At 40.7% G+C, this 288,358-nt stretch overlaps 4 protein-coding genes and 1 long non-coding RNA gene across 8 annotated transcripts; 3 read left to right on the top strand and 2 right to left on the bottom strand.

Moving 5' to 3' along the window:
• The first annotated feature begins 27,862 nt into the window (after nt 1-27,862).
• Nucleotides 27,863-40,978, top strand: ATP6AP2 (ATPase H+ transporting accessory protein 2). Its single transcript, XM_075774070.1, has 9 exons — nt 27,863-28,027; nt 30,638-30,768; nt 33,088-33,216; nt 35,569-35,664; nt 35,865-36,002; nt 36,343-36,396; nt 38,378-38,527; nt 39,593-39,709; nt 40,574-40,978. Exons 1-9 carry the CDS (start codon nt 27,958-27,960, stop codon nt 40,766-40,768), a joined length of 1,080 nt encoding a protein of 359 aa, XP_075630185.1. The 5' UTR covers nt 27,863-27,957; the 3' UTR covers nt 40,769-40,978.
• Nucleotides 40,979-56,567: 15,589 nt separating this feature from the next.
• Nucleotides 56,568-59,767, top strand: LOC142604841 (uncharacterized). The gene is made up of 3 exons (XR_012838686.1): nt 56,568-56,730; nt 58,316-58,477; nt 58,713-59,767. It is a non-coding gene; the product is annotated as an uncharacterized LOC142604841 (long non-coding RNA).
• Nucleotides 59,768-66,166: 6,399 nt separating this feature from the next.
• MED14 (mediator complex subunit 14) lies at nt 66,167-102,717 on the bottom strand. Of its 2 annotated transcripts, XM_010305072.2 has the most exons (31): nt 102,314-102,717; nt 100,419-100,445; nt 94,666-94,771; nt 93,826-93,999; nt 92,919-93,048; nt 92,497-92,625; nt 92,026-92,133; nt 91,064-91,196; nt 90,376-90,526; nt 87,721-87,832; nt 86,955-87,080; nt 85,997-86,075; nt 84,239-84,398; nt 83,647-83,841; nt 82,923-83,057; nt 82,418-82,494; nt 80,323-80,483; nt 79,899-80,045; nt 79,723-79,814; nt 78,390-78,542; nt 77,899-78,168; nt 76,494-76,649; nt 75,825-75,936; nt 75,040-75,171; nt 73,799-73,981; nt 72,891-73,126; nt 72,032-72,211; nt 71,727-71,834; nt 71,168-71,293; nt 70,355-70,544; nt 66,167-66,811 (listed from the first exon to the last, which is right to left on the bottom strand). In XM_010305072.2, the coding sequence occupies exons 1-31, from the start codon at nt 102,493-102,495 to the stop codon at nt 66,738-66,740; spliced, it is 4,344 nt and encodes a 1,447-aa protein (XP_010303374.2). In that variant the 5' UTR covers nt 102,496-102,717; the 3' UTR covers nt 66,167-66,737. The 2 variants fall into 2 exon arrangements, with proteins under 2 accessions (XP_010303374.2, XP_075630171.1); XM_075774056.1 differs by lacking the exon at nt 73,799-73,981 and having other exon boundaries at nt 102,314-102,711.
• A 60,072-nt stretch (nt 102,718-162,789) lies between these two features.
• USP9X (ubiquitin specific peptidase 9 X-linked) lies at nt 162,790-276,035 on the top strand. 3 transcript variants are annotated; one of them, XM_075774097.1, is made up of 46 exons: nt 162,975-163,607; nt 189,202-189,319; nt 189,570-189,823; nt 191,719-191,864; nt 192,168-192,247; nt 198,434-198,546; nt 199,348-199,566; nt 200,778-200,893; nt 201,143-201,394; nt 201,477-201,615; nt 203,213-203,365; nt 207,390-207,494; nt 208,985-209,191; nt 210,114-210,250; nt 215,398-215,531; nt 220,233-220,320; nt 221,847-222,189; nt 223,623-223,718; nt 225,317-225,528; nt 227,229-227,469; nt 227,679-227,828; nt 227,937-228,057; nt 228,520-228,650; nt 228,905-229,183; nt 231,778-231,903; nt 234,752-234,877; nt 238,195-238,361; nt 244,582-244,690; nt 245,250-245,396; nt 245,517-245,663; nt 246,471-246,693; nt 248,983-249,203; nt 250,111-250,301; nt 250,747-250,920; nt 253,123-253,264; nt 253,448-254,198; nt 254,716-254,839; nt 256,126-256,351; nt 257,414-257,543; nt 260,610-260,795; nt 262,495-262,715; nt 263,798-263,886; nt 266,423-266,579; nt 267,022-267,234; nt 267,684-267,779; nt 269,229-276,035. In XM_075774097.1, the coding sequence occupies exons 3-46, from the start codon at nt 189,728-189,730 to the stop codon at nt 269,361-269,363; spliced, it is 7,659 nt and encodes a 2,552-aa protein (XP_075630212.1). In that variant the 5' UTR covers nt 162,975-163,607; nt 189,202-189,319; nt 189,570-189,727; the 3' UTR covers nt 269,364-276,035. The 3 variants fall into 3 exon arrangements, with proteins under 3 accessions (XP_075630221.1, XP_075630203.1, XP_075630212.1); XM_075774106.1 differs by lacking the exon at nt 189,202-189,319 and having other exon boundaries at nt 162,790-163,607; nt 246,471-246,678; XM_075774088.1 differs by lacking the exon at nt 189,202-189,319 and having other exon boundaries at nt 162,791-163,607.
• Nucleotides 276,036-283,185: 7,150 nt separating this feature from the next.
• RPL8 (ribosomal protein L8) lies at nt 283,186-287,499 on the bottom strand. The gene is made up of 6 exons (XM_075774038.1): nt 287,436-287,499; nt 286,978-287,121; nt 285,451-285,592; nt 284,794-285,012; nt 283,664-283,779; nt 283,186-283,385 (listed from the first exon to the last, which is right to left on the bottom strand). Exons 2-6 carry the CDS (start codon nt 287,113-287,115, stop codon nt 283,227-283,229), a joined length of 774 nt encoding a protein of 257 aa, XP_075630153.1. The 5' UTR covers nt 287,116-287,121; nt 287,436-287,499; the 3' UTR covers nt 283,186-283,226.
• Between the last annotated feature and the right edge of the window lie 859 nt (nt 287,500-288,358).

Raw genomic sequence — 288,358 nt, 5'->3', positions numbered from 1 at the left:
TTTGCATAGGAAACAACTATAGTGTAAAGAGGACTTTCAATGACCTCTGCTCTTCCCTTTTCCTTTCTCCCCAGATAGCCCTAAAAACATCCAGCTGCAGCCATCTTTCTAGCTGATCGGTCAATGCTGGTCTCCTGAACATTTTCTTCCCAGGTATTTGATAAACTCTAATTCATCATAATACCATCTTTAATTTTATTTTTTCAGATCCAGCACTAATTCAATGGAGTATATTCCACCTTTGAAAAGCAGTAAAATCCTTCATATTTTTAATCAATAAATATTACATGACACCTTATTTTCAAATGATGTAAGTTAAAAATTTGACATCTCCACATTCTACATTCTCCTCTAATTCTCACCTACCTTGTCTTCTGGACACTGGAGGCCCAGAGTTTCCAGCAGGAAAAAAACCCTTTTTACTTTCCCTAACCATAGAAAAAGCAAAGTAATTTCACAGAACATTTTACATGAAAAATCAGCTTTGTACCTCTTTTCACACTCCAGAACACTCCAGATCAGAAATACAAAATATTTAGGGGCTCATAAATTGGCCAAATATGACTCTTCATTACAGCAAAATCAAAAAGTGCACCTTGCCACAGGAAGGATCTCCCCCATTTAACACTGTGTCCCTGCTGTGGATGCACTGAATTTCTTGTAGAAACTGAACGTAAACTATTTGACATAGACCCAAAGTTTTATAGCCAGCCTCATTTTGAAAAAATGGATAAATTATCTTACATGAAACCTCATCGTCCCTGTGTCCCTCCCACAAAAAATTATAATCAACTTAGGGTATATGGAACAGAAAATTGCAACCCCAACAGTTAAAAGTTTGGTAAAAGGTCTGACAAAAGAGTTACAGTGGGAAGTGTCAGATGAGCTTGAGTGAAAGAGTTACCACCTGCTTCACCTGTGATGTCTTCATTATTGGCTCCTTGGATATTATGGTGATAGCTGCTACTAAAACACCTCAGACTAATATCCCTACATTAATCTCGTTTGGTGATATTGGAAAAATGCCTGTAGCTAATAAGTGCTCAGCACATGGGAGGATCAGATTTGATATAAGTGAACTAATTTTTCTGGGGCTTTGGCACTTAGCTACAGAGATAAGAAGCAGAAAATAGGACAAAAATGGCAAAGTAATATGAAAGCACATGATGGTGGTTTATTAAAAGACTTACAGCTGAAGAATATGAATGCCCCTTTTTGTCTCTATACGTGATGTACCAGCCCCTCTCCCATAGCTCTTTGAAGGCAGAGAATCTAGAAGTAACAGCTGAATTCTCAAATCAAAAAGCCAATGAGCTGGAATATTCCTCTCGAAAGAGATGATGGTGGCTTTATTGAAATGACTCTCCAAGAAGCGTCTGGCTCCCAGAGTGTGGTGGGGGAGCCAGCCATCTCTTGGAACAGATGTGGCATAAATGAGGAATAATCCAAGGCAGCGTCCATGCCAGGCCTCTTGTCGTCAGCCGATGGTGCTGCTGGGATGTTTAGTCTCAGGACCCCGACTCCAGGAACACAGGCTTCCCCTCGGCCAGGTCTCATTCAGAATAAGGAATCAACAGTAGCACAACCAGGATTTTTAAGAAGGTACTTGGTGGGGCATAGTAAAAGGGAGCCTGAGCCTCAGGGAAGAGACCACAAGGCAGCATTGCCAACTACTGCTGCTGGAAACAAAGCTCTTGCGATAGCATCTCCTCTGCCGGGAATGAGCATGAATACCAGCCAAGCTTACATTCCAGTAGACTGGAGGGGTGTTTGAGCAAAAAAGCCATCAGATACACCGAATGGAAGATCGTCTTGCTCTTGCCAGTCTGCCCGCTGTAGGTTAACTGCTATGTTTACAGGTGCCTTGGTTTACAGAAAAATGAAATTACCACAAGTAACTGCAAAAGCACCACCACGTCTACCCAGTATAAATAAATTTGTAACAAACACATCTTGCACACAAACTCTTGGGGTTCTTTAGCATGCAGTACTGTGGCTCAAGACCTTACAGAACAAAAGAAAACAGAGCACTTATAGAACCATATGTTTGTTTCACTATACAGTATATATAACACAATCTTTGCATCCAAATTTAGCAGTAAGTCTTTATTGCTTTCCATTGTGCAAATCACCAAGTTGCACATCAACAATTGCTTTCGTTTCAGAGAAGGTTGCACATAAGAGGTGGAATTATTTGCAAAATAAGATCAAGTGTTGATGATCGTGTCCTCGCCATATGATAAAAGGATATTTCACTGAGCTTCAGGATGCAGAATAACAGCATGGTCCCTCCTGTGATCTCGCTCAGGGAAAGGTCAGCTAGCTAGAGAAATTATATTTACTTTTGGAGCATTCAGCTACATAAGCTACCAGCTGGGAAAAAAGTGTCGAATGACTCAGAGGGAGATGCTTTTACACCCCCAACATGAATTGAAGTTATGAAGGGTTAACAATGAGAAATGGTGGAAGATGGTTCAATCAACTGATCTGTGCCCACTGTTCCAAAAAGAAAGCCCAAATGTTCCCAAAGTAGGGAGGATTCTCCAAAGCATTTAAAGCCATTCTCTGTTTCACAGATGAAAAGGCGCGTACACATCCATGTTACCATGGAGAAAACTACATCTTTGCTCTCACCTACTTGCGGATTTCAGGCTTTGAACTTTAGATTAATACAGGTAATTTTTTACCTTCACTTACCCTTCACCACAACACAGATGGTCCTGAAACTGAAAAGTAAAACCATTTACTAACGGACCCATAGGGTTAGATTCAAACCCCAAACATTACACTGAAACTCTCAAACCTTTGGCATATTTAAACCTAGCGCCCCATTTTGCATGGTACTTGTTTTTCTGACGTGTTGGATCAAATTCTGAAGCCTGAACACTCGGGCCAGATTCTGATACCTTTCACAACGAGTAGCATTTTTTCCCCTGAAGAGCCCCAAACTAATAGAATTTGTATGGAGAGAGACAGGAATGTGACACTTTCTAGCAGTCAAAATCTGGATTCAAATTCATATTTTACAGGTTGGGTCTAGCCCACAATCCAGCACATTTGGCAACACTTTTTCTTCTAATTGAAGTATACAGTTGAAATGAAATACTTCCACAGTTAAAGACAACACTAAAAAGCCTTTTTCCAACAGTTAATTGAAATTAATTTTAAAGTAGTAAAAGTCTGATTATAGAATGATGTCATTTGCATGGACTAAGTTCATTCTAACACTAGGTTAAGTCAAATGAACAAAGCTAATGAAGGTGAGAAGAGTAGCAGTGTTTTTAGCTGAAATTAATACTTTAGGCACTGTATGTTAAAATGGGTAATATCCTAATCTTTACTTTGACATGTGCTTTATTTCCATATACACATTAGTGGCAGGACATCAATTAATTAGTAAAATGAAAAGAAAGATCTCTAAGGCAATATTAATTTTTAAAAATTCAAACATCATTGTTCGTTATGCTGTTCTCTTTAATCTTAAGTTTTGCAGTTGGAAACTGAACCTAACTTCTCCAGTGCATATAATGTACAAGGCCCTCTGATGCCAATCTGACTGCTGTTCTGTATGGGTTTGTATTGGGTTTGCGTGGCAAGGTTTTGGTAGTGGGGGGGCTACAGGGGTGGCTTCTGTGAGAAGCTGCTAGAAGCTTCCCCTGTGTCTGACAGAGCCAATGCCAGCCGGCTCCAAGATGGACCCGCCACTGGCCAAGGCCAAGCCCATCAGCCACAGTGGCAGTGTCTCTGGGATACCAGAGTTAAGAAGGGAAAAAAAAAACCCAAACCACCAAGAGCGATTACAGCCAGAGAAAGGAGTGAGAATATGTGAGAGGAACAACTCTGCAGACACCAAGGTCAGTGCAGAAAGAGGGGCAGGAGGTGCTCCAGGCGCTGGAGCAGAAATCCCCCTGCGGCCAGTGGAGAAGACCATGGTGAGGCAGACTGTCGCCCTGCAGCCCATGGAGGATGATGGGGAGCAGAGATTCCACCTGCAGCCCATGGAGGACCCCACGCTGGAGCAGGTGGAGGCACCTGAAGGAGGCTGTGATGCTGTGGGAAGCCCGTGCTGGAGCAGGCTCCTGCCAGGACCTGTGGCCCCGTGGAGAGAGGAGCCCAGGCCCGAGCAGGTTTGCTGGCAGGACTTGTGACCCCGTGGGGGACCCCACGCTGGAGCAGTCTGCTCCTGAAGGTCTGCACCCCGTGGAGGAGACTCACGCTGGAGCAGTTTGTGAAGAACTGCAGCCTGTGGGAAAGACTCACGTTGGAGAAGTTCATGGAGGACTGTCTCCTGTGAGAGGGACTCCATGCTGGAGCAGGGGAATGATGAGAGGAGTCCTCCCCCTGAGGAGGAAGGAGTGACAGAGACAACGTGTGATGAACTGACCACAACCCCCATTCCCCGTCCTCCTGTGCCGCTGCAGGGAGAAGGGAGAGAAATCGGGAGTAAAGTTAAGCCTGGGAAGAAGGGAGGGGTGAGGGGAGGTGTTTTAAGATTTGGTTTTATTTCTCATTACTCTGTTTTGCTCGGCAATAAATTAGATTAATTTTTTCTAAGTTGAATCTGTTTTGCCTGTGGCAGTAATTGGTGAACAATCTCTCCCTGTCCTTATCTCGACCCACAAGCCTTTTGTTACATTTTCTCTCCCCTGTAGAGCTGAGGAGGGGAGTGATATAGCGGCTTTGGTGGGTACCTGGCCTCCTGCCAGGGTCAACCCACCACATGGTTTCAAAAGTGAGAACACTTCAAGTATAAAAGCAGTGCAGACAAAAGACTATGCAAAAGTGATACTTTTTCATTCCTCACACACCAAAACAGCACGGCAAGGGAGCTTCAGGGCTGAAGTGCACACTGTGATTCCCCAGCTACTCCCAAGGGACCTCTTGGAGAGCACCACAAATGCATCCCTGCCACATCACCTGTGGAAGCTCACACAGGGCTCAGGGAGGGAGGCAAGCTTCCATATCTCCCTTCCACATTTAGTGAAAGGTATCGTCAGGGTGCTCATTCAGAGCCAGAATTTAGGACTCACCTTTGGATCCCATGGTTCAGATGTAGCCTGTATCTATCCACTTTATAAATAAGAGCAGTTGCTCACCCCAACCCAGTTGAGAAAACTCTGGCCTGAGAAAATGAGCTAACTTCTACCCTGAGTCCTGCTTTATCAATAACATTTTCTGTTAATAACGTTGGAGCAGAAAAGATCTCATGGGTCATTGAATTTGAGGTCCTTTGTCATAGAAACACATCACAAAATCTCTTTCATAAAATTACCAAGCACAGTCTAGTAATAAACTAAATTGTTTGCCACCACCACTCTTCCTGGGACACTTTTCCAGAACCTCACTACTTGGATGACTGGAAACCAACTTCTATTTTATATCTTTAATTTATATCCTCCTGGGGATTTTTACTACGAGCAATGATAAGCACGCCAAAAAGAGCTTAGTTTAATTCTTGAAACCAGCATGAGCAAAGAAGAAAAGTCATTAGAAGAAGGTACCTCTTGGGAAGCAAGCAAGTTAGAATTCAAAGGTATAAGAGAAAATAAGCATCCACTGTTCTCATATTCACCACTGACAGGTCTTAACTGAATTTGCTGGACCTACACAAACTTTTACTTGGTTTGGTTTTATTACCAGGAACATGGTCCTATCATTTAGAACCAGGGGAAGTTCTACCTCCAACTCTCCTCTCAGCACCTAGCCAAGAACACATACCACATGGGTACCAAAGAATTGAATGATGTTTATGAGGACCATTATAGAAAATTTTAGATATAATCCAGCCTAGAAAATGTTCTGATTAAAAATATTTACTATTTATTTACAATAGAAAAGGGCACATGCTTTCCTAGATGAAAACTGCCATTTTCTAACCAGTTCTAGTTGCAAGCAGGAAAGAATATAAAATCTTGAATTTAAGTTTAATTTCTGAGTTTACAAGTGACTCAGCCTGCGTTCTCACACCAGTCCCTTATCCTCTTTCTGTCTCCATTTCCTCATCTTTAAAATATGGGTAATAATACTTCTGCATCCCTTGAGTGTTTCTTAAGCTTAATTAATTCAATGCTTTACAAAGTGCTTTCTGATCCAGAGATGGGAGTGCTACGCATATCCAAAGGATTCTATTTTAGACCATTTGTAAATAAATAAAACTGTGCTTTCTAGATCTTATTTTTAATACAGAATAGGAATGACCTGGCCTCAAGTGATCTTCTCTCATGGAAAAGGCACTGGAAGCCAGGTCTGCAGCCAGCGTTTTCTCCCAGGTCAGTAGTCCTCCCTTGCCTGGGGAATGTGAGAACGTGGCTGCAGGCCAGACCTCTCGTGCGCAGAGGGAGGGAATTGGAGCACCAGGCCTCTGGCCAGCACTTGCCAACCAAAGCTGCACTTTTCTCATAGAAAGCTAATGGGAAAATGCATGTGCACGCCAATGGGTCTTGCTCAACTGATTGCTCTGCAGCTGTCCCGCTAGGAAATGAACGTGACACAGGGGCAGTGAATTGTACAAGAGCTCGGGGGCCCCTTGTACCTTGAAGGAAGGGGAAGAGGAGGTCAAAAACTCTGGCCGGTCTTGTACTTCATTAGGACTACAGCTCTGCAAATCAGACTGCTTAAGGTAGAACATTATCTTTGGACCTGACACTCCACTGCAAGGCCGAAGGTGGGAACCCCAAGATGGGACCAAGGTTTTTCAACTCGGGTTAAAGTGTTTATATGTATTCAGCTGCAAATGTGTGTGGGAGTAGGGAAGGAACAAGAATTATTGGCCTATTACTGCTTAGTCAGGAAGGGTCTATTACTCTCTAAACTGAAAGTAACCAGGGCAACTAGGATGGTTTTCCTGCAATACATCTGTTAAAGTTGGTTTTGCTCCTACACATTATGGTGAAAATTAATCAGAAGGTGGCTTCTGGCTAGCCATGATGTTTCTTTAAAACGAAAGAATGATTTGTCATGGAAAAAAGCGTGGTCAAGGGGTTAAACAGCAAGTTCAGACTCAGGAAGGCCAAAGTCCATTCCTTATCCTACCAGAGGCATCAGAGCGGTACTTGTATTTTCTGCAGAACTCCTCATTGGGAATGCAAAGTGCCTCGCTCTATTTTAAGTCACCCCATCTCTGTGTCTCAGTCCCCCATGTATAAAATGGGAGACAATAGCAAAGAAGTCTCACAGGGACTGTGAGATGCTCAGATGCTAAAGAAAGAGAGGCCATATGTGTTCCTAAAATAAGTAACAGCATGGATAGGGCTATTTTGGGACAATAGAGCTGTGCTAGCTTTGCATGCAACTGCCTCCCCCACAGCAGAAACGAAATCTATAGCAGTTTAAAAAAAGCATGTATACACAAATACACACTTCTGTATGTTATGTTTCTAAGGTAAATGATCTTGGGTTTTAGACTGCTCGGGTGACAGCATTCAGAAATTCTGGCAGCTACTGAACTCCACTTTTAGGTGGCATAGATAATGCTGTGAACTGGTGTCAGGTAGCTCAAGAGTTCTGGCATCACCGGTCGGTAGTTTTAAGGGTGATGTTCAGGGAAGGGGAGAGTGGTTTGGGGACTTCCTGGGCTGCCTGGTGTACCCTGGATGCCCACACAGGCAGGGAGAGTGAGGTGAACACCAGTGCCACGTGTGGGACCAGAGTGGCGTGGTGAGGAAGCAGTGATGGTGGTAACGCTGTCTCATTTCAGTATGTTTCTGGCTGAGGCTGTAAATATTGACTTAATCACCTTGTGTGCCTAGTGGTGGCTTGTGGCCTCCTGCAGGTCTAACTTTGTATACCTACCTCTGAACAATAAAATATAAAAGCTTTGAAATACATAGCTATAAAACAAAGAGCATGTGGGGCACATATATATTTTATGGCTGTTTGCCATGATTAAGGTCTGCACAAGCTTGCTTGTCCTTGTCAGGTACAGCCATACCCAAGACTGTGCCATAATCCAAGTAGCAGAGAGAAAAGAGGACACCAGACAGGATCACTTGAACTTGTAAACAAACTTTCAGCAACTAGAGATGAGAGCAGGTCACCAGGGTTGCTGAACATACATCTGGCACCCAGGTACCTCATCACGCAGAAATAGTCTAGGTATTTATTTGGATATGGACCTAGCAATTTGGCTTGTGTTCAACATAGAGTCAAGTCTGATTTGATCAAATATCCCAGTTTCACCTTATAAGCTGGTCTTTAATATGTGTGTATTAAAAGATATACTCATATGATACATTTCTCTTTGTTGTTTAAATTAGAAATGTCACAGTGATGTTCACTGCCTTTTAAATCCATGAACAGATGCAAAAACTAGAGGATTGTGAAAAATTAGTGTTGGAAATTAGCCATGTTTCCCCAAATCTCAAAAATACTCACATTTGTGTTAAACTGCTTTACATATTCTAATTTATTTCCTCTTATTTATGGGTAGTTTCCAGGCTTTTTTGCTAGCAAATATAAAGTGCATAGGTATATGTACATGCAAGATAAATTATTAGACTGAATTGCTACAATCATCATAATGTTCATTCAGGGCTCAGCTCCGAAATGTGCTGAGCACCATAGCCAGATGCACTTGAAGTCAAGGGAATGAATGTGCTCACAGAGATCAGTGTAATATACAATAAAGACAGAGATAACTGGAATGACTGGCTATATTAAGTGTAATTGCAAGGTTTTGGTAGGAGAAGGGGCTGCAGGGGTGACCTGTGTAGGAGGAGATGGGGGGCTGCCCTGTGCTGGTCACAGCCATTTCCGTCTGGCTCCGCAACGGACAACACTGACCCACTTGTGGACCAAGACCGAACCAATGAGAGGAGCATATGGTGCCTCTGCAAAAACATATTTAAGACAGGCTGTAACCACTAAACAAGAAGAGATGCCAGAGAAGGAAGGATGCCAGAGCAGGCATAGGAGAGGTGCCCAAGCAGGGGCAAGAGAGCCACAAGGGCAGGGGAGATGCTGGAGAAAAAGGAGGGATAAGAGGAACTCGATCCTGGGTAAAGCAGGGGCAGAGCAAGAGGAGAGGCTTGAGCAGGGGTGAGGAGTCTCCGGAGCAGGTACACCTCTGAGGGGACTGTGGCCCATGGAGGGACCTCATCAGAGCATTTGAGTAAGAAATAAGGAGCAGTGAAAGAAAAGGAAAACCCACGCACTGACCACCTTCTCCTGTGATGCCCGTTGTCTCATCAAAGGGACAAAGCATGACGTGCAGTGAGGGGACTGGGGAAGGGGAAAGGGAGGAGAGGTTTCACAGAGGGAAGTGGTATTTTCCCTAAATATTTGTCTTCTTTATTCCTCAATACTGGAATCAAGAATTAAAAGTTTACATTAATTGCAGTAAACTAAATTCTGTGAAATTCCCCAATCCAAGACTCCTTTTTTGTCTGCGATACTTGGATAACAAAAGAATCAACCGAAACCTTCATTGCAAACCCGAAAGAACTACCTACAGTTTAGCAAAAATGAGAACCTTTCCCCTCTGCTGTCATTCTTCATGTTTTCACCATACTTACCCCAGATCCAAACAGGCCTGCATTTTATGAATTGGACAATGCCCAATAACTATGGGAATTAAAAGATAATAATGTGCTAAAACACTGACTGCCAGAGCTAGACAGACACAAGGGACAAGAAGAAATGTTTTTTCCTGACTATCCAGCTGCTTTGAATTCAGCTGAAACACAGTCTCTGTCTGAGAAACTGAGCGAAAACGGCTCGCACTGCGCGAAGCTGACCCGCCTGCTCGCTCGCTCGGGACTCAGCCAAGCCAGGACATGGAAGAAGTGACATGAGCTTTCTGAGGAGGGGGCCAGGTTGCTCCCCGTGCCAAGATACGCTGAGCCCAGGAGAAGGGATGGGATGCTAGGGAGCCTGTGCTGATTCTCGGACGATGCTGGCCCTCACCCAGGCTCTCTCATCACAGGGTGCTTGAACTTGCAAGAACTGGACAGAGTCCTCGCAGGGCTGGAGCCAGATAAACGCCAAGAGAGTGGAGTTTCTACCCCTCTCCAGCTTCATTTCCCTTGGCGAGAATTCCCCATTGCCAGGCTGACCAGCCCAAAAGCAACGAGGAGTTTGAGAACGAGCCCTGATTGTTGTTTTGCACTCAAAACAGCTAGATAGACCTTGGAGTTTCCCACTTTTTCCATCATAACTGCAGGAGAACTGCAAACACTAAAGTTAAGGTAAACTCATATTTTAACAGCAGCCCCTGCAATTCTTCGCCACATACCCTGTTTCTACCAAACAGGTTCAAACTTAAGTATTTTGTGGAGAGAAGCTGGAAAGGGCCAGGAACTTTGCAGAAAGCTCCAATGGATGATTTATGGGCAAACCATTGCTAATTCACAAAGGGTGTCCAATTTTTAACTATGATTGCCTTTTCAGTCATTCCACACAGCTCCAGCTAGAACAAAGGCTGGGATTAGCACTTTAGGGGATGTATAATCAACAATCAGCAAGGCTGAGGTATGCAGGCACTATTTATCTCAATGAAACTCTTTTAAAATTATGATGACCTGAATTTAATTACATCAGCTTCATCCATCAGCTGACATGCAGTGTCTCCAGGTAGATTGTCTCTCAGAGCATTGAACTTGCAGCATAACCAAGAAGACATCAGCCCTTAAATCATCTTCTCTAAAGCATGGAAACACACAAGTTCTTTTAGGTAACAATTTTTTTTTTTCTTTAGTAGGGCCTCTTTGTCAGGCATGTTGAGTCTAGTATACCCATGTCCTGTAAAACTTTACTGCCTTATTTGTTTTGTGTAAAGTAGCACAACACAGCTGCTCTTTATGGACTGAAACTTTTACCTGGCACTGAAACGATCCTTGGCTTCATTTTATAAAGCTGTGGAAGACCTCAACCTGTGATTATTTTGTTAGCTTTAAAAATTACTTTCGTTTTCACATGCCTTTAGTACTCTCTAATTGTGCTAGGGAGTTAGCTGCATAATTTCCCTGTGCTGATTTGGAAACTACTCTTTCTGCCATAAGATCTATGTGTGTGTTTGTAGGATGGAAAGTTCCAGTTTGTGATTCAAAAACTGCCATTCAATTAGATATGGACATTTCAACTTCAGTCTGGCAAAAACACCACAATGATTTCCCAACATCACAGATGCTTTATCTGCACACAAACCCTCCAGATGCTCATGCTGTCACATACATATCGTTGAAGGCTGTCCAACAATGCTCCAAGATCCTGAAAGCATTTACAAAATCAAGCTCAACTGCACTTACCAATGGAGGAATCACACTGAAATATGATGAGAGCGAGGACATTGCAATGAAAGCAATGACCACAATGGGCAGGCACCAGCAGGAGCTGAGCACCTCTGGACAATTAGCTCCGGGTGGAAAGGGACCTCTGAAAGTCCCAGCTGTTTTGTTCTTCATTTTGACAACCAATCCATCATTCAATTTTAAAGACAGGCAAGAACAGGCTCAAAGCATTTAGAGCCTGACTCAAAGCCCTCCTGTAATCAGAAAGAAAATGCCATTGCTGTAGGGGTTGGTGGTGTGGGTCTGTGATGTGTCTTCGAGAAAACATCAATTAAAAGATTATAAAACACAATAAATTGCCAAACTTCATGTGGAAAACTGTTTCTAAAGCTTTATTTTTCATATTAGTTTTAATTTTGCTTGTAGCCCTTTCTATTTGTTTAAAATTTTGCTACTTGTATCCATGCCCTAGACCTTACAGAATGGAGCATCATTACGCTCACGTGCAAGGAACTTCCATCACAGACAAGCCCCCAGCCTTGCCCAAATCCAACTCTATGTTTCTTAGGCCCCTCAGAGAAAGACCACAGCCTCACTCTCCTAAGTAAAGAGGAAAAAAGTGCTTGCCATCATGATGACAGTTCAAAGCAAGATACAAGGAAGAAAAAAAAAAAAAAATTGTTGCCTGAACCCATCCATGGGCAACAAGCAGTTTCTACCAGGGCTTCTCTGCAAAGTCATCACCACCATGGGGATTTCTGCTGCAGCAAGAGAAATAACCCCCAAACTCTCCCCATTAAGACTGCACTTCTGTCAAATTCATCTCCCAGTGGAGGAATGGAGCAGCCCCTTGCCCCACTCAATACCAGCTAGAGGGAGAGAAAAATTTTCACTCATTATTTTCTAAGTTCTGTTTCTGACAGGGGAGAAGGCTCTGGAGCATTCCCCAGGCCATCAGTAAAGGAGGGTGTGGTTTGCTGTGAAAAGGAAGCCATGAGCAATCAAAATCAGTCAAATCACGTAAGAGCAGTCTTTGGAAGAGCTTGGGGAATTACGAGGGGTTTGTCTCAAAATTCCTTTCAATGCAATGTGTTGAGAGAGAAATAATATCTGATGGAAACACCAGTTCAGCAAAACATTAAGCAGGTACTTAATGTGAAGTTAAATATAAAATAAAAATTAACTGAAGGCAAGTATAACCCACAAACTTCCCATGAGTCCTTTCAGCGACTCCTTTGTATGGATTTATTGCTTACTTGACCCAAGAAACCACCATACCCAATCTATCCTCATTTTTCTCTTCTAGGAATGGGCCAAAATCCTATTTTTTTCCTTCCCTAGAAAATTACCTTAGTAAAAAAAAAGAAATATTCTCCATCCTCCTGCTTACGGAGAAGATGATGTGGGGTTCAACCGTGGACTTCAACAGATGCTCATAATTACACAAGCGTTTTCCCGAATCAGAGTTTGGAAGAGAAAATGGTATATAGCAGTAGAATGCTAATTATAACCTACTGAAGTCACTGGAGAAGGCCTGGTGCTACCATGGCTGAATTTGGTTGGGCATGCACATATGTCAAGGGTTTGTTTTAAAAGCAGAAGATTACAGAGAGTCAAAAGGACAGAATTAGTATACTTAGATATATTCTTGTCTCAGAACGCTGTGTGCAGGTTCTGCAGTAATGAGCTTGATAAAACCTCTCAGGTTTATCTGTGCCATCCAGTACTCTTTAGAGGCACAGGGAAAAATATCTTCCAAAGCAAGAGTAATACATTTTGGATCTGAAAAATATTTAGCTCCCAGGACAGCAGCTATGCATGCAGATATGAAGTAGAACTGAGAAGCACACTAATCTGATCAACTTCGTGTTAGCCCGAGGGTGGAAACGTTTTCCTTGCTAAGGGTCAAAGAGACCCATCTGGCCCCATTACCACTCACCTTATCTAAAAATGAAAAGAATCCCACAACATGAAATTAAGTCACAGGTCATAGCCAGTCAACAGCCAATATTTCCCACCTTTGCCCTAGACAAAGCTTTGTGGAGCATGAACCTTATCTTCTTGTCTGTACCTCTAAAGCCTAATGCACATATATATCACACTGTAAAAACTGCAATTTCCACAGTGGAACACTATAGGTTCTGAAATGGCACACACTTTTATGTGTTCTGTTCATAGCCTTGTTTATGGAATGTAATGTGTAAAGACTTTCTGCAGACTTAGAAAAGAAAGAAAAAGCATGACTTACAGATTTAACTACCATACAGATTTCAGAAAGGGGCAAGAATTGTTACAGTCTTCCTGATGTAATTCCTTTATTTGCCTGATTTACAAAATAAGAAAAATAATGCTCATTCTTCCTTTCTACTTCACTAGGCTGCTTGAAGACCATACATACAGTACACTGAATATGCAAAATAGTATTTAACTGTGTTATTTGATCTCACATTCAGTAATCAGAAAAACATGTTCCTTTAAATTCCATCTAATTTTATTGGAAAATTATTTGCTTCAGAAAATTTGTTTCTGGCACTTTCAAAAACTGTATTGTGTGATAACTTTGTTTTATTCTCATCATTTATTGGCTTGTTAAGCCATTTCATTTAGTGTTAATGATGCAAACCACCTTGTTTAATGCTTTGATGCTGCCCAACATATTATTGCTTTGGTCTGCAGAATAGGGCACTTCTAATACCTCTCTTTTAGAAAACATTATCATTATTTAATTTTTATTACATAAGTTTTTAAAAAATGCTGTCTCAGAACAAGTAATTTATAGATTAACTAATACCACAACAGCTTTTAAAAATCACTGCAGTGCTCCAGAGCATTGGCCTAAGACATCATAGCAAGAATTTTATGAGCTCGTGTGTTTGGGACAAGTACTGTGATTTATCCACACTACAAGGTCCCTCTTTAACAGTCAAATGCAGTACAGTGCAACACAGTGTCACTGCAGCATCACTATGCTGGAATGCCATGTTTATCGACACGAGAATGTTCTAGGCAGAAGTTTTCCAAGGAAAGAGACAGCGTAGCTTTGAGGGCAACCTCAAACAAAACTCCTTGTTCAATGTCAAGAGAAAGTGATTTTTCTGATTCCTGTGAAACTGCTGACAGTAAAAACACAGGCTGGAGCAAACAGCAGTGGCAAGCCGAGCAGCTCCAGAGAAATACTGCAAAGCTCTTGTATGACTGCAACCAACTTGCTGGTGGGGCATCAGCAGGACCACGCAGAGATTTCAGCAACAGAATACAGCCCTCTATTTGTTGCTAGAGGTACGATCAAGCCCTTGCAGCCTTACATGGGAGAAAGAAATGGAAATGGGTTGAAAATCCAGTATTCTTCCATGGTGGCATAGAAACATAGCAGAGGCACTTTGCTTTATGTACTGAGGCTGCAGTCCCCAGCCACCCCTCACACCACCACCACTACCTATATGTTAACTTCAACTAGAAATTTCTTGTTACTTGAGCAGTTCTTCAACTTCAGCAGGTAATTATAAAACCTCGTCAGCACCAGAGTGGCTGTGGCATGCTTCAGACCTGTTGTTCTGACTGCACTTACTCCTTTCAGGCAGGTGTCTATGGCATCATAGACTGTCAGCCCTGGCTTAACATTGCTGCTGACATTTCTACCCTGTTCCTAATGGATGTAGCAGTTCTCTGGGTTTCATTTATGTTTTGAATGGTTTATAAGGAGGTGAATATTTTTAAAGTGCTCCAAGAACAGACAGTTTAGAGATTCAAGAAAAAAGACACTGAATTCTGCAAACATACAACAGACATTCTCTGCTACTTGATTAGTATACAGTGCGTGTGTAGTAGGGTCCCCAAAAAGATAACTTGCTATCAGCAAGGTCCTTGTTTTTACAGGTCTCACTGTGATCTCTGTTTTTAAGAAATAGAATATGTAAAATTTAATCAGAGGAGTCAGTCTAAAGCATCTTCTACCCACTGTAAGATATGGTTTTGGTGGTGGGGTTTTTTATTGTTTTGTTTTGTTTTGTTTTAAATCCCTTTCCCCACTATTCCAGGTTACAGCTTTTTCTTTTCCATTCCAATAGTTCCAGTAACCAAATTGTTTACTTCAAGGCTCTATTTCTTCCTGCACAATTCCCAGCTTCTGCTGTGCCATTATATGAAAGACATTTTTGTTTGACATTTCCCAGAGGCTTATTGAGAATAATACACTTCATGCATCACCTTTGTATTTCATTTCAAGCCACTAAAAGGTAAACTTCATTCAACCCCATTGAGGTTATCTGGTTTATCCCAAGTCCATGCTGGCTAGGAGAGCTCTTTCACACAACTGCTCAGGCAAAGCCCTGCATTTTCCATCGCTAAGGCTGCTTCCTGACCCACAGCTCAGAGACCTTTTGACCAGTTTCTCTCTTATACTTTATGGACAGATTTATTTTTTTTTCTTTTTTAAACACAGGGGACCCCCCCAATGGTTATTTTATACCTGACAACAGCTCTCCAATAACCCAATGACAGAGAGAAAATCATGAGATGGAAATCAGCTGAACAAGTCTATAATCAGTCTGGGAGATCCCTAGGGAAAGTACCCAAAGCAAGCACCAAAACTTACTTACAGAAATTGTTAAATGAGACAAAGATATTGCAAGGTTTGAAAAGCCTTTCTTTGGGTTACAGTTGAAATGCTGAATACTTCTTTACCCTCCCAAAGGTGTATGTAGCTACACTGTGGTTTCAAATTCCATGAGGTAAGATGCAACGGGAAAAGGGGTAATTTTCTCATATGGTATATTATCAAAAACATTCTCATTATCTCCCTTAAGTTCACTGTTTGGCCTTACAGATGTTAACTATTATACTGCCATCCCTTCAGCTCTCAAGCATGCTACCTCCTCCTCCTCATATTAGTAACAAATGAGACCCAGGACACAGCACAACTGTGTATGAGTAGAACTGGCCTGAATTTCCCAAACATTAAGTCATAGAATCATAGAATCGTTTAGGTTGGAAAAGACCTTTAAGATCACCAAGTCCCACTGTTAACCTAGCACTGCCAAGTCCACCACTAAACCATGTACCTAAGCACCACATCTACACATCTTTTAAATATCTCCAGGGATGGTGACTCAACCACTTCCCTGGGCAGCCTGTTCCAATGATTGACAACCCTTTCAGTGAAGAAATTTTTCCTAACATCCAATCTAAACCTCTCCTGGCACAACTGGAGGCCATTTCCTCTTGTCCTATCACTTGTTGCTTGGGAGAAGAGACCGACACATACCTGTCTAGAACCTCCTTTCAGGTAGCTGTAGAGAGTGATAAGGTCTCCCCTCAGCCTCCTTCTCTCCAGGCTAAACACCCCCAGTTCCCTCAGCCGCTCCTCATAAGACTTATGCTCTAGACCCTTCACCAGCTTCATTGCCCTTCTTTGGACACACGCCAGCACCTCAGTGTCGTTCTTGTACTGAGGGGCCCAAAACTGAACACAGGACTCGAGGTGTGGCCTCACCAGTGCTGAGTACAGGGGAACCATCACTTCCCTAGTCCTGCTGGCCACACTATGTCTGATACAAGCCAGGATGCTGTTGGCCTTCTTGGCCACCTGGGCACACTGCTGGCTCATATTCAACTGGCTGTTGACCAACACCCCCAGGTCCTTTTCCGCCAGGCAGCTTTCCAGCCACTCTTCCCCAGGCCTGTAGCGTTGCATGGGGTTGTTGTGACCCAAGTGCGGGACCCGGTACTTGGCCTTGCTGAACTTCATACAGTTGGCCTCGGCCCATTGATCCAGCCTGTCCAGATCCCTCTGTAGAGTGTTCCTTCCCTCAAGCAGATCAACACTCCCACCCAACATGGTGTTGTCTGCAAACTTACAGAGGGTGCACCAAATCCCCTTGTCCAAATCATTGATGAAGATATTAAAGAGAACTGGCCCCAGTACTGAGCTCTGGGGAACACCACTTGTGACCAGCCACCAACTGGATTTAACTCCATTCGCCACAACTCTTTGGGCCTGGCCATCCAGCCAGTTTTTTACCCAGCAAAGTGTACGCCCATCCAGGCCATGAGCAGCCAGTTTCTCTGGGAGAATGCTGTGGGAAACTGTGTCAAAGGCTTTAGTAAAGTTCAGGTAAATGACATCCACAACCTTTCCCTCTTCCACTAAGCGGGTCACCTTGTCATAGAAGGAGATCAGGTTTGTCAAGCAGGACCTGCCTTTCGTAAACCCATGCTGAGTGGGCCTGATCACCTGTTTGTCCTGTATGTGCTGCATGATGGCACTCAAGATGATCTGCTCCATAACCTTCCCCGGCACTGAGGTCAGACTGACAGACCTGTAGTTCCCTGGATCCTCCTTCTGGCCCTTCTTGTAGATGGGTGTCACATTGGCTAACCTTCAGTCAACTGGGACCTCCCCAGTTAGCTAGGACTGCTGATAAATGATGGCTTGGTGAGCACTTCCGCCAGTTCCCTCAGTACCCTTGGGTGGATCCCGCCTGGCCCCATAGACTTGTGTGTGTCTAAGTGGTGTAGCAGGTTGCTAACCATTTCCCCTTGGATTATGGGAGCTTCATTCTGCTCCCCATCCCTGTCTTCCAGCTCAGGCAGCTGGGTACCCGGAGAACAACTGATCTTGCTATTAAAGACTGAGGCAAAGAAGGCATTAAATACCTCAGCCTTTTCCTCATCCTTTGTCACTATGTTTCCCCCCCACATCCAATAAAGGATGGAGATTCTTCTTAGCCCTCCTTTTGTTGCTAATGTATTTATAGAAACATTTTAAATTGTCTTTTACGGCAATAGCCAGATTAAGTTCTAGTTGGGTTCCTAAAGAGACAATGCAGCTTGCGTTAATCAAATGTTATCAGGGCACCGAAACAGGGAGGACCCCACTTCCCCTGCTCCTGTCCATGCACTCCTGCCTCTTCCCTTGCCCTAGCTTTGATATTTATCTCGCCTCTCAACAAGTCATTTCAGCTTCCTGAAGTTTAAGAAAACCAATTCCGCAAAAGAGCTGGGTCAGAATAACCGCACAGCAAACTGAGAGGAGGCCCACAGCCAATATGATACAGAGGAGGGGGATAACCAAACTCGGTGGAGAATAGAAACGTCATTGCCCCTTTCAAAAGCAAGAAGCTATAAGCTTAACTCAGCAATCTTCACATTAATGGTCGCAATGATTACATTCAAAATATAGGACATATCTAAAGCACCTGGACTCTTCAACAGGAGCTTCTATTAAGCTCAGGATGGATATAACATAAAAACTTAATGACAACAAATTATATTTTAAGTCTTAACTACTCCATTGTTAACCATTTTAGTAGAAACAGCAAGCTAAGGTGTTTATCTGCTGGTAGTGACTTCTCCCCTGGGTGAACTTCAATTAAATCTCTTTGAGCATAGGGGAAAGAATGTCAAATTTAATTCTCTCTCTCTCACCACATCCTAAATCTTCTCAAACTGGAAGAAGAGGTACATTTCCAGAAAGGCTGAGTAGTCGCAACAGGATATTAGGTTTGTGGGGCTGCAAAACACAAGAGGTCAGAGCAGAGAGGTCACATTAACCAAAAGTATAAAAGACCATGTTTGTCCTTCTCAGTTGGAGAAGTGATAAAGGTAGATTTCAGAAGCCAAGTCTTAAACCCTCTAGCTACGGAGAAAGAGTAAATTAGCTTTACCCTTCTCCAAAAGGGAGCCAAAGCGCCCTGCCCTCTCGTCACAGCTGTGTATGAGTACGCACACAGGCAGTACCTGCTAGAGAGTCACTCCCCAACTTACTGTGTGACAAGTGGCTGGCATGCCCACATCTATAAGCTCAGGTTGGGTTTTGATTTTAATAATAGGCAGTTGTGCCAGAGAAGGGATAATGCTCTTGGTACATTGTGTGTATTCTGCATTTAGGACTGGATTGAGGAATGCCATTTCACAGTACCTAAACCAGTCACCCAACACCCCAATGTCTCCTCTGTAGCTGGTTAGCCTCTAGGGTTCCTTGGAAATTGGGAGAAATTGTATAAACAAAATCAAAATTGCAGGTGGGAGACCAGGTAGAGAAAGAACTGGAGTGGGGCAGAGGCTTCTGGGGAGAAGAGGATTAGCAGTGTTTCCCGATTGCATATGACCAAGGCCTCTCTCCTGCTTCACGGCTTTTCTGCTCCAGAGCTCAAAGCCATGACTAAAAGGGTGTAGGATGGATTTAAGGCCTTTCTAGAAGGTGCTCAGAACTTCTAGGAATGGCTGTATGTCAAGTGAAAACACAGTCTAACTTATTCTTTTAGCTTTTGGATGACTAAGGTACCAGCTTCAGTCTTTAACAAGAATTAGGAACAGAGATGTTTTAAGTGTTGTCAGCTAAAATGTGCTCAGCTCCCCACAGTGCAGCTTATGAGATTTTGCAGATTGTCTGCAAAATTTAGCCTGGTGCTACTGAAGGCAAGTTCCCCCCTAATAAGCTAATAAATTGTGGTGAATGACCTTCTTACCTCTTACGAAACCATGTAAGTGCAAACAAGTGGGATAGAATAACTTAAATTCTCCACTGACCCGGAAAGAAACAGTGAATGCCGATTTCACCCCAGTTCCCACCAAACATTTACATTTCCTTGTTCTGACTCAGTTTCTGTCATCCACTTCAGTGATACTCTTAGCCGCCGTTTCCTAGAAAGGCTGGGTAGTGGGACAGAGCAGGAACCTATAGAGGGGACGCCTAATAAAGCTCCCCGGAGGTTTTTGGTTTGAGTACGAGAACCTCTGCACCCAGAGAAAGGCTGCAGCCGTAGTTTTGCCCACCAGATGGTGCCAAAAGTGCTCACTAGCTAGGGATGCTTATTCGAAATACCTACCGCAGGTCCTTACGGCTAAAATTAGTCAGAAAAGTTGAATGAAAATGTAACGAACAAATCAACTACAATTCATATGAATCACACACGTATCTTAATTTCTCTCCACAATTTCAGGGAAAGACTGGGTTTCTTTCTCCCAGGTTTCCTTCCTCATTAGTGCTACAACCTCAATATACAGAAGTTGTGAACCTTTAATTATATCAAATATTCTTAAAACCATACTCTCCCCCTACTTTCAAGGCCATTAAAATAGCACATTAAAAATGTGTTTTGATTAAGATGACTTAATTAAAAGATAGTGATTAATGTGACTTTGAAACGACTAAAATTGTCATCTCTTCTGTGTGGATTACAGATGACCATCTTCCTTAGAACTGTTACATCAAAATTATATTCTTACCGGGCTTCAGTGCTGTATGCAGGAACAAAATTTTTGTAAAGTAAATTTCTAGAAGTCAGCTATGATCACTGAAGGCAGAGAGAACCCTCGGGGGCTGAGAAGGCAGCACAGGCTGAAGTCCAGGCAAGAAAGGCATGGTCCTTGCCTTTCCACTGATCTGCTGTAGGAGCTGGGGTGAGTCAGTCACCTCATTGATACTCTGATCCAGCCCCTCACACTATGTGGACTGCAAACTCCGCAGGATAGGGACCACCTTTTACAAAACACATGTACAGTGACACTCCCACCTCCAGTGAGCCCATAGGAGCTGGCGAAGTCATAAACAAGGCCATGGAGAGAACTGTTAGACAATGGCAAGAGTCTACAGGAGCTGCATCGCAAGATCACAATTTTGACATTGCGGCATTTGTACTGATACACAAAAAAGATGTATAATTCTCTTTATATGATGTGCATATAGAACCTAGCAAAAAAGAACCCTAAAATGGGCTTCTCATGTATATTTGGAGGCTTTAACTGTAGCTCAGTCCACAGATGAGAAAGCTAGCAATCCTCTTTAAGACCACAAAGTCAGCTATTGACTGACAGAAGCAAAAGAGAAAGGCACTTTTCCTTTCTTTCACAAAGAGGCATTTGCTTGCATGCGCAGCTTTTGCTTTACCTATTAAATTGTCTTTATTCCAACCCATGAGTTTTCTCACTTTTACTCTTCTGATTCTCTCCCCCATCACTCCACAGGGGGGAGTGAGCAAACAGCTGCGTGGTGCTCAGCTGCCGACTGGGGCAAAACCATGACAGTCCTTTTTGGTGCCCAACGTGGGGCTTGAAGGGTTTGAGATAATGACAGGTTTGACTGAAACGTGCCAGATCGAATTTATAGCTGTTATTGCTTTTAGCTATTAATTGGCAGGCTCCTGTGCTTGCCATGGAGCTTGCTTGCCTTATTAGAGTCTAGTGCTCGTTAGTGGCTGCTTTTTGCTTTCGCTGCTCTCTGTAGTGCTGTACTGCTGATCATCTGACTGTGCTGTGCCTGGGAACATTCTGATAACAGCGATGGTGATGCGCCTGGGCTGGCAGATGGCCAGGGCGTCGCTGCTGTTTCCATGCTGCTCTATTGGACAGGCTGGAAATCCTGTGTGAACTCGAGTCAAAGGGACTGTGACCTGTGGATGAGTCCACGTAGGAGCAGGACACCCCGAAGAGTCTGTGGCCGTGAATAAATCCACACCAGAGTGGGTACATCTCAAAGTGTCTGCGGCTGTGGTTATGTCTGTGCCACAGCAGGTATAGCTCTGAAGGGATTGTGGCCCAAGGAGAAGTCCATGCTGCAGCAGGTACACCTTGAAGCATCTGTGGCTGTGCATGAGGTCATGCTGGAGCACCTCAAAGTGTGTGGCCATGGATGAGCCCACAACAGAGCAGGTTTACTTCTGAAGGGACTCTGGCTGCGGGTAGGGCAACGCTGGAGCAGGTATATCTCTGAAGGCATTGTGCCCCACGGAGAAGGCCACCCTGGAACAGGTACACCTTGAAGTGACTGTGGCTGTGGGTAAGTCTATACCGCAGCAGCTATAGCCCTGGAGAGACTGTGGCTCATAGATAAGGCTCCACTTTGAGCAGGTACACCCCTAAGGGACTGCAGTCTGTGGGTAAGTCCAAGCTGGAGCAGGGGCAAGGGAAGGAGTTCACTGCAATGTTAAACCCAATGGTCTGGCCCAAAGAGAACAGGGGTGGAGATTATAATGGAAATACCTTTAAATTGTTGCAACCCATGATTGGAATTGACTGCTATAGGAATTACTATAGCAGGAACCACCTGAACCAATGGAGGACAAGCCTTACAAGAAGCAGCGCAAAGTGCAGCAGTGACCCGACCTGAGCTGGCTTGGGTGCCCAATAACTCCATGCATCACACCATCTCCCCTGTACTGAGAGACCTATAACAGATGGAGCTCAAAGTCATGGGCTAAATGAACTTGGTGGACATTTGTGGAAATTTTACAGACATTTTACAGGGGTGGTCCAGCGTTCCCAGACTAAGGGGATGATATCTGTGTATTATATCAAAGGATGGGAAGGGGACTCGTGGTTAATAAAGTTGTATTGGATAGTGTGGTATCTGAGCATGATGTAAATGGTATGGAATAAGGGGTAGGCAATGTGCTGGTTTTGGCTGGGATAGAGTTTTCTTCATAGTAGCTGGTATGGGGCTGGGTTTTGGATTTGGGCAGAGAACAGTGTTGGTAGCACAGGGATGTTTTTGTTATCCCTGAGCAGTGCTCACACAGAGCCAAGGCCTTTGCTGCTTCTCACCCCACCCCACCAGCGAGCAGGCTGGGGGTACACAAGGAATTGGGAGGGGACACAGCTGGGACAGCTGACCCCAACTGACCCAAGGGATATTCCATACCATATGACGTCATGCTCAGCATGTAAAGGGGAAGAAGAAGGAAGGGGGGGACATTCAGAGTGATGGCATTTGTCTTCCCAAGTCCCCGTTAGGCGTGATGGGGCCCTGCTTTCCTGGGGATGGCTGAACACCTGCCTGCCCATGGGAAGTGGGGAATGAATTCCTTGCTTTGCTTTGCTGGCGCGCGCGGCTTTTGCTTCACCTATTAAACTGTCTGTATCTCAACCCACAAGTTCTCCCACTTTCACTCTTCCAGTTCTCTCCCCTATCCCACTAGGGAGGAGTGAGTGAGTGGCTGCGTGGGGCTTCACAGCTGGCTGGGGTTAAACCATGACGAGAGGGCAGCACTTACATGTTGCTTATGATTTGAGTCTTCATGACATTGGCTCTGACACAGCCTAAGATTTAGCTGAATGACAAATTGGGGTTTTTTTATTCTTTTCTTCTTGTTCTCAGGGGTTTTTTTTTCAGTAATTTAGAAATTATTTGAGCTGCCTTTGATTAGCTTAGCCTTGGTGTTCACAGCTGCAGGAACAACAACTGTTTCTGCTTACATACATAGAGTCTGCTAACAGGGACAGGAGAGCTGAGACCACAAAGCAATTCAGCGGCAGGGACTAACAACTTTTCATGCAAGATCTGTCCGTCAGTTGCAACCAGTATAAATTGCCAGACCAGGCACAACCATCTCCAGTCTCACCTTCCAGTCTCCCACTATGTAAGCAGCCCCAAAACTAACTGCCTGACAGAGAGACTTTCAAACTTGTCCTGTTCCCCCACCACACCAGGACAGAAAGTGTCCAACTAACCATATGGCATTAATCACATGTTCCACTAGTGTGTCAAGGTCAGAAAGCACCACAAAAAACAGTGTCTTCTCAATTTTATTTTGAAAGCTTACGTTTAGCTTCTGTGCATAAATTTTCTCTGAGACTGTAAAGCTTAATACCAAAGGGGATATTTCTCACCCCATGTGCTTCTGGACCAGGCAACTCCAAATGGTACCTGGCACTGGGATTTCATTCTTTCCCATAGGATATGACTGGCCTGGTGTCTGCAGCAGCTAGGCATATATTCGCCAGTTAAAGCACCATTTTGGAAATAATGGTTAAGACAATTACTTCTGCTAACAACTACACTAAATTTAGTAGTGATACAATGAAACCAAATGATAACACAGTAGTCCGGTGCAGACAAATGGTTGGCTCTTTGAGTTAGCCTTTTCCTCATACTCCCTCTTCTACTATCATTTCATCTTCAACGCTGTTTGTACAGACAGGGCTCTAGGCAAAGGCAGCATCCAAACACCACATGAGCAATTCCTGCCGAAGACATTTTTGCACAGCACACTACTAAAAGAGCCAGTGAATACTGGTATTTTGCCTACAGCTGGCACTTTGATTTTGTGACTGCTACTAGCAGTATATGGCTTTATAAAAATTATTTCTGACCTAATGTGCATGTTGTCTCATTTTTTTTTTTTCTTGCCCTGAGCGGAAGCTCAGAATGAAATCAGTTTAATAGAATAATTTTACTGCGTGTAGATTTTGTCACAAGTATTGCTTACAGTATTACAAAACTCAGTCTCTTCAAAGCACAGCTGGGATCTAAATTAAGCCTAGAGAAAATAGCTAGAACTCTGCCAGCCTGTAAAGTGATGGCATTATTCTCTTATACTGGGCTGCATTGACATACAGATATACCCAGTGGGCACTGAAAACCAGTGCACAGAGTTAGTGAGACTTGACTGTTTCATAATAAAATTTATTGCTTCTATTTATTATTTTCCCAAAGAAAAAACCAAGATGAGAAGAGGAAAACATAAGAGAAGACAGAGTTCTTCACAAACCATGTTTCTATTGTGATTTCAAGAAGAAAAGCAATTCAAGTAGCAGAGAGGGAAAATAAGAATATCCAAATGCAGAACTCTTGATTTTTCTTCTATTTCTAGAATTAAATTACAGTATTGCCAGCACCAAGAGTTCAGAAAAAAAGGGAAATGTGAACCCTAAAGTCTCAAAAATACAATTCCTTCTGCAAATATGAAAAAATAAGATGATACTCTTTGGTTGTAGCATGGCTTCCAGACAGAATGCTTTATGGAAAACAGTGTCAAGATAATCATAACAAAATTTGAAATGATTGCTAACATACATAGATACAAAACACAGAGAGAGTAACAGATGTAAGAGAAACAACTTCTTTAAAATAGTCTTATTCACCCTGCCCCCTTCTTTTACACATCACATTTCTAAGAAATCCTTGATTTAGATGAAGGGAGAAACTTCTTCCCTCACACTCTCCTTTCCCTGCTCTGCACTTTCTACTACATTCCCATCTAAAACATCATTACATCCACTTAATGTGCTTTGAGCCACCCTTCTTACCTTATTTCTGTAAACATTTTGGGTGTAGACACCAAGGGGGGGCACGGGGACAGGGACTAAGGGGGACAATGCAGCTCTACAGCTGCTACTGTGAGAAGGCAACCCAGTGTATACCCATCTTGGATGTCCTGTGATCACCTACTTCAGACTACAAGCATCTTGATGCAGTTACCATGTTTTCCAAATAGGTAAAACTTTGTGAAATTATGCTAAAATGTACACAGTAAGCAAGAGCACACTACACTTGCCAAGTAAAGCACCCAAGAGCCAGTAAATGCCAAAAAATAAGGTAACCCACATAACCTTAATCCAGAACCCACGGGCATACACGTTGCTGTATCATTGTCAGCTTACAAGATAGCATTTTTTTAAAAATATCAACCTGCCTTGCTCAGTGCACAAACCAGGCTGGGCTCATTGAAAAAGCAATCATTCAGTATCTTTGTTGTTCAGCGATCCAGGCCTTGTTTCCTGTATGCTCTTCTAATCCTGTTCTGAAGGCAGAAGAGCCCATAGGAAAACAAGTATTTTGATCATACTCTTTGCTACAGTATCCAGGTAACCTCTCAAACATTTATTTGCATTTATTTTACAAAAACTGTTATGTAGTGCTGGTTTTGTGATGCACAATACAGAGTAAAGAATAAGTGAGTATTAATTTGAAGTGCTCATAACTTGCCCGGCTGCTGAATTTGAGAGTACGCTACACATTTGGCATGCTTTTCATATTCAAAGTATAGTTTCCACCTGACAACAGTGGGAGCAGTAGCTCCTGTTCATTTATGCAAATCATCTCACAGACAAGGAATAGACTGTTATTGCCACCTATGAAAAGCTGGGTGTAAGTGTTTTGCCCATTGTCACACTCTATCATGTGGCAGATGCAGCCATAGAAGTTTAGTGTCTTAAATACTGTTCAACTGTTGTACACACACGTCCATTTTACTACCTGCCATTCCCCAACTTATTAACTGATTCTCCTAGACACAGCTCCCTTTTTGGTACAGAAATGTTGCTCAAGCAGATTTTTCAAAGTATTTCTATAGTTGGGTGGAATTTCTAAATACATGGCAGAATAGCTCTGGTCAGATAGCTGTATGGCCAGTAATCTCTGGCATGTTCAGCACATAAATACAGTCTTACCATGTGGATGCGACACAGTTGCTGTGTTCCAGCAAAGCAGATGAGATACTCCCTAGCACTGCTGGATTTCCTGTGAACACACACACACACACACATTGCTTTCTGATGGATCCAGGAGAGAAATAAGACAGTCTTACTTACAGGATGTTCTCCACAATGAAATGGAGGTCTTAACCTCCCATACTACGTGACAATTCACTCTCAAAGCCCAGTTTTCTCTGCCTCAATTTGCATAGTCTCATCAAGACCCCCGAGCCTTGTAAGTGTACAAAGGCCCCAAGAAATACTCGCAACTTGATTGTTCATGGCCTATTGCTGGAATACTACACATGCACTGAACAGCACGCACCCAGCTGCCTGCTTCTGTTACAAGCAAGAACAGCTGAAGTGAGATGAGCACAGCTGGGGCAGGGAGTACATATGTTGCTGTAACTGTTCTCAGCAACAAACCTTCAGGGAAATAGGCAGGGATTTTCCAGACACACACTTCATCTTGGCCCCTCTTCTTCACCAGCTTAATAAACACTCACCAGCTTAATGGGCCCAATCAAGACCTTTGAAGGCTGCTTCTCCCATAAATATCCAAACCACAAACTATGCGGAGGTGCCCAACTCACTGATTTAGCTCCTTTGCTTGCCTTTCAGGGAAGTGCTCAGGCTGTTGACAAGCATAAACACACAAACTTACTATTTCAAACCCCATTGAAGAGAGAAACAAAAAAGAAAACCAACAACTGGCACCCTTCCCCCCTGAAACAAGCCCCCTCACTAGAGGGACTAGCCCTCTTGCCCCAACATGGATGCTTGTCCGCCCCTCTGTGCCTCCTCAGGTACACCAGCTGCACTGCCAGATGGGCACACGGAAGAACTTGGACGCCTAGTGCTGCCACTGAGGGCAAAGGTCTAGGTCTAGGTCTAGATCTGGGTCTGGATCTAAGTCTGGGTCTAGGTCTGGGTCCACCCTCACAGCCAGAGGACACCGCACTACACAGGTGGGAAGAGGGTGGAGCGGGCGCCCTTATCGCTGAATGGTGCACTTTACTGTCAATCAGCGCTCCTTCCCGCCCCCCCCCCCCCCCCGCCGAGGGTGCCCGATCTAACCGTGCCTCCGTCGTACGCCATCGCGTACGCAGCGGTGGGAGGGGCAAGGCCCCGATCCCTCGCACTCCGATTGGCAGAATCAGTCGTCAACTCACCCCGACGAAACTCCGCCTCCTCACTGCTCCCCTCTGAATTCACGGTGCGGAGAGGAAAATGGTGCAGAGATCTCTCACGATCTGATTGGCCAAGTGGAAACACCACTCAAGTTAAGACTCCGCCTCCCCAGCGTTACGGCGTCTCAGCTGACCGGTCAACCCCGTGACAGGATTGGGGTGGGCTTCACTGGCGAATGGTCAGTTCCGTCAGTCACTCCTACAGAGTCCCGCCCAGTCGCCCTGAGTCTCACTGCAGATTGGCTGCAGCAGTTGTCCGTCAGCGCTCCCTAGTAGGCGGGGCGCTTGGCATTCTCTGTCCGACGGTGCGGCCCGGTGTCTTCCCGGCGGTGTCTCGCAGCGCGGCGGACATGGGGGGTCGCGACGGGGTTGCCTGGGCCCTGGAGGTGACGGTGCTGGTGGTATCGGCTTGTTTCGCCGGTGAGCGAGGGGGGTCGAGCTAGCAGAGGGGAGCGCTGGCCTGGCCACCTGCCGCGGGGGGCGGGGAGGGCTGCGGAGCCGCTGCGGAGGGACGTTGCGGGGGAAGGGACGGCCGCGCGCCTCGGCGAGCCCGGCCGCAGCGGTGGGAAAGGGGGGCGCGAGCGATTGGGGAGGGGGAAGGGAGGCGCGCGAGCCTTGCTGGGCGGGGGCTGGGGCGCCCTCGGAGGGCGAGAGCCGCGGGTAGCCCCGGGGCTGCTCCCACCCGTGGGCAGCGCTTGGGGGTGTCCGCGTGTCTGTGCGTGTCCACCAGCTTCAGGACGGAGTGGGGGGAGCGGGGGCTGCCCCTTGAGCACCGGCTGTACTCTCCCTGCCGCTCCCCGCCCAGCCCGGCTCCTCTGGGCACTGCCGGGAGCCTTCCCTCTCCCTTCTCAGCTAAGGGCCGTGTGGAGCGTTGTATGGATACGCGTCGTCTTATTGCCGTGTACGAATTTTCATGTTGTGCCGAGCTGCTTTTGTGATCGTTGGAGGCTTTCTGTCGTTTGTTGTGAGTCAGGCTTGTGATCTGCACTTAAGGCTTCCAGGCCCCATAAATAGTTTTCACTCAGTATGCCTTCGTTCTTCTGTCCCGGCTCATAAAGGTTTTTGAGAGCTGAAGTTCTTCCGAGGTACAACTTCTGTAAGGTAGAAGTTTGATTAAGTTTTCTGTAGGTGGGTGGATAACAGTATATAGGATGAATTGCACCTCAGAATTTACTCTCTAGACTTCACTGTGTGGCCCGGTGGGGTATTGTGGTCAAGCAGTTATAGCATGCCTGAGGAAAAGACTTGTGTTCAAATTCAGTTTTGCTCATTAAGACCTTGAACAAGTCTGGCAAGGCAAATTTGGGTAAAAAGGGTAATGCTCCAACTTCATTCACCTAAGCCAACTTGTCCTAAGTAGGCCAACTTGTCCTAAATAGCCTTGTGGAGAGCAGCAATGTGAAATCCTACAGGCTGAGCAAAAATATTTATAGCAATTTTGTAAATTCCTTCCTAAGCAAATTGGTCTGGAAACATTTCTGTCCTTCAAAATGCAGGTTCATACACCATTAAAATTAATAGCAGGCCATCCAATGAACACACATCAATTTAAATCAGAAATTGCTTAAATCTGCTACATACGTATCTGTTGGTTTGGCCTGTTTCCTTCCTTTGCCACCCTTCCCCGACCTGCATCGCAGTACTTTGTTCCTTTAGTATGTTTATTGTAATACAGCTCAGGTTTACTGTCAACATTTGTATGCATGATCATGATCTAGGCTTTAAAACAGCATCTTCAAGGTCAGATTGGTTAAATTAATGCTAGGGAAGAGTATAACTGCACAACGCATCAGTTTACTATTGCATTATTTTTGTAAATAGCCTTTCGATTTGCAGATGGAAAACTGGAAAACTATGTTATATAGCTGCTTGGATTGGCAACTAATTTTCAGTGATCGTATGAGTAAATATATATGTATTTTAGAAGGCTATCTTATTCACTGAATTTTGGAGTATGTAGTCAGACTGATTATATAATTAGAACTTAAACTTAGATGACCTGCAAATATTTATTGTTCTTGGTTTTTCTCCAGTCTTGTATCAGATTAGTTTTCTGGTAGAAATCTACACAGATTGCTCATTGGTGGGGATACTTCTGAAGTTTTGCATTGTGCATGTTACTGCTTATATACACCAAATGCATTTCAAAATTTATTTAGACAAATGTTTATGTACACAGTATTGCAGTTATCCTTAAGTAACTTTAAAAACAGGAAGCTAGACTGAAATAAGGCCATCTCTTTTTTTCATGGACTCCTCTCTGCCTTTATTACACAATAAATTACTGTCATCATACAGATTACAAATAATGTTTTTCATGAACTTTGCTATTCAAGGTAATGGGGAAAAAGAGGGAAGGAGGGATCGCAAATGAGTGAAAACCCAACATGAGGAGTATTGCAGATTGTGGCTTCACACAATCAGCTTAGGTCCAGTACTGCATCTGAGGAAGAAAAATGTCTCACAACGTCATGTGGTTGAGAAGGCAGAGCAGAGACACCGGAGCTGTTCTGCAGAAGCCAGATTGTTCCTGGCAGTGCTCTGTTTAAGCCAGCACTGACAAACTCTGCTGATCCTCCTGGCTCTGGGTTCAGTGGCTCAGGCAGTTGTCTGCATGGAGAGAGGTGTTATGCCAAGCAGTCCCGGAAGCAACCAGAGCCATGTTGGTGCATAGCTGCTTGTGAGCCAACAGGGTTTTGGAGTCTGCCTGGCTCTACTGAGAGTTAGCTTTACCAGGTCTGAGCTGTAAAACCACTCACAACCTTCTAGTGAGCACGCAGAAGTATACTGTGCTGTTGCTTGACTAATCGTCCTGCTTTTGTTAATGTAGATTTGTCAATCCTTAGTCATTGCTGTATAGAAACCTTATTTTGTATTCCAGAGTGTTAAAACGATCGGTTCTCATTACTTGTTTTACATAAATTGATAGGTATGAGAGCAGTGAGGAATAAGGAATCTTATACACTCATTTTTCTGTGATGTAAGGGAAAGACTGTAAAAACTCTTGACAGCTTTTTTGTTTGTTTTTAGGTGTATGCGGTGATGAATTTAGCGTCTTACGATCACCTCAGTCAGTTGTTTTTCGAGATGGAAGTTGGCCCATTCCTGGCGAGCGGATCCCGGATGTAGCTGCACTATCCATGGGCTTTTCTGTTGAAGATGTATGTTTCAGGTCTTGATTTTGAAACACCTCTAAAACTACAGACCTGCTCACTTAACATGCAAATCTGTGCTGGAATATATAAAATATCATCCTGTTTGTCTTGAGGAATGCATGACTTGTCAGTGTGGTTTCCAAGCATAGAGCTCTATCAGTCACATGAGCAGCAAAAGGCTGTGCTAGCCGGCTAATTTGAATCATCAGCTACAGAAGGAAGCAAGCCTGTGGAGTCTGTACGGTGATGTTCTTCAGTTCCTCTGAGACCCAAATATGTGCTGTATTCCCCCCCTCAGTCCATAGTCACATACTGAGAATCTGTGGAAACTGTTGTCACTTCTTGCTTACGAGTGATCTGTAGGGCTCTGCTCTTGGGTACTCTGAAGACTGTGAGAAATGGTTTGGCTAGGCAGGCATTTTGTCAGGTCAGCAAGCTTGTCTGCTGACCATAGTTAATAAGAATAAATAAACTGAATAATCAGGAAGTAATCCAAAGACTTGAAAACCTAATTTGTGGTAGTGTTTCCCAAATTAGGTTTGGTTTTTGAACATAACTTTAGTGATGTTTAAAGTGAGGTACATGAGTAGGAGCCCTTTGATTCCATCTTGTCTACTGAATTTTTTGCTGGGCTTCAGCAGGGATGAGTGGCTGCTGAAGCACTATTGGAAAGCTTAATAGCCAGGCTTCTCTAGCAGTGGCTGTGTACAGCCAGATAGTCAAAGCTACAAGCTGGGATATTCTCACAGTGCTGGTGAGGGAGGCCAATTCCCATTTCTTCCATACTGCAGCTAAGCAAGAGGTCTGATAAAGTCTGGTTTGAATGCAGGTCTGTTTAGCCTGTGTTGTGGAATTTGTCTGAAAATATCTTGCTGCCAATGAATTATTCTTTTTTTGTCATTAAACTAGTAACAGAAGTTCTTATAAGCAGTATACCTAAGAAATGTATTTTGATTATTTTATCAAGGCAAAACCAATACATCAGATGGTATTTGGTGCATTGCATGTAAAGACGCTCAGCAAAACAGGAGGTTTGGCCCATTTCCTACACTTGACTTTTGGCATACTGGTCATCTGGAGGTATAACATGGTTGTCATGGAAAAAAAGTGTTTCAGTATTCACGCTCTGCCTTTGCCAAAGTTTGGAATTGGTTTGCTCTGATGGGTCCGTAGCACCCTTCTCTATTACTATTACTTCAAATCCTAGAAGCAGGCAGGGAAGGAAACGTTTAAATTACTCTATTCAGTTAAGCCCTGAAATTAAGTTATCAGCATTGTCACTAAGGCAGAGATCACTGTGTAGGCAGCTTCCAACCCTGGTATGGAGAATACTGCAGGGCTCAACACTCATTTTGCGATTTACCTCAAGGCTGTAGTCTAGGCACATAAACTGACAGTGCAGTAGGTATGCTGTAGAGAATTTAGAATTCTTATTGCATTACATAGGGGATTCTCAAAAACAGTCATTCAATATTCTTCCCTTGTTAAGGCAAAATAAAACTGAACCCCTTTTTTGTCTCTGATGATGCTTTAAAAGGTTTTTCTTTTGTTTCTTTTTAGTGATACAGATCATAATGTCAATGACATCTAATTCTAAAATCTAAATTGGTTTCCTAAAACTTAAACAAGCAGTTATGTCTTTTACACAAATGGAGAAATCTGTTTTAATTAATTCAAAATAGTTTAATTTCTATTTTGTGCCTGAATAAACCAGGCAGGTAGTCTTCACTGTGTTCTTACTGATATATAACTGTAGTAAGCTTCTAAGGAATCTTTTTATGTTTCTATGCAAATTTGTAAGTTTTGTATCAGTAGGCTGTTGGTATGATTGACACTCTCCTCCCCTTTTTCCCCCTTATTCTTTCTGGTACTGAAAATACCAAGATGTTAGTGTTTTAATGTGCCTAAACCTGTTTCTATGGTGTTTTGCAAAAGGGTTTGTTTGGGGTTTTTTATTTTGTGGTTTGGTTGTTTTTTTTTTTTTAAATTCAGCCTTCAATGATTAAATTAGAAATATCACAGTCTGAATGTAATGATGGGAAATAACTCTTGATATATCCAATATGTCTAATGCTTTCGCAGTGTAGACTTCGCTATGAAGTTACTGGCAGCTTTTAAACTAACAGTTTCTTCATGGTTAACTTGAGACAGCATTATTCGAGATGAAAGCATTCTAGTATTAACTTAATTCCCCATGAAATTTCCAGTAGGCCGTCCTGCACAGAGATATTAACATGATAGTAAGTTATTTTGTTGTAACGATGGGGGAGGGCTTGTCTCTTTCTCCCTGTGAAATACAAGGGTTTTTTTACTATTTTGCAATAGGACCTTTCCTGGCCTGGGCTTGCAGTGGGTGATCTGTTTCACAGACCACGAGCTACTGTGTTGGTAACAGTGAAAGGAGTAGACAAGCTGGCGTTGCCTGTGAAAGGGGTTTCTTACCCTATTGAGAATGTGAGTATCTGCATTTGGAACTGTCACATGATTTCTGTGACTCCTGTGATCTAATGAGAAGTACGTGACTCTCTACTATAGTCCTTGACATTCACTTATTTCTTACTTCACTTGAAGTTCACATACCCACCCTAGAATAATGGATCAGGCTGCATAGATAAATAATCCAGTCACACTCCTGTACAAGGTGGGAGGCCTTTAAGATCACGCAGGGCCTCCTGTGTTGGGTTCAGTAACATGTTTGACCAAACCATGTTCTCCTTGAAAGGCATCTAGTTTTAGTATGTTTGTACTGAAAGGCAGAGAATCCACTGCTTCCCATGTTAACTTACTGATTTGTAGTGAGAATTAATTTTTTTTGCTTCAGCTGTGTGTAACAGCATTTTATATGATGTTGATTCTTTGATGTACTGTATCACCCTCTAAGCAGTCTTTACTACCAAGTACTTTACCATGAAATTTAGCACTTTGAGACACCATTCAATTATATTGTATCAAAAAGAAAACAACAAACAACATTACATTTACCTGTCACTGTCAGTCTTTGCTGAGACTCTTTTCTCACACTTGTCACAGCATCACAGAATCATTTAGGTTGGAAATGACCTCTTGAAATCATCTACTCCAACTCCCTGATCAAGCAGGGTCAGCTAGAGCAGGCTGTCCAGGACTGTGGCCAGTTGAGTGTCTCCATAGATGGAGACTCCACAACCTCTCTGGCCAAGCTGTGCCAGTAATTAACCACTCTTACAGTAAAAAAACCCTCTGTTCTTGTGTTCAGATAGAATTTCCTGTTCTTAAATTTACACCCGTTGCTTCTTCTCCTGTCATAGGATTTTGTCCACATACCTCTTAACAGGAGCACAGTGACTTACAAGCTATTGGTAACTGTGCAGTGTCTACTCACTTCTCCTTTATAAATACATTAAATACATTGTCTGCTTTAATCCATTTTGCTGCAGTATTGGACCAGTTCTTCATGTTGTTTGAAGAGCATGCACCCACAAACCCTTTTCAAATAAGTTGTTTTTCAGGTTGTTTTTCTGCTTCTGCCTATCTTGGAAAACTTTGTTTTGCACCAGTTTACCATGCATTTTGGCTCTGTGCGAATGCTGTGCTCCTGTTAAGAACTATTATTTATCATGTTATTATTTCAGTCGAACTGTGGAATCATCAGTGACAATGTTGAATAGTGTTTTGTTTAATATTGACACCCTATTGCACACCCCAAGAAGACGTGATGATTTCCCTATGAAATTACTTTTACAGCTATCAGGCAGTCTTTTTATCTATTCTAAAATATCAGCGTTTAATTGGAATGTTATGTGGTTTTACATTGAACTTGAGTCAAATTCAGCTTAACACTGATCTGCTTTCACATCAGCTTTCAGGCACAGCTCATTAATTCGGGCACAGTTACACGCTGGCATTCCTGAAATGGTATCTGGACCAAAACTGATTTAGGATTCTCTGTACCTGATCATGTAGGCATTGCGAGCTTGTGGAAACCTTAAATTTACTTGAAGCCTTCAGTGATGTTTACATTTGTAACTTTGATAAAGTTCTGATGTGTATATATGCATATTTTCTTTGTTTCCCATTAATAGGAATTAATATTCCTAAGCTTTAATTGCTTTAGTTAACTGCTGCAATGGCTTCAAATGAACTGCCCCAAATATATGCTGGCAAAGTACTGGTTCTCTGATACTCAAGAAATTACTAAAATTTATTAGAAAAAGTTTTTATGCTCTTTAACTAGTGACCAGAAGTGTGCCATTCTGTTTCTTTTTAGGTGAAACTCAGAAGAAAGTCTTTAGAAAAACTAAGTTTTATTAGCTAGCCAGTGTTGGCACTATACTGTGCTAGGATTTCTTTTATTCTTAGTAATTTTTTTATATGGCCCTTTTCTATGGTGTTTCAGTAGTTGATCTTTCTACTGATATATTTTCAGTCATAAGTTTTCTGTGGTTCATAACTTTCCATTTGCACTAAGATTGGTTTCCCCTTTTTTATTGCTTCTGTATTTGTTGATCTTGCTTTACTGATAAACAAGGCTATATTCTTAGCTTAAGCAAGCCTCATAATTACACACTCATGGCTCCTTGGAGGTCTTAAAAGAATATTGTGTCCACCATATATACAAATAAATTATCTGTTCATAGATATACAGTTGATGTTTTGATTTGCACATAGGCTTCTATTATTTATTGTTTTCACTTTGGAGCTATGTATACTCTTTGCTCAAAAGGAGTTTGTCCTATTTTTCCAGACTTCTGTAGTTAAGCAAATTATCTCCTTTTATATTGTTAGGCACTGTTTTACCCAAAAATCTAACTAGACTTTGTCTTCCAGGCTGTTCCTTTCAGTCTTGACAGTGTTGCGAATGCTATTCATACTTTGTTCTCTGAGGAAACTCCTGTGGTCTTGCAGCTGGCCCCCAGTGAGGAAGTGAGTATTGCTTCACTTCTGATTCTAGATGCTCTAAATAGTAAACCTCTTTCCACTTGTGTGGCTGGAGCAAAACCAATTGATTATACAAAATATTTTGCGTTGGAGAGAGATTGCAAGTATGATTGATTATTAATGTGTGACTGGATAAAAACTAAACCCTAACCTCTGTTGTTATTAAACAATGGCTATTCCTGCAGAGAGTGTACATGGTGGGCAAGGCAAACTCCGTGTTTGAAGATCTTTCTGTCACGCTGCGCCAACTGCGAAACCGCTTATTCCAGGACAACTCCATTCTCAGCTCCCTTCCTCTCAACTCCCTCAGCAGAAACAATGAGGTAAAAAAACTTTAACCGGTGGGAACTTTTATGATTTTTTTTTTTTTCTAATATTCTTGGTTAGCTTGTGCTTTTTTTTTTTTCCCTCTTCTTTTTTCTTCCCTTGTTTTGCTTAGGAGAGCCCACTCTAATTTTTCCTAACTGAATTCTAAGAACTAAGTTTTAAGGGGTGTTTTTGTAAGTAACTTTATTGAAAGACTAATTTCCTTCTAGCATGTTCTGATGCGGTAACAGACATAACCTTTTATAAAATACTGAGACTTGCATCAAAATGAGACTTCCCTAACTTTGATTTTATCAGAGGAAATACCTGTCTCTTTCTTTCTGCCTCTTCCCCCAGGTTGACTTGCTTTTTCTGTCAGAGCTACAAGTCCTACATGATATTGCAAGCCTGGTAAGGTTTTTTGAAACACTTTCCCCATCTTATGTCACAGACTTCAGAGATCTCATTTAAAGGTAGAGATGCCATAGCCAGGATACTTGGCAATCAGCGATGGATATTCAAGTGCGTCATCAGTTGGTTGCATCAGTTTAAATAACGCATTCGCAAGCTATTTGTATCAGCCCTGACACTGGTGGAAGAAAATTACAACCTTTATCATCTGTAGTTTCTTTTGTATTGTGTTTGGTGAGAACAGGGGGGAGTTCTGAACTGTTGTTTCTTCATACCTAAAAACACAGAAGAATTTGCTGGGCATTTCCTTGTTTTGTTGCTTGAGAAGTATAGCGGTAGTTAAGTTCTTCGCCCTGTCCAACGTTTTACTTCAAAATATCATCATAACACTTTATCTGAAAAGACTGGAGAGACTTTTGTAGTTTGAATAGTGGTGGTGATAGAAATGTTCCAATGGAGGTGTGAGTTTTTAATTCTAATCTTTTTAAGCAAAAAGTTTCTTATCTTTTTACAAAGAAGCTACTTCGGGTTAAGGGTTTGTTTGGGGGTTTTTGGTGGGGTTTTTTTGTCCGTTAAGCTGCAGCCCTCAGCTACCTAAAGTGAAAGAAACAGTCATGAAGAACTTGGAAGTTCATACTAGGTGAAAGGCTGGTGGAGAAAAATGGGGCTCTTGAGAAAATGAGGTAGAACAACTTGGTTTTGTCTTGCAGATTAGAAATGCTGTAGTTAAAGTAGATGGGAAGGTAGGAACAGATTAAATTCTTTGCTTTCAGAGACTGTTCTCTTGTGCAGGCAAATGTCACTGCTGCAGCTTCATACTTGTGGAAGTGCAAGAATATCACTACTGTCCTTTGAGATAATTTGGATGATATTGGTTGGATTTTATGACAATGGAATGATACTCCTTAAGTAAACTACTTTTGTACACGGGCAACAGCAAGGTAGAAGTTGCAACCAGTTTTGCAAGGGGCAGCTTCAGCAGAGGGAATAGCAGTATCCAAGTACTGTAGTTATGTATTTTTTTTTCTCCAAACTTTATTTTTATGGCAATTACAGAACAAGGATTCTGATGTGAATAAGTATAGTGTTTCTTTTTAGTAGAGCTCTATATTACATATTGTCCTGGTTTCAGCTGAGAGGATTGATTTTTCTTCATAGTAGCTAGTGTGGGGATACGTTTTGGATTTGTGGTGGAGACAGCATTGATAATATAGAGATGTTTTTGTTCTATGGACTTATTGTTGAGCAGTGTTTACACGAGGCCAAGGCCTTTTCTGCTTCTTGCACTGCCCTGCCAGCGGGATGGCTGGGGGTGGACAAGAAGTTGGGAGGAGACACAGACAGGACAGGTGACCCAAACTGACCAAAGGGGTATTCCATACTATATGACGTCATGCTCAGTTTATAAGGAGCTTGGAGGAAGAGGGGGGGGGGGCGGCGGTGTTCGGAGCAATGGCGTTTGTCTTCCCAAGTCCCCGTTACGCGTGACAGAGCCCTGCTTTCCTGGAAATGGCTGAACACCTGCCTGCCTATGGGAAGTGGTGAATGAATTCCTTGCTTTGCTTTGCTTGTGCACGCGGCTTTTGCTTTACCTATTAAACTGTCTTTATCTCAACCCACGAGTTTTCTCACTTTAACTCTTCCAATTCTCTTCCCCATCCTGATGGCGGGGGGAGTGAACGAGCGGCTGCGTGGTACTCAGCTGCCGGCTGGGGTAAAACCATGACACATATATATAACCTCGTGTTAAGAATAGATGCTACATGATGATCATCTGCTTTCTTCTGTACAATAAGAAAAGAAATAATTGTGGACATCTTCTAGTTAAGTTGGCAAGAAATTCCACTTCCTAATCAGTATGGAATATGACTTTGGAAAGTGAGGCTGGATTAGTCTGAGCAAACTGATTTTGTGAAATGTGTTTTTAAAGTAACCTGTGTGTGAATTAATTTCTTTCTGCCCTCTCACTGGTGTGCCAAAGCTGTCTCGACACAAGCACTTAGCCAAAGATCACTCTCCTGACCTATATTCTCTGGAACTGGCTGGCTTGGAAGAGGTTGGAAAACGATATGGGGAAGACTCTCAGCAGTTCAAGGATGCTTCTCAAATTCTTGTAGACTCTTTGCAAAAGGTATGCTTTCTACCAAATGAACAAAACTCACAGGAATACTAAGTAAATAATTTTTTTGTGTTAGCTAGAAGAGAGTGAGTTTATTGACAGTCTTCTGCTTTGAATTGTCACTTAGTGATGGCTTGACTGATGCTTGTTTTTGTTGTTTGGTTTTTAAAATGCAATTGCTCAGTTATAAAATTGAATGCTACAATTTGTCACTCTGTGGCAATTGTTGACGTGATTCTATGATGCGTTAGATATTTTGGGTAAAGGAGTAGGAAGATACTGAAACCATATATCGACATGAGTTGATGTGTTTGTTTTTCCTAAATAAATATTTTGCATTTAAATCCACCATGTCTCACAAAAACTGGCTCTCAAAAATGTGGATACATCTTGAGCCCAGGGTACAATGGCTAGTTTCCCCTTGCCGACAAAGCTGTATAAATCTAAATTTCCAAGGCTCTAAAATAACTGTTGTTCATCTATTAATGTGCTCAAGAAAGTAATTCTTTAGCAGGTCTTATGTAATCATTACATAAAATCTTTGCTAAGACAGGTCACTTTTGAGAGTTTCAAAAGCATGATGGAAAAGTGTAAAAGCATGGATTTGCTAAGCCAAATAACTGCTATCTCTAAACTTTACTCTTTGGCCTATCTTCAGTTAAGCAAATATATTTAAATACTAGACATATTAGTCTTTGGACCAAATTAAAATATTTGGGTTCATAATTTCCCAGTGGAAGGTTGAGAACCTAAATATTTTGTTGACACTGACAAGCGTACAATGGTGATGGGCCTCTTACAAAAGGGATGAAAGAACCAGTTTTAGGCCAGAAAGCAGTCATAAGCCACAGTCTGCTAAACAGTGGTTGAGGGGTTTTAAAGAGATGTTGTAAACCAGGTGAAAGTTGGCACTTTCTTAGTGGAATTGTAAAAAAGTACACTACTTTAGAACTTTTCCAGAAGCTTCTTAATCCTGAAGCTGACATCTTGTGGGTTAGTACATCTTGCTAACAAAACTCTCCTTAATTCCTGGCTACAGTGTAGGTTTTAAATTAAATCACTTTTTTGCTTTTCCAGTTTGCAGATGAGATGTTTAATCTGTATAGTGGGAACGCAGTAGTAGAAGTGGTGGCTGTAAAGACATTTAATTCTCCCCTCACGAGGAAGACTCGTTCCATTCTCCAGTCTTCACAGGTAGTAGATGCACATTTTTCTATATCTCATTTATTGAAAGTGATCCAAACTGCATCACTTCTTCACTTGAGCGTAACTTTTTCTTTAAGGACTAGAATACTGACTATGATTTGGGCATGGGTGGCAAAGAGGTCAGCGTACCTGTCTTGATCTTCATTTAATCATATAGTAGTTTAGGTTGAAGAGGGCCTCTGGAGGTCATCTAGTCCAACCTACTGCTCAAAGCAGGATTAATTTAGGAGTTAGATCAGGCTGCTCATGTCCTTGTCCAGCCAAGTTCTTAAAGTCAATGGCTGAAAGTCCCACAGCCTCTCTGGACACCTTGTTCCTAAGTCTTAACCACTTCCACTGTGAAAACTTTTTCCCTTAGGTCTTGTTAGGATTTGCATTTCTGCCATTTTCTCCCCAGTACAGTAGTGTGTGCAAGCCCTGCCTTCTGGGTGGGGAAAAATTGGTTTTCCTTGACTTGTTGCCTACACTCCGGATGCAGCCCAGGATGCAGTTGCTCTTCTGTCACTGCAGGGGCACACTTCTGACTCCTGTTCACCTTGTCCACCAGGACCTCCAGAGCTGCTGCCCAGCCGGTCAGTCCCCACCCTGTGCTGTCACCTGGGGTTATTCTGTCCCAGGTGCAGGGCTTTGCGTTCCTCCTCACTGAATTTCATGAGGCTTCTGTCAGCCCATTCCTTTGGATGCCATTAATGCCAGTCACATAATCGCTTTTGCATTTTGTGCTCTAGCATCAGAGTTGTCTGAACAAAAATGCATCTCTGTTATTCAGATTGCTCAGATTTTCGATGTAGTTGAAATGTGCTTTGTATGCAAGCTAACTTTAAAGTAATACACTTTTTTTTTTTATTACAGAGCGAAACAGAAAATCCATATAACCTTGCCTATCCATATAACTACAACTACTCTGTAATCTTCAACATTATTCTGTGGATGATGATAGGTCTTGCTTTAGCTGTGATAGTTATCTCCTACAACCTCTGGAACATGGATCCTGGGTACGACAGCATTATTTATAGGATGACAAATCAGAAGATAAGAATGGATTGAACTACACTGTATTTCAGTGCAAGGAAATGGTGAAGAGTAAGGTATCCTTTAAACTGTGTGGAAAAAAAAAAATTCTGACATGGTTAATTGTGGAATTTTTTTAAGGTGTATTTATTTCTAAGTATTTTTTTTCCCTCAAGCCTATTTTAAATGTTAGTAGTAGCACCAGATGGGATTTAGAAATTAAAATCTGCTTGTTTAAAAAAAAAACCCACCACAAATCAAAACCAATCCCCAAACTAATTGTTATTAAAGTCACATCATTCCATTTTTTTATCATGTAACATGAGTTTTTGAAATGCCCTGTACTGCCTGTGACTGTGTGCGAAACAGATAAATTGAAATATTGATAGCAACATGTTGTTTGAAACCTTTACACTGGAAGATTAGAAAATATAGCTAAATTGTTGTGTTGTATATTATGAACCAGTTGTAAATGTTTGATGTAAATATTTATAATGGCTATATGTAACTTCAGAGAGGATAGTTATTATTCTTTAGTAAAATACTAAATATAGAAATATTTCTACAAGACTATGATTCTAGTGGCACAAATGGCATTTTGATCTCAAGATGATGGCTCAGATGTTGAGCTGTAGACAGAAGGATCCTTTACCTAGAACTTTAATGATTTGGATGTAAATAACACTAGTGTGGCTGGTCTATACAGTGGAGAGTCTATAAGTATTGAAGTAGCGCCAGTCTGATCATGGTCTAACGTCACGTACAGTTGAAAGTTCCTATTATGATGCTTCATATTCTTTCCATTTGTGTTGATGTTATTTAAAAAAAAAACAGTTCTTTTTGATGATGAGTGGACCAACACTTGATTTAAATATACCTGGATTATAGTCCTGCTTCAACCATTCAATAAAACAAAGAACAGTTGTTCCTGAATGCATTTATTCTTTGCTCTTCATAGGTGTGGCTACTTCTACTTAATACTAGCTCAACTGAATAGAGTAGGTGCTGGCAGCCTCCTCTGTGTGAGCCTGTAACAGTTTAGTTCTGTCTTTCAAAAGCAAATGTTGGAAGATCACCTTGTATGGATTAATTTTCATAAACCATATAATGAGTGTTGTTAAAACAAGCTGTTAATCTGACTTGAATCTTTCTAGAACTACCTACGTTTTAGAAACTCATTTGTGCTTGTGGTAAAAGGAATTCTTCCAGACTACAGCAATATGAATGGAAACTACTTTTTTTCATCTTGTTGTCCTTTAATGTGCTTAACTTTTCCCTATTGCTAGGAGAGATTTGTTCAACTTCCAGAAAAGATCTGCTCATTGAATTAATTTGTCTCATTTACTGGGAATGTCAGATTTGGAAGGGTTGAAGTTGTTCATGTCTTGGAGATTCTGGACAATGCTTTGTGTTGAATTGAGTAACATACTGCAACTCTTTGCCCAAGTCCAGTTTAGTATATTTTACAATAATTTGAAATTACTTTTAATGGCACTTAAAGTTAAACTGCGTGATTAAGATCAATGGTTAGAACGGAAGAGTTGCACTGCCAGTTTCTCTGACAAGAATGTGTAGTCTAATTATTGAATGTTCTGTAACACTTGCAGTGTTTTGATGAGAATCAAATCCATCTGATGAACCTTTGCAACTTTTATTATGAAAACAATTAAAATACAGCTCTATCATCCCATTTGATAGACATGAACCCTAATGGTTTAAGTAAACTACTATGTGATAGTCTATATGTTGTTTTAAATTTCTTTGACTGTTTTGAGATCACTTACAGAAGACAATACCCCAGAACTTCAGCAGGAAGCATGATCTAGGGTAAGAAAGGGGGTAGTACATAAATAGTAGAATCTTTCCAACTAAACTATACCTTAAAAGAGTTATGTGTGTGGCAAGAGAAAGAATTACCACTATCGCATAGAGCAATTAAAATAGAGTAAGCCACTTCATGGGATTCTGCTTGTCCTAAACAATACCAAGAGGTTTAAAATGTTAAAATACTCTTTGAAAAACAATGCTGCAATATGTTCCCTGATATTTTTAAATCACTCTCTGAAACTTCTAATTGCTGATTTACAGTTGTTAAGAGAATTCATATAAGAAGACTTATTCCTTAAGGAGATGCTTAAGCTCCATTTCTGAGACTTGTATGCACTTTCTGGTCAGTTGCAACATCTTTGGTACAATGTACAGTGATTGCAAAATGTGCTAAGGTGACCCTATGTACTATTAGAAATGAGGAGCTCAGCTCTGACACAAGAATAAAGCTGTCGTAATTCATTTAAAGTAAATGGGAAGCATTGTTGTGACAGACTTTTTCTGAAGAACCTCTTGGAGAGGTTCTGTCACATGGAAGAACAGTATCTCTGGGCTAGAAATACACTATATGGTGATAGGCCAAGTGCTATAGTATCAGAAAGTTTGATCTCCTCTTTCACCTGCTTTATCAGCAATAAGTTACTCAGACTGCAGCTTTGTAGAGTGTGTTTCAGCAAGGCTTTTTAAGGAGGTAAGAAAAGGATTAAAACATGTTGCACATCTTCTGTCTAGTACTAGGACTCCCAATGCTTTTGCAAGATTAGGCTGTCTGGGCTGTGGGTTCTTTTTTTTAAACAAAGTGAAGTGTTGATTGCCTGAAAATTAGTCATGCTATAGACTTTTTGGTGAAGATTTACTTCAACTTGAGCTTTTTACTGGTCTATGTTGAATTAATGCATTCCTAGTTTACTTAATACAGGGATTTAATCAGATAAATAGTCCACTTCAGACACTGGTGCATAGTTTTACAGGAGCTAGTTGTTTAAAGTGACTGTATAATTAATTATAAGTCTTTAATGTCACATGCGAGGTATACCTAGGTAGCTATATTGTAATGTCTGAACCTGGCAGTATAGAGTTTGTTTAAATGCAGGACCTGTCCTTGAGATGGCCATCCTGTCAGCTCTGTTCCAGCTGCTTGCTGCTGCTGCAGGCTCTAATTTTACTTTTTAAAGCTAGTCTTAGACTACTTTTGAAGGGCATATTTGAATTCTCACTTCTGGTGTTAGTACCACATTTGTTCATTCTCATGGCTGTAGGCCCCCAGCTGATACTGAAGGTGCTTTTGAGCACTCTAATGTGCGCTATTTCTTAAATACCTGTTACTTTGTACAGCGCAAGCTACTTCTTGAACCACTCTAAAGCCGCTGTGCTTTAGTTTGGGCTAGGCGAGCAAGACACGTTATATTGTACAACAATGTTGGTCCTTAACTGCTAATCAAACAGGCAATTACCATACTGATCCCTGAGCCAGGAATACCCTTTCTGTACTTAGTATTCAGGTAATTAGAATGAAAGTGCTGTCAACACCATTAGACCTGCTATTGATAACTTTCTGTAAATTGAATCATCCCAAGAATATAAATTGTAAAAAAATAAAAAAGGTATGTGATATGGCAGAAATCATAGGTTTTGTGTACGCTTTTGTGAGGCCAAGTGAAAGAGGGGATGTAAGGAAAATACAGCCTGTATTGGGATCCTGTCTGCTTGAAGTGAGAAGGGCAGGAGAGTCACTATGCAGTATTCAGCAGCAAGCAACTTACAGCTGGGAAGGGCTTGATGCAGCGCTGTCTGTAGCATTTAGGATGTAACTGCTGCAGGAACTGGTGATCTAGTCACCAAAGAGAGATTTTTACTTGGGGAGCTTGGCCTTGGCAAAAAGAATGAGATGTATTTGATTTGGTGTGCTTCAGAGCTTAGTCATATATTGTCCAGTATTTGGATTGGGGAGTATCTAGAGCCCAGGTATCTGTTCTCATGAAGTGCTGACATTGGTGAAAAGGAGAGAATTTAGAGTCAGAATTAAAGCCTGAGCATTGCTTTTGATACTTAATTTGAAAAGAGAAAACAAGCCTGTCCTGGTTCTGGCAAGGATAGAGTTAATTTCCCAAGGAGCCAGGACAGGTGAGCCAAGCTGGCCGGGGGCTATTCCATACCATGTGACGTCATGCTCACCATAAAAGGGGGCTAGTCAGGCAGGGGCGGGTTCGGCGTGTTGGTGTGGCTCCGGGACGGGTCGAGCGTCTGGTCGGTCGTTGGATCGGTAAATCGTTCTCTGTTATCACCCATTGGGAACATCTGTTATCATCAGCACTGTTGTTGATTGTTTCCCTGTCCCTTGCTGTCCCAGTAAACTGCCCTTATCCCAACCCTCGAGGCTTTGCCGGTGTTTTTCCGTTCTCCTCCCCATCCCGCCGGGGGAGGAGTGAGCGAGCGGCGCGTGGCACTCAGCTACCGGCTGGGGCTAAACGACGTCAGTCCTTTTTGGCGCCCAACGTGGGGCTCGAGAGGTTGTGATAACGACAAGTCTGACCCAAGTGTGTTAAAACAAAGTTGTTCTAAGCATTTATAATGTTATTGAAACAGTCACTGGTCATAATGGTGTTCTGTTTGGTTACATGGCTCTGGTTTGTAAACCCGTGTTTACTCTATGCAATCCCTGCAGTGCTGTTTATCACCTCTGGGAGAGGGGTTCGTGTTCTCATGTCGTTGTATTGTGTGATAATGACTTATGATAAGATATCATCGACAGTCATGGGTCTGAGCTGGTATGTGTATGTAGCATTTCGGTCAGGCCCGTACCTCGGTCAATATCTTTCAGAATTGATTAATAATTGGACCCAATCTATGGGGAAGATGGGGGGGGGGATACCTTCTCCCACTCTTTCACCTCCTCTTTTCCCTTTTAGTTGGTTACAACAATTTTTGAGTATTTTGAATACCCTTGGAATGTTCATGCCAGTATATTCCTATTGCTAGGTCTCCTGAATGCTTTCCCACTCCTGTTCAGGGTTAGCAAAAATCTTTTCAAGAGTACCACCCAGGGATGTTCCCCAAGGCTGAGTGGTCAGGGCTGGCATGGCATGTGGGAGAGTATGGGTGGGTATCTAGAGACCTTTTCACCCCCAATGGTTTGGAGCTTCACTCCTGAACAATTGCAAGACCCTGATAAAATGGTAGAATATTTGAAAGGAAAATGCTGTGGGGATTCTAAGGAGACACAACTTACTGCGCTGTGCTGGGCCCTGGCCACAATCTATCAAACACTGCTTGATAGTAGACAGCACCATCCAGAGGGAGAGAGCAGACCCACAGGCACTGCAGCTGCCCAGGCCCCCACAACAGGCACTGCAGCTACCCAAACCCCCACAACAGGCACTGTAGTCGAGCCAAAAGATCAACCCACGCCAGCATCAGTTGCCCCTATACACAAAAAGAAATACACAAGGAAATCGGTTCGCTTAGTGAAAGATGGTGATGAACCAGGGCCATCACGAGAACAAGAAGAAGAGCCAGAACCAGAAACGATCACTCGATCCCTGTCCCTGAGTGAGCTGTGAGATATGCAGAAAGATTTCAGCCGCCTTCCAGGGGAGCACATTATTACCTGGCTGCTCCGCTGCTGGGATAACGGGGCCAGTAGCCTGGAACTGGAGGGCAGGGAGGCCAAGCAGCTAGGATCCTTGTCTAGGGAAGGGGGCATTGACAAAGCAATTGGGAAGAAGGCACAGGCCCTTAGCCTCTGGAGGCGACTCCTGTCAAGTGTGAGGGAAAGGTATCCTTTCAGTGAAGATGTCGTATGTCGGCCAGGCAAGTGGACCACTATGGAGAGAGGTATTCAATATCTGAGGGAATTAGCTGTGCGGGAGATAGTTTATTATGATCCAGACAATGCACAGTTGCCCACAGACCCCGTTGAAGTCCACTGTACCCAACCCATGTGGTGAAAATTTGTGCGAAGTGCACCATCATCATACGCCAACTCACTGGCAGTAATTGACTGGAAGAGTGAAGAGGCACCCACGGTGGACGAAGTGGCTGGCCGACTCCGGCAGTATGAAGAGAGCCTTTCTTCCTCCCTAGTCTCGGCTGTGGAGAAACTGTCTCAGGACGTCCAGCAACTCAAAGAGGATATATCTTACTCCCCACCTGTACAGACCCGCATTTCAGCTGTTAGGAGTAAGCGTTTTTCTGCTCCAGAGAGGGGATATAGAGCATACACACCACGAGGTATCCTGTGGTTTTTCCTGCGTGACCACGGAGAAGACATGAGGAAATGGGATGGGAAGCCCACCTCAACCCTGCGGGCACGCGTACATGAGCTACAAGGCAAGACAGCTGTAAAAAGGGACTCTTCCAGAAAGAATGCTGCTCCAGTTTCCACCGGGCAGCCCCCCAGACCAAGTGAAAGGCCAGATCGCACTTCTGATCCTCTTGAAGGGACTTCTAAGTCCTTTTTGCAAGAGGTGAGTAGTGACTATGACGAGCAGGATTAGAGGGGCCCTGCCTCCAGCCAGGTGGAGGAAAGGGACAATAGGGTTTATTGGACTGTGTGGATCCGATGGCCTGGCACATCGAACCCACAAGAGTACAAGGCCCTAGTGGACACGGGTGCACAGTGTACCCTAATGCCGTCGAACTATGAAGGGGTGGAACCAATACCTATTTCTGGTGTGACAGGGGGATCCCAACAGTTGACTCTGTTGGAGGCTGAAGTAAGTCTAACTGGGAATGAGTGGCAAAAGCACCCCATTGTGACTGGGCCAGAGGATCCGTGCATCCTGGGCATAGACTACCTCTGGAAAGGGTATTTCAAAGACCCAAAAGGTTACAGGTGGGCTTTTGGAATAGCTGCCTTGGAAGCGGAGGAAATTGAACCATTGTCTAGTTTGCCCGGTCTCTCGGAGGACCCTTCTGTTGTAGGGTTGCTGAGGGTTGAAGAGCAACAAGTGCCGATTGCTACTACAACTGTGCACCGGCGGCAATACCGCACCAACCGAGACTCCCTGGTTCCCATCCACGAGTTAATTCGTCAGCTGGAGGGTCAGGGAGTGATCAGCAGAACCCGCTCACCCTTTAACAGTCCCATATGGCCAGTGCGGAAGTCCAATGGCGAGTGGAGGCTGACGGTAGACTATCGTGGCCTGAATGAAGTCACACCGCGGATGAGTGCTGCCGTGCTGGACATGCTGGAACTTCAATATGAACTGGAGTCAAAGGCAGCCAAATGGTATGCCACAATTGATATTGCTAATGCAATTTCTCTTGATCCCTTTGGCAGCAGAGTGCAGGCCACAGTTTGCCTTCACTTGGAGGGGCGTCCAGTACACCTGGAATCGACTGCCCCAGGGGTGGAAACACAGCCCCACCATCTGCCATGGACTGATCCAGACTGCACTGGAAAAGGGTGAAGCCCCAGAGCACCTGCAATACATTGATGACATCATTGTATGGGGCAACTCAGCAGAGGAAGTTTCTGAGAAAGGGAAGAAAATAATCCAAATCCTGCTGCAGGCTGCCTTTGCCATAAAACAAAGTAAGGTGAAGGGCCCTGCGCAGGAAATCCAATTTTTAGGAATAAGGTGGCATGATGGGTGGCGTCAAATCCCTATGGATATTATCAACAAAATAGCAGCCATGTCCCCACCAACCAACAAAAAGGAGACACAGGCCTTCTTAGGCGTTGTGGGTTTCTGGCGAATGCACATTCCGAATTACAGTTTGATAGTAAGCCCTCTCTACCATGTAACCCGGAAGAAGAATGATTTCAAATGGGGCCCTGAGCAACGACAAGCTTTTGAACAAGTTAAACGAGAAATAGTTCATGCCGTAGCTCTTGGGCCAGTCCGGGCAGGACCAGATGTAAAAAACGTGCTGTACACCGCAGCCAGGGAGAATGGCCCTACCTGGAGTCTCTGGCAGAAAGCACCAGGGGAGACTCGAGGTCGACCCCTGGGGTTTTGGAGCCGGGGATATAGAGGATCCGAGGCCTGCTACACTCCAACGGAAAAGGAGATATTGGCAGCCTACGAAGGGGTTCGAGCTGCTTCAGAGGTGATTGGCACTGAAGCACAGCTCCTCTTGGCACCCCGACTCCCAGTGCTGGGTTGGATGTTCAAAGAGAGGGCTCCTTCTACACATCACGCAACCGATGCTATGTGGAGTAAGTGGGTTGCGCTGATCACACAACGGGCTAGAATAGGAAGCCCCAGTCATCCAGGGATTCTGGAAGTGATCACAGACTGGCCAGAAGGGAAAGATTTCAGAATGTCGCCAGAGGAGGAGGTGACAGGTGCTGAAGAAGCCCCACCGTATAATAAACTAACAGAAGATGAGAAACCATATGCCCTCTTCACTGATGGGTCCTGTCGCATCGTGGGAAAGCGTCGAAGGTGGAAGGCCGCTGTATGGAGTCCTACATGGCGAGTTGCAGAAGCTGCAGAAGAAGGTGAATCGAGCCAGTTTGCAGAGGTGAAAGCCATCCAGCTGGCTTTAGATATTGCTGAAAGAGAAAAGTGGCCAACGCTGTACCTCTACATTGACTCATGGATGGTGGCCAATGCCCTGTGGGGGTGGTTACAGCAGTGGAAGCGGAGCAACTGGCAGCATAGAGGCAAACCCATCTGGGCTGCCCCACTGGGGCAAGATATTGCTGCCCAGCTAGAGAAGCTGGTTGTAAAGGTACGTCATGTAGATGCCCACGTACCCAAGAGTTGGGCCACTGAGGAACATCAGAACAACCAGCAGGTAGATCAGGCTGCCAAGGTTGAAGTGGCTCAGGTGGATTTGGACTGGCAGCGTAAGGGTGAATTATTTCTAGCTCGGTGGGCCCGTGACACTTCAGGTCATCAAGGAAGAGATGTGACATATAGATGGGCCCGTGATCGAGGGGTGGACTTGAGCATGGACGCCATCTCACAGGTCATCCATCAATGTGAAACATGCGCTGCAATCAAGCAAGCCAAGCGGGTAAAGCCTCTGTGGTATGGAGGCTGATGGTTGAAATATAAATATGGGGAAGCACAGCAAATCGACTACATCACGCTCCCACAAACCCGCCAAGGCAAGCGTTACGTTCTTACAATGGTGGAAGCAACCACTGGGTGGCTGGAAACATATCCTGTGCCCCATGCCACTGCCCGGAACACTATTCTGGGTCTTGAAAAGCAAGTCCTGTGGCGACATGACACCCCAGAGAGAATTGAGTCAGACAATGGGACTCATTTTCGGAACAACCTCATAGACACCTGGGCCAAAGAGCATGGTATTGAGTGGGTGTATCACATCCCCTATCATGCGCCAGCCTCTGGGAAAGTTGAAAGGTGCAATGGGCTGCTAAAAGCCACCCTGAGGGCAATGGGTGGTGGGACCCTCAAACACTGGGATATGCATTTAGCAAAGGCCACCTGGTTAGTTAACACTCGGGGATCTGCCAATCGAGCTGGCCCTGCCCAGTCAAAATTCCCTCGCCCAGTAGAAGGGGATAAAGTTCCTGTAGTGAAAAATATGTTGGGTAACACAGTTTGGGTTATCCCTGCTTCAGGCAAAGGCAAGCCCATCTGCGGGATTGCTTTTGCTCAGGGACCAGGGTGCACTTGGTGGGTGATGAGAAAAGATGGGGAAGTCCAGTGTGTACCCCAAGGGGATTTGATTTTGGGTGAAAATAGCCAATAAATTAAATTGCATGATATTAATAGCGATATACTGTATCAATGGTATGACCATAAGAATCACCCAAAACTAATGAAGGATGGACTTTGAAACTGAACAAAGTGCCACGATGATGGAACTAGAACTGACTTCAACTGGTGCCCAGAAACTTCATCGAAAAATCACATCTTTGGCATCCAGACTGCGAGCATGGACCATACCAGATACACCGGCTGTGAAGACTCCGGATGCAGCGTGCAACAATCCAGCAGCACGCACCATTGCTCCTGCTCTGAGAGACTGTAATGGCAGGTGGAACCCAAAACCATGGACTAAATGAACTCGACAGACATTTTAGAGCGATAGCCCATAGAGTAAGGCAATGAGTTCTGTAAAATAATCTGGGCGTGACGTAGGTGGTATGGAATAAGGGGTGGATAATGTCCTGGTTCTGGCAAGGATAGAGTTAATTTCCCAAGGAGCCAGGACAGGTGAGCCAAGCTGGCCGGGGGCTATTCCATACCATGTGACATCATGCTCACCATAAAAGGGGGCTAGTCAGGCAGGGGCGGGTTCGGCGTGTTGGTGTGGCTCCGGGACGGGTCGAGCGTCTGGTCGGTCGTTGGATCGGTAAATCGTTCTCTGTTATCACCCATTGGGAACATCTGTTATCAGCACTGTTGTTGATTGTTTCCCTCTCCCTCGCTGTCCCAGTAAACTGCCCTTATCCCAACCCTTGAGGCTTTGCCGGTGTTTTTTCCGTTCTCCTCCCCATCCCGCTGGGAGAGGGGTGAGCGAGCGGCGCGTGGCACTTAGCTACCGGCTGGGGCTAAACCATGTCAAAGCCATAAAATAAAGGGTTCTTTTAAGAGTCAATATGCTGCTTTTTCTAGATAATCTCCCAAAGTCTAAACTTGGCAGAAGGGAGGTATAATCTACGCTTTGCATATGCCTCAACTTTACAGGCTTCTCTGTGGCAGGTACGGCAACTTTCAAAGTTCTTCCAGCCAACACACTGCTGTTGCGACACAGGCAAGGGAAGCCTAAAGCAGATCTGAAATGTGTAAATGCTATGTTCAAGTCTTTAAAAAAAAAGAAAAAAAAAAGAAGTGGAAATTAAGAAACCATGTTGAAATGCAAATGTTGATCAACCTTGCAAATGATTGCTGGGATTTGTAAGTCAGCCTTAATGGAGACAACAAGGACACTGCCAGACTCTAGCATAAGGAAATAAGCATCTGTCTCAAAACAAAATAAAACCCCCACAATAACAATGACCTTTAGAATCCTATTACTATCACTGGTTTTTGGCTATGGTGAAGTGAGTTTTAGCTTTGAGCTAAAATTCACAAATGTTCTCTAGAAAAAAATTAAATTTTTTGCTTAAGCTAGGGTTGAAGACTATGCTGTTTGGTTTTTTTATTTATTATTATTTTCTCTTCTGCAGGCCCTAAACTATATTCTTAAGAATTGTCATCATTGTAGAGGGGGGAGAGGGGATCCACACGAGTATTGTAGGACAGAAAAGGAGGCAGATCAAGGAAGATGGAAGTGGAACTATAGGATTTCAAATCGGGCAGAACAAAAGAAATGAATAAATGGGGAACCCAGAAGTTTATTTCCTGCCCTGTCCTGCCAACAGTGCAAGGTGTTGCTATGGAGGTACTACAGCTGCTTGCAGGGCACTAAACTACAAAGGGCTTCTGCAGCTTGGGCTGTGGAGGATGGAAGAGAAGTGAGTGACAGCTATAGCCAGTGTACGCAAAAGCCATATCCCTGGAGGAGCGTGGCTGGTATGTGGTGGGTCACTGGATCGGAGAGCAGACTCCAGGAACTCCCTTTGTGCAGAGCTAGCACAGACACTGCCACTGCTGCCACCAAACCCTCTCCAGGCACTGCTTGCAACCACAGACCACAGTGGGTCTCTGAACTGGGACTATGCCTTGGGCAAGTCTTTGGTTTTGCTGTAAATGACTGCAATCTCCTGCTCCGAGTGACAAACTTGGGTCCCTCACCTTGTGTTCTTTTTTTTCTCCTGTAGTCAGCGGAGCACTAGCAGATAGTACACCACTTCCCATACTTCTCAGAGACTTGTGAGCCACTGTGAAATCTCTGTGCAGTTTTTTCTACTTAGACTTGTGTAACACGTGTCCTGCCTGACCAGTCATGAGAGACGGGGTACAGAAAGCCCAGGTGACCATATTCCTTTCAAACAGACCAGAAACTGACTGATGGCAGGAAGCCGCGCATCCACATAGCCTGCTCCAGTGCACTCTCCTCCCTGAACCACTGGAAAATCAATCACTACAGATGGTGTCTGTCGATGACAGGCAGGAGATGGGCTGCTGAAAGGCTATCCAAAACCAGGCAGGGATAGGCAGTGCTCTGAAACTGAGGAGATTCTCATAGATGCCTATAAGCAAAATTATCAGGAATTTTTTTCTAGAATAGGTCAAAAAGGCATGCTAAACTGCATCTGTACTCAAGAGTGGTTGAGGACAGCGGTCAGACTATAAATCCCGTTCTTAAACAGGGACTTGCCTCCCCAGTGTGTTTTCAGAGATTAAAGAGGTTCCTCTGTTGCCGTAGAACAGCTTCACGCTAAAGGACTCTGGCAATCAAATTTAGTAATGCCATCGATGTCACCCAACATCCCCAAATTCTTGGCATGAATGCACATACTCTAAATATTTAGAATATTTAGAATGCTTCGTAAGGGAAACAAGATTTGTGGTTGCATCAAATGGTTTTATAAAGACAGTCAAATTCTACTTTAATTATGCTCCAGTGCCTGAATTTATGATGACAAATTTACATGTCCTTAATCCAATGAGCATATGGTTTTCATTAGGCAACAGGGATAGAAGCAGTTATGGTTTGGATAAATTCATAGTAATTCAGCTGGGAGCTTATAGCCAACACTGTAAGGTCACTGACTTGAAAGACTTCGGTGCTGCCTACCTACTGACCTGATCAACCCCCTTGTTCGAAGTACTTCCTTAAAATGTCATGGTCAAAGTACCCAAGGAATCGATAAAAAAAAAAAGTCTGTCGCAATACCCGTGTAATCAATTACAGCATTTGGAACAGAGCAGAGCTAAACGCGAGCTCTAACTACATCCTACAGTAGGTCATCAATCATAATCTTGACTAACGTACAGCATCAGCTCGGAAAGAAAAAAGCCTTTAAGTCATCAGACAGCTCTTGACTCCTAAGAATGTATTTCTGTCATTCTTAGTCTCTGCTGCAGAAAAAAAAAAACCAATAAGGAAAAAATACATAGAACAGCTGTACCAATTATTTTCAAGTGACCTATAGCCAATGTTTCAGCTAGTTGGCGGAGCAAGAGGAGGCAGGTAGACTCCATGGCCACCTCTAACTGAGGCAGCCGACCCCGAGAAAGCCATTGGCTTTGCAAACAGGTGAGTGAGTTAGTATGACCTAAGCCCCACTGGTGAATGTGTGGCTCTGCCCTCTGGAAATCCTCAGGGAGCTGTGCCCTACATCATGCCGTACATCCTCGGGAGCAGAGAGGCTCCATTTCACTGCTGGATATGGTCTGTCTTCCAAGGGGAGCCCGGTGGCACCCAAACAGTCAGAGTAGTTCTGGGTAACCTGGAAGGAAAATGTGCAGGAAAAAGGAAGTGCAGTCATCTGTCAGTCACGCAGGGAAGTGGGTGGGGTGAGGGGGTACACCTGGAACATGCAAAAACTATAGTGAGCGCTCTCTGCATATGAGTTGGTCTTGATCTCTTGGGCACATGTGTGCGCATGCACACACACACACACAATTATATTGATCTTTATAAATGAAATGTTGCAAGACGAGGTTTTCTCTCCCTATCAAAACCATTACTTTTATTAAAAAGTGGAAATGTTTTTTACAGTCTTTCCATATTTTAAAGGAGATTTAAAAAAAAGTATGCTCAATATTTTGTAAAAATGAGGATTTATGAACTCAGAAGGCTGATAGTGGAATACATCCACCTAAAAAGATGGCGGGTAAAAACATCTGCAGGAAAACTGTGCCCAACTGGTAACATCCTGAAGGTGATGCTGAGTCCCAGAAACTGCCTTTGATGTGTGTTACATCTGGTGAAAAACAAAATAACAGTACCAAAAATAACCACAAGCAAAACGGGGAAATAAGCGTGTTGGGGCAGAGAGGGTAGAGTCAGAGCATAACGGCCTCTGTCAGCCTGCAGCACAGCGGTCACTGATTTGGCCATTGTCCCCTAACTACTGCTTTTTATCTGAGGGAACACAAGAGTCGGTACTAAAGGGGATGCGGAGGGAGTCCTGGGGGCCAGGCACAGAACTGATAGAAATGCTATCTCCCGCAGGCAGCCGCCGATGCCGCATGACGTGTGCCAAGCTTCTGGTTGCGAGCCCCCTCCCTCCTCTTCCTTGAGTTTTAGGGACCCCAAGGGTGCAAGGTGCCCGCAGCGTCCCCACGCTGCTGGGCACGGGCAGCCCCCAGCCCGCTGCTGCCTCCTCAAGCTTCCCCACTGCCCCGCCAAGGAGCAACTCATCCAAATGGCAGGGGAAAGCCTGAAACTTTAGAAAGTCGTTTCAGCGCTCCCTCCAAGTCCGTCTTCCCTGCCACCTCAGGGCAGAGCTGGAGCCTCCTGTGCCCTCAGCGAGGAGATACATACTGGGCAAACCGCTCCATCCTCGCTGGGGAAAGCCGCCTCTGACATGTCGCAATAGCAGTCGTGATCATAGTCATGAGACTGGCTTCCTCCTCTTGGACGAACGGTCTAGATTCAAACATCGCAAACAACAGTTCTGCATTTCAGTTCCCCCTTTGCATTCTTTTCTTTGTTTATTTTTTTTCTTTTCTTTTTTTCCTGTTATCCCAGAGGTTCCCAGGAGTTCAACCACATAGGAATCACGTTTATTTCTTCTTTCCACCCCATGTTCGGCCACTTCCACACCACAGACCCGATTCTTAACAAATTCCACAGCTGCTGAAATATTCAGGCTGTTGGCAGTGGTAAAGCAAGTCCCGGGTGCTCTCATTTCCAGCGCTGTGTAGGAGTAGTCAGTTACTGGAGCCTAAATTATTAGGCAGAGGGAAAAAAAAAAAAATAATCTGAAAAGCTTAAGTCTTTAAATCCTGTTGCCTGCCAAATTCCTTTATGAATTTCCCTGTAATGTGCAACATCATAACCTTAGCTAGAAAATAGATATTTTTTTACACTCTTACCTTTGTTTTTTTCCTCTTCAAGCTCTTCTCCAGTCTCTGTTAAAATTTGGTTTTGGTCATGTTTCTATTTTTCAAAGCATGGTAGCCTCTGCAGTCCTGTCCTTCAAAACATTCTTTATAATCTGCATCTCTTGCAAGTGTTGGAGTAGCACGAATAGCCAAAAATACTCTGATGGAACAAAGTATTACTACCTAAAGTGCCTCATTTTCCTGATATCTGATGTCTAATGAGAAACTGTGTGTTCTCTAGCCAGAAACAAACATTTCTGATCTCAGACTCTCCCACAAACTGCAAAAAAACCATCAGTGGTTAAAAACTACTCTAAAAGCATAAGCTACGAATCAGAGTTGGGACCTAGAAAAGACCAAGCTACAGGAAAGACCTGATATGGTGTTACAGGTTATGGTGATGGCAGCGTGTTTTAACACCTCCCAGTGTTGAAAACCTCTCAGGCTGGGATGTTTCCATCTGAAGAGTTGGCATTTTACCGTACGCTGTTGGAAAGCGGAGGCTGGGTAAGATGCAGGACATGGCGTGAAAGATCCACGTGTTTCTCAGCCCATCAGAGCTGGATGGATCCAGGTATGTCCCAAGTAGCCATGAGGTTGAAAGTACTCATATAAATTGAAAACCTACTACGAATTTTAGGAAAAATATGTGGAACCAGAGAAAGCTAGTCTGGAGGATGTTTTTCCCCAGAAAAATCAACACTTCATTTAAAAGAACATTTCCACTGTCATTACAAGAATTGCTGTTTAAAACAACAACATCAAGGGAAAAAAAAAAACCAACAAAAACCAACAAAGAACACCCTGCTTGCTAAAGGTAAAATTAGATTCATCCTATCAAATCATCTGTGACAACAGAAGAGTGGAGGAGGAGGAAATGCCACATTTGCTAAAAGCTTTACCTCCTGATCTATGGAGGAAAACAACCAGGAGCTATGCAGGGAGGAGGGCTGGAGGAAGCTGTTAGCCAGGCAATAGCAGAGACTGCCAAAACCAGAGTCTTACTTAGAGCAGGAAAACGGGGTTCTGACAGCACAGTTTTTGTAAGTGCATATCCAAAATCAAAGGTCAGAAATTACCAATATGTGGGCAGCGGTTCACAACTGAACCCCGGCTATTATTTGCTTTTTGTTCCTAAGGCTCCCGCGTCAGCTTCTGCCCAAAGACTTCAAGGTGCAAGAGTGAAATAGAGGTGGTACAGGGGAAATAAATAAAAAAAAAAAGACCCGATTTCTCTGTGCAAAACATTATCAAAGCAGTCAAACACAGACAAATCTGGGACAATGCTGCGAGGTCCCGCAGGTGGGTTCAGCTAAAGTAAAAATAGAGTGTGTAGATGTATGTTAAGCATCCTCCCACAGCTGGAAACTAAAGGGTTAAACACATCTTCCTTTCTACTTGGGTTCAAAGTCACATTTTTTATTTAAAAAAGAAAAAAAAACCCAGTCTTTCCCACAGTCAAAATATTTATGGAGTTCAAAAAGACTCCGTGCCGTCCCAAGTTCAGACCTGTTCTTGCTGAGAAAGGTCTCCTCTGGTGCGCTCCTGCAGGTGCCAGCCAGAAGCTCCTCAGGACATCTCTCGCTCAAGAGAATGACGTCAATTAATTCTGATGTCAATTAATTCTCTGGGGCTGGCCTGTTCCTGCACAGCTTGCATGATCTTCCTTTCGTCAGCTTTAACCTGTGCTCTGCCAACCCCTGAACCAGGCTAATCCGGAGTGTTTTAGCATGTGGGGCACCCTGGCAAAGATTTGGGATGGGATGGAGGGGGTTACTGTTACTTATTCATTTATTTAAATGGCTGTGCAACTCCAACGGGGAGCAAAATTTGGAAAATCAAAGAAAATCATAGTAAGATTTTGATGCCTTTCCTTAAAAACGAAGGTATGAAAAGCACTGAAGCAAACCAATGACACAGGCTGGTCAGCCTCACTTTCTGTTCATCGTTGTTGATTAGCACAAAGTTGCTATATTCAGATTTGCAAAACCACAATGATGGTCACATTGAAAAAAACCCCAAACAACAAAATCCAACCCCAAAACCCAGTACTCCCATCTCAGCTATCTCCACTGGAATTAGATTTTGCATAATTAATTCTGTACTAGTTCAATTTAAAACTTATTAAATGTTTAAAACTTTAAATGTCTTAAAATTTCCTTGTAGTGTTAAATCAAGCTATGCAGACATAAATAGGTTTTCAAACAATTGCATTTGCTGCAAAACCTGATAATGACAGGTTGGCTTTATTTTTTTTTTAGCCATTTCTTTGTATAAGCTTTGATAACTTAAGTCCTCCAGGGTCATAGCGTGGTGCATGCAAAATCTTGACTGTAAACCAAAAAGCTCCAAGAAGCTGTGGGATGTGAAAAAAACCGCAGAGAAAAATAAATTCTTTTTAAAATTCCTTTTTTGGAATTTTTTTTTTGTTAGTTTGGTTAACTGAGGAGCCCTGCCGCTGGCAGAGGCAGGTAAGAAGTGTCTGAGGGCGCTGTAGAACTCCACCAAGGATCGAGAGAGCAGCTCACAAACGCCAACGAGAGAGGCAAAGGCGAATGCACGGGGCCTTCCCTGCAAAATTGCCAACAAGAGAGTTGCGAGAAGGTGGAGAACATTTCTGGTACCTTTTGGAGGGACTCCAAGTTTGTCACATGGCAGCCTAAAAATCTGCCTTTGCTTGTGCAGGCCTTCATCAGCAAATGCTTTGTTTAAGGTCAAACAAGGAATCCTACAGAGTGAGCTGCTGCTGCTTTCCTAAAACTAACCTCTCTACAATGATAAACTGAGTTCCGTGAGGAGGGTTGAAGTACCTTCTCAGACAGCCTCTCCTGCTCTTCTAGATCTCTTGAAGTCTCTCCTTTATTAATTCCTGCTCTATTTCATTTAGTTGCACAGACATCAACCACCCTCCCATCTCTTTTTGCAATCCACCTCATGGATCTGCCTCCTCCTGTGCATGGACAACCCAACCCGATGACCTGAGGTCACGAAGAGGAGAACAAAACAGGCAACACCAGCCCAAGAGAGAGACCGTCCTGCTCCCTCCCAGGTGCAGGGAGGGTGTCCCAGCACATGGGGCAGGGAGAGTGGCCATGGGGAAGGAGGGAAGCAGCCAGGGACAGTCCCTCCACCCAGCCTGTGGTGGGTCCTCCCCAGGATGCAGAACACCCCTGGGGCAGCCTGTGCTGCAGTCCTCCTTCCAGCTCCCTCCACTCCTCCCTAACTTTAAGCTAGGTCTTTCAAAGAGACCTGTGGCCGGGTGAATTTTGTTGTTGTTCTTGCAGGAGAATGGATCAAGATGCTTCCAAAATCACAACTGAACAGCTGCTGCCTGACTGTGGCCTGGACCGCCAAAGGGACTGGAGCTCAGAAGATGGAAAAGGGGCGTCTTTTTTTCCTTGGACGCTTACAAATATCACCCGATGCTCACAGCTTTCTGTGTGTGGCTGACATAATCTCTGTAGCGCACCGCCAAGCTCAGAGCAGTGACGATCTCCAAGAGCCTTCCCAGGGGATGCTGAGCAGACTTGTGAGTTTAGGCAAAGGCATGTAACTTTAACATGGAGCCCGCCAAGTTTATAAACAGCATTTCACAGCGTGTTTTCCTGCAATGATCTGGGTTTGGAGACAGAGGCGGCCACTCCCAGCCCTATATTTCTCGGTAAATGCAAAGCAGAACCCCTTGGTTTACTTTCTTTTAATAGCTGTTCAAGCTGTCAGACCTCTGGCACCTTCTGCAATGTGCACAGTGAATCTCGGGTCTCCTTCCCAAACCCCTTCAGCCAGGAGGAAGAAGAAACTCATTTCAGCAGAACACATCAGGTCATTGCAGCCTCCAGTCCCCCCAAGGAGAAGGTGAAGAGCAGCAGCAGTACCACTGCAGAGCCACGACCACTCTGTGCCCAGCACTGGCACTGCCGACCGCAAACACCTTGCGCAATGTAGGGCTGTACAGTAAAGAGGAGTATTTCTGAGGAATACTCTGGTCAAGATGACCTCTGTGACTTTCTGCTGATGTATGTCTGTCTCTGAGGCAGTTGTAAAAGTTAAAAAGATGGAGGAGTGCTGCCGTGTCCCACCAATCTGGCCCAACACCTTTCTTCTGCGATCAAGCTAGGTAAACCCTCACAACAAAACCCACATGGCTGATGACCTTGGGCTTCAGCTGCGTACTCCATCCAGCGTCACTACCTGACCGTGACCGCCACTGATGTTTCAAGGTTATATCATCTGAAGTAAATGAAACAAACTGGAATAATCCTCTTCCAGGATGCCCAGAATGTGCTGTTTGCTAGTTAATAGCATGTTTGAATAAAAGGTTGATTCCTTCAGACTTAAATCTTTCCCTATTTGAGCAGCTGATTCTTCAGTAAGAGTTGGATGTGGATGGTACCATACTGCGTGAAACTGTGCAGTGAGCAAGAACAGGAGGTTGCATAGGCAATTTTTTTTTTTAAAGCACCCATCTGCAACAAAACAAATGCAGAGGCGTGTAAAGCAACTTAGAAATCTGGTTTCAGGCCCAACGAGTGTGCTTTCAAATTTAAGATGAATTCAAGTTGACTATGACCAACTATGACCAACTGCAGCATAGAAAACAATGAACTTATTTCTAAAGCGTGCCCTGTGAGATTAGTGAGATACCATGAAAGAAAACACACTACCCAGCACAGCAGTCACTCCCAAGGTAAATTCCAGCCCATAGAAATCAAAAGGAATTTAACATTATTGAGCATCCAGAGCTACCCCAAACACACACGTGACGTCTGTGCATCCAGCATGGAGCGATGTGATGATGAGGAACGGCACCTACACTGCTATGTGAGAGGAACAGGACCCATCCTGGGCCCTTGGGACAAATGGCCCTGACTGACTCACACCCACACATGTCTGTACCCACCCCGAGCAAATTCAGCTTACGGAGAGCTTGCGGTCCCGCACAGAGCTGGGAAGCTTGGTAGCCAGCAGGGTCTGCAGGTCAGCACGGCAAGCCCGAGTTTGGTCTCTGTCCCACTTTTATTTAGCAGGGGAAAACATGCTCGAAGGGAGCCCACCCTTCGGAGACTCCCACTAAGCAGAAAATGCAGTCGCATGACCGCTGCGGGTTCCTGAGCGCTGCCTGGCAAAAGCCGAGGTCTGTGGTTCAGTTTCCCCAGCCAACTCCCGCATCCTGCTGGTGCAGCGCGACGGGGGGAGAACACAAGAGGTGTTTTTCCATGGCAGCAGCTGCCAGGATGGCCGCTCAGCGAACGGCTTCTTGTATGGTGTCCTGACATGTTAACCGAGAGCTGAACTGGAAAACTTGAACCCAAGAGTGCACAGTAGGTGGAAAGGGTAGGGCTAGGTTCAAATACAGGTTAGGTCCCAGCTGGTGGAAAAGCTGGCAGCTCTCCTCTGGGCACTGAGGTGACAGCTAAGCAGGACTCGTGGCTAAGATGGGCTCAGCAAGGCTCCTTCAGCACAGGGAGGGGAAAGTAGTCTCAGTTGTATTTGAAATTACGTTTCAGTTTTTACACAGTAATGTTACTAAAATACCTATTTTAATATAGCTAAATCCTTAGGAGATGGTCTGCTTTGCAGGCTGCCCAAATAGTTAAGGCATACATCCCTTCTACCTTTTTTTTCAAGTTCATTGGTGTGTGTATACAAACACGTTTTTTCCTTGCAGCTTTTGATGGGAGAAGGGCAGGGGATATATTTAATTAAACGGAGTCTAGTCTGTCCTGCTAGATGTCTGAAAATATTGGTAAGTCAAAGTGTTAGCTCTTATTTAATAGCACCAGTGTGTGATAATTGTGATATCGTTCAGTATTGCGGAATTGCTTCTGTGGAGGTACACAATGAAGAACACGACTTCTCAGCAGCGCATGGAAATCATGATGTGTTACTTCCTTACGGCACTTTTTATGAGCAGAGAACTGCTAACAAGTGTAAATGGGGAGAGGAGTAGCTGGAGAGCAGCCCTGCAGAAAGGGATCTGGGGGTGCTGGTCGGCGGCAGCGCAGTATGAGCCAGCAGCGTGCCCTGGCAGCCCTGAGGGCAAACCCCATCCTGGGGGCACCAAACACAGCATAACCAGCCCAGGAGAGGGGATTATGCTGCTGTATTCAGCCTTGGTGCGGCCTCACCTGGAGTACTGTGTGCAGTGCTGGGCCCCATCATTTAAGGAGGACATGAAGGTCCTTGAATGCGTCTGGAGGAGGGCAACAGAGCGGGTGACAGGGCTGGAAGGCATGTCCTGTGAGGAGCAGCTGAGGACTTTGGGCTTGTGTAGCTTGGAGAGAAGGAGGCTGAGGGGCGACCTCGTGGCTCCCTACAGCTTCCTGAGGAGGGGACATGGAGAGGGTGGTGCTGAGCTCTTCTCCCTGGGATCCAGCAACAGGACACGTGACAACTGTTCAAAGTTGCATCAGGGGAGGTTTAGACTGGATATTAGGAACCATTTCTTTACCAAGAGGGCAGTCAAACACTGGACCAGGCTTCCTAGAGAGGTGGTCAATGCCCCAAGCCTGTCAGAGTTTAAGAGGCATTTAGACAGTACCCTTAGCAACATGCTTTAACTTGGTCAGCCCTGAAGTGTCAGGCAGTTGGACTAGGTCTTTGTAGGTCCCTTCCAAATGAAATAAATTATTCTATTCTGCGTAACCCCAAGGAGCAAGGTGGGAAGCTCCTATGCAGAGCAGCACCAGAGACACCAGGCTGCGCCAGGCTGGCTCCATCCCTACTTTCGGCATCAACATCGCACAGATCTGCGCCGAAAGCACAGCGAGGCCCAGGCTGGCCTGAAGCCCCCCAGCCGCCCTGTCCCTCCCTCTGCTGCAAAATCATCTTCAAAGGATGGGAGCGCTTTCCTCTGTCTCTTTTAAATGCAGTGCTTATGGTTTGCCTGCTGCTTTGCAAGCTTGCCAGCTGCTTTCAAGGCTGTATTCGTCATGGAGGATGCCTCAAAAATAAAGATGCAGAAAGGAGCACGCTGCCAGATCAGAGAGCAGCCCCCGAGGCAGCAGGCAAGGCCAGCAGGACCGGGAGGGCGGTGATGGCCTGGGGGGGTCCCTGCCAGCAGGAGACCAGGCAGGTGGGGGGCTGCGGGCCAGGGGGATTAGACTCAGGGAGGCAGGCATGTCCCCAGGCATAGAGGAGAGGGAAGTGACCCCTTCTCACCTGGACCCGCTCTGCCCTGGGAGCTGCCTGCCCTGACACGTGGCAAAGATTTTGGCAAAACCCTTCCCAGCCTCAGACAGACCTGGTACCTCATTGCTGCTTTGTAGTTTCTGACAAATTCCCCCTTTAGCCTCTGCTCCCCAAAAGAAAGCCTCAGGTGCAGCTGAAACTGCCCCGCTCTGATGCTTGCAGCCTCGATAACAGCCTTTTAAAACCATGTCGGGAATCATAGGAGGAGAAAATCCAGTCAGTGACAAGCCTAAACATCGTGCTTCTTCACCTGTGAAAGCCCCATATCACATAGCAGAGACCATTTTCCCTGCACCACTGGCTTACACCAGTCGCTCCGGGATGCGTGCAGCGTGGCTGCAGCACAGTGCGAGGGGATGGTCCTGTTCTGGGGGGGCTCTGCCTCCACCCCTTCCCTTTCTCAGGGCAGGAATTCAAGCTGTCCAGGCTTAAGCTGCCATAGCTTTCTGCATCCGTGCCGCTCTGCACGGCCCTTCCTCACTCAACATCTCTTATCTTTTGGAGCAGCAGCTGGGTGTTTCCTGTAAAAGCTATTATGCAGGGTCATTTCCCAAAGAAGTTAATTACCGCTCTGGAAAAACATGAGGGGCTGGGAGCACACGGAGAGAGCGTCACACAAGGAAGGGGCAGCACAGCACTGCTTCCCTGGCTTGCGATGCTTCTGGAGGCAAAGTGAAGTCTTAAAAACATTCCTCAAAAAATTACGACCTACCCACTGAACGCCAAACCACAGGCGGCTGTTGGAGCGTCTCAGGAAAAGCCTTGTGTATTTCAAGTCAATGTCATTTAATGTAAATATGAAACTCTCAATTATATTGCTATTATGGGGTCACACAGCAGTCGCAGCTTTGTAACTACAGTCTAGATGCTATGTACGGTTAATACATTTTGATTACACATTTATTGAAATACATTCTTATCTTAAAAACATTTGAAATTCTGCGGTACATGGAAAATTTGGGCTAGGGGAACAACTATAACCACTTGAGCTGAAATAACCACTATAGCACAACTTCTCAAGTGACACCTTTGATAGTTTAATCACAAATCTGATTAAAATGACCTGCATAGACTACTAAGAGAATTATCTGCTATTTTTCATACCGAATATTTTGCTTTAAAAGGTCCACTAAGTAGAGTAACTTTCAACTAATAGATGAAACTGAGTACATGCTTAGAAACAAACTACAGTTCTTGAAAAAAAAAACAACTTCTAGTTTTATGGAGCTTTGGTTTGTCTCAGCTACTTATTATCAGAAGTTGTTTCCTGCAGTCTTTGTAAACTCAGTTAAAACATCTGCAGTCTCAAAGGCAACCTGCAGGACACTCAAACATGTAAGGAAAGCAAGTAATGTAAACTTAGTTTCAAGCAAAAAACCCCACACCCAAAACCTCACCTTGATTCAGCTCCTTGAGTGTTTGCAGGGCTCAGAAGGGCCTCTCCCGTCTTTTCTATATTAAGAAAACCTTCAACATGATCAGTATTTGTTACCTGGAAAGCCACAAAGTCTATTGCTGTCATCTGGGATGGCTTTTCAGATAGTTAAAAAGTTGCGTGTTCCTATTTGACACTGGCTAACATTGCTATGCCAGATGTGTGGCTCAGTTCAGACCTGCTATTTTTCTCTGCCTAATTCAGTTTCTCTCATGCAGGCAGGTTTATCAGAAACGATCTATGGATACCGCAGGATGTGGAGACAATGCGGCACTTTCAGTGAAATAAATGGACAACCAATCTCCTGTAACGATGAAAATCTACCATAGTCCCAAGGCAGCAGGTAGATATAGCATGTGGCTACCGGAAAACTAGACTGAATTTCTTTTCTTTGAAATTTTGAATTTTCATTTCTTTGAAAGGAACAAGTGGTCAGTAGAAATGCTTCCTTTTACCAGTACCGTCTTCCTTAAGAATTTAATTATTTAGGAGAAAGGCTGTGGTGTATGTTAAGAGGAGTGGTGTGCCTAATCAAAAAGAAAATTCCATCTTCTCATAATCTCAGATCGGGAATGTCAGTTCATAGCTATCTGTCACTAGTTTACATATTTTGTTTTCTCTGCCCCGTGGGGAGACCCCTCCCCCTCAAGCGAGGGGCCCTTGTCCTGCCAGCACACTTACCTGCCCCTTAGCGCAAAGAACAGCAGATACTGCTCTGCGTTATCGGGAAGCTGCTTTGAGGCATGGGGATGCTCAGACTTTGAATCCAGACCTGTAGTCAGCATGATAGCCGGTCTTTTTCAGACATACTTGTATCACCTCTCAAGTTAAAAACATCAGTTTAGTTGTGAAAAAGACAGAAATACAAAATCAGCAGCAGCAACATTTAAAGATTGCTGGGGTTTTCACTCCTGCGTAACTATCTGTTAGATACACACAGGTCAGAGAAGTACCGATACAGCATCAATACCCAAACCCACAGGTTCCAGGCTGAAATCTGAAGCAGACACCAACCAAAAGAAGTAAATCTACCAGAGGGTAGATTTAGACTAGATGTTAGGAAGAAATTCTTCACCGTGAGGGTGGTGAGGCACTGGAACAGGTTGCCCAGAGAAGCTGTGGATGCCCCATCCCTGGAAGTGTTCAAGGCCAGGTTGGATGGGGCTTTGGGCAACCTGGTCTAGTGGAGGGTGTCCCTGCCCATGGGAGGGGGGCTGGAACTAGATGGGCTTTGATGTCCCTTCCAACCCAAACCATTCTGTGATCTACGATTGTTTCTAATGGCAAGAGCTTTGAAAGAGACTCATTCATACATTCCTTCAAGCATTGCAACAGCTGTAGGGGCAGTGGGCAGCCTTAAAGCCAGCAAGGCAGACTAGAATACATCCACCAAAAGACATTTAAACTGAATTTAAAACATCCTTCAGCTGAGGAGGGAGCTGACAGAGCTCTGCAAGGGGAGTGAGGCAGCACAGCAGAAAGCTGCTCTTGCAGGAAGTCAGAAAACCAACTTGAACTCAATAAAAATTTGAGAATACTGATCTATGAGGACAAATGGTTGAATGAGAGAGTAATTCCTGAAGATGGAAATTTTATTCCGTTAGAAGAGCCTTCAGTCATCACTGACAAAGTTATCTATGTACATCCAAATCAAAAAGTTAAATGTGAGGTTGGTTCTTTTTTGGATCAGCGTCTCCAATTTCATGGTATACAGTTCAAGCTTCTACCTTACCTGCCCTTACACTAAGACAAATAAGAGTCTATTGTTATAGAAGTGCCTGTAACTACAAACTCCATGACATGAAAAAAAGGTGCTTTCTTCCACTACACTTTGCTTTTGGGACAGAACAGATGTCACTCCTTACGACTGTAAGAAATGAAGTATTGTTTTAAGTAATTACTGGTTATTTATACAATCAGGAAAATGAACAAACTCTGTTTTCCTATGACCTGGAACAAATCAAACCCACAGAAAAATGTGTTTTGTTTTTAAGTTAGCAGCACGTGTGTGTGCATGGAAACAAGATCACATACAGAGATAGCCAAATAAGTGTGAATACAAGAAATCTAGCCAGTGGAGAGGAATAAAGTTTAAGATGATACGACTTCCGGTTTAAGATTTTTTAATCCAGTTTATTAAATATTGCTTTTTGGGGACATGTTTACAACAAGCCCAAATAAATTGTTTAAGGATTCAAAGCAGTCATATTAAAATACAGCTTCAATATAAAGTTTGTCACAGTTTTACAGTATTCAAAAATGACAGACCTGCCTTAAAAAAAGACTATTACACCAAAACATAAGAAAAAACAGAAAAAACAAACAAGTTTGGCATTTTCATAATCTTTATAGTATAAAACAGAATATTAAATCTATTACCAGCAAGCTGATACTTCGATCTATTACCTAGTCTGAAGTGTCTCCCATTAAAACACACTATACAACAGCACTATACAAAAGTTGTGGTGATACTCATTTTAATGAAAGTGCATCCCTGAAAGTTTGCCAGTTTATTATAGTTAGCTCTTAAAAAAAAAAAAAAAAAAAGGTAAAATTAAAACGTCCTCTTTTAACCGAAGGCTTTACTTTCTTTGGGGGGGGTGGGGGGGGTGTTTTGGGTTTTGTGTGGGGTTTTTTTTTTTTTTGTGGTTTTGTCTCCCTTTCAGCCTTCTTTTAAAAGTGTCTAGGGACGCCCCCCAGGGGGCAGCGTAAGATTAACCATCAAATCACGAACGGCTGCAAATATTGTGCATTCACCTGGAACAGGGAAAAGAGACAGGTTAGCATCGCTCCACCGACAGCACGCCTCCACTCTCACAAACATCCCCCGGCAGCGCGATACAGCCGACTCTGACCACACCGGGCACGGCTACTACCCCGTAACGAGCAGGGGCTGACGGTATAACGGTGACTGCGATCAGTAAATCCCAGCGACCCTCCGAGGACGTCAGGATTTGTAATGATTTTTAAGGGAAGTAGCTCCGGCTTTACCCGCAGGACCGCTCTTGTGGGTCGTGAAATTGCAAGAAGCTCTCAACTATTAATAGCTTTTGGAATGTCAGGTTGAATCTGTACAAGAATGTCGTGCATGGCACTGCAATCCGAATTGTTCTGCATGTTATTAATTAAAAGCACTACATCTTATAAAGAAAAAAACCCACTTTTTCAAGTTCTATTTGTATTGATTAAGAGCAGAAACTAAACATTTCAAAAAACACGAGTCTGAAACAGCTGGAAGATGTTTTCTGTCCTAAGCCTAGTTTTGGAAACACTTTTAATTCCAAGACTGGGCAGAAGTCAGAAATCTGTTTCAACCAAATTGCTCTGGCTCTACCCTTGACAGCTAAACCACAAAATAAAATACAGAGCAAATGGACTTTTGTTTCAAACAGCTGAGCTCTAATACAGAGAGAAAAAAAAACAGACACAGCTGTCTCAAGTTTTGAATACCAGCATTTTTTGACAAAAACATACACACATTCTGAAATAGCTTAAAAAGGTTAAAACCAACAGATCAAAAGGGTTTCATTAGAACAACAAAAGGTGAAGTGTTAGGCAGCTGTGACTTTCATCTACTGCGTCCTGGTAAGAGAATACAGTTAATAGCCACTGTTGTACCCTGGTCACTGCGGGCTGAATTCTTCCTACATATTTCAAGAAACATCAGTTAGAAGACATTGAATTTTGGGTGCTGAAGGAGCAACAGTGTGAGCAAAGAGATAAGAGCAGAGCCTGTTGGGATACATTAAGCCTAACTGCCAAAGTAGGGATTCCCAAGATTATTTTGGGCAAGTCATTATCATATCAAAGCTACAAATCTGGGCTATGTACCATCCCGTGCATCACTGAAAATCAGACACTGAAAAACGCTTAGTTGTGAAGTGCTTTAAGAAATATCACGAGTCCTCTCTAAGGGTCACCTTCAGCATCTGTAGGGACTTTCATTTCCTTACCAGACTGACGTCCACTACACAATGCAGGTTATAGACTTACAGCTCAAGTTTAACCCTATTGTTCTAGGGCGTTGATTCCATCTCAGTTCATAAAATTATTTCCCCAAAATAAAATACTATTCTTCCCCATGGAGGCATAGGTAAAGCAATCTCAAAGACAGTGTACTCACAACGAGTCAACTTTTTACTGTTAAACACAGCAGAATGTGTTTACCCACAGATCTGAAAGGAAAACTCTTCCAAAAGAACTTACTTTTCAGGCACTACCATTTTATTAAGAGGAAAATTAAGCTGAATACAAAATACTTTCTCACAAAGAGAGAAAGATAAAAAAGATACAGCCAAAACAAGGCAACACTGATTACGGGTTACAATGAAACTGCCAGTAATATCATACGTGCATGATGGGAAGCCCTGGTCCTTTCTGACTGCAAACAGTGAAAAACTCACTTATCCAAGCAAATTGCAATTAGTGCAGCAGAAGAGCTAACACACGTAGAAAAATCCTGGGTACAGCACAATAGCATCGGAAGAGAAAGGATATGCATCTGGGATCTCCCACGTACTGCTCTTGTAAAAGAAGTCTCCCAGCTATCTACTCTCATCTGTTGGCTCTCCTATCACCTTTCAATGGCAAAGAAAAGAAGCCATCTTGTTCTCTTTTATCAGATATAATAATGTAAGTTTTGACAGTAAGAACACAGGAAATTGCATTTCAAGTGTCCTTGGGGAAGATCCTACTTTGGCTCGGTGGTGGAAATAAACAATAAATAAATCCATACAGACTCATTCTTTCTTTTAAAAGTCAGAGGAAAGACTACTAGAAATGTGCTGTGCTCAGCTTGCTACATTCTTTGCCTGGATAAGGTGGCCTGCTTGGGGCCACAAGCTCTTCTACATGCATTTTTCCCCCTAGTCTATACTCTGTTCCCTGTACCGCATTCCCAAACTACTTGAAAACTTGCATGACAAAACAAAAATTGTCTATCCTGGTCTATCAAATGATCATCAGAAGACATCTCACCTGGCACACTCAAGGGCAGCTTTGACAATTACTTCCTATGCTGCAGTATTTTGTGGAGGGTTTACCTTAAAACACAACTTAGTGCAATAACAAACAGCAAAACAAGTATCTACTCTTCCCCACACCAGAGGAACTCAGCGGGGAAGCACCTTCCAAAAGAAACACCTGAAGTTTGGTTAACGTATCTCGAAAGAAAAGTGCTATAAAAACAACAGTTCTGTACCACATACAGAACTCTTATGGGTAACCCTGCACGCCCTCAAGGCTACTGTCTCTCCTATTTACCTACACTATATGTTAAACAGAAAATACGTGTTAATTTAAATCTCATCACAATTTTCAGAAATGTATGCATATCCACACCAATTTAAGATAAACATTGCTCATGTTCTAGCAATCGAAATAAACCATCAAGCATAGTTAAAATTTCCGCATAACGACGAGATGAAGAATTACACAGAATAGAAGTAGAATTCAACCTCTGGATTCACAACAATTTCAATCTATTCACTGGGTTATTGGGAAAAGGCTTTGTTCTTCAGCATCTAACTACAGCAGAACTGAAAGTTATTGTTCTTATGAGCCATCTGTGTATTAGTATCCCAAACCACTGCTTACAGACAACATGCTGCCCAAAGAACCTGCTACTGTTGTTCAACATTTCAGATATTTAAAAAAAAAAAGAAAAAGAAAAGAAAAAAAAGAAGCACAACAAACAAGAGGGAAAGCAAAGCACGATCCTCACAGTGCACTACCTACGGGCCAGCAAACATTCAGAACAACCTATTTAGCTCAAACACTTCACAGCACGTTTGGTGGACAGGACTGTATGCGCCTCTGTTAGTGTACACACTGACAGAAGAGTATACAATCACCCCAATTACTTTTTAATCATTCACAGCACGTGGACAAGTTCTGATAACTATTTTCACATCCCTTTATATTCTACCGTTAAGCTCAATAACTTCATAATTAACCATGAAAACTGACACTTGACCATAGCATATTTCTTGTGACTCATTCTGGGCCCATTTGTTAAAAAGTATGCCTCCTACTGTGCAGCAAGAGCTGGGCCCACAAGAGGTGCATTCTATCACCCAGGCAGAACAGCAAAATCCAGCCTGAACCATCAGTGTAACCTTCTGCTGTGTTGCCAGTACTTGCTATTAAGTTGTGTATTGCCTGTCATGTCAGGAGTTTGTAATCACTAAAGAAGTATGATAGAAATCAAGAATTCAGACTTAAGAGAGGTTTAGTTTTACACTGGAGATTTGTCACAGATGTCTGGGTGAAGAGAATATATCTACTGGACATGTACAGTACCTGGTCGTGGTGAATTCAGTTCAGCAAACCTCTTTAGAATATTGCTAACCATCATTGGAGCAGCAACAGAAGAGTTCTGCTGCCTGGGAATGTCAGCCTGTTGCGTTGTGCCTGAAGCCATATCATAAATAATTGGGACAATAATACTAACAGCTTCCTGTGGGACTGTTGTTTTCTGTGTTAGCTGGAGCTGTGGGGAAAAAACCAAAAAGTGCGTTACATTGAATGACCACGTACTTCAGTGCAACTTCCAATACAGTTAAATGCTCTAGGCCTACAGACAGCATGCACTTCCCCCCCGCCCCCCTCAGTTTTCAGACATCAATTCTGTAACAGAGAAGTTATCAATCAGGTGTAGACTACTTTCTTCTCAAAAGCACCCCACAGTGAGCATTGCCTCAGAGACAACTAATATAGATTTGTTCTAAATGCCTCATTCCTGCTATCCCTTCCCAGCACCACTACTGTGTGTATCACTTAATCTAGGTGGTTAGTGCCTCAAAGAAGAACAAAACACCCAGAAGCTGAGCACTGGAAGATACCCACAGCCCAGAGAGAATTGAACTTTGTATATTGTTGACATCTCTCCAAGAACACAAAACATGAAGAGTTGCTGTGCTTTTACAGGAGGGAGAATAGGAATACCAACCGAACTCATTACAAGAGAGATGCACGCAATCTAGGCTTCCAAATGGCAGACCATTTTTAGCTATTATAGTTGTCAGATATAGCATGCTTATGTTTTGCTACTAACCCGTGATGGTTTCAAAGACATGCAGCCCACAAAATTTTAAAACAGATAGCTCTACTTACAAAAAACAACATTTTGGATTTCAGCACAACAGCAGGTGTTCCTGGAGGCGCAATTGGCGGTGCACTGGGAGGAATTGTTAAACAAAACTGCACATTCCATTTCAGCTGACTTGCCTGATCAGGGAACTGTTTCGAAAGAGCAGCACAGAGAAAGAAGAGCAAAGGTCTCACATCAGTGACATACACAGCTATGAATTAGGGAAGCGTGAGAAAGTAGAATGTATCTCTAGCTAAACTTGCAGATGTTGCCAGGTTTAGCATAGGCCAGAATAATTGAGCACAAGGTAAACAAGAATACAATCAGAAAGATTCCAGCCAGCCTATGCATGTGCCTATTGTGCAGTAATGTGCCTGCAGTTTCTCAAAATCATCAGTTTAAAGGAGAAATTTTGGGAGTTTCCAGGAGAGCTTGCAGTAAAACAAGAACTCCTTCATTAACACTAAGTAGTATGTATATAAATTTAGAGTAATTTATGTGTTTAGACATAAAGATACAGCACCTTTTTATAATAAATGTAATAACTGAAGTTGGGTGAACTGAATGCAACAGTTAACTTACCAGCTCAAGTTTCATGATGTGTACGCAGTCCCTGAGGATATGTGTTGGAGCCCCTAGTAATTTTGTGAAGGCTATTAGGGTGTTTGCTTTAAAAGGTGGTCCTGCAACCTGAAGAAAGATATTATTTAGTACTGCCTAGTTAGATAATAGCTATATCATTTAATATGGTAACCAACATGCACCGTTGTTAATTTTATATTTTGCAGCCCTTACGCACCAATGAAAGTCAACAGTACCACACAAAACACCACCAGAGATTAAAAGCAATTCATAAGAATTTAAACACTAATTATTTGAGTACATACCCTTGTTTCAAAGAACTTCTCCAAAACTTGTAACTCCTCCGATTTCCACTGCCCTGTATTTTCAGGTGTTACTTTCAATTGCAAGGTCTGGTTGGTTTTGGGATTGAGAGCAACCCTGCACTTCAGTGCCTCCGTCTTAAACATAATTACACCTGGTTCATTGGAGTTTATTAACTGTAGCTGCACAAAAAGAAGTATCGGATTCAATCAGTCATTTGTTAAATAGCATGAACACACACACACACACACACACTCACTTCCAAGACCATAGTGACTGATCTGCCCTCTTTCCAGAAAGAAACACGTGGTATTTGTATACAAGTAAAATTGCCTTGCAGGATGAAGCTTACGCAAGATTTGGCTTCTTTCTCTGTCACTGAATCAATACCAAAGAAGTGAAGAGGCGCACACTGTCCATCCCAAACCCTAAAGGAACATTCATGACTGAGTAGTTCAGTTATTGTCAACTAGTAACTAGTTTCTTGGCCACTCCTGCCAAATAGTGGCATCCATAGTAACCCTGTGGCTGTTCTAGTTAACTCCCAATGGACAGAAGCCATGGCATCTGAAAATCTCGTCGTAGTCTTGCTATCACATCAGCTATCAACTTTCATATGACCAAACAGGTTTTCCACTTCTGATTTGTGTGGAAAAGAAGTGGAACTAAATGCTTTTTCTAAATTTTGACACTTTACACAGCACGATTCAGCAGCATAGCACAAGTCCAACAGCAAATACTTCTTATGTTTGAAGCATTTCAGTCTGTGCCTGATTTGAAAGACATGGAGTACAGAAGCATGAAAAAGAACAGTTGTGAAGTCACACTCACAGGTCAATATTAAAACAACCTAAACCATACCGTTTCCTGTTGTATGATCCTCTGAAGATGCCTCCTCATAATAACTGATCCAAGGAATCGCTCAAGAGGGGAGCAAAGATAGCTGCCAGCTAGTCCTGGCACAAGCCCAGGGGTAGGAGAGGGCAACAGCAAAATATTCAAGGCACTGTGGGTGAGGATTGTAGGTATGGATGCAGCCCAAGAGCGTTGAGGTAGTTTACGAGGTGGAGGCATGCTAGTCGGCATTGCTTGGGAACCTATTGATATGGAAAAAGCACTTGTAGTAAGGAAGGATTTAAGCTGAAATGTGTTCACTTTATTTGTTGTCACTATAGAAGCAATGAGTTCTCTGGGCCAAAGCTTAATCCTTCTTACTGAAGAATTTGGCTGCCTAGCAATAGGCAACAGATAGACAAAGTCAAAGAATTAGTGTTTCGACCCTCCACCCATGCAAAGAGTCTCACTAACATTAAAATCCTACTCCCTTTTCCTCTTTCTGCAGCATGCCAGCAGATAGCAGGTTTGTACAACAAACTCAACGAGATGTAAAGATGGCAAAATCAGTTGTGCAAGAGCAGCATTACAACTCTATGATGTGAAAAGTTAGTATTTGGGTAGGCAAATATGCCTATCATTGCTTTAATTCCAAAGAATTTTCTCAGTCACGGAACTCAATAGTTTGAGACTAATTTCTGCAGTGCAACAAGAGGTACTGATCCTGCTGAAGTTTATGCTGTATGATTTCACTTGTTTTCCAATTTCTTGTTGCAGATTTGAACTAGGACGGAATAAAGGCTTCATTTCCTTATATATTTTACTGCACAAGGGCAGTAAGGGCTGTTAGGCTGACACGCAACTACCAAAAAGAACAGAACTAGAAACGTTAAACATGAGTGTTCCACAGTCATAGCACTGATAAAGAAGCCTACTTGTTCCAGCTCGTGGGGAATGAGAGGCATCTGGGACAGGTGAATGAAGGGAAGGGTTGGCTGGTGACATTCCAGGCATCCGTGCCGCTGGTGATGGACCAGAGACCTGGGGAGATCCTGGCCAGTTCCCTGCACGCTGACTGGGTGACATCATGGTGTATGGTGAGCTTGGGTCTATGGTACCTACAGATGTTACAAGACCGTTATTATTTTTTAAAAAAATAAGTACGAGGTTTTCTAATCTAGAAATCTAAAAAAGCAAAATCTGTAAAGCATGAAAGTGTCTGCAAGCTTTTAGACTACATTTTACAACCATATAAAAAACATAACGGGGAAAAATAAAATCAAGACACAGATTCAAGGGTTTTCTGGTTGTATTTTTTAAAAAGTAAAATCAAATTGAACGTTAAGGCAAATTGCCACGTTCAACATGTAATGGGGTCTAAACTAAAAAGAACACCTGCCTACAGACTTGGACTTCTACTGCTCCTTAGTAAATGAAAGCCTCAGCTAGACTGTTCCTTATCTATTCTGTATCTTGCAGTTATCTCTGCAAAAGTATCTTTGGTTTTGTACTCCGTTATAAAGACTGATCAGAATGAGCTTCTTAAACTGTCTGTTGTACATCTATCTCACTTTGTTCATCTTGACAGTTAAATTGGCGTGCTAAAGTTACAATCTGAACTGTTATTTTATTGCAATCTATGGAATGGTTTCCAATGCACTGCGATTACAACAAACAACTGTTTTGGCAGCTTTCCAAAAAACTTAATAAAGGAAACAACCAAAAGGCATGTTGCTCGCATAGAGGTGTGTCAAACCTGCAAGACTTTGTCAATGTTTTCAAATTGCAAGTATTTGAATTTCTAATCTGTTTCAGTTATTTTTTCCAGGAAACGTAAGCAGTGAAAACACATTAACTAATCTAACAAGAGACAATGCTCATTAAAAGCTGCAGCCATTGTTCTGCTACAAGACCACACAGAATTTCCCCACATTAGTAAGCAGGAAAGAGTGACTGATAGTAAATTTTTAAAACGTTAGGAACACCTCAATGTGCCATGCAGCTACTTTTGACTACTGTTAAGAGTTACACCCACATGTATGAAAACAGCTACTTAAGCCAATTACAAACCACAAATTTTTCTCAATTAACTTAGGTCTGCTTGGGAAGACTTAATTTCAAGTAGGAAATGTGCTCTCCCTGTCACTATATACACACCTGCCAGTAAAGAACTCACCATGTGGGCTGGCAAAGTTAGCTGTTTGTCCCATTGTGATTCCAAGAGAGGAAGGTGAAGGAGTTGGACCAAAGGATGCTGGTGATGGTGCTCTTAAAGCTCCGCTAGGTGAGCTTGCAGCATGCAAGTTTCCTAATCAAAGACATCAGGTCACTCAACATAAACATTTCCCATTTTTCTGTTATTTTTTTTTTTTCCTATCAGCTGCTACAGCTATCTCCTCTTCAGGGAAACAGCAAACAAGATTCATGAGAATTTGGTTTTGAACTCGAAGGCTTTATTTTGTACATGCATGAGTGTTATATTTTCCAGATTGATTCACCACACAAACGAAACTTTCCAAGATATTTGGCTTGAAGAATGGTATTTCCCCCCCTGCCCAGCCCTTCCCCCAATTTAAATATTTTCAGCTGTTGTGCTATAACAGCTGGGAGCAGAAAGCAGAGCTTTGGTGATGAAAAGCTTTTCTGAAGAAGCAGATACTTAAAATTAACAGGTTTTGATCTGAACAAGTTGTAAGTCGTAAGAATGAAACAGTCCAAATATGACAGAGCTAAAGACGACAGTTTCATGGAATTTTTTTTTTTTTTTTAAGCTTCAAAATGTACTTTCCAAAACATGCATGGCAGGACTTTGCCTTGCTATTTTCCCACAATATAAGGTGCTTTCTCTTGGCTAACTTGGAGCTAAACACAGCTCAAATAATAGAAAAAAGCATGCACACACAGAAAGCTGTGTGTATATTTCCTGCACATCATTAGCACACAAACTCTCGGCCATCTTACCTGGTGACTGTGTGTGCATCATAGATGGAGATGGCGTTACTGTGTTGTGATAGGAGGTGGGTGGTGAAGTAAGAGGATATGCTCCCGATGCTCCGGCCTGTTTTGCAAATGGCTGAAATTGTCAACACAGGAGAATGAAAATTTTTATCATTTTGTTCTAAATCTAAAGTTAAGTATGTGCAGGAGAATACTAGTGAGAGTTTGGTCCCCACCTATGAAATCCTATAGGTCTGTCAACATAGTTGTTTGATTCTCTATATCGCCTTGTTCGGTGCTATTTTTTTCAGTGACTTTTTGCAGTTTCTCAAGACAGAATACCTCTGCACCTCATTCCTTTTTATCTGCCACCCTGTAATGGCGAAGCCTCCTGACTCTCCCCTCCCATCTTTTATCTTAAACAGTCATTTTCCCTCCCTCAGTCCTTTGCTTCTAAGGCAGCAAGTCTCATGCAACCTTCCAAAGCTGCTGTTCGTATGCTACAGGCTGTTTACACGGGAATGAGAAATGGCAAAATAAATTAATATGTTTTGCCCCAAGGGGAATTCCACAGCAGAACAGTTTTACAGTCTCCCTTTCCATTTTTTACTGCTAATCCTTTTAGAAAGTAAGTTCTTAGAAATCTACAGTTGTGAAAGACAATAAACATTTCTTATTTTGCCTGGAGGGTACCTGTTGTTGTGGTTGCTGCAGTGGCTGCTGGGGTTGAAGCTGTGATATCAAAGAATCCATCATGTCTCCTCCAATAGGAGAAGGTGGATTATCGTCTTCATTGACAGATCGTCTTCGTGCATCCTGATTGCTGTCAACAAACATGTTCAGGAATGTCTGTGGAAAAATCAATTCTGTTACTAATTTCCCCATTTAAATTTTATTACATAAATGAGCACAGTAGTTGCTGAGCTTTAAAACTATCAGGTAGAGCACATAAGAAAAAGACAGGCCTCTAGTAAGCATTCATTATATAAAGCATGAACAGTTTGCAAAATATATCAATTCATAAACAGAGCTTCTCAGTGGATATTTAAGCTCAATTCCCTTTTTCTTTTAAAAAAGGGGTCTTGCATCACCACCAAACAAGAAACCTTGCCTCATTAACATGAAATCTCTTTAGTCAATTGAAATACCAACATTTTTCTTTTGTCCTTAAAAATAAGGAAAAGCCTACACCTGGAAATCAGTATCCAGAACCTACTGGGCTGTTGTGTCACACCTACAACTGCCCTGTTTGGGTAAGAATGCCCAGGTCACCTCCTCCATAGCATCCTCTTGTACCCAGAGGAATTTGCCAACCCTCTTGAATTACTTCCTCCTCTACCTTCCCAATTTTGTTCTCTTATACTTTCCACTGGTATCTACAATCCCCTCCCTCATCCCATTAGCCTTCCACTTGGAATTTGTGAATGCGGTATACATTTAGGATCAGCTAAATGCAGTACCAGACAATCAGTGTTCAACTGCAACTGTCAGAAGAAAAAATTAGTAAACTATCCTGTATCACAATGGGTCCCACTTTCCAATATTTCAGTATAACTAGCACTGGTACAAGCTGCCCTCTGCTAAGGTATTCTGTCAGTGTGCACAGATATATTTTTCAGGAAGAGTGAGCCGGTGCTGTATTCAGGAGCAAAGCCACAGGCTCCTGCCACACACTGATGGAAACTATTTTAAAATTTCCATCTAGAATCATCTGACACTGAGCATTTCCTCATCTGCAACGTATGAACACTGTCCTGCCACACAATGTAGTTTGTGAGAAGCAGTTGTTAATCTTGGAGAATACATCTAGCCTAGTCACAAAGCTTCAGCAAGTTTTAACAAAAGGATGCCTGAAGTAGCCTCTACGTTATTTTATTACATAGATACGGAAAAAACCCTGACACTTGATGCTCGTTTTCTTAAAGGAAATGTTTCCATTCAAACTAATTAACAAATCTACTGATAAATCAGAAAATCCCTTCAGTGCTCAGAATTTTGGAAGGACTGCAGCTCTTCACAAAGCTCTTCACACCAGATCCATACTTCAAGTTAAAAGCTCACTTATTTACAACACGCCAGAAAACACAGAAATGGTCACCTTTAATCCAGGCGCAGGGTAAAAACCTTCAACTATTTTGCTGTTGTCAAAGAGACTGTACGCCCCATCACGTATCGCTACAACGCCACGACTCCGGCAGTAGATGTCAATGCAGTACATATTCCTAAAAGCCAGCCTGATATGCGTGGGTGACTGTGGCAGAATTGAGAAACACTGATAGGCAGTGTTGGTGCGTTGAGTCAGACCCAGCATGGGCACAGTTGGAAGCTTGTTGATGGCATTTAATGGAGCCTGAGTGTCAAACAAAACCTGAGAGAGAACAGATATTGAGAGATTAGGTAGCTTACCTTTACTTAAAGGGTCAGGGAAAATGGGGCATAGGGGCAATACAATCTTCCCCAAGCCACCTTCTGCCAACGAGATCCATAAACAATCATAACACACGTGTAAATTTTGAAGAGAACAGTTTAATCAGGATTCAACTCTTAATTATCTTGCACTTTTCTTGAGAGAAGTTTTTAAAACATTACCTGTAACAACTGCACCACATTTGGTGTTTTATTAAACATTTCCTGGAGCTGGTGCAGAATTGTGTTGTGACAGTTACTGCAACCTGAGTTTGGGCCAACAGTCCCCAGTGAAATGTGGAACTTCTGGAGTATGGAGTTCCACTGAATGCTGATCTGCAATGTCAAGAACATAAAATGATCTTGGAAACTAGAACAACTATGAGGTAATAACAAGAAACCTGGTCTGCTTTAATTTTTTTCTCCATTTTTCATGAAACCTCAAGATTCCTAACTCACCTTCCTCAAAAGTTGCTGAGGTTGTGGGGAAGGAAGAAAAAAAAAAAAAAGGCAAAAAAAAAAAAAGCACTGTTAGGTTCAACATCCATTTAGCTAGCTGGACTGTTGGCAACTACAAAACTGGGGAATTATTGTAGCAAGTCAACCAAAAAGAAAAAATGCCTTTTCTGCCAAAGGTGAGATAGAGAAAATTAAGCTTCAAAGATTCATGCTGCAGAGAACTGAATAATGAGTTGCTGGAGATGCACTGGTTTTCTCAGTCATATCACACAAACGAGAACTAGACATGCTAATGTGTAAGGAAGTGACATGCAAAATCCACACTGCTACTCTTGCTACTTATTAACTGTCCCAATAAAACACACATAGAAATACTCTTAAAAATTCAGTTTAGAACATGAATACATAAAACCTTCCAGGAAGCAAATTTCAAGTGCATTAGCTACTTTGCAACAGTTGCATACAAAAATATATTCTTAGTCTGTAATAAACGTGCACTTTCTCCTCTACCTTGCATTTAAAGCATGTGAGCAAGTACTCAGTTATCAAAGTAATTAATAAGCTGTGAATTCAAATACTACAGAGTAAGCTAGACTTCTGAACAAGGAAACAGCACTGCTGCAAAATAATTAAGGACGGCCTCATTTAAAAGCACAGTGCTGCACTTAAAACATTCTAAGAGTCCTTTCCTCTGAGGCAGAAACAGGCACTCAGCTTACGTATATCCATATATCCCAGTACAGCAGTGACCAGTAGCAACACTTCACACAAGTCTGTCAGAAAAAGGCTGCCACACCTGCTTTCATCACTCAGGAGCACACAACTGTCCTTCCCACAATTTAGAGCATCTTACACAAATTCTCAGAATTTCTGAACATCTAGTAACCTAGCAAATTAGCAATCTGGCACCCTCTAGTTCTGTCTTTTCTATATCCATCAGTATTAATTCCATAATAATGTAATACAAGGAAATATTTTGTAGCACAATTCTGAGAACTCTAAGCCTACCCATTCTGATTTCAAACATACATTTTAAGTGCACTAAGGAGTTACTTACTGAGCTCCCCTTGGTAGTTCCATAACAAAGGATAAGTTTTCGGTAATTGTAGATACGAACTTCTGAAAAAACGTTTAAGTGGTTGGGTATGTCTTTGAAGAAAGGAGGGAAAAGAGAGTGAGAAAACCATAGTAATCTGTAAACACATCATTTTAACAAGGAGGCGATTTCTGTACCTGGTAAGGATCGTGCAAACTCCAGGACACATTCATACAGCCGAGCGATACTGTTCCAGTCATTAAGGAACATCTCAACAACTTTGCGACCTCCAACTGGTTCAGATAGCTGGTTTTCATACGTCAGGTAAACATGACGGGTTGGTCCTGCAGTGTTAGGAGATGGTAAATACTGATTAAACTGATGGTTCCTAAACTGTGGTTTACAGACTGTGACTGAAGTGCAGCAAGTGACTAGGAAGCATATTTAAAATAATTTAAATGCATCAACTCAGTAGTCAAAGTTTTGATTCAGGTACACTGTAGTTCATTAGAAATCTTAAGAGCACACAGTTGTCCAGTAACACCAAAACATTAGAACTACTGGAACAGACAATGTAAACCACAAAAAAAAAAAGTGCCAGTTTTCCTAAATAAAACTTACCTTGCTCCCTGGATGAAGTGCTATTAAGTGGACAGTTCGCAAACACCAGCTCAGCCACCCACGTACGATTATTTCTACCTTGTAATCGGAAAGTGCAATCAAGAAGAGATCGGTCCAGAGCCTTCTGCGTTTCCTCATTCACACCTTTACATGGAGGAATTCTATTCATGATAAAAAAAATTTTAAAATCTCAAGTTATACACAGTACAGTTCCAAAACTAAAAATACTACCTTCTAATATTTCCTGAAGGACTTCCAAATCTAGACATGAAAGAATGAACAAATCAAGAGCAAAGGCAGCTGGACTGCACAGTGAGATATCCTATTCCTCTTCAAGGACTGTAGTAAGTGCGTTACAAAAGCACTCTGAGTAAAGGCCAATTTTTATATGGATTCAACACCCGCAAATTACAGGCTGTTAAGGGATCTGATGAATTGTCCTGATCTCCTGGTGAAGTAAAAGCACACCAATACAAAGCTTTTATACAGAGAAACAAGCCAAAAAAAGATGAAAACAAGTTCTGTGGCAACCTGAATTCATGAATCAGTTTGCCTTCTACAACAAGCTCACTCTAACTGCAATGAATCACCTGACAGTTATCTTAGTACCCACTAGTTCATTCATATCCTGATGTGCGAATTAAGCTCAGGGGACAGACTAAATAAAGCTTAAGTAAAAACATGCCACGCTTTTTCAACACCCTTGAGAGTCTATCCTGAAATTTCACGTACCACCCTTAACTTCAGCTCACAAGGTCTCAGTACTTCTCTGCTCATATGCAAAGTTAAAAAGGTAGGGCCTGATGCATTTAGAGATTGATGCCTTTATATCACTATATGTTTCTGCAGCATAAAAGAAGTTAAGAAGGTTTTACTCTAGAAAGTGTCTTTGGGGTTTGTTTTTTTTATGTTTTAAACTGATATAATCTGGTTTACCTCATAATGCAATCCAACATATAACTGGCTAGGCTTGAAGTAAGCTTCTAAAAGTGTGCAAAACTGGCTGGACTGCCAGGGAGAAAGCACTGCGGTCAACAGTTGCAGGTTCAATTAGTGGTTGGTTGTGGCTGGCATTCCTCAGGGTTAACACAGAGGCCAATACTATTTAACAAATTCAACAACCTACATGATGCAAAGGAATAGCAAGTTTGCAGATGACACCAAACAGAAGGGAGCACTTAATGTGCTGGAGGACAGGGCTGCCATTCAGAGACCTCAGATGGCTGGAGGAAAGAGTTAACAGGAATCTCATAAAGTTCAACAAAAACAAATGCAAAGTCCTGCGCTTGGACCTAAATAACCTCAAGCAACAGCAGAGAGTGGGGACTGACTGGCAGAAAAAGAACTTGGGGACCTGGGAGACAGACTAAGCAGGAGACAGCAGTGTGCCCTTGGAGCAATGACAGACTGCTGCATCCTGGGCTGTATTAGCCAGGCAATCAAGTGACTACTCCCTTCTAGTCAGCATTTGAGATCGCTGTGCCCAGGGAGGGCACAAAAACCCTTGGAGATTGGAAAATGCAGCTGATCAAGCCCTGCTTTGAGCAGACGGTTGGACCAGATGACCTCCACAGGTCCCTTCCACTCTTAAATTACTGTACAATTCTCAGATGTTTTCTCTACAAGATTTTTACCATGCAATTGTCTTTTCTAGGATTCATTGCATTTTCCTCTGCATTATCACATACTGCTAATTGTCAAATAACATATGGAGTATGTAGGCCCCTGACCTAATCTAAAATCGCAATTAGATGTTCATGAATCATCACCATATCTTCCTTAGCACTGCCTGGATTTTAGGACTGGAGACTGTCAGACTGTTTTCAGAGGTCCCCAGTTTAAGCTAATGATGGAAACAAGTTATAGTTGGCTTTGTGTCTACTCTTATTTTCCTCTTTATCCAGCACTGCTTCACATGAGAGTGCAAGACACGCAATAATTAAAAAACCAAACCAAACAAAACCCACAAACAAAAACCCCAAACCGAAAAATCCTCCTGTCCCAATATTTGTAGTGTTACTCTCCAAACAATCCTTTTTTTTCTCTCAAGCACATGTACAGTAACGAAACGAAACACAGGCACATATCCTCTTACTTTAATAAACGTATTGCATGGCTGAAGCCATCTCCTTCTACTTGTACTCCCTGGTGAGGAATGTCCATATTAGATAACTAGGAATGAACAAGAAAAATGTTATCCCAAGCAAAAAGTCAAGCAATATGACTGTAACTTTTTCAAGGATTTTTTTTTTCCCTAAGGGTGACAGATGTTTCACATCCTCAAGTACTGAAAAGCCAAAAAACAGTCTGTGCAAATCTGGTATAAAGTTGTCTCCCATCCCCTCCCACAAGTGTGACTTTCAACCTCCCATTTTCCCTTTTCCCTCAACTTGTCAAGCTTTTTGCAGTGCTTGGTATTAGAGAACCAGCTCTACAAAGACTACAGCAACCCAGTGTAGAACATCAGTCACCCAGGCTCAGCTGGCAGGGAAACTCCATAGTGAACACATGACCACAAGTTTACTGAATAGTCACATCTAGACATGAGAATCAGAAGTAGTAGAGGGGAAGAAGGAAACAAAATACTTTTAAATACATACCTCCATACGAAGCCCTATAAATGGCATATTTGTATCACACATGGCTACAATATGAGCTAGCACTTTATTGAAGGCACACATTTCTCCCGACCGTTTTGGTTTCTTAGGTTCTATGGAACATGGATCACCAGAAAACTAGAATCAAAACAAAGACAAATGTACTTGCACATTTGGAGCAAACATTTTGAAAAGATGTCAGAGAATAATCTCATTCATCCAAGTTTCACATGAATCACAGCCTGAGCAGAAACTCCTGAAAGGATGTGGCCCGCTTCAGGACTGAAGCAATTCAGTTAAAGTAATTTTATAATCGCCTCCTTCCTTACAATAGTATTTATATATCACTAAGCCATGTCAGCCTGACCCCCAAAAAGTAACTCTTACCAGCCCCCGTAAGTCTTTCAAAGACTACGCCTACAAAGTACAAAGCACATCATGCAGATACCAGAGCTCTGCGTACACAAGCTACTCTAGCTACCTCAGCACAGCGCTCTGCCTTGGCTCTTTACAACAGTTGAGAAGGCCTGGCATGAATTAAATGACAACTGTTGGAAAATAGTTTCCCAACATCTCCCTAGGGAAGCAGTTCGGAGAACCAAGCCGCAATACAAGCAAGCTGTCAGCCATACAAATTTTTGAAACACTGCTAAAGCTGATATTGCTGCTCAGAACATGTTTAGCTTTCACACTCTATAACTAACCCGATGGCTTTTGAAGCACATACCTTGCGCTTGACACCACTTTTCATTTGTTTCCCACTTTTTGTGTCTAGTACCAACTCTTCAATGTTTGGTTTGAACTGCTGTAGTAAAAGTGCAGTAGCAGGGCTGTCATCTCCTTCAGCGTAGCTCACAGAGAGAAAATGGTACTTGTACTCCAGTTCTGTAGGATTGCCAGGAACATCAAACATCTCTACAACCTATATTTAAACAAAACAACAAATTGAGAAGACCCTCAAGCTAAGAATATGTCTACATCAGTTCCTATCCTCTCCCCCTCAAAGACAAGACATAAGTCTTTCTAAAGATACTAATACTGTGGCTAGGAAAGGGATCCAAGAAGAGAAGGAAGATTAAACTTTCAGGAAACATAAAGAGCATGGGAAGGTTGCCAAGTAATAAACCTTTATGTCCCCTCCTCTCTATAAGCCTGACTGCTTAATAAACCCACTGAATGAGAGAAGGGAGGGAGAGGGGAGAGTCGAAGATTACATTAATCACTTGGTTCCTAATGTTAGAGTTAACAATACAACAGACAAACTGTCTGGTATATCCATGACTGGGAGCAAAAGACAGAAGCATTTTTCAGTTACTTACAATGTAGTACTGTGGAAGACGAGTGAGTTTGATAAACAGTTTGTGTTTGGAAAGGTTTCCCACTGGATGGCTAGCATAATTTGCCAGTTGTAGAGTTTCACTGCTCACTGTAGGCAGATGTTTTATAGACTGTTTGCAACGTTGCTGTCCAAGCCAGAACCTTGCATTGAAATAAAGGTATTAGTACCCTGAGACTGTTTTGCATTATTCTAGTGTACTGCTGTTTAGAGCATTACCGTCAAATTAAGAGTCAGTCGTATTCTAAGTCAACACCTATCACTGCTGCATAAGTTATATACAGAAAATCACACAGAAAGTTTCATGAGTTTATATTTTCTTATTACTATCTTTACATATTGACTTCAGCTTGAGTAACAGACAGCTGCTAATTTAAGAAGAAAAGCCCTAAAATTATTCGCTGAAGGAATACATAAATAAATTTTTGTACACCACCATATGAAATTACAATATAAAAAAGAAGGGACAAATAAAAAAAACCCATGCAGATTACGGTTATTTTACATTTTGGACTCTTTGAATATTTTTGGTATAGAAAAGAAAATCTTTGCTCCCATATGCTGGTAAGCAATAAAGTAAAAAAAGTCACCAAAGCTGGACGTCACTCTGGATTATGTCATAAACAAACTCATTCACCTGAATAAGTTTGGACATGAAGAACCACATGCAAGACACCAAATTTATTCTAACATTTCTTTGTCCTACTCCAGTGGATTTTGGCAATAGTAACAAGGCCAGAAAGCCTAGCTAGGCTCAAAAGGGGCTCAGAAACGTGTGGCTTGGTTTTTCAGCCAAACTTCCGCTGAAAACAGAGGTGGAAAGTGTGGGTGCTCAGCATCTCTCCAGCACAACACACCACATTTATTCTTGTGGATACACGTTGGATATAGCTGTCCAAAAAAGACATTTTGTGGGACTGCCTAGCTTCCTCAAAAACTGCAGCACTACCCAAGCCATTATCTCGAGTACATTATTTATAACAAAGGGAGGTTGATTAGTTTCTCCAGGGTGCCAGTGCTTCATGCGTCATCATGCTTCTTTTAGAAGCAAAATTCCTCAAATCAAGGTTTCACCCTGTAATTAGCTCAGAGTACTGGGAATTTCCAAAACGACAGAGCAGGTGGAACTTAGTTTTCATGCAAATGCAAAATGTATTTGTATTATTTGCTACAACCTCTTATGGGAGCCAAATGTATCTTGTGCTTAAATCTCAGGGCTTTATGGAAGGAAGATTAGAGGTTTAAACTAGCAAGGGCTGAAGTGTTAGAAGATAAACAGATATTATTTAAATCATCCTAGGCCACTTCCTGGTTTTTCCTCTGTATTGTGAGAAAGGAGATTGTTCTTGCTGAGAAGCAAGCAGAGTTCAGCTGTAGAAACAGAGTGGAATAAAGGAGATAGAAAATGAACATGAACACGAACACGAAATGAGGTCCTCAGGAAGCAAGTGGTCTGCTACCAACTTAAAACGAAAAGACTTCATGCAGAGTGTGTGCACAGCAATGCATGAGGCTATGTGTAAGGAGGCAGACTAAAGGAGGACTATGGAATCAACTCCAAGCCAAAGCAGAATTTCCTCCACCCATTTAGAGGAGATGGTATATATCAAGGCTGCTTAGAACAGCGACCAAGTATACCCCCTACTGTGGTAAAACACAGAGCCATGCAAGCGTCATCATCCAAAATACAAATAGAGTGATTCATTCTATGCAAACTAAGTGAATCATTCAAGTTACTTACTTGAGCTGCTGGAGCCAAGGAATGATACGCTTCATATCATCATTAACAGACTTCTCTATGTCATCGAGTGTCAGTTGATCTGCAAGAACATTAGGTGAGTGAATGGTCTTAACATCTGCTCTTCAAATAAAATGTTGAACTTTCTTAATGAAAGTGTCTCATCTAATTTAACAAACAATTAATCATAGAATCATAGAACAGCCCAAGTTGGAAGGGACTTTGAAAGATCATCTGGTCCAACCTTTCATTGGAAAGGGAGCCTAGGGGAGATTATCTAACACCCTGTCCAATTGGCATCTTGAAAACCTCCAGTGATGGTGACTCCACCACATCCCCTGGGGAGGTTGTTCTAGTGAATGATTGTTTTCACTGTAAAAAATTTCTTTCTTATATTAAGAGGAAACCTCTCCTGGCACAACTTGTAATTGCTGCCCCTTGCCTTCTCCGTCTGGCTCACTGTGAGGAGAGAGATTAAGATAGAAAACAAATGATCCATAAAGCTTGTAAAACCACAGCAGTATGTTATTAGGCAAATAAACTAAAAGAACTCACTTTCCTTCTTTCCTTAAGTAATCTGAAACCTGAAGTTAAGACTTGAACAGTAACTCAAGATGTATAAGGTCACATAAGACAATTCTCAATCAGGTCCATATGAAAAGACCGCATCCATTAACAGCCCAACCCAGGAATCATGAGTCATAAAAAATATGCATTGCGATGATACAGAACAATATTTAGTCTGTTGTCCTCTTAAAATATACCTAACTAAGCACAAAGATCCACTTCTCCGTTCCTCAAACTCAAATACCTAAATGACAACCAAGTGTGATGTTCATATGCATTACCCTCATTTACTTACAGAGCTTCATGTATTTGACAGAATCGTTCACACAAAATTACCTCATAATGCAGGATTCTTGCAAGACACTAAATACAACCTGGTACTGCACCTACTTACCAACACCATACAGCATCAGTTGAAACATTCCAGAGTGAAGATCAACAAATACATGCAGGCACTCTGATCGACCACATGGTTCCAAAATCGGAATTACAAGAGTTGGAAGAGCCGTCTCAATGAATGCTAAACAAAAATTGATGTTAGTAATTTGACACAAAATTCAAGCTCATCATACTAAAACTTAGCCCATTATAATCACAAAACCTGTTTGTTTTTATAGAAGCAACGTTCACTTGCACATTAGTACACTGTTAACAAAGAGGGAACTGAATGTAAATTTCTTGGTGAAAATAATGCTAGTAACAAACCAATGTGAAAAGACAGACCAAATTTGAAGATTATTAATCCTTGAATATCTTTTAACTTGCTGCTTCATGATTATAAGCTCAATTCAAATCCCAATAGTTTCAACAACAGTTTAAGCAAAGTCTCATCCAAAGCTAGCTCAAGACAGTGAAGGATTTGCTTTCAATTCTGAACATGTACAAGTTTTACAGAAGACAACTTTTAACCCTTCAACCTAGTCTATAATGCTCTACCAGCTTCATCTATTATACTGCATTTACAGGTATGGGTATTTTACAGTTATCAATGCAGAGTAATTTAAAGCTAAGTCTTGTTATTTCTGAACACATATTCCTTTATTTTTTTCGTATTTTTTATTTAAATTATTGAAAACAAGAAACACCAAGAAAAAAAGGAAACTGTTCCGAGACAGTTAATGGAAATTAACTTGAAACGAACTTCAGTAGAAAACACATACAATTGTCATTAGCATTGTAGCTCTTAAGAATGGCTTTCAGCTCCTGGAGTTTTTGATGAGATCTTGCATGGACACTGTCTATTAGGAGTTTTTCTATTGATAAGTGGTCAATCTGTTAAAAAAAAAAAAAAAGGAATGTACTTGAGCAAGTTCAAATTTGATGCGTAGACTTTATGCATTAGCACACTGGAACAAAGCTACTTAATAAAACAATCACTTCAGAAAGAATGTGCTTATAACTGTGGTGAACCAAATGAACTATTAATTTGAGTGTTTGGATCACTATAAAATACAACACACTAACATAAGATTCTGTTTGTGCAGCTGGCAGTTGGAGGGTTTGAGAGAAGACTAGAAGAAAACGTAAAATAAACCAAGTTTCACAAAATATGTTGTTACCACCCTGTGCAGATCTACTTGTGGATCAAGGCTGGAGTATTTGCCAGCTTAGCATGCATCCATTTATAACTAGCTGAAGCTAAGGAAAAAACCCCACAAATCCCCTAAAAACAACGCTCTATTAGAATGCAGTTGCGTCTACACAACTAGTTTTAGTCATGCTAACAGGGTAACAATGCAGTGAAGATGCAGTGGCAGACACTAAATATGAGCAACCCTACTGAACCCAGGAGTATCTGGAGGCTTGCATCTACAGGCTGCTGCACTGCTAGTGCTGAAGCTTATGCCACCACTTATATTCACTGTAGCTTACTTGTGCAATCTAAATTAAAGCATTTGCATTTATAACCATTCACACTGCAGTCATATTATTTACATATTTTGCATAAGCAAAGCTACAGATTACTGCAAAACCTTTTTCTAGTTAACCTCACAACGCTCTGAAAACTGTTCAAGGTGAATTAAACTCAAATTTTATTCTAGCATAAGAGATAAAGTCAAAGAGGTTTATACCAGAACAGAATTATACAGAATTTCAGTACATGCCTCTGTATATACTAGAACGACCTTCCCCTAAAGACTAGCTTTCTAAGACAAGGCCTTAAAAAAAATCAAGCGTTTATCAATCCACAAGAGCGTTTCAACTCAGCTGCTGCTATGAGTTAAATCTTCCTCACAAACAGGTGACTACAGGTTCTATAGCTATATCCAATTTTCAGTAGGTTAATGTATAATAACCTGCTTAGACAAACATATTTGTTCGTGCCTCTGTTTTATATAGTATCTTAAATAAACAGAAACACAGTGTGCTATCTACGTCATTACAGCTGAGATCATTCTTCAAACACTAGAACAGCAGTGTATATACCACAGCTGATAAATTTTTTAAGCTCAGAGCAAGTAGTTATAAAGGGAGTCAGCGCTAAATTTCATAAATCTTAGATTTACAGTGGCCTCATATCTTAGTCTATAGTCTGTAGACCTGATTCAGTGAGCTTAGATCGCATCAGCTCCAGTGGAACTTCAGCAGATGTTCTAGATAAAGCACATTTCCCTGGATTTAGGCATAAATACAGTATCTTCACTAAATAAACTGTATATTTAGTAGCCTAAATATGCTCATTTAGGCTAGTAAATGAGTAAGTTTAGTATATGTTTACTATACTAATAGTAGAATTTGTACTCTAGGAGTAGAAGGCTACTATGCTCCACTAAGTTTCCCACATTCCTCTGTGGCCCAAACATACAAAGTTCTTGACACACAGAGACTTGTCTGAAAGACTCAGTAAACAAGACTGGCCAAAAGGCTCAAATACAAAGTACGTAGAGTAGGTGAAGGTTATCATCAGTAGAAAGTTCTGTTAGCCAGGTGAAGAATCTGATCTGGGGAGTTTTTCCCAGTGGAAAAACTGTACTCAAAGTTTGAGAACCACACCATTTACTCCACTTCATTAACTCTCTTAAAAAAATCCAAACACTGTAAGAAATAATGACAAACACACATCCTGATAAATCACAGCCAGACTTGCTGAGGAACTTACAGAAGACTTATTATAAAACCTAGAATGCAGTTTCTCTCAGATATCATTAACCAAGATCTAGAATTATCAGAGAAGCCTTATCCAAGGAGGAAGTTGACTGCAGTTACTCATTTTGGATCATTTCAACCATCCCACCTTTAACATATATGAATTTGAACAATATAAAGGCACATTTGAATAGGCCACATGACATAATCTACTTAGTGATAATGTAAAACCAAGCTTCACCTAACACTTCCAAGCAAACCACACTAGATCTTTTACTTTATGATTTGGAAATGTTATGCAAGATCTTCTGAAGTGAATAGCACTGCTGGGTAACAAACTGAAGTGACATGGGGACGTTGATTTTCAGAGGAAGTTTACACAGCATCTCCATGATGGGAAAGGGAAGAACTGGCTCTCTATAAAGCATTTCAAGCCAAACACTAACCATAACTGAAACTTTGCTGTTGTTTCCCCCAGCCTCAGCATTCTGTCTCGTGAGTGGTATATAATGCACTGTGAAGTAGTGGATTTTTAAGATGAAGTCAAGGCCAGTACTTTGTAACAATAATTTTAGGTCCTAACACAAATGCAACACAACCGAGAGTAACTGCTGACTAGAAATCTTAGAAACAGCTCTTTAAATAGAATCAAAGTGAAACAAACTGACAACGCAAAGCATTTTTAAGTTTTTGATTTATAAAACTAGATGCCTACTGCAAAGTTTTACCTTCATGGCTCTTTCCATCAGTTTGGAATCACAGGCTGGCAGTGGAGGCTCATGAGATATTTGTAAGGGTTTTGAGACATCAGTCTCATCAATCTTAATAGTGACCTTATGAACAGACGCGGTTCCTGTTTTCCTGCCAAGCACCTGTTGACTTAAAATAAAGAGAATAATTAAACCATGTAACTGGAATAGCAGAAAGTATGCTTTCCAGTAGCTAATCCTTGATTCTGAAAGTTCTGGTAAAAATAAGATTATGTCAGCTGAACTGAAAAAAGTTTCCATTTTTAATGCAGAACTGTTGGTAAATGCTAGCTACATAAAGAAATTTTAGATGGCTGCAAATTGAACACAATTAGAAGAGCATTTGGATTGCTTTTTAAAATTTTATCTAGTGCAAGTCAAGCAATAAATACAGTAAAAGACTGACAAAGAAGCAATTATTTTATTTAGATACCTGCATAAATACAAGCTGATTTATAGCTGTATCCCTTGTTCTCATGTACATTAATGTACATCCCTCACTTCTTGACAAGTCAAGTAACATGTTAGGCACTTAATTACAAGAATTTAGGAGTCTCACATCAAAAAGAAAATACAATTCTGAAAATTCTGGCTCAAGCTTAGTAAACGAACCCCCTCCTATTATTTCATTTATTGTTTGTTAACAGCCCTTTTAAAATTAACTTACTTCCAAACAGAGAGCGAGAGACATTTCCCTGCATGATATCGCTCCACTTGCACAAGATCACCCCAGCGCTCTCGAATCAACATTAGTGTTTGTGAATGCAAGACTTCCAACTGAAGTGCTAAGCAGAAGGAGTCTAACAAACGGAGTTAAGAAAATGTAAGACCTCCAAAAAGTCGGTACACTACATAAATCCATTTGTCACAAGTGTCAGTCAAGACGCCGTCTGAAAGCACACTAATGTACTAATCCAGAGATAATGACATATAAACAGCATCAAATATCTCTCAAAGGTTTTCTTTTTTAAAAAGACCTCTTGTGTTAGACAAGATTATCACAATAGCTTTATCGATCTTAACTCTGATCATCTTTTAGGGGAAAGAAGATTACTAACAAAGAAATTCATTTCACCCTATAGTTACCACTAACCCCATCTCCCATGGTCACCCGAAAATAACATGATTTTGTTTGTTTCTGCAGAAACTATTTCACTGAAAACCGTTTCACGTTGTCAAGCAATTTGCCCTCTGCATGTAGAAAATCACTGCACTGCTTCCTGCACATGCTATATCTTGTTTTATTATTCACACAGGTGCAATACAGTTAACACACCATCATCACCTTACTGCAGTTCCTGCAAGAATTGTCAGCTCCCATACCTTGCAAGTCAGCACTGTATTCGGTCTTGGAAATGAGCACATGCAGCCAGCAGCTGCTGCACTGACTTACCACACAACCTTGTGGTTGCTGTCTTGAGTACCTCACCTTTACCTTTACTGATTGTGTAAAATCAAATTTTACATGCTGGCACCTGAGTATAACCATTTTCAAGGCAATCATTTTTACTCCACGTCCAGACATTTCCCCCTTGCTTAACAGCGAATCCATCTTTCTTGACCTCCAGCTACTAGGAAGAGCAAGGCTACATTAAACAGCTTATTCAGAAGCAACTTTAAGAAGGATACGCAGACAGCTGTACATGTCCTGAAGCGGCTTTTCATCAGCAAACAGCCGTGACTGGACCAACTGATGGATGAAGTTGATCTGCATGCTGTGAACCAAGGCTCGACCATCTTTCATGAATTAAAAATAATTCACATTAGACATCAGGAAACTAGGTATTTAAAATAATTAAATAAAATAATAAATAAAAAAGGAAAAAAAAGATACAACTGTAGTGAGCGATTTCCATACCAGAATTTCTAACAAAATAACAAAATCCTTGGTTTGCTCTGGAAATTTCAGTCTACTGCACTGTCACCGTCTACCATTTTTAAGGTATTAAAAGCATGTACAGCAAGGTGAAAACAGGACAAGCATATACAGCTTCATTATCTTAAGTTTTGATATGCAAAAGACCCAGTATAAGCAAGACTGATACAGCATAAGAGATGAAAATCATGTTAAAAAAACTGTAAAGGTTTGAATTATTTTACCACCAGTTTCCTTGTCTTCAACCAAAATTTCCAGTTTGAGAAGGCGCCAGGGGATGTCAGGGTCATCACCCATCACTGTCAAAGTGGCCTCAAACTCACCCTCAACTCGGAACTTGACACGGCCATTGGCTAAGGAAGAAAAAAATGTTTTATTTCACTCAGTCTCCTAAGATGCCTCAAAATATCAGTGTGGTAGCTCCTGGCACTCATAATGGATTATTTCCCTATGGTTTCTGCTCTGTTGCATATGTTTCTGTGCAACTCTGAAGACTTCACAGTTGCTTCTGCAACAGAACCAGTGTCAATAAGCAGCATAGACAGATGTACCAAACTGTCCTGAACAGGTTTGCTTTAGCACTAAAGCAGTAATTTTAAACCAGTCTGCAATAATGTATTCTTCAACAAGTAATTCCAGTTCTTACCAACTGTAAGATTTGCCAGCTGTGGAGGGAGATCTGTAGTCACTAGTCGATGTCGAAGAATCTGGTTCAGCTGATGAAGCGTGGTTTGCTTCTCACTCTTTGTTATTGGGTCAGGAGGGATTATTTTATCCTGTTAAAATAAACACAAAACAAATCCGCATATATCAAACATCTATAATACATTGACAGCACCAATGAGGAAAACTAACCAGACTAGAAGTCTGAAAATGTAAATACTACAGGTTATTACACATGAGTGAAGTTTTACATCTTACACTCAGATTTGTTTTACAGTTGATTACATTTTACCTGAGACTGATGAATGAATAAAATTGCTCAACTTGAATCAATTAAATAAATTCAGGGCCTTACATCAGGCTAAACTAGTTTTTAAATACTAAGGTTTGAAAGCCAATCCTTATCTGTAGCTATAGATCTAAGTCACAGTTACTACTGTTTGTATTACTTCACAAAATCCAGTTATTCTGCATTTTAACAGTAAGAAAAGGCAGCAGCATTAAAGAGATTGGTTAAGTATTTCAGTACATTTCCAAATACAGGCGAAACCTCTAAGAACAACAGATGTCAGTATCTCCTTTTCACACTTCATTTTTCTAGGATGGTGGCTCTGCACATGCAAGTACTTAAAGAATCAAGGAAGAAGAGTTGCTACTATACTCATCCTAGAGCAGAGCCAGATTAAATGGAGAGAATATTTTACTGGGAAAGCATAACTTGCTCAAATAGGAAGTGCCCTGCAAGAGAAACTGAGACTAAAAGAGACTTGGCACTAGGCCTCTATTAAACTACAGTTCCATTTGCACATTGACAATTAGTTTAATTAACAAGCATTTGATACTGTACAGAGATTTTTTTCCCGCCCCAGACATATGGTAGCATTATTTACCCTAATGCAGGTAGGCAGACGCGGGTATGATCCAGTTGTCAGAACATCAATAGCATATGGGATAGCAAAACTAGGTAGACGAGCATGAACCAAAGCATCTCTAGCTAGCGATGCCAGACGATCAGCAGTGTCGACAAACAGAATGGCTTGCTGATCTAAAAAACTTGATATCATCTGTAGAGGACAAGGAGGAGAAAGAAAAAAAAAAGGTACGTGTCCAAAAAATGCACAAATCAGTGTCCCTTTATATTCAGTTATCTAGTGCACATGACTGAGATAATTTTATCTGTCACTTCCAATTCAACTAATCACATCTGTAAAACAAAGAATTAATATTCTGGCCATTTCTTACATTCGTATACAAAGGCACTTTAAATCTGCATGCTGTTTCTGATGCTGTGGAGGATCTGTAAAGCCCCACAGCTCTTTATCTGATGATTGCTACTGGAATGCAACCATACTTGTTTGTAATCACTTGGGGCTTGTTTTTTGCAACATTCTGGACTTTATTCTTACTTGACCAAGAGCAGAATGAAAGTGATAAGAACTAACACACTGAGATCACCATCTTCCCTGTCCTATCACTTAATCCCAAAGCATTCCCGAAACTATATGCAGACAAGCCTTTCATTTTCTCGCCACTGATGAGTTTTTGGGAACATGTTAAAAGACAAGATGATACAATTTCTAAATAGGAAGAAATTAGTTATAACTTAATATCAATTTGCCTATGAAATAGGCTTTTTTTTTTTAAACTTCTATAGTAAGGAGAAGTTAGGGTGTACCAAAATCCCATATCACTTAGAGATTACTTCATACCAAACTCTGTTGCTAACTTACCGCACATTTTTCCACCTTTCCGGCATTATTAGCCCATTTGACTAAGGCTAACAAACGAACAAACAGTTGACGAGTACGACTTGCAAACTGCACTATTTCTATTTTTCTGGAAAAAAACAAAAATGTACATTAATCCAGTGCTCAGATATATAATAAAGCTGCAATTTAACTCTGTGACAATAAAAAAGCAGTAATGATAGCTTCTAATTGTGTTAATGGAGGCATCACTAATATATGGCTTGCTTGATTAGAACATGGAAAAAAAAAAGCAGCTTACTGTTCTGAATACCTAAACATACATGGATTCTAACCAACCAAGACTGTCTAGGGAAACAAAAAAAAGCACACTCACATGAATTAATCACTGATCTTAAGGGAAAACAATTCCACAACTGAATTATTTTTATAGCTTTTACAGGATTTCCCCAGGGCTTACGGTTAAGTTTAAAGTAGACAAGGCAACATACCTAAGGGTTACAGGACCTGGCAGTGATGTTACACTGACATTCACTAAAAAAATAAATCTGATACTAAACCAAGTATCACTCTAGTAATTTCAAGACCTCTTTACACAGTATATTATAATATGCTACCATTTCACCAGGAAATGGAGTGGCGGTGGGGAAGACCACTAAAAACCCCCACCCTTTTACTTTCTTCTCCATTCCTGCTTTGTGAAGAAACTGGGATAAGGAGAAATTACTGATAGTCAATATACCTCCCACCATGCTTTGTATGAGATAGTCAAAATGAGGCAGTGTATGTTTGCATATCTTGAGTTATTTTTTGTAAGAGAACATAATAGGGGCACACCCTGATTTTCCCCTTCATTACATATCTACATTGTAGATGCATTAGACAAGACACGCAGATCTACAATGTAGATGTGTAATACTACACACTCTGAAATACCATTTCATCTACTGTTTCTAGAGGTTTTCCTCCCTCTCTACACATTCAATTTACTAATTCCACCATAGTTTCCTAGTTATTTTGGAAAAAAAAAACAACCATGACACAAACCCAAGATGTTTTCCTGATATCGTTTTCTAAAGTAATCGTGCAACAGATATTGGCCTCCACCAAATCGAAGTTGCACTGCCTTCTGATCCTAATCTGTAAAACACATAATATAGATAGAGCCTGTTTTTGCTGAAAGTGTTGGTGTAATAAGGTTAACTCTTTTATGCAATAAGTAAAGCATAATTTGCTTGTAGCAGATGAACATTTAGGCCAGAAGCACAACTAATACCATCTGGTCCAGTTTCTTGCATTACATGCTACAAACTTCATTCAAGAACTTGGGCATTAAGCCAGTAACTTCTCTGCATTATAAAGCATATGTTTTAAAATGGCATTCAGCCTGGTATTAGGATTTCAAATGGTGGACAAGGCGCTGTACATAGATACTACTCTAATAGTAACCACACCATGAAAACAAGATGTTGAGAATTTTGAAAGATTCAGAAAAAAATTATGGGATTTTAGTGAGACTTTAGAACGCCAGTAATCTCTCAAACTAAAAATCCAAAAATTGCTAAAATCTAGTAGCCATACCAATCAAACTCTGTGGCGAAAGCAGCATGATAGCAAGAAAAATTCAAACTGATGTTGTGACCAGAAATCAAAGCAGACACCACCACCCCCTAATCCCCCCCAACAAAACAGAAAAAAGCACAGCAATTTAATAATGAAAATTATTGATAAAACTAGACACAGTATTCCAGTAATTGTTCCATTAATACCACATGTATGAAGTTACAAAAGACTTGTTACTTCTACTTGAAGCAATCCTGCTTCCAGAATCACCACCATCATCCCTGAATGACAACCATGTTGGGAATTCACATCCATCTACTTCTCTACTAAGAACCCAAAGTCTTTCAATTTTGCTGCGTTCCTTTATCCTTTATTATAGATACAGGACCTTATGCTGGGCTGCACGAAAAAAAATTATTCAAGGAACATGAAACTTAAGGGAAGGATACATTTACAAGGCATATAAAGGCAAAGCACTTTAAATAAAAAGCTTTCTAACAACTATCGTACTCAGTGCATTCTTTACCTTGGTCTTTACTGGTAAGTTCTGATCTCAGGGGTTTCAGATCCTTCAGATTAGTGGCTGAGTCTGGGGGAGGGAAGCATTAGCTACAGTAGAAGAATGTCAAGTTAAGGACCACTTAAGCAAGCTTGACATACATCCATTGGAGTGGATGGGATGCATCCAAGGGTGCTGAGGGAGCCGATCCGTGACACTGCAAAGTTGCTCTCTATCATTTTCAAAAGGCCATAGCAATCAAAGGTCTTGACATCCGGAAAAAGGCAAACATCATGACCTTCTTCAAGAAGGATCTAGGGACCTAAAGGCCAGTTGTCCTAAGCTCAGTTAAGAAGAAAATTCATAGAACAAATCTTTCCAGAAGCTGTGTCCAGATAAATAATGAACGTGAGAGTAGCCTAGGAACAGCCAGCATGGATTTGCCAATGGCAAACCATCCCTGATCAATGCAACTGCCTTCTACAGTATGAACACCTCTGCGATCAAGGGGAGAACAGAAGATGCATTTACATTGACTTTTGTGCAGCTTTTGACAAGATCTCCCATAGTATCCTTGTAGCCAAGCTGGTGAGATATGGCATGGGTAAGTAGACTACAAGGTAGGTGAAAAACTGGCTGGACTGCCAGGAATAAAAGGCTGTGACTGGCTACCAGTTGGATTTCTTTAATACTGGTTACTAGTGGTGCTCCTTAAGGGTCACTAATGGGGCCAATACAATTTAACACCTCCATCAACAACCTGCATGATACGAAGGAATGTACTCTTTGAAAGTTTGCAGGTGATGCCAAACTGGTGGGAGCAAACAAGGGGACCTCAGCTGGCAGGAACCTCATGAAGTTCAGCAAAACCACAGGCAAAGTCCTGCATTAGTAACAGCACAGCTGGGCAGCAGCAGACCTGGGGGTCCTGGTGGACAGACACCAGCAACATGGCCTTGCAACAATGACAGGCTGTATTAGCACCAGTGCAGCCTTGGCCAAGGAAAGTGATTATTCACCTTGAGTCAGCATTTCTAAGACTAGATCTGAAGCACTATGTCCAGTTTTATACTCCCTAGCCAAGAAAGCGCCATACAGAAGTAGGGTAGGGGTTGGAACACATGACGTACAAGGAGGGGCTGAGGAAGGGGTGTTTGCTTCTGCTTGAGAAGAGAAGACCACGGTGAGGTCCTATTGCCATCTTCAAATAACTAAATGGATGTTATAGAGAAGATGGAACCAGACTCTTCTCAATAGTGCAAAAGGCTGAGGGACAACAGCCACAAACTAAACCAGTGAAAAAACAGACGTTAGGAAAATAAAATAACACACACTGAGGCAGTCACAAAGACTGAAGTAGGTTGCCAAGGAAGGTTGCAGGATTTACATCCTTCAACGTATTTAAAACTCAACTGGGTATGACCCTGAGCAACCTGAACCAACTTTGAAACTGTCTTTTATTTCAAGCAGAGAGTTGGGCTAGGTATCTTCAAAGTACCATTCCAACCAAAATTATTATCCATGTCTATGAAAGGAGTGAAGTAACTAATTTTGTCATTAGAAAAGAACAGAACTCAATGCCTCACAAAAATTAGGTGTGTAATTGCACTGTTGTTGAAGTCATGAATAACACGTTTTTACAACAGTTCTGAATGCTTTTTTCTCTTAATCTTGTGTAGATGAGAGAATCTTTGCTGCAAGTTTGAAGGGTAAAAGTCTTGTTCACTACCTACTGCAAAACCAATAGGAAAATTGCCTGGTTTTAGGAAAACAATATGTTTATATAGTTCTTGGAAGTATTTTAACAATACTTCTCTTTTAAATAGTTCTCAGCAGGAACTATTCATTCAGGAATGCAGGTATAAGGTTTTACCTTACATTTTCCCCCAACAGAAGACAGTGCCTTGCAAAGTCATTATAATCCAAGTTCCAGTTAAATCTTACACAGCCATTACTGTATTTGGATAGAGGTTTACCATATATTACACTTTATTGGAGGATAAAAAGGAAAAGATGAAGAATACTGAGCAAAAAAAGGTCTCCATTATCAAGATGCAAGCCTCTGGATTTCCCCTAGAATTCAGCACTCAATTTTATACCACAGTACTAATGTTTTTTTTAAAATCCAACCATTTCTTTCTTGTGGCAAAAGTTATTTATTCCTATCACTGATAACTAATAAATGACCCCTTACAAAGGAAAGCTGTATTATACCACAATGCGTAAGTTCCTATCAGTTTTTGTTATCGCGGCATCTTTTAGCTAGGCACTGTAGTAACGAACAGTAGATTTTATGTGAACTTTATTAGAGGATATCATCATCACATCTTCACCAAAGTACACATGCCATGTCACCAGGCTAGCTTCAAGAAACAGAGCTTGAAGTCCAACTACTGCTGCCATTACAGCTCTCAAAGTTAGAAAAAATAGAATAATCTGGATAATTAAACTACAGATTTACTGCAAGAGCTAGAAAGCTATTTCACCAAGAAAAGTTGTAAGTCAAAGCTAAGACTGATGTGAACATTTAATTTCAAGACAATTTCAACTGCAGGACATTCTTTGTAATCATTGAAGGCTGTCTTATTTTCTTTGACCTGTAATCCATCAGAACTTAAGTTGTTGCTCCAGACCTGTGTGGATTCCAGTAGATTCCAGCTTTACCAAGAAATGCTAAAGATGCAGATGGGAGAAGCCCCCTGCCCAGTACAAGGGAGCTCTGGACCCATGTTGAATGTAATTTCCTCAGCAAATAGAGTGATAATTAAAAATAACAAGCAAACAAAGAAAACCCCACAACAAAACCCAGGTCGGTTCTCTTCATAAAATATTATGCATAAGGAAAAGGGGCACAGGCAATCATCCCAGGTCATGATTCCCTGAAAATGGGATTAATTCCACAACATATTATGAGAGTTTTGGAAGATTCAAGATAATTAATGATCATCCTGGTACACAGAATTCTTTATTAACATTCTTAGGAATATCAAAGCTGCTGTATATCTCCAAAGAAAATTAGGTCAATTAGCTTGTCAACACAAATAAAGAAAACAATTTTCTGACAGCTTCCATAAAATTTATTCAAAGAAACAAAAAAGTAAATCAAGTTCATTCATCTTGGGGGATGGGGGAAGGGAAGAAAAAAAAAAACAACAAAATCTGTTCTGATCTCCTACATTTGTTCTCTAAGAATCTTCACATTTCAAAAACACATAGAATAGAAGGAGAAAACAGTGCTCATGTTAAGAAAGATCAGGTAACATGGAAAAAAGCAGAAAAGAGGTTTTTACCTTATTTTCATTGTTGAACAACTTCTGCACAAAAAGTTTCTTTATCACACTAACTAGAATCTGTTTAGGTTCTCTAGTTCCCTTTCACAGCAGCTTTACTGTCACTTCATGGCTTCAAGATTCATGAAGAAAAAAATGCCCTTAACAGTTCACCTACTATAACAGCAACAGTATGTTACTGAAGAGTGCAACAAAAAACCCCCAAACAACAACAAAAACACTCAGCAAAAACTAATATTGCTATTGATGGTGAGAAAAATCTTGAACCTATGTAGTGACAGCAAGACAGACAAGGCTTATTTTCTTGTATAAAATCTAAAATGAGGAGAAAAATACTTTATTTAAGCAGTTCTATATTAATCTTAACATCCTAAACGAAGCTCTATATTTTAAAACGCACTACAGATTGTCTTATTGTAACTCACCTTTCCATATCAGTCTTTCTTGGTAACCTATATTAAGAGGAAAAAAAAAAAGCATATTATATAGTGTTCTACTACATTTCAGACTACTAAAAATTTTGTTAGTAACCTTCAACTAAGTACAAGAAGAACTTCTACACACCTATAAAGAGCATTTCAAAATTTCTACGACTGTAAATGTTTCCTAAATACAACGAAATTACATGTTTGTTAAAGGAAGTAGCTTGACAGCTCTAGAAAGCAGCCTAGTTAAGGGGGGGGGAAATAAATACAATCAGGTGTATAATAGCACTACAAGGCACCTACCTACTCTGTACCTGGTAAGCTGAAACTGGTCAAATTAATTTAAAAGCATGCTGAAGGGTAATGAAATCCCAAGATTTCTACTAATCTAGTGAGCCACACAGTATCGCTGCCTGTGCTTTGTAATTGACAAGCATCCATGCGTAGAGTTAATTAACTCATAGTAGCAATCCTAGAACATCTGCAGCAGGTGTTAAAATTGGCTGTTTCCTAACTTGCCTGAAATGAGTTTCTCTTCCCTTTTTCACCAATCTAAAAGTGGAGAAATGCCATACTCCAGAACTTTATCAATGACCTGTGTGACAGATACTACGGAAGAGAGGGTACTATATTTCTGTAGTGTTCTACAGGCATCTCATTTAAAAAGTTATTTTTTTATTCTAGGACTAGGCTAGTGCTGGTAAAAGAATGAGAAATCATTTTATTGGAGGGAAGGAGGAGAATACTTTCCAGCTGGGCTTTCTACTAGCCAAATCCATACTTTATGGGGAAATACAGTGGAAAACCCTAGCTTGCTCTGCTTTTGGAGGGGACATCACATAGCTTATAAACTACCTGGTGAATCGAAGCTCCCAAAGCATTCTCCATGTGTTGTTCACACCACCCACTTTATTTTGTTCCTGAATTATGTACTTAAGTCAAAAGGACCTGTTCTACACCTTAAAACAAGAATAAAAGACATAACAGGCACATACTCCTACAAGAACGCATACAGTACTGTCTACACATACCAGAAATCTACAGGAAAAGCTTCATGACTGGCATTTTGGAAGTTCTTCCAAAGCAAACTAAAATTCTAAAACTCCTTGTCCTTTCCAGAGTTTGAACACTCCTAACCTCAAGTCAAGCCAAACTGTTTGCATACTTACCAGACATGGTATTTTACAAGAAATATACCTATTTTTTCCATTTGTTCTGTATGTCACTTCTTAAAACATACAGGTTCCCCACAAGAACCTCTAAGGTTAAACAAAGTATAAGGCAAACAGGTTTATTCAGAGTCCAAAGTTTTTCTTGGCCCAAAAAACATTCCTTTGTTTTGCCACTTCAAACACAACATCAGCAGCTCAGCACATCATAAAGTAAATGTAAATAACTTATTTCTCAAAAATAATTAAATGGTATTTTTAAAAGTATTCAAGGTAACTCAAGGAGTTGTAGCATCTGAAAATACCTCAGTTTCGTACATTTCAGTTTTATGTACTTTGAAATCAGTACAAACACTGAAGTTGGGTTTTTTGACAGTAACTTGGGGGCAAACTTATGCATTTAACCAGACCATCTGCGTTCAGCTGCTCTGCATTCCTCACAATCATTTTCTCTCTTTATGACAGACCACTTGGCAACCGTCGCTATGCCCCCGAATGCAGCCCAATGCAGAGACAAACCTGTGTGAACCGGGCATTTCCCCAGGGTGGGAAAAGGGGAAGGAAGGAGCAACCACCTCACCCCACTCCAGCCCCTGCCGGGGTCTTGAACAGATCCCCGGGGAGGCCTCCTCATCCCCCCGGGATGCTGGGAGCCGGTACTGCCAGCCCTGGCAGCCGGGAGGGAGAAGCGCGGGAGCGGGCCGGGGGGGAATTTGGGGCACTCACAGGTCGGCCAGCACGGTGAGCTCGGCGTAGGTCCGGTGAAGGAGGAAGTCGATGAGGGTGCTGAGCCGGTAGCCGGGGCTGGCGGCGGCTGTCACGGCCCCAGGGGCCGGCGGGGCCGGGGCTGACGCGGGGCCCCCACCGGCCGGCACCAGCTGGTTACTCTCCAGCTGCACCGGCGCCATGGCGGCGGCGGCGGCAGCAGCGCCTCAACCCCGGGCAGGAACCGCTCGGCAGCCCGGGGCGGCCGGCGCTCCCGGCGGCACCAGCACCCGGCCCGACTCGCCCCGTACGGAGCGAGCGGGCAGGCCAGCGGCGGGGGCGGGCAGCGGCACCGAGGAGGCTCCGCTGCGCTCAGCGCCCGCTTGGCGCAGGGGCCGCCGCCATGTTGGGGGCACGGAACCGGAAGCGAACAGCTGTGGCGGACCGGAAAGAGAACCTTTCCGGGAAAGCCTAACTCGGGGGGGGGGGGAGCAGGCCGAGGCAGGGGGAGAGGCGCGGACCGGGCTCGAGCGGGGGGAGGAGCAGCGCGCGGGCGGGGCCGGCAGGTGGCGGTGGGCGCGGCGGCCGCGGAGCCGTTGGGGCGGGGCGGGGCGTTGCTGCCGCTGCTGCCTGAGGGCTAAGGCGCGGGGCCGGGCGGCGGGCGGGAGCGGTGGCGGGCTGGCGTGTCGCCCGGCCGGGCACACCTCTCCTGAGGCCGCGGGCGGGGGCGGGAAGGGAAGGTGGGCCTGTGCTTGAGAGTCCGGCTTTGCGCGTCGTGCGCCGGTGTGGTGGAGGGGGGGCTGGAGAGGCCGAGCCTGGCTGCCTCGGCGTGGGGCACGGCGTGCAGGAGGGCGGTTACGCGCGGCCTGGAGGGGAAATGGCGCCGCGCTGGGGAACGAGCTCTGGGAGAAGGGCTAGAGCCGGCTGCCTTCCCTGGAGTGCTTCCCGGGAGCGCCCGATGGAAACAGCTGTGAAAGATGATGGGGGGGACGGACGGGACGGGACCCGCGACACAACGGGGATGTCTCTCCCATTGTATCTGGCTGCGTTAATGAAATCCGGGGTGAAGGAGAACTAGATTACAGACTGAGCGTCTCAGAGAGCCTTTGATGGGGTTCTTTAGGCTGTCAGTGAAACAGCGGGCTGTGTTAAGCGCTCGTCGGCTAATCCCTTTCTAATGACTTGGGAAATGTGAAGCATTTGTGAGGGGTGCAAAGCGATGACGGGTGCTGGAGGCTAGAGGCGGCTAGCTGTACATCCTCCTTTAATGTCGCTGTTAAAGCTCAGAAGAGGAGCGATGAGCAGCAGCAGTGGTCAGTGGGATCTGGGGGTAAACACAAAACTACGGGAACTTTTGCATATTTTTGTCTTCCAGATTAACTGACACTTCTGAAGGGAGAGGGGAAGAGGGAAGGTCTGTAAACAATTGAAAATGGATTTTTTTGTCGACTGGTTAGCAGAGTGGACTATGTAAGGGAAGGGACAGCATAAATCCCGGGAGTTTTGTGTCATGATTCACTCGAGTGTTAAATCATAAATTCTTGCCTTATGATTACAAAGAAATCCCCGGAATAGGCACATTGTAGCCAATAATTATCCAAGCTTTTCAAAGTTTAATAAAAAGAAGAAAAAGTCCTACTTGTTTTGTATTAAATGTAGACTTTTAAAAACCTCTTCTTCATCTCTTTCCAAGGGGAAAGTAAACAATAAAAGGAAGCATTTTGCAACGTGAGAAGTGTGTAACCAACAGTTTAATAATACTAAAAAGAAAAAAAAAAGGCATCTATGCCAGCCAAAAGAATAGTCGGCTGTGTTCCTACGTGGGAGCATGTTTCTTGCTCCAGGTTATGAGCCGGTTGCCAGCTGACAAGGAGCAGCTTCGCTGGCAGGCAAGCTCTCCCATAACCTCCGTGGAGCATAAAACAGTGTATTGAGCAAGATGGACCGTTACCCCCACACCAGCACGCCAGCTCTGCTGTACAGGCTGCCAGCCGATGCCCTCGGCTCTGAGGAGAGAAGAGAGACCCCCCTGTCATGTAGCGCTGTGCTCACCCATCCCAGTGGGAAGGGGCTGGATCCCGCAGTTAGCTGGGATCCGTGGTAGCCTGCAGTTTTGCGGGTTGCTCCACCAGCAGTGAGATGAACTTGGGAGCTTTAGAGCAGGGGGTATATGCTGGTGGTTGGTTGGGAATCTTTTTACTACTAAAACATGTTTAGACCGAAGTTTTGCTTTTTTTCTTTTTTTAAGGTTAATGGAGGGTTTTTTTCAATACAGGTGAAAGAAATACCTACTTTGTGCTGTTCATAAAAATTAATCTATAAAGGATGGAATGACAAATACTGTCTGGACCGTACATTGCTACAAACAAGTTATTAGCTTAGTGTATCATAAGTTCTTGCCTTCCCATTGCAAAAGATGTATTTTTCCAAATTATGAAAATAGGGTTTTTTCCCTTTATATGCATGAATAAATGCAATGTGCCCATTTTACGGCCAACTAGTTGCACTATTGAAGAAAATACCAACTGACACACACTGGAATGCGATTAGGCTATCTGTGAGAACTGTAACTTAGGAATACAGGTGCTTTTATTGTTCTTTTCCCTCTTTCTCTTCTCTTCCAATTTAGTCCATAATAAAATTCCAACTGATTTCAGTGGCACAGGCTCAGACTTTGTTGATGAAAAGGCAGGTGGGAAGTCGTGATGCAATTTGACTTTGCCCCTGTTCTTGCTTAGAGAAGAGCTGGTCTTGCTGAATTTTTCAGCCTTAGCTGGGTTGGGATCTCATCAGCTCGGCTGCCTTTCTCCACTCCTCTTGGAGAGGAGAGGTTAATCAGGGCTGCGGCAGGGATCTCGCTGAGCTCTCCTCTCACATGGCCGCATAGGAAAGAAGCTCCCAATACCATTTTCAAAGAAAGGAGGAGCAGCCGCAGAGAAATTTCAGAAGCTTGAGGCTTATGCTTGTGTGCATGCAACCATTGCACTGTTGGGAGACCCGGCAAGATCAGTTGTTCTAACTAAGCTGGAGTTCAAAAATCAGGTGACTGGCCTACATAATACTTGTGTAAAAAGAAATATATACATTTGCTGCTGCTTGTTGCCTTTCTGAGGTTGGCAGCGCTACTGCTCTTTGATCCAAGCGCTTCTAAGAAGGATGAGCATTGTGTTTAAATTCAAAACCCCAGCTTGCAGGAATTGGAGATAGATTTCAGAAGTCTATTGGTGGCGAAGGCAAAAATATGGAAGGGAGAAAGCTGGGGCAGTGGGTTTGCTGGAAAGAGTAACAGTGCTAATGGGGAGAGAGGGCTCCCTACGCAGTGCTTTCACGTGGACCTGATGAATTAATTGCACAGTTGTTAGGTAGGCTATAGGTAACTGCTGTATAATGTATCATTCTCCCTAAGGGTGATGAACAAAGTTGGATTTTTCAAGCTATAAAAAAAGACGATGAAGCTTCAGTTCTGACTGGGGCTGTTGGTTCCTGCAGTCTTACAGATCTTCAATTTCTTAACATTTAAGTGCACGGATGAAAAGCGGTATATCTGATTGTGGACTGCCATTGAGGACTGCGGGTCAGGCCTGCAGTCATTATATAGACAAATTTGTTGCACGTAGATAACAAAATGTCTTAATAGTTTAAGGTAAATAAAACTCTCTAAATGCAATTCTCCAAATAACAAATTGAACTCCAGGTACAACACAATGGTGCATTTCAGGAGAATAGTCAAGCAGAAGTAATGAATAATGCTGGAATGTAATTCAAATTGTATTCTTTCCTGCAGTAGTGTGTGCCACTAAATTATATGCCCGGGGAGATTCATTGTGAGTTACAGAATTTTACAGTTTGCAGGGATAAAAGGATAATTCAGCATAAAATATAATCTGATTTTATTTGATAGATGTGGTTTATTTTTCTGTTTATAGTTGATCACCTACAGTTGATCTATTTCTATACTGTCTAGTTACTGGGATTATGATATTTTAACAAAACTGTTGAATCTGCTGTTGAGCATTTTTTAAAAGCAGCGACATTTTAACAGTCTTGAGATTACTGTCACACTTTTCTGTTGGCTCTTTGCTAAGAGGTAGGCAGTGCCCATTTGTGGGGCAGAGAAGGATGTCTGTGTTCGTGTGGGGTTTTCAGGCTCCTTAAATACAGATTTCTACTGTATTTTCATTTGTGTTCATTCTCTTAATTCAGCAGTTTTCAATCTTCTGCTGTGTAAAGCTGATGACAAATTTTCTAGTAGTAATGGGAAGAGAACAGGCCTGGTAAGCCTCGTGCATGCAGTTGGCTCTCGCCTCAGGCTTTTTTGCAGACAGGCAATACCTCACGCACATGTGCAGTGCGGCATTGTGACCTCTGTCCAGCTGAGTGACCTCATGAGAGGGGCATGGCTGGCCCGTATATTTAGCTTGATGACCAGATCTACCTCGCTTATCTTGTTATGGAGCACAGGCAAGGTCTTAAAGCTGCAGGGGAACTGGGGAAGTGCCTGGCAGGAGGATCTGGGTGATGCCAGAGTCGGGGTGATGCCCTCACGAGGGGCCGCCCAGCATTGCAACCTGTCTCCAGACGTCAGCCTGGCCAGCTCCTGCTACGTGCACCGTGTCCTCCGCTGTGTGATAGATGTCTGTCAGGTCGCATGAGCAGCATGGTAGTCTGCTACGTTAGGACTGTACTGCTATTGTAATGCACTGCTTAAGTCTGGCTTAAAGGACGTTTGTGCTCAAGAAAGTCTTGGCATTCCCAGCCCAGAAGTACTGCCAAATCTTTCCAGTGCAGATGGCACTGAGGAATCGGAACATCAGCTTCTCCTTCCAACATTGTTATTAATATACTTTGTGACTCCAGACAAGCCATTTCTTCTCCATGCTTCAGCTTCCCCACTTGTGAAATAGCTGCAGTACTGATTGCACCCCTCTGTACATGAATATTTATCCAAGCATGCAGCCAAATATTTTAAATTGGCTCCTCTTTGTTACTGTAATGGGGAGCCTAGAAGCCTACCTACAGATAGGGATTTGTTGGTCAATCAAAACTTGTTGATATTTAGCTGTGGAGCTAACAGTGTTGTAGAGCTAATGGGAAGGACAGCAGATGACTTTCTGTTTCCAGAGGAGTTAAACATTTACAGTTCTGTGGAGCCATGGGACAAATGTTCGGTAGGAGGGATGTAGACCGTATCACACTCGACGAGGAGGCAGCCTCCTAGCTATCCTGTGTTTGTGTGTTTTACAGCTCGGTTGTTCCATTTCTCTGTCAGTCTTTTGTTTTTAAGCAGAGAACTGTTAAATCACACAGGCACCTCTTCGACTTGACATTTAAGCATTCTTTTAATAAAAAAAAAAGCACACAAATATAATGCAAAGATTTGTTAATCACTTGATTTATAAAGTGTTGTGACATTTAACAATGTTATATCCAAATGCCTATATAAATTATGAGTAATAAGAGTTTGATATCTTTCATCCTTTTCAGAAGACATTGGAGAATCAGATACAGTGTGGGAGCGTTCCCACACATAATCTTAGTTACTGCAATGCTGCATATGATGAACTTAGAAAGCTTCACCCTTGTACTCAATAAAAGTTAAGGTATGTATTTAAATTCTAATGAGATATCATGCATCGGTATACATCAAACACATACCAATAGCCAAGAAATAGTTAGACTTTTCCATTGTAGCACTTGCATGAACACGAGACTTTTTCTCTGATGTTATGATAAAAGTCCAGTTGAAAAATATCGATAACCTTTTAATCACAAATGATTCTATGGCCTATACCTTTATTAGTGATTACATTATTCCTTGACAATTCAGTATTTCATGACACAGATCGCTGGTTTGTGAATTGTACAGGGCTGTTGTACCTACGGTAGAGCATTCTTTGCAAAAGTGTATGTGTGTGTGTTAGAGGAAGGGTGTTCGTAGCTGGTTGCTGCACTGCTCTGCTTTTTTTCTGTTTATTAAAAGGGATACAGAGGGAACCAACTAAAAAAACCCACAAACGCAAACCTGTAAGTTTTAAAATGATGAGGTACATCTCTTTTTTGATCTACTTTGTTCATAGGATTCAGTTTGGCAACTATTTTTTGGAATGGTAGAAAACGTATAGTAACAGGTTGAGAGTTCTCAGTCACTCTTGGCTTGTGAGACAGTGTGCCGCTGTGAGACAGAGAATCTCTTGTGCAGCATGCAGTAAAGTACACTACAGTTCTAATTATACATTGTGAACAACTTAAGAAAAGAAACATTCTCCAAGTCATAAAATAGAACCTTTGATTTTATTTGAATTTACAGAAGTCCCCTTTCTTATAATAATGCAAAATGGATGATTTTTTAAATGCTGAACATAGCCGTATTAGTGTGAGCTTCTTTTGGGGCCCCTTTACTAACAATGTTGATATCCACTGTAAATTTTAAATTGGTTTGTCTCTGTCAGACTGAATCTAAAGCTAGCTAAAGGCCTTGCTATCCTCAAAAGAGTGTGTTTTCATTATTATTGTAATTAAGTTAATTACAACTCAATTTACTATTTCAACCATACAAGCTGCCATTTTTTTCTATGGGTAAAAAATGCTTTGTTCACAAGTAATTCTGAAATAGGAGCAAAACAGTAACATCCTTTCTGGACCCCACATCTTTGAAAAGCTAACAAAGGAGAAAGAACCCCTGATCTAGCGCATGGCAGTGAAGTGATGAATTGCACTGTTCAGTCGCTGACTTGAACAACTTGACGATATCATGCATAACCTGTGATTTCTCCCTGTCTAACACTCACTGAGTGTTGCTCACAGAATTTGAAAAAATACACATATGCAGAAAAAATACAAAGCGAGCACTTATTTCAACATGAAAGTACTTTTGGCCAAAAGGATTTATCTGTACAAACACCTAAAGAGTCGGAGAGAATATCAGGGAAGTAGATCTGATTAGTCATACCCAGTGGGAGAAGGCCTGCAGCTGTGAAGTATTCTGTCCTAAACTTAGAAGTAGACAGCTCGATTGTATTTAACTATTGCTGGCTAATACATTCAGACAGTGCAAACTTTCATGTTCTTCTATAGCAAGGCTGGGTACCAGAACATGCTTAATTGCAAACGCTTTGTAGATCTGCAGCTGTGGTCAGATAATGTTTAAATGCCGACCCTCACTCTCAGAAGTAAAGACACACAGAATTATGCCTGAGCTGCCACCCAGACTTTGGATGTGAAGGAAGTATCTGGGCTAAGATGCAATCCAAAAAGTTTCCTTCTTGCACAGCTTCTAGAATGGGATTTTTTTATTTTTTTTTTTCTCCCCGAAAGGATAAACTAGGACTTTTTGTAGCAGTTAGGAGAAACTTACCTAAACTCTTACCCATGTGACAAAGCTCCAAGATGTCAGCTTTGACAAAACGGGATGCCAGAGCAGGTTTGGCTCTGGGGACTGAAGAGCAGATAATGTGTTTAGCTGTGTGACTGGAAACTTGGTTGACTTAGTGAACTCCAGCGACTCCTCACTGTCCATAAAAATGGAAAGAAAAGTGCAGTGAGAAGGCAGAATGTTACATCTGTAGCAATGCAGGAATACTGGTCCTTTGGTGTCAAGCAACACCTGGGTGAGCAGTTGTTTAGAGATTTTTGGGGGGCACAGACCACATCCTGAGATCTGCATATAGCCCACAATTCGTGCAACTTACATTTTAGCTTACAAGAAGGTTCCCAGCCCCACTGATTGCAAAGGAACGAAATGACAGCCTACGGCTTGTTGCAGTGCTGTCCGAGTCTGTGAAATGCTAAAAATTGTTACCTTTCTGCACTGTAGAATGCAGAAGACATAGTAGAATCTCAGTAAATCCTAGCAATGTTTTATTTTAAGTTGAAGTTCAGCAGGGGAGGCTCTAGCCCCTTCTCTCGTTTGTTTGTTTGGATTTTTTTTTTTTTTTTAGGAAATTATGTGATCTTGAAAATGGTCACTTCTTGTGAAAATGCCTTCTCAACAGAAAACACTGCACTGTACAATGGCGCCATAGCGCACACTGAATAAATCATACGGGAAAATGACTGAGCGTCACCTCTGTACGTCACTTATTAAAATTGGTTCCTTCAGGCTTGAGAGCATGATTGGAAAGAAGAGCAACAGCAAAGCTATCTCTCTCACTCTAGTGCCTACTGAGCCAGACTTTTCAGAGTATGACAGCTCAAAGACTGAAAGAGATGCGAAAAAAAATATGGTGTCTTTCTGCAGTGTATTTAGGACAAGCAAAAGCACATTCACAGCTAATTTTCAGCAGCCTTCAGAATGCAGTGTAACACCTTATTAACTCACTTGTACTTAATCCTTGCATTCTGGTATTTTTAGAAACCATCATGCAATTCAGCAGTACTTTCAGCCTATATCTCCTCTGTAATGGATGACACCGCTCTAGTTCTCATTTTAATTTAGAATTAGCTTTCCGACAATAAGCCTTGCTCACACACAAAAGTTACACTGATTTCACTAAATTAACTTAGAAATTGAATTCGTTAATATGTGCACTCTTCCTTCCCCTCCCTCGAAGGTGGCCTTTTTAATTTGACTAACGCGCCCTTTGTCGCAATCTGGGTGGAAGTGGTAAAGGCCTGCCTTCACCACTTGCCCCTGTCTGATTCTCTGCGACACAATGAGAGTTTGGTCTAGTTGAACCTCTTGCAATCTGAAAATGTAGGAGGGTAAAGTCACCTTCATAGATTTAGGGTGCTTTGCCAGAGAGCTACCTCCCTTGACTAGTTTTGTAGCGCAAGTATCCCTGCAAGTACTGGATCGCAGCAATTTGTATGGATGGAGTTTGAGGCTTTTGAAGACGGTGCCTCTTCCTTTGGCGGCTTATTATTTTTTGATCACGTGGGAACTCTGGGTACAGCTGTATCAAGTGTAAACAGTCCTATTTTGTCTGTGCTTGGTTTTATCTTGATCCAGTATCTCCCAGCCAGGAGGCTTAAGTTAGTTTTGGGCTGCCTCTAATGACCTGCAAATGAAAACAAAGTGCTCTAAAGCATGGTTTCTCTCTGTTATGTATTATCTAATCAGGGCTCTCCGGAACAGGCCTTTGGAAACCTGTGCTCTGCACAAACATATGAACTGGACTTATCAGGTAGTTTGTGTTAAGGCTGCTCTGGAAGGGAAAAACTTACAGAAGTCTTTCTGATAAATTTTTTTCTAAATGTATAATGTGCTTACTTACAGAGACATACACAAAAACTCACTCTTTCTCTCTTTAGCATCTTGCAGAGCACTAGTCAGAGGTACGCTACATAAAATACCAGTACAGCAAGAAGTAAGAATTTAGAACAAGGGACAGTAATGTCCCACTGAAGATTTTCTGGAGAAAAACACTGGAAACCAAAACCGATTCCTTTTTCTTTGGCTTGGTAGAATGTAGATAAAAAGAAATCTAACTTTTCTAGGAATGAGTTTGTGTACATGTGAAAGCTGCTGTGAAATCAGTGAACATATGCACTTAAAACATGATTATTCTGCACCTTTCCCTGCATAGACCCTTTCATTCTGTGTGAAGAGTGTCTTTTTGCAGTTTAGCTTAATCTGTTTCTAAAAGGTGAAAGAAAAGAGACCACATGGTCCTCTAGTGCAAAATATCTGCTGCAGAATAGCTAGTCAGACCCATTTCTCCACGCAAAGAAGTTCTAGCTTAATTGCAGTTAACCCAGTCAGAAAATAGCAAGAAATCTCTGTGCATAAGAAGTATTTATCAGTCTAAAATGTGACAAGAAAACAATGAAAGCTTCCCCAGAGAGTGCCAAGTCTGAGCCTTCATCTGGAGCTCTCCATTTTACCCCAAAGTTTGTCTGTTAAAGAGGTTCACAACTTGTGTTTGTATTATATCACTGCTTTGTTTGTAACATTACATTAAACCAGGAAATTGTTTCTAGGACTTCACTGTGCTGGTAACTTGTATACCCGCCTCTTCGAGAGGGAGGCAAAAGGATAAGCAAATGGCACAGCAAGTGTTTATCAATTGTAGGTATTTTACATGGGTGTCTGAGTATCGGAGAACTTAAGACTTTTCCTGTGCTCTGAACTGCATCTGATCTTGATGCCCGGAGAGGCTGATGAGAATAGAGCTCCTGTGCACGTGCACAGACACAGGGAGTGGAGGTGTCTGTCTGTGAATGCAGTACATAGCAGCAGGGAAGGTTGAACCTGACCAGGGCCATTCTCTCCTATGATAAGAGTCATATATCACAATATTCAGAAAGTGCAGGAGAAGTTTCAAAGAGCACTGAAGATGGGGGCTGTCATCCTTCCCTCTCCAGCCCCACCCCCAAAGTAAGAAAGCCTGTCTTCCATCCCAGAACAAATTCATTCAATAGTCTGCTTAGTCCTTCCCTTCAGACCACCATTTCATTTTCAGACAAAACTCTCAAACTCTCTTGAAGCAATGAACTCCCCTAAGCAGAGCAACCTGCAAATGGTATTTCTCCCATGTGACTCCAGTGTCTCAGTATGTCAGACAGACTTCCCTACTCTCCTCATTTTTTAAGGAGTCAGCTGAGCCCTTTCTCTCAATGACTGATAATCTTCTACAACCCAGAAATAACTGTTTTCAACATGGGTCCATCTCTAAACAGATGTGGTTTGCCTTAATATGTGTGATGCTGCAACAGGAAACCAACTTGCTACAGAACCAGACTCTTTACAGTAGTCCTGGACCATGGGTAGAAACTTGTCACAAGTTTTGACTCAGAAAAAAAAAAAAAGTTAGTCATAGGAAAAAGGGAGAAAGTTAGAGAAATGAAGAAACTGGAGGAAGCCAGAGGAAGCCAGGCTGCTTTTAAATTGAGGGAGGAAAAACATCATCCATAACTTGTCATGACTGATGGGAATGAGAGCTAACTAGGACGCTGGAGGACTCTGGTTTAAGGATTCTTACAAAAAGGTGCTTTTTATCAAACCTATTGCTAGGGCAGGCACCCACTGCTTTAATATCTGTAGTTCAGACTATATTTTTCTGCATGCATTCTGAATGTAAAAAGTTATAATGAAGTTAGGAAATTAATGTATTTCTGCTTAACCCATGAAGAGAGGCTGAGAGCCTCGCTGAAATAAAGTATCTTCCACAAATTTTGTGATCAGAATAGAGATTACATTTTGAAGGACTCAAAGGTCTCCACTTAGTATGTAATCTTGCACCCTTTGGAGTGTGCACTCTGCATGTGCTTCCATCACAGCCCGAGCATGAAGGGCTGGGGCAGAGCACATAATTTCTCACTGTCGTAGGAGAAGCAGAAATGACAAAAGCATTTCCAGTACATTGCTAAGAGAATGCTGAGATGCCACACGTACATTCAGAAATTACTCTTCTAAACAGAGAGACGACCTGCAATTTTTGTAATTGCTGGTTCAGTGCTTGTGTCCACAGATGAAAAGAAAGGGAGCTCTCCTGCTGTTAGACGAAGGATGGTGGTATCAGTAGGGACAAACTACTCGTCCAAGATGATGGGCATAGGGAGAAGTCCTCTGTTTTGGAAGAACAATGGGAATTGGTTGTGCTCATTACCCAAAGAATCTTGTTTAGACCCTTTTTTTTTTTCTTTGTGTATTCTGTACTTTACAGATTTATGGAATATAAGATTATCTCCTTTGACCTCCTATATATCACAGACCCTTCGGTTTCACTGAACTAACCCTGTTTCTGACCATAATATGTTCAGTGAGGTATACCTTGTCTTTGACATAGCGTATCTTGAAGAAAGTGTCCAGTCTTGGTCTGAAGATATCAAAAGATGGAGCAGCCAAGGTTTCGTTTCAGAGAGGAATCACTTTTACAGTTTGACAGCTGTGCTGCTCTTGGCTCCACTTATGTGGTCCTCTGCTAGACTCCGTAATAGGGCAGGTCGTAGTTGATACTTAATGGTTTTCAGTGTTTCACGTATTTGCTGTAACATCCCGAGCAACAGGTTTTCCCAGAGGTACAGAGTGCTGTGCTTGAAGGGGGTCTCTCATGCTATGAATTGTGGTAGAACATGCCAGTTGAGCATAGAAGGGAAAGAAAATGAAATATAAAATCATTATTGCATAGCTAGAACAGTGAAGATAAATTCCCTCTATTTCCATGCATCTATTTTATATTCCCAGCTAGGGATATCGTTAGTGAAGACAAACTGGGCTCTTTTGATCACTTTCTGCTGCGAAAAGGGTCAATCCTCCTTGCTCTTCACACTCCCTCCTACACGATCCTGACTCACCCTTGGGCTGACATTCAGATTCACTGAGCTGATCCAGCTCATTAACCCATCAGAAAACTGTCCCTTTTTTACTTCTCTGGATTTATATTCTGCCTGTTCAGTGAGCTGAATCAGCTCAGTGTGGGGTCAGGTGAGTGTCACAAGTGCCGTAAGGAAGTGTGGGTGGGCGACATAGAGGTGGAGTTAGGGGAAGGAAGAGGAGAAAGACAGGAAAAAGCACGCAAGGTGAAGGAACAAGACTGCTTCTTTCAATGACAGAAAGCCTTAAGATCAGCTAATTTCACCTTGTCTGATCACATCTTTAAGAAGGTAGTTTCCTTAGAGTTCCTGTGGAGTCAATGTAGAAAAGGGAGTTTCTTTAGAGGATGGTTAAAAAGGAAATAAAGGGAAGTAATCTAATTTAGATACATAGGTTAGGCAATGTAAATATGCCTGTTCTTTACTGCAAAGACCCCCTGTGGATTAAAGCTTTAAAACACAGTTAATGACTAAATGACTAAGTGCTGGGAAAACCAAAATAATGGTCCTTAAATGCAGAAGTAGTCTTCTGAGAGCTCTAAAAGACCTCAAGTACAACCAGAAAGGCCATGTAAGTCCAGAGAGCAGAGCATGAGCACCAGGTGAATCGGCTGCGTGAAGTCAGTGTCAAGCAAAGGTTGGTGAAGCTGATTTCACTTAGAATTTGCTCAGGCTCTGCCTGAGGAGAAAATCAGGAACAATCCTCTAGCATGCACCTTGTTCTCAGTAGAATTTCCCCTGCCGTTCCCTGCGTGCTGCCAGCTCTCTCCCTAACTTTGTTTCTCTCCTGCTCTTTTCGCTTCCCCCATTATTTGTAAAACTACTACTGAAAATGACCTACATAAATAAATAAATTGAATGAATAAATGATGAGGGAGAGAATGAATGTGTGAGCGTGTGTAGGTGGATGACACAGAGAACCAGGCTGATGGGAGCAGCAGGAGCCATCAGTTCTTTTGCTGTCAGTGGCAGAGCCCCAGGGAGGGTAAGGACATTGGGTACGTGATTGTGCAAGGTGCCAAATGCCTTCATCTTCTGCCGTTTTTGGAGATAATTGAAAGCATTTCCATACCTTGCTGGTAGAGGCTTCAAGGAAGGAAGGAAGAGGGCAGCAGCCTAAACCTGTGAATTTTTTTTTTTTAGTTTGCAGATCCGTAAGGATTTCTCCCCATAACAAATCTTTTCATAATTACCTTTCCTGGAGCCTTTTAAAATAATCAATGGACCCTCAGGGGCCCGTTCAACTGAGTTGCTGGCTTTTAGATAAAGCAACACAGGAGAAACTTCCCCCTCGCAAGAGCAAGGCTGGAAGTGTCATTCCAGGGTTGACAGTGGTTGTATCCTCTCAGGTACAACCTCTGCTCCGTGGAAGACACTAGCCACTACCTTCACCAAATAGCTGAGCCACTGGCCCCTTGCCACGCCACTGAACCCTGAGACATTTTCTGTACAAGAGCGTGAGTTGAACTCCTCAGTGCAGAAGGGATGCAATGTTCCCTTGAGATTTCCCACCTCTTGCTCCAGAGATGAAATGTGCCCGTTGCGCTGTGTTAAGAACCACGCAGGCTGCCAGCTTTGCCCTTCAGGATGGGGCATGTACAGCTGGTATTCAGCTGGTTGCAGAAAGACATTTGTGTTATTAAACGGATAAATATAGAAAAAAGAGTTGTTTAATTATCAGTGGTGTTTGCATTGTTTAATTATCAGTAATCCTAACACTGCAGCAGTCATCTCTTTTTTTTTTTTCTGAAGTATGATATTTCCAGAATATAAGATTGTATTATTGTATCTGGAAGATTGATCAGTTTTTTAAAGAATGCTTGGAGATGTTGTCCTGGTTTTGGCTGGGATAGAGTTACTTTTCTCCCTAATAGTTGGTATAGTGCTGTGTTTTGGATTTAGGATAAGAATAATGTTGATAACACACTGATGTTTAGTTGTTGCTGAGCAGTGCTTACACTAAGTCGGGGACTTTTCAGCTTCTCATACTGCTTCACCAGCGAGCAGGCTGGGGGTGCACAAGGATTTGGGAGGGGACACGGCCAGGACAGCTGACCCCAACTGACCCAAGGGATATTCCATACCATATGACATCATGCTGAACAAAATACTGGGGGAACTGGCTGGGGGATGGCAGCTGCAGCTCGGGGATGGGCTGGGCATCAGTCAGTGGGTGGTGAGCAATTGCATCGTGCATCACTTGTTTTGTATATTACTGTTGTTGTTGTTATTTCCCCTTCATTTTCTGTCCTATTAAACTGTCTTTATCTCAACCCAGGAGCTTTACCTTTTTCCCTGATTCTCTCCCCCACTGGGTGGGAGTGAGCGAACAGCTATGTGGTGTTTAGCTGCCTGCCAGGTTAAACCACAACAGATGCGTGTCCGTATCTGTGTGTTTTGTGTGCGTACAATCTCCTCTTGCCTTTCTAAGTATGTGGCTCTGTAGCACTCTTTGTAGGGATCTAGCCCATATTTGAGACATATACCTCACAAATGGTAAATAGTAGGGCTAAAGCTAAAGAAATTGTCTTGAATTCCCCTTCAAAACAGGTGTTGCTTGTTCCTGATCACTTCTAAAAGATCCAGTTGTTGCCCAGACATGAACTTACTCTCTACAGTTGTCCATTGGAGCTGTTGTGGGAGATCCAAATGACACGCTGTGCAGCCAGCCCTTGGGTAGATTGTCCAGTCCCCTGGAGAGCACTGGAAAGGAAAATAGGATTTTTCAATTTTTTGCAGTATTCAGGGTAGCAGCAGAGGAGAGAACAGGATATAAAGGATGAGGTATTGCTGGTTGCAGGCTGTGCCTTTGAGAAGATGTGATGTTCTGAATTGATTTTCACTTTAAACTTGGCAATTGTATATGCAGGAATAGGGAATTACAATAATAAAGCCTGGAATTCATAAATACCCTTGTAACTCTGGTCAAGTGCAAATCCCTCAGATGGTAAGAAAGGGGCACAGTCTGCCTATCAGTCACAGGTAGAACAGTCTCTACAGATTGCTCTACACTGATTGCTCTTAATCAACCCTTTGTTCAGCTGGGAGATGCTGTTAACATATAAAGTAGGCCAGGCCGTCATCTGACTCTTATTGACAGCCAGACCAGTGACTGACTTGAGAGTTTGTTGCAGATGTGTGTGTAAGTCCAAGGTTACCCAAGTTAATGCAAGAAGGAGGAGAAAATGTAAAGGAAAATGTGGGCAGTTGCACCAGAAACCTCATTATTGTGAATCCAGGAGCCTCCAGAATGACTTGTGAATGTCCCTGCCAGTTCAAAGGACATTGCCCTCCATTCCTGCAGAAAATACTGCTTTCTGTAGGACTTGATGGGTCGACATCACTGACATGCTGTGTGAGCTTGCTTTGTGCCAGGGCTGTGCAGCAGCACGGCCAGCCCTACCAAATGGTTTTGAGCCTGTGACCATGGGCTATGGCCAGTACTGATGCTGCCCTGGATGTGCCACCACCTTTCTGTATCTTTCCTTGCCTTGGACATCTTCTGTTCATCCTCACAGCATAATGTCTTGAAGCAATGGAAGAGGAAGTGAGTCTTGGCTGTAGGCTGCTATGGGCAGCAGTAAAAATGCCGCTTTGTTAGAGATTACCCGCGATTACCTGTGTTATCTTCAGTTTGATCTCTTTTTCAGGTGGCTGAAAGCAATAAAAATAATAAATGTATTTACATGACACAGAACCCTCCGTTGCATTTTCAGAGAGGACTGATCCATACAAGTACTTAAGGCCTTACTGACAGTCAGCGGGCCAGATCTTACCGAATATTTAGGTGGAAGACCAAACACCATGCTTAGTGGGATTTCTAAAAGGATTTAATTCCTTAAGGTTCACACTGATTTAAGAGCAGGCGTCTAACTACATAAGCACTTCTAGAAACCTATCAAGTGTGCATTTGTATGTGTAGATGTCTAAATATTTATTTTTGTATGGCACCTAGTAACTCTGAAAATAAAGCTTACTATCCAGCTCCAGTCCAGAAGCCTGTACGGTCATGTGAATGTGGCTTTGCCTCTCAGCAAGGGTTATTAAGTCTGGCACCACATGGAGCTAACTGAGACATATGACTTCTCACCCAGAACTGCACTTGGATGCTTTTAAAAATGCTACCCCATTCAGCTAGAACAACAGAAGTGGAGTTAGAACACCACTCTGTCAGCGCCCTCCCCTCCTTCGGGTAAGGATTGTCTTCACATCACTGTGTTGAATACAGCGTCCATGAGAAATAACAGCGGTAGCTGCTCTGCGCCCTTTTCCAGGTATATCATTGTCAGCTTCCTTGTACGTTTCTCAATTCTTAATTCTAGAAAAAACTATTAAAAATCTTAAGAGGATGAGAGATAACATTTACTTGTTATTTACACATCTGTTTGAAGTTAGTTCACACTGCTTCAGCCACCTTGCCTGATAATCAGGACAGCAATGTGGAATAGTATGTGCTATTCCCTTTCACTTCCATTCTCTCCATCAGTGCTGCAATCCGGTACCCAGAGCACTGTCCTGAATACAGATTTACTTTTTCCTGCTATGCTTATTTCCTTTAAGGCATTTTTTTTTTCCTTCTTGTGGATTGACAAACTTATCAACACTGGCTATGATTCATTTAATATGCCTAACATAAGCCAAACAGTATCCTGTCCTGTCACTCTGTATTCTTTTCTCAGAAAGAATTGGTTTTAGCTGCAGTTATTTGCGTTACCTGCTTAAATATTTAGCAAATGCAATAGGTTTGTAGTCAGGCATTGCTGTAATCTATTCTGAATTTTAACTCTGTAAGCCAATTCCTCAGCTGCCCGGTTAGATTTTTGTTTTGTTTTTCCTCCTGGCTATCACCAGACGATATCCCCAGGAAGCAGGAACACAGCAGCACCTGGGGCTGGATGCCGCACTCCCAGCGCCTGCAGCTCTGGCAGAGATGTGGAGGGGGATCCGCACACAGCAGGCCTGCAGAATCAATCCCAGATACCAAATGTGGAGATCAGTATCGCACGGCAAAGCTTTGAATTTTCATTTTTCATTCATTAAAAGGCAGTCAGAAGGGAAGAAGATCCATTCTCGTCCTCCTAAGTGCTGTCACGCTCGCTCGTATGTGCACATACACTGCCGCCTTTATAGTTAATATCAAGGGATGTAACAGCACAGTAAGCAGAGCACCCTACCAAATTTCCCAGGATTATGGAGTATATTTTTATGAATCCTGGTGCAAAAGGATAGTTGTTATTTTTTTTTTTTAGGTTTTAGTATCTTGCAAAAATATTTCTTCTTTCTCTGACCATTTTAAAATCTCCTCTGGCATTAGGCTGTTTCCCTTATTAATCCTATGGGTATAGTCCTAGTTCGCTGCAGATTCTGGCTTTTCCCCCAAATCATCACAAACTCTTATTCTGAATGCGTTTATCTACCTGTAGGCTACCACAACCTTCCTATGGGCAAGACTCGATGGGGCAGCTAGCCATCAGGCAGCAGCATGCACAGGCACTGTAGAGGCATCCCTTTAATCCGAGGTTAGAGGCCACTTCCAAGTGCTGGTGGACAGAGTGCAGGCAAGACTGTCAAAGGTGCCAGCTGAATGCAGAGCAGTCACATGAATATCACCTCTTGGTGATAATAGCAGAGGAAAAAATGCCTTCACTCACTGTAAAGTCCGTGGCAAGGCATGCCCAACTCACCCACAGTCCTGAAATCGCATGGAGAAAAGGAAAGACTTGCATTTCTTTCCCCTTGTTGCTGTTTATAAAACCATTTCTAACACACTCCAGGGCTCCAGGTTCCGATTCTGAGAGGTACACAAAAGCCTGCGAAAGGTAACTGTCTGGCCACCGAGCCAACAGAGGACCATATCTGGGACATCCTGGGATTTATGCCCTTGATGTTGGCATGCCAGAGTATGTGACATCAGAGAATATCCTGCCTGCAGCTTCCCAGAGTTACTGGGAAGGCTTCGTGGAAGAATACGTCTTTGTTTACAGAGTGTGTCACCGATAGCAGTGACACTGTCACTCTTAGGGAAGTGACGGTGTTCCTACCTCAACAGCGTGTTCATCTTGGTGCATGTGTTCTGACTTAAAAGTTAAAAACCACTTAGAGAAATTCTCTCTGTGTACAACTGATACTGGCACATCAGGGACACAATTAACATTCTGCTTGCGGGGAAGGGAAATGTTAAAAAACCCTCTTCAATTCATTCCTAGTATTTTTTATTTATCACTCACCATAAGTACACTTTTAAAATTGTTATGCTTGCCTAAGTGTAGTATGGTTTTTAGATTGTTTTTAAAGGTTTTGGGGTGGGGGTTTTTTCATGTCTCTGGTTAGCATATCCCAATTTGCAAACATACTGTTTCATTCTGGTAGACTATGCCCAAATTTAACAGGCATCACCTGGGATGATGGAGACTTTATCAGTACATACACATGTACGTACTTCATTTATGAAAGCAGCAGTCTCAGCTCTTAGGGACAGCCCTTTCTCTGCCATTAGACAAATAGCTAGGGAAAGTTCCTGCATGAGGAAAGTCTCTGTGGAGCACTCGAACATTCAGAGTTACTGAGCAGCATTCACCTTCTTTGACAAAAGCTGCCTCTGATGTTCAGGAGAGCATGTGAAGTGCATACAGGGCAAAAGCAAGGAGCAGCTGTAGTCCTTGTAGTTTGCAGGCAGATACTTGTCTCTGTAGAAAGAATATCCTCATGGTATGGGAAATCTGTCCCGGGAATATAAGAACAGGCAAATCCTTGAGCTATAGACTCCTAGAGACAGGGAAATGTTTGGAATATGCTTGCCCTTTTTCTAAACTTTTCTAGGCATTCAGGTTTGGCCGTTATTGGAGAAAGGGGTGCTGGGCTAGATAAACTATAGGTCTGAGTGGGATATTCATTATCAGAAGTAGTTAATGCCTGAAAGAACCAGGTGATCAGGAAACCATTTTTCATACATTGTTGCATCTCCGTTGGCTTCAGCTGAGATGATAGGTCTCAGATGAGAATCAAGCCAATGGCTGAGAAGTGTTTTGTCAGCATAAGCAAGTATTTTCTGTATCTTTTTGAGTTCTTTGAGTCCACTGAATAGCCTCCATAATCTATTTCACTATTAAGAAGCAAGTATAAGCCACATACTGTGTAGCCACATACATGCCAGGGAAAATGTGGGCCCTCTCTGGACTGAAACAAGAGACCTGGTTACCCAGGATATGCAGAAGGCTGAGGTACTCAATGACTTCTTTGCCTCAGTTTTCACCAGCAAGTGCGCTAGCCACACCACCCAAGTCGCAGAAGGCAAAGGCAGGGACTGGGAGAATGAAAAACCACCCGCTGTAGGAGAAGATCAGGTTCAAGACCATCGACCATCTAAGGAACCTGAAAGTGCATGGGACCTGATGAGATGCATCCACGGGTCCTGAGGCAACTGGCAGATGAAGTGGCTAAGCCACTCTCCATCATATTTGAGAAGTTCTGGCAGTCCACTGAAGTTCCCACTGACTGGAAAAAGGGAAACAGAACCCCCATTTTTAAAAAGGAAAAAAAAAAGGAAGATGTGAGGAACTACAGGCCACTCAGTCTCACCTCTGTGCCTGGAAAGATCATGGAGCAGACCCTCCTGGAAACTATGCTCAGGCACATGGAAAATAAGGAGGAGATTGGTGACAGCCAACACCGCTTCACTAAGGGCAAATCATGCCTGACAAATTTGGTGGCCTTCTACAACGGGGTTATGGTGTTGGTGGATAAAGGAAGAGCAACTGACATCATCTGCCTGGACTTGTGCAAAGCATTTGACACTGTCCTGCATAACATCCTTGTCTCTAAATTGGAGAGACATGGATTCGATGGATGGACCACTCAATGGATAAGAAATTGGCTGGACAGTCGCACTCAAAGAGTTGTGGTCAATGGCTCAATGTCCAAGTGGAGATCAGTGATGAGTGGCGTTCCTCAGGGGTCAGTATTGGGACCAGCACTGTTCAACATCTTTGTCAGCAACATGGACAGTGGGATTGAGTGCACCCTCAGCAAGTTTGCTGATGACACCAAGCTGTGTGGTGTGGTCGACACGCTGGAGGGGAGGGATGCCATCCAGAGGGACCTTGACAGGCTGGAGAGGTGGGCCTGTGCAAATCTCATGAAGTTCAACAAGGCCAAGTGCAAGGTCCTGCATGTCGGTCAGGGCAATCCCAAGCACAAATACAGGCTGGGCGAGTGTCGTGGTTTTACCCCAGCCGGCAGCTGAGCACCACGCAGCCACTCGTTCACTCCCCCCGAATTGGGATGGGGGAGAGAACTGGAAGAGTGAAAGTGAGAAAACTCATGGGTTGAGATACAGACAGTTTAATAGGTAAAGCAAAAGCCACACACGCCAGCAAAGCAGAGCAAGGAATTCATTCCCCACTTCCTATGGGCAGGCAGGTGTTCAGCCATCCCCAGGAACGCAGGGCTCCATCACGCGTAATGGTTACTTGGGAAGACAAACGCCATCGCTCTGAATGCCACCGCCCCCCCCCCCTTCCCCCAAGCTCCTTATAAACTGAGCATGATGTCATATAGTATGGAATATCCCTTTGGTCAGTTTGGGTCACCTGTCCTGTCTGTGTCTCCTCCCAACTTCTTGTCCACCCCCAGCCATCCCGCTGGCAGGGCAGTGCAAGAAGCAGAAAAGGCCTTGGCCCTGTGTAAACACTGCTCAACAATAGGTCCATAGAACAAAAACATCTCTTTATTATCAATGCTGTCTCCAGCACAAATCCAAAACATATCCCCACACTAGCTACTATGAAGAAAAATCAATCCTCTCAGCTGAAACCAGGACAGCGAGGAATGGATTGAGAACAGCCCCGAGGAGAAGGACTTGGGGGTGTTGGACAAGAAGCTCAACATGACCCAGCAATGCATGCTTGCAGCCCAGAAAGCCAACTGTGTCCTGGGCTGCCTCAAAAGAAGTGTGACCAGCAGGTCAAGGGAGGGGATTCTCCCCTTCTACTTTGCTCTTGTGAGACCCCCACCTGCAGTACTGTGTCCAGCTGTGGAGTCCCCAAAATAAGAAGGACATGGATGTGTTGGAGAGAGTCCAGAGGAGGGCCATGAAGATGATCAGAGGGCTGGAGCACCTCTCCTATGAGGACAGGCTGAGAGAGTTAGGGTTGTTCAGCCTGGAGAAGAGAAGGCTCCGGGGAGACCTTTGAGCAGCCTTCCAGGGGCCTACAAGAAAGCAGGAGAGGGACTGTTTACAAGGCAAGTAGTGATAGAACAAGGGGTAATGGCCTTAAGCAGAAGGAGGGTAGTTTGAGATTAGATATAAGGAAAAAATTCTTCACTATGAAGGTGGTGAGGCACTGGAACAGGTTGCCCAGAGAAGCTGTGGATGCCCCCTCCCTGGAAGTGTTCAAGGCCAGGTTGGATGGGGCTTTGGGCAGCCTGGTCTAGTGGAGGGTGTCCCTGCCCATGGCAGGGGGTTGGAACTAGATGGACTTTGAGGTCCCTTCCAACCCAAACCATTCTGTGAGTCTATGCTCTATTGTGGTCAAAGGGCGGCAGATGGATGCGAAAGTTGGTTAAGCAATCAATTAGGAGAAGATGATTTTCATATCACAAACAGAAGTGACTCATGCAATGACCCCTTCCCCCTACAGTCACTGTATGAATCACCTCACCTGTGTCCAAGGAAAGGTCAATTCAGCTTCTCAGTTCTTGGATGAGTTTTCAATTTAAAAGTACTGCAGGATCAGGACATTATTTAGTGTGAAGAATTGTACGACCTGTTACTCAGTTTTAGTGTGTGACTACAGTACATTTCTATTAGAACTCTGTCTCAAATACACTCAGGGTGATAAACATACATCTTGACAAGTTCTCACTCACTGCCAGCACAGATTTTCCTCTTCCAAATTCCTTTGGTGCTCCCTCTTGCTCCGCCTTGTTACTTTTAATTGTTTGCCTTAGAAATGAAGAGTGAGGAGGTGGAGGAAACAACACTTGCTGGAGGAAGAAGTTTGGGCTCATCTTAAGAGGGCCAAGGAATTGGAATTAATAAAGTATTAGTCTTCATGATATCAGCTGCAAACCCATCCCAGTTAGGCTAAGTGGGGCATTCGCTTTTTTTTGCAATTTTTTTGTGAAAACCCCTCACATTTGGGCTGTACTGACCTCTTGCCTCTATCATTCAGAAGTTAAAGGGAGAGTAAGTGCTGCTCTGGAAAACTTCAACTTGTCAGAAGTGATGCAGTGTTGGTACTGGGAAGGCTTCTTTCATCCCATTGCCTGGCTTTTCCATGACTCCCCTCCGGCTCCCAGCCCCATCTGTTTCCATATTACATGCCTGTTACCAGGGACTGGAAGAGTACGAGAAGAAAGTCATCCTAGTATGGATTTCTTTCAAGGCACATTTCTCTCATTCTCATTTTGTCTTGATCCTCTGTTAGCTATCGTAAGATAAAATCAGGCAGCTTGACATTTTTGTTGTGTTTTCCACACAACAGGTTGGGTTAACCTATGTGGGATTCCCATACGTAACTTACCCAGCTAATTTATGTGGAAAATACCAACTCTCTTGGCCTAGCTTGGATTTAAGTTTGAATTAGCTACCTAATTAGCTCAGTGTAAGAGCAAACCTCATTTCAAAATGAAGACACGCTTTTTCCCCATGTGAAGTAGTTTGTCTTCCTGCACAGATGTAATATAAGGGAACATATTCTGCTATTTCATTTTCCTCTTTTCAGTTGTACACTCAAAAAGAAGGGGGTGAATGGAAAAGAGATGTCCTGGAAAATTTGGTCACTGCCATTACCATACCTGCCAAATGAATAAGGAGGCAGTGAGCCTTTTAAAATAAGGTGTTTAGATTCTATACATAGGACCATGCTCGATATTTGAAAACAAAATCCACCTATTTCTGTCTGCATCTCATGCAAGACTGCACACATCCTGGAAAAATCAATTGAAGGGTTTCTGTGTTATGAAACAGGCACTTTTTTTTTTAATTATTGCACTTAGCTTAAGGCTATGCTTCTCTGTGACTGGCTAACCTGGATCTGTTAAAACTCCTTTACAACTCAGAATTCAACAGCATTTGCAGTTTTGATTGCACTAAACTGTTATTGGAAATGCTTATGCTCAGTCCAACTTCAAATATAACTAAAGCAACCAGAATTCAGCTCTTCCTATTGATTATTTAGCCTGAATACAAATTAATAAGGATGTAATCCTCCATCTTTATGTTAGAAAAAATTTTTTTTTACTTATTTGGAGGGTCCAGAAAGTAAGTTGTGGTGAATGAAGTTGAAAGAGCACTTTTGCTCACTGTACCTTTGGTTTGAGATTGAACAAAATCATTGACAGTTTTACCAGAGAGGGTTTGAAGAAGCCCATCAAAATGTCTGTACACAGACTGGCCCTGCAGCATAGGAGCAGCAGAATGCACTGCCACAGGGGAGATCTGTCTAGGTATTTATACCATGCTCATTGCCATGGTAACAGAAAGCCTTATGAAATGTAGACATTACATACAGAAGTGTTTGTGCTTTCCTGCCTCTCTCACACTCGCTCTTTCCTTCCCCCCAACACCAGGGCTTTTATGGATGCTTTTATAGCAAGGAGGCCCCGTGTCAGACAGTGACTTGCACTGATTCCCAAACCCTTGGCATTCCTGGGCCAGACTGGTCCAGTGCTCCACTGGGGCCTCCCAGTCCTGCATCCGTCCGCCCGTCACGGGTGCTCCTGAGCCCTCCAAATCCACCTGGTGATTTCAGTGTATGGTAACAAGTCCCTCAGTGATATCTGAAGGGTGTAGCTGTGGAGAAGGGTCACCAAGACATAACTCATAGCGTGTCCCCTGCCTCCCCAGGGATGCGGGACACGTGGGACCATGGGGCAGGATGCACTGACCTCAGACTTTGGTGATGGGCTGTCTGCCAGATGTATTGAACAGTTATGAAGGGATGAGTACAAGAGTCACGTCCTCACCCCTATACTGTGAGGAAACACTGATGTAATACCATGCTGCTCTCTGGGCCTTAAAACGGTTTAGAGGGTGGATGTGCCCACCTCCACACAACCGAGCGTGGTTTTCAAACTCTGGACCAGCACACATCATGGATTTCCTGCTTCTTTAGAGAAAATATTTTCTAGTTGAGCAGCCGCATCCCGGAATCATTCAAGATTCTTTCTGTGTTCATATTTGGCACTGACCATGTGAATTTTAGATAGATGTTAATGATGCTTTTGTACCTCCATACCGCACTGGCATGTCATGAGACTTCTGTTCATTAATATCACTCTAAAATGCCTGGGAGCTTATCGAATGAAGCTGATACCAATAAAAGTATTCTAACTGACTTTGAAAAGAAATTAGTCTATTTCTGCTTCTGCCTATAAAGGAGATCCACCCTAAGAGTTGGGTAATTGTTAAGCTTTGGCCCTCTTAACCCCTGTCTATATAATTTGCAAAGCCAGGTTTAACATGATGCTTCAAGTTAATATGCTGATACAGCCTAATTTTGTAAAGAAAAAGGCTGACTACAGGTCTTCAGAAGGAAATATTTAGAAATGCTCTGCTTAGTTTTATGGCAGTCTGTTGTGCTAGCCAAGAAAAATGCAAGACCAGGTTTTGGGCATTTTGCAGCAGTTTGAGTCAGGAGTGCTGTGGAAGGAAAATGCTTCTTACCTCCTGCTTCTGGCGGACTTCTTCCCCATGCTATAAAATACTGCTGTGATGGGTTTCCAAGAAATGTACCTCACTCTCCTTGACCAGATGGAGGTTTGTGAATGGCAGGGAGAATTCTGGAACGGGGAACTGAGGTGTCTAAAGCCAATGGAAAGGTGCATTGCAATTACAGTACATTGTTGTTTTTCTGAATCTGTCAGTCTATTGGTTTAAAAAGGGTTGTATTGTTAACATAGTACTTCTTTTGCGGTAGCTACACACTTAAGTAGGCATGATACAACCCCAGAAATTGCTACCTAGAGATCCAGTATTTTGTACACAGTATGATTTCTAATTGCTTTAATAATACTGCACAATGGAATAATTTCTTACTCGGTGAGAGTTGTTTCTCACTGCTTGAGATATAATAACCTCTTGGGTAGTCACAGAGCTGCAAACTATAATGATCTATATAGAGCATTTTTGCTCAGTCTGTGCTCTTAAAATGCTCAGTATTCAGAAAAAAATGAATCAGGAGAAACTGGTAAAATAAGTTGCAGCAACTGAATGAGATGGCTCTTCAGAATTATATATAGAACCCTTTTTAGACGCCCACAGTCCCTATATTAAAAACAGTGATTCAGAAAATCAGCCAGCAGATTCCTGAACCAAAGTATTGTGTGTAATTTTTGCAGTCCACATTTAAAAAGGCGCATTGTTTACAAGAATGAAATAAGCATTACAAGACACTTTTTCAATAAAGCCGTTCTGTGGTATAGTCTCTTTAGTTGGATAAGAGCTCTTTTGATGTTGCTATTTTTAAGATGCCAGTTTAATTTGTTATATGCATCCATGCATTTATAAAAATGACTTTTCTGCTCAGAAATATATATGAACCAATTCACCCATAATTGTACACAGTAATATTAAAAAAAAAAAACAAACAACAGAGTGAGCCTGAGAAGAGTAGCAAAGTCGTATATCCAATGCCTACAGCAAAGAACCTGGAGTTAGGAAGCTAATGTGGTTAAGCCTACCAGCAAGTCAAGTATTTGCCATCCAAATCCAGAATCGCCTTTTGCTTTTTAAAAGACACATACCACACTCACTGAGCAGGACTGAAGGGGCTGACTGTAGCCCAAATTCCATGCATCACTCTTCCAGTCCTCCTTACAGGTGAGGAGCCACTTGAAACATTTCGGTTTGTCTGTCAAACCACAGCAGGGAAATGTTAGTTAAACTCCCTGGAAGGACAAAGCTGTTTTTTCACATCAGCTGAGTTGGGCTCAAGGGCAGATATCTCTGAAATGATACCACCTACTCCCTGGGCACAGGACCTCCCAGCGCTGGGAACGTGCCTTCAGTGCCAAGGACCCAGCTGGCATCAGGACCTGGTACAGGCCCCATCCCCCAGCAAGGTTTAAGATGCAATCTAGAAGAGGAGCTATAACATCATTTAGAATAGTTGTAACATTATTTAGAAAGCTGCAGCTTTTCTGCATTAAGGCATTCTTGCTTCTTACCAAGCAGTGAGACAGGGCAGAGTTAAGAAGTCTCCTGCTGCAACACACAGCAAACCCTAACGGACAGGAGCCCCTTCAGGGGAGACCCACAGACACAGTCCCGAGTGCCAAGAGTGGGACTGCAACTGCTTTTAGCACAAGGAGCCAAGGGGATTGTGTGTCCTTTCCCTTTCCTTCTTCCTCATTCACAGCAGGGTGAAAGGTTGCTGATCCAGTACAAGCAACATCGATGGTGGCTCTGGACGTTGCATAGGCACTTCAGTGGACTGGAAGCTAAGGCGATTCCAAATGCAAGCTAATATATTTTGAAAGGTCATGTGCCCTGAAACAATTTTATATTGGTGTATATTGATGAGCCTAGGTCTATTTTTTAATAAAGTTCTTAGTGTCATTGGCCCACCTGTCTAGGAACATGAGCCCAGACTGCAAACCTCCTAGCAGACCGATACCTCGGTACCAATGGCAGCCAGGCTGCCTGCCCGGACCAAGAATCCATTGTGCAAGAGCTGTCGGCCCTGACATCCCCAGAGGCATGGCTCCTTGCTCAAACCCTGCTCAAAAGCCACGAAAGAGAGGAACTACCTACCACAGAAACACTCCTTCTCCACTGAACAACATATGACCTTTTTGAATGCCCTTCCCCAGCCAAGTATTTCATTTTTGTTCTGAATTATATTCTAGACTCAGTATGGAGCAACACTGATGGTGGCTGTGCATATCGTATAGGCATGTCAAGTAGACTGCAAGCGGAGTAACAATTCAAAAAAAGATACACCCTAAGAACTTCTTAGGCAATTAGGGCTACCTAGTTGGCCTGAAGAACTGCAGCTATTATTGCCTTCCTGGCTCCTCCGCTTGAACAGCAATGGAAGAACTTCAGAAAGTATCAGTCAATGTTTCATCCACTGCTACGTATGATCTTTCTCTAGAAAGAATAAATGGTGGGAAGGGCTTTTCTAGGTGGAAACTAAGAGTAACTCTAGTACTTCAGAGAAACAACAAGCCTTTGTTTCCCTTCTAGTGTTAGCAAGGAAGAGAGGTCTGCCACATAGGGTATGACATAACCAAAAGTAACTGTCATATAGGATGAAAGTAAAGTGAAGTATAAGGTACATATTCACAATAACTTTGTCTGCTGTTTCAGACTAGAAATCAGTGTTGTGCCATCTTCTGAGTTAATGTGGAGATCAGGTTTGCTGGACACTAATATAAAGGGAGAAACCGTAGCGTAAGGGCAATTCCTGGCGGAGTTCCCGTAGACGTTAAGGAAAGGCAGAACTCATACAGAAGGAATTTAAAGCAGTTGGTTGTATTTTAAGCGTGGCCTCTTGTGTACTATTTCTCCAGTGCTTTTCAAAATGAAGCTGGTGCTTGCAGAAAGGGACGCCTTGCAGGCCTCCATTCCCCTCCAGAAAATCACCCAGCCATGCATTAGCAAGACAAGGCTTCCTACACAGTCCTCTTGTAGACTGTCTCAGGCCTGTGCTGGAGCAACCTGATTTTAAAGTAAGCATTAGAGCCAGTCAGTACATGACCTCTCTGCAGAAATTGCCAGCAAATGAGAATTTGGCCCAGTGGAAGTAACTCAGCTGAGATCTGAGATGATCATCTCTGTATGATCAGTCCAGGCCGGCTTCAGGAGGCACTAGGCTAAGTCCACACTGGTGTCAAAGACAGGAGATGGCGAGTTTTATTCTATTGCCATCACTTGAGGAACTAAAACCCTTGGAGATGGCACCAGGAAGAAATGAAGTGTCAGTCCTCAGAGAAAGCTGTATTCAAGGAGAAGGAGATTCCCCTAATAAATCTTTCACTTGCTCTCTCTGAGGTCATGTCAGCCTGCCACAAGCCTGCAATACTTTTCTCCAGAAGTCCGTGTAACCCAGAGCTAGACAAACAAACAGCGCTTCCACAAAATGCATGAGGTCCTAGCAAGTGACAATTGTCTCGTTCATCCTATATAGAATACATTGGGGGTTTCCTGCATGTGTGTTGATTTGTGGGAAGGGTTGCGTTTAAAACTGGGCTCCGACTGTATAAGCTGACCAGTGTGGGGCATTGTGCGGGGTTGTATAATCTGAATGAAAGACCTTATTGTAATGGGTGCCGCTTATGGCATAGAAAATTGTTGTGAGATTTTCAGGCTGAAGTCTCCTGTTAACACTATCCCAACACTGTGCTATTTGTGCAGAGATGTGCTGTGTTCCCTGAAGGAGCTATCGGAAGACAATCCAAATGAAAGATTGCTACATTGGAAAAGAAAAAAAAGAAAACCAGTGTATGGATTGCAGAAGTAGAGGTATACTGGAACCCCTGAAATCTTTCACTCTAGCCTTTCTACAACGCAGGGTTACATCCACTGAGAATAGCATTTTTCTTTCTTCTATTATACGTTCTTACCCAGCAATTTTGTATTTAATGGTAAGTGCATGAAGAATATTAATGCATACATAAATTAGGACAAAACCCCAAAGTTGATAAAGCCTGATGTAGACAGTCTGGATCATTAAAGAAGAAACCAGGGGAATAAACATAAAAGATCAAGACCTGAGTTGGACTAAAAATGGTTTAAACCTATGTCTGGACTACCAAAATATCTACAGTCATGTTAGATCACATTTCAGATATTTGGAAGCAATACAAAGTTTCCTCTGTTAGTAAATTATTCCCTTAACTGTCCACTACAGAGTTTCTTTCATTTCCTCTCCCAAACATCTGGCAGTAGATGCTGCAGAAGCCCACAGTCAGCAAGATACGCAAGCGGGGGCCTAACTTTAGTTCATGAGTCATGTCCGTGGCTCCAGTGGGACAGTTCAGGTGGTTAAAGTTAAGCATGTACTTAAGTACTTTGCTGAAACAAAATGAGTCTGTGCCAGCGAGAGGTTACTGCCTAGGTGGAGAACTGGTCGGCTGCCTAACAGCGTGTCCTTAACCGTTATAAAAGGGATTCATTTAAAATATAATTAAAAGCCACGCCTCTGCTGTAAGAGCAGTGATTCCTAAAGAATTTTAAAAAGTGGACCGCTGTCAATCTTTACAGCTTCTCACAGCCCCCCCCCCCATTACTGTTGAGCTGTTAATTGAAAACACTTTAATCAGGTTCAGCAGAGCAGGGAGCGGTTCCTCCCCCTCGCCTCACAGGGTTCAGCGAGTCTGCAGGTCACGGATAGAAACCTCCTGCTCCAGAAGTGGGATACCTGCTCTGTTACAAAAGTTCTGCTTTTCTGTTTATAGCAGTTCAGCTACTGACCTATAACTACCTTTCCAGGCAAAAATTTCAGTCCATGGAGTCATCATTCACCAGCAGCTGTTTCCACTGCAGAGGCACGAAAACAGACTGCTTCCTCTCCTTCATCCAAACATTTGTGGAGCTTAAAAATCCTTATTTTTTTAAATTCCTTTTGGAACCATTTTATCCAGGCCATGGTGAGCGTGCTCTTTGAAGTGCCAATCACCATAAGTCCTGCAATTTATCCTGCTCAGGCTGCAGTCCTGCCTCCGCGACACCCCAAGCACTTGCTTCCCCTTGGCTCCAGCGCTGCAAATCCAACCACAGGCGACCAGCTGGCGGGTTAGGTGGGCTTTGGGCTTTGGGCTTCGCGCTAGGCATGCCTTAGCCGTGCTCACTCAGAATACAAGACTTGTATTATCATGCCTCTACAGGAGCTGTGTATGATGCTTCCAAATAACCCTTTTAATAAAATCAGATAATTGTTTGTAACTGAAAGAATGGCTTCAAATCTCTTTTAAAGAGTATCTGTGTCACAAGCAATTCCCTTTTTCTGAATATAAACCATGAAATTTAACTTTTGCCAAATACTGAGCAATTTTTCCTAAGCCCTAAAATCTATGTAGTATTTCTCCTTTCACATTTTTTCCCCAACCTGTCAAAATCATAAGACTGAAAATTATAAAGCCAGCAGCTTTGCTAGAAAATGTCAGGCAGCCACACATTTTTCAGAACAGAGTCTATTTTATACTGGGCAGCATTGCTTAAAATTGAGTTTTGAAAGTCCCCAATTTTTCACTTCCAAGTCAAGGCTAATGGAGAAATTTCACTTCCAAAGGTAGGATATGGAGCAACTGAAAACAGGGATTTAGAAAAGAACTGCCATCTCAGCAATCATTGTGAACATTAGTATCTTTTGACATTTTAATACTGGTGGCAGTGATTCACCTAGAAGAGAGACTTAACTAGGATTTGTTTATGTCTTTCAAATTCTAAGTGTCAATCATCAGTCTTTCATGTCTCTGTTTTTTCCTCCACAGGGTCTCTGTAAGCTCTCAGGGTTTCTCTCATCCATTGAATCATCATGCGGCATGGACTTTATTATTTACTCCCCACTCAGCATTAAGCAAACTTTTCCTTCCTTCATTAGTTTTATTCTGTGCCTATTGAGCATGGTCTGAATCGGATGTTCCTGGGGTGGAGGAACCAAGCTAATCCATGTGATGGCGTCTCCATTTCTACCCAACTGTAAACTCTGCACTGCTCAAGGCTGAGATCATGCACATGAAAGGCAGATTATAGCAAAATTGGTTAAGAAAATGAATATGAAGATAACTACCAGCATTAGTAGAAGCTACAGAAGAAAGTTTTGAGTTGCTGTCATGTTTAAAGAGAAATTAGCTCAAGGGGCCTTTTTTTCATGCACTGCATGGAAAGGTTGCTTTGGCCAGATCCTAGGGATGGGTGCAAGACAGCACTGTCACACACTAATGCTCTCCTGCTGCTAAGCAAATATCATGGCCTTTATTTGAATACACATACATAATATGTACGGAAAAAAATGTTTATGATGAGGGTGGTGAGGCACTGGAACAGGTTGCCCAGAGAAGCTGTGGATGCCCCCTCCCTGGAAGTGTTCAAGACCAGGTTGGATGGGGCTTTGGGCAACCTGGTCTAGTGGAGGGTGTCCCTGCCCATGGCAGGGGGTTGGAACTAGATGGGCTTTGAGGTTCCTTTCAACCCAAATTGTTCTATGATTCCATGATAATAAATCTTTGGCAAACTACCCACAAAAACTACCAACAGTTTCCTTGAAATTAGGAACATTCAAGTATTCCTCCATGGCAAGAAATTTGTACTGCAATGCCTCTGTTCTAGCTGAAGAGCCTTTTCCAGTCCTGGGTGGCAGCTTGCCATCCTGGGCTGGGAAGGTGCCTGACTTCGTTTCAAGGCAGGCAGAGGGAAGACGATTCACAGTGTGGGAGAGGAGCAGCACTGAAATGGCAAATGGAAATGACCTACCGTGGTAGAGCAGCAGAGTGATGGAGTCAAGAAGTGAAGCCATCCTCTCCACAGGATCATCATGTGCACCATTTAAATACATACATAGTCCTTGCAGGTGTGTTTCCTGCTTATTTGGGCTAGAGGAAATAAGGTAGGAGGGAATACAAAAGGGTCAGGCAAAGGACCTACGTCTAGCTTGTACAGCTTTCCCCAGAGCAAGACTAGGCTGCTCAAAGAAGACTACAGAGGAGAGGAAGGTTAGTCTAGTAGAAGAAATTATTCTTTCTGCTCCCTTTCCCCCCAATATCTCTTTTCCCTTCCTATACCTTTCCCCTGACTCTTCTGTCCTGCTTCCATTCCTTAGAGTAACTTCAAAAAAGTTTTTGTAGTTTGTCACCAATCTTGTCACTATTTCCTGTGCAACCAAGTAGAGAGTACAGCCTGAGTATGAATGCTGAGCACCTTGCAGCACAGTTGGAATTAGCCTTTTACATCCCGATTTCTCCTCCTGTTCCCCACCCCGTCCCCATTCAGGTGCTTCAGACCGAATGTATCTATAGTGTGGACACACATGCTGCTGCTGAGAGCTGTCAATGAGCTTTTCTTCTAGCAGTCATAGATCTATGATCCAACAGGCATATAGACTTCATAAAACTTCTTCTTTAAAAGCATTTTCCTTTACATTATCCAAAGTGATTGTCTAATAGTAGCCTAAATTTACTCACCTGAAATGCATACCTGAACTTATGCATCTATCGCATCTGCCACAGACAGAATCAGAGCAATCTGCTGTATTACTGGTCTCTAGAGACACAGTTTATCACTCCAAACACTTGAAAATGCTTATACAGGGCAAAGGCTTATATCCAGGCCAATTATTTTTCTAATGCAAAATTTTCTGAGGATCACTTCCATTTAGAGAAGAGGTCAAAAAAACCCCAAAAACCTCTCAAAAAGTTAATTTTCAATTGCTCTGTGCTAAAGCAATGCAAGAGTGTTTGATGCAGTAATCATACTAATGTGCTCCATGAGTCTGTCTGGAATAGTAAAGGAATATAAACAAATTATTTTATGCAGTGTAGTTCTGTCTCTGAAGACGAGGAAGTGAAACTGTGCGATGACATTATTTAACCCTTGGAGGATCAAATATTAGCAGCCTGGCTTAAATGACGGCATAGTTTTGCATGTTTTCTTGTCCTAAGCAGAAGTAGAGGCAAGGGGCTATGCCGTCTTCTCAAGGAGAAAGAAGTTGTCAGAGTGTATGTCTACCTCCTTTCAAAAATGTGATAGAAGGAGTGCGTGTTTTTTTCTGAAAGCAGATAAATAACATTACGCCATGGCCAGTTGTGCTGCCTCATTTAAATTAAACAGCAGATGAAGCCCAAATTTAAGGAGGGAGAAGAAGAACTAGTTCTTAAGCATGTATTTTACACATACGTAAGCATCTCAGACATATTAAGAATAAATTTAATTTGAATAGACTGCATACTATTTCATAAAATAATTCAAGGAAAGTTTAGCAATCTGTGATAAAGTGTGACTGTTTCAAAAACTCTCTGAAGAGTCTTTATTGCCATTAATATGCTAAGTAGCCCATCACCAACAGCTCCAGAATGACTGAGTTGAAATCAGCAGTCGAAACCTTTGCCAAAAGAAATAAAACATAAAGACATCAAGGTCAAGCACAATAGGTACCGCTTTTGTACTGCAGCTGTACAAAAGTCTAACCTATGCACTCTGTTGACAAAACATCCCTACTGCGGATACTGCTAAATTGACAAACCTTCGTTTCTCACTGCTGCGGGAGAACCACCACCCCTTGGAGGGAACGAGTGCTATCAATGGCAGGGCTGTGGTGCGAGTATTACTGTGTCTGCACAAGGGGTTTCTTCTGGCACCAAAGGGTATTTTGCCTCTTTATACCCCCAGGAGATGTAGGTCTGTTCGCAGTTTCTTATAGCCAGCAAAACGCTATAACAGAGGCCTGGGCGTCCACACTGAATGGTACAGTGCTATTTCTGAACAATTATCACCTTGAGTGTTTACACAGCCCTAAATGTAGATTAATGGTCAGGGTAAAAGTTGAGTAGCATCTACCTTTGACTTTAAGGGGAATGAAGTTACACTTTTCTAAACAAGAAATAGATTTTAAGATGCTAATGGCAAAACAAACCGAAACAAACTTCATTACAGGTGTCAAGACTTAGCTGTAAAGGAGCAGCTGTGTGGTCGGCATCACATTGCATAGAAATATCTGCATCAGTCCAAAACAAAGCTGAATTTGTGGCAATTTTCTTCTTCTTTCAAAAGCTTTTTGTTCTTTGTCCTTCGGAGAATGGAATGCAGTTCCTTCTTTCATCACTACCTTTCCCTCCGAGTCTGATGCAATTTTTGGTTATTGCTTTGTGATGAGAATGTGTTTATGATTCTGCAAACATGGAGAAATATGTTGCTCACATTTCCTCATCCTCCAGGTCCTGGGAGAGAAATGGTGGGATTTCTCTGGTCAAGTGTGTGCTCCAGCAAGCCCCTGAAGGCTCTCTGCAGTGTCAGCTGGAAAGAGACAGGCTCTCGTAGGGTACGACTCTCTCATTTAAAAAAGCTGCCTATGGAGAATTCAGCCCCTTTAAAATTTCAGAGAAGTATGTATCACCTTTAGATGTTTGTATCTACGCCGGGAGAGGATGAACGGTGTCCTAAAAGAGCTTGCTTCTCTCCAGTTGACTCCAAAGGGATCCCTGCCACCTACACCAGCGTAGCTATCTACACTGTAGGGGTCTAAAGTTAGAAGAGACCAGTCTTGTCCCAAAATGTCCTTCTACCTCAGCCTCTTTAGTAACACCACTGCACAGGCATGCATGCTTAGCGTGTCCTTTATATTTCTGCAGTTCTAGTTTAGCACCCCTGACTCTGAATTTGACAAGAACCCAGCTGTGGGTTGGCCTGCACACAGAGGTCTAAGCTCTTCAGGTCTACCCCTGCAGCTAATGGGACTCGCCCAGTAATGGGAACGCTTCCTTTATGGCTGCAGGTAATGCTAGCCTTGAACGAGAAGGCAATTGCACTAACAGCATGACAATAAAATGGAGCAATGGCAGATGGCCACGTTACCGCCCGTCAGGTAGCTGCTGGTAACCGATCCCACACACTCACACAGCCAGACCCAACAGTGGCATGGTGTAACTCGAGGTGTGGTTTGACATTACAGCGAAGCCTGTCTAACAGCTTGGTGCAGCTGAAAAGGCAGTCCTGCTCCTCCTCTGCTGTGACCAGCTCCCATTCCCACCCTTCCTCCTCCTCCTCCTCACTGACACTGGGGTTCCTCCAGCACTGCTGGAAGTCAGTTAAAACTCACCCTTCAGAAGAAGGGATTTGCTTTCTGCCATTTTGGTTCCCTGGTCTGGCTCTCTCCAGCGTCAAAGGAGCACTGATGGGGAGGGCAGGAAGACACAGATGAGGCCAGAAGGATGGGAGAGGGCAGGGACATCAAGCTGTTGGAGCGAGTCCAGAGGAGGGCCACGAAGCTGATCGGAGGGCTGGAGCACCTCTCCTATGAGGACAGGCTGAGAGAGTCGGGATTGTTCAGCCCGGAGAAAAGAAGGCTCCGGGGAGACCTAATTACGGCCTTCCAGTACCTGAAGGGGCCTACAGGAAAGATGGTGAGGGACTGTTTATCAGGGAGTGCAGTGACAGGACAAGGGGTAATGGGTTTAAGCTGAAGGAAGGTCGATTTAGATTAGATGTTAGGAAGAAATTCTTTACTGTTAGAGTGGCGAGGCACTGGAACAGGTTGCCCAGAGAAGCTGTGGATGCCCCATCCCTGGAAGTGTTCAAGGCCAGGTTGGATGAGGCTTTGGGCAATGTGGTCTAGTGGAGGGTGTCCCTGCCTGCAGCAGGGGGGGTTGGAACTAGATGGGCTTTAAGGTCCCTTCCAACCCAAAACACTCTATGATCCTATGATTCTACGACTGTCTTGACTGAACCTCCAGGGAGAGGTTTTCTATCGAGGCACAATACCTTTCAGTTGAAGCATGCTCAGAGCAAGTTACCCTACCTCAGGTGATGGGAAGTAACATGTTCAACTATGGTAACTTTGTCGCTTACCTTGAACTTCTGCTTCCCAGCCCCTTAAAATGTTAGAGCACTTCCTCTGAAGGAGGTCAGTGCTGCCCTTTAATGTGCTAGATGTGCTCCCACCAAGCATGGGAAGCCTTCTTCTCTAAGACAGAAATAACAGGTAGAGTTCAAAACCTCAAGACTATTGCACGCTCATCTGATGCCTTCTCTACTTCAGAGCTTGTACTCACAGGAGATTGATTCCTACAAACCCTGCCTAGGCTGTCGTCTCATATTCCATCTGTCTTCAAAAACGGCAATTTAGTAGGTGAGCGATGAAACAGCAGTGATCATTAGACCTTTCTGCTACCAGAATGGGCTGTGGTTTTCTGAGCGCCCTTAGTACTAATTTATGATTAATCCATAATCTTTTCAAGTAACTGTTGCTTTATCACCACTTTTTCATTCTTGGCATTATAAAAGGAGATTCGTTTGATTACTTTGTGTAATTTGAAATGGTCGCCAGTGTGTGGTCCCTTTTCCTGTCCTGTTACTTTCGTATCTGGAGCTAATAATGGCCCAGCAAAGTAGCTGATGAGAAAACTACATGCGAGAGCCAGAGGTTAGTTGAGTCAAGCCTAAGTCCTATCCCAGGGACCTCAAATAAGGCTTCAACAAAAAGGCAGGTACGGGAACAAAGACCATGCTGAGTCAGAGAGGCTTCTGTTGTCACGGTCATTTTCATGACCATCATGACTTCTCTGCCCTGATCCAAAGAGCACTAACACAAAGCCAGAAGCTGGGGCCTTTTTTTTCTTAAATCAGATGGCCCAATTTGTCTTGTACCTATGCATGTGATAAAGCCAGTCTGAAAGACTTTTAACCAAATTTGCCTTGGAAGTAATTTGCCAACATTTGGTTCTCTGGCAGCCCCGAGGAAAAGAGCACGGGGCCCCGCTCTGCTTCCCATGGGGCTGCTCCATGTGTGCTCAGAGCAGACGGTGGTGGGGAGGCCCTCGCAAGTCTTTTCTCCCTCTGGAAGGAGATGAGATGAGATAGATCCTGCCTCCCATCCCAGGAGGTTCACCTCAGGTCCCCGGTTGCCTGGTAGCAGCTTCTGATCAACTCGACTCCTGAGCAACACACCCGTCCGTATCCTTCTCGGGAGCAGTTACCATCCCCAAATCCTCCAGGCTGCCCTGATTTTCCTATACCACTTATTAATGTTTATAATTACAAATTAAGTGGGCCTACTGAGCTCATAATGAAGGCACATTTTAAAATGCTGTAATCAAAGAACTTTCAATTGGATTAAGACTTCAGCGTGCTAGTGGTTTAATTACAGGAACATGTAAGCACAAATAAGCTTTTGGTTTGCTCCTGCCTTTCACACAGGCCATGGCAAAGTCTTTCTGCTCATTTGTTATTGCTGAATATTTGATGCTAACTGTGGGTTGGATCCCAGTGGCCAGGACTCCTATGTGGCAGTGAGAGTCAGCCCCAGACGTGCACAGCTCCCAGGGCAAGATGTCAGCAGATGCACTCAGTCAGCCTGACAAATATCAGCGATTATGAAGAATTCCTTAGGTGGAGGCGTCACATGAAATAAAAGGCTGCACTGAAAGGTGTACTGTTTGACAAACACTCCAAGTCAGCACAGCCACTGAAAGACGTTGTCCTGCTCTCCCCTTGCCTCCAACCGCTGTACTCAGCCATGCCAGCTCCTCCCCTCTGCCAGCAAAATTGGTTCTATACCCACATGGCAAAATAGCATCAGGAGACTGATCTGGTTGAAAGCAACAGCAACCTTTTTTCTTCCTTTTTTTGTTTTGTTTTGGGTTTTTCTTTTTGTTTTTCTTTTCCTTATTGGTGTTCAGCTATATCGGTTCCTTGAGCAACTGCACAAATATTTACAATAGCATGAAGAGCCAGGGAGCTCAGGGACAGGGACAAGGCACTGAGGGTGAGCTGAACCACTTAGTGTGATGGCAGGGCCAGCATCTCTCTGCTTAAATGTTGATCAAGTTGAATCCTAAGGAGGAAGGTGAGAATGACCGTCAGCAGAAGTTTAAAGGTGGTTATTAAGCTCAAGCCCTATAAAGACAAATCGTTGCTAGAATTTGGTAAATGTTAATTATTTCTGCACTGCAGTTCTAGAAAGGGTGATATATTTAAACAGCATTAGAAGATGTGGTCTATCTGCCAGCTTCAAACAGTCCCTGTCGACAAGCCTCCTAATCTGGGGCAAGGTGAGACATCGTACTGCAAAGGAGGTCTGAGCAATAAGCAAAACACATTGGGACTTTAGTTTCAGTTCTGCTTTGTCTTGTTTGCAGCCCAGTCCTTTTCTAGTTACTGTCTTTGAACTTCTCCCAAGCCCACACAAGGACTGGTTGGTAGGCAGGATGTGCTGCAACTGCCAGAGAGATTAATTCAAAGAGAAGTGTAGATGAACACCATCAGCTGCACACGCACACACACGTATCAATTTAACTACTTCAATTTAGAAAAGATTGAGATAAATTGGTACAATCTTCTTTTTGGACAAGATTAGAATGTATATGCCTTTGGCTCGTCAGGTACAAAACCAGAGAGCTTTTGAACTACACCACCACCAAGAAAGGGAAACTGCGGTTGTGACTCTATACCAGTTACAAGATGTTGTTATAACCAAATAGGTGTAAAAATAGCTAGGAGCTGGCTATATTTTTGCAGAAATTACCTCTACGTACAGTACACTAAGTTTATGTGTAGTCGATAGCATTTTTCTAATAGAAAAGTAATTGTTTTATTTTACTGTGAGGTGTTTTGCTTCATCTGTCTGGGATGTATCTGTGTTGATGTCCTAGACCCATTGAAGCCACTGAAAAGCTGTGAATGATTCCAGGATGACCAAGAATTCACATTAAATAATTAATCACAATGCAAAAAGAATTTAACAAATGCGACGTGTAGTCATTGAATTTTGACTGTTATGTAATTCCTGAGATTTCATGGCCATCCGTATTACATTTACGCAGTGTAGAGGTAAGAGATGCAAACAGAAATGTGTTACTGTTCCAAACAGAAAAACAAACAGCCTTGACCAAGCTGAAGCATCTATGAACACATCTAAGTGCAATTTATCTTCATTATAAAGACTCAGCGTTGAAACATGGGTTCTCTGCTCATGAGCACACTAGAAATTATTCCAGTTCCATTTTCAGATATTAATAATAGTGATAATTATATATTATAATTAGATTGATCATATTATATACCATTTGTACATGTTTAATATATTAAAATAATCTTAATAGTATAGAATGTTTTATATATTATAATACATGCTGTACAATATGTAAAACAACAACTACAGCAATAATATTAATACCTTTTGTCTATCTTTGAAGGGGCAAATGGAATAAAAGCCGAAGGGTAAGAGTCACCTGTCCAAATGTAGTTGGTAGAATACATGTCACCTTCAGAGAGAGGCCTTTTGGGTGCCGTCAGGCAGCGCAGAGACGGGTGCCATGCGAAGGATTGCCTTCAGTCTAGAGCAGCTCAAATGAACCTACTTTGCCACTTTTTACACTCCTAAATGTCCAAAGGGACATCGCCCAATGTTTTATTTACTTAGTAAATTTGAGCAGAGATCAGACATTGGTCTTTCCAAGAGGAGAGAAAACCACAGTTTTGTCAAGTGTGACTGAAAATAGGAAATTATGATGGCACCAGCTGCTCGGCCTGACCTCTGTAAGTGCTGTCACAGGCGTCTGGGAACACATGTAGGGGAAAAGCAGTGTTTGTTAAATTGATTTATTTGTGTTAGCTATGCCATATAAAAGTCCCAGCAGCCACATTACCTCTCTTAACAGGGCAGTGAGAGTGCACATCCCCTGAGGTGCCGAACCAAAATCACCACCTTCACCCGGGAGCCCCGGAGGGGACACGGGGAAGTTTCAAACCTATAGACAGCTGCTGGAGGGGAAGTTTAAATAAACTGTGTGCTTCCTCAGCACTAAATCCTCCCGGTCCTGAAACGCTTGCAGACGATAGCAAAGCGGATTTTTCATGAGGTTAATGTCACTTGAAGGATTCATGTGAATCCTTCATGGCTTTTACTTTTGTTTTCAATATGACTGAATTTTATGGTATAACCACATCAACTCTTTCATTTTAAATTTGGTTTCAAGTCTTGCACCAAGGGACGATTTCTATCACTATGTCTATAGTTAGTAAAAGGTGAGTTTACCCTAAAGCTGCACAACAAACTGATACAACACTTTATAGACCCTGTTTTCCTTTTCACAATATTTAGTTCCTCAGATGATAAGCAAATACATCACTCTTCTAGAGAGGAGTTTCAGTTCCTTCTTATGTACATTACCTCAAGACTGATTAAACTTTGGGCTTATTTTGCAAAAATGCAATTTCCGCTTCATCCAGCAGCTCTCGGTGGCTTGTTTGGCATGGAGTTGGTACTGGCAGCCCTGCTCGCCCGTGAGGATGCCCCCGCCACCTCCCAGGGGCTGCGAGGAAGAGGTGTCCTCCTTCGCCTTTCTCAGAAGGATGTGGCAGGAAAGAAGGGGCTCGGAGCTACCCTCTTTGGAAGAGCAAACAAAACATCAGCTGCTCCCTGAGGTCTCCCTGGGAAACGCACAGCTCATAGGAGCTCGATATCGCGGTTTCTCTCCATAAATGTTGCCTAAAAATAGAGCTGAAATGTGACTGTTCAAGATACAGCCTTGTGGTAAACAAGGAAATGGAGCACAGAGCCATGCAAAGCTTTGTTTATTTTTCTGTCATGGTGCGCAAACTGTTAAAATCTATTGATTGTAGCTTCTTATTTCAGGGCCAATTGCCAATAACTTTAAGAAAACCTTCTGTTGTTCCACTGGTCCAGCTTGCTGCAGATCTCATGGGCTACTTGCACGTTTACAAGCTTTTCTCCAGTAGGCACTTTGATTCATTTAGTTTACAATGTAAACAAATACATTTGTAGATATATGCCAAGTAGTGCAAACATTTACATCATGATTGCCTAAAATTGTCCATTATAACTTAACTTTCAGTTGCCTATGACTTGGGTAATAATTTTCCAGTTTTTACATCAGATTAAAAGTTTAAGTCCATTTTCAAGGCAAAAAACCCCTGAACCCACAACCAAACAAAAACCCCACAAACATGTCAGCCATTTCAAAATACTGAAACACAAGCAGTCTAGCTAATATTAACCATTTCCCTCTTTAAATTTATGTTGCTTAAACATTTCTAAAGATAATCGGGAACAGCACCTGCGGACTTTACAAAAATAGCTTTGGCTTTCTATAAGAGAGCCCATTCACAGACTTGATAGACTCATAAGTCTTTGATGTGTGTATGATGAACTTGCTCAGAGCCACAAGGAACATCACGCGCTGGACCTGCCACAAAGAACTGAGTCTCTCAGGGAGGACATAGACAAAATTGATGATGCTTTTCCAGGCTTGCATCACCAAGGGTAGCCATGATTCTGACACTTCCAAACCCCTGAACATCTGAATTTGCAACCTGAAGGATCCTTTAGCTCAGCTTGCAGCATAGGCATTACCTGGTGTGTTTGCGTGCATGCCCATAGCCGTTTGCCATCCATACCTAAAGCTTTCCTATGACATCTTGGAGAAAGGCTGCTCAGGAGGGACTGTCAAAGCAGATTCTTGAGGGCCTGGCAATAAAGGATCTAAAAAGCCTAATGATCAACCTCTCTCCTTTCCCAGCTTCCTCCAGATGTGCACAGCTGCGTCTTCCCACAGGAGGTGGGAGGAAGGGTGAGACAGAGATGTGTAAGACAGTTGACCCCAGCTATCAAAAAAAGCTGCTGCCTTTCCTTGTTGAGAGATGAACACAGGCTGAACTTGCAAGCCTTGCTTTAATGATGACTGCATATCCACTGTAACCTGCCTTCCCACTTATCCATTATATATTGTGAAAGCAGTACATCCCAAGTAGAAAAACTCAAATACAGCTGAGCCTTCTTTGGGACAACTCTCCGTGTCTCCTGTACACTCCTCCTTAGCCTCTACTTCTGGGGACCTGGGACACTTTATTTTGCCTTATGTGCTCTTTAACCCTGGTAGCTGTTCTCCACAGCTCACCTGTGCTCTGTCAAGCTAAGGAAGTCCCTTGACATGCAGGTGGCCAGTCAGAAGACCATGCAGAGATCCTCAAGAGTGCATGGAAGAGAGACTCCAGGAACCTCATTTTTTGTCACACCACCACAGTTGTTCACCACTATCGTGCCATTTCTGGCACCCCTGGCTATTGATAGGACTAACAGCACTGGGAGCAGATTAAACATGTTAAGCAGCAGTACTGCAAGGTGGAAGAATAAACTTCTGCTGCTTTTCTTCTCTAACAACAAAGCATCACAGACAACCCAGAAGAGACGGAAAGAGGACAAACGCAAGAGTATGGAGACTTGATGAATGAGGATTCAGCAATGTCTGTGCTGGAGGATTGTAAAAGGTCATGTGAGCCTTTATAGATAAGCAATGTCTCACTCATACAAGCTTTTTATGGAGCCTGCATGCCGTGTCTTGCTGTCCTGCCTCCTCTCAGTATGTCTGACATGTTTCCCACCTAATATGGCACCTTTGGTTCCCTCACCACCACTTCCCTTATGGCTATCTATCAGTAGCCCAGATCCTTCTATAAAGGAGAGGTTTATTTCCTAAACTCCTCCATCATACTCTTGGCTTCATCTCGTTTCTCCCACATTCTTGCTCTTCTCCTCCCAGCTTGGGAAGATGATGCCCGCACATTTGTCATGCAGGAGGAACGTCAGCCAGTCCATGAAGGCAGCTGGGAGGGCAAACATTGTGGGTTTTTTTTTCCCCTGCAACTGAATGACCCTTCCCCTCATCAATTTGTCATGCTTTCATCAGGCTCTGAAAAATTCTTTTTGAGTATTACAGTGGGACTGCACACCAGTCTGAGACGCCTCTTCTTTTCCTTTCAGAAACTTCACGGGTATTTGTCTTTAGTGTCTCACGTGGAAAGAGATCTAGGAACCTAACCTAAAAATTAAAGCCTTGCTAGGTACCACCCAAAACCTGCGATATGGACAGCCAACTTTACATTAAAAAAAAAAAAATAATCATGGTGCCAAGTGCAGTTATGTTTATAGATGTCTTTTTACTAAATTTACACCTACAGTTTTTGCAGCCAATCTCACAAATGACAAACACCGGCCTACTGAAAATAAGCTGAAAACTGCACAGAGGAACAAGGCTGGGACAGAAAGGATTTTCTTGTTGTTGTTGTTCAGGATGGCATGAAGGAGGGGAAGCAACGAGTGCACCATCTTTCATTGCCTTGGCAGGACAAGAGCTGTGAAGGGGCTTAAGCATGCTCAGTGCAACGGGAGAGAAGAGAAGACAGGAGGGCTGCAGATCACATGCTCCCCGGCATGCAAAAGCAGAACAGAGACTATAGGAAGATGCCGCAGGGAAGGAAGAAGCAAACACAGAGATGGTTGGAGAGTCCCTGGAGTCCCTGGAGAGGAGTGGGAAGGCGGGAGGCTGGGAATTCACTGAACGCTCTGTGCAGTTGCTCTGGTCACAGCTTTGCCTCCCTTCTCCCTGGGGTTTACAGCAGGAAACTGAGTTATGCTCCCCCAACTTCTACCTGCACGTGCACGTGCCCAGGGAGAGACTGCAGCTAGACCTGGCGGAGAACATGTGGGATGATGCAATGTGGATAAAATGGAAATTTTGCCCAGTTCAAACTGTCAGAACAGAAGACAAGGTACGAGCATGTAATGTGGATAGACATACTCCTGACTATATGGATGCAATATGTATGTTTTAAATGCCTCTGTCCTAAGAGGAATGCTATAAGGCAGGAGTCAGAACAGCTATTATCCTTTCAAACAGGCAGACCTTTTCAGCAAAGTCCCTCCCTCGCCAAAAGGGGCCAGGAGGACGTGAGAAACTAAAGGGCCAGGGCAGCTGGAGTGAAGAAAGGGAAACCAAAGAGAGAAGAGGGATCTCCCCAGTGAACCACATGTAGCGGGGGCAGAAGGGCGCAAGGGATGGGTCAGGGGGGAGTAAAGGAGATAGAGTTGGGATGAATGGCATGGGAGATGTAATTGTGTCATTGAAGGTCAGAGAAGAAAAGGGCAAGTGCAAAAAGAAGCCCACAGGACTGCAGGAAGGGGAGAGCGTGCGGGAAGAATTGGGCGATGAAATCTCCTTGGAAAGAAGAGTGGTGTGGGGGTACAGGCTTTCACAGCACTCTGGGTAGGAAAGTTTGATTTGCAGCTCTATGACTTGCACTTACGTCCCGCAGTTGGAACTTCCTTAGCAGCACTAACCTATGTCTCCCAAGCAGTGATTATTTCTTCCGGACAATAAAGAAGCTCAGAAGGTGTTACTGTTCACGCTGAGGAATTTGGCACTGGCAGTAGTTGTTATCGTGTGTTTCTAAAGGTCCCCGTCACCAACAGTACCTGAGCACACAAAGAAGTTGACAGAATCGAGGCAGCCAGGTGCAAACCTGCCTACGGCACGCTCTGTTCATTGCTAACAATTTTGTAGCTCATTTGAGACAGCCTCTGCCCACACTGCTGTACGCTATGTACTGAAAAGAAAGCGTCCAGCACACACATTTAATTCGCATTCGTAACGGAAGATTATAATTTTAAAATATTTGTCAAGAATTATTAAGAGCTATGCCAGAAATTATCTGTACATCAAAAGCATTTATAAAGTGCAGGAGGCTGCCTGGAAAAGCTGATTTTTAGATTGTAAATACTGTGGTATCATGACAGCTTTTCACTGAGAGTTGTAGCACGTGCGTTTGCATTTTTATTATAAATCCTCATTGAGCTGCTGAAGGAGCTAAAGTCCTTCTTAGGTTCTCTAAAAGATCTTTTTACTTCTCAGTTCTCCCTGTGGGAGACTGGAGGCCAGCTATTCTTTCCACTTGAAGAGCAGGTACCTCGAATTCCTGACAAGTAAAGTTCTTTGTAAGCAGACAAAAGTAGGCTAAAAGCAAAGACGTTTGTTAGGTGTTATTTCACCACATACAGAAACTGAGAATTGTTGGTTCTTATCCAAACTTGTCACCCCTTTTCTAACATATCTAAGGACTGTTATTCTTGAAGAAAAGACCTTTTGCAAAAGAGAAAAAAATAATCATATTTATATTGCTCCTAAAAGAGAAAAATTCAACAAAGCCAAATAACGTGTTTAAGTGCTCACCTATGAAAATTTAAAATATTCACTCATTATTTATGTATCACTGGATGACAAGTAATTCCTCTAAAAATAAGTTTATTACAGTCTTTTCCTGGTTTGGTGTAGAGGGTGTTCTCAGGTGTATTCTGGATGTGGCCGGTAAATGTGATGGGCAGCGTGATCCTAAGGCAGCACCAAAACCTTTGTCCGCAAGTTTGTACCCAAGGAGAAATCACACCTGCAGGCCATGACAGCTCAGAGGAGCTGAAAAGAACTCCTGAAGAGCCAGTAACTTGCCTCAGTCATCGTTGCAGGGCTAAGTAAGCTTCCTACAAAGATTTCCAAAACATTCAGCCTCCCCATAGAATAAAAAAATAGTAAAGCAGCAGAAAACAACCATTCTAAATTCTTAAGACAAGCACTATTAAACATTTAGATTTCCCCTTTAAATACATCTGATTTTGGTTTTGTAGCCAAAGTGTGTTTTCTCAGTGTCTAATTTTATCTCAGGAGACTTAGTCGCCTAAATCAATATTTACTGCAGTGATTCAGTAGAACAACTAAATACGACATATCTATAGAATCACGGCATCTTAATATTTTATTTTAAAAGACATCAATTCTAAGAATTGGGATGTAAGAAATATAACTCTGAAATTGTCCACCCTAATTTAAGGGAGCTAGACAAAATTTGCTACCATAAATGAGTGCCAGTAAAGCAACACCATTGCACTATTTTTATCATCCCTTTAAATCACATTAGATTTACAACAGTTTAGGAATCCATTCACCACTTGTCATCCACTAATATGGGGGGTTTTTTTTAGCTTATGTGAAAAAGAGGAGAAATATCACTGACGTTATCCACACGATATATATTCCTTATGCCATCAGCTCTCCATTATCTAGGACAACCTGGGCCTGAGAGACACCATGGCCAGGAAAAACCAGTGCCAGTGCTGTTGCAGATCTAAGAGTCACTCCAACATCTCCGTACCACATTCCAGTTTCTGCAGATGCTCATTAGTCAAGCCTGCTCCTCACAGACAAGATACAGAAATATGACTGTACCAGTGACGCAGTCGACTCATGGCTGAATAATCTTCCCACAGGCTTTGGGGAGTGAATGATCTTAGCAGTTAGACTTTCAGAAAATTAATTTTTTAAGTCTTAGTCAATGCTCTTGACAAGGTAGCCTCCTTGTGAACACGTGAGAAAGAAGAGAACTCTTTATTTGCTAGTATTTTTCTTTATTTTGCTGCTTTTTCCAATGTTATTTTTTAAATTGGCCTTTAAGTTATGTATGCAGCTGCATACATAACTTGTATACAGCAGCCATCCTAGAAGCAAATAATGAACCCAGTGCGTAATTTTTCTTATTTTAATTATTGTTTGATTTTGATTTTCACTATCTGTTTGGTTTACATTTGTTGAGGACCGTTTAAATTATTGTTTAAGCTGGAAGGCATTCCTAACGTGGTGTAAAATATTAAACATGTTTATATTTTCATAATGTAATACGAATCTCCTTTCCAAGCCAGATCCCATCTGTTAAGACAACTTCTTAGATCTTTCTAATGTAGATCCACTTTCAAATCAGGATAATCAGAGATTGCTAGTCCTACCCCAGCACGTAGAGGCAATGGGCAACTGTCTTCATGTTTTAGTGTGCAATTTGTTCAATAACTGGGGTAATTAATGTAATTTGATTTCCCATGGGCTTGTGTCCTTCATCTTTAAATCCTCCTCTCACTGAGATAACCTTGGGCAGGTAGTCCTCTCGTCTATACATCCTCTCTTAAAGGGACCCCATTGTTTCACCCTAAAATATCCGCCACCCTCCCTGGCTGCTGGCTGAGCTGTGTGCCTGGGTGGGAGCCATCACCGGCCATCGCCCGGGCCAGGCTGAGCTGGTGGCTCCCTTCTACCCAATCATTCCTGGTATCTGCAGGAACAAGATGCCTTCCTCACCTCTTGGGCCATGGGTTTCAAACACATCTGAGAGAGCCGGGAACTAAAAGCAATTGCACGTATCTGAGTTCCTTGGAAAACTTGAATAAAATTAAGTCAAAAAAGGTGGAAATTAACTTTGTCACCCTGATGTCCTAAACCAGAAAAATACAAGACACCCCCAAGTGTCTTGAAGTTCCCCTTCTCACAAAATAAAATAACACCTTAATGATAATCTCAATAGCTCATGGTTTTCTTTCTTTTAGTTTTTCCTGTGTTAGTGAGAGTCGAGGAGATTTTAGAACAAATTACTTCTTTTTTGTGTGCTTGTTTGTTATTCAGTTTCTTCCTAGTACGTACATTTTGAGCTTTTATATTTTAAATGAGGTAATTTTGTCACCTGCAAGTTCATCACATTAATGCTTTCATTAATAAAAAGGCAAAACCTGATGCACTTCCCTTTATGTGTTTTGAAGTGAATTCTCCAGGAAAAAAAAAAACCAACACCTTCTTGCTGGTTGCATTAGCAATATTTACTCTTTGCATTTGTCATTTCTTATAACCTTTTCTCCTGCATTATCTCATTTCTTATTAGAAATGCGCATTTTTTTAATGATAGATACTGTTTCTCATCACTCTGTTTTATCGCTGGCAAAAATAAAGCAGGAGCGCAGCTGGTGGAATTCTGCTATCCTGGAGCCACCTTTAGGGTTTTTTAATCAAACCCTTTGTTTTTCTTTCATCCTTATGCAGAAATAGCTTTTTAAAGTAATAAGCATTGTTTTGAAGAGACACTCGAGCACTGTGCGGGGCGTTCCCTTTGGTGTTACTTGTGGTGACACTTCGGAGTGTCGCATACCATTCTGCCTTGTCATCTACGCAGAAAATCATTAAGTCCTTACATTCCATACAGGAGAAGATTTTACTTGGAAAGATGGGCAGAGCTGTCCATCCTGGCCTTCAAACCATTCTTCAGTCCCACCAAGCATGTGATCAGAAGCAAACTCCTTGCGGTCTAAAGTATACCAATCACGTCTAGAATGCGTCTAATCAGTGTAACACTTGGCAACTCTTGTCCTTCACTGCTGCAGAGGAAATACCAACCACAGCAGAATAATCCTGGATCCTAACCCTGAGTGTCCAGGAATGTAATATACTTCATGCGGTGCGTGATAGCAAGCAAAGGAAAGTAAATAACCATTGTGCCCCAGGAAGAATTCACACAAAACGCCGATAGAGGAAGAAACACCTACTTGCCAGTGGGTGAATGTTTCTCACAAAAGGGTCATTTCATCCTGATCCTTCAGTCCTGACCCTCAGGAGAGACCTTCTGAAGAAGAGCCTGGGAACTATGGGCTTATTTATAACTCTGCACAATCCCAGAAGCCAGAGACTTAACAGAGATATATTTTTGATGTTTTAGAAACTCTCTTCTCCACCATTAACCCCTCCATGTTCTACAGATTATAAAGTACAAGTCTCTCTTTTTCCCCAGGACGTAACAAGCCTGAAATTTCGCCATCTCTTATGCATTTTCCCCTCTCCTGCGGTATGCCCCATGCTTCACAAATACCAATCACCTTTATTTTTAAGTGATGATCTAATTAGTACATAACCAGCTACACTCTGTCAATTCATATTTATCTTATAGACTCATAGAATCACAGAATGGTTTGGGTTGGAAGGGACCTTTAAAGATCATGCAGTCCAACCCCCAGATCTTTGAGATTTGTTGCTTTTGTTTCAGTCCTGAAGAATGGCTTCATATGTCTGAAAGCTCATCTAAATTCTCCAACTGTGACAGTTGGCATGTTAAAAAAAATATTTCCTCTTCCTGCAAGCCTCATAGCTGCAGCAAAATATTCTGTCATCTTTATCTGATATTCCACAATCAATATATCCATGCATTGTTAAGGCACTAGAAAAGCCACACTATACTTTATAATTATTTCTTAGTTTATAATTTGGCATGCATAGTATGTAATCATTTAACAATACACTACATACACATGTATGACAGGCAGGGACTTAAGGCCGTGTATTTGCTTTTCACATTTACTCCTATGTGAACAGCTGCGTAGTTGTACCATCGCATTATACACTTTTAAATATCTATTTAATACTTTTAATAAAATCAATGCTGATAGCTCATATTTTGATTACCATGGAATAGATCTTTTAACTATAATATGCCTATGTTAAATACATAACCCATTTTTACTGTACAAAATAACAGAATTTATAGATTATTTCATCTTGCATGGGATATCTATGAAGTCAAAGAAAGTTCTCCGTATACATGGAAGGAATAGCAAGTCAAAGCTAATTAGTGCGGTGAGAATCTGAGAGGAGAATTTGCTTACTGTCTTTGAAATTTTCGACATCTTGGGTGAGCTGACCGAGCAATAAGTACTTAGAGACAAGCTGCAAGGCTGATTATACACTTTTTTTTTTTTAAAAAAATTGTTTTAAATAATCCTTCCATGATAATATGCAGTAGTTTCCTAAGTGAATGTGTAGTGCTTACTTAGGTGGGAACAATTTTTTTTTTCTTATTTACAAGACAGTTGGTTTTAAAATTTTACATTCATAGAAGCTGCGTAACGCACTCAACAGTAACTCACTTTTTGCCTCTTTACTCTACAGTAGGTTTTAGTGGGAGAAACTTTCCCTAAGAGATAAGCACCAGAAGAGACAAAAAATGTGCTGGTGTACTACAGGTATGTGGGAAACAGTTAGATAGGTAATTGTAATATTTATTAAGCTTAAGCTTTAGAAAGCTAAAACTTTTAGCTCGTATTTTTCTTTAATCAGATAAAGAAATAAGGGATTTAGCAAGAATAACAGCTTTCTAGCATGTCCAAAATTCAGCATGTTGTGTTCTGCTGTACCAAATTGGAACATTGTGATGAGAGAATCCAAGCAATATTCATTGAAAATAGGCCATTTATTTTTCTTTATATGTTTTTTTCCTATCCAGCCAATATGAGAGTGAATATTATCAATGAGAAATTTAGACCATCTTTTATGAACACATGAAAGAAAGACGAGAAAGGGAACAACACATTTGCTGCTGTTTCTCTGCTTCTGTTGCTCTTTCCCTGTATAATATGAAGACAATCTGAAGTTTGTAAATGTGCTCCAAGTTAAATTCACTAGTGTTACAATAGTAATCCTGAATTTCTGAGCTATCTTTTTGGTCTTTAACTAGGAGATTATAGAGTTAGAAAACAATATTTCTTCCACAAAATTAAGAAATAGTTTGAGAAAACCTTTTCCAGATGGTTTTGAATTAATCATGTACTTATCCCAGAAAGTAAGAAGCACTAATATGACTTGAAATACTTGATAACTAAATTTTGCCATTGAGGGCATCTATATGGCTTTTGAGGATGACCTTTGTTCACCATTAAAAGTAAGTGAACAAAAATTATCAGCCACATGTAGAAATTGAAAAAAACCCCACAAACCCACAGGTATAATCTTGATTAATTCTTCACATGTATGAGACTGAGCTAGTCTGTCATGTGTTGGTTCTTGGTAGCACCATCAGCATCTAAATTCAGCATCCTTAAGGCAACACCAAGATGCTACACCTGAAAAATGTGTGCAGCATGATAAGCCCCACATTCCCTGAGTCCGGTGCACCACTTTAAAACAATTCTTCAAAGAATAAATCTATGTGTGGCTCCCACAATTTGGACCCAAAATTTTCAACCTACACGTGAAACAATGGTCATCTTGTAATTTCTACTCCCTGATACAATGAATTAAACCTTTCAAGGAGTGAAACGAGGAATAATGCTTGACTGAAGTCAAACAGTGAGTATCTTCATGTGCAGGACAGGTACTCACTGAGAAGATCAGCCATTTCATGAACAGCTGACCAAAATTCGAATCATAGAAATGTCCATGAACACTAAGCAAAGGACCTAAACGCAGTTGAATCAAACAGCTGTTTGCTATTAGAATGAGTGTTCTCAAGTACTACGTAGGTAATAGTTGGACAGTGTATCCCATGTTTAGGATAAGTTAAAGAAACTGCTCTCTGGAAATAATTGCTTCTGCTCAGACTCCCATTATCACACCTCTTTTCTCACCCTATCCTTCTCTCCCATTAGCTGCCGTGGCACCTCATCTGTGTCTGGTAAAACAGATAAGTGGTTGTCATCGACCCAATGACACGAATTACTCATTCTATCTGCTCTCTAAATACTTCAGATGCTCTGAGCAGCACATTTCTCTTCCTCTGGCCCCGGCAGTTTGTAATCCACTTGCAGTCTGCGTGCTGACTCAGGGAAACGCGAGTCACAGTGTTCCTCCTGGCCCTGGCCACGGGTGCTCGCTTGTCAGTGGGCTCCTGTCTCAGCTTGCTTACAGCTGCAAAACTCCCTTCTGGCCAGACACCCCCCTGGCTGAGAACCCAAATTTCGTATCACCTAATGCTGGCAGGCTGAGAGTTAGGTAGCCATTCGCACTGTCTCCGCAGCTATGGGAGAAAGGAAAGCAGCTCTGGAGGGCAATGGTGGAGTGGGGCGAGTCGTGCTCGGGGAGCGCCTGCCTTTCCCCATGGGTGGCCCAGGGATGCCAGGCAGCCACATCCGACAAGATGCCCCATTTGTAGGTGGTTACAACCTGGTGAGATGTATCCAGCTGAAAGGACTATTGTTTAACACGTTAGGAGCTTCATTCTCCTTTGCAACAGAGACAGACTTATGATGGATTTAGCCCACTAAGTAGGGGCTAGATCTGTGCTAAACTGCAATCGGACGCAGTCTTTCAGTCATATGTTTTTGATACTCGTAACATTCCTTGAATTAAGGTTCAAGGAAAACTTCAAAGTCTACTATTGCTTGGTGAAATGAATACTACTAATGGCATTAATCCATGGACTTCAGTTGGACTCTCCACCTGACGAGTAAAGAATTAGTCTTTTGTAATGATGTGTAGTCATAAATTAAAATCCTTAAGAACCGCTGGCATTTCACAGAATCACAGAATCACAGAATGGTTAGGGTTGGAAGGGACCTCAAAGCCCATCTAGTTCCAACCCCCCTGCCACGGGCAGGGACACTCTCCACTAGACCACGTTGCCCAAAGCCCCATCCAACCTGGCCTTGAACACTTCCAGGGATGGGGCATCCACAGCTTCTCTGGGCAACCTGTTCCAGTGCCTCACCACCCTCACAGTGAAGAATTTCTTCCTAAAATCTAATCTAGATCTCCACTCCTTCAGCTTACGGCCATTACCCCTTGTCCTGTCAATCCATGCCCTTCTAAAAAGGGCATTTTGGTTCATCTACTAAAAATCTCATTCAGAGAAAATAAAAAAAACCCAGCACAAAACATGGATGATTTAAGATTTTTTCTGTCATCTCAGAAAATAAGAGAGTAACTACTTTGTCTCTGTGAAGTTAAAATACATTATTTTGTTCATTTTTGTTTTGTTTTCTATTTTCTGTTAAAGACTTAAAAATACAGAAGTATGCCTTTACATGTGTATGTAAAAGTACAAACACAAGGGAAGGCAAACAATTATGATCTGAAATTTGACTCTCATTTTCACTTAGGAAATAATTGGTAATAAGTTTAAAAGCAGAAGAACTACAGAATTCTAGTAGTTAAGATTTCAAAAAGAAAAGTAACTCATTGGTATCAGATTTGTCCATTTGGTGTCAATTTGTAACCGAGAGCAGTTACAGAGAAGTAGTGACAAGTCATTTGGACTTTTAAAGTGTGTTTTGCTCAATATTCAAAAAAGGCAAAACACAGAAATAAACTTTTGTTTACAACATAAACTTCAGCTTTTGTCCCTTGATGTTATTTCCATGTATTTAGATCCTGAATTGTGTTCAGCTTCCCAAAACAATGGGATAAAAAAATAAATGGAAAAGAATTAGTGTGCTGAGGAAAAGCAGATTGCCTCTGGATGACAAAGGATCTAGTTATATATTGTTTCAATAGACCAACTGATATGTCTAGTAAAAACAGACAAGCTTTGATGCATACAAGCCTGTTTTCAGATCTAATAAAAGATATTACCTCTCCTTACAAGTCCTGGCTTGCTCATTGCCTTATACCATTCTGGCTACAAAGACAGTGCTATCGCTCAAACATTATTACTACTACCAACCTCACAGCTAAAATAACACTACTACTACAAAAGTCCTAGTATGAGTTACTTCATATTTATCAAACATATTTTAATGTATGTAATCTCTCAGAAAGGCTACAGGGCTACAGAAAATACAACATGGCATAAAGTTAATCTGCATTATGTTCTGAAGTCACCTGCCACAGTGACATAATGGAACAGCAATATAATAGCAGTTATCAAAATTTAGTTTTTACAAATTGGCAATGTAAACTGACATTTGCTTACTGTACTGCTTCATGAAAAGAGAAATAATGATTTTTTAGAGAAGTTTTTGACAATGGGAATGATTTTTGCAGGTAATTGGCAATAAAATACAGAGAGCCGAGAAAAACTTCTGGCAAAAAAGAACGGAGTGACAAACACGTAACTAAAGCTTCCCAAATGCTACTACTCTACATGCTGCACTGCTAAATCCCTCTTTAGGCTGAAAAAACAAATCTTCAATCCCAAGCAAGAAAAAGAAAACTGGCTTTACAAAATAACAAACTTCCTTCCTGTACATATTTTTAGATTTATGCCTTTCTGACAAGTTATTTTATAAAGCTTGGATAAAACTATTGATACAAGACCTGAAATGGATCTGTGCTTTGGTTCAAATCATGTTAGCGTGTTTGTTTCAAATTCTGTAGTTTACTCTTAAATAATCTTTTTTATTGTTTCTTTCTCTCTGATCACACCTCTGTCTTTTTCCCCCCCACCTTTCCATTCCAAAACTGGAGTAGTAACCTTTCTCCTATCAGACTACCCTGTTTAGAAACTTTTCGTGGTTGCTTAATGATACTGGTCTCACAGGATCCTGTGGTCTAGCTGCCCCTCTGCCCACCATTTCCCCTTGAGCTTTTCAGCCAATTTCAATAACCTTGGAATGAGGGATAAAGGCTTTCCAAGAGACGTTAATTCCTACAAATTTAGGAAGACCGTTAGCAAGAGGAGAAAGAAATGCCAAAGAAGTGCCCACTGTTGGAAAGACAAGTACAATTCAGTTATTATACCTCCTGCTTGCTATTAGCTAATTAAGCTCCTGACTAGCCCAGCATATTTAACATAAACCAGGCACTTTAGCATGTGAGGGATGTAATTCAAGTTTGGAGGGAGATCGGGGTTGGAAGGGTGTAAGATGCTCAGCCATAGGAAAATAAGCTGCTTCAATCCTTCTGTGCACATAGCAACTCTCGTGTTTAGAAACCCCATGTAAGCGAAAATTACCATCACATAGTATGTAATGGATATAATTTTGTGAACAAGTCTCCTTGTGAACAAACGCTCTGTGTGCAGAGATGCGTTCAGAAAAATGGAGGAAATGGCAGCAGTTCATGAATCTACAGAATTTCTTGCAGTTTTTTGACAACGTTCTCATCTAGCACACTTAAGAATAAGAATAACATTGACAAGTTTTAAGAACAGTTCCCTTCTTCCCTCACTCTACTCCTAAGGCTGGAAGGAAATCAGATTTCTTCAAGGTTCATGTGGATGAAGAGGACCATATGGTTGTCAAATCAATTTGTTGAACTTTGTCCAAATCCTATGAGATGGATGCTTTTCACATGGACACCACATGGTTTATCCGAGGACAGTTCAGCTAGGAACGAACTAGACAGAAAAAATAAAGTATTCCAAATTGCTCCCTCTCCAAAAGATGGATGACATACACTTTTGGGCCTGTAAAGACATTTTCACAAATGATCTCTGTGATATCTTCTAAGCATTTGGTAGACATATAGAGAATTTCTGTTTATGCTGTTCATTTAACCTTTATTTGAACAACTAAATGAATAACAGGAAAATGCCACACCATTTTTTTCTTATCATAAGAATTGTTCCTAATCAGATACCATTCCTTCTTCAACGTAAGAGAGCACAGGTCCCTACAAAGTCTTTTTCTTATCAAATTTCTATGATTTCGACCTAAGCATGCATTCTTTTGTACCTCTAAGTATGGAGCATAAATTTGGTTTAACTGCTTCTATGAGTCTCTCAAGAGTGACACTATGCTCACTCCAACATCACTATTAACATCTCATAGAACCAGAAATCAAAAGTGGAAAGACAGAAAATTATGACTATGAAGAAAAGTCTTATATTGATGTGAGGAATGGTAATTAAAGCAGCCATGTCAGGAGAATCACAGAATCACAGAATGGTAGGGGTTGGAAGGGACCTCTGGAGATCATCTAGTCCAACCCCCCTGCTAGAGCAGGATCACCTAGAGCAGGTTGCACAGGATCACGTCCAGGTGGGTTTTGAGTATCTTCAGAGAAAGAGACTCCACAACCTCTCTGGGCAGCCTGTACCAGTGCTCGGTCACCCTCACAGTGAAGAAGTTTTTCCGCATATTCAGATGGAACCTCCTGTGGTCCAGTTTGTGCCCGTTGCCCCTTGTCCTGTCACTGGGCACAATAGAGAACAGTCTGGCCCCATCCTCTTGACGTCCACTCTTTAGATATTTATAAGCATTAATAAGATCCCCTCTCAGTCTTCTCTTCTCCAGGCTAAACAGACTCAGCTCTCAGCCTTTCCTCACGAGAGAGATGCTCCAGTCCCCTCATCATCCTTGTAGCCCTTTGCTAGACTCTCTCCAGTAGTTCCCTTTCTTGAACTGGGGTGCCCAGAACTGGACACAATATTCCAGATGTGGCCTCACCAGGGCAGAGTAGAGGGGAGGATGACCTCCCTTGACCTGCTGGCCACACTCCTCTGAAATGAAACTAAAATTAAATGTCTGTACTTGACCTTTATTTGTAACAGAAAAGAGATAGAGCATCACTGCAGAATAGTTTTTGCAGCTTCTTGATACATTACTTCTTTTTCCTGATTTTGAATGTTGATTTATATGTACAGTAAGTACTGTCCAATACCTCATGGTCACCCCCTAGAGTTTATTAAACTCAGGATAGTATGAAGGTAGAGATTACATCTGAGTTTTGGAATACATACGCAATAGCTCAATTTCTAAATTTACTGCATTTGGATTCTAGCTTTGTTCCATATAGAAAAGCCTAAATATATGGTGTCTAGATACAGTAATTATACGCTAAACACTTTAAACCCATTGTAATTTTTTGTTATGGGAATAAATTTATTGGGTTTTGCTTATCAATTTAAGAGATACAGAGGGCAAAGTTCGGCATTTTCCCATCAGATACGCTGATCACCTGCCATGTCGGCTAGAAAATACAAATGTATCAGGGTCCCGAGGGCACTGTCCTCCCCCCGGACCCCTGCCCAGGACCCCATTTCAGCCCAGCCAAGCAGGGAGGTGCCCAATGCCCCGGGGCTGGGGCTGCCCGGCTGCCCCCGGCTGCTCCGGGATGGGGGTGGGATGGGCCTGGGCTGCCAGGGCCTGCTTGGACACTCTGGGGAGCCCCCGATGCTCCCAGCCCCCGGGGAAAAGCTGGTCCCTGGGGTGCCCTGACAAAACCTATTTTCCACAGGGAACATCTCTGCACATCTCTGGAATCGTCTTTCATTTCCATCATGCCTCACCCAAACAATGGTACACAACACCACGCGCGCTGAGCGTGAGTGTGAAAATATCAGATGCTGTCCAGCACTCCTGTGTTGTATTTGGGACTCGTGATTATTCCCAGTGTGAAAATATTATTTAATCATCTAAGTAATATTCTGTGACCACGATGATATAATTACACTTTACATTAGAAATGACAATTGTGAAAAATAGTTATTTTCTGAAAGGGATGACATCCCACGATTCAATGTTGTACAAAATGACATACACTTGCACACGAATATCACCAAAATACTATCCAAAATATATGCTACATAGACCAAAGACTTGGGCAAGCACAAAGTACTCTTTTCCTTACTGGCACTAACACACAGGCTTAAATAAGTCAACGAAAAAATTATGTAAACCAAGAGCACTACTCATGTGCTTAAGTGAGTTACTGGATTGGGCCCAAAACTATTGAAAATGTTGCAAGATGATTGATTCTTGATGTGATCCCTTACAACAAATCTTAATGTCCAGGCAGTAGCTTGTTTTATTTTCAAGCAGTATTTTATTTTCTTTTTAAGAGAAACTTTCCTTATCTGCTACACTGCCTATTTTGTTTTCTGAGAGTTGGTAGATATTACATAATGCAGCATCTAAGGGGCTGAACCAGAAGGAAAAAAATGATCTTTCATGGGTCTGTGGTAAAACTCTGCTTTCTCTCTTCTATTACTGCTCTTTCATGCTACCTGGTTGCAAAGCTCCATAGCATTACTCTGTGTCAGCAACGTTAGAAGTTTCATTTTGGTCTAAGGAACTGGGGATAAATGCATCTATTAACATAGAGATTTTCTAAATTCTGAATCATTCCCTCACCAAAATGTTTCGGTTTTTGTTTCTTTTGAGTTAGTCAAGAAACAACATAATCAGCTACTTTGCAACTGGTTTCACAACAGCGCAGGAGCTGGGAAGCCTGCAGGGAACACTTCCATTCCCCACATTTTCACACGGAATAAAAAATGTTGCAAAAGCATTTCTAATCATACCAACGGTTGTGTACAGAGGGGAATTAACCAGAGGAACTGCTGAGGAATAAATTAGTCTGTCATAGTTCTCTGCATGGACACTTGCTTTAGAACAATTACTGAGTTTTGCGGGTGCCTACTGACTTCTGCCTTCATACCATGGACACTCTTCAATCAGCAATTTATCTCACTCATATCCTTTTTTTTTTCCCAGAGCTGCTGCACAAAGATAAACTGGTACCATTTTTTTGTAGTACTGGGGGGGCAGGGAGTGACAATCTTTTCCAAAGGCATCGTACAAGATGAGCCACGGCAACGCCCCCAGAGAACTCTGGAAGCTCGAGTGAAGGGGGGACGGATGTGCATAGATTTTTGTTTGGGAGAAGAGGAAGAATTCCCCAGTCAGAAGTCCGGTCTGCAGTTTGCTTGTTCAGTAACCACAAAGTGCCATTGCCGGCCCAATATCTTCTTTTATTTGGTGCCATAAATAGCTGTCTGCTTCAGCCTATCGTGACCTTTGATTAGCACAGCTACAAGCAACTGCTGGTCTGTCAAAGCACTTCAGAATACACTTTTAAAACAGAAAGGAGGTCAAATACAAGAGAATAAACATGAAGTCATGTATTCCCCCCCCCCACCAAAGTGCAAAACTCCTCTTATATCTCATTACATTTCTGCAAACTGTACATAAAGTAGAATCTAAAATCAGAAAATACCACCAAAGGTCCCGGAAAGCTGAAGAGGAATGGGTTCTTAGTTTGTTCCAAACCTAAGGTTTCAATTAAATTAATCAGAGCTTCTACTCTTTTGCTTGGCTGAAGGAACTCGCTACAAGTTGTACCAGTATTGTTTCTACAAGTATTGTTCCTATCTTTTTTTTTTTGTTGACTTTTATGTGACCTGACAGTCAATTTCTTGGTGGACAATTGCCCACATTATAAAAATCCACTGATGTGTCACTGTTTGGCTCTGCCAAAAAAGCCATAGTAGTTGGAAGGAACACAGTATTTGGCCTGTCATTAAAACAAGGGTCTACTTAACAATAAAAAGAAATGAACATCAGTAAACACAGCGGTTTATTTTTAAGGATAAGAAGCGTCAAAAAATACACAATTGTTTGAGGTGCCGTTGTGCCTCTAAGTCATCTTAGAAACAGCGAAGAGCTTGAGGGAGAATACTGCAGCAGGCAAGGAAAGTTAAATGCATTATAGGTGCAGTAATTTTAAACATTTTCTCCGGGGAACAAACTGGATAAATTGGAAATAGGAGGGAAAGCCCAAAGTAATTGATAAGGGACAAAAAAGGAGAAAGGAGAGCACAATAACGTGCTCAGAGGCATGAAAATCACCGAGATGAAAGGGCTGTTCTGTGATTACACATATTTCTAACCCTAATGTGAATAGGCTTACGCTTACACAGATTTTCACCATGGTTATGGCTTGTTTTTATTGTTAGTGAAGAAAATGCATGTAAAACTATTCTTTTTGGTAAACAAACTGTTGCATTTGTACAGTGATGAAGCAGCTGCATCCTTTGTTTTGTTGACCGAATGGTTAATGCAGAGACGTCCTTCAGATTTCCTTCCCAAATAATACAACCTAGTGATTAGCAGGAAAAAAAAAAAAAAAGACTAACTCTAACTTTGGTAAAATAGGAAATAACAGTAGGTACCACCACTTGATTGTGAGCTCTAGCTTTTTACAGAAAAACACCCACCGACAACAAGCAACTGGTATTTTAGTCTTCGTCACTATGCGCAGTCCAAAAGACAAACATTTTGCACAAGAGCTAAGGCTGTTAGCCCTAGCCTCTTGAGCAAATTCCAACCCATGCGACCTAAATTCCTCCTGTGTTTTCAGCTGGATACTCTATTTTTCACTTCCGGCTCTGAAATTCTTGAACGATGTTGTTAAAAATGAGACTTTGACCTTGGAATCCAGACAAACAAAACAAAAAAATTAAGCACCATTTCAGGTACTCTCTGAGACCAAGTTCTCCATGTCTGCCAAATTTCTGTCCTTCCACAAGGCATGCTTTCCCCTTTTTTCTCAGGTTTTAAATCGAGGTTTAAAGTCTCCCCAATTGCTATCTAAAGCACGTACACAGACTGGGATTCTACTGACTTCACACTCTATCAAGCAGTCATACACATAAACGTATCACTAGAAGGAACAAGAGCAACAGAAGAGCCGTTTGGCTTTTAAAAATGCTGGTCTCCCCAAAGCAGGTATCTCTTCTGAGGGAGGCAGCGTTTCGGTGAGGAATGAAGTCACCTCTGCGTGCATCGATGTCAGGTCCCCGGCCCTGCCCAAAGCCCGTTGTCAGACGGCGGGCCCGAGGCCTAGAGGGTGGGTCGGGGCCCGAGGAAAGGCCCGGCCGCAGCCGAACTGACCGGTGCGAAAGCCGCAGCTGCCGCACACGCGCCGGACAAGCCCGCCTCTCCCCCTGCTCGCCCACGGTCTCCCTGGCCCCCGGCGGTGAGCGAGCACGCCGTACCGGCTCGCGCTGCCACGGGACGCCGTAACTGACAGCGGCGCCCGCCTCTCTCCCCCTCCCCCCCCCCCCGGCTTTGTCCGCCCGTCCTCCCGCACGGCGACCCGAGGGCGGAGCGGCCCGGCCCGGCCTCGCCAGGCCCAAGGGAGCGCGCCGGCGGAGCGGCCCCAGCTGCTGCCCCCGCCCCGACGAGGCCCAGCGCGGCGGCAGCGGAGGGCCGGGCCTAGAAGGAAGCTGCCGCGCTGACGTCATTATCCGGGCTCTCCGCGCGGTTCGCCCGGCGGGTCACAATGGAACCCGCTGAAGCCCAACCGACGTGAAACGGCCGCGCGCGCGCGCGCGCACTCGCCGTGTCGCCTCGCACACGCCTCCCCGCACCCCCCCACCCCCCCCTTCCTCGCGCGCGCTCCCTCGCCGCACACACAGGGGTGGGGGCAGGCGGGCCGCGGCCTGGGCTTCGCCGCTGCGGCGTGAGTGACAGCCCGGCGGGAGGGGGGCGGGGAGCGCGTCACGGCCGTTCGGGTGGCGGAGCCGCCGCTGCCGCGTTAGGTCGGGGCCTGCAGCGCGAGCCGGGCGCGGAAGGCTTTGCCGGGGCCGCCATCTTGCCCAGGGCCCCGCCAGACGGAGGTGCGCCGCCGCCGGGAGCGCGAAGAGCCGCCGCCGCCGCGTCTCGCCTCGCCTCGCTCCCTCCCCCCTCCCCCGCCCTCCCCTCCCCCCGCACGCACGGAGCCGTCAGCACAGAGCGCTCCAGCCGCCCGGGCCGGCCCCTCCGCTGCCACCTTCCTGCCTGCCTGCCTGCCTGCCCGCCTGCTGCCTGCCCCCGCGCGCAGCGGCCGCTGCAGCCCAGCCGAGCCCCGGGCCCCGGCGAGAGGCGCGGGGTGCGTGTGCGCCCCCTCCCCCGCGTGTGCCCGGTCCCCGGACGGGGCGGAGCGGAGCGCGCAGGCCCCGACCAAGCCCCAGCCGGAGCCGAAGCTCAGGGCCGCCGGGCAGGAGCTGGTGACGCAGGAAAAACGCCCCGGCGGTGCCGCCGGCGCCGGAGAGAGCGGAGCGGCCAGAGCCGGGATCTGAAGTGCGGGCAGCGGCGGCAGCTTTGCCCTCCCTCTTCCCGTCGCAGTACACGGCGCCAGCCCGGGGGGGGGGACGGGGATCGGGAAAGCGGAGCCGCCCCCTCAGCCGGCTGCACGCCCGGGATCGCGGGGCCTGGCATGAGACTCTGCCCTGCTGGCTGCCTGGGATGAGGCAGTACCCGGCCGCGCTCCTTCGGCAGCACTCAGGAGGGCACCGGGCCGTCGCAGCAGCAGCCGCGGGACAAGGGGAAGCCGTGCGGGGGTGAGTGGCGGAGCACCGTGCCCGGGCGGGGCCGCGTCTTGGAGGCCGAGGCCGGGCCGCGGCAAGGGGAAGCGGCTGCGCGGGGGCAGCTGTTTGTGCTGCAGCCGGCCGCCGCCGCGCGGAGCGAAGGGAGGCGCTCCCCGGGGATGGGGCTCCCCGGGTCGGGGTGCGGGACGGCGGGGTGCGGCGGGGAGGAGGGGGCGAGCCGGGCCCCGCGGGGCGGGGTGGGGGGGGTGGGGATAACGGGCGGCGGGTGGCGGCAGCGCCTCCTTCGCAGCCCCCGGCGTGTGGCCCTGCATCGCTGGTGTTTTGGAGGGCAAGGGAAAATGGCTGACGGCTCCTCATCCTCTCCCCGGCTGCCGGGGGGTGGAAGTGCTCGGCGCCCCTCGGGGGGCTCTGCCAGCCGCCCGGCGGCCCCTCCTGCCGTCTCCCCCCGGTGCCGGCGGGCGAGGAGGGCCCGGTGGCTCCCCGCAGCGCTGCACCCAGCTTTGGCTCCCTTGGTTCTCGCTTCCCTTCGCACCGAACGCCATTACTGAGGTGGAGTGATTGGAGCCGTGTAGGCCCGGGCGACGCCTGGAAATAAGGCCCTGCCGAGGCGCTTTTCCTACAGTCTCAATGAAAAGCACCAGCACCAGCTCGTTCGTGCCTGCTGTAAACATTATTAACACGTAGGCCACTCCTCTATTCTCGGCTTCCAGCAGCCCTATTTCGATGCACAAAAAACGTTCGTGGCTTTTCCCATCTTCTCCCTCTAGTTTACCCTGCCTCTTCTCGAAGTTAGGTCTTAGGGCTTGTCTTTTGCGATTTATTTTAGGCAATATAACCCGTTCCCCTTGTCCAAGGTGTGCGGCAGGGGTAGTTGCGTGCAGTTTGGCCATGGTTATTCTGTTACTGTCTTCAGGAAAACGGAGGATTTCACCAGTTGAATGGGTTGTTGGGGGTTTTTTGTGTGCTGGTAATCACTCTGTTACCGTGTGCTGTCCCACTTCGTGTGGCATTGTTTGTATACAGAGAGAACAGCCTTTAAAAATTATTTATATTCTTAAAGTTCTTAAGTGATATTGTTCTCATAGAAGCACCCGAAATTGTTAAGGTGGTTTTTAAGATGCCATATTTCATTTTGCGGTTGCTCCCTCAGAAGTCCAGTTAAGTATTTTTGAAGATGTACAATAATACACAACACACAACTGTACAAGGAAGAAAAATCTTTCAGAAAAGAATTGTTCTAATTAAACGTTCAAAGAACTCCCAGGCTCACTGTAGACATATTGTGTCTGTCCTAGTTGTCTTCATGTTGTCTGTACAACTTGATTTATATTTCCAGTTCTGCAGTTGTATTCGTATCACTGGATGTTTGTATCGGCCAAAAGACCCTCTGAAATCACAGGCTCAAAGCTAGCACAAGGCCCACTTTTGCTGACCCAGTTGCAGAACTGGGGTCTGTCTTTTGAAAAAGTTGTTGATTTTAGATATTAATATGTAGCGTTAAGTGTACTAGTGGCAACACTTGTTATGACAGACGGACTAGGTAATCTGTGTTTTCCCGCAGGCTTCTCAAATGCCTGACAAATGGATATTAAAATTGTTATGTTTAGGAAGGGACTGTTAATGGGTGTTTGGAGGATTGACCTTTATTATGGAGTTGAAATGGTGTCTCTAGTAAGAAATATTTAGGGGTGACTGAAATAAGTAGGCAGCTAACTTTATTCTTGTTCTTTTAAGGTTTTACTTTGAGAAATTGGCAGAATTCCTCACCATAAACGTTCCTGATCAAGTAACATGTTTATTTCAGCAAAATCTAAGTAATGCATGAGGGTGTTGGAGGTTTTTTTGTTGTTTGCTTGCTTGTTTGTTGTTGTGTTTTGTTTTTTTTTAATTTTTTTTAAATAATGCTTTTGATTCTTTGAGTTCAAAGAATAAACATTACTTGATCCAACAAAGTACAGCAGCTCATATCAAGAATTTTGGGGAAGCATATAAAATACATGTATGGATTATTCTGTTGCTGCAATACACTGGACAACAGTGATGTTTAATGATAGCTTTGAATGAAAAACATAAAATCATAAAGCTGCAGTGGAAGAAACTCAAGTATCAGCATTTTGGGAGGGGGGAATCTAGCTAAAAATAAATATGAGATTGTTTTGTAGTAACTTTAAAACTTTTTCTTTTCCTTCAGTATCTTACAGACCTTTCTTTTGTGTAGGTTTTCTTAATGGTATTTCTTTTGGGTAGCCTCTGTTTTAATCTTACCAAGCTGCTGCTGCTGCTTCATGTCTTGCAGAATTTGCCCTTGTGGTGATACATGGGCAGAATTCTGCCCATTGAATTGACAGGAAGACTACATCTGGAGGTGGTAATCAGTAAGAATAGTGGTAGCAAAACTGTTTACTCTTTCTGTATCTGTGGAACGCTGTCACCCTTATATAAACATTTTATTTTCCACATTGTGGTGCATTTGTACTCAGAAATAGGCCAGTGCAACTACTGTGTTCTAAATGCACACTTTCAGTTTTTTTCATTTTATTAATATTCTGGAATTCTTACAAGCAAGACCCAGGATAAACCAAAACAGTGAATTAGTGTCTAGTCAACAAAATTAAATAGACTTTTAAGAAAGTAAAGGTACCTGTAATACCTTCGTTCCAAGACATCTTACATTTAAAATTGTAATTAGTTTAGGACTTTCCAATATGAATACAACTTTGGGTAAAAATAGGTAGGAATTCAGTTATTAGTTGAACAAATTACTTTTAAATGGCTTTAAAGTTATGTTTCTGTCAGGTGTGTATTGAAAATATACTACGTTCCATGGGAAATATTTCTGTCCTTCCTGCTGCCATTGAGAAATCAGTTCAGAACTTATTTCAGGTATTTGAATGCCAGGTGCTTTTTTGTTAGGCAGTATTCTTTGTGTGTGTGTGCGTATATAGTTGATTTCTTTTTTCCAGAAATAATGTCTTATATATCCTAAGAGATCTAAAAACTGTAGGTATATTTTGAAAACATCGTGAGCAGAATAGCCTCATTTGTGAAGTAAATGAATCAAAGGTGTCCCTTACTGTTTTTCACTTAAAACATGATTTTTTTTTTTAAAAACAAGCTAAACATCAAAAACTTTTCCTTGTAATCACAAATACTGTTTAATCACACCAATAGTCATGCTTATCCAGCATTGCAGAGGCGAGTATGAAGTGGCTGTCTGAAGATGTAAGATACTTTGCTGGGTTTTCTGTTCACTTGAAAAGCTGTACATGTGAAGGCTTTTGTGTCCTTTAGAAAATTATTTCCTGGATATTAGCATTAGTATTAATCTGAACATGTGAACACGGTTTTTCTTGTTCAGGTATCTTAAGTTTTTCTTACAATATGGATATGTCTCCTCTTGAAACTCTGTGTAGCTACCTCCAGTTTTATTATCCCTTGTTTAAAATCAGAATTCAAAATCTAAATCTATACTTGAGGGTGTGTTTTGGGATCACATCTTGATAATGTCTATCTTTTGTTGTAGTGCCTTGCCTTTTGCAAAGCTAGCAATGCTGCGTGCTGTTGCTGTAGACTTGTCTTATATCATCCACCATGTTTGTGGTATATAAATACAACTTCTTCCTCCCCCTCGCCCCACATAACTGAGCTTTGTTATGCATATTGTCTCCCTCACACAAACCTAATGAAAAAAGAATTAAAAATTGGGCTAGGCTGCTATACCTGCCATTTACTATCAGTGTAGAACATTAACCACAATCTTTATTTTGCTCCATTTTTCTGAAGAGGTTCTTATTCTGCAGTATCCAGTAGTGACAAATGTCAGTTGCTTAGCGGTCTCGCCAAGCAGTTGGATATGTTTAGGAAGAGCAATTTGGTAAACCTCTGTATTGCAGAGTAGTAGTTACAAGAAACAATCTTTCCATAGCAGAGGCAAGGGATGCAAAGAAGGTATTTCATAAGCATATGCTTGCATGCGGTGAGACTTGAATTTTTCTGCCTGGGAAGTTTGAGGTGCTTTGGATTCATGTGTTAGAAAAATGCAGTGATGTTTTTCATATATTAAATGTAGGTTTTGTTTCTTATTGATATAGGAACATCTTAAAGTTCTCACAGTGTTATAATTAATTACAGTTTTGTAATGAGATATCTTTTTAAAACAGTTATTTTGTATTGGCTGTCTGCGTTATGCTTAAGGCTGTAGCATGACTGGGGAATATGGTTAACAGAGCCTCCCTCTGCACTTCATGACAGAACCGTATTTTGACTTAGATCTTCTTGTTTAGAGTCTTGGGTAGACAATGGCAGAAAGCCGTTCTGTCATGACTTTGCACCCTTAACATGTCAATTACTGCATTTCCAAGATATTGCAGTGTCCTCTTGAGCCCGTTGTGTGCTTTGAGCACTTTCTGTAGACCTGGTTTAGTAAAATTATTTAAAATACTGAGTGTTGGTAAGGTTACATGAGAGCCGTTAATAACTTTCCTTACAATAAAGGAGAGGAGGAAAGTAAGGTCTTAAAGTAGCTAGTTGAGACTTAGTGTAAAAGTACTTTTGCTGCCTTTTTTTTCTTTTCTTTTTAAGGGAGCTCAACAGCACAGCCAGTTCCTTTTGCATTTTCTGTTGTTAATTTTATACTTGCTTCGTTTTCTAAGAAACCATTAGTTACTCGTTTTATTTGAGAGTTGAATTCAATCTGCTTGATACCAAAGCTTTTTGGTTGCCAGCTGTTGATGTGTTTTCAAATAAAAATTAAAATGCTGGGATTAAAACCCATTCTGATACATCTATGTTCATGGACTTGCTTTCTGAAGGAAACATACTGATGTATGGTTTTCTTAAAGGATTGGTTAGTATTAACTGTGAGAGTGATTACTTGCTTTTGGTTAATTCTTTTTGTTAGTACACCTCCAAAAAGGATTCATGGGATGTAGATTTAAAATCTAGTAATTTTTTTTGAATGGTAGTATTTTCAGCTTTTTTCATGAAGTTAAAATGAAGACTGCTTTAGAAGTAACGGATAGCTGTCAGGAATGTTATCGTGGGAAACTTTTATTTGTAGCATACTGGTTTTGTAAGCAGATCAAGAATGTAACCCTGTTTTGTGATTTAGTTTTCCTTACACATGTAACTGCCAACAGAAAAATGTGATTTTCTTGCATGTAGATCTTTGTATGGACATCTTAGCAAATCACACTGTTTGGTAGTTAGCATTTAGCCATGAATTCACTCATAGGAGGGGAATTCCACATTGCATCATTCCTTGAAGATGTACGTCTGTGAATGGAGAACTATCACAAAGAAACCTTTTTTCCAAATTTTGAAGTACATGGAGGGAATTTCAGGGCTAACTTTTCATTAAGCTTTCATGTAAAATACCCAAAACTCAAGTAATAGAAAATTGTCCCTAGAAGAGCCTTCATTTAAGACAAGTAACACTTTTTTTTTGTAACAACTAAATAGCAACGTGCAATGACACGAAAATATATGTTATAAATTCCATGGGCTTTGCTCCTTAAGCCACTTAATTGCTGCTTTTTGTCTAGCTTTGGCGGGACTAGGTGTGGGAAGAGGAAAAGGTGTTTTCCATTAGAGTGGTCTTAGCTATAATGATCTGAAATGGTGAAAGAAGAAAAAGGAGATTGTTTAGAAATGTGTTCAGCAAAGAACAAATAGTAGTGATGTATGCCAAGTGGGATCCCTCTGTTACCAGACAGGCTTTTTTGGTTGGAGGGGAGTGACCTTGCTAGCACTGTGGTGTGGGACAGTGGTGACAGGCCTGTGTAGGCTGCGGGTGGAATGCAAGTTTTCTTGTCCAGAAATGAAAATTGACAGTGAAGGGAAGAAAATTCTCTTTTCTACTATTAGATGAGAATGAACATTGTTTCAGTAGATGAGCCTTGCATCTTTTGGTGTTTAATTTTTCTTCTGTCTTAGCAATGAAGTAATTCAGTGTGGTTTTGAGTAAGTTTCAACAGAATAAGTCTATGGATGTGAAAGTTAAATAAGAAAGGTGGATTTGCTTAGCTTAATTTTTAGGTGAATAGGTTGGTGAAAGACCAAAATTGTGATTAACTAAAAGCTTAAACTATACTTTAAACTGTATTTTATATTAGACTTCATATATTTCTAATTTAGAAATAAAATGTTAATTATTTGGTAATTTCTAACATTTCCCTTTAATGCATTTTCCTGAATCCTTTAGCTGTGAGAATTTTCTTTTTTCTTTTTTATTTTTTTTAAATTGTGACATAAATTCTCTGGAGCTTGAATGTGAAAACTCCAGTAACTTGTTCTACAGTTTCACGCTCCGGTTTTGCACAGCCCTCCGTATGCCTTGACCTGTCTTTCAGACAGTGCTTTCTTAATCACAGTAGGACCTTAAAATCCCAGGTGCTTTTCCTTGCTGCTTATAATTGTGTTTGTGTGTGTGCACATACAGACATGCAATGGGATATTCTTTTAAGATGGTATACTGACTTTTTTCCCTAGGTGAGGTAGTAATGTCAGATTTCTTAAGTGCTTTATAGCTCTCTTGCTGTGTCAGAGTTTCTTCATGATAGTCCTGGTAATTAGACAGGAAGATAACTTCCAGATTGCCTGAAAATTCTTACTGTTCTTATTCTTGTAGCAGTTTAGCCAGATTGCTGTGGTTAACAGTTTGTAATGTGTCTAGTGAATATGTAACTTAAAACGTGGATTCTCCTTACGGCATTTGAGAAGCCACTAATTCCTTTCCCTTTCCTTCCATGTTTTAGGATTGGGAAAATAAATTTTTAATTTTTTTTTCCCATGAAATGTAAAGCTTTGAAGTGAAATGAAAAGCTTCATTTTCATCAGAGGCAATGGATGCAGCAAGGTTAGCATAGTGGTAATGTGTTTAATGTGTCTTCAGCCATGCAAAAAACCCCAATATGATCAGTATCAGCCTCTGGTTGGCAGGTGTGTGACTGAAGTTTTTCACTTATCTGCACCATCCTAAGATTTTTGACCGGATGAACGAGAGTTTGGTAATGCATCCTGTTATGAATTTTCCTTTTTCTTCATATATCACTTTCCTGATAAGGGAATGAATATTTAGAACCAGTAGCAACTTCTGGACTTGGTGCCTGGAGGCAGCTGGATGTGGATAGTCAATGACTAACATGATGTTAGTTTAGTTTTGTTTCTGGCAAGTAGTAGCCAAAATGAGAGTTTGATTTGGAGATTCAAATGCACAGTGTTGATTGATCCTTAGTTGGTACTTCAGATGATCATATTGAAATTGTACTTGATACTTGCTGTGCTGTTTATATGCTTCATATTTACTTAGGCGCAGGTATCACACAGAAAGATTGAGATGGTGTAGAAGTTCTATACATTATCTAGACCAGCAGCAAATAACTAACAGTTGAGAGCAGAGAATCAAAATTTCTCATGTGAGCGCTGCTTCATGCTTTTAAGTATGTGCTTACGCTATACTACACCTAAAATACAATTTCAGGGGTTTGCAGTGTTGATGAGCTACTGTCGTTCTTCATGGGTCTGAAAATACGATAAATAGTAGTAGTTCACACATTATAATGAAGACTAACCCTTTAGTTCTTCTTTCAATTATTTTAACAGCAAAATTTTACTTTAAATGTGAGTTTGTCATTGTATGTCGTTTAACTTTCACGTGACAGTTGTCCACTAGAATTCTTTATTCCGTATCTCTTTAACATAATCAGCTTCCCTAGTCTATTTGAAAAATTTATTTTCTCAGAACTTCTGTGCCAGGAAGGGGGGGCGGGTGGGGAGAAGCCTTAACAACATTGTTGATGTTTAAACAGTTCAGCTGCAATGTTTTTTCCATCTATAGGAATTATGAAGACATTATTTTTGGGGTACATTTCTGTAGACTGGTACATAAAGAAATTTGCTTCTTTTACAAGCTCTGAAATGTTTGTTTTCTTTTAAGATACTTTCATGATTTTTAAGATGTTTTCTCTTAAAAAGGAATGAGGATTTTTTTGTTTAAATCTTTGTAGTTTGCTCCTACTTGCCTGCTTGGTCTGGTGTTATTAGTCTGCTTTAAAGAAATGCTGTGGTGAAATTCTACTGATCTGATAAAATTAGTGCGTATACATTTTCCTTTTTTCTTTTCCTTCCTGAGTGTCTTCTGTTTAATTCATTCTGTGTTTTCTCTTGCCATTTTTCCTTGAAAATGTTACTTATGAATGCAGAGTGCCCAATTGTTTTTGTGGGTATCTTCATTTGGACTTTTTTTTCCTCTTTCATTCTTCTGTGCAGCTAATGCTTCTGGGTAACTAATGTTTTGTTTCACCAAAATTGGTGAGATTAGGTGTATACTTCGGAGAGACCTTCTTGCTGGGAAGAAAGTGTCGTCTTTACCGACAACAACTTGTCACAGGGTGCATATGATGAGGTTTTTTCTTTGCTTTGCTGAATTTGTACATATGAGGTTGATGTTCGAGGTACCTTATTTTTGCTCAGATGCTTGGTAAGTGCAGGTGAAAAGTTTGAATCTCCCCCTGCCCAAGCTAAAACACAAATTGAATTTGGATATAGGTATTACTTTTTTCCCCAGCTGTAGTACATATTATTTCATCAGGACTTGGGGTTTGTAGTGTTTCAGAGTGGATTCCTCAGAACTAAAAGCTTGATTTTTTAAAAATGCTTCCGTTTTTCATTTTTCAGTTGAATTATTGGATGGCTCAGTGAAGTTACTTAAAAATTGTGTGCAGTGAAAAACAAATGATGCAAAGAGCCTTGGAAAAAATGCACAAGTCATCATGTATTTAAGCATTTCACCATTTAAGGGGGATATTTTTACTTGAGCCATGGGTAATTTAAGAAGATTCTTCTTAAGTTTATGTGAAAGTGGAAAATGGGGAAATACGAGAATTAAACTTGTCATTAAACCAGTGTTTCCCCCCCCCCCCCCACTTAATTATGAACTCTTCCTCACATTGACTTCCTCACATCCTTGACACCTTCAGTTTGGAAGATGGATTGAATTGGATTGTCATTCAGTATTTTGTCTTTGGAATTCATTCTGTAAATGCCTGTGTTACATCTGTGTAAATCCTGTACTGAGTAGAATTATTACTTTGTTAATAAACTTGATAGGTGCTTTTCACTCTCAGCCTGTTTCCCAAACATTGACATTATTATTTTTCACATCACTATAAATTAAAAGGCTTGCATTGTCTTTTATTGAAGAATTGAGGCACCGAGGCTGTAAACTTCAAAAGTACCTCCTCTCACAACTTTTCAGTGGATTTTTATTAGATGTTTGGTGTTACAGACACATCTTATGTTGGCTTAAGTTGCTGTTGTGCTCCCTCATTCTTTCTCAGTTTTGCCTTTATCTTGTTACCCAGAAAAATGGGAGGAGGATGAAAAGGTTAATCTGAAAAATCTGTGATTTCTCCAGCAATGTATATGAACAAGACTCATACAGAATTAATTTCTTGGGGGTTCTATATAGCTGCCTTATAATCCAGAGATTTCCCCTTGACTTCTGCAGTTCTGTTTCTTTTTTTTTGTGAAACATCATTTAACTTCTACAACAAATAAGCTATGGACAATTTTTCTTCCTGGTGCCTCAGTTGATTGCTGTCTACCCAGGGGACTTAGTTTGATGGAAATGAACTCTAGTTTGATGGAAATGAAATTACAGTGGAAACCAGATTACTCTGAAAATCCCAAATTATATAGGAGAAAAAATGACAAATTGAGCCTTTGACAAATTTAGAGACCATGTTCTGTCTCTCTCTGTCTCTCACACAGACACAAAATTTTGTTATGTGAAAACTTCTTTTGCTGAAAAGTAGTAAGACATTGACTGTCACAGTGGATATAGCTGTTGTACTCAATTACTCATACTCTGTCATTTCTAATTCCAGGTTTTTTGACCTAAATTTCCAGATAATATTTGAATTGTGCAGTTTTGTTTACAGTTTCGTAACTCTGGCGCTTTTTTGCCTTTTTTTTTTTTTTTTTTCTCTCAGCAGAAGTAAAATTTCTGCTAGCTTCTGTGTTTTACATCATCTACATTACCTGCTGTAGTTTTGTCACTGATTTATGTACTTGTGGTCAGATTATTCAAAGTGTTACTGCTAAATTAATTTTCCTGACTCACTGTGATCCACTGTTAAGCATTCCACTGGCTTTATCGTAATTGCCAGGGCAAAGACGGTTTTTTGCCTTCACCTTCTTAGACTTCTCGCACTTAGCCTTACTTGCTCCAGCTACTGCATATGTCTTTCATGACTGAACTTGTGCTGTTCATGATCTGACATTCCTGGCGTTTATCATGTACTAAACAGCTTTCTCTGTCTGCATTTTCCTGTGATATCCATTATACTTCAGAAAAATTTTGGTCTTTATGACATTTCTGTCTTGTCAAGATTCATCTCTGCTCTAATGTATGTGAACCTTGGTGGCTATCATAGCTAAGTATGTGCTAACTATAATTATCCATATTCTGTTTCCTTTTTCCTCCTCTTTCAGGGTATATTTCATGATAGATTTGCACTGATGCTAAGAGAGTTGGTTCTATCCATAGTTATATATTCTGCCTGTTTCTTGTGCCTTTGTTAGTGTTCATATGGCATGTGATGCAGCTGAGAACTGAAATGATTGTCATTTGTTTCCCTCCGGTTACCTTTCAGCCAGATCGGCGGCTTCATCTGGTGGCAGACTACGTGGTGACGCAAGGGCTAATACTAGTGGTGAGAAGGTGGTTAGGATGAAAGTGAACAAGATCACCCTCCTTCTCTTCCTGTGACAGTGAAGACTGACTTACCTGGTTTCAGACCGTGAAGCTGTACCTTCAGCAAAGGCTTATCCACGTGCAGAAATATAATGAAACTTCTGTTATAAAATTTACCAGGATATAATACTCTTACTGGGGAATAAGATTGCTGAGGTTCCAACAATGGAAGCAGAAAAGATCCATGTACACACTGTAGTGGCAAAACTACCTTATGAGAGTTCTGTTGCTTTGTGCTAGTTTATGCACTGTCCCTAAAAAGAACAGTTACGACATTCCTCTTGATTCACTTGGCATGTTGGTGGATTTAGCTGAAAACCAGAATCTTTGTAAGTCTATTTTGTGTACTGAACAGAGATGCTCTTTAGCAAAGGGTTTTATGGGATTTAGCAGTTACCTCCCTGCACTGAAAATGGTTTAGTAGTAACGTGTCTTTTGGACTGGTTTTTTGTGTGGTGGGTTGGGTTTTTTTTCTGAATGACTTTGGTTTTCAGACATAGTTGCAACAGAGTTTTTAAACCTGTCCTCAGTCCTTAGGATGTGGTAGTAGTTGATAGTTATCTCCTGCATTTCTCAATAAAGAAGGTTATGACATGCTTTTTGATAGGTTTTACTGATACAGGAATATTAAGTTTCTGGGACAATGAAGTCAATTTCTGGTTCTGTGGGGAGTGGGTATAGTGGAAATAACTCCTGTTTCCAACCCTGGTTGGTTCTTAATATACTTTCTAGGGACTTCCTTACTTGTTCCTATCCAACTTCCTCTGCTATTTACCTTTTTCCATTTATATCAAACTACAGTCATCATTGTGTTGGCAGAAGGAGTGTTAAGACAGAAGACAAAACTGCTGTTCCAGTTGCCACTTCTTATTTCCCTGCAGAGAGGCCAGAATTTTTAAGGAGAGTTATTGCATGAGTTCTCTGGAGCAGATAGATCGTTTTCAGTGGTTTCTTGAGCATTCAGTCTGCTTAAGCACATGGCTTGTATGAGTTTAGTTGGAATGGAGCATGTTTAAAGCAGACAGTCTTTAAAAAAAAAAAGCTATCAGCTTACACCACCTCTAGTGAGCTTGTGTAAGCTTGATTTTTCAGAGCAAGTATCTTCAAACTGAAATGGTTGTAAGGTAACAGGAAATGGCAAAATGTTTACTTGCAGATAGCTAGCATGAAACTGCACAAAAATCTCCAGGCTGAATTAGGCAGTTAGTACATTGAAAACTCGTTGGAAGTTTGGCTAAGTTTGTTAAGAAGTTATGAAGAAGCTTATTGAAACATGGAATGTAATGCTGATATCACTTTCTTCTATATTTGAAACACTTTAAATTATGCTTGATGATGATGATGGTAGTGTCTGAGTTCCTGTGCTCAGTTTGTGCTTTCTGATTGAACATTACACAGAATCATAGAATCATTTAGGTTGGAAAAGACCTTTAAGATCATTGACCAGTTGGAAACCTAGCACTGCCAAGTCCACCACTAAACCATGTCCCTAAGCGTCACATCTACACATCTTTTAAATACCTCCAGGGATGGTGACTCAACCACTTCCCTGGGAAGCCTGTTCCAATGCTTGACAACCCTTTCAGTGAAGAAATTTTTCCTAATATCCAGTTTAAACCTCCCCTGGCACAACTGGAGGCCATTTCCTCTTGTCCTATCACTTGTTACTTGGGAGAAGAGACCAACACCCACCTGGCTACAGCCTCCTTTCAGGTAGTTGTAGAGTGTGATAAGGTCTCCCCTCAGCCTCCTTCTCTCCAGGCTAAACACCCCCAGTTCCCTCAGCCGCTCCTCATAAGACTTGTGCTCCAGACCCTTCACCAGCTTCATTGCCCTTCTTTGGACACACGCCAGCACCTCAGTGTCATTCTTGTACTGAGGGGCCCAAAACTGAACACAGGACTCGAGGTGCGGCCTCACCAGAGCCGAGTACAGGGAGATGATCACTTCCCTAGTCCTGCTGGCCACACTGTTTCTGATACAAGCCAGGATGCTGTTGGCTGCATTGGCCACACTGCAGACAGAGTTTTTTTAATTTAAAAAAAAAAAAAAGTTAAGGCTAGTTCAATAATGGGAATACTTAAAGTATTTGAATTTAAAGCATTTCAAAATATCTAGGTATTTGACAAAGTGAATTTTGTCATGATTTAAAAATGTAAAATGATTCCAACTTAGTACCTGGTTTAGATGCCATGTCATGCTTTAATTATTTGCAGTTAACCAAGCAATAAGTTAATTTTATACTTTGAGGGAAAATTTCTATATGATGTTGATAATGTCACAGGATATTAGGCGTAGAGACTTTGAATAGTTATCTTTAGTGTAATGTTTACCAGAGTTTAGAGAAGCCCTTAAATTCTCCGTACATGAAGAAGGTCACAAGGGGCTAGCCTGATTTTTGCAGGCTAACTTTAAACTTCATTCTTTCTAATGAGTCTTCTAGTATAGTTGTGGTAGTGGCTTTGGGTACTGCACAATATGGTGATAAGTCAGGTGCTGTATATAAGCATGATTTAACAAAGAACAGTGCACAAGTAAAATGTAGAAATAACATTGCAGTGGTACGCATAATTCATTGACTGAATGGCTTTGGACAGCGTTTCAAATATTTATAGTGCTGAGTTTTGCAAAGCCCTAAGTGTGGTATACTGTAAATAATTTCATGTTTTAAAGTCACAAGCGGAATGAACCTGGAAGATGCCGTTATGTTTCCCTTCAAATACTTGAGAAAGAATGAAGGTAGCAAAAGGCATTCAGCAGTTACCAGCCTGGTAGAATGTATGAACCTCATCAGAAATAACAGAAGCCACGATGCATTTGTCTATCTCTGTGGGAAACCAAGGCTAGGGATGCCACAGAACATGAGAAATGATGATTTGAACATTTGTACAGTTCGGGATCTTCCAAGGATGGAACGTTGAAGTGTTACTTCCTTTTTTACTCTGTTCCTCAGGAAGAATTGAAGTTGTGAATAATATTAAATTGCTCTAGTATAGCAGATCAAAGGGACCGCTTTTGATTTAAACTTTTTTCATTAAGTTTTTAGATTTTTGTCTGCAGTTAATGTCATCTGTAATTCTTATGCACTTGGACTAGATAATCATTGTTGGTTCCTTCCAACTGAAAAATATTCTTAAATATGCTGTCCTGTTAATTGGAGGAGGAGGTGGCAGATACTTCATAGTTTTAGCTTCATCAATCCTGCCTATGAATTTGTGCTAAAAGAAAAATTTGAGATGTCTTTGTGAGCTCTGCAGCAAAAGAACAACACAACTTTCAAGGAAGTTTCAAAGGTCAGCAGAGCTAGAGGATGAAGGTTCTTGGCAGTCATTAAGGGCTTGAGCCCAGCTTCCGAAAAGAAGTGAGATATTTTGTGGATGCTTTTTAGAATTTACAGAAATAGTGTTCTTCTCTGCTTAACCATAGGACCTCATTTAGAGAGAAATTATAGAATCTAATGCAACCAAAAGTAATGATAAAAACTTCCTGCATAAGTTCCAGAACTAAAGTTCTGGATACATATCAGTGGTTTCAGTGCTGCCCTCACAGTATCAGATACAAACCCCAAAGCTTTCATGAAGTTAAAAGTCTAAGGATAGGATCATGAAAGGAGAAAGGATTATCCCTTCCCAAAGATGGAATTGAAGGAGCTTCTGAAGTGGTTAACAAACTGGAGTTAGCAGTTTGGAGAAAAACTCTGTGTACGTGCATCAGCATTTGTTTATTTTTGTCAACCTGAATGTGAGTATTGCAGACTTCTTAGGGCAAATCTGAACAAAATGGAAAAAAGAAATTGCTGTGAAATGATGTAATGTCCAAAGAGAATCAAAATCAAGTAGGCTTACGCTACTGCAAAGTGTAGTTTTGATGACATTCATCTCACAAAATGAAACAAAAGTGAAACTGGCAGCTTTTAACAAACACAGTTTTTGGCCTTGTTTTAATTTGCTTTAGTACTTTAAAAATGGATACTGCTCAACACAAAACCCAAATATAATAGACCATTTTCTTATGTTAGCTGAGTTGCTTAAAAGGTTACATGGTAACAAAATCAGATTTGATTTGTTTGTTTTAACATTACCTCGTAGAAGCTAGTATTCTTCTTGGGTTTTATGAATTGACTTTCTTGCTGAGTTCTTGCTTTCAAGAAAACTAGACTGGTAAAAATGGTGTTTACTGCTTTTTCTCTGGCACGATTTAACTCCTTTTAAGAGCATTTTGCTGAAGTGGTTTTTTGGCTTTGTTTTTTGATGCTGAAGACTTAATGGTATTCTTTCCTGTGCATAGCTGGTTGTAATTTTTTTTACACCCTGCTATTTTTGATGTTTTTTTTTTTTTTCAAACTTATTAAACCTAGACCTTCCCATTTAGGTTCTGTATTTTGTCTATATTTTATATCTGCTGTCTGCTTTAATTTCCCACACAAAACCATAACAGTGTCATGGTACTTAGTTCCCTCTATGTTGCAAGATACAATTCCTAACCCCTCTCAGCTGGAGAATTGCAATGGATGGAAATTCTACTCCAGCGTTACCTGGTGTTCTCGGAATGCATTCGGCATCCTCCCCTTCTCACTTGATATGAAGAATACTGTTACTGAATATATTACTCTTTAACATTTACACTTTAAAAGTTACATTTAAAGATGGTTTCTGTATATGGACATTATTTTTAATTGAAAGCGTAGCTATATATAGTTGGTAGTGATATCAGCTGGTGGTCTTAGCTCTGTGTGTTATTTCAAACAGCCAAGAAATGTGTTCATGGATGACTAGCCAAAGATTTGCAAAACACACATTTTAGATGTGTTGGTTCTGTTCTTGAAGTCTACAGTTTAAAAGCTCTTAGTATGAAATAGTATCTTACTCTATTACTTCAAGCTTCAGAACTGAAAAGGAAATATGTCATGTATAGAAAATTGTGTAGCTCTTCTCAAAAGTTGTAGGGAAAAGGCAAGTCCTCACTGCTTTTTCTGATTTTGTTTATGTGTTTGGCAATGATTGCTTCTTTGAAAAGAAAATGTCAGTTAGAAATACAGTTTGTACAGTACTTGCCTGCTGGCTTCTCGCTTCTTTTTCTCCTTTGATAGGCCCCAAAGTTGAAGATAGTAGAAATAGCAGTCTTAGAAGGACATCTTTATTCCCTTACTGCAAGGGAATAAGATAAATAGCAGTTGGAAACCCCAGAACAACTAGGCTGCCTTGGAAGTGGATGGTCTCTGGTGGTCTGTTCTGTGGCCAGTCTTGTAGTGAGTTCAGATGTTTGATTCGGGGTGCACTCTCACCTCGCTTGGGCAGCTAATTGGTGTGGAGGGTATCTTTGTTGCTACTTAATTTTTTTTCCTAGATGTAAAAGGCTGTAATTCACAAATTTCTGATCAGTTCTGCAACCACCATTCTATGTTTCTGTTAAAAAGACAACAGTCCTGAGATGTATTCTTGCTACAAACATGCAATTGTGGTGTTCGTATGCAGTTGCTTTCCTAGAATAATCATGCTTTAGTCATATTTTCCAATATATACAAAGTTTTCTGTATGTCTTTTTTTTTTTTTCCTAGGAGATTGATCTGACACTTGGCTATGTTAGTGCACATTTTATTGTGCCAAGCTTATCAGATGATCCAGATTACTCTGTGATACGTTCTCATTGTTTATCACTCCATTAGCTTGTGTGCCATGTGCAAAATTTATTAGTAATTTTATAGTTTTGTCTATGTTACTGGTAATATTGAATAGTATGGGATTGAGGATTGATACGTGAAAGGTTTGGCTGGAAATATTGTCCCTGTTTGTTAAAATCGTGTTAATAATTCCAGTTTCAATCAGTGGAGGTTTTTTTTTTAAGCGTGTTTTGTTTACTGTAAATTTAATCAGACAAGCATGTAAAACAGTACAGAAGTTCAGGTAGTTTCTAACATCTTGCACATTTGTGATAAAGAATAATATTAAATTGATCTTGCTAGACTGTAGGAAGTTGCATTAGTGGTTATGAGTTTCACTAAACGGGTTTATGTCCAGAGATGGTAGTTTGATTTCTTCTCTCCATTCCCCCTACTCCTCCTCCCCTTTCCTTTCTGTGCTATTTTGGACTGTATCCTGTTTTTCATGATCTAGTAGAAGTTATGTCTGTAGATTTCTCTGGATTCTTGATCATATCATAAAACTCTTGAGTGCAGCTTATCTGGATTTTTTCATTTTAAAAGATTTAGTATAAGTTGTTTTAATATATTACAAATATTGGAAACAGTTTTTCCAAACAGACATTGATGCATCTTTTGTATTTAGATTTAGAGCAGAGATATGACTTAATATCATGGAAGAAGAAGCTGAGTTGTTTAACATTTAATGATTTATATGGTGGTTGCTAGGATGTTCTAAATGTATTAATTAGCTAAAAAATAAGGATAATTAATTAGAACAAATTTGGAGACCATGTATTAAATTAATTGCGTGAAGGAAAAAAAAGTATTTTGGGATACATCATTCTGTTTTGTTAGTATAATGCAATATGCTTATCCAAGACTAAATTTGGTTTTAAGTGCAAGAAAAATGAGGTATTTTCTACCTACATTAATACACAAATCTGTATGTTCTCCTGAAACAGCTTTAAAGACTTATTCCACTAGAAAACTGAACCTGTTGCTGTCACTGCCCTGTTGTTTTCTGAAGCATTGCCAGATATTATTATAACTAATAAAAAAGAAAACTTTCAGTGCCAGTACAGAAATATAGTTTACGTCTGTGTGCTCTTATGAGGAATATTAATTGGCAAGAATTGTAGGCTGTATTGTGTACGTCCTCATGCAGAGAAAACATGGAGAGGAGTACTACTGTCTAAACTTAGGTGTCTGATCTGTTGTCTCTTTCAGACTTTATAATCCATCCCATTCTGTATATTCCCAAAGCTTTTCATTCCCCTTTTATAGTGTGCTTCAGCAACTAGTAGGAAGCCATTGATACCTCAATGCTCAGAAATTTTTTAATTTCCTCTATTCCCTAGTGCTTTACTGTAAAAATTCATGTCTTGCTGAGAAAAGCCTTCATTGCCTAAGTGAAATTAAGCCTATATTTGTTGCTACCCGTAATACTGAGAATGTATTTTGATTTTTCCCATTGGCTTTTGAGCATGCAATAATAATGCCCTTTGTAGCAAAAAGGCAGAGCAGTCAAGTTAAATATGAGGTAACATTAAAAATTAATTATCCCTTGTTAAAATGAAGTAAAATTAAATCTTTTTTTACAGAGTCTAATAGTGCAACATCTTGCAATTATTAGCATTTGGATTAATGCTTTAAGGAACAAACAGTTCTTAGTGTTCTGAACAGTAAACTTTGCTATATAGCTTGGAGAGGTGTAACTGTTACATCCATTTTAGAGTTGGATGAACAGCTTGAAGTATTTGATATGGCCATGACCAAACTACAGATTTAATAATCAGAAATAGCAAAAAAGCATTTAATCAGTCTTTGGTGCAAACTTTTGACTTACTGTTTTCTTGAAGTAGTGATAAGTAGGCATGATATAGTAATAAGATGATAGAGTATCAACTGCAAATGTGTGCATTCCTTTAGTCTAGAAAATTACGTAAATGTAAACATTAAACCATGATTTGTCCTTGCTTATAGTGTTCTACTGCTGCCCGTAAAGGACTGAGGTTGCAGTTGGACCCACAATATCAACTCAATCCTAATGGCTGTATTGCCAAGAACGCATTTTTTGGGGTGCAGAAGGGCAGCCTCCTGCATAAATAATCTGTAGCATAATTGAAAAAAAGTATAGCATTGTTTTGCTTAGCACCATGAGATTAAATCTGACTCTGAAACAAATGTACATACTGAAGTTCTTGGATCTGATTTTTCTGTTTGGGTTTTTTTTTTTAAATTTTAGTTTTGAGGTTTTTTCCTGTTGTAGCTTGTTCTTTTAATGCAAGGTGAAAGGAAGTCTTGCCCACTTGTTTGCATGTTCATTGTGAATTCAAGAAAAGGGCTGCATAGTAAGTGAAAGTCATAGTTCAAAACATTTAAGCAATTTTAAAAATGGATGTTAGCATTTTCCAGATAGAAGTGACTTACTAAGTTTTCTTTTCTTAGATTACAGTGCATGTATTTATTGGTGCTTCTTCTATTCACTTGACTTCACTCTGCTATTGGAAAGTCTGGTTTGTTTTAGTGTTGTGACAAAAATCCCCATCTCCCAGCATAAAATCCCTCATTATCTAGCTACTTAACAGCACCTTGAATGTAGTTTCTTAATCATTTGGAAATGTTTAAAACAAGAATTGAAATAATAAAATTGCGGGGGCTACAAATTTTATGTCCCACCTCCTTCTGTCATTCAGATATATTGAATATCATTGAGGATACAGTTTCATACCAGTGTAACTCCCACTGGAAGCTGCTGAGAGTGAGGGAATGGTTGTACTGGGTGAGAGGCCCAGTCTTGCTCAGCTCTCTGTCCATGACAGCAGCCTGAAACGTATGCCTACAGAAAAGCAGGGCAGCATGGCCACAGCTTGGTGAAGGGAGTGTGGCTAATTGTTTTAACGTTTGCTGGCTTTGTATGTAAGGTGTTGCTGTCTTTCTTGGTGCTGTATCTTTGGCATGCTCCTCTGTTTACTGTCACATGAGCAAAACGCTTCTTCAGAACAGGAACTGAAATTGACTTTTTTTGTTTGATAGCCAGAACTAAGTGTATGATCTGAAGACCTGACCTCTTGTTACGTTATCTGGGAAAAAGCATCACATGCTTTAAGTAACCAGCGGTACACTGTCTAACCGTTAAATGCATCAAGAGTTATTGGCAAGTGAATGTCTTTTAGAGAAAGACGCTAGTTGCTGCTGTCCAGTTCCCTTTCAGGCCCTGACCTTCATTGATTATTGCCCTGAAGAAAGACAGTCTTTTGAGTCGTGTAAAGGATTTCCTTGGGGTTGGTTTTTTTTTTTTTTGGAAGTCTTTTGGGAAGTTATTCCATGTGGAAGCGAGAAGTTAGTATGCTTTGAATAGGCAGTTTTGTTGCCTTGACGTGCAGGGCCACATATTAGGTTCTCAGCCTTAGCTTTAATACACTTTGGTTCGGATTTCTTGGGCTCCAAGCTTGGCATTTCAATGAGAATTTTATATCGAGACTGAAAAACTTTGATGGAAGGGAGGCAGCTTTAGCCAGAGAAGCCTGAGGAGAGACTTTACTTCTAATCACCTGGAAAGGGAATCTGACAACCGTAAAGCTTAGGCTGCGTGTTACACCTGGAACAGTTAAATGTAGTCAGATTCTGCTTTTCATCAATATGTCTCAAGTCCAGTAACATGAGAAACCAGTATCATTGTCCAAGTTTTCTGTTTGATTTTTTTTTTCCCCCAAAAGATGAAATAATCTATGTGGGTTTGCTGTAACAGAGCCATATTTTTAAAAAATGCTCTTTGTATCATTAAACCGTCTATGTCTAGTTGTTGGGTTTTGGATTTGTTTTGGTTTTGTGGGATTTTTTTAATAGTGATGGGAGAAATACGGAATTTTCTATCCCTGTTCTTGAATTATGCCACATGTATGAGTATTTTAGTTCTCTTAACACAGGGTGTAAATATGGAATTTTCCTTTCTTTGAGGTTGTTGAACTTTGTTTTCCCCAAATCTCATTTGGATTAAAGCTTCAATCTTCAAATGTCCTCAGAACTTTAAGTTTTCAACTAGATGTCTGCATAAGTTCCCCAGTGCTCTAAAATATGAGCGGAAGACAATAGGATCAGGCTGTCACACCTGCAAATCTGTAATAGAGATAATATTCATATTTGTTGCTCAAGGAAGAGGAAACATCACTGCTTAAAACCAGCATTTTCAGCAGCATTCCTCTGCAGTCTCTTCAGCATCAAATGCTGTGTAGCTGGTACTTGAAGATTTGAATGCATTTAGATGACTCCTTTGAGACCCTATTTATGGGATTGACACTTGTGGTCCCTCTGCTTTGCCCTTAACCTGACAATAAGTGGTGATGCTTTCTTTTTGGAAGTTCACTTTCTGTGCTTTTACTGCTTGCTTAAGTTTACGTGAATGGTTATGTGTAGGAACATCCTGTATGAAGTGAAGTCGTGTACCATTAAGTAGATGTAGCTTAGCTACACTTATTCTCAACACTAAGCTTTGAAGTTTAAAAAAAAATAAATCCTGAAAGAACTGAAGTATGTTTCAGGACAGCCCTCTTTATTTTGTCATATGATATTGAGGGCAAATAGAATTGTACATTTGCATGGATGTTCCCAGTATTCTAAAAACTCACCCTGCAAGATGTCTTAGTTTCAGATGTATGATGTGGAAAGATCAACAAAAAATGTTACTTGAAGTAACCTTTTTTTTCAGTGAGAACAGTTTTAGTTCATAGCAATTGTAGTTACTCAAAATCTGTCTTTTACTGTATCATTTAGAAATTTATTGCTTTGAAATTGGAGCCTGATGCAGTTGGCTGAGTCCCATGTACACTCACTTCTTTAGTAGGAGAAGGAATCTAAATTAATTGTCTTTTTAATAGAAACTATTTGAAATAACCTTTTCTCTGATTGCTACTTACCAGGTATTTTTGAAACATTGAAAGTTAGACACTTCTTGCTCTACTGAATAGTAGCTTAATGACAAGTTTTTCAGTAATCATTGAATACATTTCAATTTTAGTGCACGTCAGTTTTAATGAGCAAATTGCTGGGACCACCAGTTTTCTATTCTGATTATATAAATAATTTTTTCTTCCTGAAAGATACAAGGCACAGAGAAGAACGAAAATGATAAATGTGTGTGGGTGTGTATAGATTCTAACTACTGAATTAGGTCAGTGTTACAATTTGGGGGAAGTGTTTCTAGATGAGAAGGCGTTTTGATTGAAATAAAGGAATAGGGTAGAAAGTTAGATTCTTAAGTTGAGATCTCAGTTTTAGACTACAATCATGTCATAACCCTTGTGATGAGTCAGTATTTATTAGGATTTTAAGAAGGCAGTTCCCAGAATCCTACATGAAACAAGTATACCTTTCAACATAAAATTTGTATTGTCGCAGTTAAGCTTGTTTGCAGTACAGCACTTATGATGAAAAAGCACATCTTCCATTGATAGGAACGTAAGTCTAAAAATAATGCTGGAGAAAAAAAATTGTATTTTTTCTTAGCGTAGTTGATTTTTTGAAAGCCCTGTTACATGTTAAATAGACTAGTATCCTGGCATATATCGTTCTCACACTGCAGAGTAGATTTTCTGGCAGATATCCTCACTTGTATATAACCAGAAAACTTTAATCAAAGGGAAAAATAGGTCTGTGTTCCTAGGTAGGGCTTAGGTAATGCACGTGAATAATCAATTGTATTTTGAGGTCTGCTGCTGTCATCTGTCACCTTGTATTTGCTTTTTATTTCCTCCTGAGATTCCATATCATGAAAGGCTCTCTATATTGGGGTATTTCAGTTATTTTTGAGGAGGTAACTTTGAGAAACTCAGATGAAAGGTGTTCTAGAAGTCAACTGTATTAGAAAATTCTGTATATTCCTTGATCATTATATGCTAAAATGCCATCCTTTGTATTTGCTGTTACATGTTATCCTGTAACACAGTAGTAACAAATACCTTTGCTTCTTATCTAGCGCTTACCCAGGAACCTGATGGTTTTTTCCTGGCTTTTGAAAAGGTGCTTGATTTCTTTTCTTCCACAAACAAAATTAATCTATTCCACCACGCAGGCATGAGGTTGCTGGCTGCGGAAGCTGAGGTGGGGCTCAGATGTGCAGCTATACTGAGTGCTTGAGCCTGGAAGCAGAGGCCCCTCTCGGAGGGCAGTGCCGTGGCTGTGTCCGGTGTCCTCTGTGCGGTCTGCTGGTGCTCTGTTGGAATCCTACTTGCAGCCGGTGGTGTCTTCTAAATGGGGAGTGTGCGGGGTCGAAAAAACTGTAGTTGTCTCTTCCTGGTGTTACTAGAATGAGAAGGAGTCAGGTGAAACAAAAGCTGACTTTCACCTATAATTTAGTGGTGGATCAGGGTTACATAAGGAGATGGAAAAAGCATGGCAAATTGGAATTTGCTCAGTTCATAATCAAAAGCAAATGTTGGGGGGGATTCATTTGACTCAGTCTTTGGAGTGTGGTACATCGCTTGATTAACAATGGAGTGGTTAGTTTGTCATTTAATAGGCGTCTGTCTCCATCTTGACACTGTATCAAAACATCCATTCAAAGCTTTGGGTAAAGATGATACTTTTTTTTTTAACATGACTTAGTATGCTGAATCCAAAAGCAAATACAATAGAAATGAGACGTATATAAAAGTAAATATAGAATCTCTGTTAGAATTCAGCTGGGTACAGGCAGTTTGAATTGTTTCTGTTGGGCTGCCTGCATACTCAAAATCGAGGTGTCGCTGCATCAGTTTACCTTTGTTTATAAATAATCTAATTATAAATAAGTGTAAAGGCTATTCTTGAGCTGAACCAAACTGTGCCTTGGTGAGTTTTAACTCTAAAAAATGGAAATTGAGTAGTCTGAATTAAAAAAGTGACGGGAATTTGAAATTTCATGGTTAATCAGTTCTAGAGGGATTAAAGCAGTAGTGTGTTCTCTGTGGGCATGCAGTTTGATGTTTTCTCGAAAACTTAAATGGTTAAATCAGCAGCTGAACACAGGACTGGTAAAATACTCTCTTCTAATACTGTTTAAAATGCATAAATTGGATGATGATTTATGCTTACAAAAATATGTTTGTGTACTCTCTGTAATTGGAAGGGAAATACCTGAACAAGGATAGCCTTGCAATTTAGAATATGCAGATACTCCAAGAAGCAATCAGACCATTTATTGGAGATGGAGTGTTTTTAGTTAGCTGCAACATAATTTGAAGTTACTTTTGTATCTCTGAGGACATCACACAAATGATGGGGGGAGAAGTAATGAACTCACTTAAGAAGATGGCCAAGCCAAGTGAACTTCTCTGGAGGCCCTGGAATACAATTTTCTGGGAATGTAATTTAAGTAATATACATAGAGTATCACAATTAGAGTCTTAAGCAGACAGTCACTAAATAAGAAAGAAGAAGAAGAAATGTTAGTCCTTTATGTAAATATTCTGTATTTACTAGTGTCTACAAAATTCTGTATAGTTTTGTTACACAGATTCTTGCTCTGTGAATTTACAAGATTTTGAGTAAGTTGGTTGTTTAAATAGTAATTTTCTTGTATCTCCTAGTTAAATTATGTCACTCTTCTTGAGCAGAAAGGGATTTAAAAGAATGCTCTGCCAAGACCCTTCCAACTAAGCACAGAGGCAAAATCTGAGGGTAAATCCACGCTAGAGTAAGCCAGTCTTACAGGAGAGCTGCAGTTTTGTCCTGGCTCCCTCGCTGGCATTAGGATGAATACTCTTTGGCCTTGCAGTATACCAGTTCAGGTAGCTCAAGAAGCTGAAAAATAATTACCGTCTTTCTAAGATTGGGGGATTTTTTTTGTCGTTCTTTCCTTTAGTACTCTGAACTGGCTCACTTCATGATAGTTCAGCCAAAAGCATTAGAATAAGAAAGACTGAAGCAGCTTGCACTTGATGAAAGTTACTATGGAACCACAGCTGCCAGCAGTCACATCTTTCTGCACTTTAAGCCAACCTAAACCAGGATTGCAGCTGAAAGGAGCTGTTTCACCCTTTTCCTGCTACTTTGCTACCTCACTTCTTGTGCCAGCACAAGTTTTTGTGAGACCATGTTATGAACCAGACCTGTTAAGGAAGAATGGTGGTGATTAAGGAAGGTTTGTTGTGGTGGTGGAGTTGGTATAGAGCTGTTGAAAAGTACAGCATAAGTTGGAAGAAGTTTGATTTCATTGGTTTATGCAAGTACCTAGAAGCCTCAATCTGGTAGTGCAGGGCAACCGACTGCATTGAACTGCAGTAGACTACCGTGTGTGTGTATATATATGTGTGTGTGTCTATGTATATGGCAGGAAACTTGGTCTTGCTAATACTTTCTACCTAGCAATCTTTCTAAACATCAATAGAAAACAATTAAATACTCAGAGGGGAGCATTTAAAAAAGAGCACCAATTAAAGTTAGTTTTAAAAATTGCATTTTAAAAAATCAGTTTCTTCCTAAAGAAAATTTGAGTTGGTAATGCCTTTGTTCTGGACTTAGTGGGCTTACTAAGCCCTATGAATATGAATTCTGAAGGGTGGGGATGGATTACAATTGACCGTATTCAAAGAATACGGTTTTGTTCAAAAGTGAACATTATTTCAGTGGCAATATTAGAAATCTCTAAATTTTTTGGTGCTGTTAATATTGGAGACTAGGCAGGGGAGGAATTGCATATTCGGTCAAATTTTATATTGTATATATAACTGGGCTTGCAAATTTGCACAATTTAGGAAAGGCTTTTAAAGTGTCTTGGAGAAAGGTGATGGCATTGAAAATTAATTTGAGATGAGACATCATGATAAACCAGTTACAAATATGCATAGTGTTACAGCAGAAATTTCACTCTAATTTGTTAACTCAAAGCTTTTGCTGATCGAATCAGGTACTTAGCACTGCGAAATGAATCTTGCCGAAAGCTCATACAGTTCCTTCTGCCACCCTCCTTGGCTTTTGAACTTTCCGAGTTTTGTTGTTGGTTTATGTAGTGCTTGGAAGTCTGAATTGCTCTGGAAAATTATGTTTTGTCGTCTGTGGTTATACCGTGCCCTGTGGTACAGAGTGGAGTTGCTATTATAACTTAATGCAACTTTTATTTCTGTATTTAAATGAATCACAGTGAAGTAGAAATACTTAGTGGTTACTGAACTGTTGGTGTGTCATGATTACAAGATCACCAAATAAATCTGATGTCACAATTTTCTTCATAGAATCCACTAAAATCCTTGGTGGGGATGTGATGGGCTTTGTAGTGGGCCTGAAACGCCAGTGGACCCAGGCTTTCATAGGCACATGCTGAAAGAAGGGAATGCAGGTCAAATCCTCTGGGTAAATACTCATGTGCTAATAGAAGAAGTTTGGCTGCAGGGTCTCTATTAGTCTTAGCTGAGGTAGAAGCAATCTCTAGCCCCTCTCAGACATCTGCAGTTGGACAGTGTCAGGAGAAGAGTGGTGAAAAAGATGACAAACTTGGCTGTTTGTGCTCTTAACCAGGTTTTTGTAGTGTTCTTTTCCAGATATGAATTACTTTTATATGCATGTGTCAATATAGCTTACTGTCTGTTTTTTTTTCTTTCAGGTTATGCAATGGTCTCTGCAAGATGGCATGTTCTTGAGTTGGAGCTTTTTAAGGCAAGCATATGCTGGTACTTCAACTTTACTAAGTGGACTATAATTTCTTCTCTTACAACAACTACATAAGCAGACAAAATTGCAAAGATCTGCCCTGTGTCGAGTATGACAGCCACGACTCGTGGCTCTCCGGTAGGAGGGAATGATAGCCAGGGCCAGGCTCCTGATGGACAGTCCCAGCCTCCCCTCCAGCAGAATCAGGTATGATATTAACAATGAAGTTATCTAAAAATAAGGGGGTTATTCAGAAACACTATTTCTAAATAACTTACTTGTGTTTTTATACCTAGAGATGTCTAGTTGAGTTAGGTATATTTTTGTGTGTGTCTGGAAATACAAAAAGATTTGGAGGGATAAAGGCCATGCTATTGGCAAAGTAGATACTGTTGGGGAGCACTGCACTGCAAAAGATGCACCTTTTTCAGGCAGTGGTATAGTTCTTTCAAGCATATTTCTTTTGGGTAAGAAACCTTCTTGGAATAATATCAGAAGTTTCCTCAGAACCACATTGTAGACTTATCTGCCGCAGAATGGTAAAACTACTCTGTGAGTTCAATGTATGCTCGGTTCTGCAAAAGCACTTTTTGGATAAAACAGCTTACAAGTGGGTATCAGCTCTTTAAGACCAGCTTCATCTAGGTCTCTGTTCATTGTACTAGACTTCCTGAACAACTCAGCATGTTTCTGTTGAACAGGTTATCCTGCTTTCTAAAGACAAGCAAAAATTTTCAAATACTACATCATAATGTGATGATTCTTTTTTTGTTGGGGGAAAAAATAGTAGAAAAGGTGCTTTTAAACAATGCAGCCAAACCCATTTAAAAGAAAAGCCACACTTTGTCATTTAATTCGAATGAAGATATTTGTTTAATACTGTAAGGTTTAATGGTTGTTACTTCCTGAGAATGAATTGTTCTTTGTAACATGTATGGTGGGCTGATCTTGGCTGCTAGGTAAGTCCCCACCCTGTCGCTCACTCCCTCTGCCTCATGGGATGGGGGAGAGAATCAGAAGGGAAAAGTGAGAAATTGCATGGGTTGAGATACATGCAGTTTAATAAGTGAAGGGGTAGGGGGAAGCAAGTGATGCAAATGCAGTCACTCATCACCAGCTGATGGGTGCCCAGCTAGTCCCCAGGCAACAGCTACCTTGGTAAAAAGCATGTGGCCCCCCCAACCGTGTTTTATTGCTGAGCGTGATACTGTATGCTCTGAAGTCTCTCTTTGGTCAGTCCAGGTTTGCTGTCTCTGTTGTGTCCTCTCCCAGCCGCTTGCCCACCTCCAGCCTGCTTACTGCTGGGGAGGCAAAGTGAGAAACGCAAGGCTTTGAATCTGTGGAAGCACTATTTGGCAACAGCCAAAACACTGGTGTGTTATCAGTACTGTTTTGGTCACAAATCCAAAACTCAGCACCGTGCAGGGTGCTGTGAAGAAAATTAACAGACGCAGTACAACATGTGAAAAATGTTTTTGAGGTTTTGGTCCTCCCTTGTATGCCTAAATCTTGTTGTTCTGATTTGAGTCTTTATTATTGTCAATTCGTACTATTTCTATATACCCATAAGCATGCATCTTCAAAATGCATTTTATTTTGCATGGCCCATCAAAATGGGCTTAACTAATCATCATCTTGGAGGTTGGTTAGTAGCCAGCTGTAGTAGTGTGTTACTAATTTTTAGCAAAATTTTTTAGCAAATGTTTTTCATGATCATTTTCTTCTGTGCTGTTGCTGACGTTTGTCTTTCTACCTAAAATAGTTGTCTTTTCTGCAGAAGATTTGTAAAAAACTGGAGCATCCCTATAGTTTCTATTTCCTCCTTATAGATAGGTGGTCCGCTGAAAGTAGTAGTCTGTTACAAAAAAACCCTCACTTTCCTCACTGGAAAAGTAGCTTACTTTTTAAACTGTTGGGATAGAAAGCATATAGCACATTTTATGCTCTAGTTTTTGTTAGTAAATCTGAAAGCAAACATTTTTATTATATTTTTATGATGTCATGTACTTAGTTCAAGTGATTCTTTGAAGGAAAAATGCCAAAATAAGTAAGTGGCATGTAAGTGCAGGCAGTATTTAAAGTATTTTCCGTACCAATTTTAGACTTCTTCACCTGATTCTTCCAATGAGAACTCCCCAGCTACCCCGCCTGATGAGCAGGGCCAAGGAGATGCTCCACCCCAGCTTGAAGATGAGGAGCCTGCATTTCCACACACAGACCTGGCAAAGTTGGATGACATGATCAACAGGTATTTTCAAGCGTTTTTCACATGGTGTAGATTATTTGTGCAAATATCTTGATAGTGGTATTGGAATTCTTGCATCTTTGTTTCACTGGATTTCTTGAAATGCTTCTTTTTATTGGATTAGAGTTGTAAAAAGAAGGACGCTCAGATTGGAGATTTGTTTTTATTTTAATTGAGTGCTCATCAAGACCTTTAAAAATGTATATTCTTACCCTATATTGAAAGCATTACAAAGGGGCAAGGATTCTGGATTTTTAAGAAGCACAATTGAAATACAGGGGGGCTTTGTTTTGTTTTTAAATATAGGCCTCGATGGGTTGTTCCTGTATTGCCGAAAGGGGAATTGGAAGTTCTTCTAGAAGCTGCTATTGACCTAAGTAAAAAAGGTAAGCTGAAAAGACAACTAATGATTATTGAGCCAATGTGTAAAGTTTTTTCTTGTTCTTTTGAATCCCTGGTGGAGACTTAAAAATTCTTAATTATTTTTCTTACGACCCTGGTCCTCAAGATTGTGTCAGAGTGGTATGCAGAACCTTCATAGATCAGAAATTTTAGAAAGCCATCAATGTAATTAGAAATTAGGTGCCTTAGCATGAGTAGGGAAGTTGAGTAAGCTCACAGCAATAAAAATCTTGTCATTCCTGTCTTACCTGTTTTCTGTATTCACTTTGATATCAGACCTAGTGGGTTTGGTCTTTATAACAGATACAAAAACTCAAAGAATTCAAGTTTTTTTTAAAAAATAAGTCACTAATCTAGCTTTCCAAATGTCTTGCAATAAATTTTTGTTCAAATTTGGCACATACATACTTTGGAGAGTATTAGAAAAAAGTTAGAATTTTAAACAGCATGATTTAGACTAATAATTCTACCATATTGCTTGCTGTGTCTGACTGGTTGGAAGTAGGAGGATTCCGTATCAGGACTGTGTATGTGTTTGCTAAATTGTACTAGTCAGATTGACAAGTTTGTCATGTGTTTTTTCTAGGAGATCTACACTTACTGGCTAGTTGTGTTTTAATTATGATGTACAAAGTGCCTGTTCCTTACTTTTGCATAGCTGGACCAGGACAACTTCATTTCCATGTTAATAAAGGTTATTTTTAGGTAGCTTTAAGAATAAAAAGCTGATTGTTGTCATGATATTCTGGGTTATCTTAATTGTTTTCTGTAAGTCTTTTTTGTTTTGGAGTACTCTCTGGAGAAACAAAAGTTAGGCACCCTTGTGATCCAAACTGGGATAATGACGTGTTGTTGCCAACTCTGATTTATCAGGTGTAGTTGTACTTGGAATTGGCTTCTTTGCATGTAGCTGGGTCTGGCAGGAATCCTAAGGTGAGTGTAGAATTTTCAAGTGATTGCATCTGTTCAGGAGCAAAAGAAATGCCAACTTAGAGAAAGAAAATGCAGCCATCTATGTGCTTGGGCTGTTGAAGCAGTGCAGTAAAAAGAAATTCTCTGCTTGTGATTTGTGAGATGTATGTACTGCCAGCTGTTAAGTCATCTTTAAAAAAAAAAAAACAGAACCAAAAAAAACTGTCAATGCAATGAAGTAATAAGAGCAGAATGAGATTTTTGGCTACTCTTCACATCAACGTACCTCTCCAGAGCATCAGACTTAGTTCAAACTTCCCAGACAAAAAGTCTTCTCTTTTTTTCTCTTGAAGTCGTGAAAGACACTGGAAATCTATTCATATGCTTTATACGCTCTGATTTTTCTGAAGTTGTTGATGTCCAATTCTGAAAAGGGCTTCTGCATTGCTATTTAATTATTCTTCCTCTTGCCTTCTAGATGAATTCCTATGTGTGTACGTACACAAGGATTGTTGGCTAAGGAGAAAACAAGGAAAGCTGTTGGAAATAGTTTAACTGTGTTATCTTTACAGTTACATCCTAGATTTTTTTTTTCATTGGTACTTGAAGCTACATGATGGCTACGATGGTTCTTATTTAAATAACTTTCAGTGGTCAAGGAATATGATAGGGTGCTCACTTGGGGTAACTGACACTGGGGAGCTCAAACTTGGCGGACACTGTTTCAGAGCTGTGTATATATATAGAAGTAATATAAATTATTCTGTTGTGTACATTTTTTTAATAGATGGAAAATGTGTTCCGTTATATCAGTAGAATCTAAAATTGGACAGCTTATTACAAGTCTGTGGGCATTTTTCTTAATCTGAGGAGTTCTGTTTCAAAAGGGAAGAACTGAAAGGACAAATTGAAAAATAACCAGCTGTTGAATTACATAGATTTTATATTGCAGTCTGTAACCCATTTAGATTGTGAAGCAACAAAACCTAAAAAGACCCCGCAATTTTTAAATTTTTTTTATCAAGCACCATTTTCTAGTGGGTAGAGTTCTTAAGTAGCTTTTGTTCCTAAGATTGCCAGTGGCCATCGGCATTGGCATTCTGGAGTGACTCTGGGATAACTGTTGTCTTTGTGAAAAACAACAGTAGTATTTTCATCTTCTCTAAATCTTTTCAGGAACTAAAATTGAAAGGGAAATAGCTGAACTATTGTATTAAATGTACTCATAACAATTAAATGTCATCATTACCACCTTCAAGTGCAAGGAGCAAATTTGATGGAGTAATATGAATCCTGTCTAGACTCTGACTTGCATTATTCCTGGTAGATGCATTTATTTACAGAAGATTATCTTTCTATGTGTAAGCATCAATATATTATTCTTTATTAAGCACGTCATGAGACTATCAAATGATAGTCTGGAGTTACTTGCTTATAGAAGAAAACCTATTTGAAAAATAGTGTTTATAGTGAGACTGATGTTTATCTTCACAATAATTCTGGAATACTTATGAAGTGTTTTGAGCAATGAGATTTGCTCCAGAAATAAATGTCATAGTGAGTTAGATGCTCTAAATTTAGAAGAAAACAAAACAAAAAAACCCCACAACAAACTAAAATGGTTTGGTTTAGGGTTTTGGTTGGTTTGTTTGTTGTTTTTTTAAATAGGCTAGAATATTCTCTGTTCTTTCTTTCAAAATTCCCTGAACAACTCTGCACTGCTCCGCCTTTGTTGTGGATTTTATTGCTCCTAATGCTTACATTCAGTTTTTAGCATGCTGCCAAAACTTTCCAATGTGACACACACAAGCAAGGTGCAAGGCATTTCAGAATTTGCAGCTTACTTAAACTGAAATGAGATTTCACTGCACGACTTAAACCTTGATATCAAATCTTTATTTTTGATGAATTACAAAGGCTTACAGCATAGGAAAGTGTAGAGAGGCAGGCCCTAGATCCTTAAAAAAAAAAAAAAAAAAGGCGGGGGGGTGTATGTCTGCATGAGCACATGTGCCTCCAAAATCTGGGCAGTGCAGTAATGGGAGTTGTTTCCAGCATCCTCTCTGAAGACCATCTCTCTCTGGGTGATCCGCCTGTATTTCTGTGGGACCTCTCTTGAGTTCCTTTCTGAAGCTGTATCTTCTGCATTTTCTTGAAATAGTTATTTTTAGCCATCAAACTAAAGCAAGGACATCAGATTTGTGTTGTCATGTTCCAGAGTTTCTTAGCCAGGTATTTGGGCGAGAACCAATTCAGTGAAATGAACTACAGGAGGGCCAGTGTAGTGTCATGGTGTAGAAGGACTCTCATACTCCTGATGATTAAGAGTTATTGAAAGTCTGTCAGAATCTGTGTGTGCCATGTGTAGCCACTGTCCCCTTGGGCAAGTGTGGATTTCCCTAGGGCTTATTAGCTCCAGGTCACTGTCAGTTCTGCAGGGTCTAAGCCAGCTCTTGCCCAGCTGCTGGAAGATTTCTGTGCTGTGCTTCTGGAGGCTCCAGGTCTGGGAGAGGCTTCACTGGCACAGTGCCACACTCCACAGTGCGTGAAGCCAGCTCAGCTCTGGGGTTGCAGCTACAAAGTTGTGTGATCCAAAGTCCTGGAGAAGAGGAGCTGGGTGACTTTGCTCAGGGCCTTGGTGCTCCACCCCTGTACTGCTGAATACCCCTCAGATACGTTGGAGTTGTTCATCTACAGTTGAATCTGAACTAACAAGTTTTTTGGACCTAGAGTGTTTCTGCTCTTGTGGCAGGGTTGATACATTCTGTGTGGTTTATCTCGGACATTGACCACTTATAAACATAGGTACAGAAATAAAACGGCCCTCTGTTCTTCCTCCAGTCCCTTAGTTGCAGGTCCCATATACTGTATGTTACACATCACCTTTTCCTTTCATATTGACTTTTTTCTCACTGCATAATCCATTTCTTCAACTTTTCTCTAAATACTTAGCTCAGGGCTGCATGCACTTATCTCTTGTATTCTTCCTTATCCTTCTCTGCCCTCAGAATTTGGAAAACGGGGAGAAAAATGGCTGCTTGCAGTCTTACTTAAAAGTTAGTGATACTGAATCTGATTCAAGCAGTAGGTACCAGGTGTCTAGTGTAATTGCTGTGTCTCTTCTCACTGTCTTTGGATTACTCTTGCTTCCTCTCCCAACCTAATGTCCTCTAGGACTCCTGTACCTCGCTTTTGATGATACTCTGGTCCTTGTAGATGTTGTGGGAGAAGGTAAAAAGTGATTGTAGATCTGCGAGTCATACAAGTATCTTCTGAGGTTCTACATCTTCTCACTCTTTCCAAGTTCAATGAAGTGCAGAAAGGACAATTTATTTTGAAAGATACTGTGTTTTGGTATTCCTGAACTTGGTTTGAAATGTCTCGCTGACTGAAGTTGGCCAACCATTATGGGGAGAGATGGTCCAAGAAGTACTTGAATGTTTGAGAGGTTTCAGTGCAGTATACTGGTACCCTAAGGACCATTAAAATCACTTGAGTGCCTGCTTTTAAGTTTGTATTCAAGAATAAAGTTCACAGTTACATTTGGGTTCAGAAAGGAACATTTCCCCTAGGTCAAGTTGACAGCATTGGATGCCCTCCCTGTCCTCTGTTTTGTATAGGGTGAAGTTGTCATCTTTACTCCTTGAGGAATTAATTTATCAAAGTCCTTTACTGCAAATGCCTAAGTGTTAGGCAGTGCCCATCTCTCTTCTCTTGTCGTGTTGTCACTGCTGTGGCTTGTGGCCTTTTTGTTATTGGTCTTGGCACTTACTATATAGTGTAGGGTTGTCAGCTATCCAGACTGCAAGCTACATAGGAAGATATTCACAGACTGGTAAGGGTCGGAAGGGACCTCTAGAGATCATCTAGTCCAGCCTCCCTGCTAGAGCAGGATCACTTAGAGCAGGTTGCACAGGATCGCGTCCAGGTGGGTTTTTCAATATGTCCGGAGAAGGAGACTCCACAACCTCTCTAGGCAGTGGCGTTTTTTTTATACTTGGCCACGTAATGTATGTGTATCATGTACCTCTGGTAGTGATTAAAAAGAGGGAACACTGGAGTAGTTTTCAAGGAGGTGACAGGAGCTCTCCAAAGATTCTTGCTTTACTTGAGTTGCTTGAGAGCTGCATGCACCATAAGAGCATAAGCTAGCAAGCCCTGTTACAGGAGTTTGGAAAGCCTTTGTGGTATGCATCAAGAAGCAGGGCAGATGTTCTGTGACCACTTTTTAAAGCAATCTCTGTTGTGTCATTGTTTGTGACTATGAGGAACTTAAATCAATCCTTCCCAAACCAGTGGAAGTTATTGTTGGGATGTCTCATTAAGGAGATTGCAGGGAGGGGTGTGTGGTGGTGGTGGTAATTTTTGTGAATGTGGACGCTGTAGGCTTGTTGAATGCTAAGATTCCCTGATTGAAGATTAAACTTGTTTTGTAAAGAAACTATGCAGGCAGTTCAGAGTTTTCTTTTTGTAACGTATCCAATGGCTTTCATTGTTTCCAGTGTGTACTGGTACATGTTCAATATATTTTTCTGTTGACTTTTAGCCCTAGTCGGATTTTCTAACTGAACTTTTGAAGGGGAAATACAGATTCCTTGAAGTACTGGTTTATAAATAACTCCAGAGTTTTAAAATAGCTGAAAGAAAAGTATGGAGCACTGTTCTTTAAACTTAAACTTGACATATGGTGGCTGCAAAGGTTCACGGCAGTGTTGGGGTCTAGGTAGGTAGGGTCCTGGCGGCGGAATTACAAGAAACTGTACTTCAAGTGAGGGTGAGAGACAGAAGGATTTATGTATATTTCTGCAAGTTAATTGTGTCTGAGAAGCTGAGCAGGTCTCACCCTTTCTCCTCTTCACTCACTGAGTTTTACTGGTAGCACCTGAATAAGAACAGAACATCAATGCATGTATACCAGAAAAACAGAAGATAAAGATTGTACTTACTGTTATTTTTGCTACTGTATCTTTGAGTGTTACAGGTGTATGAAAACCCTATCATGTGTTTTTTTAAAATAATTGAAAAATGCACTTTTTGAGGTAGCTTTACTAGAACATTAATATGTCAGGTTTTTGTGCATTCAAGCTTATGTAAGTTTGTCTTCATCCAAGGCTTCTCTTTTTAAAATAATTCTGAAACTTTGAACACCAAAACTTTGAAGTCCAAATAACTAATTTCAATATTTAGAAGTTCACTTAACTAACGAAATTGCATAATTAATAGTTTCTTTTTTTTTTCTCTTTTCTGTTTTAAAATAGGCCTTGATGTCAAAAGCGAAGCATGCCAGCGATTTTTTCGAGATGGGTTGACAATATCTTTCACAAAAATCCTTACAGATGAGGCAGTGAGTGGCTGGAAGTTTGAGATTCATGTGAGTTTTTAAAGTTGTGTTTCTGAAAAGCATAGTAATTTAAATGAGGAAAGAGATTATCTTTTTGTGACTGTGAGGAGAGTGAGGAGACTGCAGAGACTGAATCTCACTGAAACTCATCTTGACAGAGAACTGGGAGAATTCTTGTATATATGGCTCTTGGTGGAGGGGAAAAAAGTCATCCTTCTATCATTGTTTCATCTTCTTACCTCTAGTGTTTTTGGAAGGAAATGAAACACAAGAGATGATATGGGGAGGAACTGAAATTTTTGTGTTCAGTAGTGCAGCTTTTGTTAGGCAGGCTGTCTTTGGCCAGGTGTCTAGAGACCTGCCTATTTTTATGTGCATGCTAGGACATGAAAATTTGCTTTTTTTTGGTAAAAGCTTTTAGCAACCTGCTAACTTCTGAATGTTTGTAGCAGCTGTTTGAATATAGAAACTACCTGTTGGACAGCTAGTCGCATGCCAAATTGGAAACTGTGAAGATCTTCATAAGCAGATTAAAATCTGTGCGAGAAATGGGTGAAGGAAGGAAAATGTAATAGTTCAGTGATGATTCATGAATGTCTCAAAAAACTAAAAATATTTGTGTGTTTTTCCTAATTTGATTTTTAGCTGAAAAAAGATAGTTTAAAGTTTGTTTAAAGCCTTTATTGGAGGAAGTATGAATTAAAATACAATGTTGTAAAACTTCTATGCAACTCTGCAGGCTAGGTACAATTTATTCAGAGCTTACAGTTCATATTCATTGTATAGTCTCCTGCCATAATCTTGGTTGTTGATTTTTTTTTTTCTTAATAGAGATGTATTATTAACAACACTCATCGACTAGTGGAACTCTGTGTGGCCAAGCTGTCCCAAGATTGGTTTCCCCTTCTTGAACTTCTTGCCATGGCCTTAAATCCTCACTGCAAATTCCATCTATACAATGGTACTCGTCCCTCAGAAACAGTTCCTGCAGGAGTCCAGCTTGCTGAAGATGAACTTTATGCCCGTCCTCCTGACCCACGATCACCAAAGGTATGAGAGCATTTTCAGACCTGTATTTTTAATTTTATGCAGTGTTAACCTAATTACACAATAGCCATAAAGAAGTGTTTTTAGAGGGGAAAAAAAGCCCACCTTCATTCTATAAAATGAATTCTAGATACTGCTAAGATGTTCTGCCGCTTTTGACTTGTACATTAAATCATAAGTTAAATTTCCCCTTCTAGCTCTTTCAGTCTTTGATCCACAATCAAACTGTGTCATGTGTTTCTGTGGTTAGCTGGCACAACTCTATTGGAATGCTGTTTGTACTGTGTTAATTGGCTTGCCTGTTATTTGCCAATTGATGGATTTACCTTCTCACTCAAGTTGATTTTGTAGGTGACATACTTTGAGGAAGAGATAATGTGATAAAGTAAGAATTTTCTCTCCCTTTTCTTACAGTCCTCAATGGTGGGAGAAATGTTTTTAATTGGACGTGGGATGCTAGTGTCAGTGTGGTTTTGGGGGGTTTGGTGAGGCGTTTTTTTGTTGGGGTTTTTTTGGTGGTGTTTTGGTTTTGTTTGCTTTGTTTGGTTGGTTGGTTTGGTTTATTTTGAACTGCCAGTGCAGATTAGTAATCTGTTCTGGTTCTTGGGTCTGATTTTTTTTTTTCAGGATTGTGCTCCAAATGGCATCAATACAACTTTAGGAGCTAACCAAATTATATTTTTGTTGCTTCCCCCCCACCCCCCACCCTTTTTTTTTTACCTGCTAGCTGTCGATACGTAAGAACCAAAGATAAATAACTTTGTGTCCTTGGACTTCCTTGCATTGCTAACCCATGTTTAGAAGAATGTTATTTTGCATGCTTACGGCTTTTATATGCAGCATTATCACATCCAGGACCAGAAGAAAATACCAGAGTCATTGTGCTTTCTGTAGTAACTTCGCAGCCAAAGATGAACCTGAATTAGTGATTTTTATTCCTATATATTTGATAAAATTCTTTGAATAACTAATTACAACATCTGGGTTTTTTATATGATAATGGGAAAGATTGTGTTGCCTATTTCTAAGCATTTCCTTAAAACTGAATATTTAAACTATATAGGCAAGTTCACTGTCAATTCTATTACCTTCCAATGCTTTATTGTTTGTTTAAGGACTTTTTTTAAAGCAAGTTTTGTTACTAACAGGTACTTGAAAGAGTTTCTAGCTGGTAGTTTGTAAATGTCAGAAAATAACTGTTTATTATATTGCAGGGTTGGCTAGTAGATCTTATCAACAAGTTTGGCACATTAAATGGATTTCAGATCTTGCATGATCGCTTCATGAGTGGATCAGCATTGAATGTTCAGATAATTGCAGCTCTCATCAAGTAAGTTTTTTAAAGTTAATAATTTACATGTTTTGAAAAGTTGAACTAAGTGAAATTTCATGTTAGGGCAAAGCTTAGTCTTTTCTTGAAGCCCTTCTCACTCCATCTCTTAATTACTTGTGTTTACCTTCAATATTTCATGTGCTTGTAAATACACTTGAGTTTCTTGAATGAATTGCTCCTTGCTATCTTAATATTGCACAACTGCTGATTATGGCACTTTGATCCCTTTTCTCTTTTTTTTTTCAGGCCATTTGGACAATGTTACGAATTTCTAACATTACATACAGTGAAGAAATATTTCCTTCCAATTATAGAAATGGTTCCACAATTTTTAGAAAATTTAACAGATGATGAACTGAAAAAAGAAGCAAAGAATGAAGCCAAAAATGATGCTCTGTCGATGATAATCAAATCTCTGAAGAACTTAGCTTCAAGAGTTCCAGGACAAGAAGAAACTGTAAAAAACTTAGAAATATTTAGGTTAAAAATGATTCTTAGGTAAGATGCTACTCCTAATATGATATGCTACTTCTGGCATTTATTTTTTTTTCACACTTCTTACATTTAATTTCTCTTACAGGTTGTTACAAATTTCATCTTTCAATGGTAAAATGAATGCACTAAATGAAGTTAACAAAGTAATATCCAGTGTGTCATATTATACTCATCGGCATGGAAATCCTGAAGAGGAAGAATGGCTTACAGCTGAAAGAATGGCAGTAAGTTCTCCTCTTCATCAAAATTCATTGAATAGATTTTCTTCCTCCTTATTACTTCACCTGTAGAAGTAGCTATGTATTATGGGTCCTGCACACACTGCTGGTTTTCATATCTAGTGTAATGAACAGTAGGTATCACGTCATGGTAACAAGTCATTTTAATAGTAGTCTGTGCAAAATTGCTGCATTTGTTTCAAAGCTGCTGTTGAGAATTATTTTCAGTGCTGCTAAAACATGCTTTTAAAAGGGATCCTTGAATAGTATGGTATTTATATAGTGTTTAAAAAACCCCCAAAACCAAACCTAGATAAAACAAGTGCAATTCCTTTGAAACTTTAGTGCCACTGTGCCTACAAATTGAATGTTCGTTTAATAAGGATCTAGTCTGGGTTTTGTGCTTCAAGTAATTCTTTCTCATTAGGGTTCTAAGTGGCGACTTCGCTTTTCACATTTCTGAAGCTGGATTCTTTGGTACAGAAAGTTCTAGATAGCACATTTTTATTTTATTTAATATTTACATACTTTGACTACTGTTTCATGCTTAAGTGCATATGTAGGGAACTATTAAAATGAGCATTTTTACAGTGAAAGTAAGGACAATTTTCTCTTCATCTTTGTGAAATTCAGTTGTGTTAAGTGATTTTTGCACTGTTCTTCCCCATCTTTGTGACTGACTACATGTTGTGAGGTTTATTGTCTGCAAAAGGTCTACTGACAAACAAAGAATGACCGCAGTTTCACTTTTTAAAGCAATAGGAGGAAATAGGTCTCTTTCACATGCTCCCTATAGTTTGGCATCTCAGACAAGACCTCTGTTTTTAAATGAAAACTTCTAGATTTAAGTATTTCACAAGACTAGCTTGAATATTGTAAGTCTGTAGTCAAGGATACTGTTGGAAGGTAGGATGCTGTGTATGTTTGTTTTCTTTTTCAATGCTCAAAGCGCACACTGCTTTTCTTCAGTCAGAGGAAAAAGTACGGGACCCTAATCTGACTGCGTCAATGACACCACTGAAAAAAATTGCATCTACTTAAATAAGGCTTGAATATTTGCCTCTAATTTAATTAAAGCATTTTAAAAAATCCTGTAAGTGGCAGTACTTAAATACTGTAACCTTTTTATATTTCAGTCCTTGCTTGTGTCCTTTTTATGTGATATGCTGTAGGCATACCAGTAAAGCTAGAAGTGTCTTAATTTGGTTTTGATATTTAATGATTGTGAATTGGAAGAGAAAAATTTTGTTCCTTGACTAGATGAGTTAACTGTTCTTCCCACTGGCTTTTTATGTTTGAAGTTGTTTGAATATTTTTATGCTTTGCATTCAATATTTTAATATGCCTGAAAAACTATTTCCCCTTAACATGTCACAGTGACTAGCATATTACATTATTTAAAAAGTTGATTTTCTTTTAAAGAGGAAATGAAAGGTAGAGATAAATACCTTCCTCTTGTGCTCCATGTTTCTCACTTCTCCCAATTAGAATATTGTATATGAAGTCATTAATCTGTAACAGATCGAGATTTTTCTTTTTAGCTTAAATATCAGTGGCAACACTTCAATAATTTGAGATGGCACTAATTTCTTTTTCTATTCAGGAATGGATCCAGCAGAATAATATTTTATCAATTGTGTTGAGAGATAGTCTTCATCAGCCTCAGTATGTAGAGAAGTTAGAGAAAATTCTTCGTTTTGTCATCAAAGAGAAAGCCCTCACTTTGCAGGATCTTGACAACATTTGGGCTGCACAGGTAAAGAATTCAACTCCTTGTCTGCTACTGTGCAGGAGCGATCTTGTTCTGTGTCATGTATTGAGAAGATGGGGACTTGTGCTTATTATGCTTGATGTTAGACAAAACTAAAGAAAATTTTAAAATCTAATGGTGTTCTTTTTTGGGGTCCTGGATCTCAAAATTGTCTTCTCAAGTGTCTTTAGTAGAAGGGCTCATCTACACATGTATGTAAAGTCTAAAGGAACAGTTTAGAACATGGTGCAAAGATTATCCTTTTTAATTATTAAGGAACCCTCAATGTTGAGCAAAGTCTAGATTATGAAACAACATGATATATTATGACTTAATATTTTTAAATGCATTAAGAATAAATATTGCTAATCTCTGAGTTCACCACAGTTGTCTAATTTTTTCCTGGGCAAAGTGCTATTAATAAGGTTTATAATAATGACTGTTCTAGAAGCTGTTTAGCAGCAAATGCCTTTCTTAGTGTTGTAATGATTATTTTTGAAAAATGATAACTCTTGCAATATCGACTTGTTTACTTAAATGATTGGTGAAGCTGGGCTTCCTAGCTGTGGGCTGCATGAGTTTAGCACACATAATTTGCAGTTGAAGAGACAAAATCATTATTAATTATTGAGTAGACAGAAAATAAAAGGTCATTTTAGGATAGAAACAAGCGTGAGTACATATATCCTTGTTCATAAGTAATTGGTAGTGAAACTTAACTTAATTGTATGAGTAAGCCCTTAGGCCAGTCTTTCAAGTGTGGGAAGGCTAAACCTAGTTTCCAAGATAGAGGGCTGTACTGGTTTTGGCAGGGATAGAGTTAAATTTCTCCATAGTAGGTTATATGGGGCTATGTAGGTAAAACAAAAGATTTACATATTAAACTCTATCTCAACCCATGAGTTTTCTCACTTTTACTCTTCTGATTCTTTCCCCCACCCCACTGTGGGGTGGGGAGTCAGTGAGCAGCTGGATGGGGCTTAGTTGCCAGCTTGGGGTTAAACCATGAGAAGGAATTGGGTAGTAGTATCTCCCAAGTTTATGTGTGTTCATGTTCTTCTGAAACTGTAAGAATTTGGCTTAAGTGGACTTACCTAGCTGCCCCTATTTTCAGGCATGCTCTTTTCAGGTTACAGTTAAAGGACTTGGAACTACAGGTAATGTAGTGGAGGGTTGACTTGAGATCTCTGGTGTTTCAACTAAGTTCATAATCTAAGGACTTCAATTCCAGCATGGTGGTAACTACACAGGCTGAAATTCAAGAAAGTCTTTATTTTCTTTTTATCCCTAAGTCCTGTTTAGAAATTTACATCATGTAACAGAGTAATACACAGATTACTTGAATTAAGGTCTGTGATCATACTGTTAGTTTTCAGCATGTGGTCTGTAGACCTTTCCAGACTGTCTTTGTAAGAGGACTTGTGGGGGAGGAAATTTTGAGAAGTTAGTTTGCTGTTAGTAGGCTTATATTAACTATATTAGAGCCTCACCTTTTATAAGGGGAAAAAAAAATTCTGAAATTTGGAAAAAAAATTTCCAAGCAATTATATGACTCATAGTGCCTGGAAATGGGACATGTGGATAAGCTGGCTTAAGCCAAACATTTTACACTTCCAGAAAAATGTGCACAAGTGGTGCAACCTGTTAAAGATAGGGTTTGTTTGCAACTCCAACAGTTGCAAAAACATAATTTAGGAATAAATCTCCCGTACGCTCAAATACCTGGCTTTTAATTCGGTAGTTGCCACAAGTGCATTTGCTGCAGTTTTGCCCTGTTCTGTTTTTTTGTTTTTGCTTGGGTTTTTGTGTGTGTGTGTGTGTGTGTGTGAAAGTTGAATTCACTAAGTATTATTCAGGTACATGGTTTCACTGTAGCTTTGGCCATGGAATTAAAATAGACTAAAAGGTAAGAATACCAAAATCTGCTAATACAGAATGATTGTTACCAACTTCCCTATTCCCTGTGTTTAGTAGTTTGTAGAAGTTCTTATTAAATGACTGCTTCTAAGAGCAGCTGGAGCATGAAATTCAGTAGTGAGGCGTTGATTTACTGTGTAGCTTTATATAACAGGCAGGCTATTTTAGCTCTGGCTCAGTGCAGCAGTGGTGTGGTTTTGCTTTCAGGCTAGAATTGTTATGTTGCTGCCTGGGTTTAGAGGGTAAGCATGCACAAATTTACAGTTGAGAGTGTGGAAGTGCTCTGAGAATCTCAGTATACAACTAGAATAAAAATAAGTAGTTTATGAAAAGTAATAAAGTCATGCTGCTTTTGCCTTTAGAAGGCAACATAAGTTTAAGTTTTATTGAAGTGTTTTTGTGTCTTAGAAGGTAAGTGCTCACAAAGTAGAAGTATATTTCATTCAAGGAATAATGTTGGAAGTCTGTAAAGGCATGCATTAAGTTGCAGCCTGTTAAGCCACAGGGAAGGATCCAGGTGGACAAGAAATAAATTTGCAGATTAGTGTTGGAGTCTGCTTACTTACATTCTGGAGCATTTAACTAGAACTTGACATGCGCTTCCCTGTTTGAGCACAGCAAGCTGACAGTTCACACACCAGGTTCCTTACCTCTTCCTACTGTCTTGTACGGCTTCCCCATGTCTGTTAAAACCTTCCCAAGACAGGAGTGTTTTATTCCTTAGTCTTCTTGCCCTGCCCCCTGGGCAGCTGTTCTTCTTTTATTTGTTATACTGTAGATGCTCTTTCTGCCCTGTGTGCTCTCAGCCTTTCTTTCCATCCAGGAAATGATCTGGTCAGAGAAAAAAATTACACGATGTTTTGCAAAATCAAGTGGAATTAAGTGGTTTAGTAATTCCCTCTTGTAATCTGACCCATACCATGAAAACAAATGTTACTACTTAAATTCACTTTTTTAAAAGAAAAATTGATGGCACACTATAAAGAATTTACAGCACAGCATGTAACAAAGCTATTAGTATCTTTTTTTTGTTGTTTTTTAAGTGAACTACTGATGCAAGCTTTTAGAAGGAAATGAATTTCAAAACTGCTCATGCATGCATTTTTAATACTGTACAAGATTAATTACATCAGAGTTTGTTTTTTAGGTATTTGGTTTGCATTTTTTATTCTACACTTACAGGAAATTTTACTACAGTAAATCAGCTATTGATTCACATAGTCCAAAATTGTGGTTTCTGAGTGCAGATTTACAGCACGGGATGCATTTTCCAGCCCAGGCATGTAGGAAGGAAATTTTCTTCTTACCCAGAGTTAAAACTGAGCTACCTATTTTTTCTTTATTGTCTTCCTCCTTCCCCCTCAAATGTCAAAATTGTGATATACACCAAACTGTCATATACTACACACTGTTTTAAATAACTCAACATCTTGCCATTCATTGTTTGATTGTTAGACTTCTTAAGTTTATAAGCTGCTGGACTTTAAAATGTTGTCTGCCAACAAGTAATTTGTAATAGAAAGCTTTAGTTGTCCATGAATCCACTAGCACAAAGGACATTCTTCAGCATGAGAAACTATGTGGAAATACTAAAAATTGTTTTAGAGCTTAAAACACCTCAATGAAATTCATTGAGGAGGTGAATTTTGAGTCCTTTCTTTAAAAAAAACAACCTAGCCTCACCAAAACAAAACAAAAAACCCCCACCCAAAACTACATTAAAGTAAAATACTGATTTCTAAATTAAAATACCCCTTAAGAGTTTATGGTCTACTGTCCCAGCATGATTTTGGGGGGGGGGGGTGGTGTGTGTGTGTGGAAAAAAAAAAAAAAAAATTCAGAATATAAATACTGCAGTATTTATACTGCAGTATTTATATTCTAAATAAATACTTGTGTGCACACAAGTACTAAACAATGTTTAGTTTTCCCTCATATGTGTAAGTATGTGACTTCCCAGTGAAGTAAGTATTTAGTTTGCCATGCTGCTCCCACAGCATCAGCTTTTCTTGCTGGCCGCCTCAGTCTTGTAAAAATGATGTAGTATGTCTTACTGCTTGACTTAATACAGATTGCTACAAATATTGGTCAATTCTTTTTGTCTTCTTGACAGGCAGGAAAACATGAAGCCATTGTAAAAAATGTACATGATCTCCTTGCAAAATTAGCTTGGGATTTCTCTCCTGAACAGCTTGATCACCTGTTTGATTGTTTTAAGGTAACTATGCACACTCTTCTGACTGTATTCAGGAATTGAGTTGTGAAGTTGGATACAGATTTGTGACTCTTTCAATGTCTACTTTCTGCTTATTTTAGATATGGGCAGTTTCCTTGTTTTAAAAGACTTCTTAATGTGTGTAGCAACAGTCTGTAATATTTAATATTAGAAATGCTAGGTTCTGCTGTTCTTTAATGAGCATTCATTGTGAGATTTTCAACTTGCTTCCTGTCTAAAGCAAAGACTAGTTATGCTAGTTTAATTGACAGTTTCATTTTCTGGTTTAAACGCTTTTGGATAATGCCTATCTGTTGAGGCCTGTAGTATTAAAGTGACATTTAGAAATCCTAGAAATATTGAATTTTTCAAATAAAATAAGTTACTTAAATAGTTTTTTGCATTTGTTCCAAATTACTAAGTGTTGGTGGTTTAGTAAATAGTGTTTTTCTCTTAGCTTTAGAGTAGGTTTCATCAAGCTTGCTGGGCATTGCTACTTTTGATCTTTAAGTAGAGGAGATCAAGGACTTCCGTTCCCTGCTCCCCCAACTTCCTCTTTATCATGTAATAATTTTTTCTCTGGTTAACATACATATAGAGTGAAACAGTCTCAGGAAGATAATGTTGAATGTTTATAAACATATAATGATTTGATTGAAATTGCAAAACAACTTGTTTCTGAAAGTCTGTTATTCACTGGCTTTTTACATATGCTACCATTAACATTTGTAGCTTCCAGCAGTGGTGCTATTTGGCTTATTTTCCTGTTTCACTTCTAGGAGGTGACCAGCTGTACTAGAAAAATGCAAGCCAACTTTTTAGACTCAGTTTTCTGGTTTTAGATAGTTGTGTTATACTCACAATTTGTGCTCCAGTTAATGGAGGTGTCCTAGTTTGGTAAATATGAGTCTGAAGTTCTGTAATCTAGATACTGAACTAAATGCTCAGGAATTCTACATGTAAACTGTTGCAAGTTGTGTCTGACCTTGAGAGATGGATATGAAGTAATGCTCTATTGGAAACTTACTCAGAAAAAGGTTAACTTAATGCAGAGGATGTTTGTTTCAGTCAGATTCAGAGGCACCAGTGATATTAAAAAATTTTACTCATTTAGTGATTATGAGTTATTTAAGAAGTCTTTTAAGTATAAGCATAGGAGTTTTGAGAACGCATTTGCAAGCAGCAGCTGAGCACTCTATTTTGACTGTTGGTGAACTTGTCAATGGTAATATTACAAGCACATTTGTGATCTTTAAATAAAGATTCTTCTTTAAGTCTGAAGTTGAATACATTTTAGTTGTAAACACTAGAGCTATTCAGTTTTTGTCTGACTTATGTACTGATCTAATGGACTATTTATTTTTTATGAAAGAAATTAATGTGAATTCTTCATATAGTTGCATCGGTTTATTATTGCATCATTTGTTAACAGTGCAGGTTATGTGTAGAATTAAAATGGACTGTTTTTCATATAAAATACAATCTTTTCTTAGGCAAGTTGGACAAATGCAAGCAAGAAACAGCGTGAGAAACTACTTGAGTTAATTCGTCGTCTTGCAGAGGATGACAAGGATGGTGTGATGGCACATAAAGTACTGAACCTTTTGTGGAATTTGGCTCATAGTGACGATGTACCAGTTGATATCATGGACCAGGCTCTTAGTGCCCATATTAAAATCTTAGATTACAGCTGTTCACAGGTGAGTAATCTGGTATGTCCTATGGTGAAATAAGTCACTGACAGTTTCCTTCAATCTCCCATGAAAATTCAAGGGATTTGGTAATTTAACAAAAGTGTTCCTTGTAGATTTGTATTATTCTGTCAACATCCAGGTATTTTTAGAATGTTATTGGACGTATTTTAAATAATGCGGTTTGTGCTTTAGTTGGAGAGAGTGAAATACATGTTTGCCTGTCTTGTTGCAGTTGGTGACATACCGTAATGACCACATTGGAGCAGTTGGAAAAGCACCAAACTGTGAAGTAAATAGGGAGGAACGATAAGCAGCCCCACTCCTGTCTTTGCTTTTTTCTCAACTTGATTATGCTAATTTGTTTGGGTGTTTTTCAGTCCTTGTAGGTCTTGTATAATATTAAAAGGGACCTAGCAAGGGACAGTGAAAATTATTACACTCTCTCCTTCCCCACCCAAACTGCTGTGGAAGTGTTCCAGAATAATATTTTATGGTGATTCCAAATTAATCCATTATTTGTCTTGACAGCCACTGGCAGGTTTTGTTTTTCAGTTGTTAAGAAACAGTTTCTCATTGTTTATTGGTATTTTACAGCAGTTGACTCTGAGTACCAGTGAGTGGAAATAAATGAAAGAAGGGAAAGACCAAATTATTTAAACACTGAGGATACTATCTAGCTACAGGTGGTCTTAAATACACACTGAATGCTTGAGTGCATGCAGGCAGAGTTTGTAACACACTGATACCTTCTGCCAACATGTATGGCTGCTCAGATACTTTTCTTATGATTGTGTGCTTCAGAACTCGGTTGATCTACTATTTGTGTGGCTTTGTATGTTCTGTTCTATCTTGGAAACAAATAAAGTAAGGGAATGATGATAGTTTCTGCAGTACACTTGATTTTAATTATAAATGTTTGTTCTTTAAGGATCGAGATACACAAAAGATCCAGTGGATAGATCGTTTTATAGAAGAGCTTCGCACAAATGACAAATGGGTCATTCCTGCACTGAAACAGATTAGAGAAATTTGCAGTTTGTTTGGTGAAGCACCGCAAAACTTGAGGTAAGAATGGAAGGCAAATAAAATTTTGTCTCTTAAAAGTTGAATGGGTTGGAATGAGGCAAATTTTTTTACAAGAGGCACGGAAAGCTTAGGTGAAAACATAACCTGTGTTTGAAGATGTTCTTGAGTTTGTTTTAATGTGTATAAATAGCTTCTAAAAATTCAGACACCTCGGTTCAGTAAGAAAGCATTAACTGTTTCCTTAAACATGCTTTTATTAATTTTTAGAATAGTAATCGAATTTGTGGAAAAACTGGATGTGTTTTTCTGTTATCGATGGACTTCCCTGCCTAACAATGGAATTAGCTTACAAAGTTTAAATATATTTCATGTCCATATATGTATGTATGCACACACAAACATACCCACCCATCCCTATTCTTTGACAATAAATTTATACAGGTCATGTAGTTTATTTATTTGAAAATAAAGATAACTTTTTTTTTTTTTGGGAAAAATACTGATTCTTTTTCCTAAATGGAAGAGATTAGAAATGTGTTGGGTTTGTTTTATTGTGGTTTATGTTTGTTTTATGGGGGCTTTGTTTGTTTTAGGGTTTTTGAAAGGAAGAAAAAAAGAAAAAACATCCATTTGGACTTGTTAAAATATGTGTGTTTATTTTCATTATTTTAAACGTCTTCTCACTACAGAAATATCTGAGGTTCTGTACCCCTAACATTTTTTTGGTATACACATCAGAAGTTTTACAAACTTCAGAAAAATGATGGTTGATTATCAGTGTTGCATAATTGCTTTGTTCTAATTCTTGTAAGGAGGTAAACTATTCAAATCGGTGTTGCTATTACAGTCTGCTTACAAGAAGGATCAAGGCAGGGAAAGTTGAAGAAAATAAGCCTTCAGTTTACACAACACTGTCTTCTTACTGATACTGTTTTAAGGAGCTGTGATAATAGTGCATTCCTGGCTTTTGGAGGTTTCCTTATTCGTTTAGTTTGCAACATCTTTCTCAATTTTCATGATATTTTAATCCTTTATAGTTTCAAGTTACTGACTGACTTTTTTCCAGCAAGGTTACAAAGTTACCTGCTTATTAGCAGATAAATCTGTTTTCTGTGTCTTGGAGTCCTCAACCTTTTACATGCTGTAAGATCCAGGTGAATGTAGCTGCCTGGTTATTCGTGGTACTTGTTCAAGTTGAATGCTTTTTGACACAGTGCCTTAACATAGAGGCTTTGCTTTAAGTAATTATTGAAGCAGAGCTCATTCAAGGCACTGATTAGGTTTCTGGTCTGCATTAATTTTGGGAGGAACCTAACTTTTTTTATTGTGGAAATTTAGGTTCCCTGTATGGTATATGTACAGTTAGATGGCTTGAATCTCTCTCTTTTTTTTTTTTTTTTTTTTTGGGCAGGCTATCTCTTCCATTCCTCAGATTGCAGGGAAGTCTGCATTGCAGTATGTGATAATACCTCATTTTTATGCAGAATTTGAAAATGCATATGGCAGGAAAGTAAACTTTTGAATTAAAGGTTTTCATCAAGGGACTTATAAAGACCTCCTCCTGTGGACAAGCCTTTGTTAGCAAAATACTGTTGAGGGAGGGTTTTTTTCAGTCAGGTGGTATTACTGTCCAGCTGCCTGGGAAACCTAGTGAGTGAAAACATAATTTTGAAGTAATCAGTGACTTTCCACCCCTTTTGAGTTTTCTAGTGACTTGACTTTGATACAGTTTGGAAATTACAATGCCTGTATCTAATGCCTGCTCCTATCAGCTTACCTTATCTGACAATTTCTAGCATCCTTCTAGAATTTGGATCGAAAATAGATCAAAATAAGTGTTTGTGACAGCTGCCTTAGAAACATTTCATGGAGCTTTGTGTGAAACCTTAATCTCATAATCTATATACTACTCTTTTGGGGTGGTTCAGTTGGTTGGCATCAGCAATTAAAACTTTGGTCCAAAATGACTAAGGCTGCTGAATCTTGGCAAAAACTAGAAATTCTTTTGAAGAGGAGGATTTAATTGTTGCTAGTTATTCATGCAGTTGAGCAAAGTGACAAATTGGTTATACAGTTGCTTTGGCAAAATTTACCTCCCCAACCACAAAGAAATGCTACGTGTTTTGGTGAGTTTAGAGTTTAGCTTAACCAGAATGGCAACAGTGTAAGAAAATAATTCTTATTTAGGTGCAAGTATTCTTATGGGTGCAAGGATACTTAACAAGTATTAAGGAATAGTCAACTTTATTATTCAACATACTGACCATTAGTGTACAGGTAATCAATCATATTAATTTTCTCTGTTGGCTGATGGAGGTAGAGCCTCCTGTAGACCAATTTCAAGCACTTAAGTTTGACCTGTATCTACTCAAGCAGTGTAAGATTGGTCTCGTAAATTACTTGCCCAGAGGAATTAACTAGACATTGAGAGGACGTGCTCTAAGAGTTTAGGATTTTTGCTAGTACTTTAAGGCAACAACAATGCTAGCTTCAAGTCAATTTTTAGCCTAAATAGTAGAATTTGCTGGGCCTGGTCACATAGCATTTGTTTGTCTAGGACAACAACTCCTAACTTCAAAAGCTGAGTTACATGTGTAGTATTACGCTGGGCAAGTTATATGTGCAGATAAATAATTTTTTAAAAAATCCATTCAAATTAAGTTGTTTGGAATTTTGTCTTCGTCACTTTGCCAATATTTTTTTAGCAAATAAGCATGCATTCTAACTATTAAATGTCTTTCTAAAGTACTTTGGTACCCATTTCAAAATGCTAATTTTTCTTCCTATACATTGGCTTTTTAGTAGAAACGCAGTGAAAAGATGAGTTTTGCTCTTATCTAAGGAACGTGAAAAATTGAAGTTATTACTAAGGGAATATGTCCCACTGGCAACATCATCATTTGGCCTAACCTCAGATGCTTATGGAATAATTCTATAGTTGCACGTGGAGTTTGCTTTAATTCTAGAAAGCATGCTAGAAAGTCTTGTCAGATCAGCTTTTTTTCTGTGCCTAAAGACAATTGTCTTGCCTTTGATTCCATCCTAGCAGATGATCAAAATAACATCTGACATGTTGCTCACAAATAGTATGTAACAACTTACAACTCATAAGTCTAGTTATTACAATTATTCAACTTCTGGAAGTAGTTGCTAGCTGAGATGAATCGATGTGTCCAAATTTACTGTTTGTGCATGCGGTTGAGAAAGGAGAAAAGTAAAAAATGTCTAGTGCAGAAGATTTCTTTAGTCTTCTGTGAATAATGTTTTCCTTTTGTGCTACTTTGTAAGATTGATACAAGTGCATAATATTATGAGTATATAAATAGACATGCCAGTAGCTTGATTCAGCAAAATACCCCATCTTGCTTCTGCTTGTTCCTTTAGTTGTTTCATCATATGTATTTCCCAAATAGTTAATGTTCTTATTTACTGTTACGCTTTTGTAAATGCATCTCTCTATCTAGAGATAACATCTTGGGTAGCCACTAAAATAGAGACATCCAATCTTTTGCTGGTTTTGCTGCTCTTTTATGCTGAGCAAGGAGGGTTGGTGGAGGTGGAATGAAGTGTAATTGGAAAGTTTCTCAAAGTGAAAAGAGAGGATGTTCTTTCTGGGTGTATGAAGTCCTGTATGCTTCCATCTGTTTTGTTTTCTGTCCAAAAAATGTCTGGGGGTTTTTTTTTTTAACACAATTTGTGTTTTAAGTGCCTTTTCCAAGCTGTTTTGGAAAGCTCTACATATTATGAAATTTAATCTTTTGAAGACCTCTGTGATTAGCAGGCCAAATTCTGTTGGTTGCAGATAACAAAATCATTGGAAGGGTGTTGATGGCTTATGTATTTTAAACCCAGATGGACACTGATCTTTGGCTCAGTGAATCAATTTATCTGTTGTTGTCACATGTGCAGTGAAATGTGGTTGTCAGCTGCAAGATCATTAGCAACTGACGCTGGAACTGGGATTTCTTGCCTTCCCTACTGCTCTCAAAAAGCTGCAGCGATATGGTAGAGTGTTGTAGGTCATCTAGTACGGAGACCCTCTTTGCTAGGAAGAATGAGAGTTTCTACCTGTAATCCATTCAGCTAATTCTGGGGTCTACTTTCTGAAGTGTTGAAGGAAAGGAAAACAGTTCTGAAATTGCATTCATATTTGTTCAGGGCAGGCAATGGGATCAGCTGAGTGGTAATACAGCGAGGAACGCCTTTCGCTTTTTCTTTCTTTTCTTTCTCTCCCCCTCCCACCTTTCTTTTCTTTTTTTTTTTCCTCTTTACCATGGAGGAGCAGCGCAAGCTTGCATTGCTTATGCAACCACAAGGAGTGCTCTGATCTACAGAAATTGAGGCATTTTGAGATGCTTCTGCAGATGTGATTAGTGCCTAAGTTCTAGAATATGATAATGTTCATGACATCTGGGTTTTGGACCCAAGCTCAGTATTTTCTCTTGCAGTTTACTTTTGTAATCTAAGTATGTCTGGTATCATTTGACAGCAGCATTTTTGGTCAGATCTTGATACTAGACTTAAATTATCATCTAATTATTTCTTTTTTTAAAACTATTCTGTTTTTTCTTAGACTATATGCTCTGCATAACTATGTTTTTTTATGTTTCTACCAACATTTTTTCAGTTACATATTGTTTGGAAAAAACAATGCAGAGTTGTGCAGGTCTTTTTAAGTACTGAAAGAATTGACATGATTATTGACTAGTATTCTTCACTATAGTTTTAAGATCGTGAGCTTTTGTTTTGAAAATTGACCTAGTTTTACTTAGTGTTTTAATATCGAATGGATGTGGAAGAAACTGGGGTTATGTCTATTGTAGTTATACTACAGTTGAGGGTCTCTATCTTTACTATGCAGTTTGTGGGCAGGTATTTCTATTCCTGTCTTGCTGCAGATATTCTCCCTGCAGCATACTGAGCTGCTCAGATTGCTTTGATATTTTTCATGCATAGTGTAACTGTATAATCCTCATTAATTAACTGCTTTTAATAACTGCTAAGAACTGTTGATGTGTTAGAAGAAAAAAAACGAAAATACTGTCAGAGACTTAATAGGCTTTTTATTAGAAATCTTTTAGGAAAATTTGGAACTTGCATCAAAGATGAGTTTCTTAAATGGATTTCTGAACTGTAAGGTGCAAAACTTCTTTGCTTTTCTTCTAACACTTTTATTTTAATTTCAGTCAAACTCAGCGAAGTCCCCATGTGTTTTACCGACATGACTTAATCAATCAACTTCAGCACAATCATGCCCTAGTTACATTGGTTGCAGAAAATCTTTCTGCCTATATGGAAAGCATGAGGCAGTATGCTAAAGGTAAGTTTAAAAATAAAAATTGCCTCATAAATAGAGTGTATGAAAACCCCAGTTGAAAATGGAGTTAAAAGCAAATTCACATAACAAAATAACTATTAAGTTTATTCGTTTAATTTTTGAGCATCTGTGAGATTGAGAGCCTTTGTGGTGTCTGATTGGACAAGAAAAGCTTAAAATGTAGATGTGTTGTTTCATGATTGAAAACGTGGTGTGTTTTACAGCAGAATATGGGGAAGTGGCAGCTCTTGTTTATCTGTGGATTGATAAACATTATCTTGCCCTACTTAGGCTGGTTATTTTTGTGGAAAGTCCTAATAATAATCTTGGCTTTTGTCCCACTTCTAGTTTTGAATTTTTCTAGGCTCCTTTGAGAAGTTTTAAAATCACCTCTATTTGAAGCCAGTGTTTGGAGTTTGTCACAGAAAGGACTTTAAACCACAGGCATACCATTTCTTTTTACCATGCAACTCCCATTTCTGTTTATTTGCTTTCTCACTGCATTTGTTATCAGCAACACGTCATGTTAGTATTTATATATTTTAGGCTAAACTCAACCCTTCACTGATGAGCTTACTCTCTTATTCTGTATTAGCTTTCTAGCTAATAGGTAGGTAGAAGTACGGATGTGATGGAGAATGATGGACCAGAAAACTCCTTGTTACACTGGACCACAGTACTTACATATAAAATTAAGCCAACAGAAGTGGGAGGAGGAGATTTATGTCCTGTGTTGTTGTCCATGTGTGTCCCCCCCATCTACTTTACTGACTGGAACTAGGGACCGTTCTACCCTGGCATCGTAACATCCTACCAGCCTTTCAGATACATCTTAAAAATGCCATAGTATGCATGTCACAATGTAGATTGTTCAGAGAGGACAGGATATTTGCACATTGTAGAGCGTGTGTGTGTCTTTCAATGCTTAGGTAGTAAGTTGCCTAGACACCTTTAATTTTGGAGTACTTGATAAAAGATATCCAAAATACATTCTTGAAGACTTGTTTGAATAGTGGTGCTATATGTAGGTGATAGCTTCAGCCAGGTATGGGTCAATGAGAGTGACAATAAAGCTAAATCTGCATTCTGCAGCTATATTTCTCTGTTCAGGGAATACATGAGGGGGGTTACTCTAATTTAAGTTCTTTAATGATAGTATTGCAATACTTAATGCTAAAATAACACTAAATGCTTTGTTCTGTTCTCAAGCCATACTGCCTTAGGCTGAGTCTTCTCCAGCAAGGTGGCATAGAGCAAATATTATTTAACGTAACTTCTTTAAGCTGTTGGAGTGCTCTTTAACTTTGCTAAAGTGGTGCAGAAATTCGATTTTGTTTATAAGGAACTTTGCATATTAACTATATAGATAGCTTAGAATCTGTGATTCGACAATTCTCTCTTTTTCTTGGGCTTTGGCCAGCTATGAAATCTGGGGTTTGGCCTCAGCGTTAGGAAGGAAACATAATCAACAACTACATTCTAATGCAGTGTTGTCTTTGTCCAGAAATAGCCTACACATACTATTAATGCATGAACTGTTATACATTATTTTCAATTATTTTTTAATTCTGAATCCAAAAGGTCATTTTTGACAAGATTGTTTACCTATCACATTGTTGATGATTTTGGCAGAAAAATTAGGCTGATGTCTTGCATGATTCTTTTCTTGTGCCAAGAACCACATCCCATTGCCCTGCCCATCCCTAACTATAATGACTCGGTAAAGCAGTAATACAAACATCTTCAGCATGATAGGAATTACAAGTGTGCAAAGAGTTGAAATTGAATCTAATTACAAAGCAATTTAAATTGTGCGTCTTGAGACGAAGCTGCTGTAGAACTACTACTCATTTGCATCAGAGTACAAAACCAGATGAACAACTATGAGGATTTTTTTTTATTAGATGCTTTATTAAATGATTGAGGGCAGCCAGAAAATATCTCCTAATGTTTCAGATACTGCACTAAGACTGTAATACACAGTTCTTGCGCAACTTCTTTCAGTTTCATTTTTATATACTAAATAGAGCAGAACACAGAGACAGCACTGTGAAGTTTGCCTTCCATGCCTTCCTTCATGATGTGAGGACAGAAAGAAAGAACTGGACAGCTGTAGAATTAAGCTGAGCTGGAGAAGGTGAATGGGACAGAGGGAGAAAATTCAAGGCAAACATCCAAACAGCACAGGTCAAACAAATGCCATAGGAAAAAAAAAATGCCCACAGATCTTTTTGGCGGTTACCACCACAATTACTGTGTAATTTGTGATTGTTTATTTACTATCAATTTTGAATTTGCTGTATTTTTATTTTCTTTGAAGGCTTCCGTAGTTGTGTTCTGTGGTGGAGAACAGTGTTCTTATTCTCCTGTTATTCACTAAAGCATATTCTTTTTTTAATCATACTCCCCGTTACATGTTTGCCTTTTTAAGGTTAAAGAAAAGCCTAACCTGTTTCAGAATTTTTTTCCATGATCTATGACTTTCTCTTCTACTGAACTCACCCTTTCTTCCAAGTCTGCAAAGTCCTCCATGAGATGAGACACCTGCTATTACTTTGTATAGTTGTGAAGGAGGTCAAAGTTTCATCTTTTTGACTATTTATCAAAGACCTTTTGAAAATTTGAAAAGATTGCTACTCAGTTATCCTTTATCATCTGTTTTTCTGAAGTAATAAATCCAAAGTGTAAATTAAATGTAATTATTTGTAGAAATTGTGCCATATGATCTTCTTCTATGTGTGTTTATCACTAATTATACCTAAATTTTCAAGCAGTCTCTTTTATCTATAATTTCTCTGTTCACTGTTCTGCTCCTAGAATCATACAATGTTTAAGGTTGGAAAAGACCTCTAAGATCAAGTCCAACCGTCCTGTATGTAGAAAGCATTTTGAAGGAGATCACACTTGGACTTGCTGTGGGATGTACACTCTAGAAGATAACTTGGACAAATGTAGAAAAAAGCAGAGATGGAGAATATTTAGGGAGACTGAATTTTTTCATAGTTCACAGTTTTTCAGAATTCTTAAGTTCATACATAATGCCTTTGGGCAACTGACTGGCCTTTAATACTTGAATTCTTTTATCATTGCCACTATTGACACTTGTGTCTATGAATTAATCTCTAGTCAGGAAAAAGAAGCTGAGATAGTCCCCATAGTTAAAACAAAGGAACACTGCCATCTCCCCCCAACAAAACAAAATCAAACAAAAAAAGGACCCCAAACACCCAACACTTCAAGTAATTAGTTTGACTTTCTCTGCAATATTCTTATCTACTGTAACTGTTTCTTTTGCTAGACCAACAGCGTATTTTTCAGGTTTTCTACTTCTAATGCTTAAATAATTTTTGCTCTGCTATTTTAGCTTATTTCTTTGATTTTTTTTTCACATTTCATCTTTTAATAATTGCCCATTTATACTCACTACATTAGGATTACAATTTAAATTTTTGAAGGATTTCTGGTGAGCACAATGTCTCCAGTTTTGTAGACATCAGTTAACTACTAGTCTTCTGTTTTCCCTTTTATCTGATTTTTAAGCTAATGTACCTTTTGCATTTCTATATAGAGAGCAGTATTTATGACAATTATTTTTCTCCTGATTTTGAAACACTGATGATGCACTTCAGCTGTTAAACTTGTTTCTTTTGTGGGAGGTTTTTTTTTTCCCCTCCTTGATACAATGGGAGATCCTCATTTTTAGTTCTGAAGATAAATTTTACCATGAGTCTGGATGTTGTCCTGATAGTCTCCCACAGCTGGATCATCTTAGTTAAATGCGATCTATAAACTTTTGCAAATGAGAAATATGGCATGAATTAGTTTATAATGGAGCTGTCATCATGAACATGCATCATGATGAAATATTACTAGTACAGATAAAGGTAGCACTAGTACAGATCTAATAACTCTCTAATTAAAAAAAAAAAAAACCCACCAAACAAAACCACACCAAAACCAAGTTCCTATGAAGCAATCAGCTGTATGTTAAACAAAATATTATGCTGAGATTTGATAAAATGCAGATAAAAGTTTGACTGCTTGCCTTACTTTCAAATTACTCAAATTCTTCTGTTTCAAGCTTGTCAGTATTACAGGCATTTGTTTTTTTGTACTTGGAAACTTGCAGAGAATAAAGTTGTCTTTCCTCCTCTAAATGACGTCATGTACATAGCTGCTTACAAAGGTGTTAAAGAACTGGAGTCATGATTTCCTCTGGAGAGGAAAAACCTTAAAAATGGACAACTGAAGTTTTAGAAAAGATACTCTGTAATTAAATGAAAGCATCCTCAGGAAAAACACTGGATAATCTGAATTACATGCTTGGTATACTTTTATTTTAACTGACTTCTGACTTCAAACTGACTACTTGAAATAAGGAAAAATTGATCCAAATAAGTAGAATGCAGGTTCTTAATTGTTCTCTAATACTTTCATTATACTGAATGATGAGCACATGTATCTGCACATCAGTGTTGATTTGATTATAGACATCAGTAATCTTTGCCTATACCCATTTTAATTTAGGATGAAATATTAACAGCGGGCTGCTGAAAATTATTTTCTTATAACTTACTGAAAATTTATTGGTTTTCGAGTGGTTTTAATTATATTCAGACTAACAAGTCTTCAAACATGTCATGTCTCTTAGAGTCAGTATGTCTTTTCAGAATCTATTGTCTAATAAACCTTTTATATTTGCAGAGCATGGTGAATATGATCCTCAAACTGTAAGACCAGGAAGCAGATACAGTCATGTACAGGAAGTACAGGAGCGACTTAACTTCTTACGGTTAGTTTTAACTTGATTGTTTAAATTCTGTAAGAGTACTTTAAATACTTTAAAGAAAAACAAAAACCAACTCAATATCTCTTTCTCTTACCTAGCTTTAAGTTACTGTGTTATCTTCATTCAAAACTTAAATGCAAAAATACACCAAATGTTTTTGGTTTGGTTTGGATTTTTTTTTCCCCGGAGGGTTTCTGTGCTAGTATTGGAATAGTCAAATAAAGTTTATTAGGATCTTTCAATCCAAGGCTCTGATTCTGCACTAAGATTTGTATGGGATTTTTCTGTCTGTGTGCAGAACCCTACTGACTTGAATCCAGCATGCATATGGATACAGTTACATACATATTGGGATAACTTAGCTGATAGTTTAAAATACTCCATGTAGAAGTATGTCCACGTGGCCTTATTTGTTGTAACACACCATATTTAAATCCATGATCATAAACTTTGGATTACTTTTGACCAGCTGCTGTTTGAGTAAAATAAGAAAACAAAGGATCTCTGCTCATCACAGAGCTGCGGTATATTGATGCTTTTTAGGCAATGTGTCTCAGCTTTTTCTTACTTGGTTTTAATCTTGTTTTAGACAAGTAAAAATACATGAACTGTCAAGTTCTGAACTATTTTTACTTGTTTTCTAAGGGAGATTTTTTTACTTTTTAAAATTTCACCAAGAATTTTCATGAACTAAACTGAAGAGTTAAACAACTGTTTAATGACATCACACAGTAGCATAGGGATAGCAGACTTAAGTTATCACTCCTGCATGTTAAAAATTGTAACTTCCGTAAATTTAAGTTCATTAGTTGTTAATGTAAAGAAATTATGAAGTCCCATGACTGTCAAATGTAGACGATGTAGGTAGCAATTTCTGAAAAGCAGTGCTATAATTTAGTTCTTTATTTCCTTTAGATATAAAAGATTTCGAATCAGAAAAAATATTTTGAAGAACTTTATCATTTGTTCTTCCTGAAACAGTGTTAGCTCTCAGAATTGAAGTTCTTAATAATTCTTTAATAATGATGTAACACAAATGAAAAACTTACTTAAATAAAAGGAAAAAATTCCAGTTCATTGACATCTGTTTCTGGCTCTATTCCATAGAATTGATAACTTATTTTGTGATTTTGCTAAAGCGAGTGCTAAAACATAGTGAATGATTGCAGAAGTAATTTAATCTCTTATGTTGTGACCTGACTTTTAAACTGAATAGCTCACATCAGGAGATGTGCATTTATTTGTACATAATATGTAAACAATGCTCGATGTTTTTGTGTAAAACATTTTTCGCTGAATTTTATTCCTTTTTTGTTTGGAGTATAAGGTTTTGATCCATTCAAACTTACTAAGAAATCATGGGGCTAATTATGAGTGAACTGATGATGTAAATAAAATTTTCAGGGTCATACTTACAATATATTCATGTATAATATGCATATTCACCTTTTTGCTTGTACTTTTTACTGAATTGTAACTCTAGATGTCTATTAGACAGTGCTGTTAATTGTCTTTTTGTTTTGCTCAAGATTTTTATTGAAGGATGGTCAGCTGTGGCTCTGTGCCCCTCAGGCGAAGCAAATATGGAAGTGTTTAGCTGAAAATGCGGTTTATCTTTGTGATCGCGAAGCCTGTTTTAAATGGTATTCCAAACTAATGGGGGATGAACCAGACTTAGACCCTGACATTAATAAGGACTTCTTTGAAAATAATGTGCTTCAGCTGGATCCTTCCCTATTAACAGAAAATGGAATGAAATGTTTTGAACGTTTCTTCAAAGCTGTGAACTGTCGAGAAGGAAAGCTAGTAGCAAAGAGGCGAGCCTATATGATGGATGATCTGGAATTAATAGGATTAGACTACCTTTGGAGGGTAAGTGAATTGGAGGAAACATCTGAAAGGTTAACTGCTAAGTCTTTCTCAGTCTCTTTGTGTATTTTTGGGAATGTGTAATTTATTAGTTATAGGCTGGAATTACAAAAAGCTAATTTTCAAACTAAGTGCATGGATATTGACTCCGCTGTCTTTCCAGCAAGTATGTAAGTTGGTAAATTTGCAGACTGATGTTTAATGGAAAATTTTTTTTGAATCATCAACTACACTTGTATATGCACATGAGATTAAAAATTTGCCTGTGCTGTTGAAGAAGAAAGGATTGTTCCAAGTGAATTATCTGTAGGTTTCTCTCTCTCTCTCTCTCATACACACACACGCATATTAGAATTAAACTTTTTGTACACTTCGTAAGTTAGTTCATGTCATTGATTCTAGTACGGTAAACTGGAGTGATTCTAGATTGGACCAAGTAATCACTGGTCTGATTCTTCATCTTAAATCCACAACCTTATGCCTAAACGTAGTTATGGCTTTTCAATAAGAAGACTGTAGCTTTCTGAAGCTTGCCAAATCTGTTGGTGAAAAGCATCATCATCTAATCTGATACTTAATTTTTTCAGAGTATTTCTAGTTTTCAAGAGCTGCATTAGAACCCACAGTAGCACACTGTGACACGATTATCGTGGCTATGTTTTGTAAAACATGCCATATATAAAGCAGCAGTCTTCAGTAATTTTGGTTGTGGCTTGTTGAAGGGTTAGGTATTTTAATCATGGTGATAATAGTTAAAACCAAAGTAGATTACAATTTTTATACAAAGAAGTTTTCATGTAGTGTTTGTGTACAAAGTGCCCACATAATGCTAGCGTGTTTCAGTTGTGGGAATCAGCTTCCTTGGATCTGCCTTGCCATTTGGCAGCATGACAGAACTCATGAAGCCTCAGCTCAGTATCTTGCAGGGGTTGTCTGTAAGGGCTGCTTTCAGACCTGGTGGCTAGTAATTAATATTTAGATTATCAGGTTAGAACCAGAACTCATTTGCCTGTCCCCCTTCCACCCACTCATAGCCATTTAAATACTTTAAAATACTGTTTTTAAATCTTTGATGTAGATTGTTCAAGCATCTGAAAAAATAGTTGTCCTATTCTCTGAAACACTTGAAAATGTGAATGTAATGTGAAGATGAATATAGAAACTACTTTTATTCTGTTTATAAAGCATTGGGGTTTTTTTTGCTAGCACTGAACTCCTTTAAACTAGTTAATTCTTAGTTTTGATTCTTAGATAAATAACCTTAGTGTAAGTTGTATTGTTTGTATTTTGTAACTGAGCATTTTAGTCACTTTCACCTCCTAAAATAATTAGACATACCATTGTGTCAAGATACTTATGTAATCATTTTGTTGTTAAATTTTATACCAGAAAGTTTTAAGACATTCTAATGCTTTTTTTTATTATTATTATGCTAGGTTGTGATTCAGGGAAGCGATGACATCGCAAACCGAGCAATAGATCTTCTTAAAGAGATCTATACTAATCTTGGCCCAAGGTTACAAGTTAATCAGGTAAAAAGCCAAACAAGCAACAAGAAAGTTGGAACGTAATATGATAGAAAAACAATGATAAAATTCAATTTGGTGATATTTTTATGTTTGAAAGCTTTGAAAACAGAATGGTTTTCATGTTTTGGAGAGTATGCTCCTGAGTCCAGCCATCAGGTTCTGATCAGATGCAGAATTAAGAGTTTTTTCTGGTATTTGCAGACTGAACTCTGATAAATTTTTCATACTAAATTGGTATGTCATATTTGCTCTTTCTACTCAAAAAACCATTCATATCATATACTTAGGTAAGCCTGTTGAACTTCCAGTTGTGGTACTTGTTTGTACTAGTATGTTCACTGGATGGATGGGTCTGTTGAGTGTTGTCACAAGCGAATCTAATTTTTTTTTATGTCATGTCCCTTATGAAGGGTCACAGAGTTTCCATAGAATGGTCAGGCTGAGCTCCAGCAAATCAGGTGTTTTCTTCCTACGTTAATATTTGCTGGGAGCTGCGTTTCAGTGGACTGAGAGAAGAGATAGTGAGTTTCTGAAAGGTCAGAGGAAGTGAACTGTTGGGATTTCACAAATGGGGGGGGATATTGTCCTCCAGACAATCTCCAGTTGGTAGATTGCCACTTGTATTTCTTAAAACTCCAATTTTCATACTTGTCCTCAGAAACACTTACAGTCTTCAGAGCTGCCAGTCTGCTAGATACAGCATAGCTGCTCTAGGTGGTTCATTTACAGCCATTCAAGCTATATCTTAACTGTAGTGGCAGATGGGCTGTGTCTTGTTTTCTTGCTATAGGTCTGGGCTTACTAAGCATGCATAGATCTGTCCATCTGCACATGGTTAGATATGACACTTCAGGAAGTGTTAGATTTACTTAATGTGCACACGAGTATTTTGTTTCAGTCTGCTGGTAACTCCTCTGCTCCTGAGCTGCATTTAAGAAAAGCAGCTGGACTGTGGTTTACTGCCATAGCTATGAATGTTTCTGTTGCAGACTGCTACCTGGAGACACTGCAGGCTTTTTACAGTGATCCAATAGATTACATGTCAGTCTAGGTCGGGAGCAAGGAGATGTTAGGTATCAGGCAGAAGGAAGAGATTTGCTGCAGCTGCCATTATACTGAATCTAGCCAACATCCATTTCTGAGTTTATGCAGGAAAAGAGTATCTGGAACTGGGTTATGCGATTGGTGGGGGGCGGGGTGGGGAATAGTTGTTCTAGTGGACTGTAAATGTTCTGTGTTCACTCTTTGTGAACAGTAAGTTAACCTGCACTAGTTTGTCAGCTAGACATTCTTTAACATAGTCTGAGGAAATGAGTAAGAGAGAGTCCAATTCAGTGTTCTCTGTGCAAGCTTGCACATTTTTTATTGAAGTGCAAGTTTGCACTGTACAGTTACAGCTACTGATGACATGCAAGATTTTTGAGGCACACACTAAATTAGAGCAGTTTATCAATGGGAGTTTATGCCAAAGTAGAATAAACCAGCTTTATAGAGTAACTTAACCTGGTTTTGTTTTGGTTTACTTCTACCACTGGATTATCCTTCTGAAAAGATAGTTTTTAATATTCTTGTAATTGTACTGATTTTTTTAATGTAATTAGGTAGTGATTCATGAAGACTTCATTCAGTCCTGTTTTGATCGTCTAAAAGCCTCCTATGATACTTTATGTGTGTTGGATGGAGATAAAGATAGTATCAATTGTGCAAGACAAGAAGCAATACGAATGGTGCGAGTGTTGACTGTTTTAAGAGAGTACATAAATGAATGTGACAGTGATTACCACGAAGAGAGAACAATTCTACCTATGTCAAGGTATGTGTGAAAATGCACTACTGGGATATTGATTGCCGTTAACCAAAATATTACTAATATCTTTGTGATTTTTACGTTCCAGGGAATGTATTTATAGTGTTTCAAATTTCCATTTTCTCTGTTAATATATGAAACTCTGTAGTAAAAAAAAAAAAAAAAGTAATTTGAAAGATCAGGTAAATACAGGCATATATGAAAGGGACAGCAGACCTGAGAATAAACTTGTTTCTGTTGTTTTATTCTATCACTAGCACAACATACCTTCTGGCCAGATTGTTTTGGATATATTTCTTTTTTTTTTTTTTTTTTCCCAGATAATTATTTAAAAGCAACACCATTCTTTAAGTTAGCATGGGCAAACCCTTGTTTTTCATAGTCCTGTCATACAAAACCCCTGTTGTTAATATATCTTCCAGAGTTGTTTACAAAGATGCTAATCTTATTTTGCAAGTTTAAATTTAGGATTATCTAAATATTCTGTGTAAGTTCCTCGTAAAAAGAGGAAGAAGAGAACAGCACTTTGAAGTATGTTTATTTTCTGAATGCCTTCACTCTTCTTATACTTGACCTTGAGTAAAAACTTAGCTTACATCCTAGCTGTTCCTTCTTTAACTCTGTCTTTGGTACAAAGAAAAAGGAGACACTTAAATCCAATGCTGTGTAGATGTTTTCACAAACAAAATACTTCATGTCCTGAGAGAGGAAAGCAGAACAGAAAACTGTTTAAATGTTCCAGTGTTAGTAGCTGTTGTTTGTGGGAAGAAAGTCTCAAAAGTACATAAGGAACACACTGAGATTGCTATGGATTTATGATGCAGCTAACATTTTTAGACATAGTGGGGGTTTGTTGTCCTCTTATTTAAAATACCCTTTTTGTCAAGAAAATTGAAGAGATTACTGTTTCTTTATGATGTGTCAGTAATTTGCAGTCCTCCTACAGCATTTTTATTGTATATATTGATTGATTAGTTCTCAGTAATTTCTCTTGTTGATTGCAGGTGCATCTTTTTTTATATGGGCTGCTTATTCAATTAGACTTTCACAGGTTTTGTTAGCAAGGAGCTTTCATGAGGAATTTTTGCCGCCTTTTGTTGCACAGGATTACTTTGGGCTCATCTGGGCACATTTTTCTAAGGAGTTCCCTACCATTGTGCGAAGTGCAATCACTGCTAGTGTGAAAATGCTGCTGCCTTTTTTTTTTTTTATCTCTTTTGAGATAAAAATTTTTAATTTTTTAAAAGCATTTTGATCTTTAAAATTGGAAATCTAATATAAAAGGTGTAATGTCATTTGACAGAAGACATAAAGACTTGGTGACCTGATGTTTTTTCCTGATCGTGGCGTATTTAAAACTGAGTTGTTTTACTAAAAGAGTAAAACACAGTTGCCAGTCTGAGTTTTATTTGTGCATTTTGATCAGGAAATTACAAACAAGAGAAAGAATCTAAAACATCGTAAGAGACTTGTTAAAATTCTGTCAGTGTTCCTAACCTGACTGTAAAGTTGACCATATGTTTAATGCACTTGTGCAGAGTGTGGCTTCTTGAAAGTTTCTCTGTGTGTTACATTTGCATAATTGCTGATGCTTTCACAAAATACGCAAAGATTTGGTGTTGAAATATCTGCAACACAAAATACAGCAGGAAGAAAAATTATTTCATGAGGGCAAAAATAACTTCATCTGGTTTGTTTATTTTCAGAGCTTTCCGTGGTAAACATATCACACTGGTAGTTCGATTCCCAAACCAAGGCCGACAGGTGGAAGATTTGGATATTTGGTCTCATACAAACGACACAATTGGCCAAGTACGGCGTTGTATTCTCAATCGTATTAAAGCCAATAGTGCGCACACAAAAGTAGAACTGTTCATTGGTGGTGAGCTGGTGGACCCTGCGGACGACAGAAAATTAATTGGGCAGTTGAATCTCAAAGATAAAACGGTAAGTGTTGCGGATTGATTATTTATGTCAATTCAGATGTTGCTTCCCTTTTGTAAATGCTTGAAAAATAGCATACATGGGATCACTTACTCTTGTGAAATAGTTCCATTCCTCCTCCTTGTATTATGCCATTAACATCATATCAGATACTTATTTAGTAAAGAACCTTCATTTTTGCATAATATTGAAACTATGATTGTGTTTTTCAGCTAATTACAGCTAAGCTTACGCAGATAAATTCTAATATGCCATCAAGTCCAGATAGTTCTTCTGACTCTTCAACTGGTTCTCCGGGCAACCATGGTAATCACTACAGCGATGGTCCAAATCCAGAAGTTGAAAGCTGTTTGCCTGGAGTGGTAAGCGTATACTTAGATTCTGAAATGAACAGTTGAAAAGCGTTTTTTCCCCTATAATTTGTCTTTAACTAACAATTTTTATGGGGCTTTTTATTTGCTTATTTTAAGATCATGTCACTGCATCCTCGATACATCTCTTTTCTTTGGCAAGTTGCAGACTTGGGCAGTAGCCTAAATATGCCGCCTCTTAGAGATGGAGCACGTGTTCTTATGAAGCTCATGCCACCAGGTAAAGCTTAATTTCATGCTGTTTTATCTTGTAATATCCTGTATAACAATTTCTCACCTGTTACATGAAGATGGGGAATATTTTCCACTTTCTGGTAATTTTTTGATACTGTAATTCACGGCTGTTATCGTGATTAGGATTGTATGTATTTCCCAAATAATTATTTCTTGTCTGTCTTACAAATTTGCATAGTTTGCAGTTGGTACTAGGCTTTAGTGACACAGTGCAATGAAATGGGGAGAAGCATTGTATTTTGAAGTGGTTTTGTAAACCTATAATGGGATTGCTTTTGTACTGACAAAAATAATCATTGCAGAACACTTCATAGTCTGATCTTGTCTCTCAGTGCCATTTTTTGCAACTTTTTGGATACACTTAAAATTTTTCAGATTTATAATTGTAAATATTACTGGCTTGTTCTGGAGTGTTACAAAATGTTTATAAGTTGTGTTTTTATTGCAGATAACACTACGGTTGAGAAACTAAGAGCTATTTGTTTAGATCATGCAAAGCTTGGGGAAAGCAGCCTTAGTCCATCCCTTGATTCTCTATTCTTTGGTCCTTCTGCCTCACAAGTGCTGTATCTAACAGAGGTTTGTGATGCTTTGCCTGTTCTTTAAAAATCTTCAACTCTCTCTTTGGCAATCCTTTCTGTAACATTATGGAAGATTAAATTCTGGTTTGAAATTAACAATTGAAAATACTTAAGAATTTACTGGAATAAACTGGTGTATAGCCAATGCTGTCAAAGCATTGCTTAAACAGTATTCCAACACAGTGTCATGTTCAATCATCTATATTCAAACTAGTGCACTGCTGTTAGTTAACTCTGTATTTTGTTCTACAGGTAGTTTATGCCTTGTTAATGCCTGCCAGTGCACCTCTGGGAGAAGATGCCAGTGACTTCCAATACAACTTCTTAAAAAGTGGTGGTTTGCCTCTTGTATTGAGCATGCTGACTAGAAATAACTTCCTGCCAAATGCAGATATGGAAACTCGAAGGGGTGCCTACCTTAATGCTCTAAAAATAGCCAAATTATTGCTAACGGCAATTGGATATGGCCATGTTCGAGCTGTGGCAGAAGCTTGTCAGCCAGTTGTGGAAGGCACAAGTACAATTTCACCGGTAATACAACTCTTCCTTGATGCAAATAGCAATATACTGTTTTTTATATTTTCTGCCGCAACATCTGTCTGCTTTTCACTGACAATCTCTTTGAGTGAGTTGCATGTCAAGAACTCACAGTACTTTCAGATAAGGTCTGATGATTGTAAAAAAGAGATAAACTTATTAAACAAATCCTGTTTCTTTTTGACTGTAGAAAAGTTAGATGTGAGATCCATCTGCTCTAGATAGAATTTTCAATGGTTTGCATGATTGTCAGTACAGATGACTTCCTATAAGTGCGAATTCTGATTGTTTTGAGCTGTTGAGTCTATTGAAAGATGTGCTTCTGAATTTCTTGTATCTGCTATTTATGATTAGAACATAAAACATGACGTTGAGTCGAGCAAACCCGTTTTCTACACAAAACCAAGTCCTTGGCTTGCTAGATTCCTAATTCTGTCCATTCTTGCAGAGGACAGCTAGGTACATTGCAAAGTTAAGTGCTGATAGTTGAAAGGTGCCTTACCCTAAGATTTCTCAGAGTTGGAAAGGGAAAATGTAACATAGGTGTTCTGAACTGTGATCTCACATGTCTATACTTGCAGATTTTGTGTGCGCTTAGTACAGCTAGTTAGTTTTTTTGACATCTGGGCAAGTATGTTGTGGGTCAAGATTTTATTTCTGCCCTCTTAGAGTAGGTGTACAGTATAGAGCCCAAAAATTAAAATTTGCTGCTTTCGTGGACATTTGCTTCCAGGTACTCCAACTTTTTTTTTTTTTTTTTTTTTTTTTTGGTGAGGTTCTGTCCAAAATAGTTGCTTGAGCTATCAACCTATACATAAGAATACATAGAGGGCCCCACTTCAGAGCACTTTCTTCCAGAGTATGTACTAAGATCCATCTCTGAAGCAGAGAAGTACATTCCCCCTAAGACTGAAAAATAATTATCTGTTCTGGTTAGCTGCATCTGTTGGAAGATACCGGATTCATTCTTTTTCAAGGAAATCAAAACTGTTGATGATTACAAAGACGTGAAGATCCCTTTCTGTGTCTCATGTTAGAGTATTATAGAAACATTGTAAAGCAAACATGTTTGCCACCCTATCCTTCGTCTATTTAAAATGAGTAAATTTTACTGCCCTGTTTTCTCATGACAATGATTCAAAAGGCAGTTTGGAACACAGATAACATCAGTTGAGTCTTGAAGTACTGTTTGAAACACATTTATGCTGACCACTTAGGAGGTAGTAATATTTTTTCCATGACTGCTGACATTCACTGTTTAGTGTTGCAAACATCTACCTTTATTAACTGATTTGTTGGAAAAAACCATGGTTATTCTTGCTGTCATCATCATTCTGTTTGAAGGACTTTGGTCTTGATACTTTTTATTGCTGCAGCCCCAATAAGCTTAGACCTTGGGATGGAGGTGGGATTTGTAAATACTGTCATCTCTCTTATCTAAAGCATAAGTACCATAGCATGTCTTCGCTTTCCATCAGTACTTAAGAGAATGAAGTAACCAAGTCTGCAGTCTTCCAGTTACAGGTTTGCTGCTGTCACTAGGACCTTTCAAGTTTTTATTTTCTTTATTGCTTTCGCAGAAAGTTGGATCACTAATGTTGTTAAACATAGTATTCTGGTACATAGATCCTGATTTGCCCCTGTATATATTGTGTTTGATGACTTACAGCCTGCTTTGAATAGCTAATTGACTGTGTAAGCTCTGTCATAGTCTTCAGTGGGAGTTCAGTAATTTTGCTCCCCTAATCAAGTGTCTTAGTGAAGCTGACAAAGCAAAGGGATATGACCAGTGCCAGGTGTTAAAGAACAACTTCACAGTGTGTCTTTTGAGAAGCATTTGAGGCAGGCTTCTTGGGATGAAATGGTACTAGAAAATGAAGAAACTCTGGTACAAGAAGTTTTAACTTCTAACTGGAGCACACAGTCTTTTCAAGCAAGTTTGTCTATGAGAAGGAGACAACCATTTCAGATATGAACTGTCAAAACTCTGAAGCTCTGTCAGCCCAAAAAGAAGGAATGCTATGCTCAAACTGATACAGAAAAGATAAAAGCTTGTCTTGCTGCTGTTTCTGTTGTGAAAGTATGATAAAGAACAGGAGAGATCATTCAGAACAGAATTCTTCAATAGTGGTCTAACTCAAATGTTTAAAATGTACTTAACCCTAATGAACACTGCAATCATGTTCTGCCTGGACACTATTAGCTAATCCAGAGGGAGATTCATTGTTTTAGCAAGCCCTTTCTTTCCTACATCAACAGAAAGGGAAGGAGGCATTATAATTCTAAACATTCTGTTACCTTGAAATAGTCTGATCAACAAACAAACCCCCAAACCTAAGTAGTTTTGAGCAAGTGCCTCTCCTCTTGGACTCGGTGATCATACACTGTAGCATGCAGTGTCTTCAGATGTGATGGGATCTATTTGAAAATGAGGGAGGGGGGTGTTGATATTTGCATTTTCTGCAAGTAGTTTTCCTTCCAAGATCTTACCTACTTCTACTAAATCTTTCCAAGTAACTTTATATTTTGTTATCTTCTTGCTTGCTTTTTTCCATGTGAAAATAAGTATATGAAATACTTTCTTCCAGATAAACCAGGCTACGCATGACCAGGCAGTGGTGCTACAGAATGCCCTACAAAACATTCCTAATCCAACTTCAGAATGCATGCTAAGAAATGTAGCAATACGTCTTGCACAGCAAATATCTGATGAGGTTAGTGAATTCCTTTCTCTATCACCTTTTTTCCTCTAGTATCTTTTTTGTTTGGTTGGTTTTTTAACCCTTAAATTTATTGCATTATAAGACATGAATTTTCCTTCTAAAATGTCAAGAAACATTTTAGGTAATGCTCATATGGTTCAGAAGCTGTTAACTAACTAGAAGTATTTAAGGAATTGTTTCCATATGTGATTGTGAAATACAGTGTCTAACAGCATAAAGAGGCTTAAGTGAACTGGGCAGGTTCTGTACAAGCTTTTTAATGGATTGTGAATATTGTTACACTTAGAACTTCAGAAACTTGATGTAATAGATTTAAAGAAGTTAATGAGTATTTTGAAAATATTTTTGTGATACTTTCTTCTTTTTTTGGTCTTATGTTTTGGTTTCTGGGTAACATTCTCTTCCTGAAGAGAAACACAAAAGAGAGGAGGGAGTTCTTAACTATTGAGCATAATTTTAAATGCTGAAAGATTTCGCAATGCTTTCAAAAGCTGGCGAGGGACTGTTTACAAGGGCATGTAGCGATAGGACAAGGGGTAATGCCCTTAAGCTGAAGGAGGGTAGATTTAGATTAGATTTTAGGAAGAATCTAATCTAAATCACCGTGAGCGTGGTGAGGCACTGGAACAGGTTGCCCGGAGAGGTTGTGGATGCCCCATCCCTGGAAGTGTTCAAGGCCAGGTTGGATGGGGCTTTGGGCAACGTGGTCTAGTGGAAGGTGTCCCTCCCTACCCATGGCAGGGCAGGGTGGAACTAGATGATCTTTAAGATTCCTTGCAACCCAAACCATTCTGTCATTCTGTGATAAAAGTGTCAAATCATTATCAGTGTATCTTTATATATTGAAAATGCATTAATGATACAAGTGAAAAAATTGATTTTGGAGTTCAGTAGGGTTAAACAATGCACTTTGCAAATATAATAGTCTTACCTGTATGGCATGACCAGACCTGGGTTGGAATTACGAGTGATGTTGGTGAACACACTAGTGAATTCTGCTGAATTCAACAGAAGCTAAAATTGGAACTACTGCAATTCCTTTTCCACAGTGAATTGGGATCGCTCAGTTTCCAGCGTGGAACAATGAATATTGGTTTTCTATATTGTAGAATCTCTGCAAAGCTATCTCCAAAAAAATTCTGAGCTATCTAAATAAAAGTAGCTTTGTATTATCATAGTAATGTTGAAAAGTACACTATTTCTTCTGAACAAAGAGCAGTGTCTAAACAAAGTACAATGTACTAGACTGCAACACTGAACCATCTGCCTTCCATTAGTCATGCATCCATAGGTGATTGTATGTGTAAAATCAGCCAGTGGAACTCTGATGTCATTAACTTCCTTCCACAGAAGAAATGTCTTTTGAGGTGAGGTATGAAGAAAGGTTTTTAATTGTGTCTTTGTCCTTTTCCAGTGACTTCTAATAAATAAATAAAATATTTTTCTTTCACCAGGCACATCAAAGCAAACAAAATCTGAATCTCTGTTGCAAGAGGCTACACAGTATTGCTGTTAGTTTTGTCTATAATTTTCTGAAATTTTGAAAACTGATGTAGATCTGAATTTCATATGTATAATAATTTGCCTTTGAAAGATTTTTTTTTTTCTTTTAATGTTTTGGTGGTCAAAGACTTTTTTCAACTAACCTAACAATTTAAAAAAAAAATAAATCTGACATGGTTTCCATAGGCCAAACAGAAGACTACAGCATGGAAAGAAATCTTTCACCTTTTTAAGAAATATGGATACTTAAAGATTTTAAAACTACAATGAGATTAAAAAGAAAATGTTCTTTTCCTGGGTGACAAATTTTTGTTACGATGCTGTTACTGTAAGGTTGCTTTGCTTGTGACAAAGGCGAAATACCTATTGTTTTTCTTGTAACTACTGTTAATGTCCATGTCGGTAGCAAGAATGCGCAGTGTTCAGATTTCCTGATGTAGCTAGCTTATTAGTTAAGCTTCTTAGAGTCTCTTTTATTAAGTCTGAGCATTAGAAAAATGAAATTAGAAATTTTTGAGAACTGTCTACCATCTACTGTTAAAGATTGTCCAGGTTTTGGACAGTTCTACTTTGATTATAGTCTCCAGATAGATTTGGGGTGGGGTTTGGTTTTGGGTTTGGGTTGGGTTTTTTTCTGAAAGTTGATGGAAGCTATAAATAAGGGTGGTTGTATGTTTTGTAATGTATGTATATCAGTAGAAACTGTAGGGTGTTAACTCAGACCAAAATACTAAAGAATGATTCTGCATTCATACGATACGTGATCTGTGTTCTTATTAATTTTAAACCCTATATAACTTTAATATAGGACAATCCCTTTATATATTAATCATGTACTTGATAAGCGTTAGTTTGTCTAGCTATCAGTTAGTACAATAAATATGATGTGGGGGGACAGAGCCTAAAATAACTTCAACTTGTTACATTATTTAAGAGGCTAGCTGCCTTCCATACGTATGCTTGGTGGTTTGTTGGTTTCTTTTTCCCACATCAAGAATGTTTAGCATTGAAGTCTTTAGTTTCTGCTAAATCTTACTCAGAATTGCTGAGTTGCTGGTTATTTGTCAAAAATGTTCACTTCCTTGTAACTCCTGGTACTTGTAGCATTATGATTTAAGGTTCTACAATATATATAAAATACATGCTTTCTATTAAACAGTGAAATATTACATGTGAAGTACAAATGTTTTTCAAGATACATAATTTTTTTTTCCTTCTTGTAAGGAAAAATGTTAAATTTTCTATAAAATACACTTGTGAGAATTTAGAATCCATTGTAATGTTATTTGCAACTGCATTTTAATGTTGCTTTCATTTATTTCTCTTTTTTTTTCAGGCTTCAAAATACATCCCTGATATCTGTGTTATTAGGGCAGTACAAAAAATTGTTTGGGCATCAGGTTGTGGGTCAGTTCAGCTGGTTTTCAGCTCGAATGAGGAAATTAGTAAAATCTATGAAAAGGTAAGAATTCCTAAGCAACTTCTTTTCTATAATTGTTCCTTTGTTTACAAAAGGGGCAGTGTCAACCAGGTCAGGCTTAGTGTGTGATGGGCTTTTAGGTAGTTAACGTGGCGATGATGTTTTTTGGGAGTCTAGTAGGATATGTTAGTAGCCATACCACAGTTTTTATTTTCTATTCCAAATTCCTTTTCTCGGTAACTATTTAATTGTAACTTGAATCTGGTGTCCATTCCAAAATGCACCACTTCCATAAGCAGCTGTAATGTTTTCAGCCTGGTTAGATTGCATATCAAAATAAGAAATAAGCACTACTTGCAATGCTAATTTTTCTAGTCTCCAAGTTTAAAAGGTCTATTCTACATCAGTTAATTTCAAGCAGATGTGCAGTCTAGAATGAGAAACAAGAGCTAATGGTTCTGAAATTAGCACTGAAACACTGGTAAAATAAAATAATTGCTAATCCTGTGTGGCTTTTTCCCTTTTATTATGTCAATATATAGACCCTCTTCATGTTTTCATGTGTGGTTTACGCAGATAGTTTGGAGGTGAGAGTTATATGTTAGTATGTTATCACACACCTTGTGTTTAACAATGTTGCATACAGTTATAGGAAATAGTAATCTGTATTTAGACAGTGATTTTTTTTAAAAAAATTTTTGTTCCCTAAACATCTTCTCTTGTTCGTCTTACAAAAATCAAGTGTAGTACTCATCAATACTTGCCTGAGAGTGAAAGGGAAAGGATTATATAGGGAGGTTTTATTCTTGGTATATTAGCTATTGTGCTTAAATGATCAGTTAGAGGAAGAATATTTACTTCAGCAAAATGCAATACCTTTCCATTTAGCTTATGTGGTGGTATAATGGCATCTGCTTCTATGGCTGTGAGAATGACTGACTTCTTCATGAAATAAGTTGGGGATTGTTGGGGGAGAGTTGGGTGGGGTTTTTTAGGTGATGAAACTTGCATATAAAACATAGTTTAGTTAGTGTGACAGTCCAGGCACGTGAAAGTGTGTTCCTAGATCTGTATATTTGACATTTTAAGAACACTAGAGAAAATACACCTAAGGGAAAATAGACCTAAATGTTCTATTCTGACATTTTTCTGGGTGAAAATTGTACCACTAAGTTTTGTAAAAATATTTTCAAACAATTGATGTTTTAAAATAGGTGAAATTTAAGCTGTGCATTATCAGTCATCCTTCAAACTTGTTTTTGTGTTTGGTTTTTGAGGTTTTTTTATTGACACTTACATTGACATTTGTAATAAATTGCAGCTGTATTTGCCTTATGCTTGGCAAAAGGGAAATAAAAATTGAAGGGAAAAATTGGAAACTAAAAAGAGGAAGAAATTTCTAAAAGTAATAAGGCAGAATAAAGTACATTTTGTCAAAGTAACATTAAAAGACAAGAAAATATTGCAGAAATAGAGGAATAAGATACAAGAAAAGACATGTTCTTAAATTAGGAGAATTGTGTTTGGTTATAGATGAGAGGAAGTAACTCCTGTGGTAGTTTTATAAAGACTGAATGTACCAGTGACTGGCAAACACTGGCTTAGAGGAAAAAGTATTTTGTGAAGAATGCTTTCTAATGTGACCAGTAAACATTAGACTTCTAACTCGTGTATCATAAGAGCATTTTGCTAAATCTGGGTGCAGATTTATCATTAAATGTTAGTTTAAGAGCAAAAGCAGACTGATTTTTTTTTTGTGTGGAATCAGGAATGACATGTCAGGATTCCTAAAAACGTCAAAGGCAACTGTGGTACATGTGGGGGTTTTTTTAAGAGGCACTTCAGAATATTCCCATCAAGTGCAACTTCTGAAAGAATGTGAGCAATTTAAGAGGCTTCTGAACTGGTGAATTCAATTAAAATTTAAAGTCAAGGTAATTTATTTTGAGAGCATAATATTTATGGAGTCTCTTCTGCCTCCTGCCTCAAAAAATTCTGGTATCAGAGTCTCTCAGTGGTTGAAGGAGACTGCATATGACTTTCAATGGTGTCAAACCACCATTTCCTTATTAGCTCAGAGGAGGCCCATACCCATCTGAAGTGCTGCAAGTATGCTGCTTCTACAGACCTGTCAGCTCTTGGTGCCTAAATATAGGGAAGTACTTCATTAAGTATAAAATGCACTTTGCCTTTCTACTAGATCCCTGCACCCATGCAGAAATAACTTTCTTTTATAAATGGCTGTCAGTGCAGAGCAGGTGCAGTTCTGACCTTGTTGAAAGCATTCTGCTTTTAATTTCATATCTTGAGATGTGTCAGAATTACCACATCCTCCCGCTGCCGTGATAGTGACTGTCTCTGATTTTTTTTTTTAGCTGTTTTGCAAAGACAAAATAGTGTCTGTTGCCATACTGAGATATACGTTGTCCTCTGGTGCTGTTTACAATTAGTTATCTTTTCTGCATTGTATTCCCTTCTTTCTGCCACTTAATCCTGATACCTTTCCATATATAAAACAAATACCTCTGGTTAATGTTGCTAACCTGCAGCCATGATTACTGATGAATTAAGATTGGAACTTGCTCACATTCAGTTTCTTCAGAACTTCTTCCAGCTAATTAATTTTGTCTTAGATGAAGGAGAAGGCTTGTTTTTATTCTCAAAGTAGTTATTTTGGGAAAATGCACCAAAATCAATTCACTTGAGTCAAGTGTTTAATTGAAAGAATAACCTATGTACCCATTAGAAATACTATCCTTCCATATTTAAAAAGTCACTACAGCAACAATGTTTGAAATTTGGTTCAGCTGTTTTATGTTTCTGAAAAATAGTGATGTGCTGAATAAAGTCTAGCAGTATTAAGAAGCTTTTGGTCAAATAAGTTGTGAGTATCAAAGCTTCTTAAAATTGGACTTCTTGACGAGTTACACAGCACTACAGCATTTTTCTGCTTAAATAGTAACTGTTTCCAAAGCTTTAAACTCCAGGTTCTGAGTAGTGAAGCAAAGCATCTTCTTTAAAAATTAAACCCAAGCAAACAAAACCCAAATACAAACCAACAAAAACCCCAACAGTACTTACTGATACAACTTTTGCCTACAAGCTTCCTATTTAACTTCTGGCTCCTTAAGTTCATGCTTGGAATCCTCCTTTAAGAACAGTACTGTAAGTTCAGGTCATCCCACATAGTGCTTTGAATCACATTTGAGTGGAGTGCATAAAATACTTGGCACTGATAATCACTTAGTATACAAATCTGTGGTTTGTGTTTGTATTTAGTGTATATATACCTTGGAGCCGGTTGGGTTTCTTGGGATTTTTTTTCTATATCCACTTTGTGCTGTCTTGTTTATTTTCAGACAAATGCAGGAAATGAACCAGACATGGAAGATGAACAAGTTTGCTGTGAAGCATTGGAGGTGATGACCCTGTGTTTTGCTTTGATTCCAACGGCACTGGATGCACTCAGTAAAGAAAAGGCATGGCAGACATTTATCATTGATTTGCTATTGCACTGTCACAGCAAGTAAGTTTTGGTGGGGGAGGGGGTTTATCACATATCTTATTTTACAATTCAAAATTAATATAAAGCCTAAACGCAGAGCAGCGACTTCTTATTTAAGTGATTTTTCTGCAGTTGTCTTAATTTATTGTTTAGCAATATAAATCTGTAATTTGGACGCCTATCATAGAATCATAGAATGATTTGGGTTGGAAGGGACCTTAAAGACCAGTCTTGTTCCAGCTCCCCTGCTGTGGGCAGGGACGCCCTCCACTAGACCAGGTTGCCCAAAGCCCCATCCAGCCTGGCCTTGAACACTTCCAGGGATGGGGCATCCACAGCTTCTCTGGGCAATGTGTTCCAATGCCTCACCACCCTCACAGTGAAGATTTTCTTCCTAATATCTCAACTAAATCTACCCTCTTTTAGTTTACAGCCATTGCTCCTTGTCCTATCACTCCATGCACCTGTAAACAGTCCCTCTCCAGCTTTTCTGTCGGCCCTCTTTTTAGGTACTGGAAGGCTGCAATTAGATCTCCCCGGAGCCTTCTCTTCTCCAGGCTGAACAACCCCAACTCCCTCAGCCTGTCCTCACAGGAGAGGTGCTCCAGCCCTCTGATCACCTTTGTGGCCCTCCTCTGGACTTGCTCCAACAGCTCCATGTCCTTCTTGTAGTGGGGGCCCCAGAGCTGGATGCAGTACTCCAGGTGGGGTCTCATGAGAGCAGAGCAGAGGGGGAGAATCACCTCTTAAAGTGGTAGCTATATCAATCCCATCTTTTTGTACTCATAAGGAGGATATTGTCAAGCCAGATGGATGCCTGATAATGTGCTACTGATGGCTTTAGAACACTTTATTTAGAATAAAATAATTTGTACTTTGCATTTTTCAGAAATGTACTACATTAGAATATTTAACTGATTTTAGGTATAGAAGAGCTTGTCTTACCAGAAAAAGTATAGGAAAGATACAGTACTAGCAGTTTGAGCAGAGGGAGAAGTTAAGATTTAATCGTCTGGTTTTCTTGCATTGGAGTGGTACACTTGTGACTCTTCACATGACTCAAATGTTTTACTGCTGTTGCGCTGGAGCTGTCACCTGGTGCAGTAGCAGTGTCTTGGAGGAACCCTTACCACTGTTGGGGGACGGACAGACAGGGAGAAGAGTGGTGCGATTCAGTTGCCCTTTAGTCCTGGGATCTCCTGTTATCTCCAAGCTAGTCCTAGAAATAGATCTCCTTAGGCAGCATCTGCACAATACAGCATCTGTGTGATGCATGTCTTCTGATTTTTAGCCCATCTGAAATTGTGATGTGAAGTATTGGGGTGTCTATTTTCAGAAGCCATCCAGGTGGAAAATTTTTGTATGTTGTTAATAAACTTGGTTACGAGTGCTTTGAAATGTTATTAAAGATTTAATTCTAGCTTTGTAAGATATCTCCACTATTGTTCCATGAATATTTTAACTTTTCTTTGAGAAATGATAGAGATCAGAACTTGGTCTGAAATCTATCTAAGCCTTTCAGTACATTTTAAATGGAGTCAGATTGGGGCACTCTCACATGAATGAGGTCAGAATTTCAGTACCAGGTTTGGGGTTTTTTTTACCCTTCTAGATAAAACAGGTTGAAAAGTCTTATGTTCAGGAACATTCACCATAAAAAGAGGATCGATAGTATCATCAGAGCATCTCTTCACAATGAACTATTGGCACACACTGGTGAAACTGTGGAGTGTTATTATCAGAATCCCATGAGCTCTATTAGTTTGCACCCTGTGGTATAGGATGCTGAATTTTTAGCTTTACTGAAGCTTGTTATTGTCACTTCAGTTAGAGAAGTTTAACAAAACATGCTGACAAATGTATGTTGTAATTTTATACATTAAATGAGACAAGATGTCTTTCACCTATTTTTGGTAACTTTCAAGGCTGATGAGTAAGAAATCACTAAATTTTATTTTTAAAGCTGTCAACAGTTGATACCAAGTTACTATTTTGACAGTAAGTGTGTGTTGGCCACATGTCAAATTTGGAGTACCAGTACAGAGGAATAGCATGAGCAAGTATCAGTGCTGCCCCATCCTTTGATTTTTGTGATGTGGGTCTGAAGATTTATCAGATTTGTGGGGTTTTCACATGACCTTAATGGTACAAATATAAGTAATAGTTGATAATTTTTATAATCAATTTCACAGTAGTTATCTGACTTTCTGGCATTGTATTTGGAATTTAAGTGACATTTCTCAAGTGTTCACCAGCATTTATATTTCAGTTAGTGTTTGGTATCAACATTTGTTACCACTCTTTCAGTCTTTGAAAACCGCAGTTGCTCTTTATAAGAACTTTTCTGTTCTGGTCATATTTCCTTAAGGAAGTGAACTATTGGTTCAAATTGGGAACTTGTAAATCTCTAAGTCTTAAACAGTTTAGTCTCTGAATTTCATTGTGCAGGTTCCATCTAATATGGTTTGTGATGGAGGTAGAATGTCTTTTTAGCAAAACCTATAGTCTTGATTTGCAGATGGGAATATCTGTCATGGTTTTCCCAGTCTCTTCCATGGTTACTCTTCTTGCTGATTTGAGTTTTGTTGACTGAATTCGAATCCCAAGTGTTTAATGTTGTTATACCTATGTTATGATTTAACCCCAGCCAGCAACTAAGCCCCACGCAGCCACTCGCTCACTCCTCCCTAGTGGGATGGGGCAGAGAATTGGAAGAGTAGAAGTGAGAAAACGCATGGGTTGGGATAAAGACAGTTTAATAGGTGAAGCAAAAGCCGTGCACACCAGCAAGGCAAAGCAAGGAATTCATTCCCCACTTCCCATGGGCAGGCAGGTGTTCAGCCATCCCCAGGAAAGCGGGGCTCCATTGTGCGTAACAGTTACTCGGGAAGACAGACGCCATTGCTTTGAATGTGTCCATCTCTTCCCCCTTCCTTCTTCTTCCCCTTTATATGCTGAGCATGACATCATACGGTATGGAATATCCCTTGGGTCAGTTGGGGTCAGCTGTCCCGGCTGTGTCCCCTCCCAACTCCTTGTGCACCCCCAGCCTGCTCGCTGGTGGGGTGGGGTGAGAGGCAGCAAAGGCCTTGGCTCTGTGTGAGCACTGCTCAGGGATAACAAAAACATCCCTGTGCTACCAACACTGTTCTCTGCACAAATCCAAAACACAGCCCCTACCAGCTACTATGGAGAACATTGCCTTTATCTCAGCCAAAACCAGCACAGCCTAGTGAATAGTTGACTGTTGTTCTTTTCTTCCTAAAATATTGGAAGAAACTAGATGTGTTGCCGAGCAGGGGCTTCTCTTTTCATGTTTTGTTGGCATGTTGGCCCAAGTGTGCACAGCAGTAGCTTAATTCCACAGGTATGTTAGCTTTTTGTCCTGTAAAAATAAGAGTAGCATTAACAGATGGGATTTGTTTGGTGTTTTTTTGTCAGAGGGGATAAAATTTTTAAGGGTTTCTCTTATCCAAGTGGACTGCTGCTCAGCTCCTATCTCTGCTTTATTTCTCCACCAGAATGGGAAATGAGCTGAATTTATTGTATGGAAAAATGGTTCATACTGTCAACACAAGAAGCTAGCCATTGAGCTCTTTTCTCTCATATGCTTGTAAAACTTCTGATAAATATGGTAATCTCACTTAGGACACAACTGTTCATTATTACATGACAGTTAGAACAGCATAAACATGAGTTGAAATGGAAGGCTGCTTTGAAAATGAAGACAGTGAAGTTGAACTAAACCTAAAAATGTTCCTCTTCTGAATTAATGGGGAAACAAATTAGTGTTTGTAGTGCAGAGAAAGTTTAGCAGATACCAGACAGAATTCTGAATATCCTTCCTTTTTCAACTATTGTTCTCTAATCTCCTGTCCTCAATCAGAGAACAATGGGAGCAAATATATGTATGTGAGAAAATGTTTTTGGTGTACCATAAAAGACAAGGAAGATGGTTAAGTTCAGATCTCACGCATAGGGTCTTCTGGAAAAGATCAGCTGGATTGGGCGAGTTTGTTTCTTTCAGAGGGTGAGATTGTATCGACCTTCTGCTGTTTCCTCATAAGCATAACTATGCTACCTGTAAACTGAGAAACAGAATGCAAAATGTTTAGTACTAAATACTAGAGCAGTTCTTACTCTCTGAGGTAATTGATGGTCACCCCTGAATACAAGACTGGCTTAGTCAACAGTAGATAGCTGAACAATTAGTCCTAAATGATCCTGGAACCCAGAATTATTCTGCTGAGGGCTGCAAAGTGTTTGGTGGTCATACATATGTGGCCCAGATAAATAAAAATCCTTACTGCCCCTGTAAAGCCATGCCACTTATACCCATTGAAGAGGCTGACTTATGTTAACTAAATGGCAATCTGTATCCTGGAGCTATCAATAGGATGGGATTCAGGTTGCCTGCCTCAATGGAGGCATTTGGCCTCCAGCTGTTTCAGAGGGTGAGTGTGAGTTCATGCAACTCGTGTCCTATCTGCCAGCTCCCCTCTGTTGTCATGGTGTCTGTTGTGGCACTAGATGAGATGCTTGCGTTTAGGAAGCTGCATCCCTCCCATGGTTCCTTAAGACCTCTTAGATTTTTATAGCCTCACAAAAATGTCATACTCATGCTCAAATACTACATACTCCTTAGAGATGTAACAGAGTGAAGTATGTGTTTCTTTGGTCACATTTCTCACTTGATGAAAATACCACCTTTATCTATTTCATTCTGCCTTTAAGTGCATGAACCTGAGGAGTGTCTGTGTGATGTGTCCCAAGCAGTTGAAGGGTTGCATCTTAAATTTCTGTGAGAAGTTTTTATGAAAATGTCAGCTCAGCAATCAGATCCCATAAAATGTCACAAATTATTAGGAACAAAACAGAACCCCTCCACCCCATGGTCTTCTCTAGCTCAAAGCAATGTAGTAGAACTTGCAAAGATCAGAGAAGGGTGACGAGGGAGATCAAAGCTCTGAAATGACTTCCATCTGAGGAACAGCTGAATAGCTTAGGGCACTTCGTATTGGAGAAGAGATGAATGGTGGGAGGAGAATACCACAGAGACCTTTAAAATCAGAAGTAGCAAAGGGGGAATAAATAGAGAACAGTGTTTCTTTGTATAAGAACTTAGTGAGCATGACATTTAAGCAGTATAAACCTTCAGTTTGGAAATAGTTTGAGGGGTTCTTTCATGAATTTGTCCAGTGAGGGCTGTGAAATACTGCCTTTGGTAGTCTTCCTGAACCACAAATTGTTAGAAGCTGTGAGAACGTTCTAGAGAAGTGTCACTGCATGCTTCACTCTTCTTCTGTACTTTCTGAGGTGTATACTAGAAACAGAATGCTCAGCTAGAGGCATCTTTGTTCTGACCTCATGGTCATTCTTGCATGTCTTTGAAGCACAGTTAACTGCACATGAAAGAACTCTGAAGGAAACAGGATTCTTTCATGTGCTTTCTAGTGACCTCATGGGCAGAAAACGATGGCAGCCACACCAAAAAGGACCTGTAAAATTCAGTTTCTTATATGTTGACATATTTTTGTAAAGTACAGCATTCATTTGTAGTCTCTCCCCACTGAAGCAGAGTTGTTTCTAACAGTTTTTACAAGATATAATGCTCAGACAATTAATCTTACAACTTTAAACAATAGGGTTTGCCTTAATTTTTTCTTTTCATCTTTTTTTCCCACATTATTCCAGTGGTTAGATTAAATTCTTAGATGGAAAAATTCATTCTAGCCACTTGAATTTTCAGAGGGTTATCTTTTTCTCATTTCTTACTAATGATAAATTTTGATCACTTCATAGATGCTCAGCAAACTGCTGTTGTGATACATAAGAGCAATTTTACTAGGGTAATTCTATTTTGTCTTTCAGGCACAACTGGTACTTGATTAGAAAAACCAGAAAAATTTATTTATGGTTGCAAATTGCTTGTTGTGTTATGCAATGTTTGCTGGCAGTTGCACAGGTTTAGTGATTAGGTGCTGATAAGTTTCTTTTTCTTTAGCTTTAAATATGTGATTTGTGGAACAGGTTTCATAATAGTAATTCATGTGTCTAAAATTTCACTACAAGGAGAAAAAATGTGATGGGTAGTGAATAATTAAAGTATTCGGATTTATATTACTTGCAGTTCTAGAACATGGCATTAAGCAGATAAGCACAAATTTAATTGTTTTTTTGTTTTTTATGTTCTGTTTGGATAGGGAGACTGTATTTAATGTTTGTACTAAATTATTTCCAGAACTGTTCGTCAGATGGCCCAGGAGCAATTCTTTTTAATGGCTACCAGGTGTTGCATGGGACAGAGACCTCTCCTTTTCTTCATTACCCTCCTGTTTACTGTTCTAGGGGTAAGTTTTTAGAGGTGAAGGCTTCAGTACAATGTGAAGACAAAATATCTGCAAGAAAAGGCAAATTGCTATTAACAACCGTCACTCAAGTATAGATTCCTTTTGACCTATAGGCAAGCAGCACAGTAGACTTCAATTTGAGTTAGATGAGGGGGAAAGGGACTCTTGCGTTTTCTGATAAGAACATGAACAATAAGCTTTCATTTGATCTTCAGTGAATGCTAACCTTCAAGTAAAAGTCATTAGCAGATTAAATAGATACCTATGCTTAATGTCTTCTTTTACTGGGCCTTCCAGGGCTTTTCAATCCTGCATGCTCGTGGCTCTCTTGAACATTTGATCACTTCACTGTTTGTTTCCCATTCAGGTATAGAAATTGATATTAAAACAGTCCAGAAGTCACTCATTAACAATAAATACAATTGTAAAATTCTAAAAGGTTAAAAATGATCTTACATTTCTTTCATATTTACTGCCAATTTTAGGGAAAGTATGTTAATGTTGCACTATAAGTAGAAGTGTGTGTGAATTATATATCATGTGTTTTTCATTTACCTAGAGTACTGCAAGAGAGAGAGCTAAGCATTCTGGAGACTACTTCACTCTCCTAAGACATCTTCTTAACTATGCTTACAACAGTAACATTAATGTACCCAATGCTGAAGTTCTTCTCAATAATGAAATTGACTGGCTTAAGAGGATTAGGGTAAGTTTTAGGATGAATTTATTTCTGATAATCAGCTTTTTGCTGCTTTGTTGTTAAGTACAGTTTTAAGCTTGGAAATGTATATTATTTAGAGTATCTTAACTTTCTCTTAAATGGCAGGATGAAGTAAAAAGAACAGGGGAAACAGGTGTTGAAGAAACTATCTTAGAGGGTCACCTTGGAGTAACAAAGGAGTTGTTAGCATTCCAGACACCTGAGAAGAAATACCATATTGGTTGTGAAAAAGGAGGTGCTAATCTCATTAAAGTAAGTTAAAGTTTTTTGACCTATGGAGTTGTTTTGTGTTTTTTTAATTTATTTTTTTTTATGATAAATAGGTAAAAAGAAGCTTCGCGTCTTGTGGTCCATAACCATAAAAGGTCCCAATGTAACTGTTTGACGAGGGCTTCTAATTGGAGTTTAATATTTTAATTTTTTATTTTTTTTTAAATTACACATTTCAATCGTAAGAGTACTTAACTTTCTCATTCTTTGGAACCACTGCATATGGAGTTGCTGTGACCTAGTGAGCTGTTACTCCAAGACTCGGCAAACATCACACAAAGGATAGTGAGCTAGATACAGGATAGTTCTGTACAGGACTGCTTTCTTTCATTACCCCTGTATTGTCTTTTCTCCACGTGTTCTTAATTAGTGCTATTAATGTTTATGGCAGGTTTGAACAAATGCATGGCATCTGAGTGTCTCTTTAATCAGAGGTACAAAGAAAACACATCTGATAACATACAGCAGCAACATTGTGTTTTTCAGCACTAATTGATAAAGAGCTTTGTAGATAATACTGGTTTGGCAAAAGAAAATTTTTACCAATCAATAATAAGACAGATTTATTTTTAACTTGCAGTGGGGGTGTGGATTTGCAGGGAACCACTTTAGGATGGAGTTATTCTGTTCTAAATTTAAAAGCTCATTATAGCGTTGGTCTCAATTTTAAGTCTTTTTTTAAGTAGTCTGGTCCTCAGACATTCATTTATATAATAACTCTTATTCTGTTATAAAATAGTGTGCGTTTCTATGGTAACAGGTGTTTTATGTTCTTTTGTTTTTTTTCAGGAGTTGATAGATGATTTCATCTTTCCAGCATCCAATGTTTATCTACAATACATGAGAAATGGAGAATTGCCTGCTGAGCAGGCCATACCAGTCTGTAGTTCACCAGCTACTATTAATGCTGGCTTTGAGCTACTAGTTGCACTAGCAGTTGGATGTGTCCGAAATCTCAAACAGATAGTAGACACCTTGACTGAAATGTATTACATAGGTACAGCAATCACTAGTATGTAATGCTTTTAATTATCTATTTCCTACTTTTTAATGTATATATTATGTATAGGGTTTGCTTATATTATCAACTGAACTAGATGTTAGTTTGTGGTTGCTTTTAATGTTGCAAAATCAGGCTGTCAAAATCTAGAAAAGTTTCTCAGTGTAGCCTTTATTTGTTCTCCTTTATGCAGTAAAAGTACTGACTTGCATTACATGGTTGCATCCAGGTTCCTGCCCCAGTCACACAGTATGACCCTTCCTATCCCAATCTCTGGCTACTCCCCTTTGTCCCTACCAGCTCCCAGGAACCTCATTCTGTCTGTATCTTCTACTTTTGTTTCATCGTTTCAGGCTCTGCCTAACCAATCCCAGAACCTCATCAGGTATCTCCAGCTTAGTTTTAGTGCCAGTCTCTTGGTTGCTCACCTAATTTGTCATCATTGTTCACACGCAGACACAGGTCCACTGTCCTGATTCCCTTTTTAGTTCTGTACTCATTCTCTGCTTGTCATAGTCCTCTCTCAAATGTTTGTTCTTTCAGTTTTGGCATTGTCTCAGCACAGCTCTGCACTTAATCTTTCTCCAGTGTAGAAAAAGTACTTTATAGCAATTGCAGTATGTACAAAAACTTACAAATGTTAGTGTTTCAAAAGCTGATAGTCAAATGAAGCTTGACCTGATTTTCACAAGGATGGCAAAAAGCTCATACTTAACCAAGATTTTGTTATCAATAAAGCATGACTTTATTAAAGACTTCTTAAAAAAAATAATATATACTTTCTTAAAACCAAACAGGAACATATTTTCTGCAACCCTAAATGGGATAGCCAAACCATTTTGGCTGTAATATTAACAGGGGTTGGGAGGGGAAGAAACCAAGCAAACCCAAGCTCATATGGGAAGACAGCTGAAAGAGCTGGGGTTCTTCAGCTTGGAGAAGAGGTCTTCAGGGAGACCTTATTCTAGCCCTTCAATACTTAAAGGGGGCTTATAAGAAACATGGAGACAGGCTTTTTACCAGGGCCTTTAGTGACAGGACAATGGGCAATGATTTTAAACTGAAAGAAGGTAGATTTAGGTTGGACATGAGGAAGAAATTCTTTATGATAAGGATGATGAGACAGTAGAACAAATTGCCCAGAGAAATTGTGCATAACTCATCCCTGGGAAGTGTTCAAGGCCAGGTTGGATGGGGCTTTGCGCAACCTGGCAGGGGCTTGGACTTGATCTTTAAAGGTCCCTTCCAGCCCAAACCATTTTGTAATTTAACTTGTAGAGTTTAGCAAAACTATAAGCAGCTAGAAATAGTATCCCCCAGTGGGAATTGCCCACTACCTCTCACAATGGCCATGCTACTTGCCCAGTTGGTGGTATCAGTGAGTTATTTGGGGTTTTTCAATCTCTTCCTGTTTGGTTCCATCTCAAATGAAAAGTGCAGCTTTATGGTCCTATCCCGCTGCCCTGGCCTCAACCTTTTATCTTCACCGTTTTCTGTCAGGAAGTAGTGTATTTCTTATCACCTCACAATTAGAAGCATTTTGTGACATTTCCTTCCACTCAGATACTTGATAAGCACAATAGAACGCCAGATCTCCATGGTATATCAGACAGAGTAGAGAACACATGTATGAACTGTGCATGCTGTGTGTTTCATACACCAAGTAAAGCTTGCTTGTAAACATGCATGCTCTCTTACTGTCTTTTACATCAGAATTTTTTGTGCTAAAACCACAGAACAGGTTAGCATAGGAAACCTGTGATCATAAATGTACTCTGAAGAGATGAGAGAGGTCTGAGGGAGAAGACTCGGGAGAAAAAATCTATTACAAGTCATATAGATAGCATTATCTAAAACTGCTCCCCATCGTGGCAAGGATAAGTGAGTCATAAGTGAAATACTGTTATTTTAAAAGTATTATAAATTTGTGAAAGGCATATAAATTGGTTATATATTCTAGATTGATTCAACTGAATTCTTCAGTTAAGAAACTTGCTGGTATTGAGGGAAGACTTCTGATTTATGCATAAATAGACTGAATTTTTGTCTGGCCACCTTTTTAGTTATGCAAGAGAAGAAAATGGTATAATGTTAAGATTACAGATAGAACTATCTTTCGTAGAAGTTGGGTTAATTTTAGCAATTAAGTTTTCTGGTGGAACATTTGTTTTATTAAACTGCAGCGTGATACAGACTAATACTAATTTTATACAACTGCCCTTTGTACTGCATTGATGGTCTAATTCTTTATAACAAAATAGTTTCCTTACCACATTCTTGCATTCTGCTCTTTTCTTTTAGCTTGTGAAGCGCTTACAGAATGGGAATATCTACCACCTGTTGGACCTCGACCGCCAAAGGGATTTGTAGGACTGAAAAATGCTGGTGCCACTTGTTACATGAATTCTGTCATTCAGCAGCTGTACATGATTCCGGCCATCAGGAATGGGATTCTTGCAATTGAAGGCACAGGCAGTGATGTAGATGATGACATGTCTGGGGATGAAAAGCAGGACAATGAGGTAAATTTAATTATGTAGAACTTGCTTATCTTTAATATAGAATTCTTTTATATGAAAAGGTTATAACAAATTTCAGTTGCTAATCACTGTGCTTTCCACTGCTAGCAGTGGGGACAATAGCATAATATTCCTTACTTGAATAGGCTCGCTGCCACAGAGGCAGTTCAAAAGATCCAAGTAGCAGGGTTTGCAAACTTCCTCCTCATGGATTTGTACTTGAAAGCACCAGAATATTGTGTCCAGTTCTGGGCTCCCCAGTTCAAGGAAGACAGGGAACTACTGGAGAGAGTCCATTGGAGGGCTACAAAGATGATTAAGGGACTGGAGCATCTCTTTCCTCTTACGAGGAAAGGCTGAGAGAGCTGAGTCTGTTTAGCCTGGAGAAGAAAAGACTGAGAGGTTATATTATTAATGCTATAAATATCTAAAGAGTGGATTTCAAGAGGATGGGGCCAGACTGTTCTCTACGGTGCCCAGTGACAGGACAAGGGGCAACGGGCACAAACTGGACCACAGGAGGTTCCATCTGAATATGAGGAAAAACTTCTTTACTGTGAGGGTGACCGAGCACTGGTACAGGCTGCCCAGAGAGGTTGTGGAGTCTCCTTCTCTGGAGATACTCAAAACCCACCTGGACGTGATCCTGTGCAACCTGCTCTAGGTGATCCTGCTCTAGCAGGGGGGTTGGACTAGATGATCTCCAGAGGTCCCTTCCAACCCCTACCACTCTTTGAATTTGTATACCGCTTCTGCCACCAGAACTCCATTAATGTGTACAAAGACATTATTTGTTTCTTCAGATGAGAATATGAAACACCGTAGATGGTTAAATTAAACAAGGGATACAACTAGCTATGGGATAGCTACATATCAAAGTTAATTGCACAAATTTTCTTCTGCTTTTCAGAGCAATGTTGACCCGCGAGATGATGTGTTTGGTTATCCACATCAGTATGAAGACAAACCAGCCCTGAGTAAAACAGAAGATAGAAAAGAGTACAATATTGGAGTTCTGAGGCATCTCCAAGTAATTTTTGGACATCTAGCAGCTTCCAGGCTACAGTACTATGTACCAAGAGGGTTTTGGAAACAATTTAGGTAAATAGAAAATTTAGTATTGATGTCTGTTCACTGCACCACTGAAATGCAGCAAAACTAATCCTAGTAGAAGAAATGATAGTGATGTTAAGTGTAAATTAGCAGAACTTGTGCATCATTGTATGTTATCCTCCCTTTTCACCACTCTGTAGAAGACTGTTAATAAACCGAAATTTAAACCAAGATGGTTATTTTGAATTTTAGCAGTTCTTAACCTTGATATTGATTCTTTGAATTAAATATGAAGTTATACACAAAAGCTTCTTTTTACTTACCAGTAAATAAGTGTCAGGGACAGAGTAACAGTTGGTATACTGTATCACAAACCAATAAATAATTTTGCCTAGTAAGAAGGAGGGAATAGCTTGAATAATATTTTTTTAGAAAATAAATTGTTGGGGAACAAAAGAAAAAATATTTGACAAGAATGTGCTTTTGTTTTCAGACTTTGGGGTGAACCTGTAAATCTACGTGAACAACATGATGCTTTAGAATTTTTTAATTCCTTGGTGGACAGTTTAGATGAAGCTTTAAAAGCTTTGGGCCATCCAGCAATGTTAAGTAAAGTTTTAGGAGGGTCCTTTGCTGATCAGAAGATTTGTCAAGGATGCCCACATCGGTAAGTGTTTAAAATTCTCCTTTCTTACCAAAAAACCTGTGTTTGTATCCTTATAAAAGGGACTAAAAAGTCAAGAGTGGAGTTTTTGTGTGGTTTTGGGTGGTGGTGGTTGGTTTGGGTTTTTTTTAAAGCTAATAGAATTTGCTGCCCTGTTTTTTCTACAGCCTTAGCATTAACTTGTCTTCAAGTGCCTTGAAATACTTATTATTGTTTCTACTTAGCAGATTGTATGTGAAGCATTGTGTATTGATCAGGGGAGGAAAAGATAGAGCTTTTTCATGTTAAAAGTGAAAACAACTTAGGGACCAAATGCAATGTGTAAAATTTTAAGATACGGTCAACAGCTCTTGCTGTCTTCTGTCTTGCATAGTGTGTGGATAGAGCTGATCCAAGTATGAATCTTTAATTCCAGTGAGTAAAACCCTGTTTGTACTTACTGTGTAAGCTGTAATTAAGAAGAATGATGTAGAAAGTTTTTCTTAAGATTTCTGCTGTATTTTTCATGAACTTTAAATGTAAATACTGAAATTCAGCTTCATGTAGGGTGTGTAAAAAAACACCTATACCAAATCAGACTGAAAGCCTGTAGCCCACAGACAGTGGTGATCAAAGACAAATTCGTAGCGAAAGAATAGAACTAGGCATTGTACAGTTGTACTTCTCTGGACTTCCTCTGTATCCCCTTTGAGGTGGATGATTAGAATAGCATGCAAGATTCAAGATGGTCTAGTAATACACTTGTTTTTTGTTCAACAGTTGGCTTTTTTATTATTGCATTAAATTTTCTATCACCAACAGCTGGCCTTCTAACTATTCACTACATCTTTCAGATCGTGTGTGATTCTTAAACGATATAAATTGCTGCCCATTAGCATTCCAAATTCTCTTTATTGTGAAAGTTGACCATTTACTGTTATCCTTCAGTTAGCAATTAAAATACAGGAAAAAAACACTGATACAAACTGATTTTATTGTGGTAATCTTTCAACTTCAGTTGAGCCCATGCGTGAATTAGAAGAACTTATAATTGGAATATCTTAGGTTTCATGGGTTAAAATGTGTGACCAGAAGTAAGTGGAAATATTGCAAGATTAAATGAAAGATTTTATTTTATATGCAATGTGTAATTAAATGGAAGATGCAGATGTGAAGCAACATGAGTTACCATTCATTCCTGATATTATGTACTATCCTGAAGTATTATCTGTCTCCTTGGAACTCTACTGGATTTGCATAATTGTACTTCTTAATAAAAATGTAGTCCCATGTAGTTTAGGGAGGAGAAAACTGATGAGAAACTGAACTATTGGATTGGGGTATGACAGATTAACAGCCTTCCTAAATTTTTAAGTTATTTAATAGATGAATGAATATTACTGTTTTGGTCGAAGTGTTTCTAAATATCAATTTATTCATGGTTATAAAAAACTTTGTATGCTTGATTGCATATCAAAGAAAGAAGCCCTGTGTGGTTATGTTGGAATAGATGCAATTTTTAAAATTTATTCATCAATTCTTTATCTTTAAAAATATATAAAATTGTTTCCAAGATGTCTTGACTGGTTGTCTCTCAAGCATTGCTGGTTCATTGCTGGGAATTTGGAGGTTATATCAGAACACAATAAGTCAAAGCCAGTCATAAATGTGCAAATTTTACTTTTATGAAGACAGCTGTTCAGGTTTTTTCAGATAGAAAAATAAAAAAGTTTGGGGTTTTTTTTAATATGTTTTGAACTGCTGTCTTTAGGTATGATACAAAATTTGTGTTTATCAGTCTAATTCCTGGCAGTAAAGGTCAGCAATGGAAAAAGTACTCTGCTTTGCTATCTATGCTTCTCTACTAGCTTAAGTTAGCCAAGAGTCTGTTGCACTAGTTTAGCTGCTTTTAAAAACGAGATGTGCTAAAAGATTCAACTTCTACAATCTTTTCAGTGAACTTGAGACATAGAAGTCATTTCTATGATCTTCATAAAATAACTGTCTTTAGTGCAGATTAAAAAATACAATGTGCAGATGCTGTAATGTAATTGTAGGAAGACCGCAATAAAAGAGTTCGTTCTTTTTTTTTTACTGCTTAATTCCTTTTGCCAGAAGTCGACATCAAATCCCAAAGAAAGCTTTTGTAGTAAGGTGCTGTGTAGCACCTGTAAACATAAAGGTAGAAACGTGTTCAACTTTTCTTTTATGTCTGTCCATTGGTAGGTACGAATGCGAGGAATCCTTCACAACTCTGAATGTAGATATAAGAAACCACCAGAACCTTCTTGATTCTCTGGAACAGTACGTCAAAGGAGATTTATTGGAAGGTGCAAATGCATATCATTGTGAAAAATGCAACAAAAAGGTAATGATTCCTTATATATTAAACTTGTGTACAACTGTGACGTTATAGCCCTACAAAGTTCAGTCTTAGTTCATGTTCAGGGAAAAAAGTTAAGTTCAGGGAAAGAAGTTAAGTTGCTTAATTGTCAGTAAGAGCATATGAATGGAAACTTAAGAACTGATAACTGTTCATGTCCTTTTTTAGGTTGATACAGTGAAACGCTTGTTGATTAAGAAGTTGCCTCCAGTTCTTGCAATCCAGTTGAAGCGATTTGATTATGACTGGGAAAGGGAATGTGCAATCAAGTTCAATGATTATTTTGAATTTCCGCGAGAGCTGGACATGGAGCCTTACACCGTGGCAGGTGTAGCTAAATTGGAAGGAGACGATGTAAATCCTGAAAACCAGATAATACAAAATGAACAGTCTGAAAACGAACACTCTGGGAGCACAAAATACAGGCTTGTTGGTGTACTTGTACACAGTGGCCAGGCCAGTGGTGGACATTATTACTCTTATATTATCCAGAGGAACGGTGGAGATGGTGAGAAGAATCGGTGGTATAAATTTGATGATGGAGATGTGACAGAGTGCAAAATGGATGATGATGAAGAAATGAAAAATCAGTGTTTTGGTGGAGAATACATGGGAGAAGTATTTGATCACATGATGAAACGTATGTCCTACAGGCGCCAGAAGAGGTGGTGGAATGCTTATATTCTTTTTTATGAACGTATGGACACAATAGACAAAGACAATGAACTAATAAAATATATTTCAGAACTCGCTATCACCACTAAACCCCATCAGATTAAAATGCCATCAGCCATTGAACGAAGCGTACGGAAGCAGAACGTGCAGTTCATGCATAATCGTATGCAGTACAGCCTAGAATATTTCCAGTTCATAAAGAAGTTGCTTACTTGTAACAGTGTCTACTTAAATCCTCCTCCAGGTCAGTATATTAGTACAATAGTTATGGACTAATTTTGTGCAAGAAGAGTTTTGATTTCTGTTGTCAAGAATTTGTCTAGCCAGTGAAAATTTTGTGCATTCTGCTTTGAATACTCTGTCTTTCTGGACTTCAGCAGTTAAACGTCTGTTGAGTTGTTCATCATTGACAACATGCCAGAATATTTAGCAAAAAATACTGCAATAAATTATCAACTATTAGTCAGCTTATGTACTAAGTCATGTTAAAATACTTAATTTTGTGGGTTGTTCTGTGGAAGACAGTTCTCAAAGGTGAGATGCTGAATTTCTAAAAAACAGACGTGTTAGCCTCTGGGTATCTGTCTGAAAGCTTTACATTTTCAAATGATACATTGTAGAAGCTAGAGGCTGTTTTGATCAAGTTTCCTGTTAAAATTGGAGCACAATGGGAGAGAAAATAGTAATCTGGAGTCAGTTAAATTATTAAAAGTAAATTGCTTTTACGTTGTCTACATGTGAATATTCTGATTTTTCTTTAGGACAAGATCATCTGTTGCCTGAAGCAGAAGAAATAACTATGATTAGTATTCAGCTTGCTGCTAGATTTCTCTTCACCACAGGATTTCATACAAAGAAAATAGTCCGTGGCCCTGCTAGTGATTGGTATCCTGTTTCTTAACAACAATTACAGTTTTGGAAGTTTGATGTCTGTTAAAAGATCCTAGTTATATACATATAACAATAAAAAGTGTTAGTGGTCTGTCCCATTTTTCCCCATCCCCCAAACACATGGTCAGGGTGCACATGAAAAGGCCGGGGCCGGGGGGGATTTGAACAGAAAATACTGGAAAGAAACTGAGTCTTAAAATAAGCTGCTGAACTTAACAGCTTCAAAATTCGTTTTCAAACAGAGCTTAAATCTACCTTTTAAAAAGAATAAAGGAGTAGTATCTATCATTAGTGCAAAACTAATAGGTTATGCATTCTGATTTTAATTCAGAATGGCTTGTCGATGGTTTGAGTAGTTTTAAACAAAGCTCTTTTCAACTAATTTTTGCAGTTTGTATTCTGTTTCTGAAACACGTATTTTAGACTCTCTTAGTAGAGTGCTTTAGTACATTGCTATAGGGCCTGTAATTCAAAACTGTACTATAAGAAAAAATACAATCTTATTCATAGCACCACAGCATTCTGGTCTTTAAGCTAGGTTATTCTGTGCTGGGGAGAGGAGTGTGGGTTACTACTGGTAGAACTAGAGAGAAAATAAAGTAGTCATGACCAGTAGTTTACCAGCTACTAGTATGTAGTTGTGTAATACATAGCAAATATCTACCTCAAGTTTTTCTCCAGTGGCAACTTTCAGAGTAGGTAAGTTAGTTCTGTTATTTTAAGAGATGAAGAGTTCAAATATTTCTGCAGGAAGGAGGACAGTCACACAAGACCCTCTCTGCAACAGATTGTTTACTCTTTGGGGTTTGGGGTTTTTTTAGATTTCTAAATGACAATATAAATTCTTGATAGGTTACATACTTAGTTACCCGTCTTATATGCAGTTCATGAAATCTACCTCACACATTCTCCACTGCTCATCCTCTCCCCCAGTTCCAATACAGGGGGATTGATGGCTGCTCAATTTGTGTTGAGTAGTAGTTCAGGAGTTAGGGGATGTCATCCTGTCTTGGTTCTTAGGAGTGATAGAAGTAAAATGCTACAGTTAAATGTTAGGTTTTTAATTGAAGTATCTTTTTTTAATTTGTGATTGCTAGTAACAGAGAGTATCACTATAGGAATTACAATTTATCTGATTGTAAGCATTTTGTGAGGAAAACAGTTTGGGAGTCACGTTTAACATGTATTTTCTTAAAATTCTGTAAAAGTATATGCCTGCCAAAATTCAGTAATGTCTGCATTTGGTCATAATCTCTCAGTTGTGTCATCTTCTATTTCAGGTATGATGCGTTATGCATCCTTCTTCGTCACAGCAAGAATGTACGCTTTTGGTTTGCACACAATGTCCTTTTTAATGTTTCAAACCGCTTCTCTGAGTATCTTTTGGAATGCCCTAGTGCTGAAGTAAGGGGTGCGTTTGCAAAACTTATAGTATTTATTGCACATTTTTCGTTGCAAGACGGACCATGTCCTTCACCTTTTGCCTCTCCTGGACCTTCCAGTCAGGTATTTAATTTTCCAACGAAAAACTTTTTGAACTTACTCTTACTTCTTCATTATAAGCATTTAATGTGAAGTCGATTCTGTAGTAGATGCATCAGTGTTAACAGGAGAGCTTTACAGTCCATTTTGCACTACATATATCATGTTAACCAGTTTGTGTGAGAGTTGCTGTTGGAGGGGTTCAGTTGCCCCTCATTTATAAATCTCTGTGAAGGCTAAGTAGTGAGAACTTTTAGTTGAGTTGCGAGTGTGAAATCTGCAAAATAAAAGTTGTGGCTTAATGTGTAGGGGAATGAACCCTTGTTTTTCATTTAAATAAAAAAAAACAAAACAACAACATTAGCAGCAAAAAGAAAAAGAAAACTCTAGGAGTTTCCTCTAAATTTTCTTTCCCTGTATCCTGCAACATTGGAATTGTCAAAAATTGTAACTTTGCATAGGAATAGACAGTGAATTGCCTAATTGTATACACCTAGAACTGACAAAAAAAAAGGCCAAAACCTTAATGTAATGCTTGTCATAATGTTTTTGTTTGGACTGTATTAAAATTTAAAAGATCAACCTTTTCTGAGCCTTTGCTAGACATGTTTTTAATATCTACAGTAAGACAATTTGTATTGTTCCACTTACCTTCTCAGAATGTTTTCATTACTGTATCCAGTGAAAGAATTTGTATTAAGTTAAAGCTACATATGCTTTGACAGTGTTTTGTTTCATGAGGTATTTGAGATACACCTGTAGAGGTGATTTGGTTGTCTGTCTTAGTCTATGAAGTTCATAGTGGAACTGCATGTGCTTTTCTGAGGTTTTAAGCCTAGCTGCTATTGGAGAAAAAGCTCAATTAAAAGCTTCTATACTTGCGTCATTTCTTGGACTTACATGGTATTCAGTGATGTGAATCTTATTCCCTGTATGTCTGTCTTTGCATGACGTACAGAAGACCAACCAGCTGCTTGTATGAATCCCATATCTTTTTACGAATTCTGCTCTCTGCCATAGTAGAAAGTATAACCTAAATAAAGATTTGATAGGTTCAACCACTAATATTAAAACTTTTTTTTATAGGCTTATGATAACTTAAGTTTAAGTGATCACTTACTGAGAGCGGTACTAAATCTTCTAAGAAGGGAAGTATCTGAACATGGGCGCCATTTGCAGCAGTATTTCAATCTGTTTGTGATGTATGCCAATCTAGGTAAGCAAATCACTCACACTTACTTATGACACTCTAATAAATGAGTTTTATTAATGAACCAATTACACAGGTAACAGCAGGAGAATCCAGTTTTTCAGCCTCAGGCAGATTTATCACTAAATGCCGTATAAATGCTCTCTAGAGCATCTGTATTCCTCCAGTTTGGACTTTGGGGCTTTAGTCTTCCTGCCATCCTTGGAAGATTAACACAAGGAGCTTGGAGCAATAAGTGTGTGTTATTCTTAGAAGGTGTGGGGGTGAAAAAAGGCAAGAGAGATGATGCTTTGTTCAGGGCTCCTTTGCAGGGAGGTCATGAGACTCAAGAAGCATGTGGGGCTGTCAACTGGTTTGAGCCTGAAGAAGTTGAGGAAGATAAAAGTTCAAAAAAAGAGATGCATGATTCTCTTTTATCGAAATGTCAATAAAGATGGTCATGTTTTGTCTATATCTTCCAACTGTGCCCTTTTAATATTAATTTCTTTAGTTCACAGCTATGAATGCAAAAGGCTGACTCTGTATTTGTCTTCCCTTTAACGACTCTTTGGGAGGCTGAGGAGATAGCTGAGTTTGTATGTGTTCTTAGATATCATTGCTTGCCAGAATGTTTTCACCATAGACACCATATGAGGTAAAAGAATACAAGAATCAAGACATTCCACTACAAATTTATCAGGTATTGTAGTTCTCCAAGATAAACAGGCAAGAAAAGCCAATGTTTTTGGAATATAGGAAGGCTTAAGGAAAATTCGGCCAGGCTTGAGACAGTGATTCTTTTCATAAAGACTAGAGTCCTAAATTTTCTGACAAAAGATTAAATTAGAGATTGAATATGATTGCAAATGAATTTTTTTTAGCACCTTTGAATGCAAGACTAGTAGGACTGCCTGTGTTTGCAGGTGCTACACTTGAGGCCCATTATGTACATGCTATACTATAACTGAGATGAGATGATTATCAGTTTTGTGGTGATCCACATGAAATATTGGCTGTTGCACTTCCAGCATCACCCATTTTTATTCAGGATCTTAATTGTAGCCAGCATTATGAAAATAGAAATAAATACAGATTTAGAAGTACACAAAAATTTGTATTAAATTCTGGATTTTGTAAGTTCTTTGCATAGAAAGTCACTAGCCTGTATACTAAGAATAGAATAAAATAATACTAATAGTATCTGAAGTAACTATTCCAAACAAAAGTTGTTTTTGCAGTTAAACAGAGATCGGTCTTGTTCACGTTCAGGTGAACAGCTGTGATCATGCTTTCTCTTGCCATTATCAGCATGCTGAAAATTCTTGATGATTGAATAAACTGTTTCTCAGGTGGATTCATCCATTGCTGCTTTATATATTTGCCCTGAGGAAGGGCAATTAAGAGTAATAAAATGCAAGTCAAATAAACAAAGGATTGCTTTTGCACTCTCAGGTTGGTGAGGGTTCACAGGTTCATACCTAGTGAATTGTCACAGAGCTCTACATTCTTAATTTCCCCAGCTACTAGGGTCTTCTCTCGGGGGCCTGTTTCTCATTCATGTGTGGTAGCCTATGTGACAAAGCATCTTTCTCTATGGCAAGTTCTAAATAAGATACAATATTCTTCCATAGCAGAAGAATCCTCTCTCCCTCTTACTCTACATAAAATGATGAAAACATCTTGTATTAAAGTAGTATGAAGCTAGGAGATCCAGTTCCCTTGGAAATTTTACAAAATGCCCATAATACTGAGCAGCTCAGCCATTGCTGGTTTTTGACTCATGCAGGCAAGTTATAAATGTGAATTTCTGTTAGATAACTTTGTGGCTAAAGTAATAAGCAAGTGTATCAGTGCAAATGGAGTTAGTTCAGTATTTCCACATAGAATTGACACACAGTTCTGATATCTCATTACAGAGAGATGCAATTCTTCTGCTCTAACTTATGTTTTCTTCTTTACTAGCTTTTCACAGTCAGGCAGTGCATTTGAAGCCTCTGACTAGGAAAGGGCTCAGAAGCCAGATGGGAAAGCATAACTAAATTTTTTTTCTGGGTCATTGTCAGAGTCTACCCCACAAAGATAAACATGGAAATATTAACCAGTTGTGCTTGTCTTACTGCTGTTAACTGAAAACTTCTGTATGGATGTAGAGTGTTCATCCAGCAAAAGCCACAGTACATCGTTCCTGCAACACTCCAAATTCTGTGGAAAAGATTAAATTATCTGACATTTTGAGAAATCAAAGAATACATTGTTCACATCAAAGCAAGCAAGAGATCAGTTCTACAAAGGATGTAACTGCAAAACTAACATAATCAAAAAGATACTATAGAAGAGCTCTAATAAGGTGCTATCTGAATTCCTCCTTCTTATCCGAAAGATGGTAGGTAAGGTCCAGTTGTATTTCAGAATAAGAAAAAAAACTTGGAAATGTATGAAAAAATCATGACTTTTAACCAAATTGAGAAACACCATACAAGATCAGAAGGGACATAGTGAATTTACTGGTAAGTGCTTGTGTAGTATGTGTGAGGTATTCTTACAGTGAAACTAGGTGTATGTTTGGATTTTTTGGTTGGTTGTGGAGGTTTTCTCATTTTGTTTTTTTGGTTTTTCTTAAATTGATTTTGTCACTCTTATTTGTACTTACTGCATAGTGTGGCACAGTTGGAAATGTCTTAAATTTGTAATTGATGTGTATAGGACGTGGTGAAAAAATAATGAAATATACTGGGAGGGTGTTCATCCTATCCAGGGACTCACATAAAAAGATTAATTCTTTGCCCAAAAGACTTCTCTAAAGCTTTGCTATCAACACAGATGCTAGTTACTTAAGTGCTAATGAACGCTGTTAAGAAATTGTAGTAATTAATAACTCTCCTTCAATGTGATTTTTCAGCTGAACATAATTTTCATGTTCATCTTCACTGATTTGATTGTTTTTTTCCACAGAAAGCATAAATGATGGTTATAATAAAACTAAAAAGTTACGAATCACGTAAACAGTAGTTTGTTTTTTTTTTTTAAAAGAAGATTGTCAGTGTCAGAAACAAGATTTTTTTAATGTAATCTTTTTTTCTTTCCCCTGTAAAGGTGTAGCAGAGAAGACACAACTTCTGAAACTAAATGTTCCTGCAACCTTCATGCTTGTGGCTCTGGATGAAGGTCCAGGTCCTCCAATTAAATACCAGTATGCAGAACTGGGGAAGCTATACACTGTTGTGTCACAGCTGATCCGTTGTTGCAATGTGTCATCACGGATGCAGTCTTCTATCAATGGTATAGTGAATTTTGAGGTTTTCCTTGGATTAATCGAATGCATCATTAAATGCCCATTGTGCATATTTAGCTATTATGTGTAAGCTGGATTAGCTGGAAAAATGTTTGCCTTTCAGGTTTAGCAACTCCTTTTGTTTAAAGACAGAAATCTTTGCCATAAGCAAAGCTGATTTGCTGTACCAACGTACTAAAAAGCACAAGACAGGAATCTGTTCTGTATTTTATGCTTCTTGGCTTATTCCTTAAAGATACAGGAAAACAACTGAGTAGTAAAGTAGTAGTTTGTTGATTACAAAATAGTAATGATTTTAGAATAGTTTAAACTCATTGTAAAGAGTTGCGTAAAATCTTTTGATTCTAAGTAGACAATTAAATAATAGATTAATGGTACCAGTACAAAAGTAATCTGAAAATCACTACAGCAGGCTCTGAAATAGCTAATAGTGCCTATCAGTAAAGAGATCTTGCATTGTTGGGGATAGCTCTTGAAAATGATCTGGTGTTTGTTTGCTGTCAAGAAAGCAAACAGAAGCCAGCACTTTAGTTTATAGAAGATAAGGAATCATCTAGAATTTGGTTGACCACAGTATAAATCCTTAATATTTCCAGTGGTTGAATAGAGTGCATTTATTTTTGAGTAATGGTGACAGAGTATTGGGCTATGTGGACTTTATAGCCTGTATATGTACATGTTCTATTAGACATATTTTAGAAAACCTGATTAGGAATCTGTAGAGAAACTATTTAATAGCAAACTCATTACAGCTTGATGTGTCAGGCTGTAAAATCAATAGGCTAGAATGTGCTGTAATAAGATTAATGAACTGAAAATTTTACTGTGCTATAATAAGCTTCAGAACCATTTGACGGTTTTGATTTGGTTTTGTTTCTAGTGCATTATTTGAGGCTTACGCTGAAAAGATATTCTACCTGTGAAAAATAATTGTATATTTGCTGTGTTCATAATGTTGTACTAAAAAAAATTCCTTTGTATGAACATTACTGTGACTACTAATTATGATTACTATTTGCAGAGTAAAGTTATTTTTTGCTTCAGTATATTAAGCCAGAAAAGTTCTCACTTGGACTTCTGGGCATCTTCAAACATTAACTAAAACCACTGCTAAATTCAGAAACATCAGGATCAAATTAACAGTCTTTCCTTTTGCAAAATGAAGTTTACTAAATTAGATACATTGATTTTTATTCTTTGAGAGTGCATGACTCCTCTGTACACTCCTAGACATTCAGATGGGACTGTTCTGACAGGTATTCCTCTGAGCCCTTTCCCATTGCCCAGTGAAGTAAATAGACCTTGTGTCCTAAAATGTGATAGATTTGGGCTGTGTTATACAAGCAGTGAAGCAGATAAATTTAAGAGATAAGAGGATTTCACTGGGGAAACTCAGTAATTTCTCTTCTTGCATATCAATGTTTCTCCAGCTGTTCCGCTTTGATTGTGATGGCATAATCTTATCTGAGAGGGAGAAGGAGCTCACTCAGGCAGCAAGTGTCAAGCTTCACAATCACCAACCTTAATTATTTCATACCATAGCATTTTTCAAAGAAAATCAACTGTTAGGGGTTGGGTTTTTTCTCCCTCTCTTGTTTTTTGATGAGTTACACAAATTTGTATTTTGTTGTGTCTACACTGAAAGTACTTCAGTACCTTTTCATCTGTAATAACTGTTTGTTCTAGGTAATCCCCCACTTGCCAACCCTTATGGTGATCCTAATTTATCTCAACCTATAATGGCACTTCAGCAAAACGTAGCAGACATTTTGTTTGTGAGAACTAGTTATGTGAAGAAAATCATTGAAGATTGCAGCAACTCTGAAGAGACCATCAAGTTGCTTCGTTTCTGCTGTTGGGAGAATCCTCAATTCTCTTCCACTGTCCTCAGTGAACTTCTTTGGCAGGTAAAAATAAAAAGCTAGGAGAAAGATGGGAATATAATCTGTATATTGCAGGATTCTATATTTATATAAATATATATCTTGATAAACCAGCTTTCCTTAAGGTGGCGTCCTCTGTCAGTATTTACACTCTTAGGTCTATACATCATGTTGGAGTACTATGAGAAGTCCTTTTATGAGTTTTGGAAAGCAATTGACCTTTTATGAGTTAGGAACACTATATTAAGGATGGAAAAAAAGTAGACTGAGGTGGTCTTTATGTATTGCAAGAGCATTTCCTTCAGTTTTTCTGTCATTACCCATAAAAGAGCTTCTTATGTTGCATGGAAAGTTAGAATCATTTCCCAAGATCTCCTTTGTATTTATTTGGAGTAAGTTCATAAGGTTCTTTTTTACAAGTCTGCAAGAACATACTTGGCTTCAGACTCAGGAAGGAATCTTTGGCACACTCTTGGTTTTCCTTTGTAGTCTCTGTAAGGTTAGTCACACTTTACCACTCTAAATAGAATTTTGGACTTTTGTTAGCTCATATTTATATTCACCTTTTTTTCCTCACATGTAAACATCACATTTTTCTATGTCCTTTTGTTTGGCACTCAAAAGAATCATAATAAAAATCACTTTACTGATACTTTACTAGCCCTGTATTTTACATTTTAGATAACCTTTGAAGATAACCGTCAATGTACTGTCTAAAAGTAGCAATATCGGTGAAAAATGCCATTTTGTAATTTTGCTTTTTTAAAGACATTTTTTAAGGTCACCTCTTCAGTATTTCATGCTTGGGGCTTCAGATCAATTCTGTTAGAAACTCCTAAGGAAACATTTTGTCCTTTACAAAACCTACTACATTTAAAACAAAACCAAAACAACCAAAAAGAAAACCAAAACACAACAAAACCACAACCCTCAAAAAACCCTGACGCAATCAACATTTTTTTTTAAAAAGTATGCATTATGTCTTGAAATATCCTTTAAATTACAGTAAACTTTCCTTCAAATGAATTATGTTCTTGTATTGCACTATGTAATCTGTATGATTCAAGGAATGCTTGCTTATGTTCTCTGCATCTTTACTTTTTAAGGTTGCTTATTCATATACGTATGAGCTTCGACCTTATTTGGATCTGCTGCTGCAAATCCTATTAATTGAGGACTCTTGGCAAACTCACAGGTTAGTCTTTACCTGTCTTTTTATAATTCAAGATTATTACATTTTGTACAGCTTGTTTTCCCAGTGGTTCTGTTGCTAATACTTTCAAGAGGTTTGTTTTAAATATATATTAAATCAAAATACAGGAATAAACCATTTTTTTTCCACTTTTATCTCAATTTTTGAGACAAATCTACAATTTTTCACCTTAACCTTCCTTACTATTGAGAAATTTGCTACTTAGCCCTATAAACCCAAGATTTTTTCACGTACAAGAGAACGTGCTCTTCAGGCTAAACTCGTTGGTATTTACTGTGAGATGCTTAGATTGATTCTTAGAAACATCTCATTCAGGAGGGTTCAAAGATAGCCTGGTCTTAGTAGGAAGCAGATCAGTCATAGTACTGATACCAAAACATGGATTAAGTCTGAACGTGGGAGAAAAGCATGTTTCATACATAAATATTCTCTATGTGATCACATTTCAGTAGAATTTTAGCTTCAATATATTAAATATTTATCCAGTTTCAAATGTAATTTTCATATGTCTACAGAATAAGGCTTTTGAAAGTTGAGATTAAAAAATGTAGTTGTTACAATTACTGACTATTTGAGAGAATAGTCAATTCCTCAGAAGTTTCATATAGTAGTAGGTGAGGTAACACAAAATCTATGTGCTACCTGTCAGTTTTTCATAATGTCACTTTCATAATAAGTGAATGAAGGTAGTATCGGATTGACTAAATCATTTGCAACCGTATCTCTCATGGCATTTAAAATACTTTGAGTAAGAGCACACTTGCCGTGTACAGTAAGGGTGTTGGAGTGAACTCACGTACTTAACCTGTGGAATTGGACTGCGCTCTTAGGATTTTATCAGTTGCCTAGCTGTACTTTAGAAGATAATCTAAAAGAAGATGGTGATCTAGTTTACCACACTACAAAACATGAAAACTGAGTTGGAGGGATTTATACCTTTTTTTTTTTTTTTTCTTAATAGGAATTACAGTTTAGGTAAGGGACAATATAAAAAATATAAAAAAGCCTTTATACATAGGTTTTTCAGTTTTGCGTAGGTATCTATATGTAATGTATATATAATGCAGTTTGTTTATATTTTCTTCCTGATAAACAAATACTTTCCTAGAACAGTAGAGGATGGGCACACTCTAGTAGATGTGAAATAAAATAATATTTTTTAGGGTGGAAACGCAGGTGAGAAATCATGGAAGTGGTTGTTTGGGATAGTGCTATGTTTGAAATAATGGGATGTGAAGGAGGTTGAATGTTGTGGTGTGGCTTTCACTATACTTGGAGATGTACGTCACGTTCAAGATTGCAGTGTCAGGAATTGCAGTGCTTGTTGGAATTGGGTTAGGCTTCAGAAGAGGGGTATTTAAGTGGCCAGCTGCAGTCATCCTCTGATTTCTTGCTGCCACTTCTGGCAGTAGTTTGAAGTACTGGTCTCTGTCCTGCTTTTGGTGTTGCTGTGATGATCATAGAATTTTAATGATCTTTGTGGGGGATTTTTTTAAGATAAGATAAACAACCAAATAGCATAACTGTCCCTAGTAAATAGTAGTATCTTCTCTCTTAGAAAACAAGCATCATCTGATCTTAGGTAGTGTGCATCCTTCAGTTCTCCTTGTATTCTTGTACTGTGAGGTGGCTGCTGCTGCTGCTCTTTGGCATCAAACCCACTCTCATAAATTTCTCTTGATTTGACAAGTTCAAATGCCAAGTCTGAGATAACGTAGTGGTACTTGTAACACTATTAAACCATCTGAAGTAAAGCTCATCATCACTTTATAGATGGCGTCCAGGTTGTTGACTGCCTGGAGTCTATTCCTGACCATTGGCGGGGCTATGACGAAAGAGGGCAATTGCTTTTCCTACAGTGAGTGTAGCTCTTCGAGACATCAGGTGCTGTGCCCTCCTCTGACTTTTTTCCAGAGCCAAAAGTGTGTCAGTTCTCAGTTCGTGCAGTTTCAGGGTGGCAATTAATTCTTCTACCCCTTGTTCGAGAGCAGAAGGCACGGAAAGTGCCTTAGTTTCAGGGAATGCCCGAGTCCTTTCTTACTGCTGTGCACAAATGTGTACTGTTCATTCCTCTTCAGAGGAACTGTATCTAAAAGAGTGTGTCTTTGAGAAGCATAACTATAACATAAGTAACCATTCTGTTGAGGATTTAACTGTTCCAATTCTGTATGGACCTATTGGGTTAACAGGTCTATTTTGTAAATGCAGTTGATATTAAAAATAAGTAATAAAAATTAATGAGTTAAAGTTGATTGATGTGATTAAAATTAATCATACTTACTTGTTTTATATATCTCAGAGAGTTTAAATATTACCAGACATGCTAAAATTATAGGTTACATATGTGATGTATATAGTTAGTTTTCTGATTTAAACAAAAAAACCTCTTCACTAAAACCAGAAGTCAGAATACAAGCTATCCCTCTTGTAATTACATTGTAAGTGAGGTCTTAATTCAAATACGAAAACTCTTAATGCTTGACTTGAAGTTTTGATTGTTGTTTGGGTTTTTTTGTAGGATTCACAATGCACTAAAGGGAATCCCAGATGACAGGGATGGACTGTTTGACACAATTCAGCGCTCTAAGAATCATTATCAGAAAAGAGCTTACCAGTGTATAAAGTGCATGGTAGCTCTCTTCAGCAACTGTCCTGTAGCCTACCAGATCCTTCAGGTGATACTTTTCTTTCTGTTTCTCGCTGGGTTGTTTTTTTTTTCCAGTTCTGTATTTAAAAAAAAAACAACAAAAAAACCAACCAAAGAACCCCCACCACCAAAAAAACCCCCACCGTTATTCAGTTTTCATCACCTTGATGAAATTAGAACTTCTAAGTACAATTCATATGAACCTTCCTATATCAGAAGGTCAATATATGGGATTGAGAACAATTTGGTTAAACTTGCACTCATGATTCTGTAATGCAGCTGCAAATCTACAGACTTCACTTCAAATTCGAAGTTTATGCAAAAAAGAGTATTTGGTGGGGGTGTCTTTGAAACAGCAGCATATGTGTTGGTGGTCTGTTCTCTGATAGCTGATGTATAGGAAGGGGAAAAATACTTCTCTTTTGAAGAACAGAGAAAATAATTCCGAATTGTTAATTTTCCATCTGCAGAGCAATGGAGATTTGAAGAGAAAATGGACCTGGGCGGTAGAATGGCTTGGAGACGAGCTTGAGCGTAGACCGTACACTGGCAATCCCCAATACACCTATAATAATTGGTCTCCACCAATACAAAGCAATGAAACATCAAATGGCTACTTCCTAGAGAGATCGCACAGTGCTAGAATGACTCTTGCAAAAGCTTGTGAACTCTGCCCAGAGGAGGTAAAGAATGAATTTGACTTCTGGTAAAAAATTGGAGTAAAGTGCTTCTGTAGATAATTAACCTTAGCAACAGGTTCTGGTCATTACAGAGGTACACATCTTATAAGTATTTTATAAATATGGATTTCTGGTTTTGTTGGTTTCAGTTACATACTCCTGTGCATCTTTCTACTTTTATTACTGTTTCTATAGACATCTGTCACTTAAAGAGTTAGCAGTATAGAATTGAAATTGACCATTTAAAGTAGATTATGAATGGGCCTGTTTTTCCAAGAATATGTTGATAGTGGGAATTTTTATGTAGTACAGTAAAAGCTATGGGTGGCACGGTGAGGTGGAATTTTTCTCCAAGCACCTCTGAAACAATCACTTGCATGTACGATTGGTTCTAGATAGAACAATTGTGATAGGTTTTACTGAAGTAAATTAAACGTTTCTTCAAACTTTAGGAACCAGATGATCCTGATGCCCCAGATGAACATGAGTCTTCTCCACCTGAAGATGCCCCACTGTATCCCCATTCACCTGGTTCCCAGTATCAACAGGTAAAAGCTCAGAGTTGAACCATTTATTCAGAGTTCCAGGTTAGCTTGCTTAAATTACAGGCATTTAGCCAGAAGCATGTTACTGTCACATACCACACTCAGAGGACTAAAGATAAAGGTACACCTCCACTTTGCCAGGAACAGTTTCACCATCAGAGTTTTCAGGTGAGAATGTTGATGTTACCTGACCAGTGATTAATCATCCATAGAAAGAGCAGGGGGACAGATGTCATCACAGTCTAGTGCATACTGAATTTGATTCTGTCACATTTGTTGACATTGATATTATTTTGTGAGTTGCTTTCTTGTTTTTTAAATACAAAACCAAGCCTGAAGGCCTGAATTTTGGTTTGGGTAATAGGAGGGCTTTTAGAAAAATGCAGATGGCTTTGTTACCTATAATTAGTGCTATGAAGACTGATCTCTAAATCTGAAGTACATATAAAATCTGAATCTGTTTTTTGTGTTAAATGACTGCTTTGTTAACACCTTTCAGTGGAAAGCCAGATCTGAAAGAAATCATAACCAGGTTTTTTGTTGAATTGACTAAATCAGATCCCGCACTTAGTTGCCATTTTTTGTTCCAATTCATTTTATATATTCCAAATCTGCTAATTTAATTTCCTTTCCCGCCCAAACCCATTTTCCCTCCATCTTGCTTTCCTTACTTGATGTTCTCAGCAGAGCAGTTGGTAAGTCACGCAGATTTTCCCATTCCTTTCTGAGCTCCTGAGTTCAGACACATACCGTAACCTCACTGTTACCCGTGTGATGTGTTCACTTTCTTGCAAGAGGTGGCGTTTCTCACTAACACACACACTCCTCATATTCCTGGTTTCTCCACAGTTGGTTAAACTCTGCGAAACAGTAGATGAGAGGTTTTCATTTGCCCGCTGTGTGTATGACTTTTTTAAATTGGGACAGAGCATCTGGAGATAACAACTGGTCTAGATTTCATTCAGTTCTGTAACATTAAGGTTTTCCCTCATAAAAATTAAAGTATGCTGCACAAATACAGGTATGCTTTTTCCATTGTCTTCAGAAAAAATTCAGGCTGGTTGAATCTGTTGATAAAATACGTGCACAGTTTAATGTCTGGAGCGCATAGGCAGCCTCTTTTCGTCTCCCTTTTTTTCTTTCTTGCTGCTTTGGCTTTGCATGTAAATGTTTGTTATTCAAAAGCTGAGATGACTATTTTAACTAATCCTTTTATCTTTACAAGTTGAAAGTTTGTTTACCTTCTGCGTAAATTAAAAAGGTAAGCAAAGGATGAGCTGCAGAGGAATGAAGAAACTGATGTGTCTTCATGTAGATACTACTATGCTGGAAGTTTAGTGTGCTCGAGGATACTTTCCAGTAGTGTGAATGTAAAGGGGTGAAGCAAGTAACCAGGTTAGGAAACAGTCCACGAGTTTAATGTGCCTTGAAAATGTTTATGCTTTGTTACAGAATAACCACGTGCATGGACAGCCATATACAGGCCCGGCAGCACATCATATGAACAACCCTCAGCGAACTGGCCAACGAGCACAAGAAAATTACGAAGGCAGTGAAGAAGTTTCCCCGCCTCAGACAAAAGATTAGTGAAATGCACATAATCAATTAACTTGCTCCATCAAGACTGTGCACCCAGGCCTTACAGTCCAACCTTTCTCTGTGTCTGGCTAATATTTAAAACTAGAAAAACTATTCCTAATCAACATGGAGTGGAGAGTCTATTCACTGTCTTATCTGCAGAAAATTGCTGTCAATATATAACCCGCCTGCAGTGGAAAGTGTATAGTGTTTTGTAATAAATGGCCTGATGCTAATGTGTAAATGGCAAAGGTGTATATAGTATATTAATGTTTGACTGTTAATTCTTGAGCAAGAAACATTTTTTTTGTCTTGATGAGACTCACAGATCTACAAAAACAAAAAAATAATTTCTTGATATATCTGCTGCGCTCTGCAACCAGTGTTGCCTGCCTCACGGCAGTCGGATCAACTCCTTGACGAAAAAGCCTATCCATGTCAACCACAAAAATAGTTTCATGTTAATTCTTTGCCACTGGAGTCGATTTTACTATGAGCAACGTAATGGCTGGTAACCTTTTAATTATTTGGTTGATGTGGAAAATTGGTGATGTAACATTGTTTCTAGATCTTTTTTCATTGCCTTTTTCATTCTGGTATTAGGTTAATCACTTTGAAGCTATAGTTATGCTGTAACATTTAGCATGGCTTCACACCAAGTTAGTGTAGCCAACGAGGGGGAAAAAAACAAACATGACAGCAGTTGTCCCAATGTGACAACTGTATTGCTCAGAACTTTTTCTTCTTACACCTAGAATATAAAATGGGGAGGGAAAATGTGACAAACAAGTGGTTTTCAGTTTCACATATGTTCCTCACGTCTGATGTTTGACAGTTCTGTCTCTGGGTGGGATAAAGAACACTTAGTTTTCAGTAATAGGAATTTAAAAGATTTAAAACAAATATGCAAAAATTTGCTATGCCAGGATGCCTGGAGCATAATAGACTGTATTTGGTGTGCTTGTTTTGTTTCTTTGGTAGAGCTTATTAGATAAACTTCTAACACTTTCCTTCTACTGCATCCCAGTGAAGTGGAAGTCAACAAAATCACACAGTACTTGTGAGTGCCACTGCACCAAGTTAACTTGCTGGTTTTCTGCTCGTTCACAGTTCTACTTGAAAGCGAGAATTGTCTTAGCTCTTTATCCATTATACAGGAAATCTTAACATTAGAAGCAGGGTTTAATTATAAGAGAAACTACTGGTTAGTCAAATACAATTCTGAGGTATCTCTATTCCAGAATAAACATTTGTTTAAAGACTTCAAGAAACGCATCAGTAAATACTGTATTTAAATGAAAATTGGTAACTTGAATGTGTGTAATTTTTTTGGAACCTGTCTAAAAACCAAATACCCCTGCAAAACAGATACAGCCCACCCTATACTATTTAAATATTTTGCTGTTTTATTTTATAGAAATTATTTTGCTGAATTCACAAATAGAATTTGATTTAAGAAGAATGTTTTGTCCTGTGGTGTGTGTTGTTTTTGGTTTTTTTTTTTAATTGGACTGCACAGAAAGGTGAATTCTGTGCAGTGGCACTATGCTGAAAATCTGGAACAACAGTCACATTGAGATTCTGTGCACAAAAAAAAAAAAAAAATTGGCCCTTAAGAATAAACTAATCAGGACAATTACACTGTAAAAGTTTCTTAATGTGATTTATCTTGTACTTTTTGTATGTTTTTATATATACATATATATATTTAATGAGCACAAGCTTGATGGTGTTTTTTACAAATGAGTTGATAGAAACAAAGCTGCTTATCAAATTAAAGGTCTGTAGTTTTGAAATGAACAAAGGAAAATTTGGTTGCAAGTGCATTCTTATGCATTTATTATAATAAGGAAGGGACACGGAAGATTTTTGAATATGCTGTGTAGTGATGATCGCTTTTATGCTTCCATGTGTTCCCTAGTGCTCAAGTTAATTCAGATTTTTTCATAGTTTTTTAGTAATACCATTTTACCTGGACTTAGTAAGTTTGGATAAAGTGTTCCCATTTGTGTTTGGGAATGCTGGTTGGAGGTTTTAACTCAAAAATTCTACCCTGAGAACTCAAGTTGAAATAGTTCATATTTATTTGGACCAGTAATTGTTAAACAAGCTATCTCAGAGGTGATTATCATGTATTTTTTACGATATAGGTAAAATATAGTTCAGCCTTGCCAAATGTGTTTGCTTTTAATAGTGCAATGATTGTAGAGACGTGTCACGCCTGTGACACTTTAAGGCTGTGGCTCTCTTCAGTCATATGCCCCCTGTCCCTGAATTGAGAGTGACTGCAGTGGCACTTGTTTTTCAGGCGGCAAATTGCTAATACTGTGTATCCTTGTGACTTCAAAGGAGGACAGCCTGTACTGTTTGTTGCAGCTGCTGCTTTTAAAGGGATAACTGCAGTAAAAGGTGCAATGTTTTCTTTGCTCCGGGCAAAAGAATTTTGAATCGTACTTAACAAATATTGTACAAGCAAAAAGTTTCATATGCATGTTACTGTCACAGCATTTTGGCAGTGGTCGTTTTCAGGCATTACACAGTACCTCATTGTTGATGGCACACTTTAAAACAGTAGTCCTCAAAGTGCCTAAAGATTTAATTCCCCCATCGCTAATTTCAGTCCTTCTTGCTGTTTGGAACAGTTACTAGGGAATCTCTGGTCTTCCATAAAATGAGCCAATAAATAGTAAAGCAATTACTCATGTTCCTGACAATGTAACATCAAATACATAGAAACTGAAAATTCATAAGTGATGTTAGATGGTTGTTAATGTGTAGTTTGACCTAGGGGGAAGTCCGTAATCTTACTATGCAGAGTTTCTCCCCCTTGTACATTTGGATTGTGGTTGTTCGTGACCAAAATAAGCTTTTAACACTTGCCACTGGTAGTATTAAAAAACCAGTACAGCCATATATAAAAGAAATTCAGTTACTCTCTGTGTATCAGTAGAAGTACCAAGTTTCAGTCACAGAGTTGGTTACCTACACCTGTGTTATCCCATTGACAACAATGAGGTTGCACAGCATTCAGTCCAGGCTAATTTGCCATGCAGAACCTGATTTTCTGGTGATGCACAAGCAGAAAAGGACTCTGCTTGACCAGAGTTTTTCCAATTACTTTCCCTGCTAACTACCAGCTCTGAAAAAGTTGTCTATTTTTAAAGCTCACGTATCTTGCTGAAGTTAAGCCAGAAAGAAATGAGATTCCACAGTGACACTTCATATTGTTTTTCAGAGTGAAACTTTACTTTAGATGACATGAGAAAATTGTGTTGCAGTAATTGCTCTTAGGCCTTCTCAGCCACTTTGTTGTGCCTAGCTTGTGTGTTTCAGCATATGTATCATCAAAAAGCACTTATGGTTCCAAAACTTTCTCTTATTTCCTAAGTTGCAGGAGAGAATGAGATTAGCCATTCTGCCAAAGCTAAAACGGGCAAAAATTGGCTGCTGTAGCAATTTACTTCATTTTTTGGTTTCAATAAATTTTGTCTACCTCCGAGTCTCTTGCCAGAAACGAATAGGCTGATAAACTACGTCAAGGCAAAGTGGCTCACCATTTTTGTTGGGGTGTGTTTCAGTTACTAGGCGTTGTAGCGAGGCTTTCAGTGCAATGAATTGAGCTTCAAATGGAAGTTAAAGACTAACTATGTAAATTAGAGGAAGAAGTGGCATGTTAGGAAATTTGCAGAGTAACCAATTAAGTGTTTAAATATCTTAGTTGAAACTTGTTAGTCCACACTTGCAAATAAATCTGCATCTAAAGCAAATTCACCCCCGTGGTGAAAGACGCACATCTTAATTTTTGGGAGGGCGAGATGGTGATGTTGACCTCGCCTTTCTTAAGGCAGGCCTGGGAGTTTCCCATTTGGGAGCCTGCTCCGGCACAGTGTGATCAGGACAGCAGTAGCGTTGGCTCCCCCTCTTACCTCTTGGGCTCTCCGTCATGCTCATGATCCCGCTTTTCTCACAGCCCTGAGGTGTTGGGAATAGGGTCTAAACCTGCCTTCTGCCTAGAGCAAGACAAGGCTTTCTGGGGGAGAAGTAGGAACCGTCTTGTAAATACAGTGTGCCGCACGGCGGTACCACGATAACGGCAAGGTGAAAAAACCCCACTACATCCCTCTGCCTGATTTCTCTTCCTCTTGCAGCAAATGGTCTGGTGAGGAAGAGGACAGCAAACCGCTCTTTAAAGCTCAGTGCGTTTTCTTGCTGGCTTGCAGCTTGAGCCAGTCTGCATTTGTACGCTAGTGCAGCGAAGGTCACTGTGCAGCAGCAGCGCAAGCAGCGCACCCTGTCTGTGCCCTCTGTGCCGTGTCAGGGTGTTCATTACGCCTTCCTCCTGTTGGCCACTGGGGATTGTCACGTTAGTAACACGTTCGTTTATGCTGAGCTTTGCCCTCTGTTACAGACTCAGCAGCTCTACTGCACTAGAAGGGCTTTAACCCCATCTGAGCACTGTCACTTTTTACACTATGTAACTTAAGATTCGTACTATAAATGTCCTTTTATTTCTAAGGTATAAAAATTTCCCTTGGACTAACTATTTTAAAATGTCAACTAGCCATTCTTTTGTCCTTTTTTTACAAGAGCGAGTGTTCAGTCCTGCCCCTGTATAGTGTCTGTGAGGGTAGGCTGTTCACAGAAGTGTGTTGACATAGATTCCAGCACTTAAATTCAGTGATCCTCATCCTGTAATCTGTTTTTTTCCAATGCAAGCTATGGTGGATCCATGGATTTCAGCGGCATTTGTGTGTGTCCTGTTGATTTCGGCATCGTGAGGGTTGAAGTCGGTGATGTGTCGCAGGGATAGAGCCAGATGAGACAACGGGTGGCACAACAAACCAGCTATCTCGCTTTATTTATACTTACCTGCAGACAATGAAATCAAAATGAGGACGGGAGAACCAGTTTCTGAAGGAGAAAAACACTCTCCTGAATAAGGGCTAACTTTTAATCAGATTTTAAATACCCAACTCTCTATTTTTTAGCTTTAGAATCCCTTAAAGCCACTTTTTTGATAATAAAACTGACCTACAGGCTGTTTCCTTGGAAGAATTTAATATAGCCTTAATTACATCGGCACAATTGTGAAATGAGTGTCATTCTTCAAGGGTGAAAATAATGTGCAAATGTCTTCTAATTTGTAGCAATGAGCTAACCTGGAATAATGAAAATAGGAGAAAAAAAGGAAAACAGTTCTATGAATTAATCCAAAATCTAACCATAGAAAAACATCCAGTGCAGGAAAACAATATCATTCCCTTCTTTCCTCTCTCCTATTTAAAATGTCCAGTAATGTTGATTTTTATTCTTCGTTTACAACTGCTATTCCAGTCACTTGGTTTATGTTCCCCTAAGCAGTGTCAGCTGCGTAGTTTGCAGCTTCCTGGTGCGTTTGCAGTTACGTCCCTGCCAGTCCTTACCAGAGCAAAATCTTTAAATCTTTGGTTTTCCCATATAAACCTAATCCACATTCCCATTGCTGTGGCGTGCTGTTTCTGTTCTCATGCGATGACCAGGACTGGATGAATGCTTCCCGAGGGTGAGTTCACCTGAGCCATTAAGCGAGCAGTTACGTTCCTTTTCTGTAATGTTACCTCCGTGGATGCAGCTTTTAAAGGTACTGACCTTCGTTGCAGCTTTGTTTATTGAAATGCTGCTCGGTTCTTGTCCATCGCTCCTGAGTTCCTGTCCATAATTTCTTAACAATTCTTTCTTACCAAGTTTCTCACTCTGGATTACCAGGATCACTTTCTATTTAATATTTTTGTATTGTCTTGGAATCAAATCCCTTTGCTTGCCAGGATGTTTTTTGTTTGGTTTTGGGGTGGGGTTTTTTTTTTTTACCTCCTTTTCTACCTACACCTACTGGTTTGCTGTTAGCTGCTACAAAAGAGCCACGTTTGCCAGGCAGCCTGGCTCTCCAAACCGGAGTCTTTTACAGCGTGGTAGCAGCAGCAGCCGCCAAAGCCTTGACCAGGCAGGCTTTGTCGTCTCTTAAATCTTCTCAGAATTTATGTGGGATATGAAAGCTTCAGGCTACTGATGGCACTCCTGAGTTCAAACAGGTTGTAGCTTACTGGGTTTTGTTTGGGGCGTTTTGTTTTGTGGGGGTTTTTTTCTTCATTTTCTATCTTCAACACTTTCTACAGGTGAATAAAAATGGTAGGTGTTGCTGGAATCTACTTTGGAAAAAAAGGCTGATTGGAAATTTGGACACATTAATATATTTGATTGTATTTAAATGTCTGGTGGGTGCTTTAGAGTCCTTACAAAGTCATCTGGAAGCAAATTCAAAAGCTTAGAAACATGAAAACCAGGTCTTCAAGATTTAACAATACAAATTCTCTCTACCTGTCCTGCCATGTGATTAAGAACAGGTGAAATAGCAGAAATGGAAATATTTCCCCAAAGGGAGAGAGGTCGTACTCCACGAAATCCCTGGGGAACTGGAAATGCTGAGCGTGCTTTGCCTGGGCTCGCACCACTGGTAGCAGCGGAGCATCTGAGCCCTCCCGGTGTGAACTCGCCCGAACCACAGACTTCCCCGAGCACCAGAGAACTGATTTCTAGCAGGAAGTTGGTTAAGTAGCATATAAAGCGTTTTCTATTATTTTTCTGCTCTAAGATCTGTACCGAGTTGAATCCTCTGAGCAAATAAAGAGGGGGAGCGGGCTGAGCGAGAGGCTTCGCAGGTTTGGTCTGTTAATACTTTCTACCTCTTGACATTCGTTGCTGCTGCAGGCTGACATGCCAGTGAGCGGCTTTCACAGCGTGAGGGTTTCTTCTGGGTCGGGCCAGTTGGGGTGCAGCAGTACCTGGGCAGGCACGGGGCGGTCCCTGCCTCCCCCTGGGGATGTGGGAAATCATTTGAAACGCGACTTCTTTTTGGGCGGCACCACGTGGACTCACAAACGCTTCTACTCAGTCTCTCGTGCTACCTCCTTCCCCATGTGAAGTAGCATAAAATCCTTGCGCAGGTGATACCGTTGACATAACGCAGCCGCGGGGAGATGCGTTGGTTTCTAGCTATGCTGATGTGGTGCGGGGTTAGAAAGGGAGGCATGTCGGAATGTGAAAAGCCAGTGTTCCGCAGGTCAACCTGCATGTTTTATCTAGAAAGAAATGTTACCAATTGCTACCGTGGTTGTGTGTAAGACTGAAATGCTGACAGAACTTTGTAACCCTCCCCGTCTGAGTCTGAGAGACCTGGCGTTGGCTTTCCGAGCACTTCTGCAACCTGAACCAAAAAACTGCGGTGGGAATGTAGACTTACCACGTAGCTGTGGAAGAAAGCTTCAATCGTGTCTCTTCTCTCGGTCTTCAGAGCAGTCAACATGATTTTGATGTAGGTTTTAGATTATGTATATATAAACCTGATTGAAGTACCAACAGCAAACCATAAATAAAATGTGGACTTAACTGAAGAACGGGCTACTGGAGGACTCTTGTGTTGAATTTATTAAAATAGAATGTAACGGAGTTGGTGGTGGAAGAGACTTGCTGTGATGAAGATGGGGAAACCAAGCTGGGGTGTCCTCAACTTGGGAAAGTAGCCGGATTTGCTGTTGCCTTTGAATCTATTGTAGCGTAAGGACCCACTTGGCTGCGCTGTAGCTGCTGGAGAAGAGTTGGCTGTGGGGGAACGTTCCTGGGGGTCACTCCAGCCTCGTGCCTGCTGAGGGCCAGAGGCTTCCCTAACGACACTTGATTCCCCTCAGTAGGGAGTGGTTATTCCAGGGACAGGTGTCCTTCCACGTTCCAGGCTGTCCAAAGCCAGCAGAAGCTGCTGGGTAGCTGCTCTTACCCCCAACATGCCCATCACCCGGTCGCTTTGCTCTACCAGAGCAAGGGCCAGTGCCTAAAATGAATTTGGAATGGGTGTAATGGAGAGATAATGGGAAACCTCTGGTTTACTACGTCTGCTCTCGGCACTGGCTTTGAAGACGTGTAAATGAAAATACAAAACAATGGCAAATTACTGGGGATTTGTAGTACTAACATTAGATAAAAAACAATTTAAACAAGACATCCACTGAAGCAGGTAACACCCAAGTTTATCGTAGCTCTGGTCAGTTGATGTAAGCCATCTGAGTGCACTTGTGTGTGATTTCTCTGGACATCAATATGCTAGCAAAAATAAGAATTCAAGATAAATTTTGGTTGTATCCCAATAGATCACTGCTACCAGTTGGGGGTTGCTATAAACCAGGAGAAGAAAGCTTTTGATCAAGACAGCACAAATGTGAAGTGACTCCCATGAATGTGTTCTGTCATCCCATTTCTCTCTGAGAATTCGTTAATGCCACAGGACAAAAAAGCCAATTTTTAATGTAACTCCTATGGAGACTGTGAAATGTGTGATGATTTATTGATCCTGAAACCTTCTAGAATGTGGTTTTTGCATTAGTTGAAACTATGGCCCAAAGCATTTCTCTTGGTTTTGATACTCACTTACCTGGTAACTTTACCATGACAAAGTCAGCATTATGATGGTGTTGCTGCAGCTTGTTTCGCCTCTCTTCTTTTTTGCAAAAACTCTCTGGATGGATTTCCTCTGACCTTTTTCTCCCTTGCGCGGTTTCCTTGCATTTCCCTTTGTTATTTCCTCCTTCCCTGCGGTGGTGTGCAGCAGGCTGTGGATCCTCCTGAAATGCACCCCGCACCCCCCATTCTGATTTACGAAGGGCAGGCGGTTAGTTTGCGGACGTCCCTGTGGGACTGGGAGACGGTGGTGTGGAAAGCACCGGAGCGGTGAGCCTCGCCCATCTCCAGATGAAGGCTTGCTTCTGCCGTGCGTGTTCCAGAGCAAGTTCAAATTGTGTGTTGTCTGGGAAACAGTCACCGGGCTGCTGAGATATCGGTGGAGCAGTAGATCAGAAAGGAATAATAACGTTAATGAAGGTGGTGTTATGAAAGAATTTGTGGTGCATGTCGATGCTTAGGTAGGACTTGGTGTTTCACAATGCACCCTTAAGAAAGTATAAAGAAAATGCTGTTTGGTCTTTCAGTAGCTGGAAATTTGAAGCCCTTCTAATGGAAGATGTTTTAGTGCTTCACTGGTATGTATCTTTTACCTTTCTTTTTTCCTTTTAGCAAACAAAGCTTTATACTGGAAATAACCACTGAAATTCCTGCATGAACACTTAATGTCTTTCTTGAAAACAGAGTTGCTTCGTTTCAAGATTTGTGATGTCCTGGTAGCCATGCTAATCTTTATGGGAGATTTTTATTATGATGATGATTTATTATTATTTTAATTATAAGCATGGCTGTAGGTTTTGAAGTTTTTGACCATATGTGTAGTAGCTCATGTCCTCTGTGCAGCATTAGGGCTGGGAATCGAGACACTCAGCCATGAAGTAAGTATCCTGGATATAAACTATATAAGCAAATCAACTGTGTATTCTATCATGCTGATAAAAACAGCTGGTTTGGCCAACAGGTTGCTGAATATGATATACATTTAAAATATAATTACTAGGAGTGAATGTAAAGGCACACAGTGAGTTATGGGGGTAGGAGAAGCACACGACCATGCCAGGATGCCATGTGTTTTCTCTTAAACATGGTTTGCATTTGTTTTGCTAACTCGCATTCAAAAGTGGTTTTGTATCAAAGCCTCTTCAGTAAAGCTGGGAGCTCAGAAATCCATCTGCTTCCCCACCAGGTTAGCAGTTGTCTTTCCTGCTGTCTGTGGTCAGCAACTTCTCAGCAGAAGGGGGGGTTTAGAGGTGGGGGTGGAGGGACCGGGCTGCTGGGGGGGGGAGCTGGTGCCTCCTGCAGCCGCAGGGGAAGGGGCTGGAGGGGGATGCCTGACCTTTGATTCCTTCTATTGGCACTTGATGGCTTTAGTGGTGCCCCATCCGTGTAACACTGGTGTGCAGCAGACACCTGCACGATGGAGGTGATATCAACCACGGCTGGAAATACGGGGGCAGAGGGACATGGCTGCGGCTGTGGCCAGCTGCTTGTGGGAAACGCGATGGGTTACGGAAACGCGAGGAGTTGCGGGATGGCGGGAAGGCTTCCTCACCTTTCCCTTTCATCCGTGCTCACGTCTGCTGTGAGAAGGCATCAGCGGCATTGCCAACATCACCGTGAGCCACGGGGGCTGCTTTTGTTGCATGTTGTAATGGTGTCCTGCCAAAATCATCTCTCAGCTTCTGAGGGGGAAGCACACTTCTCTCTAAGTGATGTGCCACACTGGTTGTGTCTTGTCCTGCTTTCTTGCCTCAAGAGGGGCAATCTTCCGTTTTTATTTCCAACCAGTTCACTGCACTGTACAGTAAATCTCTCACCTGTGAGTCCCAGGAGCAGCCATAGAGTATGGTTAAATACACCAGATCCCAGGGACAAAGTGCTCTTGATTTATTCTCTGACTACTGTCCCACTTGATACTGCTGTGTTTGCACCGCATTTTCGTTGTATGACAGTAGTAAGCCTACGGCGGGGATCTCTCCAGCCAAGGTGGTAAAGGAAGGCACCTTGCTTCTTTGCAGTGTCCTTGTCTTGTTTAATTTCCGATTTCTACAGCGTAAATTCAGAAGGAGCCGCTACCCCATTCAGCTGAACCTCCTGCCCGCACCAGGTGCCTGACACCCCATTCAGCCCATGCAGAGGCCAGCAGCTGACGTTAACTTCAGTCCCATTTTCATTTCCCAGTCAGTGCTTTCACAGATCCTTCCAGGCTGAAGTAACCTTGTTAGTAACTCAACAGTATATTTTTATGTTGGTTTTATTTTTCTTCTTTCCTTGTCACGTTGTTAGTTCTCTTAATTTCCCCTATTGTGTAATCTGCTGGAGTTCACCCTCTATTCTACAGCTTGTTAGACCTTCAGTTTGGAAAACATATTTCAGTTTATTGAAATTTTTCATTTTAGGTTGGTTTCCTTAGAGCCTCTGATTTTTTAGTCATTCACTATGTTTAATTCCCTCTTCCCTCTCATTTATTTTCTTCAATTTTTAGCACCCACGGTGCCACTGGTGGGGGGGAGCATTTTGCCTCTGGAGAATGTTTGTCTTGTGCTGTGGTCGCTTGCTAATATTCCTGTGGTTTTTAAAAGAAAAAAAAAAAAAGCTGAACTTAAAAGTCTCTAGAGTAATTTCCCCTCTGAAAGAATTACGTTCTGGTATCGCTCTTCTGTAATTCAATCATCTGCCACATCGTTTGGCAGCCTGGAGGCGGGTACCCACTGTTTCACTGAGGAGCTGCTCCTTTCACACCTCCCCAGGGCTTGGCTCGGGGCTTGGCTCAGCACCAGGGAGCCTGAGGGCTCCTGCGGGTGCCGGTGGCCCCTGTGCCACCCTCAACACGCTTGTGGTGTCGTTCCACCAAGGAACACGCACACATGGGATCCCCACAATTTTTTTCAAGCACTGTCTTGCTTAAAATTCCACCTCTGGCTTCGTCATCTCCTCTAGTTTGTCCAAGTAGCCCTGTCCTGCTGCTCCAAAATTTGCGTTGCTCCAGGGACCGCTTTATTACCTATTCACCTACCTAGAGGTTTCAGGTGTGGATGGATGGGCACACCCCCTTAGCTGACTGGCATAAACTCCCTGTTTGGCACAGTTCTCGGGCAACGTTTGGACCACACACCAGAATTTTCACAACCCTAGCTTTCACTTCTAGGTAGTCTTTCCAAAGGAGCAGGTAGGAAGTGTTGTGCGCACTCAGGCCTGCAGGATGCAAACATTACAGATCAGCCTCTAATTTGTAGCAAATGCCCTAAGTAGAGACTGTGCTTTAATAGTTATTTGCAAGAAGAGCAATTGTTCCTTGGTTTGGAGAATGGAATCAAATCTTAAACATCCTCATACTGCTGTGTGAATTTAAAGTAACTTTTAGCATTGCATCAACTGTGTATTTACAATAAATGTGTTTGTAGCTACCTACCTTCAGCAATATGGTACGTATTTATTTGTGCACTTACTCCCTACCTATAGATCTAGTGCACTGATATTCCAGCTGCCGGCTGTGAACCGCTGGCAGTCTGGCAGGTAGCTCAGAGCCTGGGATCAGCAGCAAGTGATGTTCGCAAGAATCTCCCTCGTCCCTGGAAAATATATCGAGTCAACAAATCCAAGCGTGGTTGGAAACCATGGTTTCTGCGAGTCTCTTAGGCGCATTTAATGCAAATTGTTCTGTAAGTTCTTTGTAGCAACAGCTTCATGCAAGGAAACCTCTACTGTATTTGATGTATGGTGAAAGCTTTTTTAACTAGGTTCTTGTCAAGGTAGTCATTTGAACATTAAATACCTCAATTGTTTTTCTTCTGACATTATTTGGGAGAAAGATTGTTAAATTTAGATCCCTGTCAGGAGAATATGAGCACATAAGAGCTTCTGACCTCATGGCAAAACACATGAACTTTCAGACTTTGACGGTATTGGGGATACACAAGAAGAAATAAAACTTGTCAAATTGCTTTTTAGATTTTTCCCAAATGTTATCTGGTGCCTTTCTTCAAGGTGTGTAGTAGTTTTTAAAAATAAAAAAACCTCACCTTTTCCTCTCTGAACATGTGTAGCCAGCTACAGTGTTATTTTTGTGGCTAGATATAAAAAGTAACTTCCTTCTCCTTGCTTTCTCTTTTACTGGATTCATATCAACATAAGGCCATACTCATCTGTGGGGGTCTGGCACTGGCATTTCAGGATCAGCGGCATTGATTCCTGAAACTACCCTGCACCTTAAGGGAAAGCAGCTTTGGCTCTGAAAAGCAAAAATATTTTTGCATTCCATGTATCTTCTTGTTCTGTTTTCCAAAGGATCATTGCTTTACTATGTTTGGGAACACCTACCCCTTAAAGGAATCCACGCCTACTCTACGAGCACCTCCAGCTATGCAGGAGTTAATCACAACAGACAATGATGACTGCAGGAAGTCTGCAAGCGAGCCAGTGTCACAGAAACGCGTGCGCGAGTGGCGGTGTTGCTACGGTGCCCTCGGCGCGAGGAACAGGAGCCCTTGCTTTAGGTGTGCTCCAAAGCTTCGAGAGCTTTACCTTTCCAAAGGCCAGATGAAGAGGGCTACGAGTTAAGCTCTTTTGCAGTAACAGCCTCAACTTTTATCTCATTCCCCACCCCCATCAAAAGCTGGCTTTTCACACAACAGCTGCTCTTATGAGAATACAGCATCCTGGTGTGAAGCAGGAGTGCTATGACCCATGCTATGACAGCACCTAGGACCGTCCAGTCGCGGAAAGCTCGACAGCACTGTGCTCAACAGCCTGCAAAGGACAGAATGTTGAAGCTTGCTTTGCCCATTGTAAAAGCAGCAGAGTAAGGTGGCAGGCCTTGTGGTACTCCAAACTTTGTGCTCAGATGGAAGTACCTTTGATTTGTCTGAAGCTTGATGGTTCAGACAGGAAGCCCAAACTTGACAGTAACAGCAGCTGAAGCACTTCTTCTCTAAGGAGTTCTGCTACTCCCACAAGTTTTTCCTCCAAACACAGCAGATAATGGTTTTCCATTTTTATGTTCGTCTATGAACTTTGACAACTGAGCACCCTCTAACCATTTCAGCTACATTCATAGGTTAAACCAAGTAACCAAGAGATTATGCGATCAGCCCGTAGCACTTTGTCAGGCCTAAGCAGCCACATTAGCGAGGCTCATGTTAATATCACACCTGGGCACAAGAGCATCTACACCAAATGTTATTCCAGCCTGTAGTACCAGCTTACAAAGTGCTGGCTGAAAGAATTCCTGCTCTTGAACGCAGGGGTAAAAACCCTCATCTCCATTCACAACTTCCCCTGCTGAAGTTGAGTATTATCCCTCTTTCAGCCACACTTTGGCAACAGATCAGTAGAACTTCACACAAACTACGTTTTAAAAATTTATTCTGTAAACTCCATACTGGGTCTTTAGTTCTCCTTCTCCTGCACAGTCTTTGTTCCACGCAGTCTGCCTGTACGACGGGCAGCAATGAGACCAACTTTGCGCCCAGCTGGAGCATCTCTCCTGATGGTTGAAGGCTTGCCAATGTGCTGATGGTTACCACCACCAAAGGGATGTTCTACGGGCTGTAGAAAAGGAAAGCAAGTCGTCAATGTAACTAACAACAGAAATGAGTAATGATGTTTAACAGTAATAAACTGATTTAAGGGAACAAAAATTTTAAATGCTTCATTTTTCATGCAGTGCATTAACTATCAATGCTGCTAACTACCCTAATTAAATGTGCAATTACAAGGTGGTCTGTGAAGCTTTCTTTCCAGATAGATGCCACTCTTCCCCCATCAAACAAATCCTTTCTCAACCATAAAAAAGGAAAGTGAAAACTAATGGAAAAGAGACTCACGTTCATGGCTACACCACGGACACGCGGCCAGCAGTTTCTCTTTGCCTTGTATTTGTGATAGGCACGGCCAGCCTTCAGGATGGGCTTGTCAATACGACCTCCACCAGCAACAATTCCTGGAAAAAAATTGCAGGAATGGTAACATACAAATGTAACAGACAAGAGCGCAAAAGAAAGTGTTTAAGAACAAGACTAATTCCTATCAATATTCAAGTTCTAAGAACGAGCTTCTGAACACCAATCTTAAACTATCCCAACTGTGTATTCAAACTAGTATCTTCCAGCCAACATTAACAGCTACTAGCCACATGTTAAGTGGTCTGCAAGGGGACACATACTTTAATTACTGGTTTTCAAGCCATATGTACAGGATTGAGTTTAACACTTTCTAAAGCACTACCAGTTTTATTGCTAAAATTTCTTGGGTAATGTTAACAATAGCTTTCCAACTAAAGAAAGTATGACTTGAAAGAGCTCAGAGGGCTTTCAAATCCTTTGAGGTTTAATACCTAGTTATTTCACGATTTATTTAGTCAATTTTAATACAGAAACAGGCCACAGATTACTCGCTTCTATTACTTGTCTTCTATTTGGAGGCAGACAAGTGGCACTCACTAAGTACAGCGGCCATCTAAGCTGTCAGTGGAGTGTGCAACAAATCTGCTAAAGCCTTGGCTATTTTCACTCCTCGTCAGAGCTTCCAGAACACTTCACCCAACCTACGATGCCTACAGTGGCTAAGCACCTCCAGCATTACTCCTGCAGGCTCAGTCGCTGTATCAAAAGCAGGAGGCTATCAATGCCATTTTCTGCAGCTGTTCTTCCCCAAGGACAGCAGATTTTACAGGCTGAACAATTCCATCATACCTTGAGGACAATTGGCACTTACGTTTCTATCCCTTCACTAGGTCAAACTATCTCCAAATTTAAATTCCCATTACCAAAAGTAATGCAGGAATAATATACACATTAGGCACCTGTGCACAGACTGTACCTGTGCATAACCCTGGGTCCAGCTTGTAAACTATTCTATTTTCTAGACAGTACTGGAAACTGGGGCCTTGTTTGAAAGCTTGCTTAGCAGTATGTAACCTCAGCAACAAGACAAGTTCACAGTTGTCACTTCTTACCAACAACGGCTCTGTTTGCAGAAGAAATCACTTTCTTGGAGCCAGAAGGCAGCTTCACTCTGGTTTTCTTTGTTTCAGGGTTATGAGAGATGACAGTGGCATAGTTTCCAGAAGCACGGGCCAGCTTTCCACGGTCACCAGGTTTCTCCTCAAGGCAGCACACAATGGTGCCTTCCGGCATGGTGCCAACAGGTAGAACATTGCCAATGTTCAGCTGAGCTGCAAGGAGCAATCAGAGCATCGACAGCTTCATTCAGGCTCCTGTACTTGAATTACACATCTAGTCAATACAGGCGTCTGTGCATAGGAGGGCACCACGTAAACGCTCAGTAGCAACAGGCAGAGGCACACTTTAGTGTTTGACTCGAAACACAAGTTTGACACTGAGCGTAACAGAAAGGCAGGACAAATAGGATTCGAGATGGAGCAACCCAAACACTTGACAAGAACTGGGGTTAAGCTCGTTAATCAAAACAGGCTGCGTGAGGAGACCGCATTCTCCAAAAAGGAAATCAAGGTTTGCTTGAAGCTAGTGGAAGCTACTGCTTTGCGATGGCTTGCAACGGCGCTTAAACATCTCTAACGTCACGTATTCAGACGACATCCGCTTTAGACTTCTAACACTGCCCAGGCAACACACTTTACGTCTTAACTCACCTTTCTTGCCGCAGTAAACAAACTGACCAGTATGAATACCCTCAGCAGCAATGAACAGCTCAGTTCTTTTCTTAAACCTGTACGGGTCACGGAAGGCAATCTTGGCAAGGGGAGCACCTCGGCCAGGGTCATGAATGATGTCCTGTTGGAATGGAGATGTGCTTTACAACAGGTTACAGCGTTTGCCACGGGTTCTGCAGAAATCAAAGAGCTAGAAAAACTGGAGATTACTCTTGAGGTAATTCTCACTAGCATCCCCCTTTCTCAGAGGAATCTTGCTCTCTCCTGACATGACTGAGTTGAACGTTCACATTTGTAAGAATACAACCTCATGTATCTCTACCACAAAATGACGACTCTGGTTAAGTGTGCTGCTTGAAACTCATAGTTTGTGAACTGTTTTATTCCTGACATTCTGCTGACATCAGATCTCTCCATACTACAAAATTCACTTTCACTAGTTGCCCAGTCACCTCTGGGCAGACACAAAGTTGGACATATGCAGCAACTTCTCCAACTGTTTTCTTAGAATGGAAGTGTTTCTCACCTTCTGATATTAAGTATCCTGAAATTATATAAACCCCTAAATGAGAAAGCATAGACTCATTGTTTCTTTTTCTCTTGGAAAAAATATGTCAATTCTGTTCCTGAAGTACACAACCGTATATTTAGAGTACAGCTAAATTATTAAAGCTCTTTAAGACATGTCTGTTTTCCAGGAAAGCCTAGATGTTGTTGGTGTCCAGTATTAACATTTTTTCTGCCGTTTTCAACAAATGGCACCCCTCTATGTATTATGTAAGTTGAAGTCAAAGCTGCCCGCTTATTTTTTTATCACCAAAATCAATTATGGTGAGCATGAAGAAAGTTCTTTCTACAGCCCGAAGATGACCTCGCCCTAAAAGGCTGAAGAGCGGCCAGACGTTCAGGACGTCTGGTATGTACCCAGTGGCACCGTTTGCAGTCCAAGTCACTGACACCCAAAAATGACCTACAGTGCACCTCAAACACTGTATCGTACCCCAAACAAAAGTACTGCCTTGCCCCCACTGCTCAGGACTACAACGAGGGATATGACTTAGTGTTTATGAAGATTAACTGTTTTTAGATGCTATCAACTGTGCAAACGACTCTCCCCACCCACATTTCTTGAGTTACAGGGAGCTCTGGGGCGATACAGAAGCACCCCGACATCCCTACATTAGCAAAGCTCTAACAGAAAATTGTGCTGCTATCTACGCGCTGCCAGCCCCTTTACTGAAACACTGCCGTAAACACAGAGCGGTTTAACGTTCCGAAGAACGCGACTTATTTACCAAAACGCGGGAAGCCTGAAAAAGGAACAGCCAGACGGCTTTCAGCACGGCTGACGCCACGCCAGATCCCGCACGCAAGCGCGGCGTGGAGGGACGCGCGTGCCTCTGGGCCCCAGGCACCCCCCGACAAGGCTGCCGAGGGCCCTGCCAGCCGCGCACCCCCCGCGGGGCCCAGCGCTCCCGGGGACGCTCGGGCAGCGCCCGCCCTTACCTTGACGATGCCCTTGATGTACCCGTGCCTCTCGGCGAAGTCGACGGCGCGGAGCTTGGCCGGGCCCTTCCTGTGCTTCACGTGGGCGCGGAAGACGGAGCCCGCGCCCTTCCTCTGGCCCCGGATCACGCGGCCCATGGCGCCCTGCGGGCAGAGGGCAGCGCGCGACACCTGCCGTTAGCGGCGCCGCGAGCGAGCGAGCGAGCGAGCGAGGACACCCCTCCCCCTCCCCCACAGCCCCCGCAGCCGTTAACGCCCGGCCCGGCCCGGCCGCAGCAGCAGGCCGCAGCAGCAGGCCACCGCGACATCCCCCCCGCCGCGCAGCGGCCCGGCCCCCCCCGCGCGGGGTAAGGCGTGGGGCAGAGCCGGGGTAAGGCCAGGGCGGGCGGCGGCGGCAGCCGCGTCACGGGCGAGGGGCGGATGGCGGCGGATGGGGGACGCGGCGGCCGCGCTCCTACCTCCGCTCCGGCCTTGCTGGGAAAGAAGGAAGCGCCGACGTCACCGCCGCGCCAAGACCCTTCCGGCGCGGAAAGGGCAGGCGACAGTCGCGCCGCCGTGACGTCACGCCGCGCTGCTGCCAGGCAACCGAACTCTCGCGATTACTGCGGGGGGGCGGGGTAAGGCGCGGGAGCAGCTCCGCGTTGCTAGTGACGTCTAAGGCGGGGGTAGCTGAGGGAGTTGCGCGGCGTGTGCGTGTGTCCCCCCGGTGGCCGTTAGCGCCCCACCCGCCGCCCCCCGGTGCAGGTGGGTGCCCCCGGCCCGGCAGCTCGCGCCAGCCCTGACCCGGGGCGTCCTCGGTTCCCCCCTGGGCCTGACCCGAGTTGACCTGGCGGCGCCGGGCGTGAGGCGGCCCGGCCCGGGGCGGCCCCGGCGTCTCGTCCGCGGCAGAGAGGCCCCGTGGATGGCGGGGGTCGCTCCTCCCCGCAGGCCCCAGTCCCGGCAGTTGCCCGGCCCGGGGCAGGCCGGCCGGTGAGGGCAGCTTCCCGGTAGCTTGTAACGCTGTCTGACGCAGCTTGGACGGGCTGGGGAGGAACTACCCCCACACTCTGGCCAAGAGTAGCACAGTTTATTGCTCCACTTCTTTGTTTGTTTTTGAGGTAGTAACTGTTTAAAAATTCGGAGGGCTCGATAGCCTGTTGCCTGGAGACCTCACATAAACAACCAAGTTCCCCCGGCCAAGAACCATTCCTCAAACAAACTGTCATGCCAAAGCCTTTCTTAATTAGCTTGGACTGAAGATGCTGTTTGCAGGAAGAGGCTGATAATATTTTGACTGATAATATTTTTTTGAAGATTTCTGTATCACACGGTTTAACAGCTGCAGATTTCAGGCTCGGAAGGGACTGAAGATAAAAACCCCTGCAGCTGCTTAAAGCTGCCT

Source organism: Balearica regulorum, chromosome 1 (assembly GCF_011004875.1).
Source record: "Balearica regulorum gibbericeps isolate bBalReg1 chromosome 1, bBalReg1.pri, whole genome shotgun sequence".
Taxonomy (NCBI): domain Eukaryota; kingdom Metazoa; phylum Chordata; class Aves; order Gruiformes; family Gruidae; genus Balearica; species Balearica regulorum.
This window is presented reverse-complemented; position numbering and strand designations above follow the sequence as displayed.

What these genes read in the sequence shown, in the direction of transcription:
- ATP6AP2 (XM_075774070.1), top strand. Translation starts at nt 27,958, where the DNA reads ATGGGGGGTCGCGACGGGGTTGCCTGGGCCCTGGAGGTGACGGTGCTG. An exon ending in AGCTGGCCCCCAGTGAGGAA is followed by an intron (nt 35,665 to 35,864) that starts GTGAGTATTGCT and finishes CTATTCCTGCAG; the next exon opens with AGAGTGTACATGGTGGGCAA. An exon ending in CCCTCAGCAGAAACAATGAG is followed by an intron (nt 36,003 to 36,342) that starts GTAAAAAAACTT and finishes CTCTTCCCCCAG; the next exon opens with GTTGACTTGCTTTTTCTGTC.
- MED14 (XM_010305072.2), bottom strand. Translation starts at nt 102,495, where the DNA reads ATGGCGCCGGTGCAGCTGGAGAGTAACCAGCTGGTGCCGGCCGGTGGG. An exon ending in CTCACCGTGCTGGCCGACCT is followed by an intron (nt 100,446 to 102,313) that starts GTGAGTGCCCCA and finishes CTCTTAATATAG; the next exon opens with GTTACCAAGAAAGACTGATA. An exon ending in TTCCCCACGAGCTGGAACAA is followed by an intron (nt 73,127 to 73,798) that starts GTAGGCTTCTTT and finishes CCATATCAATAG; the next exon opens with GTTCCCAAGCAATGCCGACT.
- USP9X (XM_075774088.1), top strand. Translation starts at nt 189,728, where the DNA reads ATGACAGCCACGACTCGTGGCTCTCCGGTAGGAGGGAATGATAGCCAG. An exon ending in CTGACCCACGATCACCAAAG is followed by an intron (nt 199,567 to 200,777) that starts GTATGAGAGCAT and finishes ATTATATTGCAG; the next exon opens with GGTTGGCTAGTAGATCTTAT. An exon ending in CTCCTGGACCTTCCAGTCAG is followed by an intron (nt 256,352 to 257,413) that starts GTATTTAATTTT and finishes TTTTTTTTATAG; the next exon opens with GCTTATGATAACTTAAGTTT.
- RPL8 (XM_075774038.1), bottom strand. Translation starts at nt 287,115, where the DNA reads ATGGGCCGCGTGATCCGGGGCCAGAGGAAGGGCGCGGGCTCCGTCTTC. An exon ending in ACATCAAGGGCATCGTCAAG is followed by an intron (nt 285,593 to 286,977) that starts GTAAGGGCGGGC and finishes CCATTCCAACAG; the next exon opens with GACATCATTCATGACCCTGG. An exon ending in TGCAAACAGAGCCGTTGTTG is followed by an intron (nt 283,780 to 284,793) that starts GTAAGAAGTGAC and finishes ATTTTTTTCCAG; the next exon opens with GAATTGTTGCTGGTGGAGGT.